The following is a 255568-nucleotide window of genomic DNA, read 5'->3' as shown; positions in this document are numbered from 1 at the left end:
CCTCATGGTTCCTAGTCGTATTCGTTTCCGCTGCGCCAAGAACTCCTGATGAGAATAAATTTAAATTGCATGTTTATCTTTTGAATTTAAAAGGCAAGCTGTCTTCCTAAGTTTTGTACTATTCTCTTTGAGAATGTTTATTTTGCTTCTTAGGAATTTAATGAGTTTCACTGGGCTGACCTGGGAATTAACCACTGTTTATAGCATTTCTGTGGGAAAATGTGTTTCAAGTATCAAACACTTGACCTAAATGTAAACTTTTGGAAAATATCATTCTCAAGTTGGATAATATGTTAATGAACATTTAGTTTCCAAAAACAAATCCTTTGCCCCCAGCTCATCAAGCAAAACCCAGATATTTTCATACATTCTGCTCTTCAGACAGGTTAACATACATGTCAGATTTATGTGGAAAGAAGGCAAAATAGTCTCATTAATTAAATTTTTGGCTTTTTAGGGTTGCACCCGCAGCATATGGAGATTCCCGGGCTAGGGGTTGAATCGGAACTACAGCTGCCAGCCTGCACCACAGCCACAGCAACACAGGAACCGAGCTGCATCTGCAATTTATACCACAGATCACAGGAAAGCTGGATCCTTAACCCACTGAGTGAGGCCAGGGATCAAACCCGTGTCTTCATGGATGCTAGTCAGGTTTGTTACTGCTGAGCCATGATGGGAATCCCTGTACTTTAGATTTTTAAAAGTACACTTTACTTTTTAAAGTTTCAGATATATAGAAAAATTGCAAAGATAACACAGAAAGTTTTCATGTACCCCACACCATTTCCCTGATTAACATCTATAAGATGTTACACTTGGTAGATGGTACCTGTGTTATTATTACTATTTTTTTGTGTGTGTCTTTTTAGGGCTGTACCCTTGGCATATGGAGGTTCCCAGGCTAGGGGTGGAATTGGAGCTGTAGCCACTGGCCTACACCACAGCCACAGCAACTCGGGATCTGAGCCAAGTCTGGGACCTACACCACAGCTCATGGCAACACCTGATCCTTAATCCACTAAGCAAGTCCAGGAATCGAACCTGTGTCCTCATAGGTACTAGTCAGATTCATTTCCACTGAGCCACGATGGGAAGTCCATTACCTTTGTTATAACTGATGAACCAATATTGACACATTAGGTGTCCTTTGTTTATCCCTAATATCTCTTTCTGTTCCAGGATCACATCTAGGACATGATATTACATTTAGTCATCATGTCTCCTTAAATTTCTCTTGTCTATAACAGTTCCTCAGACTTTCCTTGTTTTTGTTGGCCTTGGCAGTTTTGAGAAGTACTCAAACTGGTCAGGTATATTGTAGGAGGTGCCTCAGTTGGGATCTGATGTCTTTTTGGACTGGAGTTAAGGGCATCACAGATAGAAGGTGCATTTTCTTCACATCGTGTATCAAAGATACTTACTAGCAACATGATTTATGACTATTGATGTTGATAGTGACAGCCTGGCTGAAGCAGCGTGTGTCACATTTCTCCACTGTAAAGTTACACTTTCGCCCCCTTCTTTCCATACTTCACTCTTTGGAAGGCAGTTACTACTTGCCATCCATACTTAAGGAGTGCAGAGTTTTGCTCTCCTTCTTTTATGATGAAGTAGCTACTTTTTTTTTTTTTGCTTTTTAGGACTGCACCTGCGACATGGAAGTTCCCAGGCTAGGGGTTGAATTGGAGCTGCAGCTGCAGGTCTGTGCCACAGCCACAGCAATACCAGATCTGAGCCATATCTGAGACCTGCATCACAGCTCACAGCAGTGCTGGATCCTTAACCCACCGAGCAAAGCCAAGGATTGAACCTGTATCCTCATGGATACTAGTCAGGTTTGTTACCACTGAGCCACAATGGGAACTCCCCAACTCTATTATGCCTACTGTACAGCTTCTTTAAGTTCGGGGTGGTTGTGCCAACTCCTACCTTCACATATACATTCCACTAGAAGGAATGTTTTAAGGGAATGACCTAGAAGTTGCCCTCATCACTTCTGTTCACTTCCCATTGGCCATATGCAATAGTATGGCCGCAATTGCCTGCAAGGAAAGCTGGGGCCTATACTCTTTAGCTTAGAGACCCTCTGCCTAAATAAAAGTCCCATAACTGTAAGAAAGAAAGAACAGATATTGAGGGACAGATAGTTTCTGCTCTAAGTGTTAAGATAAAGGTATGTACAGAGTATTGTGTGGGTATAGAAGCATCAGGTGCCCAGGTAAAAGCTCTATTGCTATGCTAAATTGGTTGCTAAAGATTTCCTGGAGGCTCTAGAAACCCTAGGAATGGAAAAAAAAAAAAAACTGAAAAAAGAAGAAATACACTAATAAGATTCCTTTAGGAATTCCCACTGTGGCTCAGTGAGTTAAGGATCTGATATTTTCTCCATGGTGGCACAGATTCGATCCCCACCTGGTGCTGTGGATTAAGGATCCAGCATTGCAGCACACAGCTGCAGCTTGGATTTAATCCCTGGGCCAGGAACTTCCATATGTTGTGGGTGTGGCTATTAAAAAAAAAAAAAAAAAGAAGAAGGGATTCCTTTGACCATCAGGGATAATTATGTTTAGACAGTGTTATACACGGTCAAATGTGAATGTAAAATCCATTATTGAAAACCCAATTTAAATTATTTGGCATTACCGTCTTTTCTTCTCTCACTTTCTGTCTGGTCATTCCAAAGTGATGTGATAAATATATTCAAATGTGGACATTTTGGCACTTTCATAGAGAATTGGCATTTTCAGGCAAATCAAGATATAATTTTAAGGAAAACAAGAAGTTAGATAATACCCATGGCAACTTACATTTTGCTGAAAGGAGTATGTGTAGGTCCATTCCCTTTGGAAAATGATTTTGCTTATTTTGTAAAGTTGAATTGTGTATGTCCTTTGATGCAGCCATTCTAGTGCTTACACATTTATCTTCATAAACTGTTCATGACAGCAAAAAACTAACAACCCATGGAATTCCCGTCGTGGTGCAGTGGTTAACGAATCCGACTAGGAGCCATGAGGTTGTGGGTTTGATCCCTGGCCTTGCTCAGTGGGTTAAGGATCCAGCGTTGCTGTGAGCTGTGGTGTAGGTCGCAGACGTGGCTCAGATCCAGCAATGCTGTGGCTCTGGTGTAGGCTGGCAGCTACAGCTCCAATTCGACCCCTAGCCCGGCAACCTCCATATGCCGCAGGAGCGGCCCAAGAAATGGTAAAAAGACAAAAAACAAAAAACAAAAAAAACCCAAAACAAAACAAAAAACTAACAACCCAAATAACTGAACAGAAGTGAGAAATGAATACAGGTATGTTTTCACAATGGAATATTGTACTGAGAAAAAATTAATGAGCTAAAAGTATACATGACATCATAAATTGGTCTTAGTACCAATGTTGAATATATAGGTATCTGTGTGTAAAAACATCAAAGTAAATAAAAAATGGGAGTGAAAAGCAAAATCAAGGTGAGTGGTTACCTCTAGGCTACAAGAAAGGGAGAAGTTAGAGGCAGGATAGAAGGGGAACCCATAGCAGATGTAAATTTCTGGGGAATGTTGAATTCTTCAGGTTGGGAAATAAATCCGTGGGGTTTCGTATGTCATTAAATAAATACATGAAGTTAATTTAAAAAAAAAGAGAGCTAGGAGTTCCCATTGTGGCGCAATGGAAATGAATCCGACTAGGAACCGTGAGGTTGTGGGTTCAATCCCTGGCCTCTCTCAGTGGGTTAAGGATCTTGCATTCCCGTGAGCTGTGGTGTAGGTTGCAGATGTGGCTCAGATCCCAAGTTGTTGTGGCTGTGGTGCAGACCGGCAGCTGTAGCTCTGATTAGACCCCTAGTGTGGGAACCTCCATATGCTGCAGGTCTGGCCCTAAAAATACCAAAAAATAAAATAAAATAAAAATAGAAATAAATAAAAGAGAGCCAGGTTTAGACCAATAATGAAAGTGTGCCACAAGCCAAGGGCTAGAATTAAATGATTAATCCGGGATTCAAGCCTGTGCTTCTGAAGTAATGACAAGCAAGCAGACAAGCAGTAAAGCTACGATACATGGCATTTGACTAGATGATGTAGGTGAATCTGTTACTGGCCTGGTTCTTGACCGTCCTTAATAAAAATTGACGAGAGGCCAGACAAGAAATTCAGGCAAGGCTTTATTGGGGCCCCTGGGGCCCCTGTTGCAGCAGGGGTTGGTGGGGAGCAACGGAAACCAACAACTTTCTTGCTTGCTAGAGGTAGGGGTGGGGCAAGCTGATTATAAAGAGGGCAGAATAGGGGTGGGTCCAGGAGTTGAAGGGGGTGTGACTTAGGGTAGTCTGCCCCCCCTCTTTGGTGGTGTGCTTTTGCTCTCCGCTCTTTAGAAGTGGCAGTTGGGGTTCCCATAATTTGCCCCAAAGGCACAGGTATGCAGTTATTTTTTAACCCCCTATAGTTTGTTTGTATTTTGTTGCCCCAGGAGATGTTTGGCCAGGTGCAAGCATTGCAGCCACTGCAGCAAGGGTCCCAGGTCCCAAGTCCCTGCCTGTCTCAGGTCTACTAGTCCAACATTTCAAGAAACTCAGTCCAATGATCTTGCCTCCGGAGGAATGATAAATGCTGACCAAATTTGGCAAAGATAGGTATATAACTCAAAATACTTATTTATTAACTTACACTGAAAATGTAATGGCTAAGTAGGCTGCAATAGTTTGGTTTGGTAAGACTTTTATTCTTTATATTCAGCTGATTTACAATGTTCTGTCAATTTTTGCTATACAACAAAGTGCCCAGTCTCTCTCTCTCTCTCTCACACACACACACATATATATATATGCATTCTTTTTCTCACATTATCTTCCATCATGTTCCATCACAAGTGATTAGATACAGTTCCCTGTGCTATACAGCAGGATCTCATTGCTTATCTGCTCGAAATGCAATAGTTTGCATCTACTAACCCCAAACTCCCAGTCCATCCCCCTCCCTCCCCCTCCCTCCCCCTCCCTCCCCCTCCCCCTTGGCAACCACAAGTCTGTTCTCCATGTCCATGAGTTTGTTTCTTTTCTGTAGAAAGGTTCACGTGTGCCGTTTATTAGATTCCAGATACAAGTGATATCATATGGTATTTGTCTAGTCTCTTTCTGACATAACTTCACTTAGTATGAGAGTCTCTAACTCCATCCATGTTGCTGCAAATGGCATTATTTTGTTCTTTTTTATGGCTACGTAGTAGTCCATTGTGTATATATACCACATCTTATTAATGCATTCATCTGTGGACAGACACTTAGGTTGTTTCCATGTCTTGGCTATTGTGAATAGTGCTGCAGTGAACATGCAGGTGCATGTGTCTTTTTCAAGGAAAGGTTTGTCTGGATATATGCCCAAGAGTGGGATTGCTGGATCATATGGTAGTTCTATATTTAGTTTTCTGAGGTACCTCCATACTGCTTCCCATAGTGGTTGGACCAATTTACATTTAGGCTGTAATAGTTATATCATTTGTTCATTCAACAAATATGTATTGAACATCTCTGAGGTATCAGACACTTTGCTAATCACTTGAGATATAGTAGTGAACAGACAGTTTTCACAGGGCTTATAATCTACTGGGTAAGTCAGATATTTAATAACTAATAATAAAAACCAGCAGGTCAGCCTATTATGCACTGTGGTAGAGTAGAGGATTTGTTATCCATATTGCAGACTGAACAAATTGAGTTAGTTACGTGCTCTTGGGCAGGAGGCCTTCCTGGCAGGATTTCATCACTTCTGTGGACCAGTAACAACTGCCACCCATTTCTCTCTTTCCAATAAGTAAGAAAGAAAGTAGGTAAATAAGATGGCATTCTTGCCTGTGTTATTCTGTCTCTGCATCATCAGTGTGTGTTGAGTATGTAGGGAGTGGGCAGATTGGTTGGCTTTTTGTTCCTACATGGATCTGTATTTGGATATGATGGAGACTGTGCATCAAATGGAGATCCTGTACTTCAATAATTTTTTTTTTTTTTTTTTTTGGCTGCACCCATGGCATATGTAAGTTCCCAGACCAGGGATCGAACCGGCACCGCAGCTGCGACTTGCACCACAGCTGTGGCAATGCTGGATCCTTAATCCTCTGTTCCACAGGGAAAACTTCCAATGTATTTTTTTAATTCATTGATTTTCTGTTTTATTTGTCCTTATATGGGCAGTAAGCGACAGAATTTACTGTTTCACAATTAAAATTGCTGGTCCTTTTAAAATTGGAGACTAACATAATCTCTGAAATGAAACAAAATACCACTTTTAATTGATAATATAAACTCTTTAAGAATCTCCCAAATATAAAAATATTGTTGTGCTTCTATCTTGTGGTCATTTTTGATACAAGAAATAAACTGGAGTTCCCATTATGGCTCAGTGGTTAATGAATCCGACTAGGAACCATGAGGTTGTGGGTTTGATCCCTGGCCTTGCTCAGTGGGTTAAAGATCCGGTGTTGCCATGAGCTGTGGTGTAGGTTGAAGATGTGGCTCAGATCCCAAGTTGCTGTGGCTGTGGTGTAGGCTGGCAGCTATAGCTCTGATTCGACCCCTAGCCTGGCAACCTCCATATGCCTCTGGAGCGGCCCTAGTAAAGGCAAAAAGACAAAAAAAAAAAAAAAAAAAAGATTCAAGAAATAAACTTTAGTAATATTACAGTGCTTTCAACTACAGGTTGATTTTTACAATATAAATTAATTAAAAATTTATTTTGAACTAAATGCATAATGAAAAAGAGATGTTTTTAAAAGTCTGAAATACTGGAAGTGGGTAATAAACATTTCAAGACAAACTTTTTTCCAATGAAATTTTCAACTGAGTGATGGTCTTATTGTCTTATCCCAAGTTAAACACTTAACAGGTAAGAGATATGAGCAGTTTTATACACTGCTATTCATTTATTCAAAGAGATATCTGTACCTGCATGTTCATGGCATAGTTCAAACATTACATGCTCAAAACGAACGTGTAATGTTTTCTATATCTGGGAGTAAGAGTGCCTGTGGATATCTGAAGGCCAGAGGGGCAGCCCCAGGCAGGACTGGCCAGCTATTTCCTCAGCCATAAAACAGGGATAACAACTCCCAGGGTTGCTGTGAAAATTGAACACCATATGAAAACATAGTAAACACTGAAGACATGAACAGTCCTTGAGACATGCAAATGAGAAGGACGTTCAATGAACTTGAAATCAGAGAAAGCGGAATTATGCCAGTCCAGTGCACCCACCTTCATGGGTAAAATGTATCTGTCCAGGAGGCCCAAGTACATCTGAGAGCTGGTCAGTCTAGTGCCTAGTGATATATTGACTAATTTTCATTTTCCAATGTTAAGTGCTTGTTCCTTCTTTGACTATTCTTTCTTTGGACATGTTACATATTCACTCATTTTCTTCCTTCCTATATGGTTTATCTGAAAATTTTTGAAATGTCTGGCAATAATATGTAAATAAGAGAGTTAGAAAAGCCCTGTGGAAGATAGGACACATTAAAATGAGTTTGAAAATAGTATGGCTGAGTTCAATGCATAGAAACATATGTATAGGACATTATCCTGAACAGTGGTTTAGGTTGGGTTGCAATAGACTATTAGTTTCCTAAAGTTAAAGAAATAAAACATGGGAGTTCCTGCTGTGGTATAATGGGTTAAGTACCTGACTGCAGTGGCTTGGGGTGTCTTGGAGGTATAAGTTCTATCCCTGGCCTTCCGTTTAAGGATCTGGCATTGTTGTAGCTGCACATAGGTTGCAGCTATGGCTCAGATTCAGTAGTTGGCCCGAGAACTTCCATATGCTGTGGGTGCAACTATTGGTGAGGGGGGAGGCAAAGAAAACAAACAACCCCCCCCAACCCTCAACCACACATGAGAATCGTGGTAGGATAAAAGGAAAACATACAATTCAAGATAAGCCTGGAGTTCCCATCATGGCTCAGAGGAAACAAATCTGACTAGCGTCCCTGAGGACACAAGTTCGATTCCTGGCCTGGCTCAGTGGGTTAAGGATCTGGCGTTTCTGTGAGTTGTGGTGTAAGCCCCAGTTGCGGCTCAGATCTGGAGTTGCTGTACCTGTGGCATAGGCTCTGATTCAACCCCTAGCCTGGGAATCTCCATATGCCTCACGTGTGGCCCTAAAAAGACAAAATAAATAAATAAATAAATAAATAAATAAGGCTAATTTAGTTAAAAGAGATCTGAATTTTGCCCTCGGGTCCTGCCTGATAGAGAGTACACGGTACAGTGGGTCAGACGTGATCTTGGGCAACATCCTGACAACTAGAAGAGAATGCCTTATAAATGGTGGGTAATGTTGACTGGACCACTATAACCAAAGTCATAACAAGTTATAATTACCATCAGTTGTTACAGATTTCTTGATTTACAATGCTTAGGAAATCCTTAAATTTTCATTAGTAATGCATTCAGAAGCTTTTTCTTATGTTGGGTTGCAAATAACTAATCCTCGCGTTAGATAATTCTTTCTTTCATTCCTTTTGCTTTTTAGGGCCGAACTTGCCGCATATTGAAGTTCCCTGGCGAGGGGTTGAATCAGAGCTGCAGCTGCTGGCCTACACCACAGCCATAGCAGGATCTGAGCTGCGTCTGCAACCTACACCACAGCTCATGGCAACGCCGGATCCTTCACCTGATAAGCGAAGCCGGGAATGGAACCTCCATCATCAGGGATACTAGTCAAGGTCATTACCTCTGAGCCACAATGGGAACTTCCTTAACTGATTCTTTAACAAGTAGATTAGGGGATTGTGTCGAGGGTCAGCAAGACCACCCTCAGTTTTGGCAGTTCATTAGGAGCACTCACAGGACTCCTCATGGCTCTAGTTTATTACAGCGAAAGGATAGATACAAAGCATAACTGGCAAAGAAAAAAGGCACAAGAGGCTAACACTTGGGTAAACATTTGCAGGCTTCCAAGACTCCTCTCCCAGTAGAGTCACACAGGATGTGCTTAATCCCTCAACCAACAAGTTGTGACAAATGGTGCGAAATGTTGCCAACCCAGGAAGCTCATTAGGACTCAACCTTGAGATTTTTTTATTTGGAGCTTATCATATAGGCACCTCTGCCTGGCCTTTCAAATTTCAGAAGGAATGCAGGAGGTTGCATAATTATTTTGTTTGTACAGTTTAGACACAGTGAGCCACTTATATCAGTCAATGGTGGGAACCCTCCTGGAATCCAGGTTCCCAGTTGCCAACCTTGTCAGCTGGCCTTTTCAAGTACAAGCAGCTATGTTAACTCTTTTCTGCACAGGAATAATTAAACTCGTCTAAAAAGTCAAGAGGTAGCTTGCTGAATAGCTTCTTATATATTGCCTAAAGTATCTACTCACTTTTGTGCTAATTCATTAGCATTAATTCTCATGAAATTGAGAATGATGCTAGTATAAATTTAGCCTATACATTCTACTATACTGATCAAGAATTTCAGAATTTAAGTATTAAAGATTTTCAAACTTGAATAAGAAACTTATGTGCCAGAGTTCCTGTCATGGCTCGTCAGTAATGAACCTGACCAGTATCCATGAGGATGTGGGTTCCATCCCTGCCCTGCTCAGTGGGTTAAGGATCCAACATTGCTGTGATCTGTGGTGTAGGTTCACGGCTCGGATCCCATGTAGCTGCTGTGGCATAGGCTGGCAGCTGCAGCTCTGATTTGACCCCTAGCCTGGGAACTTCCATATGCCACAGGTGTGGCCCTAAAAAAAAAAAAAAAAAAGAAAGAAAGAAAAAGAAAAAAAGGAACTTGCGTGCCATCACTTAAATGGAATTTTACTATTTCATGTGTCATTTCTAATGAGTGGCTCATTTTTACCAGTCCTCTGTTTGATTAGGGGAACATTCCAGCTATTGATTTAACCACTATTTCATAGCACACACAAATACTGAGGATAATGGATTACATAGCTGATTAACTTGATCCTAATGGATGCTCTTTTAAATTCCAAATACCCTAGGAGCAAGTTGCTATTAATATTTGGCTAGTTACTATTTCAGCATATGAAGAACATTTGTCAGAAAAGTGCACATCATTGCATTTCACATTTCTATGCCAAGGGAAAAGGCAAAGGAATATTTAAGATGTGCTATGAAAGAACTGTTATTATTCAGGAGTTCCTGTCGTGGCGCAGCAGAAATGAATCCAACTAGGAACCATGAGGTTGCGAGTTCGATCCCTGGCCTTGCTCAGTGGGTTAAGGATCCGGCATTGCGGTGAGCTGTGGTGTAGGTCTCAGATGCGGCTCAGATCCCGCATTGCTGTGGCTGTGGCTTAAGCTGGCAGCTACAGCTCCACTAGGCCCCTAGTCTGAGAACCTCCATATGCCGCGGGTGCAGCCCTAAAAAGACAAAAGAAAAAAAAAAAAAACAAAAAACAAAAAACAAACAAAAAAAAAAACTGTTATATCCAGAACATAACTGTGAGATTTCAGATTCTAAGCCATGATGACTCAGGCAACAGGTTTGTAGAATTCAGACAGAAATTAATATTCTGGACCAAAGGAGTTTCCAAAGAAATGGCAGGGCAAATGGGAAATCCTAGAGAAGCAGACTGCTTACTGTATCCTTCCAGAACATACAAACCCATTCACGCTATAGAAGCAGCAGCTTAGTTTGGAGGATGGGGAAAGAGGGTATTTTTGTATTTCCTACTAAAAATGCCACCCCGTGGATGAGTATGAAAAAGCCCTAGTTTTCTAGTATTGTCATCTAACCATTCATCTTCCACCTTTGGGGTCTATGCTGTAGCAAGCATATATACCAAGAGCCTGAGGTGAATGAAATTGACCCTGCCCTTGAAGAGATAAGCCTTTTTGGTAGTGGTTTTCAAACTATAGGGTGAGTACAAATCTATTTAGATAGTGGTCGGGGGCAGGAGAGTGTAGGTAAAAGCTTAGCCAGCCATTTATTAATAATTGCTGGAGTTGGGTAATGGGTATATTTGAATTTGTTACATATTGTCTTTTTTATCTGTGTGAAAATTTCCATATAAATTATTTTTTATATTCTGATAAATTTACCATGTCTTATTTAAAAAAAAAAAATCAAAAGACACCAGCATTTTTAGTTTACAAATATATTTGATCTTACTCCAAGATGGGAGACTAAGATATATCATATGGCAATTTTTACCATACAGTTGGCCTAAATCATCCACATTACTGTAATTAAAGTATATTTTGAGGAGTTTCCGTTGTAGCTCAGCGGGTTAAGAACCCAACTAGTATCCATGAAGATGTGGGTTCGATCCCTGGCCTCGCTCTGGCACTGCCACAAGCTGGGTGTAGGTCGTAGATGTGGTTCGTTTCCTGCATGGCTGTGGGTGCAGCATAGGCTGGCAGCTGCAGCTCCAATTCTACCCCAACCCTGGGAATTTCCATGTTCCACAGGTGTGGCCCTAAAAAGAAAAAAAAGTATAGTTTGAGCCAGATACTGTGCTTTTTATATTTTGATGACTGATACATGGATTGGTAAGTGGCTTGGTTACATAATAGGCCAGTAAAAGATGCTTGTTTCACTCTGACAATTTTCCAAAAGTAGTGTTACATGTAAATCATATGAAAAAACTAATTTGACTAAAATATTTAAAACATTTGAAAAGCAATTGACAATAGACAGAGGGATATGTTAAGATGAACAGAATAAATAATCTGGACATTAAAAAAAAATCCCCTCCTAAGTCACGGTGTACAGCTAGAGACAGGAATTACGCCCTAGTATATGTGAAATATGAATAAAGTTATAAAATAATAAAATCAAATGATAATCTTTTAAAATGCCTTATTATCATTGTATGCTAGTTTTTAAAACTTTAAACAATAAAACTAAATATTAAATGAATGAATGAATAGATGAATAAATAAATAGGTAGTTTTCTTTGGGAGTTCCCATTATGGCGCAGTGGAAACGAGTCCGACTGGTCTGTAAGGATTCAGGTTCGATCCCTGGACTCGCTTAGTGGGTCAAGGATCTGGCGTTGCTGTGAGCTGTTGTGTAGGCCAGCAGCTACAGCTCCGATCAGATCCCTTGCTTGGGAACCTTTTTTTTTTTTTTTTTTTGTCTTTTTGCTATTTCTTGGGCCGCTCCCGTGGTATATGGAGGTTCCCAGGCTAGGGGTCTAATAGGCTACGCCAGAGCCACAGCAACGCAGGATCTGAGCCGCGTCTGCAACCTACACCACAGCTCACGGCAACCCTGGATCGTTAACCCACTGAGCAAGGGCAGGGACCGAACCCACAACCACATCGTTCCTAGTCGGATTCGTTAACCACTGCGCCACGACAGGAACTCCCATTTTTTTGCTTTTAATTTGAGAGTCTTTTTAAAAATTGAAAACCCCCAAAATAGTACATGTACATTCTCTAGTGACAGTAATCGGCTAGAGCTGAGTAGTAACTACCCCCTTTAATGGAGTTTGAATTCTATACATGAACAAGTACATGCATGAGTTTCTGTACAGCTTGAATGTTCACAACCATTTGAGTCTGGTCTTTATACTGAAATGTCAGTTTACACGGGTACAAAACCCTCAGGTCACATTTTCTTGCCTTGAGTGTGTTACATGTGTTACTCCATTATCTTCAGTCTTAAAGGGTTGCTGTAGAAAGGTCTGATGACAGTTCGGTATCATTTCTCTCTCCTTTTTTTCTTTTTGGGCCTCCGTGTAGCATATGGAATTTCCTGGCCAGAGATCAGATCTGAGCCGCAGTTGCAACATAAGCAGAAGCTGCAGCAATGCCGGATCCTCAACCCATTGTGCTGGGCCAGGGATTGAACCTGTGTTCCAGTGCTCCAGAGATGCTGCCAATCCCTCCAGGCCACAGAGGGAACTCCTGATATTATTTCTGTTATCAATGATTTGTGTTTGTGTTTTGGTCTAAATACAAAGTGAATACTTAAAGTTTTTTTTTTAAAAATTCATTAGTTTTACTAAAATAAGTCTTGATGTTTGTTATTTCATGTCAATTTTTCCAGGTACATAGATAGTATGTTTTTCAATATGTATGTTCAAGTACCCCCCCCCCACACACACACGCATATTTAACTTCAGGAAAATTTTCTTGGATTATAGGGGGGTTTTTTTTGTTTTTTGTTTTTTATCTTTTATTTATTTATTTCTACTGTACAGCATGGTGACCCAGTTACACAAACATGTATATATTCTTTTTTCTCACATTATCATGCTCCATCATAAGTGATTAGACATAGTTCTCAGTGCCACACAGCAGGATCTCTCATTCCAAAAGCAATAGTTTGCATCTATTAACCCCAAGCTCCTAGTTCATTCCACTCCTTCCACCTACCCCTTGGCAACCACAAGTCTATTCTAAGTCCATGATTTTCTTTTCTGTGGAACAGTTCATTTGTGCCATATATTAGATTCCAGATATAAGTGATATCACATGGTATTTGTCTTTCTCTTTCTGACTTACTTCACTCAGGATGAGAGTCTCTAGTTCCATCCGTGTTGCTGCAAATGGCATTATTTTTTCTTTTTTATGGATGAATAGTATTCCATTGTGTATATAAACCACATCTTCCTAATCCAATCATCTGTCAGTGGACATTTCGGTTGATTCCATGTCTTGGCTATTGTGAATAGTGCTGCAATGAACATGTGGGTGCATATATCTTTTTCAAGGAAAGTTTTGTCCAGATATATGCCCAAGAGTGGGATTGCTGGGTCATATGGTAGTTTTATGTATAGTTTTCTAAGGTACCTCCATACTGTTCTCCATAGTGGTTGTACCAGCTTGCATTCCCACCAACAATGCAGGAGAGTTCCCTTTTCTCCGCACCATTCCAGCATTTGTTATTTGTGGACTTATTAGTGATGGCCATTCTGACTGGTGTGAGGCGGTATCTCATGGTAGTTTTGATTTGCATTTCTCTAATAATCAGTGATGTTGAGCATTGTTTCAAGTGCTTGTTGGCCATGGATTATAGTTTTTAATATTTATTCTGTTCCATTGTTTTCGTTCTGTCCCTTGGGTATTTCTAGGATACATCTGTAGGAACTTCTCTGTCTTCTCTACCTGTCATTTTGTCTTAAATCCTTTTCACCTCTTTCTTCATTTCTTTTGGAATTTTAACATTTTTTTCTTTTAATCATCTATTTCTGTCAAGACATTATTTATTGTTTTTAATTTGTTCTTTTGTTTCTTCTCATTGATGTTTCCTTAAAATTTTTGAAAATTATTTCCTGAGTTCACTCATTTTTTTCTCCATGTAAACTTTTTTTTTTGTCTTTTTGTCTTTTCTAGGGCTGCACCCACAGCATATAGAGTTTCCCAGGCCAGGGGTCCAGTATGAGCTGTGGCTGCCAGCCTATGCCAGAGCCACAGCAATGTGGAATCTGAGCCATATCTGTGACCTACACCACAGTTCAAAGCAATGCTGGATCCTTAACCCACTTATCGAGGCCAGGGATCAAATCCGTGTCCTCACGGATGCTAGTTGGGTTTGTTATCTGATGAACCATGATGGGAACTTCTCCATGTAAATTTTTGTGCTGCTAAAATAAAGCACATTTATATATGAGGAAAACTCCTAGGCCCAAATAGGGGACACTAAAGTTACCAATGCTACCATAAATGTTTGCCACACGCATTTTAAGTCAAATGAGTGGAGACCTAAAGATACTTCGAACTCTTTAAGCTAGAAAGAGAGCTGAAGACTGGGTGGTTCCCTCTACCTCAGGCTTAAAACCACTGAAGACTGGATAACTTCTAGAATTAGAGGCAAGTTTCTGTTTGTTCTAGTGAACCTTTCTCCCCATCTTAATGATTAGAACAAAGGCAAGAGTTACAAGAAGAGGCACTCCACTGATAAATATAGGTCAATATCAGAACCTCAAAGGGGAGGTAACATAGAAAATCCTGTCTTTTCAAATAGCAAATGCTTTCATTTTATAGTCGTACAGCAGTAGAGTAAACGCCATCTCTCAAATCTTAATCCAAAATCATTCTTTTGGTATCCGTACTAAACAAGGCCCCCTGTACTCTGTACCTTTCCTGAACTGTGAGATCCAGCTGACTCTTTGGGGGTGTTGGAAACCTTTATTTTGTGATCTTCATTGTGGATTTCAACACCATTAGCTATTTATTTAGACAGGTAGACCTCCTGACCAATTTAGACATCAGCATTTATGGGGGTAGCAATTTCATTTATTTTATTATTATTTTTCCCCCACCCCCAAACTGTCTCCTCCAGAGACCATAAGTTTTTCAATGTCTGTGAGTCAGCATCTGTTCTGCAAAGTTCATTCTGTCCATTTTTCAGATTCCACATGTCAGTGAAAGCATTGGATGTTGGTGTCTCATTGTATGGCTGACTTCACTTAGCATGATAGTTTCTAGGTCCATCCATGTTGCTAAAAGTGCCAGTATTTCATTCCTTTTAATGGCTGAGTAATAATCCATTGTGTATATGTACCATATCTTCTTGATCCACTCCTCTGTCGATGGGCATTTAGGTCGTTTTCATGTCTTGGCTATTGTAAATAGTGCTGCAATGAACATTGGAGTACATGTGTCTTTGTGAGTCATGGTTTTCTCTGGATGGATGCCCAGGAGTGGGATTTCTGGATCAAATGGTAGTTCTATTTTTAGTTTTCTGAGGAATCTCCACACTGTTTTCCACAGTGGTTGCACTAATTTACAATCCCACCAACAGTGTCCTAGGGTTCTTTTTCTCCACACCCTCTGCAGTACTCACTGTTTGTTGACTTTTTCGAATGATGGCCATTCTGGCTGGTGTAAGGTGGTACCTCATCGTGGTTTTGATTTGCATTTCTCTAATCATGAGTGATGTTGAACATCTTTCCGTGTGTTTTTTGGCCATCTGTATGTCTTCTTTGGAGAACTGTCTGTTTAGATCTTCTGCCCCTTTTTGGATGGGGTTGTTTGTTTTTTTTTTGGTATGGAGCTGCAGAAGGTGTTTGTAAATTTTGGAGATGAATCCCTTGTCAGTGGATTCACTTGCAAAGATTTTCTCCCATTCTGTGGGTTGTCTTTTCATGTTGTTTAGGGTTTCCTTTGCTGTGCAGAAACTTTGAAGTTTGATTGGGTCCCATTTGTTTATTTTTGTTTTTACTGTCCGTTCCTCTAAGAGGTGGATCTGAGGAGATGTTGCTGTCGTTTATGTCAGAGAGGATTTGGCCTGTGTTTTCCTCTGAGAGTTTGATAGTGTCTGGTGTTATATCTAGGTCTTTAATCCATTTGGAGTTTATTTTTGTGTATGGTGTTAGGGAGTGTTCTAATTTCATTCTTCTCCATGTGGTTGTCCAGTTTTCCCAGCACCACTTATTGAACAAACTGTCTTTTCTTATTATTTTTAATTTTTTGTCTGCCGCTTGGCATATGGAGTTTCCTGGCCAGGGATCAGATCCAAGCCGCAGTTGCAACCTAAGCTGCCGCTGCTGCAATGCCGGATCCTTTAATCCACTGTGCCGGCTGGGGATCAAACTCCTTCTTCACTTTTTATAAGATGTCAAACAAGAAAGATTTTCTAGCTTCCCTGTTCCAGGACATCTTCTTCCGTTGTTTTTGCAAAGTAACAAAGAAAAAAAAATAGCTTCTTTCAGCAATTTGCCTCTCACTGCCTTTTTTATTACTGGGAGAGCAATGGATCAGTTAACAAGAGAGAATGACTTTAAAACAGGGAATATCATAATTGGTAGCTGAGAGAAGAATGGAATTTTAATCAAAGGTACATAGTGAGTTTAATGATCCAAAACAGATGAAAAATTCTCCTCTAGAGTTATAGCCATAACCATAAAAAAATACTGCCTAAAAAACTTTTGTCATGTACATCAGAGCAAAGTGATGAGAAAATTGAGTAGCTGTATAATCCAGAGGTGGTCCCATTGGTTCTTGGCGTATTTAACTTCTCAGCCATTATTTTTTGTTTCTTCCACTCCATCCCTCCACATTTGCTTAAAATAAATTTTCTAGGCCACCTTTTTTAGTGATTTCTCTTAAAGAATCTCACTACCAGGTAAGTTTTCTATGTACTACATATGTCGCTCAAGAATTTGCGTTGCAGAGTTCCCGTTTGGTGCATTGGAAACAAATCTGACGAGTAACCATGAGGTTTCGGGTTTGATCCCTGGACTTGCTCAGTGGGGCTGAGGATCTGGCATTGCCATGAGCTGTGGTGTAGGTCGCAGATGCATCTCGGATCCTGTGTTGCTGTGGCTGTGGTGTAGGCCGGCAGCTGAAGCTCCGATTAGAGCCACAGCCTGGGAACCTACATGTGCCGTGAGTGTGGCCCTACAAAGCAAAAAAAAAAAAAAAAAAAAAAATTGTATTGCATTCTCTGAAGTTTCGTTGAGAACTGACTTAAAATTCCCTAGAGTTTGTCAAAAATACTTTATATACACATTGCTTATTGGCATATACTTTATTCTTTTGTCTGATTTTTGTGTGGAAGGGTAATGCTTATCCTTATACAGATTTGGGAGTTCCCCCTGTGACAAAACTGCCTGTCTTATGACTATTTTCCCTTTTGGAGGCGTGTTAGGTTTCCTGTGTTATATTCTAACAGAATTTCCTTGTTGAGGCCATAGGCTAAGGTCATATCAACAGACTTCGAGCAGGATCTCCTCTCAAAGGACACCTAGGAGAGTACAGAGACCTAAGCCCTTAGGATTTAAGCAGGTGAGAGCAGGGGCTTAGGGGCAGAGATGACTCAAGCTCTGTGCAAAGGGACCAAGTAGACAATGAAGTAGGCTTACCCACTCCCCCTCCCCACTTCTTCTGCCTTATGCTCAGTTTGCTCCTTTGCAGGCTGGTGGATGCTTTGATGATGAGGTCAGTATCTGTGTAGGCAGGTCTCAGAACTGTCATGAATGATAAAAAATGTCCTCCATGGAACCATGGGACATTGTCCAGGTTAGGAGTCAGAACTGTCCAAGGTCATGGACTCCCAGGGAGCTATGAGTGTGTGTCAAATCTGGTGGAACAGCGCCAGGAAAACAAAGGAGAGAACAAATACTGAAGATTGTGGCCAAGAGTTTCAAGTGAGGGAGGAACAGGAAAAGGTGCCAGGTGGTGCCGAGTTTATCTGATTCAGCCCTGAGGCCCAGTACGTGGCGTGTACGCTGGACACACACCTTCTACAAACCACCACATGTTCTGCAGGGGCTGCCAGCTACTTAAAGGGGCTTCTCTCTGAAACATCCTTCCAGAACACAAGAGATTGTTTCCTAAACCTTTTCCATTTTTCTCAGTCCTTCCGATCGACTATTCCTCCTTTATTCTTCTCTGTGAACTCATCTTTCCTTTTACAGATAAAATAGAAATCATCTGATGGAAAATTCTCAAATGCTTGACCCTACCTACATCTCCCAAATGACCTGCTTCCACACTCACTTCCTCCTTTTTTTGCCTTTTTGATGGAAGAGATAATGTGCCGCCTGTCTGCAGACAATTCCTTCACTTCGTTTCAGGATTAAATATCCCTTTCTTATAAAGGAGTTCATTAATTTCACAAATACTAATTGAGCATCTACTTTGTAACAGATGCCAGATTCCATTTGTTGATTAACCTTCCATTTGTAGACTCAACTTCTCTCACTCTATTGGTTTTCTCCCCAATAGGGTTTAACAGTGCTCAATACTCTCCGCTAGTTAAAAACTACTAAATTGAGCCAAACTGCAAAACATCCCCCCAGGCCATCCCCCCTACTCCCTTCTTTAGCTACTCGTCTTTATTGTTCCCTTCACAGCCAAGCCTCTCTAAAAAGATGTCTATACTTTGCATTTTAATGTCTCCCTCTCTCATTAATTCTACAACCCATGGCATTCTAGCTTCTGCTCTTACTAAAAGCGCTTTCATGCTCCTTTTGGCAGCACATATACTAAAACTGGAACAATACAGAGAAGATTAGCATGGCCCCTGTGCAAGGGTGACATGCAAATTCGTGAAGCGTTCCATATTTTTCTGGGACTTTGGGGTTAGTAGATGCAAACTATTGCATTTGGAGTGAATAAGCAGTGAGGTCCTGCTGAATAGCACGGGGAACTATATCCAATCGCTTTTGATGGAACATGATGGAGGATGCTGTGAGAAAAAGAATGGATGTATAAGTATGACTGGGTCACTTTGCTGTACAGCAGAAATTAACAAAACATTGTAAATCAACTATAATAGAAAAAATGTAAATCTTAAAGTAAAAGTGCTTTCTCTCTGGTCCCTGATAACATGCATGTGGCTAAATGGAATGGAACGTTTTTAGTCCTCATCTTATTTGATCTGTACTCAGTATTTTATTTTAATTAATTAATTAATTAATTGTCTTTTTGCCTTTTCTAGGGCCACTCCCGCGGCATATGGAGGTTCCCAGGCTAGGGGTCGAATCGGAGCTGTAGCTGCCAGCCTATGCCAGAGCCACAGCAATGCAGGATCCGAGCCAAGTCTGCAGCCTACACCACAGCTCACGGCAATGCCGGATCGTTAACCCACTGAGCAAGGGCAGGAATCGAACCCGCAACCTCATGGTTCCTAGTCGGATTCGGTAACCACTGTGCCACGACAGGAACTCCTGTACTCAGCATTTTAAAATGAGGGCCACTTCTTTTTTCACTGGGTTTCCATAACATCACATTCCTCCTATGTCTCTGGTTTGTCTTTCGCGGTCTTTTTGCTGGCTGCATTTTGACCTCTATTTCCCTTAAATGTTGATGTTCCTCAGGGTTTCCGAGGCGTCTTTCCTTCTTGTTGTCAGCCCTCCATAGTTATGGCCACAGCTCTTGAGACTGAAATTCTCATCCATGTCATGTAAGAAAAATGCTTTGACATTGTGTTTAGACGTGAAGTTGTTGGAATCACAAAGACTGTCTTGTTTGAATAGACCTATAAGGAGAAAGCCTAAATCAAAATGTGTTCATGAATCCTGATGAGCAATCTCTTTCATGCCAACTAAATACCAGAGGAGTGACACAACAGTTATTGGGTTTATAGTTAGTATCTTAGTCATCACAATGCTGGGTATATGTTATAACATAGATTGTGTAGAGTCTTTTTTTTTTTTTTTTTTCTTTTTAGAGCCGCACCTGCAGCATATGGAAGGAAGTTCCTAGGCTAGGGGTCGAATCCAAGCTGCAGCTGCTGGCCTACACCACAGCCACAGCCACGTGGGATCCGAGCTGTGTCTGTGACCTACACCACAGCACTGGCTCCTTAACCCACGGAGTGAGGCTAGGGATCAAACCCGCATCCTCATGGATACTAGTCGGATTTGTTAGCACAGAGCCACAATGGGAACTCCCCTTAGGCCATGTCCTGATTTGAGAATCTTTTATTTGCTTGGGAAGCTGGAAATAGTTTATATTTCAGACTGGCAAATTTCTGCCCTTCTATAATCTCTCTAAATTCTGCTAATAAATGGGTCAGTTTTTTTCTGCACCAATCTCTTTCTGGAAGCTCCTTATATTTAAGCTGGTATAAACACTCCTGATTTTCTTTGTGGAAATCTCTACTCAAATCCAAAAGTCCATCTAGTTAGTGCATGGACTATTTTTCAAGTTACTGCAGGTGATACTTTTACCATTTCATAACATGGGCCACTATTTTTTAAGCTTTTACGGCAGTTTCCTCACCATTTTCTAGTCTCCTGAAATCATTTTCTTGCTATTTTTCCTGCCCCCACTAACAGTTTCCTTTCCATCTGCCATATGGTCCTGGAATCAATGTCACAATTTTAGAGTTTTGTTATGGCACTATTCCAATTCTATATACTGTATAAAAGTTTAGTTGGCTTTTCCATTGTCTGTATTCCTCATGTGAGGATGGCAAGTATGTATCCAGTGCCTGGACCGTAATAGGATTTCAATAAATATTACTTAATAACTAAGTAAAGTAGTTTTAATTGCTAAAGACCCTTTATTTTATTTCATTTTATTTTTGTTTTTTTTTAGGGACACACCTGTGGCATATGGAGGTTCCCAGGCTAGGGGTCGAATTGGAGCTACAGCTCCCTGCCTACACCACAGCCACAGCAACACACGATCTGAGCTACGTTTTCAACCTACACACACCTCGCAGCAATGCCGGATCCTTAACCCACTGAGCAAGGCCAGGGATGGAACTCGCAACCTCCTAGATGCTAGTCAGATTTGTTTTCGCTGAGCCACAACGGGAACTCCGCTAAAGACCCTTTAAAGGCATCATTGTTAAGTTGTACCAGCCCTCAGTTACCCCAGTAACTATTACCACTAGTTCAGCTAATTTCTTCTTAATTATTTTTTTAGTATAGTATCTGAGTAAAACCTATAGAAATATGAGTAGTGGCCTTTGTTTGAACCCAAATTCTTCCACCTACAAACTATGACCCTAAAAAGATTCTTAATGCTTATATGGTTCAGTTTTCTCATGTGTAAAATGAGTATAGTGATAGTACTTATACGATTTTGTGAGGCTCCTTGGTGCAGAGTGAGTATTCAACAAATGGTGGCTATTATTATGAATTCATTTTTAGATCCATGCAAAATAAACTTATGACAGGGGCTGTTTCCAGAAAGAAAACGGGTATCTCGAAAAAGGAGTGGAAGGGAGACTTACATTTTGCTGCATTTGTCTTTTTGTAACTTTCAATTTCTTTACCATCTACATATATATTACCTGTTCAATTATTGGTTTTAAAAATGTTACATGTATACTCACTTTAATCTCTATAATATTAGTGGCTTGAGTGATGTGTTTAAAAATCAGTAAGGAAAATGTGAAAGAATTCATTCATGACACACTTAAAAGAGATCTGTTTATTTTTAAATTTTAAATTACAGTTGATTTATAATGTTCTATCAATTTCTGCTGTATAGCAAAGTGACCCAGTTATACACACACACACACACACACACATATACATTCTTTTTCTCATATTATCTTCTATCATAAGTGATTGGATATAGTTCCCTGTGTTACATAGCAGGAACTCATTGCTTATCCATTCTAAATGCAATAATTTGCATCTACTGACCTCAAATTCCCAGTCTATCCCACACCCCCTTGGCAACCACAAGCTTATTCTCCAAGTCCATGAGTTTCTTTTCTGTGGAAAGGCTCATTTGTGCTGTATATTAGATTCCAGATTTAAATGATAGCATATGATGTTCTTTCTCTTTCTGATTTTCTTCACTTATTTTGAGAGTTTCTAGTTCCATCCATGTTGCTGCAAATGACATTATTTTGCTTTTTTATGGCTGAGTAGTATTCCATGTGTATATGTACCACATCTTCTTAATCCAATCATCTGTCAGTAGACATCTTGGTTGTTTCCATGTCTTGGCTATTGTGAATAGTGCTGCAATGAACATAGAGGCACATGTATCTTTTTGAATGAATTGTCCAGATATATGCTCAGGAGTGGGATTGCTGGATCTTATGGTAGTTCTATATTTAGTTTTCTGAGGAACCTCAGTACTGTTTTTAGGGCCCATTATAAACAGTAATTAAACAGGAAGCATTTTCACCGGGGGACAATTTTACTGCAATGTCAATATCACTTTCATTTGCAAAGATTTTCATTAGGTTGAAGAGAAAATAGCCAATAATATTAATGTAAATCCACATATTTCTAAAGAGCATAAATGTGAAATTTCACACAATGATAAAGGAATGTATAGTGTGGGAAGTATTTAATCTTTCCACACTAATATGCTCATTCAAATATATAGTATTTCATAACTTGTTCTTGACTTCATATGCTTGGCTGATGTGGAGCTGTCTGGCCTGAAAACATGCATGAAATAAATGTTCATTTTTAACCCTACATTTCTTTTCAAATAGGTTTTATTACAACACAGTTTTTCAGATCACTCGAGGCACTTCTGAATTATGCAGTAAGATAAAAATGGGTTTTGTAAAATTATCCCAGCCTTATGGCAGAAGGAAAAACTGTTCCCTCTGCAGTAATTTTTAACTTCTGAAACTCTCTGATTCTGTCCTTTCAGAGCTCTAAACTCATTCATTCACCAGACTTTTATTCATCACTTTCTGTGAGCCAGACAATGTGCCTTTGATTAGCAATCCGTTGCTGTGTCTTCTGTTCATCTTCTACAACATTATTCTTCCTACCCACTTGTTTTGTGCCTCAATTTCCTAATTTAAAATATGGCACTTTTGTAGTTCTTGTTATCCATTTATTTGTCAAAAGCATTGAGATGTATAGCACCGATGTTTGGTGTGTGGGCTGAAATAAATGAATAATTATCTCAATTTTTGTGAAGATACCCTAAACAATGTCCAAAGAGGAAGTGTGGTTAATTTCTTTGACTATTCCACGAGTGTTTGAAAAAAATCTGGACTTCCTGTTGGTGCGCACTGGGTTAATGATCTGGTGTGTTGCCATAGTTGTGGAGTGGGTCATATTCCATACTTCCACATGCCCTGGGTATATGCTGTGGGTGCAGCAAAAAAAAAAAAAAAAAAAAAAAAAGAAAAGAAAAAAAGAGAAAAGGAAAAAAAAATCATCTATATTCTCTCTTTTTGTTATACCCAAAAAACATAAACTGGGAGAAATACAGAAAATGGGAATGTGGGGTTAGGAGATGCACACTATTGCCTTTGGAATGGATAAGCAATGGCATTAGCAATGCTGTTCCTGCTGTATAGCACTAGGAACTATGTCTAGTCTCTTGTGATGGAGCATGATGGAGGATACTGAGAGAAACAGGATGTATGCATGTTATGCGTAACTGGGTCACTTTGCTGTTTGTAGAAAATTGACAGAACATCATAAATCAACTATAATGGAAAAAAATAAAAATCATTAAAAAAAAGAAAATGTATGTTGAACAAAATGTTACTATTCCTAATATGAGATGAATCCATAATTTGACCCTAGTTAAAAAAATAGGCAATATGGGAGTTCCCGTCGTGGCGCAGTGGTTAACGAATCCGACTAGGAACCATGAGGTTGCAGGTTCAATCCCTGGCCTTGCTCAGTAGGTTAAGGATCTGGCATTGCCATGAGCTGTGGTGCAGGTTGCAGACGCGGCTCGGATCCCGCGTTGCTGTGGCTCTGGTGTAGGCCTGTGGCTTCAGCTCTGATTCAACCTCTAGCCTGGGAACCTCCATGTGCTGCAGGAGCGGCCCAAGAAATGGCAAAAAAAGACAAAAAAAAAAAAAAAAAAGAAAAAGAAAAAGAAAAAATAGGCAATAAATACGAGCACCAAATTCTTCAAAAAGAAGTATAGATAATCAATAGATATGAAAAGCTTCTTATTTGGTATTCCTTTCTATTGCTTTCCCATTCTTTACTTTCCTGATTTCTAGACTTAATCTTTTTTTTTTTTTTTTTTGGTCTTTTTGCTATTTCTTGGGCTGCTCCCACGGCTGTTCCCAGGCTAGGGGTCGAATCGGAGCTGTAGCTGCCGGCCTACCCAGAGCCACAGCAACTCGGGATCCGAGCCTCGTCTGCGACCTACACCACAGCTCACGGCAACGCCGGATCGTTAACCCACTGAGCAAGGGCAGGGACCGAACCCGCAACCTCATGGTTCCTAGTCAGATTCGTTAACCACTGCGCCACGACGGGAACTCCTAGACTTAATCTTTATAACTTATTTCTTTATTATTTCTTTGGGTTTTTCCACGACATTTTTTTTTTCTATTTTTAAGTTGAATTCTTAATTGATTTATTTTCATTCATTCTTTCTTTTCTATTTTGATAAGTGTAGTTTAATCAGTACATTTATCTATATTACACAAGTTTTGACAGATAATTCATTTTTAAACTCAATTCCACATATTCAAAAGTTTCTCTTATAATTTTCTTTTTAACCAGGACTATTCAATATCGGGTCTCTTTCCAGATGTATGGATTTTTACCTTCTTTCACAGGTGCTCTGTGATAATTTTGGATTCCCTAGTCATTTATTCATTTCATATACTTTAAAAATCATGTTATTGAAATTTATAAATCTGGTTATATTTAGTTTATTTAATGTTATAGTATCTGAGAATGATTTGTTAAAATCACCATTTATTTTTACTGTCATTCTTTTAGTTGCTGTTTTTTGTATTTCAGAGCAATTTATTTAGTGTGTATGTGTTTTATTTATGTTTTGTTTGTTTATTTATTTATTTTTTGTCTTTTCCAGGGCTGCACCCGTGGCATATGGAGGTTCCCAGGCTAGGGGTCTAATCAGAGTTGTAACCGCCGGCCTACACCACAGCCACAACAATGCCAGATCCTAGCCTCATCTGCAACCTACACCACAGCTCACCGCAACACGGGATCCTTAACCCACTGAGCGAGGACAGGGATCGAACCCAAAACCTCATGATTCCTAGTTGGATTAATTTCTGCTGTGCCATGAGGGGAACTCCCTGAGATAGCAAATTTTTATTCGGTCACAAACACTTGTGCTCTGTTTACTATCTAGTCAGAACTCCATCACAATTTTGGAGAGGCATTCTATTATTTTCCAGTATTTTATAATTAGCTGGTGGATGTAATTCGTATGACTGCCTGAAATTAGCTAATTAAATAATTTGGTATATCACCTCTATGATATTAAAATCCCCTCTTAATCTTTAGTTTCTTAAATTCTCATTTGCCATTCATTCAATTGTACTAATTCATTCACTCCATATTTATTAAGACCCTTTAAGTGTCAGCTACTGTGTTTTCTGCTGGAGGAAAATACAGCATAAAATAAATCATTCATTCTCTCAAGATGCTCTCTTTGTTTTGTTTTTGCTTTTCTAGGGTCACTTCTGTGGCATATGGCAGTTCCCAGGCTAGGGGTTGAATTGGAGCTGCAAGCTGCCAGACCATGCCACAGCCACAGCAATGTGGGATCCAAACCACATCTGCAACCTACACCACAGCTCATGGCAATGCCGATACTTAACCCACTGACCGAGGCCAGGGATCGAATCAGCTTCCTCATGGTTACTAGTCGGGTTCATCACCACTGAGCCACAATGGGAACTCCATGATTCTGTCTTTGTGGTGGAGAACACAGGCAGATCACCCAAGAGCCATAAATGTAATAAGCTATAATAATGAAATGTATTTTTTAAAAAAAGGTCAAAGAAGAGGGGGCCATTAACTCTGACTGGGGAAGTAAAAAATAACTTTACAGAAGATATGACTCTTGACTTGGGTCTTAAACAACAGATGAGTGTTTCAGTAGTGAAGGATGGGGGAATTTCAAGTTGTGGGTCGTAGGAAGCAAGAGCAATCAGGGAGAGGAAGAAGCCAATGAAGCCCCATAAAGACCTGAACATGTAATGACTGCGTCTGGAAATGGAAATGCTGTCTGGGTGAGGGAGTAGGGGTGCCAGCAGAGGCAAATATAAGACTAGAAAGATTTGTGCTTTGAGCTCTAGGAAATGTCTTCGTTTAGAGATTTTTAAGCAGAGAAGAACAGTAAATGTTAGGGAAGGGCATAGAATGGAAGAGAGAGAAAAGACAGAGAGATAGAGAGACACACAGAGAGAAACATGAGAAAGAGAATAAAAAGAAAGAGCACACTTGTGCTTGGAAGCAAGGAAACAAGCGAAGACATTGCCAGGAACTTCTGTGGTCTTATAGCACCACTCTAGCTCAGGTCCTTATATTTCTCATCTAGCATAATTTGTAAACTAGGATTTGACTGAATGTAGTAACTTCCAATGAATGCTGATAGCATTATAATATTGGGATTGTCTAAAAAGAAGCACTTTAAAAATGTGTTCACTGCCAGATACAATAGGTTGAGGTGCCTACAAGACTATTCAGGAGATATTTCTTGCAGATCGTGAGACATGCTTTTCATGAGCATATATACTTTTGTCCTTTTGGGGGCAGCAGTGGGGTTGAAAGTGGAAGGGTTGGGGGTCAGAGGTTGATTTATTGCCCCACCATTGAGTGAACATGATAGAACTGCATATTCTGTGAAACAGCTGCCAAACATTTTAAATTGTATCTTGTCCTCTTTTCTCTCTCCAAATTTGAGTGATCAAACTATAACTGAACACTTTTTTATGTGCATGCAATTCTCTAAGGTTCTGCAGGTGAAGATGTGGTTCTACCTTGTACAAAGGTGTGGTGGTGCGAGTAACCTAAGTGAGAAAATCTAATGAATTAATAATAATGTCTTTATCTTGGAGCTTAAATTCTTTTTTTTAAATATTACTCAATGAATTCATTACATTTATAGTTGTACAATGATCACCACAATCCAATTTTATAGGATTTCCATCCCACAACCCCAGCACATCCTCCCACCCCCCAAACTCTCTCCTTTGGAAACCATAAGTTTTCAAAGTTTGTGAGTCAGCATCTGTTCTGCAAAGAAGTTCATTCTGTCCGTTTTTCAGATTCCACATGTCAGTGAAAGCATTGGTTATTGGTGTCTCATTGTATGGCTGACTTCACCTAGCATGATAATTTCTAGGTCCATCCATGTTGCTAAAAATGCCAGTATTTCGTTCTTTTTAATGGCTGAGTAATAATCCATTGTGTATATGTACCATATCTTCTTGATCCACTCCTCTGTCAATGGGCATTTAGGTCGTTTTCATGTCTTGGCTATTGTAAATAGTGCTGCAATGAGCATTGGAGTACATGTGTCTTTGTGAGTCATGGTTTTCTCTGGATGGATGCCCAGGAGTGGGATTTCTGGATCAAATGGTAGTTCTATTTTTAGTTTTCTGAGGAATCTCCACACTGTTTTCCACAGTGGTTGCACTAATTTACAATCCCACCAACAGTGTCCTAGGGTTCCTTTTTCTCCACACCCTCTGCAGTACTCACTGTTTGTCGACTTTTTTGGATGATGGCCATTCTGGCTGGTGTAAGGTGGTACTTCATCGTGGTTTTGATTTGCATTTCTCTAATCATGAGTGATGTTGAACATCTTTCCATGTGTTTTTTGGCCATCTGTATGTCTTCTTTGGAGAACTGTCTGTTTAGATCTTCTGCCCCTTTTTGGATGGGGTTGTTTGTTTTTTTTTGGTATGGAGCTGCAGCAGGTGTTTGTAAATTTTGGAGATGAATCCCTTGTCAGTTGATTCACTTGCAAAGATTTTCTCCCATTATGTGGGTTGTCTTTTTTTTTTTTGTCTTTTGTCTTTTTTGTTGTTGTTGCTATTTCTTGGGCCGCTCCCGCGGCATATGGAGGTTCCCAGGCTAGGGGTTGAATCGGAGCTGTAGCCACCGGCCTACGCCAGCGCCACAGCAACGGGGGATCCGAGCCGCGTCTGCAACCTACACCACAGCTCAGGGCAACGCCGGATCGTTATGTGGGTTGTTTAGGGTTTCCTTTGCTGTGCAGAAACTTTGATTAGGTCCCATTTGTTTATTTTTGTTTTTACCGTCCGTTCCTCTAAGAGGTGGATCTGAGGAGATGTTGCTGTCATTTATGTCAAAGAGGGTTTGGCCTGTGTTTTCCTCTGAGAGTTTGATAGTGTCTGGTGCTATATCTAGGTCTTTAATCCATTTGGAGTTTATTTTTGTGTATGGTGTTAGGGAGTGTTCTAATTTCGTCCTTTTCCATGTGGTTGTCCAGTTTTCCCAGCACCACGTATTGAACAGGCTGTCTTTTCTCCATTGTATATTCTTGTTTCCTTTGTCATAGATTAGTTGGCTACAGGTGCGTGGGTTTAATTCTGAGCTTTCTGTCCTGTTCCACTGATCTATATTTCTGTCTTTGTGCCAGTACCATATGGTTTTGATGACTGTAGATTTGTAGTATAGTCTGAAGTCAGGGAGCCTGATTCCTCCAGCTCTTGGAGCTTAAATTCTGTTCATAAGAGAGCCACCAGGGTGCACTCAGAAATTTGAAATAGAAATAATGGCAAGTGATCATAATGGCCTTGTAAAGGAAAAAACAAAAAAAGGGTCGCAAGGCTTTATAGTAAGAATAACATTAAACTCAAAATAAATAAATAAAGGGGGAGGCTTTCCTTTTTCCTATATGTACCTTGGAGAAAATGGAGACTTTCAATGTCTTTCCCACTTACTTGGTTTACCACTTACCTAACTCTGAATTTTAATTCAGTAAGGGTAAAAAGAATGAAAGTCCAATTTGCTAAAAAGAAAAAAAAATACTTCTCTGCTTTAAAATTGGAATGATTAACTTATCCCTAGAATGTTTTATTTTTTTAATTTTATTTATTTATTTATTTATTTTTGCCATTTCTTGGGCCGCTCCCACGGCATATGGAGTTTTCCAGGCTAGGGGTGTAATTGGAGCTGTAGCTGCCAGCCTATGCCAGAGCCACAGCAACTCGGGGATCAGAGCCGCGTCTGCAACCTACACCACAGCTCACGGCAACGCCGGATCCTTAACCCACTGAGCAAGGGCAGGGATCGAACCCGCAACCTCATGGTTCCTAGTCGGATTCGTTAACCACTGCGCCACGACGGGAACTCCAAAAATTTTTTTTTTTTTTTTTTTGGCTTTTTGTATTTCTTGGGCCGCTCCTGCGGCATGTGGAGGTTCCCAGGCTAGGGGCTAGCCTACGCCAGAGCCACAGCGACGCAGAATCCGAGCCGCGTCTGCGACCTACACCACAGCTCACGGCAAGGTCGGATCGTTAACCCACTGAGCAAGGGCAGGGATTGAACCCACAACCTTATGGTTCCTAGTCAGATTCGTTAACCACTGCGCCACAATGGGAACTCCCCTAGAATGTTTTCTGAGTTCCTTGGAAATATATATTACTACCTATGAAAGGGTGGGAAATCTCTACACTAGTTTTGGGCTGGGTAGATAAAATGAATAAAATATAATTTTTTCCCCCACATTTTAAGAAGTTGGCTGCACTAAGAGCTAGGACGATTCATGTTTGTCACAGCATGTTATATTTTAAAGTGAAACTGGAGTTAAAAATACTTTATTGTGGGAGTTCCCGTCGTGGCGCAGTGGTTAACGAATCCGACTAGGAACCATGAGGTTGCGGTTCGGTCCCTGCCCTTACTCAGTGGGTTAACGATCCGGCGTTGCGGTGAGCTGTGGTGTAGGTTGCAGACGCGGCTCGGATCCCGCGTTGCTGTGGCTCTGGCGTAGGCCGGTGGCTACAGCTCCGATTCGGCCCCTAGCCTGGGAACCTCCATATGCCGTGGGAGCGGCCCAAGAAATAGCAACAACAACAACAAAAAACAAAAAACAACAAAAAAAAACTTTATTGTGATCGTGTTCGCTGCTCTGCAGTTTTCCTGCAAGGCCGTTTCCTCTCAGAGCAGTTGTGAAGCAAAAGGCATAAAAGGGGAAATCTAAAAAAAAATTCTTCGGGAGCACTACTGACAAGGAAAGTTTGACTCTAGCAGTAACTGGTGATGGACTGTCCCCCAGGGCAGGGGGGGGGTGGGTGTGGGGAGTGGGGGGAGGGAGATGCGGTTCTGAAGATGAGGCAGGAAAGAAAGATGCGCCTCTTCGACCTGGAAGAGGTAGAGGCACCGGAGGGAGGGGCAGTGCTGGAGTCCCAGGAAGATCTGAAGCAGTTGCTGCTTCCAGTCCTGGACAGGCTGAGGGAGGGTATCGTGGCTCTCACCCCACAGCACGTGAGAGCGTTATCAGAGGACCAGGAGCGAGTTACGGAAGATACCATCCAAATGAAAGCGCAGTGGAGACCTCAGAGGAGAAGGCCTTGAATCACCTTTAGCATCCCAGGGAGGAGGCTGATGAAAGAGTGCCGGTCTTGCGCCGGAAGACGGAGGAGAAGGCCAAGGAGACCGCGAAGCTGGGAGCGATGTTGGCAGAGCTGGTTTGGCAGATAGAGAAAAGCAAATCATCCCTAAGGGTTCACAGCTGATAGACCCTGGTCAGCTAGTAAGGATGGGCTGACACCTGGAGAAATCGAAACAGCTTGTCCTTTTCTCTATCCTGTTTGTGTACGTTTTTACCACCATGTAACAGTCTCTCTGAGGATAAGTGTTTGGTGACCTTGATATAAGTGTAGATTGTTCAGTGCATTTGGTTCTTGAAAAATAATTTTTGCTGGAAAAATACTCTCATAAGGGATAGGGGACTTTAAAGTTGTTTCAGTGCTGGTGTTTATTTTTGTTACTTTGTCCTGTTTTGGAAATGGTGGGTCTTGTACTTTGCTGTTACCCATGTGACCTGATTGTTTTCTGGGACCTTGGCAGACCCATGAGAAGACTTGGGGTCAGAATCTTCCAACTTGAGAGGTGCAGGGGAAGGCACTACTTGCATGTAGCTCCTGAACAATGAAGGAATGAGATTGTAGTTGGAGATGGAAGATTGTTGGGCCTGTATTTTGAAACTTGAATATCTCAGTGAGACATAGGAAGAGAGCTATATTTTGTGACATGTTGTCTTTGTGAGTATTGTAAAACCTGTCAGGTGAGTTTAGTTAGACAACCTACCTGATCCTAAGTGCCAAAAAAGTTTGAATAGGAAATGATGGAGCATGCTTTACTACTGTAATATCCTCACACATTACAGAGGTTTAAGAGTATGTCATCAAAGAGACAATCTACCAAGAGCCTTGAGAGGCTGGAGGAAGGAAAAGGCCCACCAAGTCCCTTCTAGTTCACCAGGTAGTAGACCTGACCAGTATTTGAGGTCAAAATCATACGTGGGCGTTCCCCTCCTGGCTCAGCAGAAACGAAATCTGACTAGTATCTGACGTGAATGCAGGTTGGATTCCTGGCTTTGCTCTGTGGATCAAGCATCCAGCGATGCCTGAGCTGTGGTGTAGGTCGCAGACCTGGCTCTGATCTGGTGTTGGCTGTGACGTAGGTCAGTGGCTATCCCTCTGATCCAACTCCTAGCCTGGGAACCTCCATATGCCGAGGGTGCAGCCCTAAAAAGACCAAAAAAAAAAAAAAAAAAACCAACCATGTACCAAGTGTTCATTTGCCTTGAAACACAAAGACCTAAAAAGCCTTTTCTGAAAAAATATTTTTTTTCGGATGACCAAAGCCCCTGTAAGTGCTAATAAAAAAAAATCATAGATTTCTTTTGCAGTGGAAAAAAATTCATCATGATTTCGTAATTTATTTTTTGAGATTATTAAGATATAAGACTCCAAAATTATTGTGCAGGTTTTAAAAAGAATTGAAACCAAGCAAGTATGATTTTTTAAAAAAGTCCCATTGCCCCATTGCGAGTGCCCCCCCTCCTCCAGGGGGCAGCAGAGATGCCCAGAAGAAGCTGGAGATCTCGGCGACTCTAGAAAAGCCGAGTTGGTCCGGGCACTGCCGGCGCCAGGCGCAAGACTGCTGCCCGAGGGGCGGATTGGAGGGGCGGTCTGGGGCCTGGGCAGAGAAAGAGGCGTAGAGGTGAATTCACAGATAAGCTTTTATGGACACGCTCTCTGCCCGCCGGACGGGAGGCGGGGTGGCAGCCGGATTAAAGCAGCAGCCTGGAAGGAAGGAAGGAGCGAGGGAGGGACGGGAACAGTTGGAGGAGGAGCAGCGAGCTGGGCTGCGGCGACTGGAGGAGGCGCGGCCCCCGCGAGGCCACGTTTTGTTTTTGTTATTTTCCAGCGAAAGAGTTCTCACAGGCCCTCGCTGAGTACCGATCCCGCCGAAGCTCCGCGGCCCCGACCTTCCAGGTGACAGCCGGTCACCCTGGTGGGAGTCAGCTCCGCCCCAAGTCATCCCCTCCCGCCCACAGCCCATTCCCCGCCCAGCCAGCCTCCCAGTGCCCGCCCGGGGCGAGCACGGCGGCCGCAGCGGCTCTGCAGCGCTGGAGCGGACGGCGACCTGCGGCGGCGCGGGGCCCTCGGCGTGGTCTTCCGACCCAGAGGAGTCGCGGACGAGGAAGGGGAGGTCCGGCCCTCGGCGCAAGCCGGAGAAAGGAGGATGACGATTTAACCCGCCCTCTCCTGCCAGTCCTGTTGCCTGGCGCTCCTCGGGTGCCCGCCGCCGGAGCCTGGGAGCCGCGCCCGGGGTAGTGCCGCATGGGGCAGGGCCGCTGAAGCGCGGAGTTCGGGGTCTCGCCAAGGCGGGCGCAGGGGCCCGACGCTGCAATTGGCACAGTTTCGGCGCGCTTCAACGCGAGAGCTGGGCGCGCGGCACGCCTATCCGACCGTCTCGGTGCCCTCGGGAGGTGCGAGTTATGGAGCCCCCCAGCTGCATTCAGGATGAGCCGTTCCCGCACCCTCTGGAGCCCGAGCCGGGCGCTCCTGCACAGCTGGGCCCCGGGAAACCGGGCGACAAGCGGTTCCGGCTGTGGTACGTGGGGGGGTCGTGCTTGGACCGCAGGACCACGCTGCCCATGCTGCCCTGGCTAATGGCCGAGATCCGCCGGCGCAGCCAGAAGCCCGAGGCGGGCGGCTGCGGGGCGCCGGCGCCCCGCGAGGTGCTCCTGGTGCTCAGCGCGCCTTTCTTGCGCTGCGTCCCCGCGCCGGGCGCCGGGGCCGTGGGGGCCTCCTGCCCCGCGACCGCTCAGCCCAACCCGGCCGTGTTCATCTTCGAGCACAAGGCGCAGCACATCTCGCGTTTCATCCACAATAGCCACGACCTCACCTACTTTGCCTACCTGATCAAGGCGCAGCCCGACGACCCCGAGTCGCAGATGGCCTGCCACGTTTTCCGCGCCACAGACCCCAATCAGGCAAGCAGAGGCTGGGAGGCGCGGGGGAGGGTCCAACGCACGGGGGAGAGGTGTGGCAGGGCTGCAGGCCGTGGGACCGCAAGTTAAGGACTGTCTCTCGTCCAGCTCCTGGCGCGCGCCCTCCACGTGGCGCGCCTGAGCGCAGGCTCGTCCCGCTCCTGGGACCCGAAGTCCGGGAGTCTGCTTTTGAGGGCGAAAGGGGCGGCGGGGCAGAAAACCCGCAGGAACAGAGGAGAGGGAGGGAGGCAGAGAGTGGCCTCAGGACGGTGGAGGAGCTGGTGCGCCCTAGGAGGATGGGCGCGTCCCGAAAGGATTTCGGTGCCTAGGGTGTGACTGGAGATGCCCAGCCTTGGCTGAGCGTTTGCGTGTAGGCATGAGCGTGTTTAAGAGCGAGCGCGGGAGAAGGCCGGGCTCCTCTAGGCCTTCACACTCTTTGTCGGTCTTGGTCGAGTCCTGTATCTTAGCCCGTTTGGACGGGTGCGTCCGAGTCACATTAGCACCTGCAGTCTCAGATCTGGGAAGCTGATTCGGAGCCGGGCTTAGGGAGAAGATACTAGATGCTGTCATATTGTCGGCCGAATACGAATGCGGGATTACACGTTGAGTGGCAAGAATGCGGGATTACACGTTGAGTGGCAAGAAGCCTTTTGGGGGCAGTTTTTTACACACTGATTGGAGAGTCGGTACCTACTCGAGTGAAATAAAAAATCATTGTCGTAGGAGAGGTGAAAATCTCTTCTGGTGTCATTTCTTCAGGGTTTACAAAATCGAGGTGCCTGTTACTAAACAGTGCGTGTTTACTTCCTTAAAACAAAAACAAAAACGGATGCGGCCCTTTATCTTCTTGAGAGAGGAATCAATCTTTATCATAGTGATTGTCTGGGACAACAGCCCCTCTCCCATTAAAAAAATGTGTAAGTGGTTTTTACCATATCAAAAGCCCCCCAAAGGCTGTCATTTATAATAGTTATTTAATGGTTGGGCCAAGTACGTTAGATTCTTTGGGAAAATAGTGTTGTCAAAATATAAAGTCTCAGTTGGACTATGTGGTGGTTTCTTTAGTAGCTGGGCAATTAATAGATGAGAAAAATGTCATATAAATAAGGTTTTAGTTTTTAAAAATTAATATAATTAGTATCTGTAATTGAAATACTTTGTGTTGGTCCAGTAGTTTTTCACAAAAGGGCTGTAGCAGAGTTGAAGGAAATAAAAGGTCATTGTGGCAGATTTCATCAGTTACTTTGTAAACTAGTTTCATATTCTGACACTCAGAACTCCCGATGTGAAGAGAGTAGTTTTAAGTGACCACTGCTATTTTATGGTAAAATGTCTTATTACAGATTATCTCGGGGTCCTAAACATGATTAAAATGGATTTCATTTTATGCTTATTTGTTCAAAATTTATTTTTAGCTTTTACCTATGTTGAAATCAGATGCAGCATGTTCTTTATAAGTTACCACCATGGAAATTGTATTAAATTTTGAGGTTTTATCAGTAAGGTGGAAGGAGTTGCATTTTCTCAGGACTTTAAGGACTATTTCATGATTCTTGGTGGTGATTGCATGACACACCGTTGCTAATGTCACTGATGACCGAAGTTTGTTTATGGTTTATGGCACCTTAACTTCTCAATGTGGCTATTGGATCTTTCCCGGACTCATAGGAAGGTCATTTAAAACATCCTATTTTATTTACCTTCATTTCATATTTAGATGTTAGAGGCTGAATGTGCTGTTACCTTACAAATAATAACCTGCTTAGGCTTATTTCCCCCTTTTGGTCTTGTAGGAGCAGTGAAAGCCATATGGCTTTTTGATAAAAGAAAAAAAAGAAACCTTTTCCCGTTTATGGCCATTTCCCAGTTAAGCCTTTGATCTAAAGCTATAGATCTCGATTTGCTTCAAACCTAGGGAGTCCCTGGCAGAGGGCTGTTAATTTGAAAGGCCAGATGTTGTCCGCCTAAGGATTATCTCCAGCCATAAATCAAGGGTTACAAACTCAAAGGGCTGGGAAGAGGGTTGAGTGAGGATGGGAGGACTAGTCAGGGGTGTCCTTTCTCAAAGGGCTGCTCAGCTCCAGCTGGAAGTCACATTAACAGAATATAAGCCCAAATGTTTCTGTTGCTTTTGACTTCTCAAGAGAAAATGGAAATCTGGATTTTTATGCATGAGTCCACATTGTAAAGTATCAGCACGTATTTTAAACATTTAAGAATCCTTTCTGGGCTAAACAAAACACATCTGACGGTTGGCTTCAGAGATCTAAGGGTTGTCACTTTTGATCTTGGGTATAAATATTTGTTGAGTGGACCGGTGCCGTCAGATAGGGTGTACTCTTTGTCACATTTCCTTTTGAAATAGTGGAGAGAGTTAGGATGATGGGGGGGGGGGGTAGAATTTATAAGTAAAACTCCCAGAAGTGAGGATTCTGCAATTGAACTTGTTAGAGGGATGGGCTCATGACATTGTTACTGTCCAGCAGTGGGCTTCATATAGAGTAGACCCTCTGAATACTTCTGAGCACCTTTGAAATGAGAAGAAAGAAGCCCTGCTGTTTGCTTTGCTGCTGAGTTCTCTGTTTAAGGTGGAGAATTATTTAGTTGGAGTTTAATATTATTATGAAGAGTCTTCTAAGTGTTTTCTACAGTCAGTGAACAAAGTATGGAAGGTAACCTGGAGCAGAAGGCCCACAAACATCCTCGAGTAAATTTGCCTCTGCTTTGTCTCTCTTGCCTGTTTCTTTCCTGAAATAGGCCTCTCTGTAGGATGACCATATAATGTATTGTTTAAGTTAGGACAATTTTTATTGAAAAAGGGAGCACCATTAAAATTATACAAGCATGGAGTTCCCGTTGTGGCTCAGTGGTTAATCCGACTAGGAACCATGAGGTTGCGGGTTCGATCCCTGGCCTCGCTCAGTGGGTTAAGGATCCGGCGTTGCCATGAACTGTGGTGTATGTTGCAAACGCGGCTGGGATCCCGTGTTGCTGTGGCTGTGGTGTAGGCCGGTGGCTACAGCTCCAATTAGACCCCTAGCCTGGGAACCTCCATATGCCGCGAATGCGGCCCTAGAAAATACAAAAAAAGACAAAAAAAAAAAAATTATACACGCATACCAAGTATAATCTGGGACCATTTAGGGCCAGCTGGGATCTAGGTGATCATAGCTGAATGACCAAGTTTGTGTTCCTGCCCAGCCACCAAGATGGAGGATTTATGGTTTCTATATATAATATGATAATGTTTTGCAGAATATCTACTCACTCATCTTTGAGGGAGAGGATGTGGCTGTATATGTGACCTCAGGGATGGGAGCTCTGTGCAGTAGCTTGGGTCTGTTGTGGGGAGTTGCCATAGTGATGTGCCCTCTGGTTCCACACCTTCCTGGTGGTTCAGAGTCAGCCTAAGGAGGGTAACCCACGTCCACCTAGAGCAGCGCTCTGCCAGAATGATCTGATGCAGAGCTCTTTCTCCCAGATGCAAAGAGAGGTGAGGGTATGGAGAGAACGAACCAGTTCCAGATCAAGTCTATGCTGATACAGGTTGCTTCCCATTTATTCAAACCTGTGTAGTCTTGTACAGGAGGAGTGTCAGGCTTCAAGCATATCAGCCAAACTTGGTTATTTGAACTAGTAAAAGTGCTTAACTCTACGTATTCTAAAAAAATCACAGTGGCGCAAAGTGAGTTGTAGATTTAAAGTGAATTGGGGGAGCCAAGACTACCTGATTCTCTACCTCAGATCTTGGGAAGCTTGCTAATATTTTTCAAATACTAATCTTTATTTGCTTTCAGAAAGAGGGTATGTAACACATAGCGTTATCTCCATTTCCCCATTAGAAAGCAGCAGTTGTTTCATGTTATGCATATTTTACCAGATTGTAAAAGGAAACATTAATGTTTATAAATATTGTTAGAGATTAAAGGTGTTAATTATGATTTGTATGAGACTTTTTTTTTTTTTTTTTTTTTTTTTTTTTTTGGTCTTTTTGCCTTTTCTAGGGCTGCTCCCGCAGCATACGGAGGTTCCCAGGCCAGGGGTCTAATTGGAGCTGTCGCCACCGGCCTACGCCAGAGCCAGAGCAATGCAGGATCCCAGCCGTGTCTGCAACCCATACCACAGCTCACGGCAACCCCAGATCCTTAACCCACTGAGCAGGGCCAGGGATCGAACCCGCAACCTCATGGTTCCTAGTCAGATTTGTTAACCACTGCGCCACGACGGGAACTCCGATTTGTATGAGACTCTTAACACCACGAAAATTATATATATATATATATGTATATATATATATTTGTGTGTGTGTATAAATAATTGGAGGGGGGCATGCCTGAGGCACGCAGAAGTTCCCCAGCCAGGGATCCTGCATGTACCACCACAGTGACCATGCTGGATCCTTAACCACTAGGCCACCAGGAAAGTCCAAAATTGTATTTATAATTATAGAATGAGTCATCATTTAAAAGGCAAAAACAATTTTGCTAAATTTTCATGGATGTTATTTATGTATTTCTTGAAGCTTGCAAGAATGTGCTTTCAAAGAGATGTTACAAATTGCGTTCCTAAAATTAAAAAATGTCATTGACACCAGTTTTTTTCAGCACTACATTCTTGAAGTCTGGTTTTCCTGTTCCCCTTAAAATATTTAGTATTTTCTGAGCCTTTTCTCAGGTAACCAATTTTCAACTTAATTTTTGCCAATATATTTCAGAAAAGTCATTTTCCAGTTCTTCCTCACAGTTCAGGGTCAGTGGCTTTGGGAATATTCTAGTAAGGAAGGCAGAGAAATAGAAATCTGGAAGGTTTCACATTTCTCCGCTTTCCAAGTCCTTTGTGCTATTCTGTACAGGTAGATCCCTCTCTGCTCAGGTTTGCTGTAATAATTTTTGGGTTGTTTTCTCCCTTTCTGATCTGAGGTGGAATTAATTGGCCTGGGCTCAGTGGTAGAATTTTATCTAAAATATCTGGGAAAGAGTTCCCATTGTGGTTCAGTGGATTAGGGACCCAACTAATATCCATGAGGATTTGGGTTCGATCCCTGGCCTCACTCAGCGGGTAAAAGATCCAGTGTTGCCATGAGCTGTGTGGTGTAGGTCGCAGATGTGGCTTGAATCCCATGTTGCTGGGCCAGCAGATGCAGCTCCTAATTGATGCCTAGCCTGGGAACTTCCATAAGCTGCAGGTGCAGGCCTAAAATTTTTAAATAAATAAATACATACATGCATACATACAATATCTGGGGGAAAGGCAAAAATGAGCCAGAGCCTCCCACTTGTGAAGGTTGTTGTAATGAAGGTGAGAATGTTAGTATCAGGGCTTAAGGCAGAGGTTCTCAGACTCGCGTGTGTGTTAGAATCACCTGGTGAGACTGCTGGACCCCCCCCCCCCCTCAGTTGCTGATGCTATCAAGTTCCTGGCAATGCTCAGACTACTGGCCTGGGGACCACAGTTTGAGAACCACTGCCCTCTGTGTTTTTGTTCATCTGGTTCGGGTATATGACCACTGCTGGTCCCTTGGTTAGTATTATTATTATTATTATTACTTGCTTTTTAGGGTCACACCTGTGGCTTATGGAGGTTCCCAGACTAGGGGTCGAATTGGAGCTACAGCTGCCGGCCTACACCACAGCCACAGCCATGCAAGATCTGAGCTGCGTCTGAGACCTACACCACAGCTCACGGCAACGCTGGATCCTTAACTCATTGAGCGAGCGGGGCCAGGAATCGAACCTGCAACCTCATGGTTCTTAGTCAGATTTGTTAACCACTGAGCCCTGATGGGAACTCCCGCTTGGTTATTTTTGCAGTCATTCTCAGGCCCTGAGTTAATGTGAAGAAGAAGACTATCTGACTTACAGAGGATTTTTAAAGAAACTTTTCATTTTCTAGCTTAATAACTTTGCATGTCTTTTCTAGATAGACATTATTCTGCCAGATGTGGTAAGATTAGCCATATGTTGTGTGAAAACTTTACCTTTGAAGCCAAAGTTTGAAGTTCTGCAGAAGGAATAAACAAGTTTTTTAGGAATATAGTCTAATGTTAAATTATGTTTTTGCAAAAATTAAAGCTTTATTTATTTGCAGCCAGAGAAATAACAGCATTCAGCATGTTTGATATACTGGCTATTATGAAAATCAGGCAGAAAAAATAGAGTTGACAGTTTGGCGAATAAGATTGTGGCCACTCTGAATAATTATGCCAAGCATTTCTCCCTTCCTTCCTTCCTTCCATCTTTCTCCTCTTTCCAAATCTCAGGGCCTCTAGGAATCAGACCTATAGCCAATGGCCTGCGCCACAGCCACAGAAACACCAGATCTGAGCCATGTTTGTGACCTACATTGCAGCTTACAGCAGTGCCAGTTCCTTCATGCACTGAATGGGGCTAGGAGTTGAACCTGCATCCTCATGGATACTAGTCAGGTTCATTACCGCAGAGCCACAGTGGGAACTCCTCAGGGGCCTTTGTTTTGTTAAAATCATCTGGATGGTGATTTTATTTTATTTTATTTATTTATTTATTTATTTTTTGTCTTTTTTGTTGTTGTTGTTGTTGTTGCTATTTCTTGGGCCGCTCCCGCGGCATATGGAGGTTCCCAGGCTAGGGGTCGAATTGGAGCCATAGCCACCGGCCTACGCCAGAGCCACAGCAACGCGGGATCCGAGCCGCATCTGCAACCTACACCACAGCTCATGGCAACGCCGGATCATTAACCCACTGAGTAAGGGCAGGGACCGAACCCGCAACCTCATGGTTCCTAGTCGGATTCGTTAACCACTGCGCCACGACGGGAACTCCTGGATGGTGATTTTAGACTCGCATTTCTTTTGGGCTATGTTTCCAGGTTGTTACTTACATATGTCCCCTTGTAAAATAAGGGACAGATCAATTTAATTTAGTAGTATATGCAGAATAATTGACTACGAAAAGGATTTTGCTAGAGATATGGTCTACATAAAATATTAATACAAATGTAATAACTCATTGGGAAGCATCAGCTAAGCACCCATTGACTTGTTAAATTAAGCACAGTGTATACACCACAGTATGTCTCTCTGAGTAGCTTTTTAATGCATTCCCTTAAAAGCTAACATTTATTGAGCTCTTGCTGGGTGATGGTGTGGCCCTTAGTGCTTTTCCTAGGCTGTCACATTTTATCTTCACAGTAATTTTGTAAAGTCTGTACCAGTCTTCCTCCCATTTTTCAGATGAGGATATGACATATAGAAAGGCTAAATTATTTCCCCAAAGACACTAGGCTTGTAATGGTAGAAACAAGATTCCAGTCTGGGCAGGCAGTTCTCTTATCTGCTACTCTGGAATGCAGTTGTTGAAAAATTAGTTTTTAGTTGTTAGTGTCACAAAGTTTCATGCTGTTACCTTTTCCTCACTTTTTAAACAACATAGTCATTTTGTTTTGTTTTCCAGTTTTATTGAGGTATATTTAACCAGTAAAAATTGTATGTATTGGAGTTCCCGTTGTGGCTCAGTGGTAATGAATCTGACTAGTATCCATGAGGATTCGGGTTTGATTCCTGGCCAGTGGGTCAGAGATCCAGCGTTGCCACGAGCTGTGGTGTAGGTCGCAGACGCAGCTCGGATCTGGCGTTGCTGTGGCATAGACTGGCAGCTGTAGCTCGGATTCACCCCCTAGCCTGGGAACATCCATATGCTGTGGATGCGGTCCTAAAAATTAAAAAAAATATATATATATGTATATATATATATGTATATTTAAAAGCATAGTGTGATATTTTGATGTCAGAATTACCACCAAGCCAATTAACATATACTTTATCTCACATGGTTATCGTTTTGTGTATGCGTGTGTGGTGCGAACACTTAAGATCTACTCTTTTAGCAAATTTCAAATATACATTATAGTGTTATTAACTATATTGTAATGTATATATAATGCTTTCTGTACGTTAGATCTTCTGAACTTTCTCATCCTGCGTAACTGAAAGTTGGTCCCCTTTCACAATATCTCGTGTTTCCCATCCTCTAGCTCCTGGCAACCACTGTTCCATAATTTGCATTTATGTCTGACTTTTTAGATTCCGTATATAAGTGAGATAATGCAGTAGTTGTCCACTTTCCCTCCACTTGAATGTTAAAAATCTCCACAGTTAAATGTGCCTATTAAATTTGTAAAATAATAATGAAGTGCTGAATGCATGCTTGGATACACTGTTACCAGTGTGTATTTTTGTTTTAATGGAAAATGAAAAGTCCCTATGATTTGTTAAGCTGGTGAAACTGAACTCTGGTGTTATCTTTTATGTAGTGTCCTTAGGAATGGCAGGGAAGTAAACAATGAGAACCTGTTTGCAACCTTTATAACTACTTTAGAACAAAAAATATTTAGGATATGTATTTAAGAAAAGGTGCAATCATGTATTTGAATATATTTTGTTGAATCATAAAGGATATAAATATTCAAAAGTATGATAAAGTATAAACTGTATTATGCACATATAATTACATAGTATAAAGTGTAAAATTATGAAATATAAAAATAATGCATCATACTGTCATTATAAAACATATACAATAAAGTGAGAAATATTTGCACCAGGTTGTGCTATCTTAATTACCTTGATTTACAGTGAAAAGAATATGTACATTTTAAGGTTAGATAAAGCCCAGTGACCTGATGGGCTGAGGTACCATTTTTGCAGGAGTTCAAGTAGAGAAAAATGGCTCAGAAAAAAGCAGGAGTTCCCTGGTGGTCCAGTGGGTTAAGGACCCAGCATTGTCACTGTTGTGGCATGTGTTGGATCACTGGCTTGGGAACTTCCACATGCTGCAGGTGCAGCCAAAAAGAAAAAAATAAGTACTCGTGGGGTCCACAGTAACATCAGCCATAGCCATGAATTTTGGAAAATAACACCTTTTCATCACATTGAATATAGGTTGTTAGTGTAACTGTTATTGGTTTTACACTTGTGTTTGTGGGTATTTTGTTAATTGGTTTTGGTTTTGGTTGTTTAAAAGCTAGAGCTATAAGCATGTAAAATTTATGTCTAGATTTTTGTGAACATAATAAAATAAAGTAACAGTAACATAATTATGTTAACATCTTAATTTACCTTAAAAAGGATTCTGAACAACCGTAAGTTTGGAAAACTCTGGGCTTAAGCTTTTAGATATATTTAATATGGCCCTAGTCATCTGTGATAGTATGGCAGAAAGGGAAAAAATGAGATTAAGTCAGAAAGAGAAAGACACATATCATATATCACTTAAATGTAGAATCTAATAAAAATGATACAAAAGAATTTATTTATAAAACAGAAACAAACTCAACAGATTGTAAAACCAATCTTATGGTTACCATGGGTGAAATTGTTGGGGGGAGAAAAGAATTGGGGGGGTGGGAACCTATACACACTGCCGTGTAAAACATAATTAATGAGGACCTACTGTGTAGCACAGGAAAATCTACTCAGTAGTTTGTAATAACCCACATGGGAAAAAAGAATGGACATATTTATATGTATGACTGATTCACTTGCTGTTTACCTGAAACTAATACAACATTTTAAGTCAACTATACTCCAATTAAATTAAATTTAAAAAATTATTATCATCCCCCCCAAATCTGTTGGTTTCATTTCAGATAATCTGAATGCAGGTTTTTGCAGCCCCATGTAAAAGATATGGGAGTTATTCTTTTTCAAGGTACTGATCCCTTTCAAGTTTCATTTCTTGTAAGAGGTTGGGTTGGAAAGAGGACCTCCAGGTAATGGGATCTTCCTGGTTAAATATAGAAGCCTAAATTTGCTGCTTCAGTTCTTTTATTTTGTGGATGCCCTTAACTAGTTGGATAGTTTTCACTTTGGAACTGTTGTGAACTTTTACATGAATTTCTAAGATTCTCAAAGTTAGAGCCATGGAATTTTCCACTATCCATATTATATAACTCGTGAATAGTTTATTATCAATTTCAGATTCCAAGTCAAACAGTGCTTCTGGATGAGCCAATCGAGTTGTCTTTTGTGTCTCACAATTGTATCTTCATATACATTTTCAGTGATAAGTTATACAATGTGGAGAAATACATTTATGGCTTAGGCTTTTGCAAACCAATAAGCAAATCTGTTTTCAGGCTCCAGACCATTCGCAGCTTTTTTAGTTCACCTCTGGTCCTGGTTTCAGGCATCGAATTCTCATTGGCTAGGCAGCCTGAGAGATTTTCCCGAGTTTATCTGAAATTGAATGGATGGCCTTTCTGCTTGATTCTTAGATTTCCAGTGACATGTTCTTTATACCTGTTGGGATGCACCATTACTCTGTGTTGCCTCTATTAGTCCCTGTTGCTCACTTTGAAGACCACCCCGTGTCTACTGCCAGACCCCCTAAATATAGTGCACTGTCTGCTTGATTGAGTTTATTTCCATTTTTGGAAACTGGTCTTCCCTCTTCTGAGGCATTATCTGGTGTCTGGTCCTTGCCCCTTCCTATTGGTTCCCTCCAGAGCTGTTAACATTGCGTACTGATTTTGCTTTTGTTTTCATAAGGAATCTTGCGAAGGCCGATTGGCATGAACATAGCCTAGTGGAAGAAGTGCTGGTCTTGGGCACAGCCCCTCTGTATTCATCCGTGATTATTACTATTATTGTTTTTCAAAATTTTTTGTCTTTTTAGAGCCACAACTGCAGCATATGGAGGTTCCTAGGCTAGGGGTCCAGTTGGAGTTGGAGCCTCCAGCCTACGCCACAACCACAGCAACGCAGGATCCAACTGTGTCTGCGACCTACACCACAGCTCACCTCAACGCTGGGTCCTTAACCCACTGAGCGAGGCCAGGGATCGAACCCACATCCTCATGGATACTAGTCGAGTTCGTTAACCACTGAGCCACGAAGGGAACTCCTCATCCATAATTATTTTATCAAATTTGAGGACGGTTCAGTAGGCTGGATCTAGGAAACGGGATTTCTGTAGCTTCTAATAGTATTATTAAAGCACTTTGAAAGTGGGTGGTATAATATTTTATTTCTTCGCAGCCTTTTACAGTTTAACTTCCCTCACTGATCCTACATTCAAATGATTGAATTATTCTGTTAAAATTAATAGCTGGTATTAGATAAATTTGCTTCTATGTTCATGTAAATAAAGTGTGTGAATGATAACAATAGACTACTAACCAATAGCTAATATACCATTAGGGATCTGGAAGTTAATTGGTATTAAACATTTCTTTTTATTGCAAATTAGGTCGAAGATATATATTTGAAATTATATTCATTTTAATAACTGGAGTGTGAACATGACTATATCTATCTTAGTATATGAAAAAGTATAGACATTCTTTAAAGAGTGTATAAAAACAATCTTTAATTTCTCAACTATTCTTACCTAAGCCCACCTTATAGTTTAACAGGGTTTGTTATCTCATTTGCATGATTCACCACAATTATCCAGCATTTGATTTGATTTTTAGATATTATACTCTAAACTTCTGGGAGCCAAGTCAAAAAGTAATAGATATGGATTAATAATGATAACAGCTATAAGAAGTAGTTATTTATATCCTTGATTAGGGGCTCTTAAACTTTAGCTTGTATCACCTGGAGGTTTTTTTTGTTTTCTTTGAATTTTGATTTTTAGGGCCGAATCCCACAGCATATGGAGGTTCCTAGGCTAAGGGTTGAATCAGAACTGCAGCCGCTGGTCTGCACCACAGCCACAGCAATGAAGGATCTGAGCTGCGTATGTGACCTACACCACAGCTCACGCAACACCAGATCCTTAACCCACTGAGCAAGGCCAGGGATCAAAGCTGTGTCCTCAGGGATGCTAGTCAGATTCATTTCCTCTGAGCCATGATAGGAACTCTGCATTTACACATTTAAAATGAATGTTTTAAGCTCTTTGTCTGGGTACTGTCACCACCTCTAGAATGTAAGCTGTGAAGGGAGAGTGATCTTGGCTGTTCATGGTTGCCTGGGGAACTATTTCTATAGTAGGGGTTCTTTCCAACAAATTGAAATTAAGTGGAATAAGAATTTGTCCCTGCCCTCAAGGAATTTAAATCCACTGGTGAAAGTTTACAGTCTGCTGGCGATGATACGCATATGTTCTCCTACGTGTTACCTTCTGTTGTTAACGGTGACAAGTGTTGATTGTGTTGGTTGCACAATATTTTGTTGTTATGAATGTTTATAGTTCTAGAGACATCACCCTGCTTGCAGTATTAAGTGAGGATTATAAGGCAGACATTTGTAAAATAAGTAAATTATGTAGTTTCTGAAAAAAATTTCATAGCCTAATTTGTGATGGACTCCCCCCTTTCATCAAAACACAGGAAGTTAGTGAAGCTGCCAACATGAGCACAGGCGTGTCCAATAGCCTTTTCTTCGAATAATGTGAATCAAGCATTCAGGCATCTGGAAGATGATTAACGAGAGTGGCGTTGTGAATACATCCTTGCAAGAATCGAGTATTTTTTTTGGTTCAGTGCAGCGGTCATTTAGGCTTCTCCGTGGAAACATGTTCTCCTTTGGAAGACTCTTTAGCTACAAATGACTCTGAATGGTTTCTGTGTTTTTACTCCCAAATCTAAAATGGACCACGTTCTTAGGCACTGATTTTTCAACCTTATTCTATAAAGGGGCAGGGAAGTGCCTAAGAGATGTCTCAAAAATTATTTTTTAATTAAAAAGAAAAACGAATGAATGGAGAGGAGTCCCGCCAGGGTGAGACCAGGGATGGGAAAGAAAAAAAGCTACAGCCAATGTCCACGGTGAACTGTTGACCAGTAATAAGTTGTAAGGTTTATATTCTGAATTTCTTTGGTTAAACAGCATGCCCTTGTGACAGAGTATTTTTTTTTTTTTTTTTTACTTCCCTTGTATTCTCTTAATCTGATGTTTATAAGAGTAGTTGATAGGTTGGTTATGGTTTTCAGAAGCCACTGGGGCATGTACTAAGCTACACTAAGGTACTGAGGTAGTATTCATTCTTGGCAGTGTTCCCATGTGTTAGGGTTGGACTTTATTTATTTATTTTTCATTTTATTTTAGTTTTTTTAGGGCTGCACCCGAGGCATATGGAGGTTCCCAGGTTAGGGGTTGAATCGGAGTTCCAGCTGCTGATCTCCACCACAGCCACACCAGATCTGAGTCACGTCTTGGCCCTACACCACAGCTCATGGCAACACTGGACCTTTAAGCCGTTGATTGGGGTCAGGGATCGAATCCACATCCTCATGGATACAACTCGGGTTCGTTACCCCTGAGCCACAACAGGAACTCCTGGGGTTGGATTTTAAGGGAAATAAACGTCACAAGGAACGGTGACCTTATTTTTCCAGGAAAAATTATAAAGTGCCACAGTCATTTGCCTTCATAAATGCAGACCCCCTGTCCCTTCTCTTCCTCAAAACGAGCCTTTTCTCCTCATCCCCCCATTGCCTTCAGGCATAATCTGTCTACCTCTGGGCATCTCCACATTTTTTTCAATGTCTGATCCCTTGTGTGGGGTAGGAGACCTTTTTGCTCCATTGATGGAGCAGTGTGGGTTTTCTCAATGAGGTGCTCTGTCTTGTCATTTCCACTTTTTTTTTTTCCAAATGATTGAAATGGTCTTTGAGGAGTTCTCTTGTGGCGCAGTGGGTTAAGGATCTGGTGTTGTCACTTCAGTGGCTTGGGTTGTTGCTGTGGTGTGGGTTCAGTCCCTGGTTGGAACGTCCACATGCCGTGGGCATATAATAAAAGAATAAATAGGGGTTCCCATTGTGGCTCAGCAAGTTAAGAACTGGACACAGTGTCAATGAAGATTTGGGTTCAATCCCTGGCCTCGCTCAGTGGGTTAAGGATTCAGCACTGCTGCAAGCTGCAGCATAGGCTGCAGATGTGGCTCAGATCTAGCATTGCTGTGGCTGTGTTCCTACCTTGGGAACTTCCATATGTTGCAGGTGTGGTCCTAAAAAGAAAATATGTATATATAATAAATAAAACATTTTAAAAAATTTAAAAAATGATCTTTGAAGTCATCTTTTGAAAATGATCTTTGAAAACTAGATTTCCATTTGTAAACGTGGTTTGAAGACCTAGATGTTGCTGATGGTGCATTTTCTGAACCAGCACATAGAGCTGTTTTTTCAGGTAAAAGGCCAACATATAAATAGTTTAAGAGCAGGTTTGCCTGTTTACTAAAGTTGTTTTCTTTTGCTCCCAGAGTGGAAGATAAGCTCACAAGTCACTTCTGCAGAAGGACACACTGTAATGTACATTCTAAGTATCAAAGTTGCTGTTTGTTAGTCTTGGATCTGAATTATTACCCCATTCACATTATTCCCATTTACTTAGGACCCAGGCAGGTTAATAGCTTTTGTGTGTATGTGATTGTACCAATTGGTAGTTGCTCTGGAGACATTGTTTGCTGTGATTAGGCTCTGATTTTTCTTCTGAGAGCAGAATTAATTCTGGACATTGTCAGTGGGAACCAACATATGCCTGCCCTGTCATTTTTTCTTAGCTGCTGACATTTTCCAGATGATTTATTTTTAAAAGTTAAGCTGCCAGCATGAAAGAGATTTATAGCAAATGTTCTGCAGATACTTAGATCTCTGTAAATCAAGAGGAGACTTTGATTAGGACGTGGGTTCGATGCCTTGCCTTGCTCCATGAGTTACGGATCCGGTGTTGCTGTGAGCTGTGGTGTAAGTTTCAGATGTGGCTTGGATCCCGAGTTGCTGTGGCTGTGGTGTAGGCTGGCAGCTGCAGCTCCAGTTAGACCCCTAGCCTGGGAACTTCCACATGCCCTAAAAAGACAAAAAAAAAAAAAAAAAAACCCAAACAACAAAAAGTTCACATTTCCTCAGTACCTGATGCTTATATATTTCAGTTTGGGCTTCTTACTTTTAGTATCTACTGTAGGTAGGCTAAATGCAGGAAAATCCCATTCTTTGCTTATATTCTTTGTTTTGAACATGTTCCCATATGATCTGTCTCTAAAGAAGTGACTGTCTCCTGTTGGAGGTTTTTTCCCCCCTGAACCTGCGGCATATAGCAATCCCTGGGCCAGGAATTGAATCCCAGCCACAGCTTTGACCTGTGCCACAGCTGTGGCAATACTGGATCCTTAACCTGCTGCACCACAGTGGGAACTCCCTCCTGTTGGAGTTTTCATTTGCTGTTCAGTGACTTTGCCAAGAAGAAAAGACTGTTGACTCTGCAGGTGTGACCACGCGGAGCAGAGATGACAGACCTTCACCTAGAGAAGCCAGATTGGACACAGAGACACAAAGCTTTGGACCCCACTCTTCCATAATTAATCATATAACTTCAAGACTCTGTTCCTCTGAATCATGGTTTTACAAGCTGTTCCTTTACTCATTACCTCATTCAGTTCATTCATTCATTCTTGGAACCATCTATTCATTGATTCAGTTTTCAGGTGAATTGAATGCTTCCTATGTGCCTGGCACTCCCTTGGACACTGATATTTTTATTTTTTTTTTTTTGGTGTGTGTCTTTTTAGGGCTGCACCTGAGGCATATGGAGGTTCCCAGGCTAGGTGCTGAATCAGGGCGGTAGCTGCCAGACTACACCACAGCCACAGCAATGTGGGGTCCGAGCTACATCTTCAACCTACACTGCAGCTCATGGCAATGCCAGATCCTTAACCCACTAAGCAAGGCCAGGGATGGAACCCACGTCCTCGTGGATACTAGTCGGGTTCATTAAGTGCTGAGCCACAACGGGAACTCCTGACCCTGGTATTTTTAAAACAAACATATTCCCTGCTTCATGTATTTCAGAGTTGTCTGTGGGAGAGAGACAAAGCTGAGGAAGAAGAATAGCATATTGTAGTCACTGAGTGCCTGGGCTCTGGCATCTGATCCCTGGTGCTCAGAGCTCTACCACTGTGGGTTCCATGCCCTCAGGAAGTTCCTGCTTCTCTCTCTCTGTACCTTAGTCTCCTCATCTGTAATATGGGGATGTAGCCTTGTTGTGACAATTGGGTGAGTCCATTTATATAAAGCATTTAGAATAGTGCCATCTAAAAGTACTCCATAAAAAGGAGTTCCTGTGGTGGCTCAGTGGTTAAAGAATCTGACTAGGAACCATGAGGTTGCGGGTTCGATCCCCGGCCTTGCTCAGTGGGTTAAGGATCTGGCGTTGCTGTGAGCTGTGGTGCAGGTTGCAGACGCAGCTCGGGTCCCACGTTGCTGTGGCTCTGGCGTCATTTGGCGGCTACAGCTCCGATTCGACCCCTAGCCTGGGAACCTCCATATGCTGCTGGAGCGGCCCAATAAAAATGGCAAAAGACAAAAAAATAAAAAATAAAAATAAAAGTACTCCATAAATGTCCACAGGTATTGGAGTTCCTGTTGTGGCTCAGGAGTAACGAACCCGACTAGTATCCATGAGGACTTGGGTTCGATCCCTGGCCTCACTTGGTGGGTTGAGGATCTGGTGCTGCTGTGAGCTGTGGTATAGGTCGTAGATGCTGCTCAGATCCCACGTGGCTGTGGCTGTGGTGTAGCCTGGCAGCTGCAGCTCCCAGTTAGACCCCTAACTTGGGAACTTCAATATGCCACAGGTGCAGCCCTAAAAAGCCAAAAAAAAAAAAAAAAAGTCCACAGGTATCAAATTTCAAGGTGATGGGAGCTATGAGGGAAAAGAACGTGGTGCTATGAGGAAATAGGAAGAAGCTTACTCTAGTTTGGGTTGCGTAAATAGATTCTCCAGCTCTCTTTTTCTAATAAAATCTTAAAATTTTCTTCAGTTATCTCTCCCTCTGCCCATCAGCCTATATGCAATAGAAGGCTGGCCCCATCCCGTGCTCTAAGGTTGGGAATGTCATTCATTTGTCCAAGAATCTGGGCGCAAGCCAGTTTAGAAGTTTGTGCCTGGAGATCCAGTGGTCCCAGGGAGTGTATTCATTTGTACCAGTACGAGATGAGAGAAATTTGCTTGGGGCTCCCGAGGAAGTTTTCTCCTTGGATGTTGTCTACAGATGACAAGCCTGGAACTGTTAGAGTTCTGTCACAACCAGAGTGATGATGAAACAGAGGAGGGCGCTCTGGGGAAGACTGGGAAAGAGGACACCTGAATACAGATCGGAACAAGCCTGATGACCACCTGCTGCGGACTTTTTCAGTTTATGTGGCTTGAGGTGAATTTTCTGCTACTTGTGGTCAGAAGGAAGAAGTGGGTCAAGGAAGGCTTGGCTTATTGTGGAGATGACAATTAAGGATGATTCCCAAGTTTGCTTTTTTTTTTTCTTAATGAATGGGTTTGTTATCATTTACAGAGATGATGAAGGCTGGTTGAGGGGGGGATAAATAGGTTATAGGGCAAAATTTTCATTTGTAAAATGAGAGGGCTTGATATTAGCAGTCATTTACACACCTTTCTTTTTCTGACCAAAGAGTCCTAAGAGAGATGATGTAATCATTAGTAATGATTTAGGATTGGCAACCACTTTCACCCAAATTGGGGCTAATCAAAGCAGAATTTCAGCAGGGGGTAGGGAAGTTGCTGTTGAGACAGGAAATAGATGAGCCTTCAGGATAGACAACTGCAACTAACCTTGAATTTACACATCTTGGGCAGGAGATAGGTGGCCTCTGGGAGAGACAATTGCAACTAGTCTTTTATTTACACTTCCTGAGGCAGGAGATAGGTCGGCTCCAGGGTAAACATTTACGACCAGCCGTGTATCTGTACCTCAAGATAGAAACAGCAACAGGCACAAGGCAAATAATGGGTACTTGTCTTCTGTGAGTTTGTTAAGCAATGGTGATGACAGGATCAAAAGGAGCTGAACCCTGCTTGGACAGAAGAACAGAGAGGTCACGTACTGCCCATCCTCAGGACCCCAACTACAAATGTGCAGAGAGACCTCTTTGGGTCAGACGAGACCCCAACTACACATGCGCAGAGAGACCCCTTTGGGTCAGACAGAGAGGCAGTGCCAGGCTGTAATAAGTCTGGGTAACCTTCCTGCCATGCTCTGCTTTGGAATCCATCTTGGCCAAAAGATGTGCACACAGATCAGGGGAGGGTCCTGGGTCTGGTCAGGTGTGAAAAATAAAACAAGATAACTGACTAAAGGAAGACAGAGACCCAGAAGAACTGTCCTATATAAGTAATCTAAATCACCTCTCAGAGTTCCTGTCGTGGCTCAGTGGTTAATGAATCCAACTAGGAACCATGAGGTTTTGGGTTCAATCCTTGGCCTTGCTCAGTGGGTTAAGGATCCGGTGTTGCCCTGAGCTGTGGTGTGGGTCACAGACGCAGCTCGGATCCTGAGTTGCTGTGGCTGTGGCGTAGGTGGTGGCTACAGCTCCGATTTGTCCCCTAGCCTGGGAACCTCCGTAGGCTGTGGGTGGGACCCTAGAAAAGATAAGAGAAAAAAAAAAATCACCTCTCTGGCACCACCACCCTCGCTTCTCCTTTAGATGTGTATTGCTGCTTTACTTCTGCCTTGGATAAAGAAGACTAGTAACCTGTATTTCTGTGCTCTCCCATATGTTGTACTGTGTTTCTAACAATAAACTTCATACCTACTTTTACAGTCTTTGCCTCCTTGAAACATTCTTGCTTTCAACAGGGGACAAGAATCAGGGCAGGTCTGCTTCTAGCGTCTAGCTGGTCTAGTGGCTAGGATTCCTGGATTTCATCCAGGCTGCCCAGGTTCAATTCCTAAGCAGAGAATTAAGATCTCCTTCAAGCCATCACCCACTGCTGTCTCCCCAAAATCAATATGAGGGTGTTTTTCAACCTAGTTGCACATAAGAACCTTGTGGGGAGTTTAAGAAAAGTATGTAGTCCGCTAGATTCTTGGGCCCTTTTCCAGACACCTTGCATCAGAGTCCTGGAAATACGTTTAAAAAGTAGAAACTGGGAGTTCCCGTCCTGGCTCAGCAGTTAGTGAACCCGACTAGCATCCATGGGGATGCAGGTTCAATCCCTGGCCTTGCTCGGTGGGTTAAGGGTCCGGCGTTGTCATGAGCTGTGGTGTAGGTCGCAGATGTGGCTCAGATCCTATGTGGCTGTGGCTGTGGCTGGCGGCTTCAGCTCTGATTCAACCCCTAGCCTGGGAACTTCCATAGGCCGTGGGTGCGATCCTAAAAAGACAAAAAACCAAAACAAAAAAACAAAACTGGGAGGTGGGATATAGCCAGCGTGGTGTTTATATGCAGCCTGGATTTGAGGACGCCCTGAATTAGGGGATGCAAAGCCCCTTCCTGTACAGGGTTGGTTTTAAAAAAATTGAATTATAGTTGATTTACAGTGTTATGTTGATTACTGATGTATAGCAAAGTGATTCAAAATATATATTCTTCAGATTTTTTTCCATTATAAGGTTATTACAAGGTATTGATACTGTTCTCTGTGCTATACAGTAGGATCTTGTTTAATCTGTTTTATGTATTGTAGAGTGTATCTGTTAACCCCAAGCTACTAATTTATCTCTTTTGCTCCTCTTTCCCCTTTGGTAACCATAAGCTTGTTTTCTATGTCTGTGAGTCTGTTTCTGTTTTGTAAATAAGTTCATTTGTGTCATTTTTTTATTCTCAGCAATTAGAAAACCGAAATGATGCCATTTGCTTCAACTTAGATGGACCTAGAGGTTATTATACTAAGTGAAATAAGTTATACAGAGAAAGGCAAAGATCATGACAACAGTTGTATTTGGGATCTTAAACAAAACAAAGCAAAACATGTACAGAGGTTTTTGATTGCAACTCCAGGAGCCAATTTTTTTTTCTTTTTTTTGTCTTTTTGCCTTTTTCTAGGGCCGCTCCCGAGGCATATGGAGGTTCCCAGGCTAGGGGTCCAGTCGGAGCTACAGCCACAGCAACTCGGGATCTGAGCCACATCTGCAACCTACACCACAGCTCACAGCAACGCCAGGATCGATAATCCACTGAGCAAGGGCAGGGACCGAACCCACAACCTCATGGTTCCTAGTTGGATTCGTTAACCACTGCGCCACGATGGGAACTCCTCCAGGAGCCAATTTTTAACTTAGGCACAGAAAACAGCATGAACCATAAAAGTGGCCACAGAATAATCTTGTTAAAATGCCTCAGCGGTCTTTAGGACACCTCAGTTTTCTTGATTCTCTCTCTGGTCAAATTGTCGTAATATGTTTTCTTTCTATGGTGAGAGTCAAAACACTGTCTTACTGCCAGCATGTTGGCAGTATTGTGAGTATATTAACAGTTGCCAAATGTTTAGGTGTATGACTGACAGATGTAAGAACATCTGTTACTTGAACAGCAGGAACAGTGTCTATCACTTTGCATATCAGTAGCTGGGCCGTTCCATGAGAAGTGAGGTGGCAGATCAGCCTCCAGTCATAGGTTATGGTCTATAGTCGTTGTATGGACATTATCACTCATGCTCTGCTGAAGCTAGAAGGTAGCAATAGATGATGTTTGTTGTTGGATAGTAAGAAGGGGGCTTGGAGAAGAAATGGATCAAGGACACACTGAAGCATAATTAGGAGCTGCGTTATAGGTAGCGGGGAAGTGAGATGTCTGGGATGAGGGGGGAGCTGAGGAACATGCTGGCTCCAGGGCTGAGACTGGGCCTCCAAATCAAAAGATGCTCTCCAGGAAGCATTTGCCCTAATTAATATAATTAAGCCTTTATTTATGGTCCTTTGGGGCTGCCTTGGCAGCCGGGCAATTTGCCCAAGGTGCTAATGATTCTCTCAGCTTTGGAAATGATGCTCCAGGCATTTTAGGGGACATTCAGCTCAGTTTTGCTGTATCTTTTTTTGTTTTTTTTTTTTTTTTCCCAGCATTTGTCCTCATGGGTTTATGAGTGGTGGAAGGAGAACGTTTAGTCCTGGAAAGAAGCAGCATTTTACCTCCTAAGAGAGAGGTTTCTGCTTTAACTTCCCCAGGAAGAAAGCAAGATGTAAATATAACACTCTTCTCTTTGCTTATTTATTTCTGAGGTGACATACACTTTGGTAGTTGTATTAGGCATCCTGTTACGCTTTAGATCATCATCAGACACAGTTGTGTTTGCTCTCTGGTTCAATTTGCTATCCCTAACTGATATGGTATAATTAATGCTAAAATTCAATGGCTTTTATAGCCATTGGAGAAAAACAAAACCAATAACGGTGTGAGTGTAGGGTGATTTTTGGTTACATGTTAGGCAGTGGAAGCCATGAAAATCTTGTTAGCAGTGTGTTTTAATTTCCTTATCACACCATTGCTATCAGCTCCACCATGGCCATTAGCAAGTACTGATTGACAGCTAACCAAGTGTAAAATTAGTTAGCCACTGGGAATAAGAGGTTTAAGTGTTTTCTGCAGAAGCAGGTAAAAAACTGAGATAGTAACATAAGCTTGTGTTAATAGGTGGGAAAGCTCTTCAGAGAATACGCATTTGTTGGGCCTCCGTATCCACTCACATGAGCTTCCACTCATGTAAGCTTCGCGGTTGGTCTCTGGAAATGCAGAAATTTCAGAGCCTGGTGCCTGGTTCTAGACTTTGGAGAAAAATGGCAGAAAATTAAGACTTAAGGTTTTTATGCACTTTTATTCTTTAATAAAATGAGACTCTTAATTTGAGACTTTCTTTTTCTTTTTGGGGCTGAACCTGTGGCATATGGAAGTTCCTGGGCTAGGGGTTGAGTTGTAGCTGCAGTTGCAGGCCTGCATCACAACCACAGCGGTGCCAGATCTGAGCCACATCTGTGACCTATACCACAGCTTGCGGCAATACTGGATCCTTAACCACTGAGCGAGGCCAGGCCTTGAACCTGCATCCTCGTGGATACTAGTTGGCTTCTTAACCTGCTGAGCCACAATGGGAATGCCTGTCTAAGACTTTTTAAAGTCGATACTTCTATCTAGATATAGCAGTGAAGAATTTGGTGATTAGGAAATTTTGGTGACAGTGGTTTTTCTGTCATTTTAAAATTTCTACAAAGAATGTGGCATTTATGAGTTTAATCAAGTTAAAAATTGCTTTAAATGGCTTCCTGGTGATTTTCAAGTTGCCCAGAAGTGTAATCCTGCCACTGTGAAAGAACATCTTGGTAGAGCTACAGCTTTTTTATCACCTAGTACTTTTTGGAAACTGTAGTATTAAAGAAATTTATAGTTTCATTATATATGGGAATGGGAGCTCAAGAGCATATGGTTATTAAAATCCACAGATGGTCCTTCACTGGGGGTCCTTTCTGGAATGTGGTGAGAAACAACAAATCAGCATAGATAGTCTAGTCTTTAAACCTTTTTTCTTTTAAATTATCACTTGCATTTCTTTTAGGCCATATGTATTATAGATTCTAAGTGATATAAAAAAGGTTAAAAAAAAGTAGTGGAAATTGATGATGAGCTCCTGGTTGCTTTGCTGCTTTTACTTTTGTGGTACAGACACTCACTGGTGCTCAGACATACGGCAGAATTTTAGATGCGCTCTTTTGTAAGCTAGTGGCTTAAGGAGTCATGATGGTATTGAAGATAATGGTCAAAAATCATGCTGACTGGAGTTCCTATTGTGGCTTAGAGGTAATGAGCCTGACTAGGATCCACTGAGGATGCGGGTTCGATCCCTGGCCTTGCTCACTGGGTTAAGGATCCAGTGTTGCCCAGAGCTGTGGTGTAGGTTCGCAGACATGGCTCGGATCCTACATTGCTGTGGCTGTGGTGTAGGCTGGCAGCTGTAGCTGCAATTCAGCCCCTAGCCTGGGAACATCTGTATGCTGAACCTGTGGCCCTAAAAAGCAAAATAAAATAAAAATAAAAAATCATGCTGACGACTCATGGAAACACGTGAATGGATGCAGCTTAATCTTGCATAATGCTAGTGGCCAGTCTGTAAGGCTCTGTAGTCATCCATGGGATAAATTTGGTTCAACCATTTACTTTAGCCCTTGTTTCTCTTCTTCTTCTTTTTTTTTTTTTTCTTTTTTTATTCTTTTTTGTGTTTTGTCTCTTTAGGGCTGCACCTGCGGCAAATGGAGGTTCCCAGGCTAGGGGTCGAATTGGAGTTATAGCTGCAGGATCCAAGCTGTGTCTGCGACCTACACCACAGCTCACGGCAACTCCAGATCCTTAACCCACTGAGCAAGGCCAGGGATCAAACCCGCATGGTTATGGATACTAGTCAGGTTCATTAACCAGAGCCATGACGGGAACTCCATGTTTCTCTTCTTTTTTATGCCTAACCGGGTTACTCTGAGATTGCCCAGACTCCTTAATGTGGCTTCAGTTCTTCCCCTTCCCCTTGCCCCTACCCTGTACTCCAGCTCTACCTTCCAGCTAATGGAAACTTCTCACTAGTCCTCAGGCCCATGTGGCCTTTCACATTTTTATGTTCATACACTCGTCTTTTTGGTGGGAATGTCCACCATCCTCATAGGGTGGTCTCCTGATCATTACAGATGCTGCACAAGTCATTTCTTCTGTAAAATCTTCAATGTCAGTCCCCAGCCTCCAGGTGAAGTTTGCTTCTCCCTCTGCGGCTCCCTTACTCCTTTATGACAGAACGTGTCTCAGAGTCTTCGTGTTCACTTGTAAGTCTTGCTCGACTACTGGTTTGTACACCCATTGAAGGTGGAGACAGTGCCATTTTTTTTTATCTCCAGCATCTGGTACGATGACTCATATATATTTGGCATGCATTATATGCTCTTTTGAAATGATTTCAACAAAATGTATCTTTTTGTCGTCGTTTTTGAGTGTTTCCTCTCAGAGTAGGACTGTGCTGTGAGTCCAGGTGTGTAAGAAGTGTGACCACAGACCTGGGCCTTAGAGGTTTATATTGCAGTCGGAAGAGAAAAGACACATAGGAAAAATGTTAAATAATTAAAGACAACGAATGGTATTCTCACTGTTTTAAGAAAAAGAACACAGAGAAAGCATATAGAAAAAAAAAATCAGTGTCATAGCACAGAGACCACATGAAAATGGGAGAACCAGCAATTTACTTCATCTGAGGCTCTTCCCCTGTCCTTTTAAGTAGGACTAATAGTTGTACCTATCTCAGAGCATTCTAAAAAGGAAGCGAGGTAATTCGTGTAAAGCATTTAGCCTAAGGCCTGTAACAGAGGAAGCTTTCACATGATAGCGATCCATTGTTATTATCATTATTCTAGTTGTTATGAGTACCTCTTGGTGGCCAGGCATAAAAATATACCTTTGGGAGTTCCCGTAGTGGCTCAGTGGTTAATGAATCTGACTAGGAACCAAGAGGTTGCGGGTTCGATCCCTGCCCTTGCTCAGTGGGTTAAGGATCCAGCGTTGCCAAGAGCTGTGGTGGAGGTTGCAGACGTGGCTTGGATCACGAGTTGCTGTGGCTCTGGTGTAGGCTGGTGGCTACAGCTCCGATTGGACCCCTAGCCTGGGAACCTCCATATGCCGCGGGAGTGGCCCTAGAAACAAACAAAAACAAACCTTTATGAGGGAACCATACAAAGCAAAGCCAGACAATCTATCAGAAACCCAGCTGGAGAAATAAAGGCAAGGTAATCAGGCAATAAGAGATCAGATGAAAGTGTGTGGGAATGAACAGGTTATCTGGTCAGTGTCTGGAGAATTTTGAGGCCAGTCCCTACCCAGGGTGGCCCGCTCCCTCTGAGGGCATCAGTAAAACTTGCTGTACGCTGAAAAAAAAAAAAAAAAAAAAGCAGTTGAGACCTGAACACCAAGAACTAGTGAAAGGAAGATGACCTTGAAGCTAAGGCAGTGCTTGCCCCAGGCTGGTTTAAAAAAAAAAAAAAAAAAGATCTACTTCCTGTTGGAACTGGAGCCCATCACTGAGCACGACCAGCCTGAGGGCCTGCTGGTGGAGCAGGTGTCCAGTATGAGTGAGCTGGTTGGGAGCGGGAGCAGGACTTGTGGAAAGTAGGGAGTTGCCGGAGGGGCAGATGGTGACAAGAGATAGGGCTGTGATGGGAGGTAAGTAGGGAAATTGTTGGAGTTCCTGTTGTGGCGCAGTGGTTAACAAATCCGACTAGGAACCATGAGGTTTCGGGTTTGATCCCTGGCCTTGCTGGGTGGGTTAAGGATCTGGCGTTGCTGTGAGCTGTGGTGTATGTCGCAGACGCGGCTCGGATCCCACGTTGCTGTGGCTCTGGTGTAGCCTGGTGGTTACAGCTCCGATTCGACCCCCTAGCCTGGGAACCTCCATGTGCTGCAGGAGCAGCCCATGAAATGGCAAAGAGACAAAAAAAGAGAGATTGCTGAGGTAAAAGAAGGGCTGAAAGGTTTATGGGAACCAGGATCCCAGTTAAAAGTTATGTAGGGCTTTCTCCTTCTACCACCCTGGGTTTGAAAGGTTTGAAAGGTTTGAAAGGCAAGGTTGCACAATCCAGAGATGGCATCTGACTCCTAGGCCCCCACGGGAACTCATGGCCACTTGTTTGGCTTGTCTTTGTCAAAAATATTAGACAGCTCCGATGCCCAGTGTTTCAGCTTTAGTGGATATTTTATTTCATTTCATTTTTAAGCATGAGATAAAAAAAGAAAGGCTTTTTTTATGCATGTGGAAATTTTGAGGACTTTGTCATGCAATATAGACAAAACATTTTCTCCCGAAGATGCATAAATTAAATATAGCCCGCTTAGAGTACTGTTCTTTGACTTGCATGTTTATAAAAATCACCTAAGGTGCTCATTAGACAATTTAGATTTCTAGGGTTCACCTGAAATCAACTATTTCTAGAGAAAACATCTTGAAATTCATATTTATAAGAATCCTTGGTATTTCTTATGATCAGACAACTTGGATAATATTGCTTGTGTCAAACAAAAGATTTGTAAATTCTCCTATCCTTGTAGGTCAAGGATTCTAGTTTTCATTTCTGCATCATTGTCTGATTGAACTCTGATTTAGACTTTGAGAAGTCGTGAGAGAGGTTTACTGTATTCTCCTAGTTAGACCATTAAACCTAGGGATTCGCAACCGGGGAAGGGAGTGAATTTTATCTCCCCGGGGGGCATTTGGCAATGTCTGGTGACAATTTTGATTGTCATCCTGGGGCTGTGAGTGCTACAGGCACTTACTCTACAGTGAACAGGACCTCCTCTGACAAGCAAAGAGGTACCTGGTCCAAAATATCAATACTGTCAAGGTCGAGAAACTCTCATTAACACCTAAGGTCTGTCTCGTTATATTAATTAATAATCAGTTAATTAATTTGTCTAAATCAAGGTGTTATATATATATAATTATATATAATTATCTTGTAATCATCCATATTAAGATGTAGTACATTTCTGCATGAAAAAAACAAACATATATATGTCTGTATAAAATACATATATATGTAAAAATACATATATGTATGTAAAAATACATACATACATACATATATATATATATATATATATATATATAAACTTGTCAAATAAAAGTAAAACCAACTCTTTACTAATCTTTTGAGGCAGGTCCAGGTCGGGTTTTGCAGATGGGGGTGTTAATGGGAGTGGAGCCTCCTATTTTTTCAAGTCACACTTTAAAGAGCCCTTTAAAATGGAGTTTCAGAATGTGAACAACGCTCGTGCATTGGTCTGAGTGCTAAGTCATCCTAAAGTTTTACAATTCTCCTCATTTTCCTGTATGGCTGTTTCCTCTATATTTGATTTGACAACAGTGTCTTAGTGTCTTAGTAACATGCTTCAGTTCTCTAAGCCCCTTCGTGTTTCATTTGGAACTCCTATTTTATCAGTTTACATTCTATTTAATTACCTGAAGATGATTACAATGGCTGTGTCATGACCACAAACAGAACTGGGGACAAACGCAGACGCAGACGATTCAGCAGGGGGCCCGATCAGCTTTTGTGTATGGAAGGTGGGGCTGCTCACGACCTGCAGGCTGTGGGGCTGTGGGCACGCGAACATCCAGGTTTTACAGAGGCAGTGGGAGCAAGGGTTCATTCATCCACTCATTTATGGGGAGATGGATCAAGAAAGCGTCCTCAGGGAGTTCTCTGATGGCTTGGCTGGTTGAGGCTCCTGTGTTCTCACCGCTGTGACTCTGGTTGCTAATGTGTGGTGTAGGTTTGATCCCTGGCCTGGGAACTTCCCCATACGCCTGTGTGGCAAAAAAGAAAAAGAAAAACAAGCAAACAAAAGCAAACAAAGCAATGGGAAAAAAAAAACACAACAACAACAAACAAACCAAGAGAAATCCTGAAGTAAACGTTGCAACTCCCATTTCAAAAAAAAAAGAAAAGCTTCTTCAGTGTTCAGTGAACCACGTAGTTCGAAAGACAGGATGAGAGGGAGAGAAGACCAGCTGCTTTGTCCTTTTTGGTTCGTTACATAAAACAGCCTTCGCTTTCTCTAACTTCTCTCAATTAGGCAGTGAAAACGTAAGTTTGGATTTTTCTCCAATTCGTTTTTCCTGAAAACAATCAGAAGTAGATTGAAAAAAGTAGCATATATTTAATTAGGAAAAACACTGAGGTTTTTTGCTTTTTTCCTAGAGAGTATTTCATTTTCAAATTGGAAGTGGTAGTTTGGGAGAGGAATCTGACAACTGCAAAAAAAATTACATTTAAGTACGTATTCAATGTAATTAAGTAAAGTACATCATTTTTCGAGAGCATAATCTATCTTTTAGATCAAATCATTGTAAACCCTGGGAAAAAGGACTGGGACACTGCAGGCTCTTGTCAGGTCTTGCTTGCCTGTATCTGGAGTCGGCGTTGTCCTAACATGCCAGATTCCATCCCGTAAATTCTGTTGAAAAGCTGACTGCCAATTTGAAGCTGCCTATTAGCAGCTTCTTTATGTTTTTCTGTAGATGCTGAACAAATATAGTAAGATAAAATCTGTTTAATTTTGGAACTGATAGTATCCTTTACTTGAAATCTTTGAGTCAAAAGTTGGAAGCAGTTTTTGCATGCAGCTTTAAATCCACATGAACAATATTTTTATGTAGTTTAGAAGTCTTATATTAAAAAAAAACTGGAAAGACCCCTATTAAATAATATGAGTACAGAGTTTATGCTACGGTTTGGAATAATAGATTATCTACTTTTTAAAAAAATTACAATTGAAATTTATTTTACAGTGCACTGTTAGAAACAGTTGTGTTTCACAGAATATTCCTTTTGGTTTTGTTTTTGCACTATTTATTGCTGGCAGTTCTCCATACCAGAATCCACACATGATTTTTTTTCTTGTTTAACATTATTAAATAATATCTTTTAAAATAGAAAATGTTGGAGTTCCCCCGTGTCCCAGTGGGTTAAGGTTCCTGGGTTGTCATGGCAGTGGCTTTGAAACTGACAGCACTAACGGCCTGAACCTAGCCAGAACACAGATTGGGATTTGAATCCATGTGCCGGAACTCAGACCCAGCCTAGGCGCAGATTGGGACTTACACCTATGGTTTTGAATTAGAATCACTCACCCTGTGTCTGGACTCACTGAAGTTCAGGTTCGTCATGTCTCAGCGCAGAAGGAATTCATCGAGAGACAAAGTGATAGGTAATGGATTTATTAGGATAGGATGCTTGTAAGAGATGCAAGCGGGCAGACAAGGAAGCTCAGCCTCAGGATGTGGTGGGCTACAGTTTTGTCCTCCAAGGGGAGTGGGAGCTGGAAAAGCCTGCCTCTTCCTTTCTGGGAGTAGTAGCTCCTCCTTGGTGTCCAGTAAGGTGTGAATTCAAATCAGCAGAAGGGCAGTCTTCAAACTCCTGCCTTTGGTCTGAATCTGAATGCAGGCCTCCTCCCAGCGACCTGAGGCACTTCTCAAGGCTCCACTAAATGAAGCAAGCCTGCCTTGTGCTGATGGTTTTCTGGAGCAATTTATTTATTTATGGTGATCTCCCAGTGTCCCCTAAATTTCCCTCATTATCTGCGGACCTTTATTGGGACTTCTAAAACTACCTGTGCCCACTCCATCCCTATCCGCTTGGATTGTTGCTGTGGTGTGAGTTCGATCCCTGGCCTGGGAACTTCCACATGCTGAAAGTGCAGCAACTCCCCACCCTGTGCTCTGGACCCCCCCGCCGACAAAAAAGAAAGTGTTTTTTTCTCCCCAGTGGAAGATTATACATTACTATACTTATAATTAATATCGTTTTAAGAAAATTGAATAACGGTTTAGGTCAGTCTCAGTGGAACATCATTTATTTGGCAGTAAGGGGGATATGAATTGGTGAAAAAAAATTCCAAATTAATTTCTTTCTTTCTCTCTTTCTTCCTTCCTTCCTTCCTTTTTCTTTTTTTTTAGGGCCACACCTGCAGCATATGGAGGTTCCCAGACTAGGGGTTGAATTGGAGCTGTAGGAACTGGCCTACACCACAGCCACAGCAATGCCAGAACCAAGCCATGTCTGCAACCTACACAACAGCTCACGGCAACGCCAGATCCTTAACTCACTGAGTGAGGTCAGGGATTGAATCTGCATCCCCATGGATACTGTCAGATTCTTTTCCACTGAGTCACGACAGAACTCCGAAAAATCCAAATTTGAGTTTTAATGTGTACTTTAATTATTATTATTAGTTTTTTTGAACTCGATTGCAGCATGTGGAAGTTCCTGGGCCAGGGATTGAACTCGTGCCACAGCCCGCTTCATAGCTGTGGCAGTGCTGGCTCCTTAACCTGCTGTGCCACAGGGAACTTAACGAATTATTGTGTTGAAAATATAGGCTGTAGTATATGAAATGTATTGCTTGTTAGAGATCCTTAGGGAATCAAGATTTGAATAGTCAAGAAAATTTTGTTAACCAGCTTACTCCAAGTATGCATCTCAATACTTAAGGATTCTTGGTGGAAGCAAAAAAATATTCTACCTAAAAATCTCATTTATACTGTTCACAAAGCAATATAATATCAGATTTAATTAATCAAAAGTCATTTACTGTGGCTAATTTATGCCAGGTACATTGGAGATACGAAGAATAAAACTTGTGCAAGCCGATAAGATTTTTAATGCATTTGAAAATAATTTTCCTGAAATTTTGTTTCTTTTTTTTTTTTTTGTAGAGAAAACTGCAATTTACTCATGCCAATATTTTTATGATTGTTGTTTTATGGGTTCCTTAAACCTGGATTTATTGAACCTCTGCTTTACATCAGAATAGCCACAGTTGGAGTTCTTGCTGTGGTGCAGTGGGTTAAGGATCAGGTGTTGTCTCTGTGGCTGCACAGCTTCGAACCCTGGCCTGGTGCAGTAGGTTAAGGATCCAACATTGCCATAAGCTGTGGTGTAGGTCACAGCTGTGGTGGCTTGGATTTGATCCCTGGCCCTGGTATGGCCCAAAAAAACAAACAAACAAACAAAAAAGAATAGTCACAGTTGTCATTCATTTCTTGCACCAAATTGCCTTCTTTCCTCTTGAGATGTACTCCGTTTAGTGTAATAGCAGTAACACCTTTGGTATTTATTTGTTAACAGATACACATGTTCCGTGATTTTTTTTCTCTAGGAAATTACAAATGGGAAGGATAAAATTGGTAACTTTACCTTCTTCTGTGTGTTCAGAACTCTGAGTTAACCTCCTGGAACATCAGTATGTGACAATACACAAAAGAGTATTGCTAACTAGGAAAGCGCACCCAAACCTCAGCATCTAGTTTTCCTTGAGTCTTCATTACATAGTGATTGAATCACTGGGCCTGTAATTGAAGCCAGTCTGCAGCCCCTTCCCCTCTCAGGCTGACCTCACAAAGCCCTACCTGCTAATTACATGGTTGGTCCTTCTGGTGCATCTTCTTGTAGCATAAACTGTCTAAGAGCTTTACGGTACAAGCATAAATTATCAGGTATAGTCTCAGGGGTCCACTGTGCATAACAAGGATACTCCTATCACTTGGGAAGGGTTCTGAAGGCAGCCAAATTCTTATTGCATACACTTCTAGTCCCCCTGACAGTATAGTATGTCTTGTTTTATTTGGTTATGCAAAACTGAACTATATGTCATTCCTTTAACGTATTTTTAGAACTTTGCTGTGCCACTAGTGATGTGGCCTTGAGTGAATCATTTAAGTTGTTTGAGCCTCAGTTTTCTCGTCTCTATAATGGAGCTGATAGAGCCTACCTATAGAGGCAGAGTGCCTCCTAGAGGGTCTGCAAATAAAAGGTGCTCTATCAAATAGTAACCATTATTATGTGCACATATGCACTGTAATCAAGTAGATAATTTTATCAGTAGATAATTTTTCCTACTGCTTATAAACATGTAACTGGGACTGTCTTTGCCCAACTTGTTTCCTCTTTGTAACATACATATATATATATGAAGTCTGTTAGTGTATTTGCATGTTATGCAAAATATTAAAATATGTTAATACTTATATAAAATGTTATTTATATTATAATTTATGTTTCTAACATGTAAAATGTTTGTAATAAATATGAATATATATTAAATAGAAGTATAATCAATTTATATTTAATGTGTAAGGTTTATATTACATATGTGTAATATAAATTAAAAGGAGTATTTAGCCCAGAAACTGATACAAATATTTTGACATTTGGCCATTTCTTGTTAAGCAAATCAATGCTTTAAACTATTTTACTTCTAAAAGCTTTATATTTTTATTTTATTTTTTTTACAAGGAAGCCAAGTCTTTATTACAGGAGAGCAAGTAGCTCCCAGGGCTACTGGACAAAAAGCTTTATATTTTTAGATGATATCAGTAAATGGATTCTTAAATATAGAATGTAATTTTAAATAAGTAAATCTCTTTTGTACTGCATTTTAACCAGCTGTGTGTAGCTTTCCTCCTGACTGCTTTTTATTATATCAGCTACTTGAGATTTGACTGAATTTTTATTTTTTAGTTGCTTACATTATTATGCACCTGTTCGTATTTATCTTTTCTTCCCAGATAAACTCATTATTTCTTACATGTGTTTTTAAATCAATTTATAATGTCTGGAGTTACTCAATATATATTACTCTCTGCCCAGAAATGGGAAATTGATTAACTTTTGTACTTCCTTCATAGAAGATAAAGATATGACATTTGGAGTTTATGTCCAAAGTGCCCTGATTAATATGTGAAAGCTCCACATGTTCAGAAACTATGAACATATGATGTGAGCATATCTTTAAAAAACTATGGAGTTCCCCTGTGGCTCAGCTGTTAATGAACCCGACTAGTATCCATGAGGATGCCAGTTCTATCCCTGGCCTGGCTCAGTGCGTTAAGGATCCGGCGTTGCTGTGAGCTGTGGTGTAGATCGCAGATTCCGCTCGGATCCCACATTGCTGTGGCTGTGGTGTAGCCCGCCTGCTACAGCTCAGCTTGGACCCCTAGCTTGGGAACCTCCATATGCCTCGGGTGTGGCCCTAAAGAGACAAAAAGACACCCCCCCCCAAAAAAAAACCTCAGCTATCAGCATTCCTTTCCAAAATGTGTCACATTGGCTGACAAAGCTGAATTAAAACACCAATTAAAAGTGAGGAACTATCATTTGAAACCTTTATTAACGGTGGCAGTAAAAACAATAAAAATGAGCAAGTGGTTTATAGACGCATCATCTTTGTTTCATAGTTTTCTAAGAACCGGTCAATTTTTTCTTTCTTTTTTGGTCTTTTCGCCACGTCTGCAACCTATATCACAGCTCATGGCAACACTGGATCCTTAACCCTCTGAGCAAGGCCAGGGATCGAACCCGCAACCTCGTGGTTCCTAGTCAGATTTGTTAACCACTGCGCCATGATGGGAACTCCAGGAACCTGTCAATTTTTATGACTAAATATTAACCCACATTCCATTGTTAACTAGTCCATAAAAGTTGTCACAAATTGCCTAAAGCAGTTTTCACCGGAGAGACACTGGTGGCGATGAAACAACTTGTATCTTTAAACCCTTCCATCCCTCTCATGTGTGTGACATGGAGGAAGGAAGTCATTATCCGGATCACAGGCCCTATCTCCTGTGATAACGTTTTAGTTGGAGTTATCTAGAAATGGCCCATGAACGTCTTTCTCCTGCTCCTCAAAGTGTCCGTTTGCAGCTTTCTGTGCAGCCTGTGGTTGTGAGCTGAGGAGGAACCCCAGGGAGGTGTTTGGACATCCTCCACCCTTTGCTGTCTTCAACCAGAGCAGCTGCTTTCACTTGATTGATATATTGGGATTCTACAAAAAAAAAAATTTCCTTTGAAAAAAAAAAAAAGAATTCTCTTGAGTCCAGAAACCACGCTGGTTCAGCAACTGCTGGCCTGAGAGACCGTTTAAGGATTTTCCACATAAACTGAGCAGTTAAAAATTATACCAGAACATAGCAGAATAGAAGGAAGGAAGAAGCAATGGAGATGGCAGAGGCTCAGATGAGTTTTTTCTCCATACCCTGCTGGGAAAAGGGGAAGAATGTAAGACGATTATTTGGCTGCTAAACTGTATGCTGCTTGCTGGAATGATGCTGTCCTCTTTTTATTGAGGTAAAATTTACAGAAAATAAAAGGAACTATTTAAAATAGAATGTGTGGGAGTTCCTGTTGTGGCACAGTGGAAAAGCATCTGACTAGTATCCATGAGGATACAGGTTTGATCCCTCAGAGGGTGAGCGGGGAGCTGTGGTGTAGGTTGCAGACTAGGCTCGAATCTGGCGTTGCTGTGGCTGTGGTGTAGGCCGTGGGTGTGGCCCTAAAAAGTCAAAAAAAAAAAAAAAGTGTTTTGAATAAATGAATGACCTGGGATACAGGCCTCTTCCTGTCAAGTCAGGTGCAATGTTACATTGAAGTCTGTGAAAATTTATTTTTATTTTTTTCCAGCTTTATTGAGGTATAATTGACCAATAAAATCGTGCATTTTTAAAGTGCACAATTTGATGATTTAATGTACATACACATTGTGGAATGATTACCTCAATCAAGTAAAGTAACACATTCATAACCTTAAAGAGTTACTTTGTGTATGTATGTCTATTCAGAGTCTCTGCCATTTTAAAATTGAATAATTTGTTTTTTGCTGTTGAGTTGTGTGAGGTTTTGGTATACTTTAGGTATTACCCCCCATATCACGTACATGGTTTGCAGATATTTCCTCTCATTCTATAAGTTGTACTTTCATTTTGATCGTTTCCTTTCCTTTTAGTTTGATGTAGTTCCACTTGTTTGGTTTTGCTTTTAAATTTGTTTTTTTGCTTATGATTTTGTATCATATCAAAAAAAATTGCTGTCAAGACTCACGTAGAGGAGTTTTCCCCTATGTTCTCTTCTAGGAGTTTTATGTTTTCAGGTTTTACATTTAAGAACTCTTTAGTTTATTTTGAACTAATTTATCTGAATGGCGGGAGATAGAAGTCCAGTTTCATTCTTTTGCAAGTGGCTATCCAGTGTCCCAATACTGTTTATTGAAGAGACTATCCTTTCTCCATGTGTGTTTTTTGGTGCTTTTGTTAGGAATTAATTGATCATACAGAATTCCCATCGTGGCTCAGCGGAAACGAATCTGATTAGCAACCATGAGGTTGCAGGTTTGATCCCTGGCCTTGCTCAGTGGATTAAGGATACGGTGTTGCTGTGAGCTGTGGTGTAGGTTGCGGATGTGGCTCAGATCTTGCGTTGCTGTGGCTGTCGTGTAGGCTGGCAGGTACAGGTCCAATTCGACCCCTGGGAACCTCCATGTGTCGTGAGTGTGGCCCTTAAAAAAATTAATTGATCATATATATGCCTGGGTTTATTTCTGGGCTCTGTCCTGTTCCATTGGTTTATGTGTCTGTGTTTATTCTGGTATCATACTGTTTTGATTAATATTGCTTTGTAATATAGTTTGAAATTGGGAAGCATGCTACATCTAGTTTTGTTCTTGTTTCTCAAGATTGTATTGGCTATTCAGAGTCTTTGTAGTTCCCTAAAATTTTTAGGAATTTTAAAAACATTTTTGTGGAGTTCCCGTCGTGGCGCAGTGGTTAACGAATCCGACTAGGAACCATGAGGTTGTGGGTTTGGTCCCTGCCCTTGCTCAGTGGGTTAACGATCCGGCGTTGCCATGAGCTGTGGTGTAGGTTGCAGACGCGGCTCGGATCCTGCGTTGCTGTGGCTCTGGCGTAGGCCGGTGGCTACAGCTCCGATTAGACCCCTAGCCTGGGAACCTCCATATGCTGCGGGAGTGGCCCAAGAAATAGCAAAAAGACAAAAAAAAAAAAAAAAAAAAAAAAAAACATTTTTGTGAAAAATGCCATTGGAAACTTGATAGGGATTGTACTGAATCTGTAGATTGCTTTGGATAGTATGTAGATTAAATAATACTAATTCTCCCAACCCAAGAACATGTAATATCTTACCATTTATTTACACCTTCTTCAGTTTCTTTCATTAGTGTCTCATAGATTTGTACAGGTTGTTTTGTATAGGGCCTTATTGTACAGGTCTTTTACCTCTTGGGTTGAATTTATTCCTAAGTATTTTTTTGATGCAATTATAAATGAAATTTCTTTCTTTTTTAATTTTTTTTTTTTTTGTCTTTTTAGGGTTGCACCCACAGCATATGGAAGTTCCCAGGCTAGGGATCGAATCGGAGATGTAGCCACCAGCTTATACCACAGCCACAGCAATATCAGATCCAAGCCAAGTCTTCAGCCTACACCACAGCTCATGGCAACGCAGAATCTTTAACCCACTGAGTCAGACCAAAGATCGAACCTGTGTCTTATGATTACTAGTCAGTTTCGTTTCCACTGAGCCACGTTGGGACGGGAACTCCTGAAATTTCTTTCTCAATTTCTCTTTCAGATAGTTTGTTGTTGGTGTGTATAGATACAACTGATTTTGTTTCCTGCATCTTCACTGAATTCATTTATTAGTTTGATTTCTCAGCTTTAAAAAATCAGTTTACACTTTATATTGAACATATTAATTATTTTATTTATGATTCTTGGCTGAATAGATGAAGTGCTAAAATATCAACCACAAACGTGAAATGAGTAGGCTTTTTACAGAAGAAACAAAGTACTTTGATAATAAGAAAATAAGGTAATATAAACAAGTGTTTTCTCCAGTGGAATAAAACACTTCCCTAGGGCATGATTAGTAACTAATAAACTTTATCAAACTGTCCCCCCACACCTTTAAAGACAAACTAAACCAGTCTTTGAAAATATAACAGGTTATGTGAACTTTTGTACAGTTGCTATAGTTATGACCCCTAAAATGTGAAAATGACATTCTTATCACACCTCGTGAAATTCCTATATTTAATAAGGATTCTGCATGTGCATGTGCACATTTGAACTAGATATATATGTATTCTATGTTATAATTAGACACCAGTTTATTGATACTATGTAGTACTGACACATTTAATATTAACATATATACTTATGTCATGAATAATTTGTAGTTTTAACATTACACATTCGGAGTTCCCATTGTGGCTCAGTGGTAATGAACTCGACTAGTATCCTTGAAGACTCTGGTTTGATCCCTGGCCCCACTCAGTGGGTTAAGGGTCTGGCGTTGCCATGAATTGCAGTGTAGGTCACAGATGTGGCTCGGATCTGGTGTTGCTGTGGCTGTGGTGTAGACTGTGGCAACTGTAGCTCCGATTCGACCCCTAGCCTGGGAACTTCCATATGCCATGGGTGTGGCCTTAAACAAGACAAAATAAAACAAAAAACAAAAAACCCCCCAAATTACACAATCCTTTGGGACTAAATGGCTGGTGTTGTAATGGTGCCCTGGCACTGTGATGGTTCCAAGTAAAACTCCACTACACAATTGAATGTTACATTAGTTAGGTGTCAGTGCAAAGAACAGATACCATCGGGAGCTTGGGGTTATCAGATACAACTTAGAATAGATTTACAAGGAGATCCTGCTGAGTAGCATTGAGAACTATGTCTAGATACTCATGTTGCAACAGAACAAAGGGTGGGGAAAAAAAATTTATGCATGTAAGGATAACTTGATCCCCTTGCTGTACAGTGGGAAAAAAAAAAAAAAGAACAGATACCACTCTGGTTTTTCCAATCAGAATTATAAGTAAAGAAGAGGTGTACTACAGGAAATTACAAAATGGTAGAAAGAGCTAGAAGAGTAGAAATCAGGATCTGGCACCAGATGTTTGCATTTGTTGTCTTACTGCGCTGTGAGCAAGAGTTCTGGAAAATTCTGGGTGGGAAGGAAAGGAAGGAACATGCACCTCCATGTCCTGAGAGGGGAGGATCCCTGGGAGCACAACAGATAGTGTGAAAAGAAGTGTGTGTGTGTGTCTGTACATTTTGGAGCAAGTTATGTAAAGTCTTCACCCTTAAGGAATTGATTGCTTGGAGGCATGAATTAAAGAACAATGACATAGAAATAGAATTTTCTTTTTACAGCAGCACCCATTGCATATGGAAGTTCGCAGGCTAGGGGTGGAATCCAAGCCACAGCTGCAACCTGCATCACAGCTGTGGCAACACCAGATCCTTAACCCACTGTACCGGGTTTGGGTTGGAACTCTTGCCGCTGCAGAGACAATGTCAGATCTTTAACCCACTGTGTGACAGCAGGAACTCCAGAAATAGAATTTTTCATCTAGAAGATTTAGAAATAAATCTACCCCAGTCCCATCTCCTCACAGATATGAAACAACAATCATTGAAGTGACTGTTTGAAATAACTCAAGGTTACATAATACAGGCCTGGGCTGAGAACAATTTGAGTATCAAAAATTCAAAGACCAACCAACTGGTCCTGATATTATAAAGGATTATTTATTTTGACAACAGTTAATATCAATGCAGTCAGTGTATTGTAGTGTGTTTCTGCAAAAATAGCAAGGAAATCTGATTGTAGCAATACAACAAAATAAGGGTTATTTCTGATTGTTTAAAACTATGGGGCTGTTCAGATTACATAAGTATAGCCCCAGTGCTACTAAGTTGGGCGCCCTCTAGTGTTCTGGTTTGTCCTAAAATAAAGACGCTAGTCTTCAACTTAAGTATATTTCACTAATTCTGAGATAACCATGTTCTCCCCACTTGAATATCTCTGCAGTCTGGATGTGTCTTATAATCTGTGGTATCTTAGATTTGATTATGGACAATAATTATATGGAGGAGAGGCTTACTGAAGTGGTTCTGAAAGCAACTGGGACTAGAATTACCTGAAACAAGTTTTCAAAAATGAAAGTTTCTAGGCTTTGAGTCAGGTTTATTGAATTAGCAGCCATTGATCTAGATTATAAATATGATAGGAAGATGGCAGCAAGATTTGACAACTTTTTATCTGTTCACACGTTCTGGGAGGTAGTAGTACATTCCATTTAGGCTTGAAAAATTTTTATTTCATCATTCAGCATGCCCTTGTAAGTAAATTGTAAGTTTACCAATCCAGAGTTTTTTCTTTGATTTTTGTACCAACCATAAATCACAGATGCAATGGGAGTTCCTGTCAGCCAGTTAAGAACCCAACATAGTGTCCATGAGGATGCAAGTTCCATCTCTGGCCTCACTCAGTGGGTTAAGGATCTGGCGTTGCTGCCAACTGTGGTGTAGGTTGCAGATGCGGCTCAGATCTGGTATTGCTGTGGTGTGGTTGTGGTGTAGGCCGGCAGCTGCAGCTCTGATTTGACCCCTAGCCCTGGAACTTCCATGTGCTATAGGTGTAACTGTAAAAAGAAAGGAAACAAAACTAGATGAAATGAGTATTAGCACTACTGGATATTATGCTGGGTGAGTGGCTACTGTGTGGCTGCTGGTTTTAGTGCTTATGTTCCTAGAGGGTTATACAGTTTAGAAAGTGCTTTGCATATATCTCACTGGGTCCTTACAATGGTTTCTGAGAAAAACACAATAGACATTATTATGCCTTTTGATACGAATGAGGAAGTGACGCGTTCAGGGTCCATGGCTAGTTCATATTCAAATCTCCATAAGAAGTCCATTGGACCCTGTGGACAAGGAGGGGTTCTTTTCTGCACATTCACAAATGTTAATTATTCAGTAACAACTTGAGCATTTTCTAGAACAGTGCTGTGCATTGTTGTATGTGCTGTATGGGACACAGAGACAAACAACATATACCTATAGATTCTTTCAAATTCTGTGAAGATGTAAAATTGAGAAATATTCTCAATATTTTCAACTATTTTTGTGTCATTATGTTCTTTGATGTCTGTGTCATACCATTAGGAAATTCTAGTTTTAATAGAGTACGAAAAAAAAAAAAAGCATGGACTTTGGGGTTCACACATTCTTGATGCCAGCACTTAGCTCCTCCATTGGTGAAGCATCTGTGACCTTGGGCAAGTGACTTTTTTTTAAAATTAGAGTATAGTAGACTTACAGTGTTGTGTCAATTTCTGTTGTAAAGCATAATGACCCAGTCACACATATGTGTGCATTTTTTTTCTCATATTATCTTCCACCATGTTCCACTCAAAAACTTTGGACGTGGTTCCCTATTCTGTACAGTAGTACCCTATTGCTTATCCATTCTAAATGTAATCATTTGCATTTACCAATCCCAAACTCCCAGTTCATCTCTCTTCCTCTCTACTCCTCCCACTGGCAACCACAAGTCTGCTCTCCATGTCCATGATCTGTTTCTGTTTTGTAGATAGGGTCGTTTGCCATATTTTAGATTCCACATATAAGTGATACCATATGCCTTTTGTCTTTCTCTCTCTGACTTACTTCACTTAGCATGAGACTCATTGCATCCATGTGTTGCAAATGGTATTTTCTGTCCTTTTTTATGGCTGAGTAGTATTCCATTGTGTATATGTGCCACATCTTCTTAATCCATTCACCTGTCAATAGCCATTTCAGGTGTTTCTATGTCTTGGCTATTGTGAATAGTGCTTCGGAGTGAATGTATCTTTTTGAATGAAAGTGTTGTCTGGATATATGCTCAGGAGTGGGATTGCTGGATCATATAGTAGTTCTATATTTAGTTTTCTGAGGAACCTCCATACTGTTTTTCATAGTGGTTGTACCAATTTATATTCCCACCAACAGTGAAAGAGGGTTCCCTTTTCTCCATACCCTCTGTAGCGTTTGTTATTTGTTGAGCAAGTGACTTATTTCGTGGGTTGTTTGGAAAATAGAGGAGATTGTATCTATTCACAGAGATTTTGTGAGGAGTAAATGAGATCATGTACATAAAGGACCTAGCAAAATTTCTGGTTCTTAGGAAGCAATCAGTAAATGATTGTCATTAATACAATTCCCTTCCAGTTTTGGAATATAAAGTAAAACCCTTGTAAGTCATAATTAATTTATATTATACATTAATATATTAATGCAATACTAATAAAACTTGAAATTAGGTTTATAAGCAAACATACAGACTGAAGTGATAAATGATCAACCCCAGAGCCAGAGGCATTTGATTTTATTTATTCTTTTGGCTTTGAGTTGTAAGTCTTTAGGAGGCTTATAGAAAAGCTGGGAAATACACCATGGTTTTTTTTTTTTTTTACACACCCAAGATTCCATGTTTCATCAAGGTGTTCAAGAAACTAAAGACATGAAACATGAACAAAACTTGACTTCTTATTTGCAACGTGAAATTATTCAACTTTTGGTGTACTTTTTTCTACTCTTTTGCGCTTGATGATTCTCTCCTCCAAATTGACGTTCACAGTATTTTATTTTTAACTGAGGAACACCATTTTATTTTTACCACCGCATTCTTCCACCTTTCCCCCAGCAACTCAATATTATTTGAGTTCCTTGAGTACTTAGAATGACTAACATCAGTGATTTCTTTGCCTTTGTTCTCTGTTACTCTTAACAGCTACTGATTTTTTCAGGTGTTTGTTTTTTTCCTAGTTTATCTGTTTATAAAACACATTAAACAAACTTCGGAAGTTACCCTCTTGTCATGCCTCTATGTTCTTGTAATTCCCACCGCCTGGATTCCAGAGGGGTCTCAAGTGCTTTGTGAGGCAGGTGAAGATACGTCATACCTTCAGCCTTATCTTTCCTGGTCTCTGTCGTTGCAATTAAACTCCACAACTGTCATGGCTGTGCTTCTGAGTAGGGACAGGACTCCCTGGCGAATACAAGAGGGAGCTTTCAGGTATGGGTAGAAGAAGGCATATCTCTTTTTTTTGTTTGTTTTGTTTTTTTGCTTTTTAGGGCTGCACCCGAGGCATATGGAGGTTCCCAAGCTAGGGATCGAATCAGAGCTGTAGCCGCTGCCTTACACCACAGCCTCAGCAACGCCAGATCTGAGCTGCATCTGTGACCTACACCACAGCTCATGGCAGTGACGGATCTGGAGCCACTGAGCGAGGCCAGGGATCGAACCCTCATCCCTCTATGCTAGTCTGATTCATTCCTGTTGCGCCACAACAGGAACTCCACCAAGGCTTACTGTCTCTGTTGGTGAGAGACAGAGCCTCGCTGCTTGTTCTGATGTACATTCTTCCTTTTCGCTTCCTTGGGAATCGCTGATGTAGAAAAAGGGAAGAGGGGAGTTCCTGTCGTGGCTCAGTGGTTAACCAACCTGGCTAGCATTCATGAGGCAGCCGGTTCGATCCCTGGCCTTGCCTAGTGGGTTAAGGATCCTGCATTGCCATGAGCTGTGGCGCAGGTCCCAGACGCGGCTCGGATCCTGAGTTGCTGTGGCTGTGGGTGTAGGCTGGCGGCTGCAGCTCTGATTGTACCCCTTGCCTGGAACCTCCATGTGCTGTGGGTGCTGCCCTAAAAAAAAAAAAAAAAAAAAAGGAAAAGGGAAGAGGAACCAGTCCTTCTCCTGCTGCTTCAGCTGTGACTTCAGCTTTGGAAGGGTGGCTGGAAAGCTGTCTGCTTGGTGCTCCATTGTCCTCTGATAGGAAAACCCAGCTCCTTTGTACTCTGGACACATTATAATGAGAGCTTGTCCAGCCATTTACTTGATCTTGCCCACCCTTGGCAGGGTGCTTTGAGTTAAATACAATTATGTTTTTGTTTTATGCAATGCTGTCTTTAGTACTTTCAGATGAGTCTAACCGAAACACTGAGACGCTTTATAAATTCACATGGAAAGTGCAAACCTCATCTTGTTTAAAACCAGACATCTGGCAAATCGAACTGCCTTTGTGTCTGTAATTCTAATTGTTATGTTCTTTTAGTTGGCTTTAGAAACGCTATGACAAATCTAGCCTTTTAGTTTCTTGATAGTTAAACTCAACAGGGAACAGGGCAGGTCCACAGTTATTTTTCAGTGACACACCCTGGCCACTGTCTTCCCTTCTCCATCTGCCCACATCCAACTAGGGGCCTCTCAGCTGAAGCAAAGTAGTTACTTACAAAAGCCCAGAGGAGCTCCGTAAAGCAACCTTCATAAAATAAGCAGAGCAATAGTACCATAGCAGGAGTTCCTATCATGGCTCAGCAGAAACAAAATCTGACTAGTATCCATGAGGACGCAGGTTCGATCCCTGGCTTTGCTCAGTGGGTTAAGGATCTGGCGTTGCTGTGAACTGTGGTGTAGGTCGCAGATGCAGCTTGGATCTGGCGTGGCTGTGGCTGTGGCATAGGCTGGCGGCTATAACCCCTAGCCTGAGAACTTCCATATGCCTTGGGTGCCGCCCTAAAAAGACAAAAAGAAAAAAAAAAGTTGTATGGTAGCAGTCTCTCTGCAGTGTGCTGTTTTTAGCAGAGACCAGGACCCAGAAAATAGTTCTCAGCTCTGATGGGATAGGAAGGATAGGAAATCTGCATTGTTTTCCTGTCATCTTTTGCTATTCCCCCCCCCAAATCAGTCATACTCTAATTTAAATGTTAGTTTTACATTACATTCCAGGACCAAATATAAGTGATTTTACGCTTGTCTTCTATTTTGGGGTCTTCTAGCATTGCCCTGTCTTATTACTGAGGATTATGAAGACCTTCTTAATAATAACATGACAACCACAGTGACTAATGTGTATCCAACTTAATTACGTGCTAGATGCTCTACGGAACATTTTATTTACTTCTAAGATGATTCTGTGGATGAGTTTTATTAGTAGCCCTGTTTCACAGAAGAGAAAACGGAGAGTTTAAGGGTTAAATGTGACATGGTTTTCACGTGGCAAAAACTAATACCACTTCCTCCTGACATTTTTGACATGAGGTTGCTTATTATATAATTGAGGAAGTACCCAAAACGTGTTCATCTAGTATATATTGTGATGTTTATAAATTGCCCAAGTTTCTTCTGAAGTCACTATTTGAGTAGCCCTAAAATAGAAATTACAACTAATAAATAATTAGCTCAGCTCTCTTTGAACGTTGATTGACCTTAAATATTGAGTATAGTTAAACTGTACCATTAAATACAAGATGTATAAGCATCTCATTTGTCCTCTTATGGGTGGAACAGACCCCAAAACTGTAACACAGATCAAATTGTCGTGGCTGCTGTCATGTAGGGGGGAAACTACATTGAGAACAGAGACTGTGATGATTGATTTTTTTTTTTACTGGCAGGATTGGGAAAGGCTGTAGAGTTGTCATTCTGTCTCTGGCTTTAACTGATCTTGTTAAAACTTGCAAATTAAATTGGTTCAAATTGTCATGACTACATACTTTTCCAGCAAAGTCAGTAGTGAACTCTGTCTGTGCATGTGGTACATAAATCTTCCTGGGTTGTGGCAAAGAAGAAATTATATATTTTTAATTTCTCCTTAGAGGGATTAAAAATATAAAGCTTTTAAGGTGCCTGTGTGTGTGGGAGCTATTTGATTTTTTCGGCAAGAATGCAGGTACTTCCACTTTTATTTTTTGAGATTGATTAGATTGCCCTCAACTTTTTTTTTTTTTTTTTTGGCTGTGTCATGCAGTGGCTTGATGTGTGATCTCACTTCTCAGACCAGGGTTGAACTTGGGCCGAAGTGGGCGAAAAGCATCAAATCCTAACCGCTAGGCCACCAGGGAACTCCCTAGATTGCATTTTTGAAAAGTGTCCACATAACTGTTTCTTCATATTACTTTGTGGTTTCTTGTGGTTTGCATTTAGTGCCTTCTCTTGAAAATACAGTTTCTAGATGAGAACCCAAGGTGCAGATAGCTGCTCCCATTGTGTCTGTTTTGTACACTGCTGTAAAATCAAAGCTATAGTTTGTTGTATCTCAAAGGCACTCGACCTGTTCTATTTTCTTTTTTTATCACCTAGGAAAGTGTCTAGGCGATAGAAGGTATGATCATTTGATCCCTGAGTGTTTGTGAACTCATTATTATTATTATTATTATTGTTTTTCTTTTTAGGGCCACAGTCTTGGCATATGGAGGTTCCCAGGCTAGGGGTCCAATCAGAGCTGTAGCCGCCAGCCTGCACCACAGCCACAGCAACGCCAGATCCGAGCCTCGTCTGCGACCGACACCACAGCTCACGGCAACGCCGGATCCTTAACCAATGAGTGAGGCCAGGGATCGAACCCCCAACCTAATGGTTCCTAGTCAGATTCGTTTCTGCTGCACCATGATGGGAACTCCATGAATTCATATTAAAATGTATTGATACAAGCATAGGTTCAGGCTTCACTGTATATTTCTTGTTTTCAGTCCAGGCTTCCCATCCTTCACAACACATGCAGTGGGTTTTTGTTTCTGTTTTTGTTTTCTTCTAAAATTTGTGCCAGTCGTTCCACTGCTTAAAACCCCCATCTGGTTTCTCATTCCTTGAAAGATGAAGTACAGTTTTATGCATGGCCGACTGCTCACTTCACCCCTCGCCCTGGCTCACCTCAGCCTCAGGCGTCTCAAGGGCCCACTTCCCCCTTGAAGATTTAGCCATTTCATTTGTGTCCCCTCCCACCTCCATAGAAATGCCCTTCTCTTGTCCCCAGTTAAAGCGCTTATCACCTTATGGTAAAGGTTTGTTCACTCGTATGGCTCTTTGGAACTACTTGAAGGTGAGAATTTCCACCTTGATATATCATTCATCTTTTAAGTACCAGCGTTTGACACAGAGTAGGTCAAAATATGCCTGTCTAAAGATTGTGTGCTGTCCTCAGAATCCCCCATAAATTTTAATTTAAATTTTTTTTTTTTTTTTTTTTTTTTTTTTTTTTTTTTTTTTTTTAGGGCTGCACTTGCGGCATATGGAGGTTCCCAGGCTAGGGATTGAATCGGAGCTGTTGTTGCCAGCCTACACCACGTCACAGTAACGCCGCCAGATCCAAGCCTCATCTGCGACCTACACCACAGCTCACGGCAACGCCGGATCCTTAACCCACTGATCGAGGTGGGTTTGAACCTGCGTCCTTATGGATACTAGTCAGATTCATTACCGCTGAGCCACGACGGAACCTCCCCATGTAAATTTAAAATCAGACATTGATTTTAACATTTAGTATGTTATTTTCTAAGTAGTTTTGACTCTCTTAGATACTCAAGCTTATTTTCATAGTGGTGCAATATAAACTGTTGATCAATAAAAATGACCGTGTTAGTTTCCCATTGCTGCTGTTACAAATTACCACAAGCTCAGGGGCTTAAAACAACACACATTTTTACCTAACAGTTCTGGAAGTCAGAAGTCTGAAATGGGTAGGAGAAACTAAAGTGTTGGCAGGACTGCTGTCCTTCTGGAGGCAGAAGAATCTGGAGGGGGATCTGTTCCTTGCCTTTTCCGGCTTCTAGAGGCGGCCTGCATTCCTTGGCTTGTGGCTTCCTGCCAGCAATTGCATCACTCGGACATCTGTTTCCATCCTTCTATCCCCTTTTCTGACTCCCTTGCCTCTCTCCTTTCTTTTTAAGGAGCCTTATGATTACACTGGCCTCATGGGCTCATCCAGGATAATCTCCCTATCTCAAAATCCTGGACTTAAGCACATCTGCAAAGTCCCTTTTGCTTTGTAAGGTATTGGGGATTAGAGCATGGGCATCTCTGAGAGGAGGCATTATTCTGCCTACCACACTGATTAAACTCTCCGACCAGACCAGCGTACTTGTTTTCCTCAACAGCGAACAAAGCAGAAATAGAAATTGGCAGAAAGAAGAGGAGATTAAGGGATGGGTTCTAAGCAGCCACATGTGAAGTATTTATCTATTTATACCAAGATTTAGGCATAGCAGGGGTTTCTAATTTCTGTCAAATGCTCTCTGTACTAGACAACCTTATTATTTTGTATAATTAATGTATTGTCTTTGAGTGAGCAGTGTGAAAGAACCCAAGGTTCTAAGATCAAACATATTAGGCTTACAGAATTACACGTAGCACATAGGCTCATGAGAGTTCATAGTGTTAAATCTGAACCATTCAAAGTATTAACTGTTCAACTGTTAAAAGTATTAAATCTGAACGGTTAAAAATCTGAATGGTTGAAAAAATTTTTATCACAATACTTGGACTTGAATTAAAAAAATCAGCTTAAGATACTGTACAAGGGCTAAAATTTATGTATAAAGTTTAGCATACAGATATTTAGATATGGCAATTTTCGCTTAAAAAGTTTCCATCAAGAAATTGGAATTACCTCTTGGGTGAGGAACAAGCCAATTTTTTTTTAAGAGATTTTTCTCTATGGGAAACATATTTATAGAACTTTCAAAGAGAAGCATTAATAGTTGTGTTGCTTGAACTTATTATCTTCAGCTTCAGCAGCGAAGCTCTTTGCTCTCAAAATACATGGTGCACAAAATGCTATAGAGTATTAAACATTTGGTAGTAAAAAATGTAGCTCTCCACTTAAATTACCTCAAACCAGAAATATTTTTATCTCATATCATATGCCCTTTTTACTATCATGCATATAGCTGTGGGAAACTATTTCTACATTTTCTAAAATATGAGTCTAAGGGAATTGGATTACCCATTGTTTATCTGTAGTGGAATAAGTTGACATTGAACTGCTAGAAGCAATAAGTGCAGAAACACACCATATTTTTGGATGAAAGTCTTAACATTGTAAAAGTTTTCTTCAATGTTTCATTGTAACTTGAATTTTCAGTGTTATATGGCCTTCTGTGTTTATGCTGTTTTAAAAATATGCTTAGGGCTTCACCCAAGGCATAGGGAAGTTCCCAAGCTAGGGGTTGAATTGGAGCTGCATCTGTGGCCCTACGCCACAGCCACAGCAACTCGGGATCCAAGCTGAGTCGATGACCTACACCGAAACTCATGGCAATACTGGATCCTTAGCCCACTGAGTGAGCCCACTGAGTGAGCATCCTCATGGATGCTAATTGGGTTCGTAACTGCTGAGCAGCCAGGGAACTCTATCATGCCTTTTAAACTCGACCATTGTTGTAGAATTTGGCTGCAAGTTTGATGGCCATGCTTCCTGAAACGACAGGTGCCTTGGACATGGATTGGATTCGCCCCATTTTGAACATTTAGATGGAGTGTTTTCATTTTTTCATCGTTAGTTACAAGTGACTAGGTTTTCTTAAGGTGGCTATTTCAGGAGCAGCTACTATTCAAAAGCATGTTTCTAGAGAGAACTGAACATAAGCATTACTCAGGTAAGTTGGGATGTACTTTTTTTTTTTAGCATGGTCAACCTAATAGAGATGTTTATTTGCTTTATTTTTTCTCGGTTGTTAAGTTTCTGGGAGTTCCCAGGACATTTTTTTTTTTAGGTTTTTTTTTTGGGGGGGGTGGGCACACCTGAGGCATGTGGAAGTTCCTCGGCCAGGGACTGAGCCCATGCCACCGCAGTGACCTGAGCCGCTGCAGTGACAACGCTGGATCCTTCACACGCTGTGCCACAGTTTCCCTAGGAAATTTTAACTTGTGGAATATGTGCAACTTCACGAGGAAAGCCTGATGGTGAAAATTCAGAAGGTGGAAGTTGTCTTTTAAAACAGCAGTTTATCATCATTTTAATTATTGGCTAAACAGAATAACAAAGTTTATGATATTAGTAGATTGGGGTGTGTTGGAAAAGTCTGCAGGTTTTCTTTTTGACATGCTATTTTGGCATTTTTGAGTATCTTCTAGGCTGACGATGTTTTTCTCAAGTTGCAGTAATTGTATATATTTTTCTCTAAAATTGTTTAGAACAGATTTTTGGTGTTCTTTTGTGGTGAAGCCGGTTAAGGATCTGGTGTTGTCACTGCAGTGGCTTGGGTCACTGCTATGGGTTTGATCCCTAGCCTGGGAACTTCCATATGCCGTAGGTGTGGCAAAAAAAAAAAAAAAAAAGGATTTTAAAAAACAGATTTATAAATGATTTGTAGCACAAGTGGGGAGTGTGAGTCAGCGCTCTACCAGATAGAGTTTAGATACCTTCAAACAGTTCACAGGGAACAGCAACAACTTCTCACTGAGAAGGTCAGGACACCTAACAGCCAGCTCAGATTTAGAGAGGAATTACCTGCTGCTGGTGAGTTAGCTCTTCTCTGAGCGTCTGTTATCACCTGGAGACATGAGCTACTTTTTATTTTTTATATTATTATTTTTTTTGTCTTGTTAGGACCTCACTTGCAGCATGTGGCGGTTCCCAGGCTAGGGGCTGAATCAGAGCTGTAGCTGCTGGCCTACACCATAGCCACATAAACACCAGATCCAAGCTGCATCTGTGACTTAACACCACAGCCTGTGGCAACGCTGGATCCTTAATTCCTGAATGAGGCCAGGGTTTGAAACTGCATCCTCATGGATGCAATGTCAGGTTCTTAACCTGCTGAGCACAACAGGAACTCCTACCTTGCCATTTTTACAGAGCATCACTTACTCTTTGAAGAGGCCACTTACTGTGTAGGATGTTTCTCAGTTTGTGTTAGACCATAATTTCTCATGATTAGATTCAATTTATGCATTTTTGGAAGGAATACCTCGGACGTGTGTCCTTCATCACATCCAGAGGCACAAGAGATGTTGATTTGTCCCATAGCTGGTGGTGCTAATTTTGATCACTTGGTTGAGATAATGCCAGCCAGGTTTCTGCAGGGTAAAGTTAAAGAGAATTGTCTACTTGTCAATTAATCATAGGTATTTTCAGACTTTTACCCATTAGCATCCATTGATGACTCTTTTTTTTTTTTTTTTTTGCTTTTGAGGGCCACACCTGCAGCATATAGAGGTTCCCACTGGGGTAGGGGTCGAATTAGAGCTGTGTTTGCTGGCCTACACCACAGCCACAGCAGCGTGGGATCTGAGCCGTGTCTGGGACCTACACTACAGCTCACTGCAGTGCCGGATCCTTAACCCAGTGAGGGAGGCCAGGGATAGAACCTGAGTCCTGATAGCAGTCAGATTTGTTTCTGCTGAGCCGCGATGGGAACTCTTCTAGTGATTCTTACCTGAATCCATTATTACTATGATGGTTGTGAAATGGTAATTTTTTTATTCCACCATTCTATCTTGAGGAATTAGTTGGTATTCTATATAAAGTAGAGCTATCGTCTTTCTTTTTTCCTCCCTCCTTCCTTCCTCGCTCCCTCCCTCCCTCCCATGAGGACGCAGGTTCAATCCCTGGCCTTGCTCAGTGGGTTAAAGATATGGCATTGCCGTGAGCTGTGGTGTAGGTCCCAGACGTGGCTCCAATCCCGCCTTGCTGTAGCTGTGGTGTAGACTGGCAACTGCAGCTCTGATTGGACTCCTAGCCTGGGAACTTCATATGCTGCAGGCATGGCCCAAAAAAGCAAAAGCAAAAACAAAAACACACAAAAAAGTAAAATATTTTACAATCTTATGTATGAAAATTTTTTTTAGTTATCTGTTTGAAGCCTTTCAATTTGCCATCGAGTCTCTTTTACCCTGTTGTTTGAGTCAGTGTATATTAGATGAGTACTATGTGTGATATGCTGTATGATTCAATTACATTAGGAAAGATCCGTCTCCTGTAGTAATTTATTTAGTGGACTAAAGAATTTTCATTGCCTTTATCTTACACTCATACACCTCAATGTTTGTAAAAGGGGAAAAAATCTTGCATTATCTTTTTTTTTTTTTTTTTTTTTTTGTCTTTTTGCCTTTGCTTGGGCCGCTCCTGCAGCATATGGAGGTTCCCAGGCTAGGGGTCAAATCGGAGCTGTAGCTGCCGGCCAATGCCAGAGCCACAGCAACGTGGGATCCGAGCCACTAAGCAAGGCCAGGGATCGAACCCGCAACCTCATGGTTCCTAGTCGGATTCATTAACCACTGAGCCACGACGAGAACTCCGCATTACCATTTTTTAATAAGGGAAAGTAGATTGTTTTTATTTTATGAGTTATGCTGTGTCCTCATGCTGTGGTGCAAATATTAGGACAGAAGTGGGAACAGATTGTGCAAAGAACTAAAAGTTCTCTTAAAAATCTCCACTTTTACATGTACTTAAAAGTAGTAGAGAGTAGGGCAGTATGGTGCATGTCAGAGAATGTTCTGGGCAAGTGGCAGGGGTAGCTTCCTGTCTTCCCCATCGTGTGTGAGAGAAGAGGCTGAGGAAGGCCACCGACACCCGAGATGGATGCAGTGAATGCTGGCAAAGTGTGGGCCACTGTGTGTGACGGGGAAGCGACTCGCCCAGAGACGGTGCTCAAACCACTGAATGGCATGGAATGCAAGTGAGATTTGAGGCAAAAAGTGTCCGTGTTGTGTTGTATGTTTTTCAGCACTTGTGCTGATCCTTGCAAGAGGCGGTATGCAAGGAATATATACACCACGGTAAGACAGGCACGATTTTTTCTGCTTCCTCCACTGTTTACTGTGTGTCCTTTACAGGCTTAGTCTTCAGTCTCAGTTTACTCATCCGTAAATGGAAGATGATAATACCAAACATAGGATGTGGTTATAAGGATATAGAAAGCATATCAGACTCAAAAACATCAGTGATCAGAGTTCCCGTCGTGGCTCAGTGGTTAACGAGCCTGACTAGCAACCATGAGGATGCGGTTCGATCCCTGGTCTTGCTCAGTGGGTTAAGGATCCAGTGTTGCTGTGAGCTGTGGTGTAGGTCACAGATGTGGCTTGGATCCCACGTTGCTGTGGCGTAGGCTGGCAGCTGTAGCTCTGATTCAACCTGTAGCCTGGGAACCTTCATATGGTGAAAGCGTGGCCCTAAAAAAAAAATGTATATATATATATATATATATTAGTGACCCTTTTCTGCTTCTGTACTTGAAATAGGTAATTTATGGTTTAATGACAACTTTTTAATTGCTTTCTCTTTGCCGTTTTTATGTTTATCTAAAAGTGGCTGTAGGAGTTCTCGCTGTGATGCAGTGGGTTAAGGATCCAGAGTTGCTGCACCTGTGGCGTAGGTCGCAGCTGTGGCTTGGATTTGATCCCTGGCCTGGGAACTTCCATATGCCACATGTACAGCCTATCGCCTGTCCTCCAAAACTGGCTATAAATGCCCACACCCTCCCCAGCCAAATTTCAGCTTCCCACGCAGGGCTAGCAGAGTGCTGGTCACTCTGTCCTCTTTATTATCCTTAGTGCTCTTCTCTGCCTCACCCGTGACATTGTTGACATTCTTACTTTGTCATGGGTTTTATTGTTTTGTCTGTTCAGGGCCACATTGGCTGCAGGAAACTGATGTTTGAGAAGCTGTGGTTTGAGCGAAGCTTGTAGTCATTGTCCCTCTCAGGTCCTGGGCCCGAGAACCTCCCCTGGGCAGGTGGCACACTTACACCTGTGTAAGCCACTAAGCACTTTGGCTTTCTCTAGGGATGCACAAGATCAGGAAGCCCTCTTCTTGGATGTTCCACACTTGATCCTGTCCCCTTAATGAGACAGGGCTGCAAGGGGCCCCTCTAGCCAAGAGGGAGGGCAGCCAAGGCAGCTAAGAGATGGAGGGCCCCTGGTTTCCGCTGTCAGTGAGGCCAATCCACACTGGCCTTTTCTGGTTAAACACAGAACCTGAGTGCTCTTTCTTTACTTATGCCAGTTTGAGTTGGGTTTCTGCCACTTTTCACCAGAGAGTATGGGATTTTCCTGGAATCCTTCTCTCTCCCACTCCAGCTGACTACACTTCACTCATGTAATAATAGGCTCTCTTCTAGCAAATAAAATTCTTCTATAAAGCCCATTCTTACCGTAGACTGAACTGATTTGCCCTTCTCTTCTCATAGGTCCCCTCAATACTGCTTTCTTAGTAGTTAACACGTTATTTTGAAATTGCTGTGCACACAAGTCTATGTTCTCTACTATATTCTGTTCCTGGAGTATACTAGTCTGAACCCTTTGTACCAGGCAGATTCAGGCTCATGGTAAATACTCCATAATTTGTTTAGTTATTTGTGTAATTCACTGAATGACAAAGGAGGGATTTGCCTACTGCTAACAACATGCAAATAGTTCCTTAATAAAGATCTTTGGTAACAAGAATGCAGCATCAGATTCCTTTTGTTTTTATCATTGCAGTTATTGCCTAACCCTGATCATTAAAGTAATGATGATCATTTAGAACATTTAGAAAATGTACCAAACATCTTCCTATAATGCTGCCACCCATATGCTTGGTAGACACATGACATCTGTTTCCTCAGAGTTCTCAAGACTGAAGATTGCATAGAAACAAAGCCAACACTCAGATTGCTCATAATAATTTGTGCATATTATTACTAGCTTCTGCAAATCCACTAGAAAATTCCATCCGTTATAATTTTTAGGCCATCTTTTATAATTGATTGTTTAGAAGTATTTAGGGAGTTCCCGTTGTGGCTCAGCAGGTTAAGGACCCGATGTTGTCTCTGTTAGGGTGTGGGTTTGCCCTGGCCCTGATCAGTGGGTTAAGGACCTGGTGTTGCTGTAAGCTTTGAAGTGGGTCGCAGATGTGGCTGGAATCCTGTGTTGCTGTGGCTGTGGCCTAACCCTCAGCAGCAGCTCTGATTCGAACCCTAGCCTGGGAACTTCCATTTGCTGCAGGTGTGGCTGTAAAAAAAAAAACAAAAACAAACAAAAAAAACAAAACAGGAAAGCTGCTCGAAAGCCCATTACAACCTCATTTTCCTTTTAGTCTCTCTGGGACACCCCAGGAATTAGCTTAGCTTGAGATTTCCTCAGATGTTCATTTGTTCCAGGAGCTGAGTTTGAGTTCAGCTTTTTATTATTATTATTATTATTTTTTTTCATCTTTTTTTTTTTGTCTTTTCAGGCCTACACTCACAGCATATGGAGGTTCCCAGGCTAGGGGTTGAATCAGAGCTGTAGCCACCAGCCTACACCACAGCCACAGTTGACGCGGGATCCCAACCACATCTGTGACCTACACCACAGCTCACGGCAACACTGGATCCTTAACCCACTGAGCAAGGCCAGGGATCAAAAACCCGAAACGTCATGGTTCCTAGTCGGATTCGTTAACCAATGAGCCACCCCGGGGACTCCTGAGTTCAGCTTATTTTAAACTACGAGGCATTGGTTCACCTTGCTTTTGAATGAGAATTAGCAAGGATTTTGTCAGTCACAGCGGTGGCATTGAGGGGAGCAGTGTGGGAGGGCAGATTTGAGCCAACACCCCCAGGGATGGAGCCGCTCTGGCCTTGTAAAAGGGAGGTGTGGGTGGGGAGAGGGGGCGGTGCTCAGCCAGAGGGGCCCTCGTTGCCCAGAAAAAGGCCTTCAGGGGGAGCACGTGTTCACATCCACCCAGATCAAATGGAAAATAAAGGAATGGAAGATTCAAAACAGAAACGGCCATCTGTGTGTATCATAAACATTTGGTAAATTGTGATTTCTCCATCTGTCCCCTGAGGAGCTGGGTACTAAACTGGTGTAACAACAACACTTAACAAGAAAAACGCTTGTGATGACCTCTTTCTCAGTTATGCCATTTTTCCAATTCTGCTTCCTAGACTCAGGTGGTGACTCCTTAATTATGTCTGGAAAGAAGATGGGGCAACATGAAAGAAAAGAGAGTTTAGAGTGTGTGCTTAGGGTAAGGTGAGGGAGCAACGTCGACTCTTGAAGAACGCTTTATTTAATTTAAAATTTATAAAATGAGGAGTTCCCATTGTGGCTCAGTGGAAATGAATCTGATTAGTATCCATGAGGACGCAGGTTTGATCCCTGGCCTCACTTAGTGGGTTAAGGATCTGGCATTGCCATGAGCTGTGGTGTAGGTCACAGACGAGGCTCAGATCCTGAGTTGCCGTGGTTGTGGCGTAGGCTGGCAGCTGTAGCTCCTATTCGATCCCTAGCCTGGGAACTTCTGTATACTTTGAGTGCTGCCCTAAAAAGCAAAAAAAAAAAACCCAAAAAAACAAAAAACCCCACAAAATCCCATTTATTTAATTGTGAAGCAATGACACAATGCAAATTTAAACTCCATTTTTCAGAATAGAGAGTGTTCAGCCTTTAAAGACAGGTATGTTTCATAGTGAGAAAGGAATGTTTTCCAACTTAAAGTGTAATTTTGTCATCTCTTTATCAGATTATAGGGTGAATTTTGTAATTTCCCGTTGCAGAGTAAGTCTGTGATGAGTTATAGCTGCAGATACTGTGAGAATGTTTTGTGTAAACTTTGGGATTCTCCACTGTCACATGCATTTATCATAATTTTCTTTTATCATGTTCACCAGAGGGCTCCCTACATATGATAATGAATAAATGGTCCTGCCAAGCTTGGAGAGTTAGAGTGAAATACTTTTCACCAATATTGCCCATTTTATATGAACTAAATTAGATCTCCTCCTTTTCTCTATGGGTATTTTTGGGAATACTTTATTGTATAGATTATAAAATTAATCTAAAAATCTTCATTCTATAAAAGTTCTTTAGGACTACGCTATGTTCTGAAGTCCTGTAGTTTCCAGAGTTTCTCTTTGCATTTCACAGTTGTTTTAGTCCTTTTGGGGGCTGCTCTAACAAAAATACTATAGACTGAGTGGCTTATAAATAGCAGAAATCTTCTTCTTGCAGTCGGGGGGCTGGTAAGTCCAAGGTCAAGGTGGTGACGGGTTCATTGTCTGCTGTTTCTTGGTTCATAGGTGGCTGTCTTCTTACTATAACCTCCATGGCAGAAGGGGCAAGGTTCTTTCTGGGGTCTCCGAGGGCACTAATCTCATTCATGAGGGCCCCACCCTCATGTCCCAGTCACCTCCCAGATACCAGCACACCGTGGGAGTGGGTTTCAACATATAAATTTGGAGGAGGCACCAATATTCGATCTATAGCAAGTATCTTAACATTTTCCCCTCATTTTTTCTGGCTTTCCCCAGATGTTTTCTTTTTTCTTTTGCTTTTTAGGGACAGTTATCCATAAATAGATTTTAAATGTATTTGGGGATCATTTAAATTGGTACCTTTGGAGTTCCTGTCGTGGCTCAGCAGTTAACAAACCTGATTAGTATCCATGAGGACTCGGGTTCCATCCCTGGCCTTGCTCAGTGGGTTGGGGATCTGGTGTTGCCATGAGCTGTGGTTTCGTTCAATGAGGCGTCTTGGATCCCGAGTTGCTGTGGCTGTGGTGTAGGCTGGCAGCTGCAGCTCCTATTCGGCCCTTAGCCTGGAAGTCTATATGCCACAAGTGGGGCCCTAAAAAGGAAAAAAAAAAAAAAAAAAAAAAAAGGACAAAAGAAAATTGATACCTTTAATTTTATTTTGTCAGAAATTTTCTTTTGAAGAAAAATTGTATAGACTTTCTCATCGGACAGAAGTATAAATGTCCGGGCCTGGACGTCCTATCAGAAAAGCACCACAGTTATCAAACTCCGAAGCCTTAGATGTCTAAGGTCAGACCAGAAGATCCTGAAAGCACTGGGTCAACCCTGGATCACTCTGTTTTATAAACACACCCTAGGAGTTTTTCCGCAATAGGACCTTGGCTTTATTAATTGAGCTGTGGAACTGGACTCTTCCTTGTGATTAGATGAAAATAGGATTTACCTTCAGTGATGGAGATTATAGAGGCAAAGTTTCCTTTATCTTGTCTGGACTGTTGATTTCCATATTGACTTACTTTATAGAGTAGGGTAAGACATTTATAAACATTTAACTTTGCTATGTTATCTGAAAGAAAAAAATCGTTAAGCATAAGGATGTGATAGATATGAAATATTAATGACAACTTAAAACACCCAATAAAGGGAGTTCCTGTTGTGGCGCGGCAGAAACAAATCCAAGTAATATCCATGAGGATGTGGGTTCAATTCCTGGCCTCGCTCAGTGGGTCGGGGATCCGGGGTTGCCTTGAGCTGTGGTGTAGGCTGCTGACTCGGCTTGGATCCTGAATGGATGTGGCTATGGTTTAGGCCGGCAGCTACAGCTCCGATTCGACCCCTAGCCTGGGAACTTCCATATGCCATGGGTGTGGCCCTAAAAAGTAAAATGAAAACACAAACAAACAAAAACACACACCCAGTATGAAATGTTAAAAGATCATGGTTTTTGATCATGATGCTTCATCGACTTCATGGATGCTTACTGTGGGATGTGGTATTGAATCTATTTGCTCTTCTCTCGTGCCATTTTCTTTAGGGGTGGGCGCGGGATAGAAATTCAGCACTTATCCAGTCATCTGTACAATTGGAGTATTTCTGTTTGACAGTCTGTCTCAATCTGCTTCAACTGTAGGAGAAAATGAAAGTAGCAGCTGATCTATTTGGATATGATTTTAAAAGCACCTTCGTATAAATAGTAGTCGGGTAAGTAGTGGCAACAGATATCTTTATCTTAATTTTATGGATGTGAAAGTAGCGTTTGTCTGAGACTTAAGTATCATCCTGAAGATCACACAGCAGCTCTAGTGACAGCATGGAAATTCGAACAGAGGATTCTTGCTTGGCTTGATTTTTTTCTTTCAAGAAATGATGTTCCCTCTACAATGGAGACTATTAATTTTATTTTGTTTATTTATTTATTTTGTCTTTTGTACTTTTTACAATCGGAGGTATAGCCGCCAGCCTACGCTACAGCCACAGCAACGCGGGATCCGAGCCGCGTCTGCAACCTACACCACAGCTCACGGCAATGCCGGATCCTTAACCCACTGAGCAAGGGCAGGGACCGAACCCGCAACCTCATGGTTCCTAGTCGGATTCGGTAACCACTGAGCCACGACGGGAACTGTGAGACTATTAGTTTTATAGAAGGATATTGACCTTCATAATATATTGCACTTGAGGGACTCTTTAAATAATCAGTTTTCATAAACATTGATATCTTGATTTATTGACATTTGATTCAAAGGGTGGTTTAATCCTGTTTATGTTGAAGTTTTGGAAGGCAGTGTTGATGGCATCATCAGTCTTGAGGTTTGTAGTGAAAGCGTGTTCCCTTTGTCCTGTAGTACCTCCCTCCCCCCTCAATCTGGCTTTTAAGATTGTTACCTGACGAAAGAAGTGGCCAGGAGATAGTGGTCAAAAACTGCTGAGGCAGGATGGTGGAGTTCTGGTGTGGCGTTTGTAATTGCCCTGTGGCTTTATTTGATTATTATTTTTATTTATTTATTTATTATTATTATTTTTTTTTTTTTTAGGGCTGCACCTGAGGCATATGGAGGTTTCCATTCTAGGAGTCGAATCGGAGCTGTAGCTGCCAGCCTACACTGCAGCCACAGCAACATGGGATCTGAGCCTCATCTGCTACCTACACCACAGCTCACGGCAATGCCAGATCCTTGACCCACTGAGCAAGGCCAGGGATTGAATCTGCAACCTCATGGTTCCTAGTCGGATATGTCAACCACTGAGCCACGACAGGAACTCCTGAGAGTTGCAATTTTTTTTTATCACCAAACAGATAATTTAAATGAGAGCGACGATTAAGAATATTTAATTGTCAAAATTTAATTGTCCTCAAACTTTTCAGTTTGCTTTATGTTTGCATCATTACAGCTTTTGATGTATCTGTTGGCCTTACTTTTTAGTAAGATGAAAAATGGGATTGGAAAATGAGTGTTGTCATTAAACAGAGTAAGAAATATTAGAGTTTATGTTTTGTGTACAGTTTTTGGAGAAACTGGCTTAAATTCTCAGGCACAGCGAAGTGGAACCAATTCATCATTGGTCATAAGGTGAAAAAAACAAAATTAGACATTTATAGCGAGTAGCAAGAGGGAGTCTGCCAAAGGAGAGCTGGCATTTGAAGAGGATGGGTCTTTTTTTAGCAGTCTGGAACACAGGTATCCCTAATTAACTAAACATACTTTATCCACACCTAAGACCTAAATAGATTTGTACAGTCAGGGGTGTTTGTATGTAAAAAAAAATTTTTTAATTGAAGTACAGTTGATATACAACATTATATGTGTTATAGGTGTATAACATAGGATTCAGTATTTTTAAAGGTCGTACTCCATTTATAGTTGTCATAAAATATTGGCTGTATTTTCTGTGTTGTACTATATAGCCTTGTAACTTATTTTATGCATAATAGCCTGTACCTCTTAATTCCTCACCCCTTTATTACCCCTTCTCGATTCCTTCTCCCTACTGGTAGCCAGTAGTTTTCTGTATCTATGAACCTGTTTCTTTTACGTTATATTCACTAGTTTGTTTTAACTTTTATTTTTACATTTTTTTATTTTTTGTTTTTTTTTTTTTAGGGCTGCACCCACGGCACATGGAGGTTTTCAGGCTAGGGGTCGAATCGGAGCTACAGCTGCCAGCCTATGCCACTGCCACAGCAATGCCAGATCGGAGCTGCGTCTTCGACCTATACCACAGCTCTAGGCATGCTGGATCCTTAACCCACTGAGCGAGGTCAGGGATCAAACCCGCAACCTCATGGTTCCCAGTCAGATTTGTTTCTGCTGCGCCACAACAGGAACTCCTGTTTTATTTTTTAGATTCCACATGTAAATGATGTCATACAGTATCTGTCTTTCTCTGTCTTATTTCACTGAGCATAATACTTTCCAAGTTCATCTATGTTGTTGCAAATGGCAAAATGCCATTCTTTTTTATAGCTGAGTGGTATTCCATTATATACACACACACATATGATATGCCACGTCTTTATCCGTTCATCTGTTGTTAGATACTTAATTTGATACCATATCTTGGTGATTGTAAATAATGCTGCTGTGGACATTGGGGTGCATGTATCTTTTCAAAATAGTGTTTTCATTTTTTTTTTTTTTTTAGATATGTACAGAAGAGTGGAGTTGCTGGGTCAAATGTAGTTCTATTTTTGGTTTTTCACTGTGGTTGCACCAATTTACATTCCAAATAGCAGTGTGTGAGGATTCCCTTGTCTGCACAGCCTCACCAGCGTTATTTGTGTTCTTTCTGTGTACTGGTAAATGATGAACCTGTGAAGGAATGTGAAGATGCATGCATATCTGCTATTTTGCACCCATGACCTTTGATGGACATGACTATCAATATGAGTAAATGTCATGACTCTTTGCATCATTTTCTTCTATGTTTATGCATTTATACCTGCATACATGTTTCTATGCATCCATACACATGCAAAGGCACAAAATGCTAAGTTTGAGCAAATTGCCATTGTGATATTCCTTGACACTCATAAACTATGAATAGGGTCCTGATGTCTATTACAGGCTTCACTCTTTTTCTAGCAGGTAACTATTTTGATATCAAAGCATTACGTGGGAGTTCTCTTGTGGTGCAGTGGGTTAAGCACTCCGTGCTGTCACTGCAGTGGCTTGGGTTGCTGCTGTGGCATGGGTTCGATCCCTGGCCCAGGAATTTCCTCATGCTGTGGGCATGGCAAAAATAAAAATAAAAATATTAAAAATAAAAAAAAAAAAAACCAACATAGCACGATGGTTTTACTTTCTCATCGATGCCTAAGAGTGAAAAACCGAACAAAAAAAACTTCTTACAGAGTTCCCATTGTGGCTCAGAGGCTAATGAGCCCAACTAATATCCATGAGGAGGTAGGTTCGACCCCTTGCCTTACTCAGTGGGTTAAGGATCCAGTGTTGGTGTGAGCTGTGGTGTAGGCCAGCAGCTACAGCTCCGATTTGACCCCTAGCCTGGGAACCTCCATATGCCACAGGTGCGGCCCTAAAAAGACGCAAACAAACAAAACAAAACACAACAGCCTTTTCACAAAGCTGGGACTGTCAGCATGGGTGACTCTGTATAATTATAGTCTAGACGTGTGGTATGAGCAGTGTTGTGATGGGTGATTCAGCAGTGGCAGTTTCCACAGTTAATTTATTCTTATCTCCAGGATGCATGGATTTTTAGGTTGTGGGGCTCCCATCATCATTATGTCTCTGAAAGGTAGCAACTAAGGATCAAAGCTGTAGTGGTTGGAAATAGGGGAGCCATAAGAGATGTGTGGTGAAGAGGGTTTTAGCGTCAACTCGCCTTCTTCTTTTATCTCTCCCTCATCTGCCCTGTGGATGTTTGTGGCAAGCTTTGTTCCAAGAAGGCAAAGACTTTTGTAATAGTGCCTCAGAGGCTGTGTGAGTCCATTGCAGAATGGACAAAAAATCCAGGAAACTGTGTCTCCAGAATTACTTTGGAAGAAAATTGTTTCCCATTTGTCTATTATATTTGTGTTTCTGTTGTGTTCAGTCCCTGATTCTACACATACAGTGATTTAACTTCTTTTTTATATATATAGTGAGTTTAATTTTTTTTTCGTTATAGTTGGTTTACAGTGTCCTGTAAATTTTTTTCCTCTGTACAGCATGGTGACCCAGTTACACATACATATATAGATTCTTTTTTCTCACATTATCGTGCTTCATCAGAAGTGACTAGACATGGTTCTCAGTGCTACATGGCAGGATCTCATTGCTTATCCATTAAAAATATGGGATGCTTCATGAATTTGCATGTCATCCTTGCCTGGGGACCATTGCTAATCTTCTCTATATCGTTCCAATTTTAGTATATGTGCTGCCGAAGCGAGCACGTGATTTAGCTTCTAAGGGTATTGTTTTTCTTCATCAGAGTTCAATGAGACTATTACACATTCATTCCTGATTTTTTTGTTTTTATAGAAAAATCTAGTATAGATTCAGGTCAGCCAGCATCATACCAGTTTTCCAATACTTATATAAATTATTAAAAATAGTAAGGATAGAGGAGTTCCTGTCGTGGCTCGGTGGTTAACGAATCTGACTAGGAACCATGAGGTTGTGGCTTCGATCCCTGGCCTTGCTCAGTGGGTTAAGGATCTGGTGTTGCCGTGAACTGTGGTGTAGGTCACAGACACGGCTCGGATCCTGCGTTGCTGTGGCTGTGGTGTAGGCCGGCAGCTACAGCTCTGATTTGACGTCCATGTGCCGCAGAAGCGGCCCTAGAAATGGCAAAAAAGGCACACACACACAAAAAAGTAAGGATAGAGCAGAAATGCGCTGGAGGGGTATGCAAAGCATATGGTGGTTTCCCGGGTGAATGTTGACATTTTTTCCTTAGAAGTCTGATTTGGTGAATTTTCTTTTTTTTTTTTTTTTTTTTCCTCTTTTTAGGGCCACACCCATGGCATATGGAGCTTCCCAGGCTAGGGGTCACATTGGAGTGGTAGCCGCCAGCCTACACCACAGCCATAGCAATACCAGATCTGTGTCTGTGACCTATACCACTGTTCATAGCAACCCTGGATCCTTAACCCACTGAGCGAGGCCAGGGATGGAACCTGCATCCTCATGGATCCTACTCAGATTTCGTTTCCCCTGAGCCACGACGGGAACTCCCGAAGTCTGATTTGGTAGTTCACATCAGAATGGTAGAAAACAATTATCTGTTTGAGATCTGTCTCTAGATGAAAAACCTATTTTTTAATTGTTTACTTTTTTGGCTGCACCCACAGTACATGAAAATGCCTGGGCCAGGGACGGAACCCACACCACAGCAGCAGTCAAGCTATAGTGACAACACTGGGTCCTTAACCCACGGCACTGCAAGGCAACTCCTAGATGAAGCATTTATACTCTAATGTGAGAACTTCGCTTGCCTTATTCCTTGCCCCCCCCCACCCCAACAAACTGTAATAAACAAACCCCATGGCTCAGAGGCACTCCATTAGTAGGGAGCCTGCATTTTAACATCCCCTGTGAGTTTTTATACCTAGAGAGAACATCAGGTATTAAAAACTAGGTTTTATCTTATTTAATACCAATACTAATGCTTCCTGACTTCATTTTTATGGTTCATGCTCTTGTGGTCTATTCCTTATTTCAGCTCCTCTTCTTACGACTACACTTGTAGGGGAGGGTTTCCCAAGGTGCATGAGGAATGGATTCATAGTTTACAAAATTAATTATTAGGAGAAAAATAATCTAGCATTTTCTCTTTGCTCTCTAAGCACCATAGCACAGAGAACATGTAAAGCCTTTTCACTTAAAGAGCGAATAAAGCACTGGTGCAAATTCTGTCGTGGTGCAAAGAGGAGTGAGAGCAGTGGTCCTAAGCCCTTAGGTGATCTCGATGTTTGTGAACAACTGAAGAGAGAGAATGTCGGACCAAGGGGAAGGGGCCAGTGAGGTCTAAATATAGAAGGCAGCGTCAAGCTTCAAGATGGGGTGACACTGAAGGGCTGCTGTGTGGAAGTTCTGTTTTAATAATGTTGCCAGACACGAGCCTCACAGTCAGCGCTTTGCAGATGTGCGCTCTTTCTACTTCCGTTGAGAGATGTTTGATTTGGGGATGTTTTCCCCTTCACATAGTTTTTGCACATCCAACGCCTTTTGTGGTTATTACCAGACATTGGGTTGAGCAAGACTGCTTTCCAAGCCTGTGTAGATGTTTGCCCCATCAAGTAAGAAGTTGAGCCAGTGGCTGAGTAGTTCCTGGAATCTCCTACCAGTATTGCTAGGAAATGAGTTTAAATTTGGAGTGAAGGCGACGCGTTATTTGATTTACGTGCATTTATCTTAACATATCTAGGATCATATGGCTGGCAGTAACCAATACCAAAAGTTTAACCTCCTAAGTTACTAGGTTGTAAGCACACGTCCTGTGCAATGGCTTAGTAATAGGAATCAATTCACTGTATTAGTTTTGAAAAAATGATCTGCCTGAAGCATTATCTAAAATGATTCAAAAACAGCTGTTTATTAAGTGACTATTTTCTTGGATCTCTTCTTCATTCACAATTTAAAAAATTAATTTATATCGAGAGAGAATAAAAGTTGTGGCATAAAAATAGACCAAAGACCTCCCCCAAAGGAATTAGGCCTTAAAATGGGGACTAAACAGAAGTAGCTGTGGATTCATAGAACGTGCAAGTTTTTGTTTACGGCCTCATCAGGGTTTTCCCTGATGAAGTGTCTAGAATCCATAGAGTAAACAGTCCCTGGAATTTCTTTTCTCTTTCTTTTTAGGGCTGCACCTGCTGCATACGGAAGTTCTCAGGCTAGGGGTCAGATTGGATCTACAGCTGCTGGCCTGTGCCACAGTCACAGCAACACAGGATCTGAGCCACGTCTGTGACCTACACCACAGCACATGGCAACAACAGATCCTTAACCCACTGAGCGAGGCCAGGGGTCAGACCTGCATCCTCACGGATACTTGTCGGATTCGTTTCTGCTGCACCACCACGGGGACTCCCTAGTGTCTGGAGTTGATTGATGTCTTCACCTGCCTGGTTATTCAGTCTCTTCCTTTCCTTTTACAGCTTTACTTGCCTTTTTATTTATTTATTTTTTCAATTTGAAAAGAAAACCCTCTCTCTTTCATAAACTGTAACTTCTGTGGCAAGTTATTAGCCCTAACAAACTGCCTCTTGTTAAAAAAAAAAAAAAAACAGCGCTTCTCTGTATTTTTACTGCTCTATTAACCAGGGGGAAAATATGCATGTTATTATGCCACTTAATTTTGGAAATCAATTGTATGGAAATTTCCTGAGGTATTTTCCTAAAACTTGCCAATTAGCTTTAAAAAGAAAAGAAGTACTTAAATATAGAGATATCTATATAAATGAGACGTTAATGTAGATATATTACAATAAAAATGTAGAAAATGTTCTGTTGACTCAGGGCAGATGCCAGTTCTTTTTTAGTTCTAGTTTGTGATTATTACTTTGGGCTCATGTGTTTAGTTTCCAATTTAGGGTGGTGTTGCTTTTCGAAACTCTGCCCCCCCACCAACCCCCCAATTACCTCTGGTTTTATGCCATTATAATACATTTTCTCTGTCAACTGGGTCATTTCGCCTAACTAGTAGGGAATGTAACTCTAAAATTGGCCTGCTTTTTTGAAGTATAATTTGAGTAAAAACTATAAGTAACTTAAAGGAAAACTGTAAACAGATGGTGGCTAGACATGCAAACGAATGGAAAATTAAAGCAAAAATTCATTTTAAAATCCACAAATAGCTGATGCTTGATTGAACTCTGTTTTGCTTGTATGGACAAATTATCAGATTAACGATCTCCTATTCTGTGACATTTAGAAATGCATTGAAGAGCTCCCTCTCTTTATTTTTATTAGAAAAAAAGTATTTTTTATGACTGTTTTATTGAAAGACACATTACATTGTTGTTGCCTTTAACATAAATGCCCAGAAAGGTCCTTGTCACACTCTTTCTGGCACATTTATAAAAGGTAATTTAATAAATGTGTAACAGAAGTACCATTTTTTTTTAAAGACAGATTTAAATATTGGGAAGGATTGAATTTTTGAAAGAATTTTCTGTGATAATGAAAAATTCATAGTGGAAATTTTCAGTATTTTCACACGAACTTCTGATTTTCTTCTTATCCACAATTAATTAACTTTCCATTTGAAATGATTGATGAACCCTTGCTTGACAAAAAGGTAATTTGCTCATCAAAGGATATTTTAAGATGGAGATAAATGAAATAGTAGTTGCGGTTGGTTGTTAATGGATTCTTATCTTGGTTATGAGAAAGGACACTAATATCATCATACAGCTGTCCCAGCAGCAGTGGCTTTCTGAATTCAGGCCTGAATTAATATTATTATTTTTTTTCTTAACACTTTTTCAGATAGCATCCCAGAGACCTCTGTGAGATCAGGGGACGGATGGACTCATCTTTGCTCAGTAGTTCAAATGTACATCAGCAGTATTAACCCCCTAAAATTAGGTCCATGTGGAGTTCCCTTGTGGCACGGTGGGTTAAGGATCTGGTGTGGTTGCAGCAGCTCAGGTTGCTGCTGTGGCTCATGTTCAATCCCTGGCCCGGGAACTTACACATGCCGCAGTGTGGCCAAAATAAAATAAAGTCCATGTATATTACAACAGGTGGCCTTATAAACAGTCCTTAGTTCACTAAATGTGCATTTTAGTGCACAGTCTTTGTACCTCAGGTACCTTTAATGGGGGTGAGGGAAGAAAATGTCTTTGTAGGACATTTGATGAAATGGAAGAACGAAGACCATAAGTGATTGATTTATCCCAATGTCAGTGATGAAGCAAAGTCCCAATAGTTAACTTTAGAACAAATATGTATCTTTTATAGATTTAGAATACGGTTCTCTTTTGCTAAAAAAGTCGCTTTCAAAGTCCCTCCTTGTTCTTTTAAACTTTTTTGCTTGTTTTTTAATATTAAAGGAAATGAGGCACATTTTTTAAAGCCCCAAATTGTTTTACTGAAAACAAGATTTATTAGAGAAGTTATCTTTGTCTAGTCTGTCCTATGCTTGCTCATACCATGTTTTTCTTCCAAGACTCACACAACCAAGGGAATAGCCCTCAGTGCTCCTTTGAAGTGTAATTGTTCCTAGAAAAAAATAATTATTCTGCAGTCCTTGTTATAGAACATTTTGTAACAGGAAAGCTTGTATAAATATACTCCAAAGAGCTATTTAGTAACAGGGTTTCCAATTCAACAAGCAACACCTGAGGACTCCATAGCAGACCCTCTGGTTGCAAGGGTGACCAGGACCCAACTCTTAGTCACAAGCACTTTTTTGAACTCAGTTGGAGGTGATCCCGCAGTTAGGAAGAGGGGAAGCGGGGTCAGAGAGACCAAAACCAACCAGAGTGGTGAGTCCAAGGACGAAATCGGAGCTGACCAAAAAAAGGGTCGGAAAAGGCTTTGTGAAGCAAGTGATTTGTTTTATTGTCTCGGGTCCGAAATGCAGTTTGTGCCATTGCGAGATGTGCAGAATGCTTGTGCCCTGCTGGTGTCCTGCAGCTGTTCCTCTGGCTCATCTCTTTCCTGAAAGAAACTTGGAAAGCCAGTGTGGCAGGGCTGCCAAGATTTTCTTGGTGCTTCATTTTGCATATGTGGATAGGGTTTCTGTTGATAAGTAAATATGCAAATTTTGAATGAAGGGTGATACTTTTGTTGATTGTCAGAATGTCTTAAGCTCTTCATAATAACCGCGTGTGCCACTGTGCTTCAGTCGTTCCTGCTTTAAATAACTGCTTTGCATTTTGAATTCACTCAAGTTCCGTGTTCTAAAGGCCTGGTTCCACTCTCATAATGTGCTCTGTTTCTTCTGGAGAAGTTGTTCACTCCTTCTTCCTGAACAGTTTCCTGCTTTTATGTTTTCTTCTTCCCTTCCTTGTCCCCATGGCATCTGCGTACTTTATACTCTATCAGGCATAACTCGTTACCTTGTAGCTGGGTGGGACACAAAAGGATCTCACCAGCCACAACTGTGTGGGGTTATTTGTCAGCCTTTGTTAAGTTCTGATTGTGCCCCAGGAAACTTTAATAGCAATCTGGTTAGGATTCCTGCTTCCCTGCTTGAAAATGGAGGTATCTGCCTTTCCCATTGTTTTAAGCACTTGTAGATTTCTTACTTGCCTCTCCGGATCCCTGTGGATACTCAGGTAGTTTCAGACTTTAGAAGGAAAATGTAGATTTTGTTGATTATGTATTGAAGCGGCACTCTAAAAAATTCAAACCTTTTAAAATCCAAAACTGAAAAGAATGCATATGTGTGTGTGTATTTATATATGTGTATTTATACACACACACACACACACATATATACATATATATATATATATATATATGCTTAACTGGATCACTTTGCTGTACAGTAGAAATGGACAGAACTTGTAAATCAACTACAATCAAAAATTTTTTTAAAAAATCCCAAACTGGAATTCCCTTGGGGAGTAGCAGATTAATGATGTGGCATTGTTGCTCTACTGACTGGGGTCGCTGTAGCAGTGCCGGTTGGATCCCTGGCCTGGGAACTTCCGCATGCCATGGACTGTGCCAAAAAAAGCAACAACAAAATGCCAAACTTCTGCAAACTCCAGACTTAGCATTTACATACCATATATTTGACCACATTCACCGCTCTCTGAATTTGCCAGGGCCATGTCGTCGGAAGGCCACCTGCAGTCGGTGAGGAGTGGCAGCCCTCATTCACTGGAACTTCTCTGGGGTCAAGTGTCTTTTAAATAAGAGAAGTCCCCTTTCCATTTTGTTTTTGGTTCTTCTGTCCAGCACTCCTCCCCTACTCCTTCCTTAGGAATTTTCCACATCCAGGTTCTTTGGCCTTCTCTGGCCTGTCCTCTTTCTGCTAAAATGTGTTACTGGGCATTCTTCAAATATATCTTCTCCTCTTCTCTTTGTGTTTGTTATTGCAGTTTTCTTTCCACTTCTGCACACTGAGATCCGGCTCTTCCTTTAAAATCTGGCAAAAATGCCTCTTCCTGCTTGAGGCCTTCTGATCCTTCCAGAAAATGTCATCTCTGCTAGTGTCATAATGGTGTTTTCATGCTTATCCTGTTTGATATTCTGTGGTTATTTGTATGTATCTTATTACCCCTGAGGAGAGCCACTATATCATATAATTTATTTTTACATTCTCTATAGCATGTGGTCTGGTACCATGCATGTGGTAAGTACTTAGTAAAGATTTTTGGATTCAGTGAACTTTTTTTTTTCTTTTTAGGGCCACATCCATGGCATGTGGAAGTTCCCAGGTTAGGGGTTGAATCGGAGCTGTAGCTGCTGGCCTACACCACAGCCACAGCCAGATCCAAGCCACGTCTGTGACCTACATCACAGCTCATGGCAACGCCAGATCCTTAACCCACTGAGCGAGGCCAGGGATCGAACCCACATCCTCGTGGATGCTAGTTGGATTTGTTTCCACTGTGCCACAATGGGAACTCCTGGATTCAGTGGAAATTTTTGAGTTCAGAAATGTTACACCACTCCTAAAGGTGGTGATGACTGGGAAACCATAGTTACTGTTTATGAAGCTGGCTTCTGTCTCAGTCTTTAGCAGACTGTTAATTGTTATAAACCCTTTTATTACCATGTGGTTCTCATTCATTTCCTATTGCAGTGTAAGAAACACATCTATTAGAGTACTTGGAAAAATATTTTTCCTCATTTAATATTACTTTTAATGGCTTTTCCCATAAAACTTATGGGTATGCTTAATCTGAACTTAGATATCTGCTTTCTTTAAATCTATTTTTTTTTCTTAAAGCTGGTAATAGACTACTAACACTAAAAAGTTGGTAAAATCTGAGCTCTTAGCTAGATTCATGCATTTTTAGGTAGTAATCCAAGGAATCGGGTGTAAAAATGTTGCAAAATCTTCAGCAGTTTTTTTTTTTTTTTTTCCTTCTCCAGCACTGGACTGGGAAGATAGCAGAACTGTAAAGAGGCCAGATGATTTCTTATAAACACCTCTTAGATTGCAACAGAACTGGACTAGCAAAAGAAGCTCTGGCCAAGCTTTCTTAAGCAATTACCTGAGGGAATTGTACAATTAGTTGCATAGTAAAGGGGTTCCTTAGATAAAGGTCATATTCAGACTTGAATTACTGTAAAAGTGCCTTGAATTATGTACAGTTATAATATCCATTTGTGCTTGTGCGAGGGGTGAGGGGGGAAGAGGGGGAGGGAAGAAGGGAGGGAGGAAGGAGGAGACAGAGAGGGAGAGAGAAGAGAGCCTGATATGTGTGCCCTGGAGCTTGGGGAACAGAGGGGGTTGTGTATCAGTGATGCCAGAGAAATCTAAAGGGGAAGAAGCTGGCTGATGCAGCCAACAGTAAAGAGTAGAGGATGGTGGGTGAGAAGTGACCGTTTTTGTTTTCCCACTGAGAGTGGGCCAGAGGTATTCTGTGGAATTGTCAGTGACCATTCAGAGACGGTCCATTGATGCTTGCGAAGGCTGGAGCAGAGAGCCCACCTGTGAGTGGAGCAGTCACCTCTGGGCATCTGAATGGCGAACCAATGCAGGTTGGTAGGGACGTTAGGACTTTCTCTGCCAGATTACCTCCCTAAAGGGAGTCAGAAGAAACCACTCATCAGCCAGTAGGGGGTGCTAGGGAGATCTGTTGGTCAACTGAAGAGAGACGCTGTAGGCTTGAGCTGGGGAAGGTGACTCCCTCCTTTTTTTTTTAGCTTTTTACGGCTGCACCAGAGGAATATGGAGGTTCCCAGGCTAAGGGTCCAATTGCAGCTACAGCTGCTGGCCTACATCACAACTACAGTTACGTAGGATCTGAGCCTCCTCTGCAACCTACACCACCGCTCACAGCAATGCCGGATCCTTAACCCACTGAGGGAGGCCAGGGATTGAACCCACAACCTCATGGTTCCTAGTCTGATTCGTTTCCACTGTGCCACATGGGAACTCCTGACTCCCTACTTTTGAATGAAGTCCAGAATTTGGTTTTTCTGTGAACTGGGTATTTAATTACTGAGATGAGACTATTTTAGGGATTTTTTTTTTTTTTTTTTTTTTTTATCCGACAACACCTGCCACACAACTGTGAGACTTCTCTTGGATTTAAATCGAGAGGAAGATTTCGCCTGGCAGAAGAGGTTTACAGGGGTGCTTGGGAAGGGGAAAAACGTTGCTTTATGCCCTTTGTGTATTGCATCTTCAGTGTCCTGGGTCTTATTTCTTCTCTCCTAGCTCTTAAGCTCCTGGAGTGTGAGACCTTGGAAATTAGAGGGAGATGGTGTCTTAGTCCTTGGGTTGTAGTCATTCTCGTAAATCTTAAAGACACATATGTACTGAATGCAGATTTGTTTATGAGATTAAGCAAAATGGGACCTTGAATTAAAAAGCAAAAGAGGACAGTGATTACTTTTTTAAAAGAAACTTTACATTTTAGAATAGTTTTAGATTTACAGAAAAGTGACAGAGGTAGTACAGAGTTCCCACTTATCCCATGCCCAGCTCTCCCCACTGTTCACATGTTACTTTAGGATGGTGTACTTGTCACTACGAAGGAAGCAGTGCTTGCTTTTTATCTGTGCAAATTCTACTTATTACAATATGAGAAAATAAAGGAAAACATGCTATAGTATTTATTTCACAAAGTAGCCGTTTAGATTTGTGGATCAAGGTTTTATACTGAGTATTTGTCAAACTTCTCCATGAGTTTGCTTTCTGCAATTAATGTGCCTCTTAATTTCAGTTATAAATCAAAGTGTATTACAAAATCCCTACTGAGTCATATCACAAAGTCCCTTGACCCTTGACAAAGCTTTTCTGTAAAATGGTTGAGGAGGAACTTGACATTTAAGTGAGCCGTTGTTTTCTTTTCTTTCTTTCTTTTTTTCTTTTTTCTTTTCTTTTTTTTTTTTTTTTTTTGTCTTTTTGCCTTTTCTAAAGCTGCACGCACGGCGTATGGAGGTTCCCAGGCTAGGGGTCGAATCGGAGCTGTAGCCACCGGCCTGCACCACAGCCATAGCAATGTGGGGTCTGAGCAGTGTCTGCAACCTACACCACAGCTCACGGCAACGCCGGATCCTTAACCCACTGAGCAAGGCCAGGGATGGAACTGGAAACCTCATGGTTCCTAGTTGGATTCGTTAACCATTGAGCCACGACAAGTGCTTTTTTTTTTTAAGCTGTCGTTTTCTTTATTCTGTGATGGAGGGCTTCATGTTGTTGCCAGAAATAACACACATTAAAAGTTAAGATTATTTTCGGTTCATATGCTTTTGTACCAAACTGTAAACTATCAGGAGGTGATCAAATGAAACTTTTTCACCCAAGATGTTTTCTTCCTTCTATAGTCCAGCCATTATACCTGGATCCAAGCAAATTGTGTGGTCTTCCTCACAAAATAATCAGAAAGAAAAAGTCAGTTAATGTAAGAAAGATATTGAAAAGCCAAAGTCTAAAATAAATTTACGAGTTCCCATGTGGCTCAGCAGTGACGAGCCTGACTAGTATCCAAGAGGATGTGAGTTTGATCCCTGGCCTCGCTCAGTGGGTTAAGGACCTGGCGTTGCTGTGGCTGTGGTGTAGGCTGGCAGTTGCAGCTCCAATTTGACCCCTAGCCTGGCAATTTCCATGTGTCGTATCTATGGCCCTAAAATAAATAAATTAATTAAATTAAATAAATTCAGGCCACAGCATCAATTTTGTATTAATAATGTGATGCTTGCTTCACTGTCAGAACCGCATTTGGTGGTCTGTTATTTGAGTTTATGTGTTCATAAGCACAGTTTAAAGCATAAAGATAAACAAAGCTGAGGCTAGAAGTATTCACAAATGGTATCCTATGTAAACATGGCTGGATTAACTTTTTTTTGGGCGGCAGATAAATTCATGACCTGTAATGGAAATTTCATCAATGCAGTGTTTTTTCTAGTGCTGCCCGTTCTCAGCAGTGTTGTAGTCACTGGGACTCTTTTTACATCATACCTTCTGTCAGTGCTGTGAATGTCTGTGATTGGCTGTCTTATGTCACGCCAGACTCAGTGTGTCTGAAACCAGTTCATCCCTTAAAGTCATGATTGTTTCTCCTGCCATCCCCCTTTAATTCATGGTAGTAATTCAGTGACTGCTTCTCAAGCCTCGTACTTTACCTTATATTTTCTTTCTTTCCACCCTTGCATTCCTTCTTCACATTTGGACTTTGATTTTTTTTTTTTTTTTGGTCTTTTTAGGGCCATGCCAGCAGCATATGGAGGTTCTCAGGCTAGGACTCCAATTGGAGCTGTAGTTGAGGGCCTACACCACAGCCATGCCAGATCTGAGCCATGCCTGTAACCTAGAATTTGGCCAGGGATTGAACCCACATCCTTGTGGAAACTGGTCAGATTTGTTACCATTGAGCCACAATGGGAACTCCTGGATGGTTTTTGTATGCACTTCTTCCTTTCCATTTCCAAATCCTTGGTCCACAGCTGGATCACCTCATATCTGGATTTTTGTTGTTGTTGTTGTCTTTTTAGGGCTGCACCTGTGGCATATGGAGGTTCCCAGGCTAGGGGTCAAATCAGAGCTATAGCTGCTGGCCTACACCACAGCCGCAGCAACACAGGATCCGAGTGGGGTCTGTGAGCTACACCACAGCTCATAGCAACGCTGGATCCTTAACCCACTGAGCAAGGCCAGGGATCGAACCCTCAACCTCATGGTTCCTAGTCGGATTCGTTTCCACTGTGCCATGACGGGAACTCCCTCATATCTGGATTATTGACAGAGTGTCCTAAGTAGTCTACCTTTATCTGTTTTCCTTGGCACCCATCCAAGGTGATTAATTGAACTCATGGTCAGATTAATGTTTCTAAAGTATTTCCATCACTTCAACATATTAAAAGTCTTTCAATGGATGACTTTTCCTGCTTGTAGGATGTGGTCAGGGCTTCTTGGCCTGACTTTGTAAGCAATTCACCTCTTGGTTCACTTTGCTGAGAACCCTTCCTCTGCCCTGCCCCGCCCCAGGGTTTCTGTGTGTAGAAGGAGATCGAGGTGCTCTTTATGGAGACTTTCTACGGAGTGACCTCGTGTTGGTTTAATAAAGTCAGCTATTTCAGGGGTGTCATCCAGAACTCACCTGGGATTGTCTATTGGCCTCGGTGTAGAATTCTTCCTATCTCATGTAAAAAACCTGAGAATATACCTAGGCAAGCTGTCTGATTCCTCCTTAGCCTTCTGAAAATGTATAGGATCAAGTAAAGCTAATATTGCAAGCAGAGGTCATGCTTTTGAAGCCCTAAGGCTCTTAAGGACCCCATTGGCATCCTGTGGTTACTGCAGCTGGGCTGTTGCTACAGTTTTTTACAATTTCAGTATTGTGTTTTTATAACACTTTGGCCTCTGAAGCATTTTGGGGAAAGTCCTTGTCCCCAAAAGTTTGTGGGTTTGAGGGGGATCCTAAAGGCCTCTTGGGGCAGAGACTTTTGTTGATATGTATTGATGTGGAATTATATCAATTATAAAATGATAACATTAACTGGATCTTACATAAGGTCTGGTATTTCATACTAAGTGGTAACTACCTCCATTTCACTACATTCCACTGTAAAGGTGGGAAGAATGTATTTTATTTCACTGTAATCATCTGCATTAGAATTGTCTTTTTTTCTTTGAGGGCCGCACCTGCGGCATATGGAGGTTCCCAGGCTAGGGGTCGAATCAGAGCTGTAGCTGCCAGCCTACACCACAGCCACAGCAACACGGGATCCGAGCCGTGTCTGCAGCCCACACCACAGCTGACAGCAACGCGGATCCTTAACTGACTGAGCGAGGCCAGGGATTGAACCCATAACCTCAAGGTTACTAGTCAGGTTTGTTAACCACTGAGCCACGACGGGAACTCCATGCATTAGAATTTGAATTGTTGTCATATTTACCATATGCTTGCCTTTTAGGCTTAGGAAAGCAAAAAGACAGTTATGAAGAATATTTATTTATTTTTTTCTTTTGTTTTTTTTTAGGGCCGCACCCGTGGCGTATGAAGTTCCCAGGTTAGGGGTCGAATTGGAGCTAAAGCTGCCAGCCTACACCACAGCCACAGCAAACGTGGGATCTGAGCTGTGTCCGTGACCTACACCACAGCTCAAGGCAACACTAGATCTTTAACCCACTGAGCGAGGCCAGGGATCGAACTTGCATACTCATGAATATTAGTCTGGTTCGTTAACTGCTGAGCCATGACAGGAGCTCCTAAGAAAAAGATTTAAGTCACCTGTGAAAATATGTGGCATGAGGTTAGGGTACTTTTGGCTTCTTTATCTCTGTGACCTGATGTAGCCTTTGCCACTTGGATTCATGGTCTGTGTGAAGTGTCTGACATTTGAGATTGGTTAAGATATTTTAAGTCTATGCTTAGAATGTAGCTTGTGAATTTCCCCTTTCAGTATTTCTAGGGTAGTTAATTTCACTATTCATTTCCAGGTGATAGTTCTGAAAAAAAATTGGTGTTTAATTAGATCCAAATATAGAGCTGCACAAAGTGTAGTGACTTTCTTTGAGATATGCCATGACCCATCTTCCTAAGCAAATATAGCACGTGTGGAGTTTATTTATAGTTTTGACCTCTAGTCTTCATTGGCTCCCAGTTTATTTGGGGCATAATTCACTAGGGTTATGGGTTGCGGTTGTTAAAGTAAATTGAGGAGAAGGTGACAGAAGAAGTCACATGGTCCTATCCTGTGTATAACGCTGCAGTGTGTCCACACCTGGATTGCTGTGCACAGTATGATAGGCGTGGTTTAGGAGGACAGACTGAAAACAGGAACTGTGAGTGCAAAAGGGGGAAATAATATAGAAAAGCTTTGAAAACATATTAGAGCTACCATTTTTCGAGTGATAATCATGAGCATGCGTTGTGTTAAGAGCTTCCTGCATTTTTTTTTTTTTTTTTTGGCCATACTCATGGAATGCAGAAGATTCAGGCCAGAGATTGAATCTGCACCACGGGTGTAACCACAGCCGTAGCAACAGTGCTGGATCCTTAACCCCCTGAGCCACAGGGAACTCCTGTATTAGCATATTTAAAGCTCAGAACAGTATTATGAGAGGGCTGTTATTTCTTTTGTACAAAATAGGCAACCGAATTTTAGATCTGTGGCAAATCAGGATAAACAAACATGAATTTGGTGAACAAATTTTAAAATCCTGGAGCTGAGTAAATTCTTTATCAATTCTGTGAAGTAGATCAGAACATTTAAAAGTTTTGTGTTCAGGAGTTCCTCAAGTGGTTCAGTGGAAATAAATATGACTAGTATCCATGAGGATGTAGGTTTGATCCCTGGCCTTGCTCAGTAGGTTAAGGATCTGGTGTTGAGCTGTGGTGTTGCTGTGGTGTGGGTTACAGATGCGGCTCAGATCTAGCATTGCTATGACTGTGGTGTAGGCCGGCAGCTACAGCTCTGATTCAACTCCTAGCCTGGGAGCTCCATGTGCCGTGGGTATGGCCCTAAAAAGACAAAAAAACAAAACAAAACAAATCAAGACTTTGCTGATATAATTTAAAAGAAGTAACTTGATTGTCTGTTTCAAGTTTAAGCATATAAAAAAAGTTTTGTGTTCAGCTTCATTTCTCCTAGAGATGATGGAGCAGGATAAAGATAAATTGACAATAATATCCTAATAGCCTAGGATTAGAAGGAAATTTTATGGCTATCTAGAAGAAAAGGGTTGTAAAATCCATTAATTGAAGTTAAACAAGTATCTAAAGAGAAACTGGGATTAAAGAGAACATTCATGAAGGTCTGTAGACAACAGAGTATTAATTTATTATTGTATTTATAGCTTTGTTCCTTCAAGTTGTATTTAGGATTTTGTTTATTTTACTATGAAACTTCATCAAGGATCAATCTGAATCAGACTGTCTCCTTCAAACTGGAGTGAACTAAACTAATTTGTAAAAATTCAAGAAGAGCCCAAAACTTAAAATTATCTATCAATCAGGAGTTCCCATTGTGGCTCAGCAGGTTAAGAAATTGACATAGTCTCCAAGAGAATGCAGGTTTGATGCTTGGCCTTGCTTGTTGGGTTAAGGATCCAGAGTTGCCACAAGCTGCAGTATAGGTCACAGATGTGACTTGGATCCTGCATTGCCATGGATGTGACACAGGCCTCAGCTGCAGCTCCTATTTGACCCCTCTCTGGGGAACTTCCATATGCCACTAGTGTGGCCCTAAAAAGAAAAAAAAAAATTATCTATCAACCAGAGTATTTTGAAGAGAAAAAAAGTCTAAAGGGTATTTTTGTATAAATCCACACTAGAAAAGAATCAAATGTTTGCTAAGACTACTGAAATGGAATAACAAGACAATTCTAAACCCAGTCATTATTTTCTTAGTCTTAAACTGGGGCAGTTGGCAAACTTCCTGGACAGAAGTGAAAACACACTTTTAAAAATAAATAGAGGAGTTTCCGTCGTGGCGCAGTGGTTAACGAATCCGACTAGGAACCATGAGGTTGCGGGTTCGGTCCCTGCCCTTGCTCAGTGGGTTAACGATCCGGCGTTGCCGTCAGCTGTGGTGTAGGTTGCAGACGCGGCTCGGATCCCGCGTTGCTGTGGCTCTGGCGTAGGCCGGTGGCTACAGCTCCGATTCGACCTCTAGCCTGGGAACCTCCATATGCAGCGGGAGCAGCCCAAGAAATAGCAACAACAACAACAACAACAACAAATAAAAAAAAATAAATAGAAAAATTAAAATTAGAGGAGTTCCCTTTGTGGCTTAGTGGTTAACAAACCTGACTAGGATCCATGAGGATGTGAGTTTGATCCCTGGCCTCACTCAGTGGGTTAGGGATCCAGCGTTGCTGTGAACTGTGGTATAGGTTGTAGACATGGCTCGGATCCAGCCTTGCCATGGCTGTGGTGTAGGCTGGCAGCTGTAGCTCCTAGCCTGGGACCCTCCATATGCCGTGGGTGCGGCCCTGAAATGTGAAAAAAAAAAAAAAAAAAAAAGCAACAAAAAAGCAAAATTAAAATTAGAAAAAATTTAACATGTTAATTATTGAAAAAAAGTATAAATTGAGCAAAGACAAAAAAGGTTGCTCATACCAACCAACACTGTGATATGAACATTAGTAACATTCTATATGTACACTCCTAGCCTTAAAAAATAGATATATCTGTATAATTATGTGCACACATATTTATATATTTAAAGTATAACTTTTTTTTGGTTTGTTTTTGGCTGTGCCCTGGCATGCAGAAGCTCCCAGGCCAGGGATTGAACCCATGCCACAAAGTGACCTAAGCTGCTGCAGTGACAATGTTGGATCCTTAACCTGCTGTGCCATACTCCCCTGAAGTGTAACTTTTAATGGGTTCTTCTGTAGGGTCAGACTGATAACTGATCAGTAGCTCTTTCTGAAGAGCTGATATTTTAAAACATTTGAATATAAGAGAGAGAAAGTGTATGTGTCTAGACTTTGCTCTATGTGAAATGATAAAGACCTGAAATTTCCATTTGGCAATAAACAAGCTGAGTACAATATTAAGAAAGCAATTTCATTTACAAAAGCATGAAAAAATAAAATACTTAGGAATAAATTTAATAGAAGTGAAGGACTTATACACTAAAATCTACAAAATGTCATTGAAAAACAATAAAAAGGTCTAATAAATGGCAAGCCATCAGTGTTCATGAATTAGAAGAATTAATATGGTTAAAATGGCATCCTCAGGTTGACGTACATATTCACTGCAATCCCTGGTGGAGTCCCAGCTGGCTTTGTTTGCAGAAATAGACAAGCTGATCTTAAAATTCAAGAGACCTAGGATGTTCAAAACATTAAAAGAAAATACAAAGTTGGTACTTAGGCTTACCGACCTCAAAATTTACTACAGAGCTATAGTAATCAAGACAGTTCAGTATTCACCCAGAGAATAAGACACATGGAGCTATGGAACAGAATTCTGAGTCAAGAAATAAACCGTTATATTTATTGTGAATTAATTTTGGCTAGAGGGCCAAGGCGATTCAATGGGAAAATAATTATCTTTCCAACAAATGATGCTGGGACAACTGTATATCTATAAGGAAAAAGATGAATTTTCAGCCTATTTCACATGCTATTCAAAATTTGAAGTGGATCATAGATCTAAATATAAGAGTTAAAAACTATAAAACTCAGAAGAAAATATGGGAGCAAATCTTCATGACCTTGGATTGGTTGATGGTTTTTGGATATGGCCTCTGAAATATAAAGGTCGGAAGAGAAGACTTAATCAAAATTAAAAACTTGTGTGCTTTATCTTCAAGAAAATGAAAGGACAACACACGGACTGAGAGAAAAATATTTGCAATTCATACATCTAAAGGGACTTGTAACCAGAATATATAAAGAATTATTATGACAAAGACATAAAATTATTACATTAAAGACATATAACATAGGCAGAACACTCTTTGGCATAAATCATAACAATATGTTTTTGGATCTGCCTCAAAAATAAATGGGAACTAGTTAAAATCTTTTGCAGAGGAAAGGAAACCATAAACAAAACAAAATGCCTACAGGATGGGAGAAAATATTTTGAAATGATGTAACTGACAATGGATTAATCTCCAAAATATGCAGACAGTTCATATAGCTCAATATATGAAACAACCTAACCAAAAAATGGGCAGAAGATCCAAAAAGACACTTCTCCATAGAAGACATATGGGCATGTGAAAAGGCACATGAAAAGATGCTCAACAAGTCTAAGCATTAGAGAGATGCAAATCAAAACTGCAATGAGGTATCACCTCATATTAGAATGGTCATCATCAAAAAGTCTACAAGTAAATGCTGGAGAGGGTGTAGAGGAAAGGAACCTTCCTATAATTTTTGTGAGAATGTAAATTGGTACAGCTACTATGGAGAACAGTATGGAGATTCCTTAAAAAACTAAAAATAGAGCTACCATATGATCCTTTAGTCCCATTCCTGGGCACATATCCAGAGAAAACCGTAATTTGAAAAGATACATTCACCCCAGGGTTCATAGCAGCACTATTTGCAATAACGAAGACATGGAAGCAATTGGTGTGCATCGATGGATAAGTGGATAAAGAAGATGTGCTATATAAAAAAATGGAATGTTACACATAAAAAAGAATGAAATAATGACATTTGCAGCAACACGGCTGGACCTAGAGATTATTATACCAAGTGAAGTAAATCATTCAGAGAAACATCACGTTATAGCTTATATGTGGAATCTAAACAAAGGATACAAATGAACTTATTTACAAAACAGAAATAGACTAACAGATGTAGGAAACAAATTTATCCTTTCCATAGGGAAGAAGGGGAGAAGGATAAATTAGGAGATTGGGATTAAAATATACACACTATTGTATATAAAGTAGATAACCAAGAAATACCTACTGTGTAGCACGGGGGGCTATAGGCAATATCTTATAAAAACCTATAATAGAAGTGAATGCAAAAAACATATATATATATGTATAACTGAATCACTTTACACTTGAACTAACACAGCATTACAAATCAACTGTACCTCAATAGAAAATTAAAAATAACTACAGATCGCCCAATTAAAAAATAGGCGAAGTATTTGAAAGACATTTTCCCCAAAGAGATATGTAAATATCCAAATGCTCAACATCATTTCCCATTATAGAAATGCAAATCAATTGCTGCCTTGGCGAGGGTTCGATCCCTGGCCCAAGAACTTTCACATGTTGTGGCTGTGGCCAAAAAAAAAAAAGAGGAGTTCCCATTGTGGCACAGTGGTTAATGAATCCGACTAGGAACCATGAGGTTGCAGGTTCACTCTCTGGCCTTGCTCAGTGGGTTAAGGATCTGGCGTTGCCATGAGCTGTGGTGTAGGTTGCAGACTTGGCTTGGATCCCTTGTTGCTGTGGCTGTGGTATAGGCCGGTGGAATCTCCGTATGCCGCGGGAGCTGCCCTAGAAAAGGCAAAAAGACAAAAACAAAAACAAAAAAAAAAGAGAAATGCCAATCAAAACCATGAGTTACTACTTGACACCTACCAGAGCAGTAATGATAATGTGAAAAAAAGAATGTATATGTATATATATGTGTGTGTATATACACACATATATGTATATATATAAAAAACTGGGTCACTGTGCTGTACAGTAGAAATTGACAGAACACTGTAATTCAACTACAGTAAAACAAAAAAAGACAATAACAAGTGTTAGAAAAGTGATAGAGTCATTGGAAACCTCCTACACTGTTAGTAGGAATGTAACATAGTGCAGCAACTATGGAAAACAGACAGGAGTACCTCCAAAGGTTAAGCATAGAGTTGCCATATAACTCATCAGTTCCACACCTAGGTATGTACCTAAGAGAAATGAAAACATACTGTATACAAAACTTATACAGGAATGTTCATAGCAGCCAAAAAGTGTTACAACCCAAATGTTCATTACATGATGAATGGATAAAAAAAGTGTTATATCCACAGAATGAAATATTATTTGGCAACAAAACGGAATGAAGTTTATGAATTACTACTACGTGCTACAACCTAGATGAATCTCAAAAAGTGCCAAGTGAAAGAAGCCAGTTATTCCAGACCATATTGTATAACAGCATTTATATAAAGTATTTAAAATAGCTGAAACCATACATACAGAAACTCTAAATAGTGGTTCCCAGGACTGCAGTAGAGAAAGGAAGGTCAAAGGAATGGAAGTGTGACTGGTAATAGGCACAGGGTTTCTTTTGGGGGTGTTGAAAATGTTCTAAAATTGGGTAATGGTAATGATTGCACAACTTTGTAAATATACTAAAAAAGAGCAAACAGTATGCTTTAAAAAGGTGCTAACTTGTGGTATGTGAATTATACCTTCATAAAACTTTAAAAAATGCAGTAGCTTATTATTATTATTATTATTATTATTATTATTTTATATTGGCCACACCTGTGGCATTGGAAGTTCCCTGCCCAGGGGTCAGATCCAAGCCACAGCTGAGACCTGTGCCACAACTGTGGCAATGCTGGATCCTTAACCCGCTGCGCCACAGCAGGAACTCTGAGTAGCTGATGTTTTGAGCTTTCCTGGCTTCTTCCCCCCTTCCTCTTTTATCTGGACCTATTTTTTCCTTTTCCTGTTCTGCTCAAGTTTGATTCCACATCCAGCAGTTTCTTGTCTGCATGGATTGAGTCCTTGGGGAGCAGATTTCGGGGAGAGCAGTCCTCTCACTAATCTCTTTTTGGAGTTGACAGAAACCTTCTGGTTTCAGCTACTGTCCTCCCATTGGCCCGCCAGGCTTTACAGTGTGTACCGGTTGGTGACTCTGGCTTTTAGGTTCCTTCGTCACCCCATTGCTTCCTTTTCCTTCTTTCCTGAGAGATGTGGGGACAGAGCACATCCTGTTGCTGCATGTGATTTGTATCAGTGATTTGTATTTTGGGATTTGAGAAGATACTTTCTCATCTAGTTTTGTTGTGGATGTTGTCCCTTTTTTTTTTTTTTTTTTTTTTTTTTTTTTTTGTATTTTTAGGGCTTTACTAGTGGCATGTGGAGGTTCCCAGGCTACAGGTCAAATCAGAGCTGCAGCCGCCGGCCTACACTGGAGCCACAGCAACACCAGATCTGAGCTGCATCTGCGACCTACACCACAGCTCACGCAACACTGGATCCTTAACCCACTGAGTGTGGCCAGGGATCGAACCTGCATCCTCATGGATGCTAGTCAGATTTGTTAACCACTGAGCCGTGATGGAAACTCCTATCCATGGGTTTTGAGATCAGTTGTTCTGTTTTTACGTGGAGACTTGAGAAAATGTAAAAATTACACTTCACTTGCTGAGACCATCTCTCTAGTATCCAAAAAGTGTAACCTTTCAGACAGTTTGAGGAAGAGATTTGGAAAGAATCTGGCAAAAACAGAGGATATCCTCCCAGGGATTTAAATATCCCGGAGGGAAGAGCCTGTGGTTCATGAACTTTCTAAATCCAGCACCTAGCACAGGTCCTGGCACTGGTTAACACCCAGATAAATATTTCCTTGAATAAATAGGAGTGCAAAGGGATGAATGATACTTGAAGGAGAGTGATTTGGAATTTATAGCTGGTATCCTCGTACCAGTGTTGACCTACGGGGCCTTGGCTGGGTGGTTTCCTCTCCTTACACACACGGATCAGCAACACATCTGAAGCTTTGGTCGGCTCTTCAGCGACATGACCTGCCTCTGTTTAAGAACTTGTGAAGTGGTGCAAAACTATCATGTTAAATTTTCAGTATTCCTAGTGTATTAATGATCTAGGTTACTCAAATTCTAGATGTGTTTGAATGAACATGCCAGACCCTTCATTGTCCCGTAGGTTCCGTGTCCCAGAAGCCTTAGATTCCCTTATGTCCCTCAGCCTTGTTTTTATTTTATTTTAATGTTCTTTTTTTTTTTTTCTTTTTAGGGCTGTACTCGCGGCATATGGAGGTTCCCAGGCTAGGGATCTAATCAGAACTACAGCTGCTGGCCTACACCACAGCCACAGCAACACCAGATTTTTAACCCACTGAGCGAGGCCAGGGATCAAACCCGCAACCTCATGGTTTTTAGTCGGATTCGTTTCTGCAGCACCACGAGGGGAACTCCTTGCTCAGCCTTTCACACCCCTCAACTACCCTCACTTTGCTTGTGGGTAAATAATCCCCATGTATGAGATACTATCTTGTTTTGCAGGATAACACACTTTCCAGTGTGATGTCGGGGAGTGGGGGGAATGCCTGATCTCCCCTGAGCTCTGTTTCTCTAATAAGTCTTTTCTGCTTATTTTACTCTCATAGGAACCATGAAGAAATTTAGTAAATAGAAGTATGTATCTTGTAAAGATGAATTCCCTGAAAGCCTGTTACTCTTCTGGGTGGCCTTGGACCAGTCACTGTCCTGTGCCAGCTCCTTCCTGACCCTCTCATCCTCATCACCACTTACTTTCCAGTGTTTCAGTTTCTTGGTACTCTGTGTTTTGCTACAGTTAGTGTGATAAAACTCTTCTTATAGAAATGAAGGATAAAAGCAAAAAACCTGCTGTCTGTTCAAGGTAGCCTATGCTGTGTGTGTGTTTTAACCAAGGCTGGCAAGGCTTGAACTCAAAGAGGCTGAGCTGGGGAGAAACTTGAATACTTTTGCCATTTTCCACACTGAGGTGATGTTCAGTGATCTTGGAAACCATAAGACATGTAAGAAATAAAATCATAGCACAGTGTTCACTCTCTAAATGGCTGTGAAGATGATTCGTGTTGCATTTCTGGGTTGGTCCCTTGGATGGATTTCTTAACTGATTCACCTGAGATATGTGTATCAAATCACATAAAAAAAAAGTGAAGGACTGGGACTTCCTGTTGTGGTTCAGTGGTAATGAACTGGTGTCCATGAGGACGAGGGCTCGATCCCTGGCCTTGCTCAGTGGGTTAAGGATCCGGCGTTGCTGTGCGCTGCGGTGTAGGTTGCAGACATAGCTCAGATCTGGCATTGCTGTGGCTGTGGTGTAGGCTGGTGGCTATAGCTTCAGTTTGACCCCTAGCCTGGGAACTTCTATATGCTGTGGCTGTGGCCCTAAAAAAAAGCAAAAGGGGAAGGACCATGTGGGCGTATTGCCCTCCCAGGTTGAATGCTTTTAGACTCTGCAGCTGTTTGAAAGGCTCAAGTGAATTAATTTAGTTGAGAATCTTGTCTCTCTGATGTTGGTAAATGTCATGAACATCCTTCTTAAAATAATGATAGTTGGGGAGAGAGAAATGTGCAGGGACTCCAGACAGCTACATTTAATTTCCATTTGAAAAAGGACCAAAACACACAAAAATGGCATTTGTGTTCTGAAAAGTTAAGAATTATTATCTCTCTTTGTCATGTTTGAAATTTATTGAGACTTCCTTCTTTCAGTTTACTTTTGGGAACTGTGCCTCATTTTGTATGTAGAGGTTAGTTTAACTCTGTAAATGAATGGATTTTTGGCTTCAAGCTTCTCCATATTTTAAAACCCTTTTTTTTAAAATTTAATTTTGAAATTACTCAATGAATTTATTACATTTGTAAACACTTTTAAGTCACGATAAAAGATGCTTATGGTGAAATTTGTATAATTTGTAATTATAAGAAGTAAAAAAAAAAACAAAAACAAAAAACACCCAAAGCAATTTCCCTTTTAATTCTTGTTTGCTTTAGGAAGTTACAAACTGATTCGCAACTTTCTAGACTTGAAGAATGCATATGTGTGATTGACTGGAGGTGTATATATTGTAGGCTTTTGTAAAAAATTATGTCATACCATTTATACTCTTCTGCGACTTGATTCTTTTTTTAACCTCACGATCTTTTCTCTATGAAGATGAAAATTTAATGAGCTTCATTCTGCCTTTTCATGTCCAAAAGGATATTGCATGTTGGCTTCCATGTGAGAAAGATGTCAGAAAGAGTGACAACCCTCCCCAAAGAGTTTGCCTTCTCTGTCTCTGACCTAAATAGATGCACCAGTACCTCGAAGTCATTCGGCAGCTGTCATATCAGTCCCACAGCTGCTGGTGACATGGAGGGGAGGCAACAGCCGGTAGACAAGTGTAGCCACCCCATGTTTGAGCATGGGGGGAGGAAAGACAGGTGACACATTTCTGCTATTGTTCCATTTTTAACTCCATGGTTTCCCTTTAGGCGTTTCCTTTTATAGTCAAAATGCTTTTAGTGAAACATTAAAAAAAAAAAGACTTAGGTAAGTGAGCGAAGGAAAAAAATTACCCAGAGACCCTTATCACTCAAGTTAATTATTGTTAACATTTTGCTGTATTTCTTTTTTAAATGTGTTGATGGAAATAGCACTTTACTTCTGTGATCTTTCTCATCCAAACGCATCCGTTCAGTCTAACCATAACAGACACATCAGAAAAGTCCCCATTAAGGAACTTGCCTCATGAGTGCACTTCAGATGATCAAGGTCATGAACCACAAGGAAAGTCTGAGAGGCTGTCACAGCCAAGGGAGCTTAAGGAGGCATGAAGACTAATTGTACTGTGGTCTCCTGGATGAGACCCTGGCACAGAAAAGGACTTTTGGGGAAAGCTAAGGACATCTGAATAAAACATGGGTTTTAGTTAATAGTAATATATCATTATAGGTTCCTTAATTGTGATAAACATACCATTGGAAAGGAAGGTGGTAACAATAGGGGACACTAAGTTTGAATTATATGGAAACTCTTTATACTACCTTGATGTCTTTTCTGTAAATAGAAAACTATATTTATATGATATCACATATCTGGAATCTAATATGTGGCCCAAATGAACCTTGCCACAGAAAAGAAATTCATGGACTTTAGAGAATAGACTTGTGGTTGCCAAGGGGGAGTGGGAGGGAGTGGGATGGACTGGGAACCTGGGGTTAATAGATGCAAACTGTTGCATTTGGAGTGGATAAGCAATGAGATCCTACTGTATAGCACTGGGAATTATGATGGAGCATGATGGAAGATAATGTGAGAAAACGAATGTGTGTGTGTGTGTGTGTGAGACTGGGGCACCATGCTGTGCAGTAGAAAATTGACAGAACACTAAACCAACTATAATAGAGAAAATAAAAATCATTTAAAAATAAAATAAATAAAATAAAAAATAAAAGTATTCTAAAATAAAACAAAAAACATTTTATGTTGTGGTAGTACCATGCATACAGTTTTGTATTCTGCTTTTTCTTATGTCATCTTTTAAAAAATTAATGATTGTTTATTATTTCTCAGAATGAATATGCTATAATTCATTGAACATTTCTTTCATATGGGATATATGTTATGTAAATTGTTTCTAATAATTAGTAATCTGATGAACAGCTTTCTTGTTTATCTGTACCCCTGTTTTTAAAGGATCTTTTAAAAAATTTGGAAATAATTTATTTTTTAAGAAGAATTTAACAATTTGCAGAAATACTTCTATATTTAACTTGGGGTGGGTGGTGGACAAATTCCTTAAAGTGGAGTTAAAAAGTTAAATAGTTGTATGAAGGTATTAAGTATTTTGCCCAATTGTTTTACTGAAAGCCTATTCTAATTTACCATCAATGCTTTGTTTTACTGGATCTTTTCCAGCTCTGTGTGTAATCTTTTATTTTATAATCTTTCTCAAAACCAGCATCTTCTTGACTTAATTTGTATTTCTTTATTTTTCATTTTAAACATCTCTCCTTGTCTTTGTTTTACTCATTCTCTTAAGGATTATCTGTTTATGATTTTAGAATGGGCAGAAGACAGCGACAGACATTTTTCCAGAGAAGATGTACAGATGGCCAAAAGACACATGAAAAGATGCTCAACATTCCTAAGAATTATCAGAGAAATGCAAATCAAAACCCCAATGAGATATCACCTCACACCTGTCAGAATGGCCATCATCAAAAAGTTCACAAGTAACAAATGTTGTCATGGTTGTGGAGAAAAGGGAACCATTGTACAGTGTTTGTGGGAATATACATCAGTGAAGCTGTTATGGAAAACAATATGGAGGTTTTGCAAAAACAAACAAACAAACCTGAAAATAGAACTACCATATGATATAGGAATTCCATTATCAAGTATATATCTGAAGAAAACAAAAACACTAATTCAGAAAAAAACATGCACCCCAGTGTTTATAGTAGAATTGTTTACAATAGCCAAGATATGGAGGTCACCTAAGTGTCCATCAACAGATGAATGGACAAAGAAGATATCATGTCTGTACACAATGGAATATTACTCAGTCATAAAAAAGAATGAAACTCTGCCATTTGCAGCAACATGGATGGATGTAGAGGATATTATACTTAGTTAAAGAGGTCAGAAAGAGAAAGACAAATATTTTATGATAACACATATGTGGAATCTAAAAAATAAAGCAAAGGAATGAACATAACAAAATAGAAACAGACTCACAGGTTTAGAGAGCAAACTAGTGGTTATCAGTGGGGAGAGAGAAGTGGGGGAGAGGCAGATGGGGTAGGGGATAAAGAGGCACAAAATACTACTTAGAAAATAAATAAGCTACTAGGATATATTGTACAACACAGGGAAATATAACCATTATTTTTTTTCTTTTTACCGCCACACCTGCAGCATTGAAGTTCCTGGGCTAGGGATCAAATTGGAGCTGCAGCTGCAGGCCTACACCATAGCCACAGCAACACTGGATCCAAGCTGCCCCTGTGGCCTATGATGCAGCTTGTGGCAATGCTAGATCCTTAACCCGCTAAGCAAAGCCAGTGGTCAAACCTGTATGGTTATAGACACTATGTTGGGTTCTTTTTTTTTTTTTTTGCCTTTTTCTAAGACCGCTCCTGTGGCACATGGAGGTTCCCAGGCTAGGGGTCCAATTGGAGCTATAGCCGCCAGCCTACACCAGAGCCACAGCAACTCGGAATCTGAGCCGCATCTGCGACCTACACCACAGCTCACTTCAACTCCGGATTCTTAACCCACTGAGCAAGGCCAGGGATGGAACCTTCGACCTCATGGTTCCTAGTTGGATTCCTTAACCACTGAGCCACAACAGGAACTCCCTATGTTGGGTTCTTAACCCTCTGAGCCACAGTGGAAACTCTGCCACTATTTTATAATAACTTTTTGTTTTTAGGGCCGCATATGTGGTATGTGGAAGTTCCCAGCCTAGGAGTGGAATCAGAGCTGCAGCTGCCAGCCTGTACCACAGCCACAGCAACGCAGGATCCAAGCTGCATCTGCAACCTATGTCACAGCTCACAGCAATGCTGGATCCTTAACTCACTGAGAGAGGCCAGGGATGGAACGCACATCTTCATGGATACTAGTTTTATTTCTAAGCCCGCTGAACCATGATGGGAACTCCATAATAACTTTAAGTGGAGTGTAGTCTATAAAAGTATTGAATCACAATGTTGTACCCCTGAAACTAATATAGTAGTAAATCAACTATATGTCAGTACAAAAAGAATTACTTGTTCACATCCTCTGTCCTCTGTCTCACTTGAATCTGTGTTTTGCTTGTCAATTTGTTCAGTCTCTTTAAGTAGGAAACACAAAATCTTTAATAGCGAACACAAAAATAGATGAAATATTGGGCTTCATAAGTACTCTTGTTTTTTTTTTTTTTTTTTCCTTTTTGGCTACCTATGGCACATGGAGTTCCTGGGCAAGGGATCAGATCCAAGCTGCAGTTATGACATATGCCATGACTGCGACAACACCAGATCCTTAACCTACTGTGCTGAGCCAGGGAGCAATCCTGCATCCTGGCACTGCAGAGATGCCACCGATTGCACTGTGCTACAGCTGGAACTCCCCTAAGTACTCTTTTGTGTTGATGCTATAATGTACTTAGAAGAGGGAAAAGTATGTTTTTATGATAAAATCTAATGTAATTTAAATTTGTATCATGAGATACTTAATAGTAAGTAATCAAATCATGATGTCAACCTAAAACTGATGTAGTGTTATATATCAATCATATCTCAATAAAACTAGAGAAAAAGCAAATAATAGTAAGTAGCAAAGAATTTTCTTTGTATATGCATTAATTATTTTGGAGCAAAATGTGAATTTTGAAAATGTTGGTGTATTAAACAAAGTTATTTACACTTGTCTTTATTCATTAAGGTATCTACCAGATCAAAATCAGTTAAATTTTTTGACCAAATGGTCATATCCAAAAACCTTCAAAATATTTCAGAATGTATTTTAAGCAATATTGAGATGATCATAAAAGCATTTTGTTTAGTGATGATGAAAAACCAATTGTTAGAAAATGGTTTTATTACCACCTATGAAATTAGAACCAATAATTATTTTTGTACTGTCTCCCCACCAAAAGAACCCACACACTTTTCCCTGAAAAATAGTGAGGACATGAAGCTGAGGGTGTGGAGGAAGAGAAGTTAAAAATGTGTTGACCTTGGATCTGTGATACCTGGCCAGCTACAGGGGTATGTCATCGCCCATGGGTGAAAGGCAGTTCAGTCTCCTGGTTTGGTTTATTTTGGACCTGGATGCCTGGAGCTGTTCTTCAGAGAGGGGCCCTGGAGCATAGGGGCTGCATGTTCTTTCCTCATGACTGCAAATGCCAGACATTCTGTGAAACCAGACTATGGACCTCATTCACCTGGGGCCTGATGACTGGCCTGCTTGACAGGTTCCTCTGATTTGGGTTGGAGACAGAAGTTCAGACCCCCTGTGTGTGTGTAACTTTATCTCTCTGTGAGTTCTCTTTTCCTCTTTTGTGGTTAGGCAGTATATATATGTGTGTGTGTGTGTGTGTGTGTGTGTGTGTGTGTGTGTGTGTGTGTGTATGTATATATATTTGTCCTTTTAGAGCCACACCTGCGGCATATGGAGGTTCCCAGGCTAGGGATCGAATCGGAGCTGTAGCCATAGCAACATGGGATCCCAGCCGAGTCTGTGACTTACACCACAGCTCACACAATACTGGATCCTTAACACACTGAGCAAGGCCAGGGATTGAACCTGCATCCTCATGAATGCCAGTCAGATTTGTTTCTGCAGAGCCATGGTGGAAACTCTGGCAGTATATGTTTTTAGGCATAGACACTTCCTGAATTTCTCACACTTTTACATTCCTTGTAAATTTTACCCTTTATTCTGAGCCCACTTAAAATTCATATATGAAATGATTTATTAGGAATCTTTCATCATAAATCATAATACTTTTTGCTGTGTGTGTGTGTGTTTACTAAGGCGTGGAAGACCACGTGGACAGTGGTTTGTAAAGTAAAAATTTTAGGTACCAAAGAAGATATATGGAGTCAAGTAGGCAAATGACTTTTTTTTTTGTCTTTCTAGGGCCGCACCCTCGACATATAGAGGTTCCCAGGCAAGGGGTCAAATCGTAGCTACAGCTGCTGGCCTACACCACAGCCACAGCAATGCAGGATCCGAGCCGCATCTGCGACCTACACCACAGGTCACAGCAACGCTGGATCCTTAACCCAATGAGTGAGGCTGGGGATCAAATCTCTGTCCTCATGGATACAAGTCACATTTGTTTCTTCTGAGCCACAGTGGGAGCTCTACAGATGACCTTTTAAATGGTGAATGTGGTTAGAAAGTGGCCACAGTGGCGCAGTGGTTAACGAATCTGACTGGGAACCATGAGGTTGCAGGTTCCATCCCTGGCCTTGCTCAGTGGGTTAAGCATCCAGCGTTGCCGTGAGCTGTGGTGTAGGTTGCAGACACGGCTCGGATCCCGTGTTGCTGCAGCTGTGGTGTAGGCCAGTGGCTGCAGCTCCAATTTGATCCCTAGCCTGGGAACCTCCATATGCCGCAGAAGCGGCCCTAGAAAAGGCAAAAAGACCAAAAAAAAAAAAAAAAAAAGAAGAAGAGAGAGAGAAAGTTCACCTTTAAATATTTTATTCTTTTCTTTGAAATTATTACCTGGAAATGGAAGTCTTTACTATAACACAGCCATTGTTCAGCAACTGGCTTTTTCTTATATTGAGCGAGTGGTGATACGTTCTGTGGAACGTTCTATTCAGTCTTTCTGAATTTTACAATCAAAGCTTAAGGGCAGAGGAAAGTGAAGCTATACATCTGGGGAGAATGGAGGTGACATCTCTGCAGTCTGCCACAAGCCCTAAGTTACTCTGAAGCCTTGCTTTGTATTAAGAATGAAAGCAGGAGTTCCTTTCGTGGCTCAGTGGTTAACGAATCTGAGTAGGAAGCATGAGATTTTGGGTTTGATCCCTGGCCTTGCTCAGTGGGTTGGGGACCCGGCGTTGCCGTGAGCTGTGATGTAGGTTGCAGACTCGGCTCGGATCCTGTGTTGCTGTGGCTGTGGTGTAGGCCGGTGGCTACAGCTCCGATTAGACCCCTAGCCTGGGGACCTCCATGTGCTGTGGGAGTGGCCCTAGAAAAGGCAAAAAGACCAAAAAAAAAAAAAAAAAAAAGAGTAAAAGCAGATTTTAGTCTACTCTTTAATACATCTTGTTTATTTGAATATAAAAATGTTTTACATTTCTTACTAGTAAAATTATTTGACCCCCTCCCTCCAATCTGTAAATGAGAATGATTCTGCTAGAATGCCTGCCATGTATATATCCTTGACTTTGGGACACCCTTGCCTGCCTGTTAGACATCTTACAGAATACACATCACTTCATTTAAATAGCTTTCTAATCACTGGAGGAAGAACAAGTCAGGATCTGCATGTTTCAGGAGGTGCCAGTAAGAATTTTCATTGGAACTGTCCATTTGAGCCAAAGTCCACAGGTTTTCTTGGTTTGAATAATTGCCTCGTTGCTTAATGTTCCCTTTTCATTAATTTGTTTGCTAATTTGACCAATAGTTCAGTCTCCTGGACCGCAAAAGTGTCCATCTTCATGGAGCTTACAGTGTAGTTTTTCTGATCATTTCCAGTTTGTTAGAAACATTCTAAAGCTAGTTTGAACTTGTTGCCTTTATTTTCCAGGAGCTAAAAGAAAAATGTAAAAATCCAAATCAAAAATATCTTCTTTACTCTGGAAAATAAATGCGCTGTATTCTGTGGGTGAGAAAACAGACGGATCCGCAAATGGTGTTGTTTATTGCTAAGAAGGGACTTTCTCACTGCCAGAGAATTGTGGTTTTAAACTTTATACGTAACTCTGGATAGAGAAGAGTATGCCCTGAAGGTGACGTCCTGGGTTCTCTCTGATTATTCTTTATTTTCAGCTATTGACAAACTGCCTCATGCCAAGATCCTGTCGTATGATGTACTGATGGAAAATATTTAGAGGTGGTTTTTGCCTGTGAAGTACCTGACTCATAAAGAATCATGCACACAAATCCCCCATTCTGCTCTCTCCACCGTCATGGGAGCCACCATCAGAAGGAAGCTTTGGGGTTTGTGAAGATAACAAGACTGGAGAGAAAGGAAAGGGGGATTAAGCACAGATGAGGGAAGTTGATCCTGGAGACAAGCTCTCAGGCTGGCACGAGGGTAGAGCTTGGGACCAGGGAGAAAGATGGATGTGTAACTTCCCCTTTAAAACCCATTTTCTTTCTTTTCTAATTTCTAAAAAGCATTTTGAGAATTTCAGCTTATTAGAGATGGATGAGAGCTGAAGAATCATTTAGTTCTGCTCTCACCCTGTTGTTTATGTAAAGGAAACTGGAGTCTGTTTCAAGCGATTGCCCAAGTTCCCATGGTTAGTTAGTGGCAGCATACAGGCACCTGGATTCCAGAACCGACTCTTGGATTTGTCAGACTTATTATTTTTCCGGAGCGCTCATGGCCTGTGAGAGATGATGGCACGTGGAGCTGAAGGGTTGTTTGAAGGCAAATTGGGGAAGGCTTTGTATACCATGCTAAGGGGTTTCCTGTGAGTTCTGGAGATCGAGTGATGATTTTAAGCAGGGGCTTGAGTTTGGATTTGCATCTGGGAAGGAAACTTTGACTGTAATTTGGAAAAGGATTGGTGTCTGGGGTGGTGGGGAGTGGTGGAGGGGTATAAGGAAGTTGCTGGAGTAGTTCATTCAAAAAAGTGCTGACACAGAGTATGAACAGTGAGAGTGAAGAGATGGAAGACTTGTTAGAGGAATATTAAGGAGGTAGAGAGAGAAAGCAATGATGTCCTGTATTTTCCTGGGAGATGGGGGTCAAGGGAGAGGGGGAAATTAGGCGTTTTGACTTTTCCGAAGTGCATAACAAATCACCTTACAAATTATTGGCTTAAGCCAATAGCTATTGTTTAGTTGTCACTATTCTGCAGTTTGGGCAGGGCTTGATAAGGACAGTTCTCTCTACTCCATATGGTGTCTGATAGAGTTGGAATTTTCAGGATGGCTTCTTCCCTGTCTGGTGTCTCAGTTGAGATTGCTGTGTCTTCTAGGGGCTGGCCAGATATCTCTTTGTTGTCTCTCCTTATAACCACTTTTAGATTTCCCATAGCACTGGAGTCTCATGGTAGTCTGATATTTTATATGGTGACTGGCTTTTCCAGCAGCTATAACAATACAAAATAGAAGCTGAGTACAAAAATAGAAGCTGAAGGCCTTTTTCTTCTTCTTCTTTTTTTTTTTTTTAATTTATGGCCACACTCGCCAGGGAATCCCAGGCCAGGGATTGAATCCAGGCCACAGCTGTGACCTGTTCTGCAGCTGTGGCAATGCTGGATCCTTTAACCCAGTGCTCCGGGCTGAGGAATTAAACCTGTGCCTCCACAGTGATCCAAGCCACTAAGTTGGATTCTTAACCCACTGTGCCACAGCAGGAACTCCCTGAAGCCCTTCTTAATGCATGGGTGCAGAAATCTCATAACATTATTTCTGCTGTGTTTTATTGGTCAGAGCGATCACAAGACCAGATGAGATTTAAGACATGGAAAATAACCCCCATCAAATAATTTATGGATATATGCATAAATCTACCTGATCTGCCCTCTGGGCACAAATTTTGTTCTTTAACAAGAAAAATTCACTCACCTATTCCTAATTCACCTATTCTATCATAGGATCAGACTCACACTCGAATATTAGAATCTTCCTCATTAAATCATACCTAAATGCAAACGAAGTGTGTTGGGTGTGATTTCTCAGATGCAGAGATCTGTAAACTGAAAGGACAAGTTATCTGGTCTTCTTTTCCAATAGCAAATGGGAAAATCAGGCTAAGAAAAGTATAGTAGATACTCCGTTCAAAGTGGATGTGTGGGTGTGAGGTTATGGAGCTAGATAACAGGCACTGGTCCATAGCATTTCTGAAATCTAGCCAGTTCCCCCTATTATAGGGGCGGAGAATATTAGGGCCCAGTTCTCACTGGGAATGACTTTCTGTAGTTCCTGGCTCCACCCTCTGTGCCATCCCTTCTCTCCAATGAGAAATGACTGTGTTTGCACACAATAGCTTTTTCAGTCTGCTTCCTGCCCACAGAGGTTTGGGGGCCCAGAGGCCTCTTTTCATTTTAGAATGTTTCATTTCATTTTGGTCCAACCTGTTATAGCTCCCTAAATTTTAAGGACTTCCTGTATATCAAATTTTAGTCTTCTCTGTTGGATAAAAGTCACACCCGGAGATATTTGTGAGATGGCTTGGCCCTTCTCTCTAGGCTGGGTGTCAGGTTGCTATGGGAGAACACTTTAAGGGCCCTGGAACAAGCCCTCTGTCTAGCTAAAAGAGATCTAGGAGGCAGGGCCTTAAATCTTTGAGGTTTTAAAAAAGTCTTATTTTCTTGATATTTTTATTGGCAGAGCCCTATTTTGGTCTTTGCCCAGAGGCTATGAGACTATTTATTTTTACTCAGAGGGTCTTTTGCTGAAAAAGAGTGCTGATGAGAAGCAGTTTTACTGTAGGACCCGTAAAGTCCTAGATCCTTTAGATGTCCTCTAATTTCTGCTTTGAAAACTGAATAGTTTCTTCTTGGCTTATCTTGCATCTCTTATGCTTTATCACCTGCAGATAAATAAGGCTAGTTGCACATTTACCTTTATGCCTAGAATCCCCATAACCTGGTTCACAAATTCATTAGATGCTCTTTCTAGTGTTCACGTCACTGTGAATAACAGTTTTATTTCTGGTCTTTCCAATACACAGCTCCTTTGGTCTGGCAACTTCCTTACTACTCCTGCTCCCACTGTCTCCTCAAGGTCTCCACACAGTGCCCGCTCCCAAAGCCAATGCCACATATTTTAGGTGTTTGTTGTGGCACCATCTCATTTCAAGATAATGACTTTGTATTGTTTATTGCATCACAAACCAACCCCAAACTTAGTGGCTTCAAATGACAACAGCTTTTATTTACTTACCATTCCACAGTTTGGTTCTCCATGGTCAGAACAGTTTATTTCTTCTCTGCATGGTATCTTGTAGGACTGCAGTTTCCATAGTGGCTTCTTCACTGTTGTGTCCAAAGCCTCAGTTGCTTGGTTAAAACATATGGAGCCTGGCTCAGCATCTCTTTTCTTCCCTGCGGCTTCTTTACGCGGCTGGCTTGAGCTTCCTCACAGCATGGCGGCCTCATGGCCGTCTGACTTTTTAGATAGCTGCTGGCTTCTGTTCAGAGTAAGAAAGCAGAGGCGGCCAGGCCTTCTTATACTGAGGCTTGGCAGTCTCAGCATGTTATGCACTTGCATTCTGTTGGTCAAAGGGCAAGCCCTGATTCAGGGTGAGGCAAATTGCCCTCACTGATCAGTGGGAGAATGAAAAAGAATCTGAGGCTCTATCAGATCCACTACGCTGGGATAATTCTTAGGTTTTTCTGATTTACATAACTTTGATAGATCATGATATTCTTCACTTGGACAGAATTTTGTGGAAAGGTCATCTTTAGGTATGGAGACATTTCAAAGAAAAGAGGTCCAGAACAAAACAAAAACAGAAAGAAGTCAAAGAAACTGGTCTTGCCAAAGATGCATACTAATTGCCTCTGCCTCTCCTTGCCCTCTTCTCACACTATAAATTCTCTTTAACTGTTTGCAGGTCTTCTACCCACTTTCACAGTTTCTGCTTCCATCAGCAATAAATAACATCTCAAGATTTTTGTGTCATTTCTGCCACCTTTGTGTGTGCATGTGTGTTTTAATCTCTTTTCTTCCACTTCCACTTTCTAGTTTCTGGTGTCTGTACTTTTAAAGATATTGCTAAAATTGATGTCATTACATCATGTGGTGCCCACAATTAATTTCATGATTTCTTTTCAGGTTGATTTAAAATTTTGATCATGAGTAACAGGTCATGCTATTGTAACTCTGTAAACATTCACCAAAGGAAAAAAAAATACTCACCAAAGAGTTAATGTGCCATAATTACACGTCTTTGGTTGTACGGCTTTAATTTTTTTCCTGGGTTTCTACCAGTATTTTCATGCCTTCTCTGCTTTAGTCATATTCATAAATTCTTCTAACATCTCAAGCATACTAACCCACCTGGAAGCTCTTTCTTTCCTAGATCCTCCTTGGCCGGAGCCCCCTGTTATCCTGGCCAGTGGGATTGATGGCACCGATGCCGGAGGCACAGCCCTCAGGGTGGAGTCACTCTTTCCTTCATCCCGTGACTTGTTCTTATTTTTCTCTGGTTTTGTTCAAGCCTTTTTTTTCAGCCGCCCCTGTGGCATATGGAAGTTCCCAGGCCAGATATTGAATATGAGTTGCATCTCTTGCCTCCATCACAGCTGCAGCAACGCAGGCTCCCTTAACCCACTGTGCCAGGCTAGGGATAGAGCACAAGTTGCTGTGGAGACAACACTGAATCCTTAACCCTCTGCACAAGGAACTCCTTGTTCAAGCATATTTAAAAAATAGTTTCTCCCAAAGACTTGTATGGGGCAAGCTTCTGAATCTTTTCTCATCTGAAAATATGCCTCTTCTATGACCAGAATATTTTTGCAATATTGTAGGAGAAGAAATAGTTAAGTACACTCAGAAAAAATGTCTCCTCATTATGCTGTACCTAAGTGTAAGTTTATTTGTTTTTTTCCCCAAATCTACATTATGATCGTTTGTCCATTTTATCATTGTTTAATTTTCATCCTTTTTGAATTGTAGAAATTGCAAAACAGACATTAGGTTTGGGGTTTATTTGTTGCTAATGAATTCCATGAGGAGACAAACTTGTAAATTTTTCCCTGCATGGAAATTATTATCTTGAAACAAACTTCTTTTAGGAAAAAAAAAAAAAAAGCAAAAATGTTTAAAGTATTTAAGAATCTCTTTTAGCCTTTATTTAAGAATCTCTTTGCTTTTTTTTCTGGTGAGATAAGGTCCCTTTGTTCAAAACTTGTTTCAGGACAGTTTGTCTCTGTGGCTGAACTTGAGCTTTATCTTTTTAAAAACGCAGTCAACAAGATCTGAGAAGGTTTCAGGCCTCTGAGCGGTGGTGCGGCTCTTAGGTCAGTTCTGTTATCCCTCCTTTGAAAATAGCTGTTGAGATGGTAAAAGGTTGAGATATAAACTCCATTAATAGCATTCATGCCTGGAGGAAGAATGTGCTTTATTGTTTTAGTATAATGAATGGAACTGTCTTTGAGTCTGTACTGAATTTTTTCTACACCTGTGGAGGTGTGAGAGTTGAAGCTTGTGATTTATAATGAAGGAAACTGGATTAAGCATTTACCCTTTACCCAAGTTATCAGCCTGTGAAATAACCCCGTGGAAAACATTGCTTGAATACAGGAACTACATTAATAGCGGGTCATGAGACAAAGCAGGTGCTCTGTTGGAAAGTCCAGAGCCAGTGGGATTGCAGAAAAAAAAAAAAATCTGATTCTGTACATAAATGAAGAAGCTTAAAGAGGCCAAGCAGTTAAAATGGAAGGAACCCCCAAATTAAGTGGTTCTGGAGTCATGATGAAATGGAGGAGGACCCTATGGTCCTTCCCCCTCATGGCCTCTGCCTGCCTCTTGTCTGTAGAAAAACTTGTGGGTTTTTTTGTCTTTTTGTCTTTTTAGGGATGCACCTGCAGCATACGGAGGTTCCCAGGCTAGGGGTCAAATTGGAGCTACAGCTGCTGACCTACACCACAGCCACAGTAATGCCAGATCTGAGCCTCGTTTGCGACCTACGCCACAGCTCATGGCAGTGCCAGATCCTCACTCAACCCACTGAGCGAGGCCAGGGATCGAACCCTCAACCTCATGGTTCCTAGTCGGATTTGTCTCTGCTGCGCCACGACGGGAACTCCGTAGAAAAACTTGAGTCAAAGACAAATACCATATGATGTCACTTATAACTGGAATCTAATATACAGCACAAATGAACCTTTCCACAGAAAAGAAAATCATGGACTTGGAGAATAGACTTGTGGCTGCCCTGGGGGGAGAGGGAAGAAGTGGGAGGGATCGGGAGCTTGGGGTTATTGGATACAACTTGGAATGGATTTGCAAGGAGATCCTGCTGAGTAGCACTGAGAAGAACTATGTCTTGATACTTATATTGCAACAGAACAAAGGGTGGGGGAAAAATGTATACATGTAAGAGGAACTTGGTCCCTGTGCTGTACAGTGAAAAAAAATTAAATAATAAAACAAGAAAAAAACAAAAAAGAAATGGTTTAATCCAAGAAGCGAGAAAATGCAGAAGCAAAGGAAATCAGTCAAAGACCAGTAATTATAGTTTAGTCATTAAGCCATGTCAAGGCTCTTTAGTCCTTCGTCAAAGGCTGTAGATAATATTCTGAGCCATATCCTTTGAGCTGTTTCAGAGATACTGAAACCGCCACTGGGTGGAAGAAATTAACTACATGATGACAAGATTGTAGCCATGACATAAGCTGCCACAGTTCCAAGAAGTGGCCTCATAGACATTGGAACAAATTGACCCTGGAACTGAAGATTAACTGTACTGAAAACAATCAAGATGACATTGGTCGGACCACCGCATGACCAAGTTCAAGATGACTGTCAGAGGTGACTGTGCTGTTTCTGCCGGTAGCCCCCTCTTTCTGCCTATACACCCCTGACACTCCCCCTTAAAAAGCTCTTACCCACTGATTATCAATGGGGGAGTTGGCCTTTGGCCACGAGTCTGCTCACCCCTTCCTTCCTCCGGCTGGCCCCAGGTTGCCAGCCTCTGAAATAAAGCAGTTTCCTTTCCACCAGTCTAGCCTCTCGAGTATAGGCTTTTGAGCCGTGAGCAGCCAGACCCACTATCAGTAAGGATACATACATACCAAGGTGTCATTTTTTTTCTCTAGTGGATTGTGAACATCATAAACTGTAGGTTTGCTCTTTCTAGTAACCCATCAAGTAATATAAGGACTCTTTATATAAATAGCCTTTGATAGCATACAGGTAACTTATTATACTGTTGGAGGAATGCGTGTCATGTTAGGACTCGTGAGCTTCATTACCTGCTTAAAAAAAGGTGTGTGAAAGAGGAGTTGCCGCCGTGGCTCAGCGGAAACGAATCCGATGAGCATCCATGAGGACTCGGGTTCGATTCCTGCCCTTGCTCAGTGGGTTAAGGATCCGGCATTGCAGTGATCTGTGGTGTAGGTTGCAGACATGGCTCAGATCTGACATTGCTGTGGCTGTGGTGTAGGCTGGAGGCTACAGCTCTGATTGGACCCCTAGCCTGGTAACCTCCGTTTGCTCTCGATGTGGCCCTAAAAAGCAAAAAAAAAAAAAAAAAAAAAAAAAAAAAAAAAAAGCCTGTGAAAGAGGTCTTCTAGTGTAGTCAGCGTGTGACGCATCATTCCTATCCAGATATTCCACCGAGTTAAGAGCTGAAGCCTCCTCAGTGAGGAGTCACTGGGGAGAGGTCGCAGGAGATGACAGCCTAGCCTTACCCACTGGCCAGGTGGACACAAAGCAGGACACATATTTGCCAGGTTCCCAGTCCTGGGGATTTTAGAAGGAATTCTACTTTTTCCTTGAACTTTCTTCCCAGGATTACTTTAATACTTCAAAGGAATAGCAATATTTTTTTCAGAAAATTTATTAAAATTTGATAAATTTATTTTTTTAAGTCACGCACATGCTAAAATCTCTGTAGTTAGCGCCTCTTCTCTGTAGAGGTGTTTGGGACCTCTATGCTGAATGCAGTCGTTTTCTTCCGCCTAAGATAATTATCTTTGTAAATTTATTCTTTAAAATTGAGGTAACATTGGTTTACAGCTGGATACCATCTTTTAAAAAATTAATTAATTAACGAATTTTCGGGGGGATGAGAATCAGAGTGGTGGTGGGCCCTCACAATTTTTTGAGTGGAGGGGACATGAGATAGTTTTGTTTGTTTGTTTTTGCTTTTTAGGGCTGCATCCATGGCATATGGAAGTTCCCAGGGCGGAGCTACAGCTGCCAGCTACACCACAGCCACAGCAACTGGGGATTGAGCTGAGTCTGCGACCTAGACCACAGCTCATGGCAACGCCGGATCCGTAACCCACCGAGTGAGGCCAGGCATTGAACCTGCCTCTTCATGGATCCTCGTGGGGTTTGTTAACTGCTGAGCCACGGAGGGAACTCCTAGTTTTTTAAAAATGTATTTTATTTCTAATTTTAAAAAATTATAGTTGATTTCTAATGTAGTGTCCATTTCTGCTGTATAGCAAAGTAACCCAGTCGTACATATGTGTACATTCCTTTTCTTATATTATCTTCCATTGAGTTCTGTTCCAAGAGATTGGATACAGTTCCCTGTGCTATAGAGTAGGACCTCATCACTTATCCATTCTAAATGTAATAGTTGGCATCTACTAAGCCCAAACTCCCCATCCATCCCAGTCCTTCCCCTTCTCCCTTGGCAACCCAGGCCTGTTCTCTGTGTCTGTAAGTCTGATTTTTGTAGGTAGGTTCATTTGTGCCATATTTTAGATTCCACATATCTGTGATATCATTTGGTATTTGTCTTTTTCTTTCTGACTTACTTCACTTAGTATGAAAATCTGTAGTTGGATGATTATGTCCCAAAAATGTGTATTCTTTCATTTAATCCTTACAGTCATCATTTGAAGTACGTCTTTTTAGACCTTTTTATACAAGAAAAAAGATTACCGTTTTAGAGAAGTTCCTAATACATTCATATAAGGCCACACAGCCAGTAAACTGGAGAAGTGGTATTGGAGCCTGTTTGAACAGTTTTGGAAGGCATTAAATTCTGATTAATAACCTCTGTCTGTTGAAGTGCAGTACAGATGTTTTATGGTTATTGTATTATTTGTATTTCCTTCTATTTCTCGAGAGCTTGTTCTTATTTTAAATGTCTTTTCAGAGGTGAATCATGCTAATATTTTCTACATTTTAAAGTTTTTTTCTTAATATAAAAAAATAACTTGTATGTCTGTAATTGAATATGGTGGAGATAACTTAGGTTAATGTTTTAGTACTTTATAACTGTGGGCATGGTGGAATTCTCTATTAACCATGGTTCTCAAAACAATTGTAGAACTCTGGGTTTCCTGAGATGCTTTCTGTGGGTCAGCAAAGTGATTTTCATCATACTATTAAGATGTAATGTGTTCTTTTCACTAGGTTGATATTTGTACTGTTGGTCTACAAGCAATAATAGGTAAAACTGCTGATGCCTTAGCACAAATCAGTGTAGTGGCCCCAAACTTTACAAGTGGTCACTGTATTTGTCACCACCAAAGAGTCACAGTTAAAAAAAAGGCTGGATCCATTTAAGAATATCCTTGAAGGATCAACAGAAATTATTCAATTTATTGTCCCCCTGAGAACACATCTTTTTAATGTATGTGACACAATGAGGACTACATACTCAACTATGTTGTTTGTCTGTAGGAAAAGCCTTTGTGCAGTTGTACAGGTTGTGTGGTACGCAGAAGGGTGGCCTCTCAATATGTTTGTATCCTTATCCCAAGAACCTGTGAATATATTACCTTACATGCCAAAGTAACTTTGCAAACGTGTTGAAGGTTAAAGATCTTGAGATGGAGAGTTTATCCTGGATTATACAGGGGGTCCAGTGTAATCACATGAGTCCCTGAAAAGGACAGAGGAAGGTGGAAGAGGAGCTTGAAGAAATGTGCCATGAGAAGGACTGGACCCCTCTCGTTGGCTTTGTAGATAGAGGAAGGGGCCACAAGGCAAGGAATGTGATGCTGGGAAGAGCCCTCAGCTGACAACCAGAAAGGAAACAGTTCTCAGGAGGTCCTTGGTGGCCTAGTAAGTTAAGGACCCCAACACTGTCACTGCTGTGGCTTGGGTCACTGCTATGGCGTAGGTTTGATCCTTGGTCCAGGAACTTCTGCATGGTGCAGGCATGACCAAACAAAGAAACAAACAAACAAAGACGAAAACAAAACAAAAAAACCCAAAGCAGGAGTTCCTGTCGTGGCGCAGGGGTTAACGAATCCGACTAGGAACCATGAGGTTGCGGGTTCGATCCCTGGCCTTGCTCAGTGGTTAAGGATCTGGCGTTGCCGTGAGCTGTGGTGTAGGTTGCAGACGCGGCTCGGATCCTGCGTTGCTGTGGCTCTGGCGTAGGCCGGTGGCTACAGCTCCGATTCGACCCCTAGCCTGGGAACCTCCACATGCTGCGGGAGCGGCCCAAGAAATAGCAAAAAGACAAAAAAAAAAAAAAAAAAAAAACAACAAAGCAAACAAACGAAAAAAGCCAGTCCTCAGTCCTTAATCATAAGGAACTGGATTCTCTTCTAGAAACCTCGCAAAGGAACATCATCAGATGGCGCCATGATTTTGGTCTGGTGAGGCTCGTACTGGACTTCGGACCTGTCGAACTATAGGGCAATGAATGAAGTTTGTGATCGTTTCGTAGGGCAATACCAGAAAGCTGGTACAAGATGTGAGTGGAAATTGCCACTTTTTCTGTGGAATACCATTTTTACTTGAACGAATAACTCACAGCAAAAAAGCTGGTTAGTCAGTCTTGGGTGTTTTTGGCAGACAGTGTCTCAAAGATGGACAAAGTGTCTTAGCACCTCAAGGAACACAAACAACAGTATTGAGAGTTTTGGAAAAACTTGTATTTATCATGAGGAGCTTGTCAAAACTAAAGACTTCTGATGAGACTCATGGTACTGTTAACAAAAATGACATTTTGATATTATTTAACAAAATGTTGTCAATATCAACATTTGAATAACTCAGTGAACTAATAGTTTCCAAAAGACTAATGTTTGAGTTATAAAGGTGTGCATTAATAAAAGATCCATTTGAAGAGCAAGATAAAGAAAGGGATTTTTATGAAACAGAGTACGGAAAGTTCAGTGATACAGCTTTAGATTTTTTTTTTTTTTTTTTTTTTTTGTCTTTTTGCTATTTCTTGGGCCGCTCCTGCGGCATATGGAGGTCCCCAGGCTAGGGGTCGAATCGGAGTTGTAGCCACCGGCCTACGCCAGAGCCACAGCAACACGGGATCCGAGCCGCATCTGCAACCTACACCACAGCTCACGGCAACGCCGGATGGTTAGCCCACTGAGCAAGGGCAGGGATCGAACCCACAACCTCATGGTTCCTAGTCGGATTCGTTAACCCCTGCGCCACGACGGGAACTCCAGCTTTAGATTTTGTGTTGCAGTAAATCTTTTTGTTTGTTTGTTTTTGTCTTTTTAGGGCCGCACTTGCTGCATATAGAAGTTCCCAGGCTAGGGGCTGATTCAGAGCTGTAGGGAGCTGTAGCTGCCCAGCTACAGCACAACCACAGCAATGTGGGATCTCAGCTGAGTCTGTGGCATACACCACAGCTGATGGCAACGCTGGATTCTTAACCCACTGAGCGAGGCCAGGGATCGAACCTGAGTCCTCATGGATCTGAGTCGGGTTTGTTACCACTGAGCCATGACAGGAACTCCTGCATTGTAGTAAATCTTTAAGAAACTAGAGACTATACACAGTTATCTGAGAAGGCTCTTAAAATCCTTCCTTTTCCTTGAACATATGTTGGTGTGAGGCTGGACTTTGTATACTTAAACCAAAGGAACGTGTTGCAGCATATCGAATATGGAAGTAGATAAAAGAATCCAGCTGCTTCTATTAAGTCAGATATTAAAAAGGTTTGCAAAAATGTAAAACAAATATCTATCTTCTCACAAAATTTTTGTTTTGAAAAATTAATTTATTTTAAATGAAAGTACATGACAAAAGTTAATATGCAATTTGTTATTGTAAATGAATTAACTACTACTAAATATTTAAAATGTTCTCAACTGTAATTTCTAAAATAGCGATTATTAATTGGTATAGCCACGCACATAAAAGCTCTTTGAATCTCTCAACGATTTTAAAGAATGAGAATTGCTGTCCTAGAAGGCACTTTATTTTTTATTTTTTTTTCTTTTGTTTTTTTAGGGCTGTACCTGCAGCATATGGATGTTCCTAGGCTAAGGGTCCAATCAGGGCTATAGCCTCCAGGTTATGCCACAGCCTCAGCAACTCAAGATCCTAGCCTCATCTGCGACCTACACCACAGCCCACCAAAACACCAGATCCTTAACCCACTGAGAGAGGCCAGGGATTGAACCCTCGTCCTCATAGATACTAGTCGGGTTTGTTAACCCCTGAGACACGACAGGAACTTCTAGAAAGTCCCTTAAAAATGATGATAAAGATCTGTAGTTATTGGGATGGAAAAGTGCTTAAGCTATATTTTCAAGCACAAAGGGGCTCACAAAACTTTGCGTTTAGAATGATTTTACTTATTCTAAACTTTATGCCTTAATTTTATGTGCAAAAGAAAGATCTGGAGAGTGTTCACGAAAATATCAGTCGTCATCTACGTTAGAGCATTTTCTCATTTGTACTTATCTTTTTATTTTATGATATTACAATGAGCGAGTATCATTTTAAAAAACAGCAAAGCTACATAAATTTTATTATTTTACGGCAGGTGTCATTTTTATAGAAACCTGTGAAACCATATAAAAAGTGCACAATGTGTTCATAAGAACTGTTCTTCTAGCATATTCTTTAGACATGCTAAATAGTAGTGGTGGTTTGTAGTCTAGATTTATTGTCGCAAACTTTCATGTAGTTGTTTGAATGTGTAAGATGGTGTTATTGGTACCTTGACCCAGTGGGTACTGACATCAGGTATCTGATAATGCAGCTATACGTGAGCAACTTTATAATCTCTGTTTTCTGCCTAGTATTGGTGGATAAGCCTTGTTAAGAGAAAATTAGACTGTTGATATTTATAAAAACACAGTGGATTGTTTTAAGATCATAGCTGGCCATGGCAGCTTTGTGGGATACACAGTTAATCATAAGCAGACATTGTCGCAGAAACCCAGTGTTTGATATCAACTTACTGTTATCATCAAAACATCTTTGATCTTTATTCTTGTCTCGGGATTGGATATTGTCGTCTCCACTTTCTTGATTCAGTGAACATGGTTTAGAGTAGTGTGGGTTCTGTAAAGCTGCAAATCTAGCACAGTGTCTTATCAGTAAAATGAGGATAATAACAGAATTACCCCAAAGGGTGGTTATGAGGATTAAAGGAGATAAAATATATATGGCATTTAGAACAGCGCCAGGCATAAAACAAGTACTGGATAAATGTTAGCTGTTATTTTCTAGAGTGTGAACAAAACAGGGAGTTCCCATCGTGGCTCAGTGGTTAATGAACCTGACAAGCATTGGTGAGGATGCGGGTTCAATCCCTGCCCCTTGCTCAGTGGGTTAAGGATCCGGTGTTGCCGTGAGCTGTGGTGTGGGTTGCAGACACAGCTTGGATCCCGAATTGCTGTGGCTATGGTGTAGGCTGGCAGCTGTGGCTCTGATTCCACCCCTAGCCTGGGAACCTCCATATGCTCAGGGTGTGGCTCTAAAAAGACAAAAGAAAAAAAACGTGCACAAAACAAGTCCACAGCAAATAGTACTTATAAGAGCAAACTTTCCCCAATATTCATTTGCAAGTTGCTCCTGTATTTACATTAGCGATGGTTGTGCAAAGGCTCTTAGCTTTCTTTTTAAAGCAGGCGCCTGCTTTTCAGGTGGCATTTATAATTTGATTAGTACTGTTTCCCCAAATGAAAACACTATGGGTGCGGGCAAGAACCTGTTCAGCATTCTGATGTAGGAAGGTGAGCACAACCATCATTTTCTCTTTGATTATTTGTTTGCTCATTCATTTGTTCACTTATTTTGCAGACATACACTGAGTGTGAGCCATCTGTGCTAGGTTTTGTGCTAGGGACACAGACCAAGGCATGAGACACATCGGTGGGGCAGATACCGTTGGGAAACTAAAAATGTTAAGGGCCCTTCAGGGGAAGCTCTAAGTGCTGTGGGTGATTGGAGGCGGGTGTTAAGGCCGAGGAGCTCCTGGGTCAGGCACTGATCAAACAGAGGTCTTGGGGGCAGTTTTCCTAAGGGGAGGGGGATGTAGGCACAGGGCCTCCCAGGCTGCAGAGCAGTATGGCTTTGTTCTCCACTTGTTCCCATTCTCTGAGGACATCTTATCTCTGCTGATATGCCCTTGAGGCAGTTTGCAGGGAAGATTTATGAGCAATGCTTTTATGTTCGTCACCTACTGTTCACTAGGCTAAAAGAGAGCGGACGTGTTTATCCAGTATGTGTAGGTCATCACAATTTTTAGGGATGTTTAAGTTCCCTGGTGGTCTAGTGGTTAGGATTCTGGGCTTTTACCACTGCTGACAGGTTTAATCCTAGGTCTGGGAACTAGACCACATCAAGCTGCTGCATGCCTCGGGGGTAGGGGGAGAAAGGTCAGTATTATGTGCATTTCATCTCAATAAAGAAAATTCTTTTTACAAGAAAGGCAAGGAGGTTTCTGAAAGATTTTTCTTTGGGTTCTTTTCATCAGTCCTTAAGCTGAGGGTTTTTTAAAAATATAATTTAGGAGTTCCCATTGTGGCTGAGCAGGTTAAGAACCTGACATAGGGTCTGTGAGGATGTGGGTTCAATCGCTGGCCTTCCTCAGTGAGTTAAAGATCCGGCGTTGCGGTGGCTGTGTCGTAGGCCAGCAGCTGTGGCTCCGATTTGACCCCTAGCCTGGGAATTTTCATAAAGAAAGTATAATTTAATGCTTATTTTTGTTTTTTCACAAATATGGAATGAATAACCTCTCTCAATTTTTTTTTCCCCCTGAATCAGCCCACAAAACTCGTAGGTGAACCATAGGAAAACCATCTAAATGGTGTTTATTTAAGGAAATATTTTACTGTAATTTAATTTTCAAAAACATGGGCTCAAATTCTTATATTTTGCAATAGCATGTCTTTTTTTTGTGTGTGTGTGTGTGTGTCTTTTCAGGGCTGCACTTGAGGCACATGGAGGTTCCCAGTCTAGGGGTCCAATCGGAGCTACAGTTGCTGGCCTACGCCACAGCCACTCGGGATCCCAGCTGAGTCTTTGACCTACCCCACAGCTCACAGCAACGCTGGATCCTTAACCCACTGAGCGGGGCCAGGATCGAACCCACAACCTCATGGTTCCTAGCCAGATTTGTTTCTGCTGAGCCACAACGGGAACTCCGCAATAGCATGTGTTTTTACTGTTTTTGATTTTTTTTTTTTTTTTTTTTTTTTTAGTCTTTCTGCTATTTCCTGGGCCGATCCTGTGGCATATGGAGGTTCCTAGGCTAGGGGTCAAATCGGAGCTGCAGCCACCGGCCTACACCACAGCCACAGCAACTCGGGATCCGAGCCACGTCTGCAACCTACACCACAGCTCACAGCAACGCCGGATCCCCAACCCTCTGAGCAAGGCCAGGGATCGAACCCACATCCTCATGGCTCCTAGTCGGATTCGTTAACCACTGTGCCACGATGGGAACTCCCTGGGTTTTTTTTTGTTTTGTTTTTTTTTTTCCCCCTGTATCTTTTCGTGTTGCCAAATTGAAGTAGAAATTTCGAGTAATTGGAGAGTTCCTGCCAGCTTGATTTAAGGCAGTGCTGCAGGTATCCAGAAAGGAGTGTGTTAGCCCGTTGGAGATAAGTTTAGAAATGGGTTGGGAGCTGGAGGGCAGGAGATGAGAAAGAATAGTTCAGGGAAGCTGACAGGGGTGTGTCCAGGAAATAGATAATGAGATAAGAGAGAATATAAGCAAGGAACTTTAGGATCTTGTAGGAGACACAAGCAAAAAGGCAAATTACATACAAGTCAGACTGTAAGTACCATGAGGTTAAGAACAAAATGTGTTTTAGCAGTTCATTCAGTAAATATTTATTGAGTGCCTACTGTATGCCATGGGGAGAGGGAGATCGTTTCTACGTAAAGAATTCAGGATGGGTTTTTGATAGTTTGGAACCTTTAATTTGCCCTTGAAGGGTACATAGAGAATTGAATTCTAAAGCTGTGCTGTCTAATTGAAATATGATGTGGGCTACATATGTCATTTAAAAAGTTCTAGTGACCACATTAAAAGAAGGAAAAAGGGGATTAAAAAGTACAAACTTCTAGGTTGTTGGAGTTCCCGATGTGGCTTAGTGGTTAACAAATCTGACTAGGAACCATGAGGTTGCGGGTTTGATCCCTGGCCTTGCTCAGCGGGTTAAGGATCCAGTGTTGCCGTGAACTGTGGTGTAGGTCGCAGACGCGGCTCGGATCCCGAGTTGCTGTGGCTCTGGTATAGGCCGGTGGCTACAGCTCCAATTAGACCCCTAGCCTGGGAACCTCCATATGCTATGGGTGCAGCCCAAAAAAAGACCAAAAAACCCCCCAAACTTCTAGCTATAAAATAAATGTCATGTGGATGTAATGTGTAACATGGGCACCGCCGTTAATAATGCTGTATTGTATTATTGAAAGTTGCTAAAAGAGTAAATCTTAAAAATTTTCATCACAAGAGAAAAATAGGAGTTCCTGTCGTGGCTCAGCAGTAACAAATCTGACTAGTTTCCCTGAGGACACAGGTTTGATCCCTGGCCTCGCTCAGTAGGTTGAAGTTCCAGCATTGTCGTGAGTTTCCATGTAGGTTGCAGATGTGGCTTGGATCTTGTGTGGCTGTGGTTGTGGCCTAGGCCGGTGGCTGCAGCTCTGATTCGACTCCTAGCCTGGGAACCTCCATATGCCGTGGGTGCAGTCCTAAAAAGACAAAAAAATAAAAAACAGGAGAAAAATATTTTGTAATTTATATATGCTGATGGATGTTAACTAGATTTATTGATCATTTCGCAATATTTGCAAATATAGAATATTATGTGGTACACCTGAAACTAATATGTCATATGTTAATATATCTAAAAAAATCAATGCTTTCTTGCTCATAACATTTCTTCAAGGAAAATTTGCTGTCAAATAATTTTTTAGAAAAGACGTAAAAAGAAACAGGTGAAATTAATTTTAATACTATATTTTGATTAACCTAGTATATCCAAAATATTGTAATTGCGACCTGTAATCAAAATAAAAATTATTAATGAGCTCTATTACATTTTTGTACTAAGTCCTTGAAGTTTGCTGTGTATTGTATACATACAACACATCTCAATTCAGGAGCTGACTAATCTTTCTCTATCAATTTGAAGATTTCTCATATCTGATGATTTGTCGTATTCTAGTTTGGTATTTACTTACTGTATCATTTGAGACAAGTGTTTAATCTCTCTGTGTGTCATCTGTAAAATGAGAATGATATTAATGTCTTATAGGGTTGTTCTTACTGTTCATTTTCCTGTGAACTACAGCAATGTCTGCCTACTGTCAGGAAATCTTTTAGAAACACATAGGGATCCTCGCATGACTTCTGGGCTCTCAAATTGCAGTATCTCCATATATTTATTTGAGAAGAATTACAGCAATGAGTCTTTCCAGGAAAAAATTCATGAACAGCTTTTTAATTATTCCAACTTTTGTAATGTCCTTCGGTGGATTTTTTTTTTTTTTTTTTTTTTTTTTTTTTTTTTTTTTTTTTGCTTTTCACATGGACTCTGGCAGTTTTCAGAGAGGGTAAAGATTTGGGGATGCCAAGAGCCTTAACAATCATTTGAACAATGAGGAAGCAGCTGGGGGGATGGTGGAGTTCCTTTCCATGAAGTGCCAGGGGTTTCAAGTCAGATTTTTTTTTTTTTTAGGGCTGTATCCGAGGCATATGAAAGTTCCCAGGCTAGGGGTTGAATGGGAGCCACAGCTGCCAGCCTGCACCACAGCCACAGCAACTCGGGGTGCGAGCCGCATCTGCGACCTACACCACAGCTCATGGCAACACCGGACCCTTAACTCACTAAGCGAGGCCAGGGATAGAACCTGCATCCTTATAGATACAAGTCAGATTTGTTTCCACTGAGCCACGATGGGAACTCCCAAGTCAGATTTTTGTTGGGGCAAAATTGAAGCAAAACTGTGGGGCACTTTCTCAGACCCGCATGTATCTTATTAAGAACACAGAGAAAATTCAAATAATTAGAGGACTGCCATAGCTGGATAGAGGCAGCATACACTCTCCCTTCTAAGATGTTTAAAATCAGGAATCCTGGGGCTAAAGGTGAAAATCAGTTTCAGTCATTCCGACAGTTAAGTAAATAATTAAATGATAGTTACAGTCCATTCACCCACAGTCGGGATCTTAAGGAAAGACTAGTGTTTGTGGGAAGGTGATGATGACGACTCAGAGGTGTTTTAAATGTCAGATGGTTGATGCGATTTTTGTAGTATTTTCACATGTCAGTCGAAAACAGTTTCTAATCATTGATACAGATTTAATATATATTTAAAGAATTTTTAGGAATTGTAACCAACTTTTAGTAAAATCAAATGTAAAAAATATACTGATGTGTGTTTATGATACGAGTTGGGTTATGTGGGAAACAGTGCTAAGATTGAACAACAGATAAGGAGTAAAATCATTTTGATGGATTTTTCACTACCAATTCGAAGACATAACCATAGTATTAATGTGTCTCTAACATTTTAAATGATTGTGACTGATGGCTTTGAAATGTTTAAAATATGAAAACACCATATCACAAGATTTTTATATTTTGAAAGGGGAACTTAAGGCATTAAATGCTTTCTATCAATTAGAAGTATATTTTGGGAGTTCCCGTTGTGGCGCAGCAGTAACGAATCCCAACTAGTATCCATGAGGATGCTTCGGGTTCAATCCCTGGCCTCACTCAGTGGGTTAAGCATCCGGCGTTGCTGTGACCTGTGGTGTAGGTCGCAGACATGGCTTGGATCTGGTGTGCTGTGGCTGTAGTGTAGTCCTATAGCTGTAGCTCCGATTCAACCCCTAGCCTGGAAACTCCATATGCCGAAGGTGCGGCAATAAAAAAGCAAAAAAAGGTATATTTTGCATGTTGTTAATATATATTTGCATGCTACCTTATGTATTCGTTGCTGCAAGTTCCCAAGTAAATTCTCTTAGGCCTGGTTTAGTTGATAATATATGTCATTAATATAAGAGAATATCATTAAAATAGTGGGGGTTTTTTGGCTAAAAAGTACCCATGGCATAGGAAAGTTCCCAGGCCAGGGGTCTAATTCGAACCGCAGCTGCTGGCCTATACCAGAGACACAGCAATACCAGATCTGAGCCGCGTCTGTGGCCTACACCACAGCTCACCGCAATGCCGGATCCTTTACCCCACTGAGCGAGGCCAGGGATTGAATCTGCATCCTCATGGTTGCTAGTTGGGTTTCTTACCACTGAGCCACAACGGGAACTCTTCTCAGGGTCCTTTTGAATGTCCATTAAAGAGAACCTTGAGACAGTTTTGTTCTGGAAACAAGCATGATGTTACTAAAGAATCAGAAAATACTTTGTGTGTCAGATCTCTCCTTCCATAGTTTTGGAGAACAGGGTCTACAAAAGTAAGCGGACGGCCCCGTCACAGTTATTCTTGTGGGGCTCCAGTGCTCATAAACAGCGCATTTCCTGGAGACAACACGGGGCCTCCCTGACCTTTAACTGCGTCACTCTGTGTGAATTTGAAGGTGCCTTATCATGCAGAGGTTTTGATATTTTTTTTAGCAGCTGGCCAGCAACAGTGACCGCTGTGTTACATTGAACGTATGCTGCTCATGCTTTAAATCAGACAAACATTTATATTGCACCTAGTAGTAGTATACCGTTTATGAAGACAGAGATGTAAATAAAACATACCGCAAATAATTAAAGTCAAAAACTATAGACAACCATGGTTACCTTTCAGCTGCTCAGCAAATTCTTAGAATAAAAACAATGCTAGATTAAAACATGGTGTTCCTTGTGCTTGGCCTATGGGAATGAAGTGAATCTATTTATCTGTCTTCTTTTTCTTTCTTTTCTTTTCCTCCTTTCCTTCCGTCCTTCCTTCCTTCCTTCTCTCTCTCTTTCTTTCTTCTTTTTTTTTTGCTGTTTCAGGCCACACTCATGGCATATGGAGGTTCCCAGGCCAGGGGTGGAATCAGCTACAGCTGCTGGCCTGTGCCACAGCCACAGCAACATTAGATCCGAGTCACATCTGCGACCTACACCACTGCTCATGGCAACACCAGATCCTTAACCCCTGAGCAAGGCCAGGGATCGAACCTGCAACCTCATGTTTCCTAGTCAGTTTTGTTTCTCCTGTGCCACAACGGGAACTCCCATAGAATCTATATTTCTCAAGATGAAACATTATTAAGAATTTAACTTGGGAGTTCCCTGGTGGCCTATCGGGTTGTCACTGATGTGGGTCCAGTTGCTGCTGCGGCACGGGTTCCATCCCTGGCCTGGAATTTCTGCATACTGCGGGCATGCGCGCCCCCCCCAAAAAAAGAGAATTTAATTTATATTAATTGTATTTGTTAGTTAATCTCGTTTGAGACTGCATCAGACTAATACGAGTGGGGGCATATGACAGATTAAAATAAGTTTTAGGTGGTTATTTGTGAGTGGCTGCTCCACTGCTATCGCTAAATAACTGTATAGTTTACTTAAAGACCACCTGCTAACATAGTTCTATTTGGGAAAAATATATATTTCAGTTATGAGTGTGGGTATAGCTTCCCTGCATTGCCGTCAGAAGTGATTTGTTATCTTTTTAAGTAAAAAGCTGTAGTTCTGTGACTGTCTTTGAGGGTTGGCCAGAAGGTTTTCTGCTTCTTCAATTTGGGGAAAGTTTTGGAAACATCTAGTCCAGTCTTATCTTTATTAAGTACGTATTTCTGCAGTTTTGACATGAGCTCCCTCTTTTTAGAACCATTATGTGATTGTTTAAATATTCTGACATACCTAGCCTCCACTTTTCTTTTTTGAAGTGGTCTGACAGATGCCCTTTTTCTGATGAGTCATTGATAATTATGACAAGAATGCAAATTGTTCCTGATTTCTGTTCTCCCTTCTTCTTTAGTAATAGAATTTTAAACTATGTGTATGGCCATCCAGAGTCAGGACTACATTTCTTAGCTTCTCTTGCTGCTAGAAATTCCTCTCCTTCTGGCCACTGGGGGGTACATAGATTTTTTTTGAAGAGGTAACTTCCTGAGAAACCTTCTATAAGAATGAAAATGTCTATTATGTGTGTGTGTGTGCATATGCGTGTGTGTGCATATGCGTGTGTGTGTGTGCATATGCGTGTGTGTGCATGTGTGTGTGTGTGTGTGTGTGTGTGTGTATACTTCTTGCTCCCTCTCTCTCTTATTCACTCTTTCATCACATTCTGCTGCCTAGAATACAGTTGCCACTATTTTGGACAGTGGGATCGAGGCCCCCAAGGCATAACAGGAAGATTGAAGGAACCCAAATCTTTGCTATTTAATGACACAATGTCAACACACAACAGACCTGCACTGCCAACTGGACTTTTATGTGAGAGAGAAATAAACTTCTGTTTTGTGTAATCAGTTGCTATTTTGGGTTTCAAAGTCATAACAGACGGACCCAATCCCAATGATTGGGTTTGACAGGTTATAGGTAATATTCACAAATTTTATCATCTGTATTAATATATATTCTTATAGACTCGTTTACTAGTCTGGACTCTTTGAGGCAAGGGTGAAAAACCCTCACCCTGCACCCTCAGGAGAGGACCCTGGGTGGCCCCCAAAGTTGGAGGAGACCGAGAGCTCATTAGTCATATCTCCAAGGATGGCTCCAACCAGAGACCCCAGGACTCTTTCTCTCCAAATCTTGGTTTTATTTTATTTTTATTTTTTATTTTGTCTTTTTAGGGCTGCACCTGCGGCATATGGAGGTTCCCAGGCTAGGGGTCTAATCGGAGCTGTAGCCGCCAGACCACGCCAGAGCCACAGCAACTCAGGAACCGAGCCGCGTCTGTGACCTACATCACAGCTCACGGCAACGCCAGATCCTTAACCCACTGAGCGAGGCCAGGGATCGAACCTGCAACCTCAGGGTTCCTAGTTGGATTCATTAACCACAGAGCCACGTCGGGAACTCCAAGGTGGGTGCTGTTTTGATAAAACAGTGCCTGTTTCAAGCGGATAAGTTTGTCATAAATGATTTGTGATAAGAAGCAACTTATTCCTTGAAAGTCGTTCACATATGAAAAAATATGAGGGCTGCCAGTTTGCTTTGAATTTGCTTTCTGACTTGGAAGTTGTGAATTTTTGCAAGACATAGCTCCGATAGATTCCATGGAAAATTTTAATGAAAATCCATTTTGACCACCTTATCACACTCTACAGGCTAACTATTCATTGCTACTGGACAGATTTCCTTAATTTCTTTTATCTTCAGTCAAGTTGATTATACTGTCAGCCTTGAAGCATTGCCGTAATTATTAATCCTTTTAACATAGCTATGAGGAAGCATTTGGGGCATTAGAAAATTAGGCTCTTCCATCATGAAACATACCTCAGTGTCACACATTCTATTTAAAATTCTGGAGTGAGACTTTCCTTCAAGGAATTGAAATTGGGCAGTTAAATGTTTAAGATACATGAAATTGGACACGTAAAAATACTTTGGTGGGGAGAGAGCTTCGGGTTGCCCAAGTTTACTTGAGATCATAACAATTTTATGAAAGATGCATTAATTGAAAGGTAATAGTGTCATGTGATTTCTGTTGAAGGAGAGAGGAGGTCTCTGTCCACAGATCATGTCCCAGGGTGGAGAGAGCTAGGTTTGTGCTGAGCAAAGGCTAGTCATGACACAGTGCACTCATCCGGGTGGCTTTCAAGTGATCTGGTGACATTTTGGAGGCCTCAAAGGTAAAGTTTGGTTGCTCTGGGGGTCCTGTATTTACGCATTTGGTTTTAAGTCACATGCCTGCCCGGGGCATAAGCAGAATGTGTTCTTGGAGTTCCCGCTGTGGCTCAGTGAGTTAAGAACCTGACATCGTGTCTGTGAGGATGCAGGTTTGATCCCTGGCTTCACTCAGTGGGTTAAGGATCTAGCATTGCCACAAGATCTGGTGTTGCTCTGGGCAGGACGTCGGACGGCAGCTACAGCTCCAATTCAACTCCTAGCCTGGGAACTTTCATATGCCACAGGTGAGGCTGTAAAAAGAAAAAAGAAGAAAAAAAAGAGAGAGAGAGAATGTGTTCTTTCCCCAGAACTCTGAAAGGCTCAAGCTTCTCATTCTTTTCTGTAATCAAAGATGACAGCGAGATGGGGTTGTCCGGATCACCTCCATCATTGTACACTTCCCGTGGTCTCTTTTAGCCAGGTCACACAAAGAAGAGAAGAGGAGGGGATGTCTTTTATATAGAGGAACAAAGAAGAATGTCTTTCAACAGCCAGTATCCGCTGTGAATAAAGGTCTTTTCTGATCAGAAACTTTCCTACGTATGGAGTTCCCATTGTGGCTCAGTGGTTAACAAATGCGACTCGCATCCATGAGGGTGTGGGTTCAATCCCTGGCCCCGCTCAGTGGGTTAAGGATCTGGCGTTGCTGTGAGCTATGGTGTAGGTTGCAGACGCAGCTCGGATCCTGCGTTGCTGTGGCTCTGGTGTAGGCCGGTGGCTAGGGCTCCGATTCGACCCCTAGCCTGGGAATCTCCATATGCCGCGGAAGCGGCCCAAGAAATAGCAAAAAAAGACAAAAAAAGACAAAAAAAAAAAAAAAAGAGAAAAGAAAAGAAACTTCTAGGTAATATTCACCATACTCCCAAATGGAAAGAAGGAATGAGCGCCGAGGGGCAAGTGTTGACGCAGAATTTCATTGTGTTGGTTTTTCACGTCGTTGGGGGCAACACTGCATTATGACTCACGTTGTTTTCAGGAGTTTACCTCCCTGAACCCTGCGGGGGCGGTTGGAGGTGGAGCAGTCAGTGTGCAGGGACAGGCTTTTCCTTCACCTGCAGAAAGAGCAAGTCATGTCAGAGAGCGGTCATCTGGTTACCTGTGATTGCCCTTCCTTCCAGAAGAATTTTGGAGAGAGGCATATGTATGTTTTCCATGTGATCCTTGGGTAGCAGGTGGTTAGGACTTTAATTTGAAAAATGGAGACATTCTCCCCTTTAGGGGTTAATTATAGTGTTTACAAGTAACCGATGATAAAAGTTCAAGAATGTCCTATTCTGGAATTCCTGTTGTGGCTCAGCAGTAACGAACCTGACTGATAGCCATGGGGATGCATGCGGGTTCGATCCCTGGCCTCGCTCAGTGGGTTAAGGATCCGGTGTTGCCGGGAGCTGTGGTATAGGTCACAGATGTGACTCAGATCCTGTGTTGTTGTAGCTGTGGTGTAGGCTGGCAGCTGTAGCTCTAATTCGACCCCTAGCCTGGGAACTGCCATGTGGCGCAGGTGCAGCCCTAAAAAGACACACACACACACACACACAGACGTCCTATTCTGTTCATTTGCAAGATGCTCACTCACTGCTATTGTGGTGATATAAATATCTGAAGTAATACGGAACCAAAATAGGTTTCTGAGAAACCCGTGTTATTTGTTGCTTTTTGATAACATTATAGCTTTATCACCTGATCTCAGCTCGAGCTTGTCACATCCAGGTCCCTCTGGGCTTAGCCTCCTGTCCCTTGCCTCTTTTCCCGAGGCCTATTCCATTTCACAACCAAGCATTGCTCAAAAAGTTCTCAAGAGTTCAGACATTTCATAAAACTACTTGTCAAACGTCCAGTTTTAGCATTTTGTCTACATGACTCTAGTTCCGACTGTCATGATAAAGGATTATGTCCTGCTTGAAAATACCTAACAGATTAGATGTTATTAAGGCTGATATTGATATACTCTTGTTTTTTCAGTCTATTTTATTAACCTACTTAATTGCCAAATTTGTCTAATCAGTTAAAATTCCAGTTAATTTACTTGCCAGTGATTAATGCTGTAAGGCTAACATGGAAGCAGTGGTAATGCCATTTTATAAACAGTGGCATTTCTTTAGTATAAAAAAACCTTGGATTTTTAGTTTGGGGGGGTGGGAGGATGCGCTGGGGTTGTGGGATGGAAATCCTATAAAATTGGATTGTGATGATCATTGTACAACTATAAATGTAACAAATTCATTGAGTAATAAAAAATAAAATAAAATAAAAATGCAAAAAAACCACCTTTATTTTTGGCTTTTTGCTTGGGTAAACTAGTTCATGTGGGAAAGCGCCCTCTAGCGTTTGTTAGAGTAAGTACAAATGGTATTGAACTGCATACTTTTTAAAAAAAGATGTTATTTCTTTAGGGCATTTTAAGGCCCACAAATAAAATGGAGCGGAAGGTACAGAGATCTTCCATCCACCCCCTGCCTCCCCACATACCAGCATCACTCTCCAAAAGTGTCCATTTGTTTCCAAAGGATGACCCTAAGCTGATAACGTCTTAATCACCCAAAGTTCCTAGTTTACCTTAGGGTTCACTCTTGGTGTTGGGCATTTGGGATTTGGACACGTTTATAATGACATATATCCATCATTATAATATCATACGGAGTATTTTCACTGTCCTAAAATTCTCTGTGCTTTTGCCTCCCCCTCCCCCCATCCCTGCCACCACTGACCTTTTTATTGTCTCTGTAGTTTTGCCTTTTTCGGAATGGCATACAATTGGAGTCATACAACATGGTAGCCTTTTCAGATTGGCTTCTTTCACTGAATAATACGCATTTAAGTTTCCTCCATCTTTTCATGGCTTGAGAGCTTGTTTCTTCTTTGGCACTGCTTAGTATTCCGTTGCCTGGAGGTCTGACAGCGTATTCCTTCACCTGCTCAAGGATGTCTTGGTTGCTTCTAAGTTTTGGTAGTTGTGAATGCAGTTGCTTAAGATGTCCATGTGCCAGTTGTTAAGTGGGTGTAAGTTTTCAGCTCCTTTGGATAAATACCATGGAGCAAGATTTCTGGATCATGTAGTAAGAGTATGTTTAGTTTTGTAAAAACAACAACAAAAACGAGTGTGTTTTGTTTTGTAAGAAATCACCCGTTTTCCAAAGTGACTCAACCATTTTGCATTCCCACCAGGAATGTATGAGGGTTCCTATTGCTCCACATCCTTGTCACCATTTGGTGCTGTCGATGTTCCAGATTTTGGCCACTAATAGGTACGCAGTGGAATCTCATTTCATTTGCATTTCCCTGATGACAGAAGGTGTGGAGCTTCTTTTCATAATGCTTGCTTGACATCTGAGTATCTTCTTCTGGGAGGTGTCTTAAAGTCTTTGGCCCATGTTTTAATCATATGGATTTTTTATTGTTGAGTTTTAAGAGTCCTTTGTATATTTTGGATAACAAGACTTTATCAGATGTGTCTTTGGCAAACGTTTTCTCCCAGTCTGTGGTCTGTCGTCTAATTCTCTTGAGATTGTCTTTTGTAGAGTAGAAGTTTTGAACTTGAATGAAGTCCAGATTATCAGTTATTTCTTTCATCGATCATGTCTTTGGTGTTGTATCTAAACAGGCATCACCATCCCCAGCATCATCTGGGTTTTCTAGATTTGGGGTGAATTCTTTTTAAAGGTTGTTAAATCTATGTCTAGATTTTTTTTTTTTTTTTTTTTTTTTTTACATGCAGAGGTCCAGTTGTTCCAGAACCATTTGTTGTAAAGACAAATCTTTGCTGCATTGTATTATCTTTATCCCTTTGTCAAAGATCAGTTGACATTATTTATGTGGGTCTGTGTCTTGGCTGTCTGTTCTGTTTAATTAATCTATTTATCTGTTCTTTCACCAGTACCACATTGTGTTGATTTATGTAGCTTTGAAATAAGTCTTGAAGTCGGGTAGCATCTATCCTCCAACTTTGTTCTTTTCCTTCAGTACTGTGTTGGCTGTTCTGGATTGCTTGCCTCTCCATATAAACTTAGAATGTTTGTCAATATCTGTAAAAGAACTTAGTGGGTTTTGATTGAAACTGCACTGAATTTATAGAGCAAGTTGACATCCAGACAAATACAAAATCTTTCTTCTCATGAACATGGAATATATCTTCACTTATTTAGTTTGTCTTGATCATGTACCTTAGGGTTTTATAGTTTTCCTCATATAGATCTTGTACATATTTTAGATTTATACATAAGCTTTTAACTTTTTGGGGTACTAGCGTAAATGGTGTTGGGTTTTTAATTTCAAAACCCACTTGTTGAAGAAATTCCCCTTTATTCCTGGTTTAATGAGAGTTTTTTTTTTTTTTAAATCTTGAATGAATGTTGGATTTTTATCAAACGCTTTTCTTGCACCAATTTATAGTTTGATGTGAATTTTCTTTTTTAGTTTTTGCTATGATAGATAACATCAACTTTTGAATATTGAACTGGCTTTACATATCTGGGTTATTAAATCCCACTTGATTTTGGTGCATAGTTTTTGGATTCAGAATGCTGATATTTTGTTAGGATTTTTGCATTTTTGTTCATGAGAATATTGGTCTGTAGTTTTCTTTTCTTATATTGTCTTTGTCTGGTTTTGACTTTAGGGTAATGCTGGCCTCATAGAATGAATCAGGAAGTATTCTCTGCTTCTATCTTCTGAGAGAGATTGCAGAGAATTTGTATCATTTCTTTCTTAAATGTTTGACAGATTTCAGTATATCCATCTGGGCCTGGTGTTTTCTGTTTTACATGATTTTTTTTGTTTTTTTTTTGTTTTTGTCTTTTTGCCATTTCTTGGGCCACTCCCGTGGAGGTTCCCAGGCTAGGGGTCAAATCGGAGCTGTAGCCCCTGGCCTACACCAGAGCCACAGCAACGCGGGATCCGAGCCACGTCTGCAACCTGCACCACAGCTCATGGCAACGCCAGATCCTTAACCCACTGAGCAAGGGCAGGGACCGAACCCTCAACCTCATGGTTCCTAGTCGGATTCGTTAACCACTGCGCCACGACGGGAACTCCTGTTTTATGTGATTATTAACTATTGATTCAATTTCTCTAATAGTTGTAGGCCTAACCATATCACCTTCTTATTCTTGTATGAGTTTTGGCAGATTGTATCATCCAGGGAATTGGTCCATTTCATCCAGGATATTAAATTTCTGGTCACAGACTGGTTCATTTTATTCCTTTATTATCCTTTTAGTTTCCATGGGATCTTAGTGGTGTCCCATCTTTCATTTCTGATATTAGTAATTTGTGTTTTCTCTCTTTTTTTCTTAGTTCTCCTGGCTAGGATCTTATTGGTTTTGAATTGTATCTTTAAAAAAAATGTGAGGAGTTCCCATTGTGGCGCAGTGGTTAACGAATCCGACTAGGAACCATGAGGTCTTGAGTTCGGTCCCTGTCCTTGCTCAGTGGGTTAAGGATCCGGCATTGCCGTGAGCTGTGGCATAAGTTGCAGACACGGCTCGGATCCTGCATTGCTGTGGCTCTGGCGTAGGCCGGGGGCTGCAGTTCCGATTAGACCCCTAACCTGGGAACCTCCATATGCCGTGGAAGCGGCCCAAAGAAATAGCAAAAAGACAAACTAAATAAATAAATGTGAGCATTAAGCAAATAATTGGATTGATTTGATGAATAGAAAGCATTACTTTAAATAAACAGGTAATAGTTTGATCTCTCATCAAAAGTGCTATGGTGCGTTTTGAAGCTGTGGGTCTCTTAATGCCAGCGTAAGTGAATAACAACTTTCAGGAGTATTTTTTAGATGTCCCTATTCTGTGTTTTTACTGTTAGAAAGTGAAAGTCTTTTCCTGATTACATGTTTATAAGAAGTTTTATTTTTTTCCCTTGATGACTTTGTTTAATTCATCTTTTTTGGTTATATCTGTGTATATATACATATCCAAAAAAAGAAATGTAGAATTAGACCCAAGTACTCTATAATCAAACTATGTTATTCTTATTTTGGTAAGGTACAGAGTAAATTTTTTTTCCCTACTACATGTGAGGTTTTTTCCAAAATTTATTTCTTACGTCACTGTTACTTATATAGGTTAGTTTTTTGATTTCATCCTAGGCAGAAAAAGCAGTTTACCTGTGCTGTTTCAGTTCAGGGTGCAAAACCTGTTTTCTAATTACTGGTTGGTTCCTGAGTGTCACCTAAGATACTTGGGTTCTCAAGTTAAACCTTAGATTAAAATGCGTATTTCCCTGTGAAAGGTTTGTAAGAGTCACATTTTCACATCATCAGAGCACAGAAAGGGGAGCCTGAGTGTTCTAAAGATGACTTCATCTCATAATAAATTAAATGTTTACTGGTCAATACTCGATTTGATATTCTTCCCCGCCCTCCCCTCAGCTGATTATTATGCTTTCTGTTTTACTGAGAAATTAAAGCAGTCAGAGAAGAACTTCTCCAAACGCCTACCACCATGTCTTCTTGCATACGCACTTTTTTTTTTTTTTTTTTTTCTTTTTAGGGCCACACCTGAGGCATATAGAAGTTCCTGGGCTAGGGGTCAAATTGGGGTGGCAGCTGCCGGCCTACACCACAGCCACAGCAATGCCAGATTCAAGCTGCACCGCAGCTAGCAGCAACGCCGGATCCTTAACCCACTGAGCCAGGCCAGGGTTCGAACCTGCATTATCACGGACACCGGTCGGTTTCTGAACCCTCTGAGCCACAGCAGGAACTCCAGCATATGCACCTTTTGAGATACACTATCCATGCCTTGGGTCAGTTCAGATTCTTCCATTTGGCCCTAGATTCTGTCCCTTCCTTTCTACTTGAAGGCATTGCTAGCAATTCTGCTCTTTTTCTCTGCCATCAATTTCTGAATCACTACAGGAAATTCTCTCCTGGAAGCTGTCATTTTCCCATCTATGAGAGAACCCTCCCTGGACTGGACTGTACCTCCAGCTACAGCCCTAAAATGTTGTCTGTACTTAATGTTTTGGATTTTGTTCCTGATATCTTTTGCACCTACTCTAGGAAGGCTTTTTGCTCCAAGCTCTCCCAAAACGTTCTTTGTCAAAGTCACCCATGATCTCATAGTGCTTCTTCCTTCTTTCTTGGAAGCCTTTCCTCCTTGGCTTCTGGATACCATTCTTTTCTGGTTTTACCCCCTGGCTCTTGCTGTATTTCTGTGGCTCATATCTCTCCATCTCTCAGACTGGAGGCATTGTGTACTTCAGGGCTTGGTTCCTGGAGATACTTCTCTTTCTGCTTAGCTTGCTGTTTCTCTCTTTCTCTCTCTCTCTGTCCCTCTTGCTCTGTCCTTCTGTGTCATCTGTATTCACTTTTGGGGATGAACATGTCTAATCTTACGGTGTTAAATGACACGTATATGCTAATACCTTCCTATTTTTTTTTTTTTCCCCTTCTCAGCTCCGTCTTCTCCTCTGTGCTCTAGACACATCCCTCAACTGCCTGCTGACATCATCCCTTGGATGTCTGTAAGCTTCATAAAATTAACTGTCTAAAACTCAGCTCCTACTCTCTTAAGCCACTGCCATCCTTCACACTTTCACGACAGCTCCATTTTTCTCGATCCTCTATCTAAAACCCATAAAGTTCACCCGTGCTTCCTCTCCTTCTTTTACCGTCCATGTTAAATCCATTAACAAATCATGTTGACTTTGCCTTTAAAATCATACCCAGGAGTTCCCGTCGTGGCACAGTGGTTAATGAATCCGACTAGGAACCATGAAGTTGCGGGTTCAGTCCCTGCCCTTTCTCAGTGGATTAACAATCCGGTACTTTTCTAATATGCCATGCTGTGGACTGAGCCATTTTAAAAAGTGATTTTCAGTTCCTGTTGTGGTGCAGCAGAAACAAATCCGACTAGGATCCATGAGGATGCAGGTGTGATCCCTGGCCTCGCTCAGTGGGTTAAGGATCCGGCGTTGCCGTGAGCTGTGGTGTAGCTTTCGGACATGGCTGGGATCCAGCATTGCTCTGGCTGTGGCTGTGGTGTAGACCGGCGGCTATAGTTCTGATGCAGCCCCTAGCCTGGGAATTTCCATATGCCTTGGGTACGGCCCTAAAAAGCAAAATAAAAAAATAAAATAAAAAGAAATAAAAAAGTGATTTTTGCTTTTGAAAGGGCATTTGAAAAGGTCTGTCCTTTGCCTCTCCTTTGCTATCCAGCTTCTCACCAACCCCGACTTCTGTCTTATATCCTTGTAGCGCTAAGCTCAGCCCCTGCAGAAGAGCTTCCATTCTCTTAATCAAAATCACATGAGCCCCTGGATGTCTCTTGTGAGTTACCCTGGTTTATTTTATAACTGATCGCTTTTTAAATTTTTGAATGATTGTAAAGGCACAAGTTAAAACTTCGGGAGAAAGAATTCAAAGGTAACGAGCAGGGAGAGCAGTGAGACAGAACAGGAGGGTTGAACTTGGAAGGAAGGTTAAGGAGTTTCTCTCTCTGATGCTTAAGCTCAGAGGCACCAGGAAAGGGGCGGTTAGAGACGTGAGGAGCCAAGAAAGAGTTGGGAGCAAAAGAATTGAGAATATCTAAGAACCACAGCCTAGTCTGAGAGAGGAAACTGTCTTGGCTGAAGCCCAAGACTCAAACCCAAGCAACTTGTATGACTGCAGTTTAAGTCCTAGAGATAGTCTTGCTTTGCTTGGCTCCAAAGTGTCGCGTTCCTTGTAATCTCGTTGTTTCTTCTTTCTTGGTTTAACTTGTGATGTAAACCGTTTGTTTCCACATCTGTAAAACAAGATAGTGGGAACCAGTGGTTCCATTAAGAGTGTCTTTCATTTTAAAATTCTGTGATCTTAAAACCAGTTGATTTTGACTTGATCTTCCTAGCTCCCCACCTTTTCTTTTTTCTTTTTCTTTTTTTTTTTACTGTGCAAAATTTACTTTAAAAGGATAATTTATACACTTGACCAGATACAAAGAGTCACTGAAGTAGTTTCGGGTAAGCGTTAAAATGGTTTAAAAATCAGTTTATTGCTTAATGAGATTGACAGACAGCCTCATCTTAAAAATGAACACCCAGAGCGAGTTTACTTCCAGAGTAACTCTGGCTGGAACATCTTTGTGGGTTCTTAGTAATGGTGAGTGTTTCCTTAATGTAAGTAAACTATCTCATGGCACTTATATACCTTCCAATCACTTTCCATTGGTTGAAGATAAGATTTTGAAAGCCCAACAAATTCTAACATTAGGATTTCCCTTCGTGGTGCAGCAGAAATGGATCTGACTAGTATCCATGAGGATGTGGGTTCGATTCCTGGCCTTGCTCAGTGGGTTAAGGATCCGACATTGCTGTGAGCTCTGATGTAGGTTGCAGATTAGGCTCAGATCCGACGTTGCTGTGGCTGTGGTGTAGGCCAGCAGCTGTAGCTCTGAATGGACCCCTAGCCTGGGAACTTTCATATGGCAAGAGTGTGGCCCTAAAAAACAAAAAGAGAAAGAAATTATAACATTAAATGACCAAACTAGTCTTTTCTCCAAATGCTGAGCTGATTTTACTCCTTTCTTAAGTGAAACAAAATTAGAAAGGAAATCTACCTATCCCCTAATAATGTGTATTACTTCCAAAGCAAATACGTACCTTTTCTTCACTGTTTCTCTTTGAGACTAGTTTAAATTGTTAGTTCTCAGTTGGCAGATTTTTTTTTTTCAGTTTACTTGAAGTGTTTCCTAGTATCTTTCCTGAACTTTTTTTTTTTTACCCTTCCCCCCCTTTTTTTGTGCTTATTAAAGTTTTGCTGAGTCTACTCTGATTATTATTAAATGATTAATAATGAATCAGCAGCTAATAAGCTCATGTTGGTTGTGAAAGAATGTACCCAGTTATTTTTTGCTTTAAATATGTCTTATGAAGCTTATCCTTGCGTTCCTATTTGTATCCATTTTTAAATATCTGCTGAAGTTCATCTGTTTATCACTGAAACTCTATGAGGAAAGACGACATTGTATTATAGATTAAATTTCTCCTGCCTTCATAATTCATGCACGTTGGAGGCTTATGATTATTTAAACAGCCTAAGAAAGACATGGTACACAAAGTTAAAATGCTTCTTTTTTAAGAAAGCTAGTGTCTGTTCTTTAGTCCTGAACAATCAGTGTGTTTCCTGATTGCAGAGTCCAGGAAATACTTTACTTTTGAAGCAATAACGGTTATTCCTGGGAAGTTTTATAATTGGCTGCAGAGTGATAACGCGGACTTGAACAAATACTGTGAAATTACTGCTGGCTTATCTAGAAAGAAGAACTTCTTAGGTGCGACAGAGAGCTAATACTAAGGATTAATTACATCAGTTTGGCATATTCATGCTCTTGGAGAACGACTCCAGTTTTCAGCTGGCTTCCTGACCAAAGGTATCTTTCTTTTGTGCTTTTCAATATCCAGATTCTTCTCCTGTGTTTGTGTAGGCCTTTTAACATCATTGGGTGGTAGTTGTAGAATTTATTTTCTTTTAAAGTCAGGTGACATGTAATTTTTACAATATCATTAGATTTCTTGGAGTGTGATTACTGGTTGTGATAATGAATTAATGAGAAACAAAAACCTAAAATCTGGGGATCTAATGGCAGTTTTTCTTTTCTTTAGAGTGAGGAGTTGCTTTAACGTCTGAATTTGGATACTTGAATCTAAATTCTTTTAGCGAGATCACTGAAGGTGTAAGGACAAAGTACTAGCTAAAGGTGGCATTGTACTTTTTCTAAATATCATGAGGCATTTGAAAAAAGCCCCATTCATCTTATTGTTTGTTGACTTGGTTATTGTGTTAATGGAAATGAATAATGTCGATGACTGACACTATTTCTGGCTTAATAATAGAGATGATTCTCTATCTCCATTTAATATCCATTATCTTTCTCTTGTATTGACATCGATGCAAAAATAAACCCATAGAAATTTCAGTGAGAGCTTAAGTGAGATTTAAGTGAGAGCTTATTGGTCATCTATCCAGCCCCACTGTACTAGTGAGGAAACTCTAGGATGGATGCAGAATGACACAAATGCCTGGCTGATCTGGGGACAGAGTATAAACCTCTCAATCCCGAGGTAGAAGGACTGTTAATTCCCTTTTCATTATTGTTATTTTGTGTTAAAATTAGGTGCTGCCATATAATAAAACCTTTGCCTTGAATTGATGTTGAATCCTCATCAGCCTCTGTGAGATGTAGGCAGATCCTCAGCACTGGCGTTATTCATAGCCAGAGCACAAATAACTAGAATACACACCTAGAGTGTGTGGCTGGAGGTGTCTCATAGCACCTGGAGACATTCTTGCCACACACATTCACTTCCTAGTTGAGGGGAGCACTGGACAGAGTGGAAAGCCACAGGTCTCCATTTTGGGGAGTACCAGCTCTCTCGTATAATCAACAGAAATTTACTAAACCTGTCTCAATCCTGGAGAACTTTCATCAGGTTTCTAGGTAGCCGTTTACTATTTGCATACTTCTGTTTGCTGACAGCTGCCACTCAGTTTCTTCTGAACAGAGACTTCTTTCCCAGTGGTCACATGGGAGAAACTCTCAATTTACTGAAGCACTTACTAAAGACACAGAATCACCCCAGCTGAGTCTTTCTTGTAAGAACTAGTGTAATGTATGAACGTAGTGTAATGGTTGAGAGGAAAAGAGACATTGAGAGATGCAGTAACACAAGGAGTCAGACTCATTTCCTACTGTGGCACAGTGGGTTAAGGATCTGGTGTTGCCACAACTGTGACATAGGTTGCAGCTGTGGCTCAGATTCCATCCCTGGCCTGGGAACTTCCATATGACTCAGGTGCTACAGAAAAAGAAAAAAAGAAAAAAAAAATATATATGTCTGTTAACACTGTCCTATAGCAGCAGAATACTGTTTTCTCAAAGCGCCTTGTGTTTGTGCAAGTACTAGAGATTGTGTGTTTTTCCTGTGCTGCTTCTGATTGTGTGTTTTTCCTGTGCTGCTTCCCTTAAATATATGTCTCAACAGAACGTTTTCATGGTTCTCTGATAACTCATTTCCCCGTCATGGATATTTTACTGTCCTTGCTTTATCAGTGTGTCTCTTCTGGTATGAGCTCTGAGTTTGGAGGCAGGGGCTGTATAATATTCACTTCTATGTGTATCTGCTACTTAAAAGCAAAAGCAGAGCCGAATGTTGTTAGCTCAGTTTCACAGTTAAGTTTCTTTGCAGCCTAGGTCATTGGAAGGTGTGTTTATTCATGACCCGAGAGAAGATATTACAGGCACAGAATCTGTGTTTTATGGTGCAGTTAACAATTAAAATTACTGGAAGATTAAATTACCTATCAGTTTAGTCAAGATGATAAGCTTTACTTATATAAACTGGGTCATTCACAGAGTTATATGTAATTGAGCTTTTTTATTTTTTATTTTTATTTTATTTTTTTGCTTTTTAGGGCTGCAACCACGGCATATGGAGGTTCCCAGGCTAGGAACTATAGCTGCCGACCTTCCCCACAGCCACAGCAACTCGGGATCCGAGCTGCATCTGCCACCTACACCACAGCTCACGGCAACGCCAGATCCTTAACCCACTGAGCAAGGCCGGGGATCGAACCCGAAACCTCTCAGTTCCAAGTTGGATTCATTTCTGCTGTGCCACAACAGGAACTCCTAATTGAGCTTTTTACCTGTGGTCAGAAGAAAGTGTCCACTGAGACTATGGAAATTCAGCCACTAATCAATTCTTCACATAACAGCTCTCCGTGTAACAACAGAGAAAACGTACAAACTTATACTAGAGAGGAATTGATACAAAGACGGTCAGATTGACTTTAATTTACAGTCTCAGCGATGGAATATAACTTTAATATTCCTTAAAATGTATGTGACAAGATCACAATTCTGCAAGTTCAGAAAAAATCCTATAGATAATATCTCTTATTTGGCACAGCATAGAGACCCTGTGGAAATTTAGGTGTACTTGGGTTGGAAAATCAAGACCCAAAGTATTTAGTGAAATATAATTAGTGAGGAAGGAGGGAGCCATCTATTTTAGAGCTTTGCCTATCCTTCTAGAATCATTGTACTTTTTGCAGGGTTCAATGTCTAGGTCACTGTCCACGGCTTTGGCCCTTGTCAGATACAAAAGCAAAAAGAAAATGACAGAGGGCTAAGGTTGCTGATCATGTGTTAGAATAAAACATCTGACTTCCCTGGAGATATGTCAACTGTTCAGGGTGAGTCCCTGAAACTGTAGCATTTGGACTTTATTCTTTCATAGGAAATATTCTACTAGCAAGCTAAAAACATTGTGATTTTTAAACTGTGAATGCTCTGGCAGGATATCCAAAATAATTATGTAAAAAAGAAGGGATTCTGGTTTTAGAATTGGTGGTAGAAGATTTGAAGAAATACCATATATGTCGGAATGTGAAGCAACCCCGTCTATAAGAAGCTCTCTCTTTTCCAAAGGTAAAAATTACCCCAAAGGGTGATTTTTTTCCCTCTCCAGTGCACATACTGAGCATCTGCTCTGTACCAGGTCTTAGTCTAGGCTCTGGAGATACAAGGAAAAAATGGAGGTGGGGAGGAGCCAGAAATCATTACCCTCCAAGGGCTTATATTCTAGCAAGTAAATTATACAGACTGTTAAGAGGTGAGTACTATAGAGAGCAATAAAATGGGGGAAAATTTTAGGGGAACCCTGGCTGTGTCAGAGTGTGTGCATGTGCGTGTTTGGGATGCTGCCTTGCCAGGTGACATCAGAGGATGGATTTCAATGAGATGAGGAGTGAGCTGCAGTTTTCTAGGGGAGGAGCTTGGAGTTCAGAGACCTTGAAGGAGGATTGTGCCTGCCTTGTTCAAACAGCACCGCTAACTACGTCCAGTCTCTTGGGTCAGAACATGAGGGAAGATAGTATGAGAAAAAAAAGAATGTGTGTGTGTGTGTGTGTGTGTGTGTGTATATATATATATATGTATGTATGTATGTATGACTGGGTCACTTTGCTGTGTGGTAGAAATTGAAGGCATGTTATAAATCAACTATACTTTAATAAGAAATACCTGTGTCACAAAACAAAACAAAACATCGAGGTGGCCAGTGTGGCTGGAGCAGAGTGAGGGAGGCGGGAGGGTAGGAGGAGTAAGGTTAGAGGAAATGAGGTGGGGATGAAAAGATGGCATCTAAGTTGACTCTCTAATGGTCACACACGGGATGTCACATGCAGAGGGGGAGGTCCCTGTAGGACTTTGTGGGGATTTTGTCTGAATGAGGCGAGCAACATGACAAGCTTGAACAAGATCCTGTTTACTTTTGAGAGTAGACTGAAGGGGGCAGAGGACGTGAGTTAAAAGATGATTGCAGTAAGTCAGATGAGAGATGATGAGTAGTAGTCCATTTTTTTTTTTTAATTTTTTTGGTCTTTTTGTCTTTTTAGGGCCACACCCTCGGCATAGGGAGGTTCCCAGGCTAGGGAGCCAATTGGATCCCTATGCCACAGCAACGCCAGATCTGAGCAGGGTCTGCGACCTACACCACAGCTCAAGGCAACGCCGAATCCTTAACCCACTGAGCGAGGCCAGGGATCGAACCCTTGTCCTCAGATACTAGTTGGGTTCATTAACTGTTGAGTCATGACAGGAACTCCAGTATTCCATTTTGTGTGAGTGTACTGCCTTTGGTTTATCTGTTCATTTTTTCTTCAGTTTTATCAAGATATAATTGACATAGAGCATTGTATTTAGTTCAAGGGGTACAACATGATGAGTTGATACGTGTGTATATTGCAAGATGATTACCAGAAACTGAGTTAACATCACTCTCCTCACATAAAGATTCACTGGCATCACATGGTTATGGATTTTTTTTTTCTTGTGATGGGAATGTTTAAGATCCACTCTCTTAGCAACTTCTGAATATACGGTATAGTATTATAACACTCTCGTCACCATGCTGTACCTTACATCCCCAGAACTTACTTGTAACTGCAAGTTTGTACCTTTTGACCACCTTCACCCATTCCTTCCTCTCCTGCCTCTGGCAACGGCCAGTCTATTCTCTTTATCTATGAGCTTGTATTTTTTTTTAATTTTTAAAATATTTTATTATTTTTTATTTTTTTGTCCTTTTATTTTTTAAGGGCGACACCTGCGGCATATGGAGGTTCCCAAGCTAGGGATGGAATCAGAGCCGTAGCCTCTGGCCTATGCCACAGCCACAGCAATGCCAGATCCAAGCCGTGTCTGTGACCTACACCACAGCTCACAGCAATGCTGGGTCCTTAACCCACTGAGCAAGGCCAGAGATCGAACCTGTGTCCTCATGGATGCCAGTCAGATTCGTTTCTGCTGAGCCATGATGGGAACTCCTATTTTTTTTATTTTTTAAGATTCCACATAACAGTGAGATCATACAGTATTTTCCTTTCTCATCTGACTTATTTCACTTAGCATAATGCCCTCTAGATCCGTCCATTTTGTTGCAAATGGCAGGATTTCCTTTTTTTTGGCTAAATAATATTTATCACATTTTTAAAAAATCCATTCATCTTTTACTGGACACTTCGGCTGACTTCACTTGTGTCCATGTCTTGGCTATTGTGAAGAATGCTATGATGAACATGGAGGTTCGGGGAGCTCTTTAAGAGAGTGATTTTATTTCTTTTGAAGTGGGATTGCTGGATCATATGGTAGTTCTATTTTCAGTATTTTAGGAACCTCCATACTGTTTTCCACGGTGACTGCATCTATTTATATTTCTACCAACAGCGCACAGGGGTTTTCTCCCCTCCCCCTTCCTCCCCAGCACTCACTTTCTTTTGTCTTTTTGATGATAATCATCCTAACAGGTATAGGGTGATCCTTCCTTGTGGTTTTCTTTGCGTTTCCTTGGTGATTAGTGAGTTTTCACTTGTGGAGGTATTGTGACTAAGGCTTCTATGAATATCTGTGTATAAGCCTTTCTGTGGACATATGTTTTTAAGGACTTTCAGCTCAATCTCTAGGAGTGGAATGACTGGGTCATGAGATAGATCTAGGTTTAACTCCTTAGCAACTGCCAGCCTCCTAAGGTGGTTGTGCCGTTTTACATTTCTGCGTACAATGGCTGAGGGTTCCAGTTGCTCTGTATCCTGGTGGGCATTGGCCTTTTTGATGTTAGCATTGTAACAGGTGTGTAAATCACATCTTCCTATGGTTTTAATTTGCATCTTCCCTGATGGCTAATGCTGGGGGGGGGGGTGTCTGGATCTTAATCTTTTCATCGAGAAAGTTAATTTTACCCTCATTGTTGAAACTTTGGGTTCCTTTCAGCTGAGGCTCGTGATAATTTATTTATCTCAGTCGTGGTTGGTACCTCAGTGTTACACTTTATTTTTAATTTAATTTTTAACCTTTTGACTCCTTATAATAACTTTTAAAAGTACTCAAAGGATACATGATGATTTACTAAAGATTGCAGTGGCCTATGTAGTCTTATGATTTTGTTTTCGGGAAATGATTACATTTAAAAGGGAAAAGTTTAAAGCTGATATCATAAAATTTCAGTCTGATCCCTAAATCATATATATCTGGTAGTATAATTTAAGTTTACACTTTATGTTATGTAGGGTCCATTCCTCTCTGCATTTTGTCATTTGGTATGAGAATGCAATCCGTGTGATAATAACAGGTCTAGGTAAACATAAATGATCCCTAAATACTCCACTGAAGTGAGGATTTGGAATTCTTTTCCAGGTTCCGGATGTCATCAGCAGCATAAGGCAGTTATCGAAAGCGGCCATGAAAGAGGATGCCAAGCCCAGCAAAGACAACGAGGACGCCTTTTACAACTCGCAGAAGTTCGAGGTCCTGTACTGCGGCAAGGTGACGGTGACCCACAAGAAGGCCCCGTCCAGCCTCATCGACGACTGCATTGAGAAGTTCAGCCTGCACGAGCAGCAGCGCCTGAGGGTCCAGGGCGAGCCCCGCCCCCCGGATGCGGGCGAGGACTCGGCGGCGCTGGTGGCCGAGGCGCCCACTCCCCTCGCGGACGCGCTGTCCGAGGAAGGGGACGGCGTCGCCGACACCCACCCGGTCTTTTCCTCCGCTCCCAGCCAGCCTGGACCGGCCAGCTCTCGCATCTGCTTCCCTGAGCGGATTTTGGAAGATTCTGCCTTTGATGAACAGCAGGAGTTCCGGTCCCGGTGCAGCAGCGTCACGGGTGTCCTGCAGAGGAAAGTTCACGAGAACAGCCAGAAGCCCCAGCCGCGGAGGAGGCACGCCAGCGCGCCCAGCCACGTCCAGCCCTCGGATTCGGAGAAGAACAGAACGATGCTGTTCCAGGTGCTGCCCTGGCCGCGAGCTCTCGGGGTGTTTCCCCCTCCTTTACTAGACGCAAGCGGCCGGGTGGCCAGCTCCTCCCAGTTCCTCAGTCTGCAAGCATCCAACTTTTCTGTCTTACCCCCTGGGAAGCAGAGCCGGTAGTGGACAAAGAGAGCAAACAAAGGAGAGTAGTGAAGGGGTGAGAGGCAGACATGGAGTGTAAGAAAAAAGGGAGCAGGGAGAGGAGGAGAAAGAAGCACTTAGAGGAGTGTCAGGGAAAGTTGGTGGGGAAATAAGAATAGATTACTCTTAGCATCACCAGCGTTTGCCTTAGCTTGATTCTTTTTTTTTTTTTTTTTGTCTTTTTGCCATTTCTTGGGCCGCTCCCTTGGCATATGGAGGTTCCCAAGCTAGGGGTCTAATCGGAGCTGTAGCTGCCGGCCTACACCACAGCCACAGCAACACGGGATCTGAGTCGCCTCTGCAACCTACACCACAGCTCACGGCAATGCCAGATCCTAAACCCACTGAGCAAGGGCAGGGATCGAACCCTCAACCTCATGGTTCCTAGTCAGATTTGTTGACCACTGAGCCACAACGGGAACTCCTTGATTCTTAAATAATTTTTTTTAAACGACTGCAGAAAGCCAACCTTATAAAGGGTCTGAAGATATAATTTGAAAGAGTGTGAATTGTCATGAGGAAAAGAGAGTTTTCTAGAGAGAAAAAAAAAAAGGTCCAGAGACTCATTGATGTATATTCAGATGAGAATACCCCAGTGTATTCTGTCACACAAGAGAGACAGTTAAAGAAACATCATAGACCTAATAATTTACTAGATCAGTTATTAAAATAATTGGGTACAAGCTATGTTATAGGTGTAAAAGACAATTCTTAATTCTAAAAAGTACTTTTTGGAGTTGTATAGGGTAGAAAATGTCAGAGTAGAAATTGTCTTAAAAGAACTCAATTCTTTTTTTTTTTTTTTTTTTTTTTTTTTGTCTTTTTGTCTTTTTGCCTTTTCTAGGGCTGCTCCTGTGGCATATGGAGGTTCCCAGGCTAGGGGTCCAATCGGAGCTGTAGCCACCAGCCTACGCCAGGGCCACAGCAACGCAGGATCCGAGCCGCATCTGCGGTTCACTGAGCAAGGCCAGGGATTGAACCTGCAACCTCATGGTTCCCAGTCGGATTTGTTAACCACTGCGCCATGGTGGAAACTCCCAAAAGAATTCAATTCTTAACAACACCCTGTAGAGGATCTTTAATTAAACCTCAGCTTTGAGGATTAATTTGAGTTTTTCTCAGATTTGTGTTTTCTTGGAAAAAAAAAAAAAGAGCGACTTCCTTTTTTCCTGTTGCAAAGAGCCCTTGAGAAGGAAATTCCACATGTACCTTGGTAAACAATCTCAGTGTGTAGTATTTGCTATAGCAGAAGTTCATGGGTTGTTTTGTTCTGTTTTGGATTTGATAACTCTAGGCATGTAGTTAAAGTGTCTATACTCTGGTGATATGCTGAGTTTTCTCCCTTCTTTAGGATATTAGATTTGTTCTTTTCCTTAGCTAGCCAGAATCCTAATTTTTTTTCTAAATGGTTGTTTATTTAAAATTTTAGGCAGTTCCTGCCATAGCTCAGTGGTAACAAACCCGACTAGTATCCATGAAGACTCGGGTTTGATCCCAGACCTCACTCAGTGGGTTAAGGATCTGGCGTTGCCTCAAGCTGTGGTGTAGGTCACAGACGTGGCTTGGATCCTGAGTTGCTGTTGCTGTGGTGTAGGCCAGTAGCTGTAGCTCCAATTCCACCCCTAGCCTGGGAACTTCCATATGCTGCAGGTACAGCCCCAAAAAGCCAAAACATATTTTTTCTTAATTCATCATCCCAAATTGCGAGTATATCTTTCTGTTGATCATTTGTTAGAAAGTATGATTATAATTTGTAATTAAATAATTGGAATCTTTACAAATCATAAAGTGAGGGAAAGTGGGGTTTTTTTGAAAAGACAATAATTTCTAATCTGGGAAAAAAAGTAGTTTCTTGTCTATTAAGACCAACTTAATTTCCATGATTTCTGGATGAAAGGAAGAAATGTTTTCAGGGAGCTGGTCATTGGGGTTGAAATATTGATTGGCTTGGATATTGACACGTGTGAATATGTACATCTGGGAGAGAGCATTTGCATCTGTATAATTAGTCAGATATTTAACTGTAAAGTAAAATATTAGAATGATCAGCTGGAATTAATTGGAATGTTTTTATTTTTAAGGTTGGCCGGTTTGAGATTAACCTCATCAGTCCAGACACTAAATCAGTTGTGCTTGAGAAGAATTTTAAAGATATCTCTTCTTGTTCCCAGGTATGTATTAAAGTAGAGAATAGTATTTGAAGAAACCAATGAAGACTTTTTTCCAAAGTAACCGCAAAATAACTAGGCTGAAACTCCTTCAGATTTTATTCTTAAAAAAAAAAATTTTTTTTAAAAGTAGATTTTTCTTAAGAGTGTTCATGTGTTTGGGTTTATGCCAGGGTGAGGCACCCTGGTCAGGTGCCTCAGTATCATAACGCTTTGTCCTCATGTTCATCAATCCTTTCTCCTCCTTGTGTCATTTCATCCAAGGGGTGGAAGGAATTTTTGTGGCGGTGAGTTCTTTTGAAAAATATCTTCACAGTTAATGTTCTTCAGAATCTTGGCAGTAGGTCTTGTGGGCATTAACAAGTCATGTTTGCTCTCTATGCCATAGTAAGTAATAAAAGGAGAACTTGTGCTTTCAAGTTTATTCATGTAAATAGGAAATTTTGAGAAAAAAAAAGGTTTTGGTGGAGATCTCTGTCCTTTTACTTATTTTTAATTCTCAAATTGTGTATTTGTTAAGTTATTTATTTATTTATCTACTTAGTCTTTTTAGGGCTGCACTCGCAGCACGTGAAAGTTCCTAGGCTAGGGGTCAAATTGAAGCTGCAACTGCCAGCCGACACCACTGCCACAGCAACACAGGATCTGAGCTGTGTCTGAGACCTGCGCCACAGCTCACAGCAATGCTGGATCTTTACCCCACTGAGCAAGGCCGGGGATCGAACCCGGGTCCTCATAGATACTAGTTGGGTTTGTTACCACTGAGCCATGGCAAGAACTCCCTGCATTTGTAAGTTTTTAAAGTAATCTATGCAACTCTATGTGTTCAAAGTCATATTAGACATAAAGCAGTGTCCTAAGCACCACAGTGATACTTTAGAATGTCTATCCAAAGGTTAGAGCTATCTAAATATATTGCAAACGCAGAATTTCTGAAGATACTGGAGTAGAGGGAGCCTCTCAAGCTGAATATGGGAACGTTAAATATGCAGGGATGCCTCTGAGGAGGTCCCTGGAATAGAGAAGCATTGGCTCCTTTCCTGGCAGATGTACCTTAAATGTACCTTCAGGGACTTGGATTTTGCCAACACCCCTCCCTATATTTTCACATTGAAAAATCAGGACTGCCTGTTTTTAAAAAATTGGTGTTTTTAGTTTTGGAGTTAGCATTGCCAAAGGTATGATAGACATTCTTCCCTTTGAAAATGGCAAACTTTATTACATCTGGTTAATTACTCTCTTTAGCCTCAGCTAATTCGGTCTCATTCCTAATATTTTTTTCCATTTCTACTATTTCATTTTAATGATTCTTTTATTATGTGGAGACACAGAATTATGTTGTGAGGGCAAAAGTTTTCTATTGTAAGAATTTAGAGAGCCAGCATCTGACTGTAGGAAGAATATATGGCAAATTTCTAAATTCCTATATAAAGGACAAAAAATTGGGTAGAAAGATTATTCACTTGGGGGGTTCCCTTTGTGGCTCAGTGGTTAACGAACCTGACTGAGATGCATGAGGATGCAGGTTCGATCTCTGGCCTCGCTCAGTGGGCTAAGGATCTGGTGTGGCTGTGGCTGTGGTGTAAGCTGACGGCTACAGCTCTGATTCGACCCCTAGCCTGGGAGCTTCCAAATGCTTTGGGCGTGGCCCTAAGAAGACAAAAAAAAAAAAAAAAAAAAAGAGGAAAGATTATTCATTTTAACTGAAACATATTATTAAGGATTCTTATAATTCCTTGTGTATCGGGGCAGGCATGTCCTGCATGATCATAAGCTCTGTGAGGGCAGGTGTCTTACTCTGTAGGGCATCAGAGAATAACATGTATTAAGATGGATTTTAATGTTTGGGCATTCAGTAACTGTTGAATGAATATTTCGGCACATTGGGCCTTATGCCAAATATGGGGCAAAGAGTGGTGAACAAACCATTGTAGTTCCTGGTCCCCAGAGCAAGAGGAGTCATTGGAAAAGCCTGTGCCTCCCAGCAAGGAAACTAGCCATGCTTGTTAAACATCTAAAGGAAAACAAAAAATAGAAAAAGAAGAAGAAAAAAAAGAAACAGCCAAACCAAATACGTAAAACTGACAGTTCAAACAAGAATTTCCTTTTCCTTTTTTTTTTTTTTTTTTTTTTTTTAATAAACAAGCTTTGTATTCTGACATTCTGGTTCAAAAAAAGGATTAAATAAAAACAGGAAAATCTGTGCAAAGACAAATAATTAGCAGGTTAACTTCTGCACCTCAGTGAGTGGCTCTTTCTTATTCCTTCTTTGCACAGAATTGAACCAGTGGAGCCTGGCCGCCTTCAGGATGGCCGTCCTTTTTAACACCTGCACACCTCCAAATGTTTCTTTCTTCAGTATCGATAGGATGGTGTCCCTGGCAAGCCTGGGGAATAAAGGAATGGTTTTCTTTACCACTGCCTGAAAACCCGCTGAGCTGATGAGGTCCTATACATTTCTTCCAGTTAGTGCTAAGCTAGTAGAAGATTAATCACTAATGAGGTGTATCATATGGAATTTACTTTCACCTCATGGATTGTAGCCTCACTTCTGCTTATTGAAATTTTTTCCCCTTTTTATCAGTTAATTTCCTTTTCCCAAATCTGTTGGGTAGATTGAGCTTATTATTACAAGAATAGTGGTTACTGTCTATCAAAGAGGACAGAAACTCTAAGATATTTCTGAGTTCTAAATCTCAAAAACTTCTGAGGGCAGGTGCCATTACTGTTTTTTATAATGAGAAATGGAGCCTCAGAGATAATTTTTAGCACCCAGCACAGTACCTCATACCTGGTAAATTGGTTGAACCAAGATCGAAGCACAAATCTCTGACTTCAAAGCCTGTTTCTTTTCTTTCTTTCTCCTTCTTCCCCTTTTCTTCTCCTCCTCCTTCTCCTTCTTTTCTGTTATTCTATACTTCTTTATTGACGGTGTGATTTTTTCCTATCTTTTTGTTTGTTTGTTTGTTTGCTTAGGCCAACCCACAGCATATGGAGGTTCCCAGGCTAGGGGCCGAATCAGAGCTTTAGCCGCTGGCCTACGCCAGAGCCACAGCAACCCAGATCCTTAACCCACGGAGTGAGGCCAGGCATCAAACCATGTTTGAGACCTACACCCCACCTCATGGCAACACTGGATCCTTAACCCATGGAGCTAGGCCAGGGATCAAACCTTTGTCCTTATAGATACTAGTCAGATTCATTTCTGCTGAGCCATGATGGGGAACTCCTGACTGTGTGATTTTTATGATTAAGTCATAAAATACAGATTTTCAAACAATTATGAAACTGAGCTTCTAACTGTGGAATAATTTCATGGTTTGAGTAGTGGTCCAATTGATAGTTGCGAAAGACTATGAAAGACTTGTGAAACCCACTGGGGTTTAGTGATTTGTAGGACAACTTTAAATATTTTGTCTTCCTGGCTTTTCAAAGTACTGTGCTTTCTGCCAGTATACCAAGATGCTGTCTACTAATTGGTTTATATGTATGCAGGCTGATTGCGATTCTCAGATGATTCAGAATGTTTTATTACATGTAGCTGAGGTTCATTAGCTTGTGTTCAGAAAGTCCAGGTTTGTGAATTTGGATAGTTGACATCTACAATAATTTCTTTAAAGTATTAGTCTTCTGACCGCAAGTTGTGGCTCCTTGAATGTCTATAAATAGGCAAATATTCTAGTATTTTTAATGCCTACTTGAGGGAATTGTGTGCCATTTAATTAGAGCATAGTTAGTCTTTAATGATTCTTAGTCTCCTGTAAACAAGAACAGGGTTTATGATAAATCATTAAACTGACTGTTCAGAGACAAGCAATACATTGGAAACTCCTTTACCGGTAAACACTGAGTAGTGGTTTTATTACAGGAGACAGTGGGTCATGCCCTCATAATCTTCCTCCTGTGGCCCTGAGTTGGCGTGAGTGCCAGAAACAGAGCAATCTGAGCTGATCTCACCCTTTATTTTATGTATCAAAAGGCCACTGGATAAGTTTGCTCTGACATCGTCTCCCATCACAGCGCCGTGAAGGAGAAATTCATGCAAGTGTATGAGCAAGGACTATTTCCATGGTGTCACTTAAAAGGACATAATCCCGTCAACGCTGCCCTTCTTCCTTCTCCAGGGTATAAAGCACGTCGATCACTTTGGCTTCATCTGTCGGGAGTCGCCAGAGCCTGGGCTGAGCCAGTATATCTGTTACGTGTTCCAGTGTGCCAGCGAGTCTCTGGTAAGTGGTGTGACTGCTGTCTGCGAGCTCCCGCCCACACCCCTAGGCTAGTGGGAGATTCATCTCTGGTGAACCCAGGCCTCACACAGCGGCCATCCGTGGAAAAAGAAGAGCATTTCGAAGTAGATTTCTGCCCTTTGAAGCAGTACCACCAAGGAAAGCCAAAAGCAAATGTGTCCTGGCGGTTTTTAAGCCTGGATAAAAACAAATCGGGACGTGTTGCTGGGAGGATTTTTCAAAGATAGGAAAGACTAATAATAGGAGGAGAACTGTTACTTTTTCCATTGCTCCTGTCATCGGATAAGGAAGACCTCTTATTCTCTCAATTGCTGTGACATCTCGGAATAGGTGGTGCTGATTTCAGCAGGGTAGAGGACAGTTTTGCTTTTTCCTTTTAATTTCATTAGCCCTGCCCCCATTTTAAAAATACTTTCTTTGAAAGTTCCCATCGTGGCACAGCGGAAATGAATCTGACCAGGAACCATGAGATTGTGGGTTCGATCCCTGGCCTCGCTCAGTGGGTTAAGGATCTGGCGTGGCTATGTCTGTGGCATAGGCTGGCAGCTGTAGCTCCGATTCAGCCCCTCACCTGGGAACCTCCATATGCCACAAGTGTGGCCCTAAAAAGCAAGAACAGACAAACAAACCCCCCTCCCAAAACAAAAAAACTTTCCTTATGGTCTTTTTGAGCCTTTGTTTTCTTTCTTTGGAATTTGAAAGTCGGCTTTTCTCTCCAACACTCCCACCCACCTACCCCACCCCCCCCTTTTAAAAGGGGGTGCAGTTAGAGTTTGAGAAGAAAGACGTAGGGCAGACTTGGAAATAGATCTGGTTGACTGAAAATAAGTTGATGTTTTTTCCTAAAATTGTGCACTCATTCTTCCACTCGTGTTATCTCTTCTAAGCATTGTAATACAGACGTTTCCATGGGTCTGTCAGCATTCTTTGAAGCAAAGCATTTCCTTAAGTTATTTCCTTCCCCCCCAGGGAAACACACACCATTTGGACATATGCAGAGTAAGGCAGGCAGCATCCTCCTCATTTCCTGGATGCATGTTGTCATCCTTCCTGCTCACGCTTGCCTCCACATTCCCAGTGTGGACACTGAGTTGAGGAACCAGGGAATGAACTGGTGCAGAGGCACTTTTGGACTACTGCTCTACTTCAGGTCCTAACCCTTTTCTCTAGGGACTATTGGACTCCCATGGCGAACAGGTGCTTACTCAAGAGAGTAACTGGAGTTTGGTTCTCACTCTGGATAGTTAGCCACAGCAATGAAAAATCCACATGTTGCTATCCAGGAGAGATATCAGAGGTCTTAGAGGTTCAGTTCAGGACTCAAGATAGAAATTGGAGAGTTGTTATCTAAAAAGTAGTTGAAGGCATGGACATGATGAGCGCCCAGGGCGGGAAGAAAACAAGAAAGCTCAAGAGAGCCACGGCTACAACCCTGGAAAATGCCAATCTCATAAGAGTAGCAAATGATAGGTGTTCCCATCGTGGAATCAGCAGTAATGAACCTGACTCGTATCCATGAGGATGCAGGTTGGATCCCTGGCCTCGCTCCCTAGGTTAAGGGATACGGCATTACCATGAGCTGAGGTTTAGGTTGCAGGTGAGACTCGGATCTCGTGTTACTGTGGTTGTGGTGTAGGCTGACAGCTGTAGCTCCGATTTGACCCCTACTAGCCTGGGAACTTCCATGTGCCACGGATTCGGCCCTAAAAAACCAAACCAAACCAAACAAAACCCAAGAAAGAAAAAAGAAGATAGCAATTTCAGGGATATTTGCCCCACTCCTCACCCATCCCCCATGCAGCTTACCCTTTCTCCGTCCCTCCTCCAGTCTGTGGCTGATTCTTCCATCGTGTTTCCGGATCTCTTGCTCTCCTGCCTTCCCCAAACCTGTGGTAGATCCTGTATTTTATTTTGGCTGCTGCATTTGCCTAACTTCCCAATTTAGAAACCATAGCTTGCTCTCTTGCACCATCTAGATCCACCTGTTTACTGAATCTGATAAACTCAAAGATAGGAATATCCCTGTATCCGTCTCCTCTCCTTTTCCTCTTTGCCTGGTACCCAAGTCTGGGCATTCATCTTCTTTACTGACATTATTGCGTTCGTGTCCTAACTAGTCTCCCTGCCACTGGTTTACTCTCTCATCTATCCACTTCCTACATCCTGTGATAGTTTTATTTCTCCCTCCTTATTAAGGGGCAAAAATCTCGATTGTCTAGTATGGCAGAAGGGCCCTCCTTAGTCTTCTCTGGTGCCCACTGGAAAGCTCGCCCTTTCGTGACAACTGTGGCCTCACACGTGCTGTTCTGTGACCTAAGCTGTCTCCAGGCTAGACTGCAGAGGCTGGTGTGACAACTAGGTAGGATGGTGTCATTATTTGGCTTGCTACTGGAGGAGCAACTGTTTCAAGCACAGGACACATAAGATCAAGGATCTAAATGAGTGGCGGGGCCCACGCAAGTGCAGCTGACATTCTGAGGTTACTGTTGGCTGCATGGAGTGAGGGGTCTGCCTCTCAGAGGAGGCCAGAGCCAGGGTTTACAGCTTTAATTTTTTTATTTTTATTGTTTAATTTTTCTATTATTATAAGGTAAGTTTATAATATATAATATATATATGTATGTATATATATATATATATATATATATATATATATATATATATTTTTTTTTTTTTTTGCTTTTTAGGGCTGCACTGGCAGCACATGGAAGTTCCCAGGCTAGGGGTCGAATTGGAGCTGTAGCTGCTGGCCTACACCCAGCCACAGTGATGCAGGATCCAAGCCGTGTCTGTGACCCACACCACAGCTTATGGCAACACCAGATCCTTAACCCACTGACCAAGGCCAGGGATTGAATCTTTGTCCTCATGGATTCTAGTCAGATTCGTTTCCATGGAGCCATGACAGGATCTCCTGGTTATAATTTTTGATTCCATAGGTACTGAAGGTTTTTTACAAAATTTGTTTTATTGAAGCACAGTTGATTTAAAACGTTGTATTAATTCCTGCTGTACAGCAAAGCGATTCAGTTATACATATATATTCTTTTTCATCTTCTTTTCCATTATGGTTTATCAAGGATATTGCATATAGTTTGCATCTGCTAATGCCAAACTGGCCTCACTCCTTTTATACCATCACGTAGGGAAGGCAACCATATCCCCATACCCCTCAAGGGTCCACCCTGCTACCCTGTTTCTATACAAGGAGATTGTATTTCTTTCTTTCTTTTGGCCATTACCTCTTATTTTTTTTTTTCTTTTTTTTTGGCTGCATCCACGGCATGCAGAAGTTCCAGGCCAGGGACCTAACCTGGACCACAGCAGGTCCTTAACCCACTGAGCCACCAGGGAACTCCTTTCTCTTTATCTGTTTTCATTCTCTTTCTGGCTGCTGCATTGGATGGGAAGCAGGCCACGCTTCACTTTGCTGTGACTTGAACCCCCTTCCCCTTCTCTTTCGCTGTGTTTTTTTAGGATCCTGCTTAAAGATCACATCTTAGTGAAGGCGTTCTGACACCCTCTTTTTCAGGAATTGACTCCTTTAGTTCCTTTGTCGTCAGTGCTTTTGCTTCATCTTGTTCATAGGTTTCTAAGAGATCCTGTAAATCCCTTTTCTTTTTTCTTTCTTTCTTTCTTTCTTTCTTTTTTTTTTTTTTTTTTTTTTTTGCTTTTTAGGGCCACACCCATGGCATTTGGAAGTTCCCAGGCCAGGGGTCAAATCAGAGCTATAGCTGCTGGCCTGTGCCACAGCCACAGCCACATGGGATCTGAACCGAGTCTGAGATCTACACCACAGTTCTTGACAATGCCGGGTCCCTGACCCACTTAGTGAGGTCAGAGATTGAACCCGCATCCTCATGGATACTAGTTGGATTCGTGTCCTCTGCGCCATGATGGGAACTCCCTTTTTCTTATGTATTTTTCACATAACTTGCTACTCTACTGGATTGTGAATCCTACAGGGTTCAGACCGTTCTGATTGTTGTCGTCTTCCTCAGTTTCTAGCATAGCAGGTGTTTGTTAGGTGTGTTTTGAGTGAGTGAGTGGGTTATTCTTCATGTCAGGCAATCATTTCCTAGGTGCTGGTTAATCTCTGATTACTGGATAACCTACACTGAAAGGAAAACTGTAACACCTTCTGCTGTCCAACCTCTTGCACCAGTTTTGTTTTGTTTGTGGTTTTTAGTATTTTTGTTTTACCCTCACGCATGTGGAATGAGTTTTCGACACAGGGAGTCAGTGGAAAGTCAGGGAACATGCTGCATTTTCCCCCTTAAGAAGCTCTGTGACTAAGGCAACAGACCAGGCTGGCTGAGAATGTCTTCCTATTACATGGAAGCTGGACCAGAATCCCTGTTTGAGAATCGTTATTCTTAAGAACGGGTCTAGCTAGAATCTTTGAAATCCTGTTGACATGAATTTTATCAGTAAGCACCTTAACTGGATGGTGAGAACTAGAACTGCAAGCTTAGAGGAAAAATTAAATGTAAATTTCCTGTATAGAGGAGGATGGTTCAAGCAGCTGACATATAGAATGAAACAGTCAAATATTATAGGTCTAAGCAGTGTGTGATTGATGTGGCTTTGCAGTTGGGAAAGACAAAGTATTGTAAAACCACACATGCTGTGTTGACTCTCTGAGTACAAAGAATTCACAACTAGCATTTTCAGTTACTTCTCTACAGCAATTGCTGTGAATTGATAAACAGTATCGGGTTCTGATGGTCCCAGGAGGGGACTTTTCTTCTTTCCTTGTTTTGTGAAATAGCCCAAGGCAGGTGGCTTAAACTTGTTTAAGCAACCCTTGCGATTTCTGAAAAATATCATTTCCGCTTTCTCCAAAATTGGTTTAAAAGGTGTGTAAAAAAAAAAAATGACAGTGACTACTATTCAGAGACAAAGAAAAAGTAGAACTCCACAGACCCATAGAAGCAGACAATAATATCCAGGGAAAGTATAACCAAAAAACTAATCAAAACAAAACACCCCCCCACCCCAAAATCCAGGGTACCAAGACCCAGGATTTGTATAGGGTTAAGAGTGTAGATTTTTCCAGAGAATTAGGCTAGATAATCCTTTTTTTTTTTTTTTTTTTTTTTTTTTTTTGGTCATGCTCACAGCACGTGCGAGTTCTGGGGCCAGGGATCAAGCCCATGCCACAGTGGTGACCTGAGCGACAGCAGTGACAATGCCAGATCCTTAACCTGCTGAGCCACCAGGGGACGGACTCCTAGTCTAGAAAATCTTTTGAAGTCCTTACACATTCTGTCATTCTTATTCTAAAATGCTACAAAACACCTACGTTTGGCATATAAATGTTTATGAGTATTATCTCCATGACAGATTTTAACCTTAGTATTGTAAATTGTCTTTCTTGGTTCCATCACATACTTTTCTCTGGAAATTTAATTTTGCCTGATGGTCACACCAAGAGTGTTTTCTTTTTTTTCTTTTTGTCTTTTCTAGGGCCACTCCCGAAGCATATGGAGGTTTCCAGGCTAGGGGTTTAATCGGAGCTGTAACCGCCGGCCAGCACACAGCAGCGTGGGATCCAAGCCATGTCTGCGACCTACACCACAGCTCAGGGCAACACAGGATCCTTAACCCACTGAGCAAGGCCAGGGATTGAACCTGCAACCTCATGGTTCTTGGTGAGATTCATTAACCACTGCGCCACAACGGGAACTCCTACTTTTAATCCTTTAACACCACTTACAATTTGTTATTGCTGTTGTTGTATCTAGGCTTAAAACAATACAGTTATTCATAGTACACTAATTTAACTTTTAGTTGCCTTAATCCCATCATAGAACGTATAGGCTATCTGGGAAAAAATAGTAGATTAAAAAAAAATTAAAATTTTTAGAAGCCAAATAAAATTTTTAGAATATTTACAACTGGGAGAAATTGGTAATCACATTTCACTCACTATTAAAATGACCTCTTATTTCCTCTAGAAATAGATAAGAAAACATGAAAGTTCACTATTTCCATTTGGAGGCCTTTAACGGCACAGTTTTTTGTTTGTTTGTTTGTTTGTTTGTTTGTTTTTTGCTTTTTAGGGCTGAATGCAAAGCATATGGAAGTTCCCTGGAGGCAAGAGGTTGAATCAGAGCTGCAGCTGCCAGCTTACACCACAGCTCACGGCAATGCCAGATCCTCAACCCACTGAAGAGGCACAGGGATTGAACCCACATCCTTATGGATACTAGTTGGGTTTGTTACCACTGAGCCACAATAGGAACTCCTGCAACACAGTATTATTAAATAACAAATAATAAACCTATGTGCAAACTGAGCAGATGACTAACCCCTTCAGTGCCATAAATAAATGAGAAACAAGAAATCAGAAATAGACATCTGTATAAGTAATTAAAATTGCTTTTTCGTACATTCCAAGGCAAATGAAAATAAGAATGCATGAGGCCCTGGTACCCCAGGGTTCCCCAATGCAGGTCTTCGACCTAGATCTCAGTTCTGCAGTGGTTGGGAAAACCACCCTTGACACTGATGATTGTGTCACAGAGGGGAGCCTGGCCTGAAGTTGGCTTGCTGATACCTGGAGGATGAGCTGTTAGTTGACCTCAGAGAAGCAAGCAAGAAACCAGATGCTAATTTCAGTTTCTTGACTGAGTCATGGGAAGAACAAGGGAGAAGCTAGCATCCATTTTTCAAGCTGCTGACTCCATAGTGGGGAGACCCAGCGATTAAAAAGTGCATGATCTCAAAACTTCTTAGTGTCACACATCAGAAGTGAAATGATAATAAATTAGAAGTCATAGAGAAAAGACCAGCCACCTTCATAGGATCTCCCCAGCATTATTTATTGAGCTCATTTCTTTCCAGAACTTTGGGTAAACACATGTTTGCTTGTTTTGGCTCTATAAACGTCATCCAAAAGGATCAAGGAAATAGGATACCTATTAATACAAGTGGATGTTAAACCTATTTTTTCGCTCCCTATGTGTTGCAGACAAAACTTCTGAAGAGATCTTCATCTGATAAACTAATGAAACAAAGAGCTGGTTGGCTGCCACTGAACTGTGATAGAGGAGCACTCAGTGGAATTCAGAAAAAGCACGTGGGAGTTCCCGTCGTGGTGCAGCAGAAACTAATCTGACTAGGAAGCACGGGGTTGTGGGTTTGATCCCTGGCCGCTGAGCGAGGCCAGGGATCGAACCCGAAATGTCAGGGTTCCTAGTCAGATTTGCTTCCACTGCACCACAACGGGAACTCCGCTGTTGGGCTTTTAATGTGTTACCCTGAAAGCAAAGGTTTATAGACCTGGATTTTGTTTCTTCTTGTAGGTCGATGAGGTGATGCTGACTCTCAAACAGGCTTTCAGTACGGCCGCTGCCCTGCAGAGTGCCAAGACCCAGATTAAGCTGTGCGAGGCCTGCCCTATGCACTCTTTGCATAAGCTCTGTGAACGGATTGAAGGTACCGTATCAGTTGGCCTTGGCAAAACAAGAGTTTGCTTTGGCATTTGGAAGTGAGAAAGCCGCTACTGTTGTTGACTGGTTCTTTGTTTCGAGGTGCAACAAGAGCCCCAGCATCATTTCTCATGTCCAGTCAGATTTGTGCTGTCAGTCTCTCCTAGGTGCTTGGCTGTTTTTCCTCTTTCTCTCTCTCTCTTTAAATTTTTCGCTTTTTTTTTTCTGAAGGCAGATGCAGGGGAAGAACGAGCATTTCCCACAGTTCTTAAGACTCTGCTACTTGCACAGTGAGAACTGACCAAATATTTGTTGTATGAATGAAGAAAGGCAAAACCATCCCAGAATGTGGACTGTTTACTTAAGTCTTTCCTTTTTTTCCCTTTGCACTTGGTAATGTGTTTTTTTTTTTTTTTTTTTCTTTTTTCTTTTTTTCTTCTAAAAGTTTAGAACAGGAGTGAAACTTGCATGGCTTTTGAGGGACATTTGAAAATCACAGAGGGAATTCCCGTTGTGGCTCAGTGGTAATGAATCTGACTAGTATCCATGAGGATGCAGGTTCAATCCCTGGCCTTGCTCAGTGGGTTCAGTATCAGGCATTGATGTGGTTCTGTCTGTGGCCATGGCTGTGTCTGTGGCCATCAGCTGCAGCTCTGATTCGACCCCTAGCCTGGGAACTTCCATGTGCCAAAGGTGTGGCCCTAAAAAGCAAAAAAGAAGAAAGAAAATCAGAGTTCCCATCGTGGCTCAGCGGAAACAAATCTGACTAGCATCCATGAGGATGCAGGTTCAATCCCGGGCCTCAGTCAGTGGGTTGAGGATCCAGCATTGCCGTGAGCTGTGGTGTAGCTCGCAGACATGGTTTGGATCTTTTGGGTTGCTGTGGCTGTGGCTGTGGTGTCAGCTGGCAGCTGCATCTCTGATTAGACCGGCTGGAAGCCTCCATTTGCTTTGGGTCTGGCCTTAAAAAGACACACACACACACAAAAATCACACAGCCGTGATATCATAAAGCAGGTTAAAAAGTGTGTTTGGACGAGGGGGAGGGGAGTGAAGGAGAAGTGATTTTGACTCATCTTTGCTTCTTCTTCTTGTCTCTTACTAACAAAAAAGGCAGAAAACTACTGCGCCTGAGAAGACACACAATTTACTAAGCACCTGTTAAGCATCTTGCATGTTCCGGGCAGTGTGCTCGGCACTGGGGATGCAGAGATGATTGAGACGTGGACTGTGCTTTCAGAAAGCCTGTAGTCTAGAGCAGAAGACAGGCGTGCATGCACGTAAATGCAGTTTAGTCTGATTCGTGTTACAGTCGATGGGGAGACTGCAAACTCCAGCACAAAGCAGAAAATGGACTAGCCATTGTAAATGCAAATTGTGATATCAGTTTAGTAGGCAGGAGGATCCTAGGGATGTGGCAGAACTGATGAATAGCCGTGTTTACTGAATATCCACTGTGTAAACAAGGACTATTTATTTATTTATTTGTCTTTTTGGGGCCGCACCCACGGCATATGGAGGTTCCCAGGCTAGGGGTCTAATCGGAGCTCCAGCTGCTGGACTGCACCACAGCTCATGGCACTGCTGGATCCTTAACCTACTGAGCGAGGCCAGGGATCAAACCTGCAACCTCATGGTTCCTAGTCGGATTCATTTCCTCTGCACCACAACGGGAACTCCAACAAGGACTATTTAAATTTTAAAATGTATAATTCTGATTTTAGAATGCACCTTATTTTCAAACATAACGTATGTATATATATATATATATAATTTTTACAGAAATGAAACATTCTTTGATATATGGTAAAGGGAAATTATAGGGTTTATTTATTTATTTTATTTTTAATTGTTATTTCCCCAATACGGTTTTTTCCCTACTGTACAGCATGGTGACCCAGTTTCACATACATGTATACATTCTGTTTTCTCACATTATCATGCTCCATCAAAAGCTACTAGACATAGTTCCCAGTGCTGTGCAGCAGGATCTCATTGCTAATCCAGTAATGGGAATATTATAGCTGGGGAGGAAAAGCTGAATGACTCAGGAAATGATGTTCCATCAGTTTGCTATGCAGAGAGGCAAAGATTCCTTCCACCTACCCCACTCACAATACTTTCTAGATAGAGCAAAGTCTAAAGAGTAAGCAAACAAAATATTAAAATCATTAAAAGAAAATAAAAATGTTATTTTGTCCCTGAACGCAAAAGCCTTCATTGAGACACAAAAATGCAGAAGCTATCAAAAGAAGGCATTGATAGATTTGACTTCATACAATCTTAACATTGTTACATAACAACAGCTGCTTCCTTGCAAGTTAAATGATAAGCAACAAACGGCAGATTGCTGTTCAGAATTTTTTTTTTTTTTTTTTTGGTCTTTTTGGAGCTGCACCCTCATATGGAGGGTCATATGAGGTTCTTATGAACATATGGAGGTTCACGTGAGGTTCATATGAACATATGGAGATTCCCAGGCTAGGGATCTAATTGAAGCTGTAGCTTCTGGCCTCCACCACAGCCACAGCAACTCGAGATCCAAGCCGTGACTGTGACCTACACCATAGCTTGAGGCAATGACAATCCTTAACTCACTGAGCGAGGCCAGGGATCGAACCTGCATCCTCAGGGATACTAGTCAGATTCTTTTCCTCCGAGCCATGACCGCAACTCCCTGATGTTCAGAATTTTTTTTTTTTTTTGGTCTTTTTGCCGTTTCTTGGGCCGCTCCTGTGGCATATGGAGGTTCCCAGCCTAGGGGTTGAATCAGAGCTGTAGCCGCCAGTCTACTCCAGAGCCACAGCAACGCAGCATCCGAGCCGAGTCTGTAACCTACACCACAGCTCACGGCAACGCCGATTGTTAACCCACTGAGCAAGGGCAGGGATCGAACCCGCAACCTCATGGTTCCTAGTCGGATTCGTTAACCACTGCGCCACGACGGGAACTCCTGTTCAGAATTTTTAAGGGTGGTTATTATCTATAAGAAAAGGATAAAACCACCAGTAGTAAATTATGCAAATCATATTAAAAAACGCTCCTCTGAAAAAAAAAGGTCCAATAATAAAAATGAGAAGATGCTCAATCCTATCAGATATCAGAGACATGAAGATGAAAATAGCAGTAAGATACTCACCCGATTAACTGTTGCTAAGATTTTAGGGATTGTTACATTTATGTGATATAGATGGGAGTGTGAATTGGTATAGCCATTTGCAGGACAATATATACGCTGTCAACCAGCAATTCCATGTCTTGATAAGAGAAACTCATGTATAGATTCATAAGGTGACATTTTCAAGTGTATTATTTGTAAATACTAGAAAATTGGAAACAACCTAAATGTCCATCAGTAGCAATTGAACTATGCTCATATAGTGGAGCAATGAATGGGACTGAATCTCACCTATCAACTTGGATATGTCTTAAAGTTATATTATTGAGTGAAAAGAATAATTTGCTGAGTAGTACTTACTCTTTGATGCCGAATCTAGAGAAATACATAAAATAATACCTCATATTTCTTTTCTTTTCTTTTCTTTTTTTTTTTTTTTTGCCTTTTCTAGGGCCGCTCCCGTGGCATATGGAGGTTCCCAGGCTAGGGGTCTCATTGGAGCTGCAGCCGCAAGCCTACACCAGAGCCACAGCATCTCGGGATCCAAGCTGCATCTGCGACCCACACCACAGGTCACGGCAACGCCGGATCCTTAACCCACTGAGCAAGACCAGGGATCGGACCCGCAACCTCATGGTTCCTAGTCGGATTCACTAACCACTGCGCCACAACGGGAACTCCTACCCTCTATTTCTTTTTAAAAAAAACTCTTAGAAGTTCCTACTGTGGCACAGCAGGTTAAGGATGTGGTGTTGTGTCTGCGGCAGCTGGGTCACTGCTGAGGCACAGATTTCGTTCCTGACCCAGGAACTTCCATATGCCTCAGGTGTGCCCCCCAAAAAAAAACCCCAAAAAACTTTTAATTTGGTCTAAAGACTTACAGAAGACTTGCAGAGAGTTTCCAAATATTCGTCCCCACACTTTCCCTGTCATTAACATCTCACATAGCCCAGCGCCATGATCAGAACAGGACTTTAGCATTGGTACAATATTATTATTCAAACGAAATACTTCTTTTGATCTTTGCCAGCTCCATTTGATTTAATTTAATTGATTTATTTACGTATTTATTTTTTACCCAGGTCCTTTTTTTTGTCCAGGATCCCAGTTAGGATCGTGTATTGTAAATAGTTGTTGACTCGCCGTGGTGCCCTGAAGTCTGCCACTCTTCCTCCAGCTTTCCTTTTCATTCATGACCTTGACATCTCCTATGAGGAATCACTCAGTTGTTTTGCTGTACGTCCATCAGTTCAGCCTGTCTGACCGCCTCTCACATTTGGACTGAAGTCATTCCTCTGAGACAAAAGCTCTATAGAAAAGGGGCTGCCTCCTTCTCAGTGCATCTTATCAAAGAGCTTGTGATGCTGATAAGATTTACTCCTAGTCTTGCTGGCCTCACCCCCTGGTCCTGGTGGTCTCAGGAATCCTTCACTGTAAAATCACTACCATTCCCTTTGGAGCCAACACATGTCTTAGGGAAGATAGTTTGAATCTACCTAAATTTGCCCTCATGACTGTACCCACTGATTTTAGCATCTATCAATGGCAAATTCTAATATTTTAATATGTTATTTTAAATATAAGTATTTTTAATATATAAAATGTAGAACTTAGGGGAATTCCCATTGAGGTGCAGTGGAAACAAATCTGACTAGTATCCGTGAGGATGCTGGTTCGATCCCTGGCCTTGCTCAGTGAATTAAAGGATCTGGCATTGCTGTGAGCTGTGGTACAGGTCACAGACATGGCTCGGATCCCTAGTTACTGTGACTGTGGCGTAGGCCAGCAACTTCGATTTGACCGCTAGCCTGGGAACTTCCATATGCAGCCCTAAAAAGAAAAAAAATATGGAAGTTATATTACTTGAGTAATAAGATATAAATCAAATCTCTCTATATATAAATAAAAAATTACATTAGAACAAACTGGAAGCAAATATGCTCTAGATGTTGGTAAGATAATGATGAGTATCATTTTCCTTTTTGAATTTTTAGTTTTCAAACTTCACACTGTACACATGTTCTGTCTATGCAGACAAAGCTAAACACTTTGGAATCAAAAGGCAACTTTGTATTTCTTTTTTTGTTTTGTCTTTTTTTTTGTTATTTCTCTTTTAAAACTACATTGTAGGTGTGTTTTAAGCTATATTTTCTATTATGGAAAAAAAGTTTTAAACTTTCATAAAAGTAGGCAGCCTGTCAGAAGCTGGGCGTACCCTACAGCAGAGCTTTAGTAGATAAGAAGTACTCTGTTTATGTGTATATAAGGCTGGGACTCAGTTTTGTGGCATCCGAAGTGTTTATGCTTTTAGGGACCTTTGTAAAGAAAGAGAATACAAGTTGTACATCTAGGAGTTCCCATTGTGGCTCAAGGGTTAAAGACCTGAAGTTGTCTCAGAGGATTTGGGTTCAATCTCTAGCCCTGATCAGTCGGTTAAGGATCTGGCATTGCCACAAGTTGTGTTGTAGGTCATAGGTGTGGCTTGGATCCAGTATTGCTGTGGCCATGGTGTAGGCCTCAGCTGCAGCTCCGATTCGACCCCTAGCCTGAGAATTACCGTATGCTGCAGGTGCAGCCGTAAAAAACCCTAAAAAACAAATTATACATCCAGAATGAGTGGGACCCCTCCCAAGACTGCAAAGGACTTTGCAACTTAAGCTTCCCTAGCTTCAAAGTATGCATCTATCTGAAGGGAGCAAAGGAAAGATTCTTATGGATTGGAAAGGATTCACAAAGGCTGCTTTTCCTGAGGCGTTGGATGACACCTTCTGATTGGATTTCTTACCCCTGCCTTTGACATCGTGCAAAGTGAGCAAAAGATAGGGCAGGGCTCTGAGAGAATGAAAGCAATAACAATAAAGCAGATACTCTCATATGACTTACTGTCTCTGGGCACTATTGTGTTTTCCATGTAGAAATCCTGCCAAATAGGGACCGTTTTGAATCCTCACATTACTCGTGAGAACCCTGAAGCACTGAGACACAGAGTGGGTAAGAACGGCCACGTCCTCATTGCCTGGGAAGGGCAGAACCAGGATTTGAACTTGTTTAATCTGTTTCCAAAGCAACCTGATGCTTCTCTCTGAAAGTGTATCAGAAATCTGCCATGTCCAGGGCCAAGATGTCTAGAAGCCTTGGCATCCGTGTGTTTCCCCAGGCGTTGTTGCCATCTACGTCAGATAACAGTGTGACTTCTCAACTTGTGTTATGCGTAGGTACGAAAGTGTAAAGCTGGAGAAAGGACCACATTTAGACTCAAAACAAATTAATAGTAGAAAATGAGAAAGATATTTAGACGTACCTAGATAGTAGGATTTCATATCACTTACTCAGAATTATAGAATCCTGTCCATACATTTGGGTGCATTAATAAGGAGCTCTGTTTTTACTGGAGTTAAAAAAAAAAAAAAAAAAAAAAGGAAAGGGAGTAGATGAGAGTGCTGATGCGAGCCCTGATATCTCTGCCCCTGTCAAAGGAGCCTCTCCATTTAGATGGGAAGGAACCGTGTCCGCTGTGTCGGTGGACCAGAGTGAATCCAGGAGGCAGTGCCTAAGGGGACCATCTCTCAAGGACCAGTCCTCAGAGGGTGAAACCAAAGTGATGTTGAGCATCATAGAGGCGGAGCAATTATCCTCAATCTTGTTTTCCTACAGTAACATCCCTGAGGGATACATAATATACTTAGCACGCAGGATGCATTAATTCGCTAATTAGTGATTCCACATTGGGGGAATTAAAGGAAGTCAGAACAAATTCATGGCAGTGTAGGGGGCAGGCATAATTTGAAAATAAACTCCATCTGTTTGCAATGCCGCTCCCGAAATAAAGGTTTCAAGAAACTTCCTGGGCTGTGGATTTAGTTACCTATTTCAAATAAGTACCCTCTTTACCTCTCTTCTTGTAGGTCTTTTATCCTCCTATGCGTGCAAATAACATAATGGACTAATAAACCACATGAAACAAAACAAAAACAATCCTGCGAATCAGTGTCTTAATACATTGCCTAAAGAGACTCTTAATGAGACTTGGCCAGCAAATGATAAGCTGGGGTAACGCTTGGCCTCACACTGTCAAAATGAAGTTTAGTGCCCACTGTTTCTGTATGGGATGACAGAGATTGTCACAGTAATTTGGTGTCCATTTCACAAAGAAAGGTAGAGCAGAGGACTTTTTAGAAGCTTTTCTTCTTTCTGATTCCCATTATATACTGCATGGTGGTTTAGAACAGGCACTGTATGCATTCGAACCACAGTGCAATGAATTCTGGTTCTTTTAAAACAATGCATATTTTGAGGTGACTCTTCCAGGGATTTTAAAGAGAAGTCTACCTATGAGGTTCATTAAATATTATATATAACTAGATAGCCTCTTTTTATGTATGTGTGTATGCATATATGTATGTGTGTATTTACTGGTTGTGTTTTTAGGGCTGCACCTGTGGCATATGCAAGTTCCCAGGCTAGGGGCTGAATTGGAACTGCAGCTGCCAGCCTACACCACAGCCACAGCAATGTGGGATCTGAGCAGTATCTGTGACCTACACCAAAGCTCATGGCAATGCCGGGTCCTTAACCCACTGAATGAGGCTAGAGAGCAATCCCATGTCCCCATGGATACTAGTTGGGTTCCTTACTGCTGAGCCACCATGGGAACGCCTAGATATCCTCTTTTTAATCAAAATACAATACCATGAGTAGCAGTTCCATAACTTGCCCCTAACTGTGCAAAGGAGATTTGTTCCTTAAAAACGGATGGCCGGGTGAATCATTGTAAATCAGAATTACATTATTCCCTTTTTTAAAAAATGTGTAGAAACAAAAAATGTTTTTATGAAAAAAATTTTGGCCTAGGACTTAATATAAATTATGTGTAGAAGTGTGATATATAAATAATATGATGTCAAAAGGTAAACAGTTTCTTGGTAAAATAATAGCCCTAAAAAATATCCCTAAATACTAATGCTGACCTTGGCGTTTTATTGCCAAGACCTGCATAAGGGGGAGAGCTTCCTGTCTAAGCTTTAGTTCTGCTCTTTAATACTGTTATTCTTTTTTAAATGTCAAGCTTTAAGTTTAGAGATTTCCGCTAAACCCCTATGAGCTTCTAGGGTGGCTAAATTTGTTAGTATATTCCATTGTCTCTGGTTATGCTGTTGCTTTGGCATCATTTAGACATTTTTTGTTAATAAATCTGAATTCAGGGTCACTCACAGGGCCACTGACAAGGCCATCACGTCACTGATTTTGGTGAGAGAGGGGATTTTCTCTTTTATTTTCATCATTTCATTGCAGTATTCCAAGGCTTGTTGTAGGCAGGAGTGCATCTCCCAGAGATTTAACCTGCTGGTGAAGGGACAAGCTCCAATGCATTACTTATATACCTGTGGGGCCAGAATCTGTTTACCAACAATCCCCTCCCCTTCTTTTAGGTCTCTACCCACCAAGAGCCAAGCTGGTAATACAGAGGCACCTCTCATCATTGACTGATAATGAGCAAGCTGACATCTTTGAACGAGTCCAGGTAACATTCTTTCTAGGCTTCAGAAACAAGACCTAAGGAATGAGAATTGGGCCCTGTTTTTGTGAGTTCATTTTCTTCCTTTCTCCATCCGAAGTTCAAGCTACGTATCCTATTGTACCATGTGGTAGTTACTAGAATGCCACTGTTGCTTGTGCTTCCAAGAGCAGCTAGACATGAACATTTAGTTTTATGTATGTTCCTCTGTGAGACAGATTCAACTAACCGAGAAAAGGATAAAACAATATTCATCAAAGATATTGGCCTGTAATTTTGGAGGAGGGAGTGGGATGGACTAGGAGTTTGGGGTTAGTAGATGCAAGCTATTACTTTTAGAATGGAGAAGCAGTGAGGTCCTGCTGTATGGTATACTCTCTTGGGATAGAACATGATGGAAAATAATATAAGAAAGGGAATGTGTGTATACACACACACACACACACACACACACATATAGGAATGACTGGGTCACTTTGCTATACAGCAGACATTGGCACAACATTATAAAACAACTATACTTTAATTAAAAAATTCAAAAAAAGAATAAAACAGAAGCCGTATTGCCATAATGTGCTTTTGGTTTGTCTGTTCAACAGAAAATGAAGCCCATCAATGACCAGGAGGAGAATGAACTTGTCATTTTACATCTGAGGCAGCTCTGTGAAGCCAAGCAGAGGACACACATTCACATTGGGGAAGGCCCATCGGTGAGAAGGTTTCGCCTTGACCTATTTTTGCTTTTTTTTTTTTTTCATACACTCCATCAAAGTACCCTTTTCTTCTTGACCAACGAGACCCACCACTCCTGGCTCCATATTTGATACTTAGGTGTGGCTTTGTGTCCTATATTCCCTCCCCAAGCAAAGGAGAAGGCTTCTCTCTCGGAAGTTTCCTGGCACTAAGAACCGGGGAAGGAGTTCCTGTTGTAGCTCAGCAGTTAATGAACCCAACTAGTATTCAGGAAGATGCGGGTTCAATCCCTGGCCTTGATCAGTGGGGTAAGGATCCAGTGTTGCCATGAGTTGTGGTGAAGGTCACATATGTGGCTCAGATCCTTGTTGTTGTGGCTGTAGCATACACTGGCAGCTGCAGCTCAGATTCAACCCCTGGCCTGGGAACTTCCATATGGCACAGGTGTGGCTCTAAAAAGACGGGAAAAAAAAAGAAAGAAAGGAAGGAAGGAAGGAAGAACGAACGAAAGAAAGAAAGAAAGAAAGAACGAACGAACGAACGAACGAACGAACGAACCAGGGAATATACATATGTACATAGTGGCTTCTTATCTCTATATGAAATAAAATGTTTAGAGAACCAAATAGAGTGGATACACTGTAGATTCTCATGCAGTCTAGTACTATTGGTGAATATTTGTTGAAAAGATAAATGACCCACTCACACATGAAAATGGAATTACAACAAAGGCATTAGAAGAATCCGGCTTTACTAGAAGATACTTTGTTCTTTGAAACCTATTTCTTGTTTTTCCTGCTAATTTGGACATACAGGCAACTTGGAAAGGGATGGTTATCGTTGTTAATCAGAATGACAGCCATAAACATTGACATCTCAAGATTAATTTTTGTTAAACACAGGAGGAATGTCTTAGCAGAAAGGTCTTATTTCTGTCTTTTTATTACTTACAATATTAATAATTGAACCCCTTTTCCATATAATTTTTATGTTCACATTGTGAATCCCAACTTCTTACTTCCTAACAGAGCTAGAGAAGAATTCCTGTGCTTTTTAATGACCTATCATAAGCCTGTCTTTAAAGCTTCATTTAACCTTGGGTATTTCCAAACGAAAATTGATGTGTTTCTTTCTCTAGACTATTTCCAGTAGTACAATCCCGGAAAATTCGACGAGCAGTGGAAGGTTCAAACTTGACATCCTGAAAAATAAAGCTAAGAGATCCTTAACTAGCTCCCTGGAAAACATCTTCTCAAGGGTAAGATCAAACTGAGGCTCTTGTCTGTGTTTTCTGACTACTTTGCTTCATTCTCAACTGGCTCACAGCACATTTTCTTAGGAAAAAAACCTTAAGATTAATTTAGTTAGCCCTTATTTAAAATAATCTCTGAAAATTTAGTTTCATTCGCAGCTCTAGCTTTATTTTGGTGCCTCTGATATCTGTCTTTGAGCAGTAGAGATTTAGTAGCAGAGATATATGTATAGAAAAGGAGAAATAGAACATTGATGCCCAGTCCTGAGACCTTTTTATCTTTTGCCACATTTTATTTTGTGTTGTTTCTTTTTCTTTCTTTCTTTCTTTCTTTTTTTTTTTTTTGCTTTTTATGGATGCATGTGTGGCATATGGGAGTTCTCAGGCTAGGGGTCGAATCAGAGCTACAGCTGCTGACCTATGGCACAGCCACAGCAACGCAGGATCCGAGGTGCGTCTGTGACCTACCCCACAACTCATGGCAAGGCCAGATCCCCAACCCACTGAGCAGGCCAGGGATCAAATCCACATCCTCATGGATACTAGTCGGATTCATTTCTGCTGCGCCACAATGGGAACGTCCAGTTTGCCACATTTTGAAGTTATAAAGAAACCCCTCTTTAGCTCATTCTCAGAAAGCTGATAGGGAAGGCTGAAAATAGTGAGTATAAGTTCATAGAAATGTATGTGTTCCATTTAGTGAATTTATATATTCTGTTTAGAAATAAGCCAAGTGATTTCTCTTCCTCTCCTTCCTGAACAGTTCACTCCGAAAGCTATTGGACAAGATGCTGGTGTCTTGACCTTGGGTCTGTGAGGCAGGCAGCCACAGTGGCTCAGTGCAGGAAGACAGAGGCTGTATGGGTGCTGGGGCAGATGGTTCTGTGCAGTGAGTGGAAACCAGAGCTGGTGATAAGGGCATCAGACTGTGGGGGGTGGGGATGCCCCCATGCAGGGTGTCAGAGCCAGGGTGGAGGGGAGAAAGCCTTCAGGGCGCCCAGGACAAGGAATTGCCTATGTTGTCCATGTCTGGGAGACTGTTTCTGTTTTGTAAATGCATTCATTTGTATCCTTTTTTCATATGATACCAGGCATATGGAGAATCTAAAAAAAATGATACAAATGAGCTTAGTTACCTTTCCTCACTCATGGTTTCCCCACCTGTGAAATGGGCGTCCTCCTACCTGTGTCAGTCACATTCTGGTGCAAAGGAGGTGTCAGAATGTTAGGAAAAGAGCCCACCGTAGATATGAAGTGGGACACAGAGCAGTGGGAAGCTCCGAAACCTCTGTCACTTCCAAAATGCCACAAGGGTATTGAGAGCGTTACGCTCTTGATCCCCGCTGAGGACCTTGGCTCGCTGCTCCGTATGTGCGCGGCAGACTTTGAAGTGCCGCTTGCAGAGCCTTGAACGGCTGTCATGACTTTTCAGCAAGGGCACAGCCAGTCTGTTTCGGTCAAGGTGGATACTGTAGCTTTTGTGTCCCAGTGTGCTGCCAACTACCATCAATTATGTGACCTAACAAGGTCTCGCTTACACCATACACCGCAGCATGGACTTGTGGGGAAGGCTGGCACGTACCCATGTTGTATCGAAGGTTATATAGGAAAGAGGTTTTGTGGACTTCTGAAACTTGTCTGTTTATTTATTTTTTTTTCTTTCTGAGTGAGATGGTAGAAAACTGACACTCCAGGCATGGTGTTTGGCTCCCAGTTGCTGCTATTTTTAAATGTCAGCATATTTTATTTAACTAACTATAGTTGTTTATGAAATAGGATATGTTTTTAAGATGCCTTAGCGCTCAGCTCAATAATAATTCAAAAGTGGGTCCAAAGGAAAAGACTCGACACCCACATTACCACGTTATAATAGCTAAAACTGAAACACTGTGTGTTCAGAGGTGCAAAGACAGGCTCTTGTATTGTTTGTCGGTTGCCTCTGCTTAAACTGATGTTTTCCAAAAGAAGACTGTTTACTAGTATATGCATATATTCCTGAAAGAGAAATATTTACTAATAGAAAGTGTGAGTCATTGGAAAACTGTCCTCATTTCATGGTTTCTTCGGAGTGAGAGCCATTGTCCTCACTTGCTGATGAATTAATTGGGGGAGGGTAGAGTATCATTTTCAAGTTCATTTATTTTTCTTTGTGTGTAAGGAAAACTCATGGATAAAACACTTCCTATGGTGAGACTGCTTATGGCACAGAGAGCAGAGAGAGGTCTTGTTGTCTGTGGGCACCTTGGGGACAGAAGGCAGAGATGGATGAGCCATCCTGGGAGCCCGCAAGCAGGGCTGGTGAGGGAGGCGGCTGCAGAGGAGACAAAGAACTGATGGAAGGGGAGAGAGCCGTTGTTTTCATTGTGATTGAATCCGGAGGGAAAGAATGAGATATTTCCTCTTAGCACATCTTTCTGTTGGCTCCCTTCCCGTCTCCTTCTCTTTTGCCCAAGCAGACTCTGGGCACAGATGACCTCCCCATCTGTCTGAATCTGGGAATCAGTGGGCAGTCTGGGAAGCCCAAGGAGAAACCCTCGGGAACTCCTGTTCCCCCAGCTGCCCCTGGATGGGATTCCATCCAGCCCTAGGATGGATCAGATCAGAACATAGGGCAAGGCTGCCATGTGGCCTGGGCAGCATCCAGGGCTAGAACTTGTCCTTGCTTTCCTGCTTGCAAATTACAAAATAATAATAACTGGAGTTCCCCGATGGCTTAGCAGCTGAGGATCTGGCATTATTACTGCTGTGGCTCTGGTCACTGCTTTGGTGTGGGTTCTTTCCCTGGCCTGGGAACTTCCTCATGCTGCAGTCAGAGCCAATAATAATAATAATGATAACAACTAAGAAGTAGGAAAGAGTGAGAATGACTACTCAACATTCCCCATAACCCCTGGGGTAATTCATTTTTGCTGGGTGTTTTGTTGTCGTCAGTGTAAATATATTCTGGATATATGTTATATATGTATCTTTTGGGTTTGTTGAACATATGCATTCTCAGAAATGAAAAAAAAAAAACACTCCTATGAGTAAAATGTGTGATTTATGTTGTTTTTCTTTTTCTTTCTTTCTTTTTTTTTTTAGGGCTGCACCTGTGGCATGTGAAAATTCCCAGGCTAGGGGTTGAAACAGAGCTACAGCCTCCAGCCTATACCACAGCCACAGCAGTGCGGGATCCGAGCTGCATCTGTGACCTACACCACAGCTCATGGCAATGCTGGATCCCCAACCCACTGAGCGAGGCCAGGGATTGAACCTGCATCCTCACGGATACTAGTCGGATTCGTTTCCGCTGCACCAGTACAGGACTCCCTTGTTTTTCAAATAATGGAAATGATTTGATACCCACCTGACTGCATTCTCTATGAATAACCTATTTGAGATAACCAGGCAGGTTGGTTGTTCAGTAGCAGCAAAAAAAGTAGAAAGCAACATGGCCTGTTTTTCTTGACCACACATATGAACCCAGTAATTTATCAGCCACATGAATAGTTTATTTTTGGAAGTATTTCATGTCACTGAATAGAACTAACGAACTGATAGAACCTACATCAAGTTCTAGGACATTTGCAAAATAACTCTTAACCAATGTAGGCTAATTGTTGTTTTTGTAATGGTATTTTCACAAAGCTCTGTGTCTTCAGGAAGTAGTATTGAGTAATAGTTCAAGAGGTTCATTTTAAAGTTGTGCTCCCTGAATTCAAATTGCTGTTCTGCCCTTTAACTGTGTAAACATTGGCAACCTACTTCTCTGTACAGGCACACTGAATAAATATGCTTACTTCATTAGAATTGTTGTGGAGATTAAATTAGGTAATACATGGTAAAATACTTAACATAGTACATGGCATATGCTAAGTATTCAGTAATGTTAGAAGCAGCTCTCTTTTATAATTGATGTAGTTATTTAGGGAGCCACCAGGGATAGAAAACTATAATTAATATACACATATTAGAATAAATATTGTTTCTATGAAACAAGATAGGATATCATAAATATAAAAGAGTCAATTGAGGAGTTCCCTCTGGCTCAGCGGAAATGAATCCGACTAGGAACCATGAGGTTGCAGGTCCGATCCCCGACCTCTCTCAGTGTGTTAAGGATCTGGTGTTGCCATGGGCTGTGGTGTAGATTGCAGGCACGGCTCGGATCCAGCGTTGCTGTGGCTGTGGCCTAGGCCGGTAGCTGCAGCTCCAATTCGACCCCTGGCCTGGCAACCTCCATATGCCACAGGTGCGGCCCTAAAAAGACAAAAAAACAAAAATAAAAAACAAATGAAAGAAATAGGTGTGAAATGTTACTATTTGACAAAGTAGTACAAGTTTTAAGATTAAACATATTTCTTAAAAAAAAAAAAGTCAATTGCAAATGGGAAAGAACTCTTAAAATTTTCTGATTGTGGACCTCAAATGAAAAATTCAGTAGAAGGCTAGGAAAGCAAGAGTTTGAAAAAAATTGTCCAGAAAGTAAAGCAAAATAAAGTCATGGGAAATTGGAGAATTAGGTAAAAAGCTAAAGGATCAGTCTGGAGATCCAAAAGCCAGGTGGTAAGAGTTCTAGAAAGAAGATGCAGGCAGAAATTTTCAAAGAAATCATTTAAGAAATTTTTCAGAGCTAAAGGATATGTTTCAAGATTCAATGGACTCAGAAAATGCACACTAGAAGGACTGAATAAAGCAATGCAAAGGCATTTGGTTGTGAAATTTCAGAACGCCCAAAGGTCAGCTCAGATTCTGCTCCAGAGAGAAATAGCAGGTGACACATACAGCTCAAGAATCCTAGTGAAACTAGACTTCTGTACCAAGACACTTGAGCAATGCTAACATATTCTGAAGGGACATTTCCAAGCAGAACGGTATATTCAGCCCAACCATTATTAAAACACAAACATAGGACAGTGACATTTATAGACATGTAAATTAAAAAAAATTTACTTCCCAGTTTCCCTTTCTCGGAAAGCACCTGGAGTATACATTCCATCAAAATGAGGAAGTAAACTAAAAAAAGAGGAAGACAATGAGCTCAAGGAAACAGAAATTCCAACCTAGAATAGCATTGAAGGGGACTTCCTGTTGTGGCTCAGTGGTAATGAACGCCGACCAAGATCCATGAGGATGTGGGTTCGATCCCTGGCCTCAATCAGTGGGTTAGGGATCCGGTATTACCAAGAGCTGTGGTGTAGGTTGCAGACGTGGCTCAGATCTGGCGTTGCTGTGGCTGTGGTGTAGGCCAGCAGCAACCGTTCCGATTCATCCCATAGCCTGGGAACCTCCATATGCCATGAGTGTGGCCCTAAAAAGAAAAAAAAAATTATAGCATTGAAGGAAAATACTGGAAACATCTATTCCGGAAGCCTAAATTACCACCAGAACAGATTGGGACAGGAAGACAGAGGTCTCCAAAATGTAGCCCGAAGAAAAAGAAAAAAATGTAATTAATGGATTAGGGGATGTTTGACCATATAGAAATCTGCTGGCAATAAATGAATAATAAATAAATTATTGGTAATAAATTAGTTATTACTGAGGCAATTGTTAACTCTGGGGAAAACAAACTCTGTAAGGTATGAGTTATATTAATAGCAAAATGTATAACTCAGATGTAAATGGTATTTATTTATGTATATATTTATTTATTTTGCTTTTTAGGGCCACACCTACAGCATATGGAAGTTCCCAGGATCGGGGTCAGATTGGCGCTACAGCTGCTGGTCTGTGACCTACACCACTGCTCACGGCAATGCCAGATCCTTAACCCACTGAGTGAGGCCAGGGATTGAACCCTGATCCTCATGGATACTAGTTGGATTCATTACCACTGAGCCACAATGGAAACTCCGTAAACAGTATTTATAAGGTCATAAAAATCTAAGCATAAAGTATTGGTTTAGCTGAAACTTGTGATAGAATTCTCCTGAGAGAAGAGGGGAAGAGAGAAGTGTGTAGAGGGATGGGTGATGAAGTGAGAATCATAAAGTCTCTTCTTCCAGAGTAGAAGGTGAATAGATAGTGCCTAAAATGGAAAGATTAATGGTAATGTAAAAAGAGTAACAAAAGCATTAAAGAAAAAAAAATTTTATTTTTGGCTACACCCATGGCATCTCACCTTTGAGGCCAAGGATCCAACCCTCGAGGCAGTTGTGACTTGCGCTGCAGCTGCAGCAACACTGGATCCTTAACCCACTGGGCCACAGGGAGCGTCCAACAAAAGTACTGAGAGAAATAATTTCAAGTGTTTGCTTTTGGGGAATGTGATGTGTGAGAGAGGCGGCCGGTGATGGCCACCTATCGTTATAAGCTTGGTAGCGCCATATGACTTTGGAAACTTTGTGTCGGCATTACTTTGATTAAAAATTAAACACTTAAACCCCTTCCAAATTAAACCCAAGAATGTTTGGAGACACACTTGAAAACTGTGAAATGCTGTAAAAATATTTTGCATTTTTTTCCTTGTGTAGAGTCGCTGTCACACTGACTTGATGTATGTCTACTTCTTCTCTTTACAACTTGCCCATGTGTTTTAGAATTATGTGGAACTTCTCAGTTGGTATTTTGTCTCGTAAGATCCTCTCCGTCTTCTTTCCTTCAATACTTGGCTTCAGTTTCTTCATGTATGAAGTGAGGGGTAGAGATGAGATGGTCTCTTTGGTTCCTTTTTTGATCATCTACCAAATCCATATCAAAGGACTGTGTGAACCGAAAAACAAGAACCAACTCACCATTATTGAAGCTGACTTTTATCTAGTCTTCTGGGAGAAAGGCTTTATTGGACTCATTTTGCATTATGGAATAATGAATGAAGCTAAATCTGTACATTTTTGGTTGCGGTTTTTTTTTTTTTTTTTTGTCTTTTTGCCATTTTCTTGGGCCGCTCTCGCGGCATATGGAGGTTCCCAGGCTAGGGGTCGAATCGGAGCTGTAGCCACCAGCCTATGCCAGAGCCACAGCAACGCGGGATCCGAGCCGCGTCTGCAACCTACACCACAGCTCACGGCAACGCCGGATCGTTAACCCACTGAGCAAGGGCAGGGACTGAACCCGCAACCTCATGGTTCCTAGTCGGATTCGTTAACCACTGCGCCACGACGGGAACTCCGGTTTTCTTTTTTTAACCTGTGTTTATTGTAATCCTGTAATATAAACTGTGACCTAGGTTGTAGGGAAATTGTGGGTATTAAGCCATTTTCTTTAGAACTGTTAAGATTTGTTGTGCTGTACCTTCCATGTTGGTGTTTGTCTGCAACACCAAGTTCATGGGTTGGGTCTTATGGGTGAATAATGTTTAACCTTGTGACCAAAGTCACTTCAATAAGTGTGGTCTGAATATCTGGTTATCTAATGGCTGATTTAGAAATAATGGAAATAGAGTGTGAATTGTTCTCTTTGCCATGCTGGGGATGGCTGTTAATACTGCCAACAAATTTGAATGAACCCCAGAAGTTCCCGTGTAATGCCGACATAAAGGGGCAGCTGCCTTTAATATTTAAAGTAAAAATGCAGGAGTTCCCATTGTGGCTCAGAGGTAACAAACCCAACTAGTATCCATAGGGACTTGGGTTCGATCCCTGGCTCTGCTCAGTGAGTTAAAGGATCTGGCATTGCCATGAGCTGTGGTGTAGGTTGCCGACATGGCTCAGATCCAGCGTTACCGGGCCTGTGGTGTAGGCCAGCAGCTGCAGCTCCGATTCAACCCCTTCTCTGGGAACTTCCATATGCCTTTGGTGCAGCCCTAAAAAGACCAACCAACCAAGCAACAAATAAAAAGTAAAAATGCAGACTGTATGAATGCTTTAATTTTTTTGTCTTCACTCAGGGAGCTAACAGAATGAGAGGCCGGCTTGGAAGTATGGACAGCTTTGAACGGTCCAACAGTCTTGCTTCAGAGAAGGTATCTAAGCGGAGCTCCCTTTTTCACTACCATTGCAACTGGGCAAAACCCAACACTAACATGATAATATGCATGCCTAGTAATTTTTGTTATGAGCCCTTATGACTAAAAAAATAAATATTTGAGCCTTTATTATTTGAAAGAAGATTCTGGATAGTAGCATGTTGCTCTTGACCCAACTGAAGCTTTCTCTTGGTGGGACGGAAAACATCCCTGGCTGGCTAGCTGCACTATGGGGCTTTTTTCTCTTTGGAGATAACAGGGGTTTAGGGGACTGTCTGTGAGCAACTGTTGATCCAAAGCCATAGAAAAAGGAGCCATATGATGACTGCACTTGCACGGTGATCTTTTCATCTTTTGTTCTGTTTTCATGTTGCTCTCCACCCCCCATGTTTAACCCTTTTAACTGCAATATTCAGCTCTTCTTCATTTCACAGATGATTCTCAGTTGGTTTGGTTTCCTGTTTCCTGTAACATGTCACCTAAGGCAAAGGCAACCTATTTTTTTTTTTTCAAATGGAAAAAATATTAAAATATTTTTACTATAGTTTCTTTTGGTAGAATGGAGGACTTAAGTCCAGTTATGAGTCCATTAGCCCCAATCCATTGTTCATCAGACTACACATTTATGTGGCGGAGACTGTTCTGGAAAGTATAAACAGCATTCTTGTCTAAATTGAAAGATTTATGATGTCTCCCCCTGCAATATGAGAGGCATTCCGGCATAGCTCCCTTTTCATTCATTTCCTGTTTTTCATGTCTTTTTAAGATTTTCTTACCTCAGGGAACCCGTAGTTGGATAGAAACATCCCCAGTGAGGGGAGATACTTAACAGGCTTTATTTTATTTTCCTGAAGTCTTTTGCCACGAGCCTGGGACACTTAAGCAGTGTGATATTGTTTTGACAGTACAGGAAACATGCCACTGATAAGTCATGGAAAGCAGTCGGTAGGTAAATACAGACTCCACCCTCTTTTGGTCAGGATCTCTTTTCATCTTTTTTGGCAACGGAGAGAAAAGTACAGTAGCTGTATAGCATTGCACCGCAAAGGGGTTGGGGGAAAGGATACCTTTTCTTATCAAGCCTTTCACTTTCGGGCCTGTCTTCACGGATGCGGTCTTACAGCTGCTTATCGGCAGAAGTGGGTGGTGGTGATACTGATTAGCCCTCAGCATGGATTGAGTAAAACTAAACAAAACAACAGTTTGTCGTGACTCAGGAGGAGGAAGAAGAGGCCCCCTGTCACTTCGGAGCTCCGTGTTGGAGCGGGTCTGCCATGCTCCATGTAGGGAGGCAGACGCCTGGCTTCTTGCGTTGCAGGACTACTCGCCCGGAGACTCTCCGCCGGGGACCCCGCCGGCTTCCCCACTGTCCGCCGCTTGGCAGACGTTCCCTGAAGAGGATTCCGACTCCCCGCAGTTTCGAAGACGGGCCCACACGTTCAGCCACCCACCTTCCAGCACGAAGAGAAAGCTGAATTTCCAGGATGGGAAGGCTCATGGGGTCCGCTCCCCTCTGCTGAGGCAGGGCTCCAGCGAACATTGCAGGTGAGTCCAAACCGCTCTCCGCAAGCGGGAGCCCCGGCCACCTGGCCCTGGGCGCTGACCCCTGGGGAGTCGAGAGGGGTGGTGACCTCGTGCTGCAGCCAGCGCTCAGGGGTTCAGAAAAGGCCATAAAAATAAATTGAATTCTAAAATCCTTCGTTACTAAGGGCAACAGGCCAGCTTTAAGACACAGCCCAAGAGAAGAGAGAGAAGGTTTAGGTCGGGAATATGTTGATTTCCCAGGAAAACGGAGGCCGCAAGGTATCAGGCGGTGGTTTGGTCTGAACGAAACTGCTGACGACACGTGTTCCTTAGTGTCTCCTTGATGATGACTTCCGTGAAACGGTCAGCAAATTCGAAAATAACATCCTGTTGCCTACCATGAGACTCGAAGGTTAAAAAAAAAATCACCTACTTTACCTTTACACATGGAATAAAATTTGGCTGTATTTTATTTCATAGCAAATTAAAGCCAAGTACAAAAAGTGTTAAGCATTTTACCTAGAATAAAGTGATAATCTATACAAAAGGGTGCATATACCATAATTGATGGGACGTGTCCATTAGAAATTGTATGGTGTTTAAAAAATGATTTAACAAAATCATTTGGCATTTGGTAAGATATAATAAAGGGAGTAAAATGGGAATCGTAGAATGATTATACATCTCACTGAGTAGCACAAATCAGAATTTATATTCTAGAACTAATTTTGTTTCTCCTCTACCTATGAGTTTGGTGTAGGAAACAGTCTGATAGGGATCCCAGTCAGAGGAAAACAACCCCCACAACTTTAAGTACAAAGAAGATTAATTTTTATATTAGTTGTTATCAAGTTTACCAGCATTTCTTTTAAGGATACAATGGAACTGCTGTTTTTTTGAATGATTCTATATTTAAAAATAAGATATTTATGATACATGAAAATAAGGTAAATTAATAGAATTATCCTCAGATTTTTTAAATGAAAATGTATTACTCATGTGCATATCAAAAATTTTTTATGATCATTTATATTTACCCAAGGCATTAAGTCTTTTTTTTCCAATGAAAGTCATTTTTAAGAACTTGACATTAATTATTTTAAACTATAAATGATGTCTCTATTTTTCCTTATGTTTTCTGCATTTTGTAATGTATATGCTCAAAGGATTTCTGTCAAGATAAAAAGGTACTATTTATATCATGGTTAAATCTTTCTATGAGAAGTCTCTTCTCGAAAAAAAAATGTCTGTAGGATGTTTAGAGATTCCAATAAACCCATGGCTGCATAATTCCATAGGCTGCAGGAAAGAACTTGGGACCTTAATGTTTGTTAAGTTAAAGGTATTATGATGAATTCCAGCAATCAAACATGTTCTTAAATTTTTGGAAGGGTTTATATCTTAAAAATAATCAGATCCTTGAACTACTACGAATCATCAGTGTTTCCTTCCGGAAGTTGTTTCCTGTAATTATTTGTGCTTTCCTACTTTTTCCCCTTGAAGTATCTTTTGCATGTCAAGACAGACACCTTCTGTCCTCAAATTGTTAAAAGTTTTTTTTAGAGACAAACGCTGTGTAGACAAGGAATTCCGTTTGTGAGACAAGGAACTGGGTCATAGTCATCTAATAGAGAACTGCATGCATATAAATTTTTTCCCGTATAAACGGAGCCCTGGTTACATCAATGGCAAGAACCTGTGTCTATGCTATTTCACAGTGAATGAAGATTGTGCCAAAATATAAATTAAGATGCATTTGCTGTATTTTCTGTACTCAGCAGCCTTCCGTCAGTTCGGCGCATGCACAAGGAGAATAATTCTTCCACCAGTCTTCCAAGTCTTCATACTTCCTCCTCTGCCCCTTCCTTCACTGCCCCCTCTTTCCTGAAAAGCTTTTACCAGAATTCAGGTAGACTGTCCCCACAGTATGAAAATGAAATCAGGTGAGATCAGTGTCCTCTGTTTGCAAAGCAACATTTTCTGCAGTGATATACTGATATGTTACTAAGAAGTGGCTGATTAATTTTAGAGTGACATGAATGCATCCGTTTGTGCTTGTTCTAACCTGTTTCTAATATATTGGTTTCAATTCAAATTAATATGAAGAAAACTTTTAAAACCAATGTTTCAAAGCTTTTAGGTGACATGATAATCTTACTTTTTGGATTATGTTTTTTTGTACAGTTTTGTGTGTTTCTTTGCCTTGCGCCCCAGAGTCTAAGCTTTGCTTTGTTTGGAACCAGACCCAGTGCTAACGTATACTAAGAAATCCTCCCCTGATCATGCCTTTTTAATCTTACCTTCTCTGGACATATCTTAGGGAGCCCAAAAGCCACTGATTTAAACAACTGTACCTCAGTGATGAAGATGACATATCTATAATTTTAAGTATATGGAATATCTCCTAGGCATTTCTCTGATTTTTCAATGACATAGATGTTTCTGAATTAAGTCACATAATGGGTACCAGGATCATGTGGTCAGCAACTCTTTCAGACAGCATGAGGGAGATCTTGAATCTTGTAGACATTCAATTTTGTTTTGTTTTTGTCCCCAGTATTGAAAATGTGTAGCATATATTAAACCTTGTTCTTTGCTCTTAGAGCTACACAAAATCAAATGTGATTTTTTTTGATGATTGATTTTACATTTTTTTGAAATTGTGAAATCTCACTGATCTTGCACATTCTCAGTGGGATAGTCTAGTATTTGGAAAGTGCTAGAATAAGTTGGAAGTTCTTTTAAAGGGGTTGTTGTTGCCTTAGACGTTTCTGAGAGTCATTGCTATTTTTATGTGTAGCTTGAGCCATTCATTTTTATTGCTGTATAGTATTCCATTTAATAGACCAGAGTTTACCCACTCTCTTGCTGATGAGTATTGATTGATAATTGGCAATTCTCGCAATCAGGGAGAGGAATACATGCTAAAAATGAGCCTGTGTGCCACTCAGACCTTCCTAGGTATTCTTTCCACTTCCTTTCTTTTAGACTTAGGAAATCCAAAAATTAGCGTGTAGTTAGGTAACCCACGATAACTAGTTAAATTAGAATAACCCTTGAGTTATCTGTGAATATCTCTTATCTATGTGTGTCAATTTTTTGGTACCCCAAGAACAGTAATTAATGTTGGATTAATAAAATTTTGAATCTGAACTTTCTTCTGAATTAGTACAAAGTTATGTTCAAACAGTGAATTTCTAGTGAAGGTAGTTGGTGCAGAATTGATTTTAAAGGGTTTTTCAGGGACAACCTTATGGCAGAAGATTTACAAGAAGTTAGCCATAAAATTAGCATAATGTATATTGAAGAAGCAATGAATTTGGAGAACTGAGAATGTATACCTATCAAAATGTCAGTTTGTCTTATTATCTCTGTAGTAGTACCTATTAATAAGAATACAATGCTTCCCGTGACACCCATTTGCAATTTCCCCTTGTTTTGTTCAAATGAGCAGCAGGAGAATCTTTGTTTCCTTCCAGAAGCAGAACAGTGCCTGAAGGTGACAATTAGGGAAAGCCACCAAGAAGGTTGAAGATGAGCTATGAATTGGTTATAGAGTATAAAAGCAGTGACTTTTAAAAAAGATTAGAGGTTTTTTTGTTTGTTTTTGTCTTCTGTCTTTTTTAGGGCCACACCTGCAGCATATGAAGATTCCCAGGTTAGAGGTCTAATTGGAGCTGTTGCCTGCCTACGCCACAACCACAGCAACGTGGGATCCGAGCCGTGTCTGCGACCTACACCACAGCTCACGGCAACACCGGATCCCCAACCCACTGAGCAAGGCCAGGGATCCAACCCTCAACTTTATGGTTCCTAGTCGGATTTGTTTCTGCTGCGCCACGATGGGAACTCCAAGATTAGAGTTTTTAATGTAAAGTTATATATATATCTTCAGTAGTTTCTGCTTAGGTGTGGGTATCATTCTTGTGTACCTCACTCTAACAGGAGGATATTGAAGTCAGAGGGCAAGTAGTTTTGCACTGACATTATCTCATTTGAAATGACATATTTAAACATGCAGAGGGCTTTTAAATCAGAAGCATTATTAAAATCATCCTGTTTTTGGCGCTTTGTAATGTTTTCTTGGCTCTGAGAAGTTTTAAAAATCAGAGAGCATTGGAGTTCCCGTCATGGCTCAGTGGTTAACGAATCTGACTAGGAACCATGAGGTTGTGGGTTCGATCCCTGTTCTTGCTCAGTGGGTTAAGGATCTGACATTGCCGTGAGCTGTGGTGTAGGTTGCAGACGCGGCTTGGATCCTTTGTTGCTGTGGCTCTGGTGTAGGCCGGAGGACTATAGCTCCGATTCGACTCCTAGCCTGGGAACCTCCATATGCCACGGGAGCAGCCCTAGAAAAGGCAAAAAGACCAAAAAAAAAAAAAAAAAAAAAAATCAGAGAGCGCTTTTTTTTTTTTTTTTGTATTTTTGTTTACTTTTTGTACAATGTTTTGTAATTTGACAGTATAGGATCAAAAGGCCAAAAAGACACTTTAACATTTTCATTAAAAAGTACACCGATCCTAAGCAGACAGCATCGTGTCTTATCACAGAGTGAGCACCCGCCCCTGTCACCCCCACCCAGTCACTAAATGGAGTGCTACCAGCACCCCTCCAGCTCCTCCCATTTCCCCACCCAGTCTTGACCCCTCATCCTGACCTCGAATACCATAGTTTAGTTTTGCCTGGTTTTAAACTTTCTATAAATGGAATGATACAGCATAAATTCTGTTTCATCTCACTTCTTTCACCGAATATTACTTTATGAGATTCATGCCTATTTTTATATGCACTTCAGTTCATTCACTTTTATTGCTGAATAGTATTTTATTTACTGTATCACAGTCAATCCATTCATTTGCCCACGGGCATATGGGTTATTTCTAGTATTTTGGCTTTTAAAGCATATTCTCCTGGGGTATTGTTGTACGTATCTTTAGAGGTATACACCTGTGTGCTTTTTCTTTGGCTGCCCACACAGTCATGCAGAAATTCCTGGGCCAGGGATTGAACCCCCGCCACAGCAGCAGCCAGAGCCACAGCAAATGACAGAGCTGGGTCTTTAACCCACTGAGCCACCGAGAAACTACCCTGTGCATTATTGATTTTTTATACAGTAGTAAAACTGTTGAACAAAATTCTTAATAATTTCAGTTAGTAAGTTACTTAGACACACATTTACTAGTTATAATCTTGGAGAGATTTTTTTAAATGATATCATGGGAGTTCCATTGTGTCTCAGTGGTTAACGAATCTGACTAGAAACTATGAGGTTGTGGGTTTGATCCCTGGCCTCGCTCAGTGAGTTAAGGATCCGGCATTGCTGTGACCTGTGCTGTGGGTTGCAGATGCAGCTTGGATCCTGAGTTGCTGTGGCTCTGGCGTAGGCTGGCAGCTACAGCTCCGATTAGACCCCTAGCCTGGGAACCTCCATATGCCGTGGGAGCGGCCCTAGAAAAGAAAAAAAAAAAAAGGATATTGTGAAATAATTTCAAATTTACAGGAAGGTTGCACAAATATTGTGGAGAACTGCTAACCATTTATCCAAGATCATCAATTTTTTTACATTTACCACATTTGCTTTATCATTCTGTCTGATTGCATACATATATATGCATACATATATGCATATATTTTTCTTTATTCTAAGCCATTTATGAGTAGATTGCCCACATCAAGTCCCTTTACTCTGAACACTTTAGTGTGTATTTATTTCCTAAGATATTCATGCGTGTGGTTTTAAGCCAGTAATTTCTGAACTCTCTTTTTCTTGTTATCACTGGTATTAGAGAAAACATCTTATGCACACAATTACCATGATATTTGGAACAGTTCAGAATAATGAGAGGGAGAGGTCCAGAATACTGTGAAATGTAATTTTCACTTGGGTACCTCATATCTTATTAGATGCATGGAGTGAATCTCTAAATATTCACAGGCAAGTAAGGCAGAGGGTGGGTTGGCACATAGGCTAACGTATTATTATTATTATTTTTGTCTTTTTAGGGCTGCACCTGAGGCACATGGAGGTTTCCAGGCTAGGGGTCTAATCGGAGCTGTAGCTGCCGGCCTATGCTACAGCCACAGCAACACCAGATCTGAGCTGTGTCTATGACCTACACCACAGCTCACGGCAACACCAGATCCCCAACCCACTGAGCAAGGCAGGGATCGAAACTGCATCCTTGTGGATCCTAGTCGGGTTCGTTAACCACTGAGCCACGTAGGGAACTCCTAAGGTACTATTTAAAGCTCAGGTTAATTTGAAATTTGAAATTCAGATTAAGCATCCTTCTCCAGGACCACTATTCTGAATTATTAAAAACATGTAGTTTATTGTTTTTAAGCAGGCTGAGAAAAAGAAGGCAAGATAGTTTTAATATCACAGTTATTGAGTGGTAGGTTCATTTGCACAACGTTGAAATGCTAAAGGAAAGCAAGTATGCAAATGTTTTGTTTCACCTTACCAGGACTTGATTCTTAAAAGCTTGATTTTACTTAATTGTTTAGTAGCTAAAATATAATTGTGTGTGATATATCAAATATATAAATATCAAATATATTACCTCCTTTTATAGACAAGCATCTTTGTTCCTCCTTATTATTGCTTCTCAGCTTTTAAGCTTTTATTTAAAAAATAATTTATGTGGAAATTCACTGGCCAGAAGTCAATGACAGTCATTACTTCCCTTATAAAACTTTTAAAATGAGAAAATAAGATTTTTGCTGATTAAGTACTTTGTGGTACAGTTTTGGTTCTTTAGTTCTCTCATATGCACTGATCAAAATAGTGTAATCACTCATTATGGTCTATTATTGAGCTTAGCCGTGTTCTTTGGTGTCTTATTGGGGATATCTTTTTATTCTAAACTCTGGTTTGGGACATCTCTCTTCTCTGTGCTAATGCCCTTCCTTGTTTCCCTGTTTACTAGACAGGACACTGCTTCAGAATCAAGGTGATTAGAGGTCTAAATATTTTCATTTAAAAAATGTATTCATTCTTCCACCTGATGGTCACCATTAATTTAAGCATCAACTTTGGGAAGTTCCCTCGTGGTGCAGTGGGTTAAGGATCCAGCGTTGCCACGGCTGTGGTGCAAACCACAATTGCGTCGCAGGTTTGATTCTTGGCCCGGGAACTTCCACATTACACGGGTGCGGTCAAAAAAAAAAAAAAAATCAGTTTTGTCTGTCTCCTGAATGCATGCCATCCTTCCCGGGCTGTGAAGAAATGTGATGCCTGGTGTAATCAAAGATCATGAATGATCGTATGAAAGGCTGATTGCAAACAAAAATCTGTTTCTACTCTGTTCCACATTGACATTTCCATAGGCTTCGATCGAAGCCCACAGTTCATTTAAATTTTGAACTAATAGAAATGAATGTGCTAATTTGGAGGTGCATATGTACATTGAAGGAGTTTATTTCCAGTCCCAAGAAGATGCAGAAATGAGAATCCTAAAAGAAACAGACTCAGAAAATGGAATCTGGTCTGGAGTTCCTGTCGTGGCTCAGTGGTAATGAGCCCGACTCGTATCCACGAGGATGCGGGCTTGATGATCCCAGGCCTTGCTCAGTGGGCTAAGGATCCTGTGTTGCCATGAGCTATGGTGTAGGCTGCAGATGTGGCTTAGATCCTGAGTTGCTGTCACTGGCTTAGGCCTACAGGTATAGCCCCAATTTGACCCCTAGCCTGGGAGCTTCCATATGCTGAGGGTGCAGCCCTAAAAAGACCAAAAACACAAACAAACAAAAAAAACACACACAAAAAAGTCCAATCTGGCTTTCACTGAAGACATTTATTAGTATCTTTCTGTTCTTCATAATTCCTGACACATTGGTTCCTTGGAGATACTGCTGAGGCCTTCCAGACCTCCCACGGGGCTGGGTATAGGAAAATACCGACTTCCTTATTATGGAAGTCTGACCCCATCTGTGATGACATTTTCTCCCCTTGACCCACAAGCTTTTTGTGGTGAATGTCCAGAATCACGGCTGAACAACTTAACTTAAAAAGATTATTCTTTGCTGGAGTAGCCGTCGTGACTCAGCGGTTAACGAATCCAACTAGGAATCATGAGGTTGTGGGTTTGGTCCCTGGCCTTGCTCATTGGGTTAAGGATCTGGTGTTGCCTTGAGCTGTGGTATAGGTTGCAGATGCAGCTTGGATCCCACATTGCTGTGGCTGTGGTGTAGGCTAGCAGCTGTAGCTCCAATTAGACCCCTAGCCTGGGAACCTCCATACGCCGTGGATGTGGGCCTAGAAGAAAAAAAAAAAAAAGATTATTCTTTGCTTTATTGTAGTTTCTCTGCTTTGCTCCTATCACAAGCCCACTGGAAAACACACATCCCACCTTCCTGTTTGAGGCCATTGACATTTAGATTTCTTTCTGGTGGGAGTATAATCCAGGAATAAAGATTGGACTAGCAGGAGAGGTTCAAGGAGAAAAAAATGATTTTGGCCACACTAAGATAAAAAGTGACTTTTTGGAGACTTGTAGCTGACCTACATTTTTTAATGGTTGGGTATAAGACCACTTCAGTAATATTTTTTTATCTACTTTTAAAAGCCCAACAGAAATGTTAGGCTTTCCTGTGTATCCTTTTAGGACCTACATTTTTTTAATAGTTGGGTGTAAGACCACTTCTGTGTATTATTACCTTAGGGATCATCTGGCCTAGAATTTCTTTATTTTCCGTATGGTTAGATTGAGCCCCACAGCAGTTTCATTTCTTGCTTGATATCATTTTCATAATCTTACATTATGAAGAGGTGAGTAAGCAAACGGGATACTCAGAGATATTTTAAATTCCAAAGCAGAGAACTTAATTTTTTTATTCAGTCAGTGTATGGTTTAGGAAAGAAAATTCTTGTGTGTGTGTGTGTGTGTGTGTGTGTGTGTGTGTGCTTTTTAGGGCTGCACTTGCAGTATATGGAGGTTCCCAGGCTAGGGGTCCAATGGGAGCTGTAGCTGCCAGCCACAGCCACAGCCACAGCCACAGCCATACAGGATCCAAGGTGCATCTGCAACCTACACCACAGCTCACGGCAACACTGGATCCTTAACCCACGGAGCAAGGTCAGGGATTAAACCCGCATCCTCATGGTTACTAGTCAGATTCATTTTTGCTGTGCCACAACGGGAACTCCTAGGAAAGAGAATTCTTTTTCTTCTTTTTTGTTTATTTTTGATTTACACATGGTTCCACTGATCAGTTTATCTCTGATTCAGCTCAAATGCCATCTATTGATTTCCACTAGAATAGCTCACTCTTAATTTTATATAATTAGTAAAGATTTTCTATAGGATGATAGATGCATACCCACTTAAAGCCCGGACTTAGATAAGCTATTTGTGCCCCAGAAGCAATTATGAGTTAAATTGTACTGTGGGTCCTATGGGGAAAAACCTCAAGTTTAACCACGGTGCTGTTCTATGCAGCCTTTCTTGAGGCATTTACAAAGAGGAAGCCTTTTCAGTTTCTGTTGAATGATGCTGTGACATTAATCAAGTTTTGTTTCTATCTTGAGTTATAATATATTGTGACTTAGACATAGATTTAATCAGTGTGCAGCCTTTTATTTGGGCTTTATGATGCTGGTAGTTTTAGATGGGTGCTAGGGGGTTAGAGGATGGGCTGTCATTTGCTACCCAGCAGAGCACCACCTTGTGAGACTGGTCCAGGCCTAAGAGTTCACCTGTGTGAAAAGTGTATCCGCGTGTTAGTCCTGGTAGGAAATAAAACTTAACTGCGTCTTTCTTGACGTTGAGTCCCTGTGAGTGGTCACTAAAACACCTTCATTCTGTGTCATATCCAGTGTTATTGTTACCGGAATCCTTTTTTTTTTTTTTTTTTTTGGCTTTTTTTAGGGCCATATCTGGAGCATATGAAAGTTCCCAGGCTAGGTGTTAAATTGGAGATGCACCTGCCAGCCTACACCACTACACCACAGCCACAGCAACGTGGGATCCTAGCCTCGTCTTCGTCCTACACCACAGCTCACGGCAACACAGGATCCTTAACCCACTGAGTGAGGCCAGGGATTGAACCCGTGTCCTCATGGATGTTAGTCAGGTTCCTTACTGCTGAGCCATGATGGGAACTCCCTGGAATTAATTTGTATTAAAGCAGGCAAGTATACATTAAAATTCCATTTGTGTAAGAAATAAATAAAATAATATCAATTTTATAGTTGATATGTTGAAGGCTATAACTGCTTGGTCAAGGATAAATTAAAAAGTTGTCTTGAAGCTCTGTGGGAGGTTCATTTTATATCCATATTTTGATTGATGCTGTGTCCAGAAGGACTTGGAAATGCCTCCCAGCTCACACCATGACACACATAGTACAGGATTTTTTCTCTGCTTGCAAAGCTCTCATGTGTGTTCATAGATTGTGGTTCTTGATTAATTGATGACTGGTAATAGAAAGTATATGTAGACGGAGTTCCCGTCATGGCTCAGTGATAATGAACCCTATGAGTGTCCACAAGGACATGGGTTTGATCCCTGGCTTCACTCAGTGGGTTAAGGATCTGGCATTACCATGAGCTGTGGTGAAGGTCACAGATGTGGCTCGCATCCCACGTGGCTGTGGCTGTGGCCTAGGCTGGCAGGTACAGCTCTAATTCTACCGCTAGCCTCAGAACGTCCATATGCTGCAGGTGCAGCCCTAAAAAGACCAAAAAAAAAAAAAAAAAAAAGAAAAGAAAGAAAAAAGGAAAGAAAATGTAGAATACACCAATACCAAAATAGGTGAGCATTCTTCACATTGTATTTGCTTCGAAGTTGTTAAGTTTTAATTAAATAAATTTTTGATAAAGCTAATACTGGCACAGAATACTTTTCCTGAATGTATCTCTTGGGAAGCAGTTTTATAGTGCACGTATTGATATTCCAAAATACAAAAGAAGGAGGAAAAAGATTATTTGAAAAAATAAGGGGATGGTTCCTATTTGCCTCATCATTTAAAAAAATGTTAATGTAATTAATTTACCAATATATGTTGGTGTATATTCCACCATAGTAATATATTTTTGATTTGATCCTCTTATTTAAAAATAAAAAAGTACTTACATTTTGAAATGCAGTAATTTCAAAAACAAAGAAAAGGAAGTGAGATGTTTATAAAAATGAACACCTAGTATAGTAATACTCTGAAGTTATTTCTTTGCTGAAAGAAATGACATTATTCCATGAAGAAATGGAAAAAAATACTGACTGAAAAGACTTACTGCTAATTAGAGACTATTTTTTTTTTCATCAGAAGTACAGGGGATCCTGGGAGTCCCGGCAGCTTGATTTTTATGAACCAATAGTGCTTTGTCTGAACTAATGCAAAGCGTATTTACATTGGCATAGTAAACTGCAGTGCCTAGTGTCTGGATTCTGGACTGTCTGGGTTTCAATCCTGACTCCTCTGCTTCTCTGTAAGACTGTGGGCAAGAAAGTAGTTCCTTTCTACCTCAATTTTCTCACTATAAATAGGAATCATAATACCATTTACCCCATAGGGTTGCAGTGACATTGAAATGAGTTCACACTTGTAAAAATGCTTCGAACAATGCCTGGCACACAGGATATCTTCTTGCATTAGCTTTATTATTACTTTGATAAACACCACAAGTTGTTTTTTCATTTTTACTCAAAAGGTGAGTGTTATGCTTGCTTACCTGCTAAGGTTAATTAAAGGAGATGTTAAAGTGAAAACTTATGTTGTAGTAAAAAAAAAAAAAAAAAAAAAAGCCAAAAAATAATCAAGACAAAACCAAGACCCCCACCAAAACAAAAACTTTTCCCCCTCATCCCAGTAAAATTTTCAAAGTGAGATGCAAGAACTTTGAGACACAAAAGTGTGTCACATGGTTTTAATTCTTGAAATTACGACTTTAGGAATGTCAGATTGCTGGTTAAATGCAAGTCAAAAAGGAAACTATTGTAAGTTGCATATATACACGGACTGCTGAAACCCTTATCTGGATCCTGACTTCTGAATACATATTTCTTTTATTAGATGAAGCAGGGCAGCTTTTGCCTTATCTTGGCCACCAAACCACTTTTTCAGGATGTCGTTTTCCAGGACATGATAAGGGGTCAGTGGTCTGTTAGGTACGTTCTTGCTATTGGTATAGCATTATCTTATATTTTGACGGCTACTTTTTGGCTTATCATTGGCCATTAAATTCCAGACAAATGAGGAAAATGAGTCATTTGGCAATTTATTTAGATTACAGGATTGAAAATGTAAGATGTTATGAAATTTTCCAATCTGTAATAGAGGGCGAATATATGGGTCTCTTATGCATCAACTACATAGCCCCCCCCCCCCCCAAACTGTGTATTTTACAGGGAATAATAAAAATGATAGGGGCCCTTCTCAATTTTAATTTTAGTTCTATCCAAACACTTGTTATGTCATTAAAATACAGATTTAGAACTCGGTTTGGTTTATTCTGGTTTTGTTGTTAGAGCTACTAAAGAGTCAAGACAAACTACTATTCTTTGAACACCTAATCCTGCGAAGCCTTGAAGTAGTTGCTTTTAGCTTTCTAGGCTCAAATTCTAAATTAGATACCCTTATGTAGATGTGTTACTTAACTGGAAGAAAGACACCTTACGCTGTTGATCACCAGTACTGTCTCTGTCAGTACCTCCCAGCGCCAGCACCATCTCAGCCTGTGCTTTTGGGGATTGGAGCTATTAGAACTTTTTGCCAGAAAAATTTAAAAATTGTGATTACCAACAAAAGAGTTTCAAGAAGGTAGATTTAAAAATTTATTTCCAACATGTTAGCCTGGACAATATTTTTTGTTCATTTTACTTAACCTTCTGAGTGAATGTTTTTGTGGTTGTACAATATTAATTACTCAATTTTTAGGGCTGTAGGTGCGGCATATGGAAGGTCCCAGGCTAGGGGTCTCATTGGAGCTGTAGCTGCTCACTCATGCCATAGACATAGCAACGCCAGATGCCAGCCGCCTCTGTGACCTACACGGAAGCTCACAGTGACACCAGATTCGTAACCCACTGAGTGAGGCCAGGGATCGAACCTGTATCCTCATGGATACTAGTTGAGTTCATTTCTACTGAGCCATAACAGGAACTCCTACAATATTAATTTACATGGTTATGTGTTGAGTGCTTACTATTAATTGCCAGTTACTACACTAGAAGCTAGAAATAAATATACCCTCGAGTTAGGCATTTAGCACACAACTGCCAGTGAGGTAGTGTTACACATATGAAGATACATTAAGAGTGTTTTTTAGGGTATAACTATTATATATAGGATGTTTGAGTCATAGTTCCCAAAAGGGAAATATTTGAGTTAATGGTTTCCAAAGTGGAAGCGAAGGTGGACATACTCATTCAGTATTGCAGAGTTTTGAACCGTGGACACATGTGAGGGTTAGAACTTTATCCAGGATACATAACAAAGTGGGTTTGACTATATTGGAATGTGTGTATCAGCTACTTTCTGAAGCATCATAATAGAGCATGTCACTTGCTGTCTGTTTAGTAGCTCAAAGGTATGTCCCTTTCTTTCTTTCTTTCTTTCTTTCTTTCTTTCTTTCTTTCTTTCTTTCTTTCTCTTTCTTTCTCTGTCTGTCTTTCTTTCCTTCCTCCCTCCCTCCCTCCCCCCTCCCTCCCTTCCTTCCTTCCTTCTTTCCTTCTTTCTTTGCTTTTCAGGGCCGCACCTGTGGCATATGGAAGTTCCCAGGCTAGGGGTCCAGTTGGAGCTGTAGCTGCCAGCCTATGCCAGAGCCATAGCAATGCCAGATCCAAGCTGCGTCTTTGACCTATACCACAGTTCACGGCAACACCAGATCCTTTACCCACTGATCGAGGCCAGGGATCAAACCCTTATCCTCATGGATCCTAGTCAGGTTTGTTAACCACTGAGCCATGAAGGAGCTCCCAGTATGTCTTTTTCTTAACCTTAATTTAGCTAACCCCAAAGCAGTAGTTTCAGAAAATACCAAGATTAGAAATAACTGAATTACCTGATAACTGTGAGTGTGGATACACAAAATAAATAAACATATCACAGACGAGGGCTGAATTGCTTTTCTGACTTTTGGTTGCCTCCGCCCTAGTGAGTTCCTCTGGGTACCTGAGCAGGGCTATGGCTTTTCCAGCTGAATTTCACTTCTGCCCTAACTACGAACACTTCCTGGCTCCATCAGAAGTTCTGTGCCTTCACTCATTGGTGTCATCTCCTGTAAATATTATCTTCATCATTCTCTCAGGAAAGCTCAAAGGCTTTAAAACTTAAAAGAACCCAGCATAGTGTCCTTGAGGATTCAGGTTTGATCCCTGGCCTCATTCAGTGAATTAAGGATCTGGCATTGCTGCGAGCTGTGGCATGGGTCACAGATGCAGCTTGGATCTAGCACTGCTGTGGCTGTTGTATAGGCCTCAGCAGCAGCTCTGATTTGACCCCTAGACCAGTAGCTTCCATATGCTGCAGGTACAGCTCTAAAAAGAAAAACAAACAAACAAAATTTACAAAGGGTAAAATATTCCCACCACAAGTAGCAATAGTCATTGCATGGTATTTTGACTGCTGATAGTGTTGGTTTCAAAAGTAAGTTTGAGTCATAATGACCTTTTTTTTTTTCTCCCCCAATGACCTTTTCTTGCAGATAGCCCCAGTGTCATTTAGAGTGCTCTTTCCTAGAAATGAAATTCTTAGAGCAGAGCAGCATTTCTGCATGTTTGTTTTACAAAGCACTAACATAGAAAGATGTGACATCCCCAACTGCCAACCCTTCTGAAAAAAAAAAAAAAAAAAAAAAAGGAAGGTGATTCTGGGGTCAAATAATTTAAGTTAGGAAATTTCTGTATACTATTTCCCTTTGGAGAGTCACAATACATGCCAGCGTATTACAATCTCTAGGTAGTCTTGCTCTAAAGAAATCTGTTTAATTATTTTATTTTATTTTATTTTTTATTTTTACAGCTTCCCCTGCAGCATCTGGAAGTTCTCAGGCTAGGGGTCAGTTGAGAGCTGCAGATGAGGCCTACACAACAGCCACAGCAACACCAGATCCAAGCTGCATGTGAGATCTATGCTGCAACTTGCAGCAAGGCCAGATTCTTAACCCACTGAGTGAGGCCAGGGCACAAACCCATATGTCACAGAGACAAGGTTGGGTCCCTAACCCACTGAGCCACAACAGCCATTAAAAACTTTGTGTTTAATATTTTAAAATGTAACCTATCCAATCTTATTGGCCACACTTTTTTCTTTAATATATCACCTCACAATAATCCCATGGTTGGAGTTCCTGTGTGGCTCAGCAGGTTAAGGATCTGACACTGACAGTGCAGTGGCTCAGGTCGCTGCTGTGGCGTGGGTTAAATCCCTGGCCCGAGAACTTCTGCATGATGCAGGTGCAGCCAGAAAACAGAAATAATAATCCCAAGGTTGACCATTCTGCCTTTGTTCAGGTTTCTTTCTGTCGTGATTCAGCTATGGGTAGGTAACACTTTGGAGATGGTTAACAGTTACAGAAGACTAGAAGCTATCTTGTTAGCCCATCCCAAAAGAGCTATACGAAAAGCTCCTCAGGAGCCTTTCTTGAAATATTTACATTGTTTTGAATATACTACTAATTTTAGGTTTTTTTAGCAAAGCATGGATTCATTAGTTAATCAGCCTTTACTCATTTTTTTTTCTTTTTTTCTTTTTTTTTGCCTTTTCTAGGGCCGCTCCCTCGGCATATGGAGGTTCCCAGGCTAGGGGTCCAATCGGAGCTGTAGCTGCTGGCCGACGCCAGAGCCACAGCAACTTGCGATCCGAGCTGCGTCTGTGACCTACACCACAGCTCATGGCAATGCCAGATCCTTAACCCACTGAGCAAGGCCAGGGATCGAACCTGCAACCTCATGGTTCCTAGTCAGATTCGTTAACCACTGTGCCACTACGGGAACTCCAGCCTTCACTCCTTTGTATAAATACTACTTTTGCTCAGGTTAGAACTTGGAGTGGTGGGCTGCTGTGGAATGAGTAGAAACAGGTGAGCTTCTGATGACTGAGCTGTGGCCTGGACCGCATCTGTCCCAGGATGCGGTGGCCTGGGTGACCAGGGATGCAGTGCTCCATGGTGCCTGTGGCTTGTGCTTGCCCGTCCTGGAACTTGTGAATGGCTTGTGCTACCATTTGGTTGTGAAGGATCATGTGATACAGTTCCCCTTACAAGCTGTATATTTTTGTGCTTTCCTACAGCGATGGAGAGGGGAGGAAAAGGACCTCATCCACCTGCAGCAATGAGTCGCTAAACACTGGAGGAACCCCCGTCACTCCTCGCCGAATTTCCTGGCGACAGCGCATCTTTCTTAGGGTTGCCTCGCCCATGAACAAATCTCCGTCAGCAATGCAGCAGCAGGGTCCGTGTGGTACTCAGGAAACGGTTTTCCCTTCCTGGCAGCATAAATTAGGGGATGGAATTCGGTGCTTTAGTATAAAGATGTTAAAGTGGTTGCAGTGGAGAAATAATTTCTCTTTTTATATCCAATATAGTGGTTAACCTCTCGGATATCATTAAAACCTATCAGATATTCAGCAAACGCTTGTTGAGTGAAGAATGAATAAACAGGAATTCTCATCGTGGTACAGCGGAAATGAATCTGACTAGGAACCATGAGGTTGCGGGTTCGATCCCTGGCCTCCTTCAGTGGGTTAAGGATCTGGCATTGCCGTGAGCTTTGGTGTAGGTTGCAGATGAGGCTCAGATCTGGTGTTGCTGTGGCTCTGGTGTAGGCCGGCGGCTATAGCTCTGACTGGACCCCTAGCCTGGGAACCTCCGTATGCTGCGGGTGTGGCCCTAAAAAGACAGACCAAAAGAAAAAAAAAAGAGTGAACAAACGATTAAATGAATGAGTGAATATATGATTTCCCCAAACCTGTGAAGAGGAAGAGGCCTGCTCCCTAATGTATGGGAAGCCAGCGTAATGCTAGAAAAGACGTCATAGATCTTTTTATTATCAGAAAAGCAACATTTTTTTTTTTTTTACGAGTCACTCAGAACAGAGGAAGGTAGAAATGTTGAACAGTAAAGAAATGGATCCAGATTCACTAGAGAAATATGCAAAAAGAGAGCACTAGCAGCTGCCTTTGCTCATTAGACCAATAAGAAATTAAAGCAAAATGCCCAAAAGGGCAAAGTAAATATAAGAATAAACAAAAAAGATTTAAGAATGACGAGAACACCCATAATTATACAGCTTTGAGAGCTAGAAAATAACACTCTATAGAATTGTGGGGAGAAATGAATGAATAAGTAAATAGCTCTCCTGGGAGATTTTAACATATTCCTCTCTGGAAATAAAATATAGAGGAATCGTATTTGAAAAACACAGTTGCATAAGCTTGATCAGACATTTATATAGAACCTCGCCACTTATTGAGAACATTCATTCATTTTTAGCACACATGGGAGAATTAAAAATTAGTTATGTACTTAGCTATAACGAGTTTTGAATAAATTGCTGACAATCCTGATTATTTATACAGTATTCTGTAATCACACTGGAAAAGGAAGGGAGGAAGAATTAGAGGACAACTAAAAAATTACTTGTGTTTGGAGACTGAAACCTGTGTTCCTAGAAACCAGAAAGAAGAAAATGTCAAAATCCAACATATCAAAATGGAGTGGTGTTTAGAGGGCAATTCTCAAACCAAGAAAGCCAAAATCCAAGGGTACTAAGTATTCTATGCATGCGTTTAAATTAAAAAAATAGTTTATTAAGGAAGTAAACAATAAGGGTAGGGCAGAGATCAGTTAATAAAGGGACAAAAAAATCAAGGAAAAAGCATTTCTAGAGATGAAATTAACTCTGCCTGGGGTGGTCCGAGAAAGCTTCACAGTAAAGTTAGATATTTATTTAAACTTACTGCTGGGAAAAGTGTCTTTCCGAAAGAGGAACTAGAAAAGCTGTAGAGGAGTTCCCGTCGTGGCGCAGTGGTTAACGAATCCGACTAGGAACCATGAGGTTGCGGGTTCAGTCCCTGCCCTTGCTCAGTGGGTTGACGATCCGGCATTGCCATGAGCTGTGGTGCAGGTTGCAGATGCGGCTCGGATCATGCGTTGCTGTGGCTTTGGTGTAGGCTGGTGGCTATGGCTCCGATTAGACCCCTAGCCTGGGAATCTCTATATGCCGCGGGGAGCGGCCCAAGAAATAGCAAAAAAAAGACAAAAAAAAAAAAAAAAAAAAAAAAAAAAGAAAGAAAGAAAGAAAGAAAAGCTGTAGAGTCATTAGAACTTTGTGGGTCAGGGAGTTCTGAGAAATTCCGTGTGATGAGAGCAGCCTGGGAGCTGGCAAGGTTCTCGATGCCAAAGTCTGAAGGGATCTATATGCCATTCCCAGGCGTTTGGATTTTGTTCTTTGGGATGTAGGCAACCATTGAAATTTTTAAGACACAAAATCAGGTGGTGGTTTTTTGTTTTGTTTTGTTTTTATCTTTTTAGGGCCGCATCTGCGACATACAGAAGTTCCCAGGCTAGGGGGTGAATTGGAGCTGCCCCTGCCAACCTACATCACAGCCACTGCAACGTGGGATCCAAGCTGTGTCTGTGACCTACACTGCACCTCACAGCTATGCTGGATCCTTAACCCACTGAGTGAGGCCCGCCATCAAACCCGAGTTCTCATGGATCCTAGTTGGGTTTGTTACCACTGAGCCGCAATGAGAGCTCCTCTTGTTTGTTAACAGGAAAAGAATTGGCGACAGTGCAAAAGATGACCTGGAACAGAGGGAGAGAACGAGCCCTGGAAATTGGGTCACAGCGTTGCAGGAATGCCCAGAGATGCTGAGTGAGCCAGGCCATGGCCAGAGTCTCTCAGCTGCTTTTCTCTGGACAGGTTCTGATGTAAGGAGTAGACCTTAGGCGATCACACTACCACCTCCTGACGGAATCTTTTAGTTTCTCGCACAGAGAGTCCACATACCTAAATTGCAGAAGTGTTGCACTCTGGGGAAAGGCCAGGTCACTTTGGAGCATCTAGCTTCTGAGTCCTTTTGTGCCGAAAGAAGAAGTGGTGAAATTACCTACGCTTTCATTTCACTGGGAGAGGGAAATCCGAAAGGGGAATTCAGGCTAGTGAATTTACTTAAATCATTGGTTCCAGAAACTCACAGTTCCTGGGACAGCGGCTTTGTGACTCTCTTTAAAGGTAGACTATAGGAGGAGAGAGTGTCAAGTCTAGAGAGAACCTCTGTCGTCTGGGTGACTGCTTAGGAATGCCGCTCACTGTTTTCTTCTCTGCAGATGGACTGGACAGGAGTGAGCTGCTGCCACTGTCCCCTCTGGCGCCAACCATGGAGGAGGAACCGCTGGTTATATTCACATCTGTTGAAGATGACACGGAAAAGGTGGAAGGAAGGAAAAAGTCGGAAGAACTGAGGAGTTTGTGGAGAAAAGCTATACACCAGCAAATCCTGTTGCTTCGAATGGAAAAAGAAAACCAGAAACTTGAAGGTTAGCCATTCAAACGGGGCTCAACGATAGGATATGATACCATGGTGTAAAGGTGTAGTTTGTTAAAACTGTCCTGCCCTCAGACAGACCTGCCCTCATTCTCGGACTGTGTGCCCGCTTTTACTAGAATAGCTACTGATTGAAATAGTTTCTTTCTGGTGTATGAGGTGGTTATGTCCTGGGAAAAGTCAGCTTAAGAAAATTGCCTTTTTGTTGACTGGATTTAAAACATCAGACTCTTTTAGAGGATATTTGGGTGATCGAATGATAGAAGGTAATAGAATGTATATAGTGAAGTCAATGTGTTTAATATGATTGAAAGTTTAATATGATTTAATATCATTAATATCTCTTAAAGAACTTCAAATGTGAACAAGCAAGTTCATGTCTTGTTGAATATGATTTTCAAATTTCAGGCTAATTGTAAATAAGAAATGTGCCTATTTCAGATGAATTATATTGTATCCAGTTCAGCTGTCTAATTACTTATCAAGGTGTCAATGTTTTTACTGTTTTATAAATTCGCTATTTACAACATTCCTATTGGAATCATTAAATTGATAAATGGATAATTTATAACAGCTATTATGCTATTTGTAGCACTTTATTGCCTTATGAAAACCAAATGCTTTAGAATGTGTTTTCTAAACTTTGAAATAATGATGTTATTTACCCCCAGCACTGATAGAATCACACACAGGAAGCTGTGCACACAGTACCGAAATCTGAAAAATGTACCAATGCCATTATCTTGGGAAAATTACTTAACATAAAAAGGCCTTGTTTTTTAAGATTTGTAAAATGAAAGATTTAACTTAAGTGGACCCTTTGCCTTTTAAGATTATCGGAAAAATATAAATAATCTAGGTTCTTCTCAGACTTGCTTTTAGTATGTTGTCTTCCAAAAAAGCTTTTTCAGTGAAGGCATTCACGTTTCTGTGTTCTTCATGGATCTTATAGATTCTTCTTACTATGCCTGTAGTCCAATTAAATTTTTAATATTTATTTAGCTTGCTAGGGCATAATTTTTCTTTATTGCTCTGTCCTTAGCAGAAAGAAAAGTACATAAGATTTCTAAACATCCTTAGGAAATAAATCTTTTTTTTTCAAGTTAAAAATGCAATTAATCGTTATCGACAAGCTTTTTAAAAGTTTGGTGTGATAAATGGTACGGCAACTGAAGCTTCCATAGATTTTTTGAAAGGAGTTGGGTTTATATTTTTATGTAATTGATTATATCTTGAACTAACTCGTAAATAGAAAAAGAGGCTGGAAAAAACGGTTATTTCCTTAAAACACTTAAAACATGAAATTGTACTCATTAACAGTTGGGAGTATGTGCAGTAGAATATTATATTAAATATTAACGGGTAATTTTAGAATCATAGGTTATTTGAACTGGATATGGCCTTAGAGATTATTTAGCTCCATTCTTCATTCTGCAGCTGTTAGTGACTGGCCTGGGGAGGCTAAGGAATTAACCCAAGATCAAACAGTGTTGTACTGCAGAACAAGTATTAAAACTCTAGTTTATTTATCCTAATTCTTGGGCTTTTTCCCAGTACACCATAGAGTTTCTCAACTATCTGGGTTAGCTTAAGGAACTGGAATGTTTTAATACAAATGACTCTGTGTATTCTGAGGTCAGTTTTACTGTATAAAGTGGAAGAATAAGAGAGGAGGTAACATTTAGAATATATGAACAGAAGCCTTTGTCAGTTCTGTATTTCTGTACTTAACGTAACAGACAAAAAATAGCTTAATCCGCTAAAATTTTTAGCCAGCGGATAAGCATTTCTTCATGATTCTTTGCTCTTGCCTCGTTAACCAGTTGAAAGCAGATATTAACTGCTCTTACTCAGCTCTTTATCTTCAGGGCCTGTGACCTGCACTTAGTAGATGATGATGATTTTAAATGAGTAATGAATGATCTAGAGAAGGTTGGAGGAAAAAAAAAATCAGAGGAAATATTATGCTTTGTCCATTGTGAGGGATATCATTAGTAAATATATGTAGAATTATGTTTATTATTAGCTTTAATGAACTAGCTTCTTTTTAAAAATTGATAATCACAGAAACACAAAGCAAATATAGAGAAGCAAAGCTAAACTGTGTTAGACTGCCACCTAGTGGTGTCCAGGAGGATTTTTTTTTTTTTTTTTTGGTAGTGCAATTTATCGTTTGATTCTATCTGGACTTTCACGTATAAATTTTTACTGGCCTGCTGGAATCACAGCCTATTGTAAGATATTTTAGTTCTTTTGTAATGGCTTTAAACAGTAAGTAAAGAGTAATACTCATTCTGCTGTTGTTTTTGTGCTGTCGAGGACTTTGGATGCATGACAAAGATTTGTGTTGCAGCAGGTAAGGTGGTTGAGCCCTGGAGCTTGAATAGTTACAGATATCTCCTGTTCAGTGTGGTCCTAGTGAAAGAGAAGAAATACACTCACATGTTTTTTCTCCCTTCTTCCCTTTTGGAATCAGTTCTTCAAGATAAAGACCAAGTGAAGTTAGTATTTGCTTTTTTTTCTTCTTCTATTTTCCTTTTTTTTTTTTTTTTTTTTTTTTTTGGCTGCCCCGTGGCACATGGAGTTCCCAGACCAGGGATCAAACCTGAACTACAGTTGTGACCCATGCTTCTGCTTCAGCAATGCCGGATCCTTAACCTACTGTGCTGGGCCAGGGATTAAACGTGTGTCCCAGTGCTCCAAAGATGCCGCCGATCCCGTTGTACCACAGCGGGAACTCCAGTAGTTGCATTTCTTTTGATGAACTCTGGGCTTAGATTTTAGATCATCAAATGAGAGAGAATTCTGTATCATTTTGAAAAGTGAAAGTAGTGTTAGTTTCAATAAAATGAATTTTACTCTTAAAGATGATTAAAAATGGACACAGGAATATAGGACTTAGTGTTCCTAAGGGCAGTGCTGGTAACTCTGGAAACAGGTATAGAAATGTATCAGGTTACCGTGATCAAATATTTCTCAAGTCAAGGTTAGCATGAGGCATTGTCTTCTCACAAATGTCATATGTAAAATATTAACATATTCATGGTGTTAAAATGAGCAAGGTGTCACTTCTGAGGCTATCACATTTGTCAAAAAATTGAAATTTCTAGCATAGCAGACATGGCTTGTTTTTTTAATGCTTTTAGCGGCGTTATCATCTGTAAGATACAGAATAAAACCTCCTGAGAAAGTTAATATTTTTTTTTACATGAAATGATTCAAAATTTGAGAACCTTTCATATATTCTCAGGTTTTTTTTTTTTTAATGTTCTTTTTAAGAAAAGGTTAGTGGTTGATTCCTAAGTTATTTGGTATGGTTTTTCAAATGCAATAAAACATTACAAATACTAGGTTTTAGAAAACATGCTGGTCATATTGGAAATTCTCTTTCTTAGCAAGCAGAGATGAACTCCAGTCCAGGAAAGTTAAACTGGATTATGAAGAAGTTGGTGTGTGTCAGAAGGAGGTCTTCATAACCTGGGATAAGAAGTTGTTAAACTGCAGAGCTAAAATCCGATGTGATATGGAAGATATTCATACTTCTCTAAAAGAAGGTATTCCGGATCGTCTCAAGTCTTTTTTTTTTTTTTTAAAGCATCACAGATTTGTGTGTGTGTGTGTGTGTGTGTGTGTGTGTGTGTGTGCGCAGCTCAGGCATAATTTTTTTCTTTGTGCTTTGCCTACTGAAAAAAGGAAATTAAGAATTCCCATTGTGGCTCAGCAGGTTACGACATAGTGTCTGTGAGGATTCAGATTCAACCCCTGGCCCCCGCTCAGTAGTTTAAGGATCTGCTTAGGTCACAGATGCGGCTGGGATCTGGTGTTGCTGTGGCATAGGGCTGCAGTGGCAGCTCAGATTCGACCCCTAGCCTGGGAACTTCCATACACTGCAGGTACAGGTGGAAAAAAAGAAGGAGAAAAAAAGCCTATGATAATGTGAAACTGTTGCCTAATTTTTTGAATTGAGACTAATTTTATTTATTTATTTATTTATTTTATTTTATTTTTTTGTCTTTTTGCCATTTTCTTGGGCTGCTCCAGTGGCATATGGAGGTTCCCAGGCTAGGGGTCCAATCGGAGCTATAGCCGCTGGCCTACGCCAGAGCCACAGCAACGCAGGATCCGAGCCGCGTCTGCAACCTACACCACAGCTCACGGCAACACCAGATCCTTAACCCACTGAGCAAGGCCAGGGACCGAGCCCATAACCTCATAGTTCTTAGTCGTATTCGTTAACCACTGAGCCACGACGGGAACTCCGAGATTAATTTTATAAGATGCTACATTTACACACTCGATACATGCTCTTTTTCCTTGAAGATATGGAAATCCCAAAGATTTCCACTGAAGGCATCATTTGGGAGACAAAATAATGGCTAATAGAATGCATGTGAGTTGTAGCTCCCGCCATCCTTTGGTATGACTTTGAAAGATGTCTTAGGGGTGCACATCTTCATATTTCTTACAGCACAGAGTTTGAACTCCTTAGTACTGTGCCCAAGGCCCTGCATGAGCTTTCCTTCCTTCATCCCTCGTCTCGCTTGCTCCCTCTCCCTGCCTTGTCGTGCTCCAGAAACGCTAACTCCTCTGGGTCCCAGTGTGGCACAGGCTGTTTCTTGCATGGATGCTCCCGTTCTTTGTACCCTCCTTCTTCCATCCTCTCTGCCTTCTTCCCATTTCCCACCACCCTTTCTTTCCACCTCATCATCTTCTCACTCCTCCTTGGTCCCTCTCTTTCTCTGCCCCTCTCAGGGCCTCCATATAGTCTTCTTCTCAAAGTGATCGTGCCTCCATTCCCAGCCTGGAGAGTCCTGTTATCCCTCAGCTCTCAGTTCAGATTCCATTTCTTCAGTGTCCTCCCCCACCAAAAAAAAAAAAAAAATTAGTTTTGCTTTATTAGTCTTTCTCTTGGATTCTTTCCCTGTAATGGTGCTTTTCACCATCTGTAATTTTGTATCTGTGTCTAGACCTGTTTAATGTTTTCTCATCCCACCACCACACACCATGCACCTAAGACAGCATCTTGCACAAGTTATTTACTGAGTGAATGCATGAGGCATTTTCCTGAGAATGGATTTCGTCTTTCAGTGACAGGTATCTTCCAGGCCATGCTCTGTGCTCTGCTCCTTGTCAGATGCTCAATAAGTATTTAATTGAAGTGAATATCCTTTTTGTAGAATTGCTATTGGATGGGTGATAAAACAGCCCACTCCTTTGATCAGCAATTCACTTAATGGGCTAATGAAAGCTACCCTCTAAAAATGACCCTTTGCATAAGATCATTCATTTATTCATTCAACAAATGCATAGGTAGCAAGATAAATTCTTGGATTTCATCATACAGATAGGAAAGTGCTGTTTTCAAGGAGCTCACCATCTAAGTGAAGAAACTAGAGAAACAGACAGTATGGTGCTAACTGCAGTCCAGTATTGGTGATGCTACAGTGTGAGTCACAGAGTAGCTGAAAAGGGAATACTTACTCCCAGAGATGCTAGGGAGAGGTTCTGCAGAAGATTGACATTCAGGCTTAAAGATAAATAGGAGTTCCTGTCATGGTTCGGTGGAAACGAATCTGACTAGTAACCATGAGGCTGTGGCTTCGAACCCTGGCCTCGTTCAGTGAATTAAGGATCCTGGATTGCTCTGCGCTGTGGTGTAGGTCCCAGACGAGGCTCGGATCCCATGTTGCTGTGGCATAGGCCAGCAGCTGCAGCTCTGATTCGATCTCTAGTCTGGGAACTTCCATGTGTCATGGGTGTGACCGCCCCCCCCCCCCCGCCCCGGAAAAAAAAAGAAAAATAGAGATACACTGGGCAATCAATGGGAGGTGCTTAGAATTCCATAGAGGTGACGGTAGGAACCAGAAACTGGAGGCGTGAAAATAACCATAAGCTTCTTAAGGTTATACACTAAGATACTGAGTGTATACACACACACACACACACACACACACACACACGCATGCACACACGCACACTTAGTATGGCAGGGAACAGGAGGAAATGGGACAAAAAATGATAGTGGGGAGGTAGATGCTGTGAAGGACTTTGTAATAATTCCTGTCCCTGAGCCTGAGTTTCTGTGTTTTGCATGATAGTTCTTTCAGGGCTTGCAAACTGTGGCATTGTATTCCAAATAGCTTAGTACCATTAAACCTCCCTGTAACCAGCTGGAACTCAGGAACCTATTCCTTATCTAGGCTTTTTGGACTGAAAACAGTGAAATAAAATTGCCTGCACTGTACAGAATTGCATTCTGTCCCTCCCAGTGCTTTACTTCATGTCTCTTGGCATAAAGAACATAGCTTTAGTATACTTCGAATTGCTCATCTGAGACCCTTTGGTTTTCAAGCACACTGGAGTGAATGCTTCATTATATATGAATAGACCATTGTATATGCTAGGTATTTTCTTTTCCAAGGTTGAGTGATACTATGGATCACTACCTTCATGTTGTATGTGCCATTTGTATTATTTCATTCTTTCGTGGACCATGGAAGAATGCTATTTCATTCTCTTTTACAAAGTTACTTTTTAGTAACACGTATTTAGACATTAGAATATGAACATTAGCGTTTGTCACTAGCGTCAAGCCAAATAAAAAGAGAAAATAAGCAGGAATATTTCTTTTTCTTTGGCTTTTTTTTAAGGGCCACACCCAGAGCATATGGAAGTTCCCAGGCTACGGGGTCACATTGGAGCTACAGCTGCCGGCCTATGCCACAGCCACAGTGACGTGGAATCTGAGCTGTGTCTGCGACCTACACCACAGCTCATGGCAACACCGGATCCCTGACCCACTGAGTAAGGCCAGGGATCGAACCTGCATCCTCATGGATACTAGTCGGATTCGTTTCCACTCCACCACAATGGGAACTCCAGGAATGCATTTTAATATTTCGGAATTTAGCCTCTGAAACTAGAGTCCTGCTTCTAAAGTGCCGCTTACTAGCTGAGCAAACTTAGGCATATTACTTAGCCCCTTTCTGCCTCAGCTTTGCCATCTGTAAAGCATAGATAATAGTAATTGCCTGTCTCATTAGGTTGTTGTCTGAGCACATGTGAGTAGTTTAGGTGCAGTTTCTATAATGACAGTGCTCAGAAGCCAGGCATCCTCAATAAACGTTCTATTAGGTTCTCAGTCAGTGGTGGCTGCTGCTCTTGTTAATATTGCCATTATCACCCTCATTATTTGAGGACTTTCCTTCGTGAGACAGTAGCAGCTACAGGATTCAACTTGTCAAAATATGCTTCTGTCACTGCATCGTGTTGTCTCATTGTAGGGTGGGACGGAGGACGGTATAGCTGCCTGTTTTCAAGCATCACATTAATCAGCTATGAGGTAGCAACGTCATTCCAGTGTTTTAGACCTTACTTTTGTATCTCTTTGATTTGTAGGTGTTCCCAAAAGTCGGCGAGGAGAAATCTGGCAGTTCCTCGCTTTGCAATATCGTCTGAGACACAGATTGCCTAATAAGCATCAGCCTCCTGACACATCCTACAAAGAGCTCTTAAAGCAGCTCACGGCCCAGCAGCATGCTATTCTAGTGGACTTAGGTATGTCTGCCATATTGCTTATGATTTGCAGAAGTAAACGCTAGGTCCTATCTGTTGAGGTTTGGGTTTTTTTTTTTTTTTTTGTTTTTTTTTTTTTTTGGTGTTGATCAAGAGGATCTCTTGGTTGCAGGTTGCTGACTGTGTCTGAAATTTCCTAAGGGCAAGGTGGCGTCGTGTCTGGCTGAAGAGACTCTAAATGCCTGAATGTAAATGCCTGAGGTTTTCATCCTCAGACTTGCCCTCTAAAAAGAAAGTCATCTTGTGTTTGAATCATTGTAAAGATCATATTATTGGGTGCTCTCAGCTCCTGTTTTTTTGGAACAACTGACCTTTATCATCATTTCAATCAGCGTTGGTCTTGAAATAGGTTAGAAAAGGTTACAAGGGCACCAGAAAATTTAACACAGGTCTACTAAGTCTTCTTGGACAGCTTGCTGAAAACAAACCTTTGAGTGAGCCTTTAAAAAGCAACACGGGGGAGTTCTCATTGTGGCTCTGTGGTTATCCAACCCGACTAGCATCCATGAGGATGTGGGTTCGATCCCTGGCCTCGCTCAGTGGGTTAAGGATCTGGCATTGCTGTGAGCTATGGTGTAGGTCACAGATGCAGCTCTGATCCCGAGTGGCTGTGGCTGTGGCTGTGGCTGTGCTGTAGGCTGGCTGCTACAGCTCCAATTGGACCCCTAGCCTGGGAACCTCCATATGCTGCTGGTGTGGCCCTAAAAAGACAAAAAAAAAAAAAAAAGGCAATACAGTATGTGGTTATGTTGTGGAAATCATGAATACATTTTTATAGGGTGAAAAAAAAATTAGCTGTCCTAATGTTACATGCACTTCCAGTGGCAGCATCATAAAGTCATCTTTTTAGGTATAGAATTTCAAATAACTTATGGAAAGTAAAAATGGTGATTTTAAAAATTACACTGTATCTAATTTTTCTCTAAATTAACATATCTTATTACTTTAAAGTAACTTATTGGATTAAATATTATATATTGACATTGGGTTATTTCATCTGAATCCCCAAAAGTTGGTAAGGTGGCCAAATATGTTATCTGAACCCATTTGGAGAAACAAGGGATTACTGTATATTCAGTCACCTTATATTAAGGTAGGTAAAAATCACTGTCCAAAACCTAGGCTTTTTTTTTTTCTATTTTTAATTTTAATTAATTAATTAATTAATTTCGCTTAATAGGACCACACCTGTGGCATATGGAAGTTCCCAGGCGAGGGGTTGAATCGGAGCTACAGCTGCTGACCTACACCACAGCCACAGTGGCTCAGGATCTGAGCCGTGTCTTTCTATTTTTTAAAAGTTTTACTGAAGTATAGTTGGGCCTCTGCTTCTTTTGGATGACAAAGGGCTTTTGTTGGGAAAAGGCCAACTCGCTTAATATTTTTCGAGTCCAGTAGAAATGAAAAGGAGAATCTTACAGAGAAACTGAAAACTTCAGTTTTTGCCCTGATTCTGCCATGGAACAGTAGTTTTAGGCAAATTACTTTGTTTCTGAGTTGCAATCCTTTCTCTTAAATGAGGACAGTGAACTAGGCAGTCCCTATAGACCCCTGCAGGTCTGTGGTTCTGTGACCAGAAATTGATAATGAGATGCGAAATTGGGGTGTTGCAATTACAGCCAGTTAAGATGCCCTAAAACAGACAGTGATGAAATCACATTACAGGGAAAGGCTGCTAGGGGAAAAAATGGAGCTAGAATCAATGTCTTGTATAGACAGTATATGTATAGTTTTATTCAGCCAAAAGTTTTGGTGAGAAAATAAAAAGATAATTTAAAAAATTGCTTATTTGACTTTCCTCGTAGCCATCTGTGTTTCCTCAGCGTGTTCGTGTTATTTTCTCCTATCTTCCCCTTCCTTACGCTGCAGAATTCAACTTTTCAGTTCCTGGAAAGATAAAATCACTTTTAAGCATATGTGGTGGAAAACATTTAAAAATCTGGCATGCTTACAAGTTCTAACTGACATGCGTAATCATTTCACAAGGAAGCTAACACCCTGTCATTTTCATGGTGCAAGCAAAGTCCCCTACCACCGTGTACAGCCTAGGTGGTAAAGGTGGCTTTGTTTCAGTGTTGAGTACCAGCTTTTGAGTAACCCTAGATTCATGTTGTCTGTTTGCTGAAGTGTCTCTATGGTAATGTTGTACACAGAACTGAAATTTAGGGTGGAGTTTATTTAAAATCAGCGTGACCCTTCCCTATCCTTGACTTTTTGGATATATTGAAAAAAGAAAAGAGGTAGGTCTACATGACTCATAGAAGTAGCGTAAGAAGCAGAGAGCCAGGAATATTTGAAAAGGAACTATTTCCTGAATGATAGACTGGATGTACAACAAAACAACCCCTGCAAGGTCCCTCCAGCATCATATTACAAGAAAAGCAGGAAGGAATCTACTGTGAACGTCTAAGATTTTTCTTTAAATCCTACAATACTGCCTGTAGAATAATTTTTTCCCCCCGCTTTTTAGGGCTGCACCCTAGGGCGTATGGAAATTCCCAGGCTAGGGGTCAAATTGGAGCTACAGCTGCCGGCCTATGCCAGAGCCACAGCAACATCGGATCCTTAACCCACTGAGCGAGGCCAGGGATCGAACCCGCATCCTCATGGATCCTAGTCGGGTTCATTAACCGCTGAGCCACAACGGGAACTCCCCCTCCTGTAGAATTCTGATGTCAGTTAGCAGGTGGAGTTTATATGAACTTAGAGTTTGCCTTGATTTATAGTCAGAATAAGTTTTATATTCTATTCTTCAGGGAGCTCTCCTGAATATGTCTTTGATTTGTCTGTGGATTTTTTTTTTTTTTTCCTAAAAAGAAGTGCTGGTTAGCATCCAGTGTTTGTCCACTGTCATATACATGGAGGTGGGATGACGGACTGGCAGGTGGGACTTGGGACTGTCTAGAGGGAGACTCTTAGAGGGGTGCTCTAAGCAACTCTCACTGGTTTGGAAAAGAGTATTTGTTTCTCCCTGGAAATCACTCAATTGCAATTTCACTCTGGTCTCCAAAGCATCAGGACATCTCAAAAATATTGTTCTTTTCTTTTGCAGGGAGGACATTCCCTACCCACCCTTATTTTTCAGCACAGCTCGGGGCAGGGCAGTTGTCTCTCTTTAACCTCTTGAAAGCCTATTCATTGCTGGACAAAGAAGTGGGTTACTGTCAGGGGATCAGCTTTGTGGCCGGAGTCCTGCTTCTGCACATGAGTGAAGAGCAAGCCTTTGAAATGCTGAAGTTCCTCATGTATGACCTGGGCTTCCGCAAGCAGTACCGGCCTGACATGATGTCACTACAGGTGAGCGGTACATCTTCACGAGGGACGTGTAACGCTGGGACCAGAAATCTTAGCGGAAGCCCTCTTCTGAATTACGGTTCAGATTTAAAGAAGTTGGGACCCATTGTCTTGGAACTTGGAAAAATGTAGAGGCATGTTTTAGCTCATGGTGGGATTTGCAATTTTGCCAAGCTCTAAGTGCATGGCATCCATATGTAGAGTAACTTTTCCATAGTTTCTTTGTTTTCTTTTTTTTTTTTTTTTTTTTTTGTCTTTTTAGGGCCCCACCCAGGGCCTATGGAGGTTCCCAGGCTAGGGATCAAATTGGAGCTGTCGCTGCTGGCCTACACCACAGCCACAGCAAGGCGGAATTCAGGCCATGTCTGCCACCCACACTGCAGCTCACGGCAATGCCAGATCCTTAACCCAGCGAGCGAGTCCAGGGATCAGACCCGTGTCGTCATGGGTACTAGTCGGGTTCGTTAACCACTGAGCCACGATGGAAACTCCCATTTCCGTAGTTCCTGAGGTAGAAGAATAAGCAATTCTAGTGAGTCCTCAAGTCTGTTTCCTAAGTACCTGGAGCAAGTATCAAGATATCTTTGTTACCTTTTCCTCAACTTGTCAGTCGAAAAGAAGCATAGATATTTTGTTTGAAATATAAAAATCTAATGTTTTATTCTTTTCCTTCGAGTGCATACATAATAGACATCTATATCATGCTTCTTCTAGAACTTTCCATGCAATGCTTCTAGAACTTTCCATGTCTCCCCTTCTTCATCTGAATGTTGGACAGGCCCTGGTAGAGGATAAAGTGTTCTGAGTCAGTGGTACTTTTTCAGTCTGCTTTTCTCAGCACGCTCTGAAGAAGCACCGTTAAGGTTTTTTGGTTAAGGAAGGTATCCGTTGCCATTGCTATCTTTCACCTATTTCAAACTTGCCCTGTTTACACATTTCTCTTCTCCAGTTTAAACTTCGCTTTCCTTAATGTATTGGTTTCTAACAGAAAGTTAAAATTTTGTCTATAGATAGGATATCTCAAACCATCACTACCTTGCAATTTAAAGCTGTGGGTTGTAAAAATACGCAGGAAGACTTTAAAGAGAAAGATGCCAGGGTTCTCCTCCCTTGGCATGAGGGAAGAATGATGCTATGATACTGTGCGTTAGATAAGAACTAAAGTGTTTTTATTGTTATGTTTTTATTTTTTGCCTTTTAGGGCCTCACTCGCGGCATATGGAGGTTCCCAGGCTAGGGGTCGAATCGGAGCTGCATCTGCAACCTACACCACAGCTCAAGGCCACGCCGGATCCTTAACCTACTGAGTGAGGCCAGGGATCGAACCCACATCTGAGTTGGGTTCCTTAAATGCTTATCCATGAAGGGAACTCCTAAAGTATTTTAAAAATACTTTTAAAATATGCTTTTTTCCTGGTTCCCGATGATCAGTTTTTACACTTAGTTTTTTGGTTACGGATCCATCGGCAAAAAAGGAGTTTGTTTTCACTTTTTGAGTATTACAGTAAGTGGTATTTTCTTGAGAGGATGAGTGGAGGGAAGTGCTCCATTTTTCATTAGTTGTTCAAGATGAAATTTTTGACAGGGAGGCAGGGCTTTGCTCTCAGTGTTGGGTTTCAGCTGAGAGCTCATGTGAAGAGTTCATATGAAGATTAATCACCTGGCTACATAAATCAAGTACAGTGACTCCAAGTTAATAACTATTCGTAAGTCCATAAACACCCATGTGAAATGGTGATGACTGTAAAATCTATGAAGGTTTTATTTTTTTATTTTATTTCTAAACAGTTTACTGTATCATATTGGGTAGGAAGCATTGACACCCTTGTAAGGAATTCATCAGCTCTAATTTTCGGAAATAGTAGTTCTGGAATTTGAAAGAATGGAGTGTATCTGTGAGTAGCGTGTTGGCTTGGTTCATAAATAAAAGGATAGATACAGATATTACTTTTATTTTTTATTTATTTATTTATTTATTTTTTGTCTTTTTGTCTTTTTTTTGTTGTTGTTGTTGTTGTTGCTATTTCTTGGGCCGCTCCCGCGGCATATGGAGATTCCCAGGCTAGGGGTTGAATCGGAGCTGTAGCCACCGGCCTACGCCAGAGCCATAGCAACGCGGGATCCGAGCCGCGTCTGCGGCCTACACCACAGCTCACGGCAACGCTGGATCGTTAACCCACTGAGCAAGGGCAGGGACCGAACCCGCGACCTCATGGTTCCTAGTCGGATTCGTTAACCACTGCGCCACGACGGGAACTCCCAGATATTACTTTTAAAATGTGACAGTTTTTCAATTTAAAAAGTCCTCATTAGTTTGACATTATAAAATTTGCATAAATTTGCATAAATTTAATTTTTATGTTCATTGAATATGACCATTGCAATTACCAAGAAATATTTTATGTCTATTATTATGAAAATGAAAATGTACTAAAATCTTTGGGGTCAGCATTCTTCATAGGCCACAAGATTGGGGATCTTATTCTGGGAGTGTAGAACTTTTTGATCCATAAAGTGAGTTGCAGCACTTTTCCACTTTGAGAGACAAAAGTGTTTTTGTTTTTGTTTTTGTTGTTTTTTTTGGTCTTTTTTCTTTTTAGGGCTGCACATGTGGCATATGGAGTTCCCAGGTGAGGGTTGAATCAGAGCCACAGCCACAGCAAAGCAGGATCCCAGCTGCATCTGCGTCTGTGACCTACACCACAGCTCACGGCAATGCCAGATCCTTAACCCACTGAGCAAGGCCAGGGATCCAACCCGAAACCTTATGGTTCCTAGTCGGATTCGTTTCTGCTGCGCCACAACAAGAACTCTGACAAAAGTGTTTTTTTATCCAATAAATGACTTTTGAACGCGCAAGTGACAGAAGGCTTGGCATCACCTGATAGAAGTTCTGATTCCCTGAGTGGGGTGAGCTTGGATACTGTAGGTTGAACACATCAGTTGCCTTATCTGCGAATGAGGGGGGTGGAGGTCTTTTTAAAGATGTCCCATCATGTTTTGTGTCTGCTGTTTTCTGTGTTAAGTGTAAAACATAATATCTTTTAAAAAAAAATGTATTTCATTCAAGTAGAGGTGACTTACAATGTGTTAAATCCTGCTGTATAGCAAAGTGATTCAGTCTGTCTGTCTGTCTGAGCAAAGTGATTCAGTCTGTCTGTCTGTCTGTCTGAGCAAAGTGATTCAGTCTGTCTGTCTGTCTATCTATCTATCTATCCATCATCTATCTACACATTCTTTTGCATATTTGTTTCCATTATTGTTTCCCAAGTGTTATATCTTTTTATCAGGAGTCTTTGGTTTCTATTTTTTCCCATCTCCCCCCCCCCTTCATCTCCCTTCCTCTAGTTCTATCTCTTCTATCAGAAGATTTTCCATGTTATCTATAGGGCAGAATGGAAGAAATATTTGTCCTTAGGAAATGGCCTCTTATTATTAAAATTTCCTTGGAAGGAAGACTGAGTTGTGTTTTTGTTTGTCTTTTGCAAAAGAAACTTAATGTAAATATACCTTTCCAGGAAAAATGTTCTTAGCCCCAAGTTTAGAATGGAGGGGAAAAGTAAAGGCCTTTTAAAAAAATTAAACATTGTAGTATTGCTTCTGTCTTATGATCATTGCTGAACCAGAACAGAGTGCTTTTGATGATAGGCTTTCTTTTTATCCTGCTAAATAGACTTCTTTGATTTTTGTGCCCCCAAATTACTAATTCTTCTGTTGAAAGAGCCCAGTATATTTACTTTCTAAATTGTAAATGGCCTAAGTGGAAATACATGATTTCTTTCAACATGACTTCATGAGATTATAATCTCATTTTTAAAACTTTGTTTGACTGCAGCTAAGCTTATTTTATAGTGATGACTTCCTGTGGCTCTTTAATTCTTTCCTTTGCAGCTTGTGTGGAACCTCAGTTTCCACAGGTGTGTGTTACAGAGATCAAACATTTGCTGTATTGATGTATAGTATTTTGATTTTTAGTTTTGTGCTTTGAAAACAACAGTGGTTGAATTCACAATATAATTGGTTATTTTAAGGTATTTTTATAGCGCTAACTGTGGGTGATATTTTGCTAATGTCTTCTAGAGAAAAAGTTCTGCTGGATTTAGTATATATTTCACACCAAAATGTTAAGCTGATGTGACTGGCCAAGGACCCACTACTCAGTGTGTTACTGTGTAGATAAAAATTTAAATTAAAGCACAATTCATGAATTTGTTTATTATTTGCTACTGCTTTACTTTTGGCCACCACAGACAGGAGTTTAAGCTTTACGACAAACTGTTGTCTTCATAACTTCTTTTTTTTTTTTTTTTGAAATATAAGTAATCAACTCAGTAGCCAAATGAAATAATTTCTTCTTTCAATACTAGAAACATTCAGACTTCATTTCTTGCCTTAATCTCTTTTCTCAAGGAAAATATGCTGCTGGAGTACCTTGGATGTTAGAAATCACAGCTCAAGCTTCTGGCTCCATAACCTTCTAAGCCTAGCAGTGTCCTAGCCATGCAGATTGTCTGTGGGTCTAAGCCAGAGTTCGGTCATAAATTTGATGCCCAGCCCAGCAAAGAGAGACAAACTTTGTTTCTGAACTGGATGTGGTAGATTCTTTAAAATGGAAGCTTTTCTGGAATGGGTCTGAAATTAGAATGGACCTTCCGTGAAAGTCCTGAGCCAGGACAGTTCTGCTTAAATTCCAAAAGCAATGCCTCCCTACAGGAGGAAAAATGACCACTTCTGTGTAGCTATGGTGATGCCAAAAAGAGACATGGTAGAGAAACATGGTCCGTGGTCATAGATGGACTTACAGTGACCCACTTTATGACCTCAGTTAAATGAACTTGGGTTTGTCAGCTTTCACATAGTAATAATATAAAGCAATACTCTTTTTATTTCTGGAACATACATGAATTTGTTATTAAATATTAGTAATGAAATTAAAGCTAGTATATTTTATGTACACTTAGATAAATGCATAATATTTTATTTTTCTTCTCCAAATTTACTTTAGATACAGATGTACCAGCTGTCCAGGCTCCTTCATGACTATCACAGAGCTCTCTACAATCATCTTGAAGAAAATGAAATCAGCCCCAGTCTTTATGCTGCCCCCTGGTTCCTGACATTGTTTGCCTCTCAGTTTCCATTAGGATTTGTAGCCAGAGTTTTTGGTAAGAGACGCTGATAATCCAATGGGACAGTGGCATTTATTCCGGGGGATAGGCTTCTAGCCATACACTGCTCCAGCGGTTTTGTTGGGAATTACACAGAATAGCACATTGCTTGTGGCATTTAATAAATATGCCTGGTTCCATTCTGAGAGTAATTTGAAACCATATTGGGCTTCGATAAAATTGAAATTAAAAGGGAAAGAAGGAGTTCCCGTCATGGCGCAGTAGTTAACGAATCCGACTAGGAACCATGAGGTCTTGGGTTCGATCCCTGCCCTTGCTCAGTGGGTTAAGGATCCGGTGTTGCTGTGGCTCTGGCGTAGGCTGGTGGCTACAGCTCCGATTCGACCCCTAGCCTGGGAACCTCCATATGCTGCGGGAACGGCCCTAGAAAAGGCAAAAAAACCCAAAAAGATAAATAAATAAATAAAAGAAGAATCGAGCTCCCATATTTGAGTAAGCTGCAATGGTGCTCTTATTTTTGTTTATACCTACAAATCAGAGTATAATTTTTTTTTTTTTTTATCTTTTTAGGGCTGCACCCACGGCATACAGAGGTTCCCAGGGGTCCAAATGGAGCTGTAGCCGCTGGCCTACACCACAGCCACAGCAACTGGGGATCCGAGCCGCGTCTGCGACTTCCACCACAGCTCATTTCAGTGCTGGATCCTTAACCCACTGAGCAAGGCCAGGGATCGAACCTGTGTCCTCATGGATAATAGTCAGATTCATTTCTGCTGAGCCACAACGTGAGCTCCAGAGTATAATTTTTTAAAAATCTGAACTAAGGACTTCCTCTGTATATTTTTTTAGATTTTTATACACATCTTTCCAATTTTTTTCCCCCCATTGTCCTCTTCACCCTGGATTCAAAACACAGAGAAGCATGTTCTTTGAGTGTGTCAATGAAAGTACCTATGTCAGTGTTGTCTCTAGTGGCTTTTTTTCCCCCAATGGCCTCACCTGCAGCATATGGACGTTCCCTGGACAGGGATTGAATCTGAGCCGCAGCGCAGCCTGCCCTGTGGCAACTCCCGATCCCTTAACCTACTGCACCAGGCCGAGGATCAGACCTGTGCTTCTTCAGCGATCTGAGTCACTGCTGCAGTTGGAATCTTTACCTTTTGTGCCACAGCAGGAACTCTTCTAATGGAATTTCTTTCTTTTTTTTTTTTTTTTTTTCTGCTTTTTAGGGCTGTGCTCGTGGCATATGCAGGTTCCCAGGCTAGGGATCAAATCTGAATACAGTTGCTGGCCTGCACTACAGCCACAGCAACTCGGGATCCGAGCCACATCTGCAACCTATACCACAGCTCACGGCAATGCCAGATCCTTAACCCACTGAGCAAGGCCAGGGATCGAACCCACATCCTCATGGATCCTAGTCATGTTCATTAACCACTGAGCCATGAAGGGAACTCCCTGGCATTTCTTAATAAGCCATTTTGTTTTCACAAGGTAACTGAAATTCCCGTTAGCCTTCATGCCAGGGTGGTGTTGGTGCCCATCTCTAAGACTGGGTGGCTCAGGGAAAAGCTCTGGGCACTGGGGGTCCAGCCTGAGGTCAGTTATTGAGTTGCTGCCTTGGTCCACAGTGTTAAGAACAAGGAATGAAAAGAAAGTGGGACATGGTTCTTGCTCCCTTATGGGAACACGAGTTTTTAGTTAGGTTTGTCTAAATCCATTATTTAAAAAGCAAAAGTTATTATTATTTTTTAAAATCAGCTCTTTACCAGAGATTTGTTCTAATGTTTAGGCCTTAATGATCTCAGAAAGGGCTTCCTTTCTGAGCTTTTATGTTCTACTCATCTATCTTGTATCCGTGGTGAAAGTCATCCATATTTATAACTGTGCTTTTGCTAAGTTAGAGCTTTTGGTGGATGTGTAAGTATTGCCCTGATTGTAGGGCATTGCCAGCATTAGCAAAAAAATGAAATGCAACGGAGTACAGGGAAACCGTCATAGGGAAAAATGTTGTTTGGGGAAACTTCAAGCTTGAATAATCTATGCATCATATGTATACACATACCAGATTACAGTGTATGATATCTTTCTTAGTGGAGGCTGTGGTTTTAAGAGTTAAACACTGCATTAGTAATAATACAGTCTATAGGCAAAGTGTGCAAAAGAGTAAAACCAAGATGCACAAAATGAAATGTTTACCAGATTTCTCTTTATTGCATATATATACACCATTGCTTTTCTCCAGAGAGGTTTTCTTTGGAGGTTGGGTTCCCATTTTGGGGTCTTCTATAAATCCTTTCATTTATAGATTTTCTTCTCAGAAAAAATAGCTTCTGTAATCACAGTGATGTTTAGGGTATTTCTCTTTGACTTATCCTTGGAAGCTTGATATCAGAATTCAGGAAACAAATCTCTGCAGTTGTCTGGTTTTTTTGGCTCAGAGAATATGAATGATTCTATCAGCTCTACAATAGCTGCTCCTTTTCTTAGAATGTGGTGAAAAATAGAGACTATCAGGAAAGGGAGAGATGCAGGAGTAAGAATGACCATGTTTGGAGTAATCGTTTCCTGGGTCCCACTGCGTAAGGAGGTTCCCAGGCTAGGGGTCGAACTGGAGCTGTAGCTGCCGGCCTATGCTGCAGCCACGGCCACATCATACCCAAGCTGTGTGGTTTGATCTACACCACCAGCTCACGGCAGTGCCGGATCCTTAACCCACCGAGCGAGGCCAGAGCGCGAACCTGTGTCCTCATGGATGCTAGTCAGATGCATTTCCACTGAGCCATGGCAGGAACTCCTGGTTCCCTCTTTCTGACTGCTCCCTGTTGTTTATTATTGATTGCAGAGGGCCTGGATGGAGAGGAACGCTCATAGCTTGGGGTTAAGAGATGCAGACTATTGCCTTTGGAATGGATTAGCAATGAGATCCTGCTGTGTAGCTCTGGGAACTATGTCTAGTCATTTATGATGGAGCGTGATAATGTGAGAAAAAAGAATGTTTGCATATATGTGTATCTGGGTCACCATGCTGTACAGTAGAAAAAAATATATTGGGAAAATAAAAATAATAAAAGCTTTAGATCTTGAAAACAAAAACAAAACAAAAGTATTTAGAACGTTTCAAAACTATTGCATGTTGTATTTGTTAGGAAACAGAGTTCAGAGTTAGGGTAGCTTTTCTTTTTTACTTCTGATTTAGGTTATATATTGGCTTTGAGTTTCCTTTTTAAGTTTTTTTAAAAAAATTCCTGCTCTAGTGCAGATTTAATTACTTTATTAACTGGTTCGTTTACTATTTTATTATTGTCATGAGAGTTTAAACAGCCCTAATTGGTCGTGTTGATTTGCTTTGGTATTTCCCTTGTGAAGAAAAATCTAAACATGAGTTGAATAAGTGTTTTTGAGCAATACCTAGTCTCCATTAAATTTGCCACTAAAAATTAAAAATTCATGGGCAGATACATAACATCTTTTTCTTTTTACCCTGGCCTTATCTGAGATTCCTAAATAAGTAAGAAGAAAATTTAAACATGTTTATTCTGGTCATCTTAGTATTTCTTCAAATCTCTGTGATCTTGACCAGTTTTTGTTTTGTTTTGTTTTGTTTTTTGTCTTTTGTCTTTTTAAGACCGCACCTGCGGCATATGGAGGTTCCCAGGCTAGGGGTCTAATCCGAGCTGTAGCTGCCAGCCTACACCAGAGCCACAGCAACGCCAGATCCGAGCCTCGTCTGCAACCTACGCCACAGCTCATGGCCACACCAGATCCTTAACCCACTGAGCGAGGCCAGGGATCGAACCCGCAACCTCATGGTTCCTATTCAGATTCATTTCTGCTGCGCCACAGCGGGAACTCCTTGACCAGTTTTCTTTTGTAAAATATTCTGAGGTTCTGTTGCAGTAATTAAAACAACAGCCACAAAAGAAAACCACACAAAAAACCATTTGCATAAGGAGGACACTTTTTGCAATAGTGTATGCATAATTTTGATCATGACAATTATATCTCTTTTTTCAGATATTATTTTTCTCCAGGGAACTGAAGTTATATTTAAGGTCGCCCTCAGCCTGCTGAGTAACCAAGAGACACTCATAATGGAATGTGAAAACTTTGAAAATATTGTCGAATTCCTTAAAAACACGCTACCTGATATGAATACATCTGAAATGGAGAAAATTATCACCCAGGTATGGTTTAAATGATTTAAATGGTAATAATAAGGGATAAGATTATACAGCAATTTCTGGTTTTGTTTGTTTGTTTGTTTTTGTTTTTTAGGGCCGCATCCGCAGCATATGGAGATTCCCAGGCTAGGGGTTGAATCAGAGCTGCAGCTGCCGGCCTACACCACAGCCACAGCGACGCCAGATCCGAACCATATCTGTGACCCACACCTCAGCTCATGGCAATGCTGGTTCCTTAAAACACTAAGCAAGGCCAGGGGTCGAACCCTAAACCTTGGTTCCTAGTCGGATTTGTTTCCGCTTTGCCACAATGGCAAGTCCCTATAGAGTTTCTCTACTAATTATGTATATTAAAATGTTTTAGCATAAAGATGTAGTTTTGCCTGACAGTTTTTTTTTCTATTGATCATGTGTGTATATATCAATAATATAATTATTATTATTATTATTTTGCTTTTTAGGGCTGCACCCACAGCATTTGGAAGTTCCCAGGGTAGGGGTTGAGTCGGAGCTACAGCTGCTTGGCTTATGTCACAGCCACAGCCATGCAGGATCCGACTAGTGTCTGTGACCTACACCAAAGCTCATGGCAATGCCAGATCCTTAACCCACTGAGTGAAGCCAAGGATTGAACCCACAACCTCATGGATATCAGTTGGGTTCATTTCTGCTAACCCACAACAGGAACTCCTGATCAGATATGTTTTACTTAGAAATGAGATTGTTGTGCCATTTCTCCATTCCAACATTGCCTGGAGGCTGTGCACAGGCAAAGGGATTCAGTGCATCCTGAGTTTTTCAGGCATCTTCCAATTTAGGCCAATGGTAAGACCGAAGATAGAACTGGCAGAGTTAGGAAGACCCAATAAATAAACAAACTGAGACTCACTTACCTTTGTAATATTGTTAATTCTGTTGTAAAATGTATAAGGAGTACCCATGATAAGATCACAGACTTTGCAATTAGACAGTCTTGGGTTTCCATCAACATCCAGCTATTTTATTAGTTGTTTGGCTTGCACCCATCACCTAACCTTTCAAACCCTAGTATTCTCACCTCCAAGAGACTTTGCGAGGCTTACATGAGACCTTACATGATGTGTCAGTCAGGGTCTCTTGCTGAAAACAGTCTACCTCCAGTGATTCAAAGGAAGGTACCATTTACACGGGTGTGGGCAATTAAAGAACCAGATACAAGGTGTCCAGGTGCCCAGGAACTAGTGCCAGAGGGAGACTCTTTATCCTTGCGGTGCTGCGTTCGGAGAAGGAGGATATAATAGTGTCACCAGGCCCAGTGAGAGGTGGCTGTGCTCTTGGTGAGCCAGACATGGAAGGAGCACAGAAGAAGCACCCAGCTGCTTTCTTTGCCCCTTTTGATCTCCTGATGGCCTTTCCCATGGGTGGTACCAGCTAGACGGCAGCAGGAAGGAAAGTGTGGGGAGTGCAGTCACAGGGGTCCGCCTCCCAGGGTACAGGGAATGGACGAGGGCAGAGAATGGACCTGGGAAGCAACTGGAGAGTAATCAGCACATCGTGTGTCTAGTCCCAAGCTCTTCATAGGGACCAGGTAAGTGGTAGTTATGTATTGTCATTTGACATAAAAGGACATGGACAAATTTAAGAACACATTTGTAGAGAAAGCAGTCACGACTTGTGAGTATTGATAAAATTGACCGCTTTTAGAGGCACGTGGGGTAGCAGATAAAAAGACAGAGTTTAGAGCAATAGAAAGGGAGTTTGAGTTTGCACTGGGGTCCAGCTATTCACTAGCCGAGTGACTTTGGGCAAGTCACAACCTCTCTGGGTCTCAACTCCCACCCTTACAAAGTGGGAATAATGTATTGTTTTTAGGAGCAAATATAACTCAGTAGAAGGATTTTGTACACTCTAATTCACTCTATATGAAGAACTCATATTGTCATAGATACGTTTTTCTGTCCACTACATTGAATTGAAATCCCAAGCAGAATGTTCTGTAAATGTCCCCGAGCAGTTTTCTTTGTTACAGTGCTTTGGGAACTGAGAAAGATGACCTTTATTTACATATTCAGTTGTTTACTGATTCTTCAGAAGTATCTTCTTGGCTGGCAAGCAGTCAGAGATTGTGCTCTTAGAGAGAGATGGTTACCTGATTTAAAATCGGATCGCCTCTCTACTAAAACTATTGAGGGGGAGTTCCCATTGTGGCTCTGCAGTAACAAACCCGACTAGTATCCATGAGGATTCAGGTTCCATCCATGGCCTCATTCAGGGAGTTAAGGATTTGGCATTGCCATGAGCTGTGGTGTAGGTCGCAGACACAGCTTGGATCCTGTGTTGCTGTGGCTGCAACTCTGATTCGACCCCTAGCCTGGGAACATCCATATGCCATGAGTGCGGCCCTAGAAAAAGACAAAATAAATAAATTAATTAATTAAAAAAACTAATGAGGGAATTGCCTAGCTTTAGAGAGTGTAACAAAGAGTAATGGATGGAATTGATAGGCAGGTATATATAGCCTTGAAATTGGAGATAATTTGCTGACAAATAGAGTTGATTAACTATGGAATGAACTGTTAATTTTAAAGGAGACTTTGAGGAGTTATTTACGGCCACTGTAAAAAACTCAAGTAGGAGTTCCCATCGTGGCTCAGTGGTTAACGAATCTGACTAGGAACCATGAGGTTGCGGGTTTGATCCCTGGCCTTGCTCAGTGGGTTAAGGATCCGGCGTTGCTGTGAGCTCTGGCGTAGGTTGCAGACTCAGCTTGGATCCCATGTTGCTGTGGCTGTGGTGTAGGCCAGCGGCTACAGCTCTGATTCGACCCTAGCCTGGAAACCTCTATATGCCGAAGGAGCGGCCCAAGAAATGGCAAAAAGACAAGAACAAAAAAACCAAAAAAACAAAACAAAAACTCAAGTAATGCTGACTAGCATAAAGAAGAAAGTAAAAGTAACTACAAATCTCCACATTTTGAGATTTAAAAACTTGTAAACATCCTTTTTTATTTTTCTTGGCTGCCCTATGGCACATGGATCAGATCTGAGCCATAGTTGGCACCTAAGCTGCAATTGCAGCAACACTGGATCTTTAACCCACTGTGCCCGATCAGGGATCGAACCTGCATTCCCACGGATCCCATTGTGCCACAGCAGGAACTCCCTAAACATCCTTTTACAATCTCTAAGTATATACACATATAAATATGTATCCAGTTTTACTTTTATGTATCAGTGACATCACACTCTACCTGCTATTTTGTAGCTTGATTTTTTATTAAAATAGCTGTACAACATTGGCCATTTTCCTATAAGTATAGATCCAGGCCGTCATTTTTAATGGTTATATAGTAGTCCATTGTGTTCATACCCACTGGGTAGAGGAAAATGATGCTTGCTTGAGAGGAATAACCAGATTGAGAAGTATCATATAAATTTGAAGATTTGCCTATCTTTAATAGGAGTAGGGTAAGCAAGCAAATGAGGTTTTTGTAGTTTCTTTTCTCCCTACAGTGTTAGTGTAAATACTAGGCTTAAATGGCAGTGCTTCCTTGTGAGCTTAAACCAAGGAGGGTTTTTTGCTCCTCTAAACAATACTTTTCTTTGGAAAACAAGCCCTATGAATAAGTTACTCCCATCAAGTTGGATCAGTTTAGCATACTAATTTCTAGAGGCCTTGGGGACAGAAGCTACAGGGGACAGAAGGTTTAAAAAGTAGATTCCAGATCAAAGTTGCCTGAATGAGCATTTTCTTTTAAATATCAAGGTATACCTCAGAACACTTCAATGACAAACAATTTGGTTTGCTGAACAACCAAGCCACTGGACAGCTAAACACTTCAGACCACAAAGTTAACATTAGATTATGTACATCTTACAACAAATGCTGCTTCATTCTGTTAAAATAAGCTAACCTGGTGGAGTTCCCATTATAGCGCAGTGGAAACGAATCCGACTAGGAACCACAAGGTTGCGGGTTTGATCCCTGGCTTCCCTTGGTGGGTTAAGCATCCGGCATTGCCGTGACCTCTGGTGTAGGTTGCAGACGCGGCTCAGATCTGGCATTGCTGTCTGTGCCCGTGGCGTAGGCTGGCAGCTGTAGCTCTGATTAGATCCCTAGCCTGGGAACTTCCATATGCTGCAGGTGTGGCCCTAAAAAGCAAAAAACAAAAACAAAAAGCAAACAAACAAAAAAAACCTGACATGAGATTAGAAAGGAAAAAAGAACTCTGCTTTAGTGCCTAAAATATCACAGTATCACACTTAGTAGCAAGGAGTCTTATCTTCCTCTTAAGTAGTTGTCATGCCATACAGATCTTTAAATGTTAGCCAAAAATAAAGACATACTTGAAAATATATTATCAGAGGGAATGAATGGAGAGAGAAGTTAGCTGTCCTGTAACATCTAAGCAAATTGTTTTCCCATTTGGTGGCAATCGGAGAGCAGAGGCAGCCTCGACTAAACCCCACAGCTGTGGACAGGGCTCTGGGTGTGCAATTTTAAGGTTCCTATGTATATCTATGGTAGGATATGTTAGTGATGGATTAGCAAAAGGATGAAAATATTTATTATAAGACCTCTCTGCCTCGTGGACAAATAACTAGAAGGGCTTTTGGTCTCATTGTTATAGAGCTATCCTACGCAATTTTGCTTTTAATCAGAAAGGATGATCTCTAACTCAGATAAGAGTTACTCAGTAACTAATGTTGTTTGTCTGGTATGCTACATTTGGGGAGATAGTTACTAGATTATGTACATCTGGGTTGAAAAACATTTGAACATTAACTTTTTTCTAGGAGTTCCCGTCGTGGCTCAGTGGTTAGCGAATCTGACTAGGAACCATGAGGTTGCGGGTTCGATCCCTGGCCTTGTTCAGTGGGTTAAGGATCCGGCATTGCCATGAGCTGTGGTGTAGGCCGCAGACGCGGCTGGGATCCCGCGTTGCTGTGGCTGTGGTGTATGCCAGCAGCTGCAGCTCAGATTCAACCCCTAGCCTGGGAACCCCCATATGCCGTGGAAGTGGCCCTAGAATTGGCAAAAAGACAACAAAACAAAACAAAACACTTTTTTTCTAGTGTCTTGGCCTCATGAGAATGTTTCATTCATTTCATTGTCCTTATATGACAGTCACATTTGCTCTTCTTCCTTTTAGTATGCTGTCCTCTTCCTCATTAGTAAGTATTTGGAAATCTACATGAAGTACCCGGATGCAGAGCCTGTATCTTGTGTCCATCCTGAAGGTCAGGCTAACCCGTGGTGTTTTCATGGCAGGTTTTCGAGATGGACATTTCTAAACAGTTACATGCCTATGAGGTGGAGTATCATGTGCTGCAGGATGAACTCCAGGAATCTTTATATGCCTCTGAGGAGAGTGAGCCCATGGAGAAGCTGGAGAGGGCCAATAGCCAACTGAAAAGACAGAACATGGATCTCCTAGAAAAATTACAGGTACAGGGATAACGATGTGACCAAAAAAGTACTGGGATGCCTCCTGTCTGCACAGAGTCACCCCAGGAAGGCTAGAGCTGTGACATGCATGGAGCGGTTGCTGACTGTGGGCCTGTATTATCAGTCTGTGTCCGAGGGCTCTGGGGGCTGCAAAGGCACATAGCAAAGTAAATTTCAGTTGGGAGGGAAGGCGTACTCTTATAAAATCATGAAATGGCAATTCAAAGCAGAATCTGGTTCAATACTTATTGGATGTTGTGCCACACTTGGTTCAAGTTAAAGGGAAGAGGGATTGACTGTAGGAAATTGGGAAATCTCTGGGGGGCTTGGAGCTTGAGCTGGTCTCCAAAGGGTCGGTGGGAGAAATGAGTGAGGAGTTGGGGGGGGGGGTGTACATCAGGAGGATATGACAGCGCAGCAGAGGGAGCTTAACAGCTTAAGATTTCATTTGTGGGGAGGAGGTGGGATAAACATGATGGAGGCAGTTAAAGAACATGGCTTTAATGATGTTGGAAGGGAGATTTCTGAATGTGTTTGAACCATAGTGTAGAAAGATCAGTCTGGAAACCTTGATGAGGACAGATGAGAATGGGGAGAGAAGGTAGGGAGACCCGCTAGCAATTATTTGTAGAAATCTGACTGGGGGGAGTTCCGTCATGGCTCAGTGGAAACAAACCTGCCTAGTATCCATGAGGATGCAGGTTCGATCCCTGGTCTCACTCGTTGGGTTAAGGATCTGGCGTTGCCGTGAGCTGTGGGGCAGGTCCCAGACACGGCTTGGATCCTGTGTTGCTGTGGCTGTGGTGTAGGCCGGCAGCTCCAGCTCTGATTGGACCCCTAGCCTGGGAACCACCATATGCCGCAGGTGTAGCCCTAGAAAAACAGACAAAATCCGATTGGGGATTGAGAACTGTCTAGAGTAAAGCTCATAGAAATGGAAAGAAAAGGAGACATTTTTGAAAGAATTGAGTAAAAGCCGGTGTCGTATCATCTCTGCCATCAAGGAGTTTATAGTTATTTCAGGATATAAAATAGTATCTCTGTTGATCAGTGCACAATTAAAATGTGAGAAGTGATTTAGTATAAACTAATATTGAGCATCTGCAGTCTGTATGAAGTGTGCTGTATATCCGAGCCCTGAGGGGTGGGGCTTGACTGTGATCAGAGGAGGAGGAGGTGAGAAAGTGAACCTTCTGGGGAGCTGGGGGCCGGGCAGGTTGGGGGGAGACCAGTTCTGAGTTAGAGCTTAAGTGCCTAAAGGCTCCTTGGTTTCTGCTTTCGCCCTTCCCCCAAACCTCACAAACCGGAAACCATAAAACTCTGCTTCCATGTGTGGTGAGCCCTCCAACAAGCACTAGGAGAGAAATAGTTTCGAAATGAGGGACTTCTCATTGCCCCCCAAGAAGGAACACTTGCTTCCTTCGCTTCATCTCCATTAGCTCTGGCCCATAGAAAATTTTATGCTTTTTTTTCTATTCAAAAAAAGAGCCAAGGAGTTCCCATCATGGCTCAGTGGTTAACGAATCTGACTAGGAACCATGAGGTTGTGGGTTCGATCCCTGACCTTGCTTAGTTGGTTAAGGATCCAGCGTTGCCGTGAGCTGTGGTGTAGGTCAAAGATGCAGCTTGGATCCCTTGTTGTTGTGGCTGTGGCATCGGCTGGCGACTACAGCTCCAAATAGACACCTAGCCTGGGAACCTTCATGTGCCGAGGGAGCGGCCCTAGAAAAGACAAAAAGACAAAAAGACAAGAAAAAAAAAAAAAAAGAGCCAACATTCTATTTTCAGAAAGAAAAGTAAACAATTGGGGTAGTATTCCTCATTACTAGGATGTTTCAATGGTGATTAATTGAATACTCATTCGGAAAAGTGGATTTGTACCTGCTTTATATTGTAATGATTTTTATTAATGGTTACAAACTTTTTCTGTGACAGTTCAAAGCTGTCATCATCTCTGGGTTCCCAACAACCTTAAAAACTGATAGGATCTCAAGTATGTGTTGAGAAAACTCCCCCTGTTTCTAGTCAGAGGGCAAAAAAAGCTTCTTTTAGAACCTCAAGCCGTGTTAGGAATCTCCTGTTTCTCTGTCAGATTTCACTCACAACAGGAGAAGACCAGTGTGTGGAGTGAGAACCCTTCCCACCGTGGGAGGGTTTTAATATTTTAATATTAAAGGTTTTAATACTGCATTTTTTTTGTGTCTTTAGTGAAATATGTATTTGTCTAGTATCCTAGTTATACTTTTGAGAAACCTAAAAAATCTCCATTTCATGGAAAGTTTTGGAGTTATTGCTTCATATGCTATTTTTATTTATTTATTTATTTATTTATTTATTTATTTATTTATTTATTGCTTTTTAGGGTTGCCCCAGCGGCATATGGAGGTTCCCAGGCTAGGGGTTGAATCTGAGCTGCAGCTGCTGGCCTACACCACAGCCACAGCAACGTGGGATCCGAGCCACAGCTCAGGACAACGCCAGATCCTTAACCCACTGATTGAGGCTAGGGATCGAACCCACAACCTCATGGTTCCTAGTCGGATTCATTTCTGCTGCACCATGATGGGAACTCCTTCATATGCTATTTTATTAAGTAATAGGACATGACTAGTTAATACATGTAAGGTCTGGCCGCTGCTATGATGAACCAAACTCTTCAAATTTTTGATTTGGAGGATTTTGTTTTTCCGCTCCAAACAGATAGCTCATGCTAAAATCCAAACCTTGGAATCCAACCTGGAAAATCTTTTAACCCGAGAGACCAAAATGAAGTCATTGATCCGGACGCTGGAACAAGAGAAAACAGCTTATCAAAAGGCGGTGGAGCACATCCGGAAGCTGCTGCCGCCAGATGCTCTGGCCAGTTTTGACCCGCTGCTGAGAGACTTGAACTGCAACCCTAACAACAAAGCCAAGATCGGAAACAAGCCATAAACGGAGGCAGGCCGCCGGGGCAGGAAGTGCCCCGAGGATGCGAGGATGCAGGATGCGTCAGTTAGGAGGAGGCTGCATGCTCCTGGCCCATCGCTGGACACCGGAGCTGACAGAACCACCAAATCGGGTCTGAGCCCAGATCGGAGTGGTAGCCCTCGCTCTCCTTAGAGCATGCCAGTTCTATGCCATTGTACATAAGCAGACTGTTTTTTGCTGTCCATGTTGACTATGTACATACATATATATAATGGACCTAGAGAGTTCTTGCTTTCTGAAAAAAAGGAGTAGATGTATATTTAGGGCAACTTTTTTAAAAAATCAAAACTTCATGAAATCCACATCAAAGGGAAGCTAAAGTGAAATTCCCTTGGACACATGTGAAATCATTTTGTCTTTGTAGTGAAACAAAGCTAGAACATCTTTGTATATTGACATATACTTGAAAAAAATGAATGTATTTTTTTCTCCAAAGAACAGCATGTTTCACTCAGTGGTGGGGAGGTTAAAAACTTTTGGGTAGCTTTATGTGGACCTGTCTTAAAATCTACTGACAATATATATATAATATATATATATGGAAAATGACTGATTGCCAGTCAAGCTCCTATGGGTTTTTCAGGAAAGTGGGGGCCTTCCCCCTGCTGCCTGCTTTGTGCCAATGGGCATGTTGCATCTACATGCATTTTGAGTCTGGTCAAGCATTACTTTAGGTGTGTGCAAGGAGAAAGCAAGACTGTGGCTGAGTTGGCCCACCCAGCTCAAGGTGAAAGAGAATGTTACTAACTTTCTAGCAAATCAGACCAGCATTATTACTTAAATTAAAAATATCAGTCCTCAAAAATTTAATTTTGGAGAGTTCCCGTTGTGGCTCAGCAGATGAAGAACCTGACATAGTGTCTACGAGGATGCGGGGTCCCCGGCAAGGCGGGATCCAAGCTGCATCTGTGACCTATAGCACAGCTCACAGCGACGCTGGATCCTTAACCCACGGAGCGAGGCCCAGGGATGGAACCTGTATCCTCATGAGTCAGTTTCATTAGCTGCTGAGCCACAATGGGAACTCCTAACTCTCTACCTTTTATTTAAATTACTCCTACAGTTGTGAATGCACTCCCTTTTATTTGGTGCCACAGTTGGTGACAAGGATTTGCCATTTCCCACCAAAATGTGGGAGCTCTTACTTAGATCTCACTACCTTAAATGAAGAATAAGGAAATGCAATTATGATTGGTTTTCTAAAGATGATGTTACTATGGTGAGAATCTTTTTTTTTTTTTTAATGCCAATTGAGAGGTGTGATAAGCTCACATCTTCCCCTTTCATGTAACGATTTATGAGAACTGTGGAATGTGTAAAACAAACTGTTGAAATCCATGGGCAGGGAGGGAGAAAGCCCTTCTAAAGCCTACAGTTCTGTATCCGGACTCCCGACTTTCTCAGCCTACAGATTATTAGAGGACATTCGTGCATGCTGGGTGTGGAAGGAAAGGCATTTGTAACGTACCCGTGGAATTTCTCCATTTCAGAGATGATTCTATGATAGTGCCTTGGAAAGTTGATGCAGCATTTTTGCCTTTCCAAACAATATTTATCACCACTGCTTTTTGCATATTATCACAGATGGATTGTCTGGAATACTTTTCTTCAAAGGGAGTTTGTTATACACAAGCTATAATGTATTATAGAGTTAAAGAAGAAAGCTCTAAAGGTTTCAGAAAATCTTGATGAGCAGATGATCAGCATCTAAAACCTCTTCTAGACCATTGCTCAGTGTATATGTATTGATTCTTGATACAAAACAGCATGCCCTCCAACCCATGCACTTTCTTAAAAGAAAATAAAGTCTTATTAGCAGACTATTAATGTAATTTCTAGGTTCTAGAAAATGCTGATTCTCATTACCCCATTCACTTGGGGGCACCAGCTATTTTGTTGCTTGGATTTCCCCCAGATTTCTCTATTTGTAGGAGACGTTTTTCCTATGAGGAATATAATGAATATTATCTGGTTACTGTTTGGCAATGAAAATTCTCTCATGTGTGTGATACACAAGTGGTAGCCAGGGCATCTTCAAGTTGGGAAAAGAAATTTTTCCTTTCAGTTGTTCAATTTAAAATAAATTTTATTCTGGAGGTTCAGAGTCAACATTACGAGTTGTTTTACCGTGTTTAGAGTTCAAGTTGTCTTGGATACAGTATTTCTTTTGAAAATGAATTTTTCTTTTGTGATCTTTTAAAGGTTGCACCAATTATGCTTCATGCGTTGTTACATCTTCATCTGATTAGTATATGTCTAGTTCATTTTCAATAAATACATTGCTGCAGTTTCCTTGGCTTATTGATACTACTTTTATTTGTAAGAAAAGAGAAGGTCTTGGTTAGACTCCTTTGCAAAATCTGAACCGGTTGGATTGTTGCTACTTAAAATTTGCCCACTGATAATTCTTTAAATCAGAGCCAACAAAGATAATTTTTAGAAACATGTATGAAAGTACATTGTCAGTTACTAATTTTCAACCTCGTTCCTGATGGAACCTTTTGCTGATAAATACAAAAAGACAACCACAGGCAAATTTGCATTCTACCCCTTTTGTTTTTTATGCCTCATAAATAGCAAAGGAGAGAAAGAGGTTAAAAAATACAAAATTTTAAAATTGGGTTAGCTCTCAAATAAAATCCTTAGGGGCACTTATTGATGGATAGGATATGAATGTGTTTACATTATATATATATATATATATATACACACACACACACATATATCTTCAGAATATTTTCAAGCATGTTTGTAATTCAATAAAAGGATAATGTATCTTCTCAGTATAACATTTTGCACTACATGTAATAGTTAAACATTTTAAGCAGTCAAGGTGGGCTTAAGTAGAATGGTCTCTTAACTCTGGAGACAGGCATGCTAAGATTTGCTCCAATCCATTTAATACCTTTGGACAGAAACCAGGGACTGCGAGGCTGCAGTTAGGTGAATGCCATCAAAATCTTGCCCCCTCCCCCCGAAAACAGCAAATCCTGGTATGTGACAGTGACCTTGGGAAAGCAAGTCAGTCTAGTTCTCTATCTTTTTGATACAGTATGTCAATGAAACCTGCTAGTTTTGTCTGCTAAATATTTGTCCATTTCTCCCTGAAACCGAGGGTGGTCATCCGTCAGATCCCTTAAACTGTAACTTGCTTAATGAACTTAACCTGCCTACACGGATCGGATCAAGTTTGCCTTAATTGTTTCTAGGAAAACCTGCACATCCCCCAGTGTCAGGGAGCCTAGACAATAAGATGTTTGCCAAGTTCTTCTTCAGGAACTTAGAGTCAGCTGTGTCCAGTTGGAACTTGAGCTGGTTAAGACTGATTGGAAACGATGAGCCTCCAACTGGGCATGTGCGAGTGTCCGATGCGTGACCTTTGGAGGTCAGAGGGCTTGAAACTCCACCCTCAGAGCGTGTGCCCTGTGTTCAGAAGCGTGCAGTTTAGCTGCGCCTGCGCGGATTCCTTTTCCTTCTCTCCAATCGCCTTCCCCACGCTCCCCACGCTTCAGCTTTATCCCTAAGTACCCCGAGCCGCTTCCCTTCTCGGAGGCGAATTTGAGGTTTGTCCTCTGGTCTCTTCGCTATCCCGTGGATGAACCCCTTCTCTGCTGCGAACCTCGGCATCTCAGCGTTTGCTTGGCTGTGCATCTGGCAGAAGAACCTGGTTCCATAAGCCCTCCATCGCTGTCGCAGGTACCTTAGTTCCTGTCTTTGTCTTTGGGTTAAACTGAGACCAAACCCCATTTCTAGGGGCTCCAGAGTCACCGATATTGAGCTACTTTGGTGTTTGTTAAACTGAGACCAAACCCCATTTCTAGGGGCTCCAGAGTCACCGATATTGAGCTACTTGGTGTTTGTTTTGATGAGTGAGACGGGCAGGTGGAAGGCGGGGGTGGAACATTTCAGTCAAAAGAAGAGAAGGCTCTAGAAGAGAGAGGGCATCAGCTGGAAGCGTCGGGGGAAAGCGACAGGAGAGATGTTGGGTGGCGGTTTTGGAGTGAAATCCTGGTGGCCTCAAATGCTGGGGGTAGTAACCTAGCCTCCTTCCAGTTTACCCGTGACATTCGGTATTGTGTCCGTTTCCTGATTCTCCACGTTATGGAACCAGATTTGTTTTGCTACAAACGCTGCTTCAAGGTGAGGGCACAGCGAAGGGAGCCAGCCCCGATCTGCGTGATCATGGCTTTCCTGGACTGCCCTTCCTTCGCCTAGAGGGACCGTCCGGAGTCATGACTCTCACCCAGTTTATCGTCCCTGTAAAACCCTTCAGAGGCTCTTCTTTCGTCCCAGGATCATGCAATTTTTGAGATGACACATTTGGCCTTTCCCGAGCGTGTCCCTGATAAGCTGTCCCGTCTGGTCTCCTGCCTTGTCCTCTGCTCTGGTCAAATGGTTGAGCCCCCGTCTCGTTTCTTGAACCACCCTTCCTTTTGCTTTACACTGACTGTCTCTCGTGCATCCCCGCAGGGGCGGGGAGGGGGTGCGCAGTCTCGAGACTTCTTTCTGCCTTCACTCCCTCTGCTCACTCCTTCAGGACATGCTTAGGATGGTGGGGGGAGGGGACGAACCGATCACCTCCGCTGTAGCCCAGGGCCAGCTGTCAGCATTGGTGTCCCCTCCCCCGCGCCCCCCGGGGGTACTGCTGACCTTCACAGACATCTCAGGATCTCAGGGCCCCCAGCTGGGAGTATGCATATTAACAAAGCTGACAACATCATTACCCTGTTATAAAAAACACCTGGTCATTGATTTTAGGTAACTTGAGAAGTAGGTGTAATTTTATTTAGCTTTTTGTGGTGGTGGCCTGGCATGGTCAGGTACTTTGCTGGATGTTGGGTCCTCAGAAATGTCTCCCTCCGAAGCTTCTTTGAGTAAGTTCTTACCTGATGAATGTACTGTTCTTACGGAAAAAAACCAGAATGTACGGAGTGACACTTTGTAAGTGCGAAAGGACTCTGGGGCTTTGCCTTTTATTATAAACATGTGCTTTATATAATTTATATCATACAGTATGTTACACTCTACCTTAACTATATTACGGTACCTGCTACAGATAAAATAGGCTATCTCATTGCATAATTCAGGAGCATTGCTGATAAAACTATAATATGGGTGGTGCTCCCTAAAGCTGTGTAATATAGCAGTTGATAAAATATATTGCATATTAAATATTATGGATGTACATATTATACTGAGAACTTAAGACCATGTATTCCACACAACTTATGGTCAATAGTAACATAACTTTGCTATTGCATTGTTTTCATTGGCATGATTTTATTATTCTTGGAGACTCTTATCCAGACAAATTAATGTATTGTTCATTATAGGGACATCCCCCAAGACTCTTAAACATTTCAGTAGACACTTTATACCCCAAGGCTTTTCGAATCCCTCACCTCAGAACTCTCTCACCTTGCTCTTTCACCAATCTTAAACCATTTTATCATAATCTTTACCTAGTCTTAATCAAGCTCCATATTTAATTACTGACCTTAAACTGAACTTGGCTTCTGAGATGCAACCAAAGCTCTATAGAGGTGGCTTTCTCCCTTGCTGTGATAATAAACTCAGCTCTATGTTATCCTCAGGTTGTGTTGGTAATATTTGGGAGCTACTGGGCATTCGGTAATATCTATTCTGTACCTTTCTCCATAACATACACACAGACCCACAGTTACTTTCTCTTTTTCATTCTTATTTTTATATCATGTTTAATTTCTATTTTCTTAACGCTGGTCCCCTTGTCCCTAAGCTGTATTTTGTCTCAGATCTTTTGGTGATTCCCATCAACATTTCATATCATAATTGATGGCTCCTAAGATCAGAGTGTTACAGTAGCTAAGACGTGGAGGCAACCTAACTGTCCTTCAACGGAGATATGTATAAAGAAGATGTGGTAGATATATGCAATGGAAAGAACGAACTAATGCCATTTGCAACAACATGGATGAACCTAGAGATTCTCAGGCTACGTGAAGTCAGAGAAAGGCATACATCATATGATATCACTTCTATGTGGAATCTAACAAAAATGATACAAATGAACGTATTTACGAAGCAGAAGCAGACTCACGGATCTTGAAATCAAATTTATGGTTTCCAAAGGGGAAACGTGGATGGAATGGATAAACAAGGATCTGCTCTACAGCACAGGGAACTCTACTCACTATTCTGTTATAGCCTATATGGGAAAGGAATCTGAAAAAGAATGGAGATATATGTATATATATTCATTTTGCTTACACCTGAAACGAACACGAAATTGTAAATCCAACTATACTCCAGTTTAAAAATTGCTTTAAAAAAAAGAAATTTTGACCTTTCTAGATACCAACTCTATAAAGCAGAACAAAAAGTTGGGTTTCAACTAAATATTTTATTTACTATCATGGGTAAGATCTATACATGTCAATACCTGGGCATTCTAAGGAGGTATCCCCTAAAACCTCATATAAAGGAAATACGAGATTCCTTAGAGTGAAATCAGCAATCTTTGCTCTCCTCTGTAAGGTTACATTAAACAGAATAGCACTTGGGTCTGAAAGCTTCAACTGTGCTCCAATTGACTGTAGTTGCATAGCTAAAGAATGATTGGGTTAACTAGAAAGGACTGGTGAGTGTTGGAAGACCAGAAGAAAGAAAACCAGGCAGGTTTTGGCAGTCCAGTGGGGGGAACGTTAGCCAAGACCCCTGGCAAAGCTGTTCTTATTGTTAAATTGGACCTGAGGACTCCAGAATCCACGTGTTCTGGTCCCTCTGACAAGTCTGTCCCTATTGAGATAGATGTGTCTGTGTTGGACAGAGGCCCCACACATCCAGTTCATTGGACTCTCCTTGTTGGAATGTATGTCCTCAAAGCAGCCTTCCATTTCTGACTTAGAGATTCTCTCTGTCATACAGGCCAGGCTCGTGATAACAGTGCAAATACTTGAGTCCCTTGCCGGAGCCTGTTTTGGTATGTTAAGTTAAAAGCAAGGATTCAGAATTTTTTTTCATTTATAATGATTTTTATTTTTGCCATTATAGCTGGTTTACAGTGTTCTATCCATTTTCTGCTGTTACAGCATGGTGACCCAGTTACACATACATGTATACATTCCTTTTTCTCCCATTGTCATGCTCCATGGTAAGTGACTAGACATAGTTCCCAGTGCTACCCAGCAGGATCTCATTGCTAATCCAGTCCAAAGGGAATAGTTTGCATCTGTTAACCCCAAATTCCCAATCCATCCCACTCCCTCCTCCTCTCCCTGAATTTTTTAAATTGTAGAATACACAGAACACAAAACTCAGCATCAACCATTTAAAAAAATTTTTATGGCCACACCCACAGCATATGGAAATCCGCACACTGGGGAATTGAACCCGAGCCTCCACAGTAACTGAAACTGCTGCAGTTGGATTCCCAACCCCCTGTGCCACAGTGGGAACTCTGCCGTCAACCATTTTTAAGTGTACAGTTGAGTGGCACTAAGTATTCACTCTGTGCAACCATTACCACCGTCCATCCGTGGAACTCTTCTCATCTTCTTGCAAAACAAAAGCTTTCGACCTTTTACCTGAGAATTCCGTATTCCCCCAACCCCAGCCCCTGACAACTACCGTTCTGCTTTGGGTCTTTATGAATTTGACTTACTCTAGTACCTCATCTAAGTGGAATCAGACAGTATTTGTGTTTTGGGACTGGCTTATTTAACTTAGCGTGTTTTTCAAGGATCTTCCATGCATAGTATACATCAGAATTTCCTTTTTAAGGCTAATATTGCATGTTTATGGCACATTTCATTTACCCATTCATCTTGTCAGTAAATACTGGGTTGGGTCTACCTTTGGCGCTCGTGAATAATGCTGCTAGGACCACAGGTGTACAGATAGCTTTTTGGGATTCTGATTTTAAACATCAGTCTCAGGACTGAGTTTTGGGGGCTTTGGGGGGTCCACCCATGAGAAATGAATCTGTGGTTTGTGTGCCGATGAAATCAAATTGTCGAACCTTCAACACTCTGAACTAGAGTAAATTCGCCAAGGTAAAAGTCATTTTTTGATTAAATGAAAAGCACCTTAGAATGTGCGGATTGGATATTGGGCACTTTGGTTCCCCCCCACTACCTTTCTTGGCTTTTTATGGCCACACCTGTAGCACATGGAGGCTCCCAGTCTAGGGGTCCAATAGGAGCTGTAGCTGCTGGCCTACACCACAGCCATAGCAACCCAGGATCCAAGCTGAGTCTGCAACCTGTACCACAGCTCACAGCAATGCCCGATCCTTAACCCACTGAGCAAGGCTAGGGAGTGAACCTGCGTCCTCATGGATATTAGTCGGGTTCGTTAACTGCTGAGCCACGACGGGAACTCCAGGTTCTCTTGAATTTTTTAGAGCATTGATTAGTACTTTAATAGCACTTACATTTAAAGTCATGAGGCAAGGCAGGAAGGGATGGACCAGTGACCCGAATGAGTTCATATGCTTGATTTCCTTCCCATGTCTCCTGAAGTCAAGTTTATTAGCAGCCATGTATGCCTTTGGATAAACCATCCCAGATATTCCAAGAATCAAAAGAATACATGTTACATGCTGTTTCTATGAAAGGATTGCAAGACAATACCAGCGCGCATTTGGAAAATAGACTTGCTTGAGTCTATTTTTCTGAGCCTGGAGGCAGTGGGCAGGACTTACTAAGGGCAAAGTCCGCTGCCTTTTAGTTAGAGTCCCTGGCAGCGCAAACAAAACACCACTTCCTGAGAGAGGGCAGCAGCCCTCTGTCGGAAGGGATGGCAGCTGCGCAGGTTCACTGGTCAGGTTACCTTTTCCTGTGACAGGCACAGTCAGATAGCATGGGTTACCTTTTGTGCTTTGGTAGGCGTTTCACGGAGCTGAGGTGTCTCCAGCCCAAGTGTATTGCGTCGATGGTAAGTTACAGAGAAGAACTGGTTTCTCCTAGTGCACTTGTGGATGGGCAGCCACATGAATTGCTGGTAGCCTCTGTGAGAT

General features: G+C 41.3%; 1 protein-coding gene, 3 long non-coding RNA genes and 2 other non-coding genes across 21 annotated transcripts; 4 read left to right on the top strand and 2 right to left on the bottom strand.

Moving 5' to 3' along the window:
• The first annotated feature begins 18852 nt into the window (after window positions 1-18852).
• On the top strand, window positions 18853-18959 carry LOC146398636 (U6 spliceosomal RNA). Its single transcript, XR_014820158.1, has one exon. It is a non-coding gene; the product is annotated as a U6 spliceosomal RNA (small nuclear RNA).
• Window positions 18960-32160: 13201 nt separating this feature from the next.
• Window positions 32161-248862, top strand: TBC1D4 (TBC1 domain family member 4). 16 transcript variants are annotated; one of them, XR_014819617.1, is made up of 21 exons: window positions 32161-32259; window positions 32467-33538; window positions 163910-164497; window positions 166741-166830; window positions 170952-171056; window positions 178385-178517; window positions 187058-187149; window positions 187743-187853; window positions 188975-189094; window positions 196899-196973; window positions 198295-198521; window positions 214731-214891; window positions 217774-217983; window positions 221387-221545; window positions 225390-225548; window positions 228619-228863; window positions 233866-234025; window positions 238007-238176; window positions 243424-243600; window positions 246301-247364; window positions 247583-248862. XR_014819617.1 is itself a non-coding variant. In XM_084981929.1 (21 exons), exons 2-21 carry the CDS (start codon window positions 33041-33043, stop codon window positions 246532-246534), a joined length of 3879 nt encoding a protein of 1292 aa, XP_084838055.1. In that variant the 5' UTR covers window positions 32161-32259; window positions 32467-33040; the 3' UTR covers window positions 246535-248862. The 16 variants fall into 16 exon arrangements, 9 of the variants coding, with proteins under 9 accessions (XP_084838055.1, XP_084838056.1, XP_020921330.2 ...); XR_014819615.1 differs by adding an exon at window positions 200282-200443 and having other exon boundaries at window positions 32161-33538; XR_014819614.1 differs by adding an exon at window positions 200279-200443 and having other exon boundaries at window positions 32161-33538.
• LOC146398635 (uncharacterized) lies at window positions 60581-67121 on the bottom strand. The gene is made up of 2 exons (XR_014819643.1): window positions 65713-67121; window positions 60581-65669 (listed from the first exon to the last, which is right to left on the bottom strand). It is a non-coding gene; the product is annotated as an uncharacterized LOC146398635 (long non-coding RNA).
• Window positions 93955-94062, bottom strand: LOC146398634 (U6 spliceosomal RNA). Its single transcript, XR_014820134.1, has one exon. It is a non-coding gene; the product is annotated as a U6 spliceosomal RNA (small nuclear RNA).
• Window positions 105273-111271, top strand: LOC146398633 (uncharacterized). The gene is made up of 2 exons (XR_014819641.1): window positions 105273-109174; window positions 109454-111271. It is a non-coding gene; the product is annotated as an uncharacterized LOC146398633 (long non-coding RNA).
• On the top strand, window positions 179085-184501 carry LOC146398632 (uncharacterized). Its single transcript, XR_014819638.1, has 2 exons — window positions 179085-180951; window positions 182103-184501. It is a non-coding gene; the product is annotated as an uncharacterized LOC146398632 (long non-coding RNA).
• Window positions 248863-255568: the final 6706 nt, after the last annotated feature.

The sequence above is a fragment of the Sus scrofa genome, chromosome 11, assembly GCF_054392235.1.
Source record: "Sus scrofa isolate SSC_HxYL_T2T_F1_AM1 chromosome 11, Sscrofa_HxYL_maternal_Yorkshire_Landrace_v2.0, whole genome shotgun sequence".
Classification (NCBI taxonomy): Eukaryota; Metazoa; Chordata; class Mammalia; order Artiodactyla; family Suidae; genus Sus; species Sus scrofa.
Note: the sequence above shows the minus strand (reverse complement) of the source record. Positions and strands in the feature narration are given on the sequence as shown.

Coding starts and splice junctions, on each gene's coding strand:
- TBC1D4 (XM_084981929.1), top strand. CDS start 33,041: ATGGAGCCCCCCAGCTGCATTCAGGATGAGCCGTTCCCGCACCCTCTG. Junction 187,150..187,742: donor ACATCTTTGAACGAGTCCAG/GTAACATTCTTT, acceptor TCTGTTCAACAG/AAAATGAAGCCCATCAATGA. Junction 221,546..225,389: donor TCATACTTCTCTAAAAGAAG/GTATTCCGGATC, acceptor TTTGATTTGTAG/GTGTTCCCAAAAGTCGGCGA.